The sequence below is a fragment of the Ictidomys tridecemlineatus genome, chromosome 11 (assembly GCF_052094955.1).
Source record: "Ictidomys tridecemlineatus isolate mIctTri1 chromosome 11, mIctTri1.hap1, whole genome shotgun sequence".
NCBI lineage: Eukaryota > Metazoa > Chordata > Mammalia > Rodentia > Sciuridae > Ictidomys > Ictidomys tridecemlineatus.
In genome coordinates, this window is record NC_135487.1 from 67,203,955 (window position 1) to 67,448,395 (window position 244,441).

The 244,441-nt window shown below is 35.3% G+C and overlaps 1 protein-coding gene across 11 annotated transcripts; it reads right to left on the minus strand.

The window, feature by feature from the left end:
• Window positions 1-31,353: 31,353 nt before the first annotated feature.
• Ttll7 (tubulin tyrosine ligase like 7) lies at window positions 31,354-176,604 on the minus strand. Of its 11 annotated transcripts, XM_078026602.1 has the most exons (25): window positions 176,431-176,600; window positions 157,321-157,348; window positions 156,265-156,399; window positions 140,436-140,516; window positions 136,769-136,820; window positions 116,139-116,334; window positions 115,806-115,937; window positions 113,835-113,956; window positions 112,955-113,022; window positions 108,965-109,123; window positions 105,253-105,469; window positions 101,186-101,350; window positions 94,295-94,453; window positions 89,614-89,708; window positions 83,521-83,668; window positions 83,364-83,437; window positions 82,172-82,307; window positions 79,320-79,406; window positions 74,766-74,961; window positions 68,584-68,789; window positions 67,450-67,584; window positions 65,593-65,673; window positions 53,007-53,167; window positions 46,121-46,294; window positions 32,008-35,836 (listed from the first exon to the last, which is right to left on the minus strand). In XM_078026602.1, the coding sequence occupies exons 6-25, from the start codon at window positions 116,161-116,163 to the stop codon at window positions 35,716-35,718; spliced, it is 2,661 nt and encodes an 886-aa protein (XP_077882728.1). In that variant the 5' UTR covers window positions 116,164-116,334; window positions 136,769-136,820; window positions 140,436-140,516; window positions 156,265-156,399; window positions 157,321-157,348; window positions 176,431-176,600; the 3' UTR covers window positions 32,008-35,715. The 11 variants fall into 11 exon arrangements, 10 of the variants coding, with proteins under 10 accessions (XP_077882728.1, XP_077882725.1, XP_077882727.1 ...); XM_078026599.1 differs by lacking the exon at window positions 157,321-157,348; XM_078026601.1 differs by lacking the exons at window positions 140,436-140,516; window positions 157,321-157,348.
• Between the last annotated feature and the right edge of the window lie 67,837 nt (window positions 176,605-244,441).

The window sequence follows — 244,441 nt, forward strand, 5'->3', positions numbered from 1 at the left end:
CTTCTCATATGCTGAAAATTTAAATTGAGAAGAGACAATCTAATTGGCCATGTTTAGTCATATAACTGTTCCTGGCCATAATAGATGAAGGATATGGCAGGAGGAGCCTCTTCATCTACTATGGCAGAATGGCAGGTACAAAATTCACTGTACTACAAAGACAACAAATATAAGAGAGTTATTCCCCCTCAAAACAAACAAATCAACAACAACAACTCAAACAACTAAACAAACAAAATAGGCTGGTAGAAAAGTAGAAGAGATGTTTGATGACCAAAAACAAAATAGTCATCACAAGTTCCCACAAATATTTTTTCATGTGTCTCAGGAGATCTAAAGTCTGGTTACATTTAAGACAAAGATGGATTTAAGTTCTTAGAGAAGCCAGGGTGAGGGTCAGAGTCTGAACCAAGGTGAATTTAGAAAAAAAAATAAATGCCACTTTATGAGTTCTGGGGTGAAAAGGCTTTATTGGTGTGTTGGTCAGCTTTTCAGTGCTGTGACCAAAATACCTGACGAGAACAACTTGGAGGAAAGTTTATCTGGGTCTCATGTTCTTAGATGATCTCATCCACACTCCACCAAGTCCATTGCTCTAGGCTCAAAGTGAGGCAGCACATTATGGGACCGAGCCAGCCGAGGAAAACTGCTCTGCCATGGCAGGATCAGGAAGCCCCAGGGTAGGAGTGGGAACTCTTCCTGGCCACTACCCCAGTGATCCACCTCCTCCTTCTGTGCCTTACCTGCCCACAGTTACTATCCAGTCGGTCCATTCAAACTAAGATGGACTGATAAGGTTACAGTTCACCTAATCCAGTCACTTTGCCAATGCATTAACACAGGAACTGTAGTGAGATACCTCGTATTAAAACCATGACAATATCTCCACCTTCTCTTCAAGTACTGTATTCTATTATACATCATATCTGGAAAAGATTGTGTGACATTCTGGTTTCCAAACTTGGATTCATAACAGAATCACCTAAGAGGGTTACAACAACACAAGCTCTAAACTTTCAGTACTGGGAGGAATTCTGCAGTAGGTTTATGCATTTCTATAACCTCCTCATGTCACTCCAATACATCCCAGTCCACTTTAAGATCATTCTGAGTATTAGGAAGTTCCTCCTTCTATTGACCCCAAATGCATTTCATTGCACTAAATTGTAGGCTAATACCCGTTAGTACCTATTTTAGTTCTTGGGATTAAACCAAATAATGACTATTCTTTCTTCTCCTCAGCAGCTTTCAGGTATATGAAGGCAACTATTCAATTCTATCATGTCCTCAGCTGCTTTCAAGCCATCTCCAGGCTAGCTGCTTCTAGCTTTTTCACCTTCCCTTCATGGCAAGATTTTAAATCTCTTTACCCTCTGTGTTGCCCTTCTCTAACACTCTCCTGTTTGATTCTATCACTCTTGGTTATCTCACGTGGTCTCTGATTAGTTCAGACACTGTAACTTCATCTTGGTAAACCAAAACCGTGTCCGCTCCTGAGTAACTGTACCTCATGTGGGTTTGGGCTGATTTCTCCTGATTGTTTTTATAAGTACAGGTTATTGCTGTCTTTTCCTCTATCTCAATCCCCTTTCTCTAATTCTAGATCATTAAAACCGTTTAAACTTTTTCAAATCCATACACATGACCTTACAGTTAACTCTGATAAAATGCTTACCCTTAGATTCTGCTTATCCTTCAGCTTCACAGTATCTTGATCTATACTACTAATATAGTAGTAACTCTTAATCCAAGCAACTTCAGAATTTCTCCACAAAGGTCTTTGATGGCGGACAGGAACCTATCCAGAGATGGGTTCTGAAAGAAGCGTTTGCCACACCTGTTACACAATATTGAAAAAAAACTTACGACAGAGGCCAACAAAATGTGAGAAATAGGTTTTCCAATTCATCTCTTGATGTCTCCATGCATCAAATATTTGATATTCTTCCCAGCCTCATCTTATTAGCACATTTGAAAATCACACCTTTCATATTTTCAAGCAGACTTTTAACAGAATGTTACACAGAACATGTTTGAAGATAGAAATATTATAAATTTGCCGCCACATTAATATTGATTAATTCATCAGAAATATTTGGATATAGTTGTTCAACTTGCTACTACACTACCTAATGTTACTTCCCGTGAGCACCCCTTGTATCTTCTCAATTCAAGCTTATGATACAGCTGGCAAAAGTCAAAATAAAATAATACATTTCTAAGATCTTCCAGTAAATATCTCTGAAGGAAAGAATCAGATTAGCATGTTCTGCTTTTAGTAAGTCCCTCCATCTGTTCCGTGATTGTCCTATATTTTTGCCTGGAATTGACAACAATGTCTAGAAGTTATATTTTGATTTAGTCTGTTGAAAACTCTGTGAGAGCAGGTAGCTATGACTGCCTTGTGTCCTGAGAGTTCAGCATCCAGCATGCACTCAACAAATACAGGTTAAATGAAGGAATCTGGAATTCAATCAATCACCTTTTTTCCCATTTTTGAACTATTAAAATGAATTTTTAATTGTTTTTAGTCTTCCAATTCCTCCATAATGTATCAAGAAGTTTTCTGTCTCAGATATGGTGAAAAAATATCCAGTGAAGAGCAGGATCAGCCTTGAACAGTCCCTGAGACAAAGTAGCCAAGTCATATACCTCCCAATCAGTGAACTTTATCTGAAGCTTTCTTACCTTGTGATCCTATAGCAAATTTTTTGCCCTGAGTAATAAAAGAACTCTGATCACATATATTGGATTTTGTGATTGCATATTTCTGACTAACCTGTGTCCAGTTTTTAATGTGAACTGAGACTGGCACAAATCCCCAGGCTGGGGGTACAAAACACTTTTTTGCCAGTCAAAAATGTGTCCTTCTTCTGATATATGTTACTAATTTTATACAGCAGGGTGATCTATCAGTTATGCACTGTTGCCATGCCCCGATCAATCACCTTGAAGTGCTGCTTGTCATCACCAGAGTTACATCCAGAATTAGACATTGCTATATTTCTTGTTTTTAGGGGCCTTGGATATTCATCTGGCATCACCACTAATAAAAGTAGCTCTCTTATAAGCTCCTGTGTGAAATTCTGCTTTTTTTTTTTTTTTTTTTTTTTTTTTTTTAGTTCTCATTCAGCTAGTCTTTGGGTTCCTGGCAGGTCTCTTGGACACAGGGACAATGTCATCTGGAGTATGAACTTACCTATGCTAGGCGGTGCAATGTTTTTTTAGAATGTATAGGATTTCTTAAAATCTCTTTGTCACCCTTGGTTCTACTTTCCCTGTATAATGTCAGTCCTATCATAGATAGTTCGAAGATTTAGTTTCCTTGACAGATAACACAGAAACTAAAACAATTGAGGAATTGTGTGTTTTTTTTTCTTTTCTGTCCATATTATGCTATCAGTTCTTAATATGTAAAATAAACCTCAGTATTTTGCATTTTAATATGATTGACATTATTATTATAGGGCTATTCCACTCTTTTAATCACCCATGATTAAATGACCTTCTTTCAATCATTTGCACGTGTGCTTTTCATTCATTTGTCCCAAGAATATTTCTGGGTATTTGTTATTCACCAGACTGTATTCCAAGTGCTAGTGATAAGCCAGGAACAAGAAAAAGGCCTGACTTTTGGTGCTTTCATCCTATTCTTGGTAAAAGAAAGTCAGCAAACAAGTGTGAATATAATGTCAAGTGGTAAAAAGTGTCATGATGAAAACTAAGGCAGTGTATTAGGGACATGAATAAGGATGATGAAGAAAGACCTCTAAAGGTCACCTCTGAGTAGCAAGGAAGCAAGGCAGTGGGTTACAGGGTATCTGAGGCAATGTATAAGCAAATCCTTGATGTGGAAATGTGTTTGGCATTTTGACTACAGTAGATGAAGCACAGTGACCAAGTGAGGTGGCAGGTGAAATAAAATGGAAGACTGAAAAATTGGAAAATGAACACAGGGAAAAATAGATGAAAAATAGTAACAAAATGAAAATAAATATCAAGATAGTAGATGTAAGGCAACAGTATCAATAATTGCATAAAGTAAACATGGTCAAACTAAATTAAAAATAAGAGATTGTCAAGCTGATATAGAAAATAAAGTATACTGTATACATAAAAAATAACTGATTTTAAATATATACACTCAGAAATGTATAAACAATATCCAGCAAAAGATGTATAGTCTCTAACCATAAGTGACGTGGTGTGGCTACATTGATAGTTAACAAAAGATAATTTAAGACAGGAAGTATTACCAGGTTTAAGGAAAGACACTTTACAATGTAGAAAAAATAAATTCCCCAGAAAGATACAATGATCTTTTTTAATTTGGCAAAATATACATAATATTAAAATTAGCACTTGAACCACTTTTAGATGTACAGTTAAATGGCACTAAGCATATTCAAACTGTTCTGCAAATATTACCACAATCCATCTGTAAACTTGCTCATCTTAATAACTACCCATTCTCCCTTGTCTGCTCCCCCTTGATAACCACAATTTTATTTTCTGTCTCTATGAAGCTGATAACTCCATATCCCTCATATAAGTGTAAATTACATGATATCTGTCCTTTTAGCACAATACCATCCAGATTCATCCATGTAGTACCACGGGTCATAGTTTCATTCCTTTTTAAGGTTTAATATTATTCCAGTGTATGTATATGTCACTTTTTATTTACACATTCATCTGTTGATGGACAATTAGGTTTTTCTCGACTTTTTGCTATTGTGAATAATGCTGCTATGAATGTGGATGTACAAATATAAGTTTGAGTCCTTCCTTTTACTCCTTTGAAGTGGAATTGCTGGGTTAGATGCAATTCTGCTTAATTATTTTGTAAAGCAACCGTAGTTTTTCTATAATGGCTGCATCATTTCATATTCCCACCAGCCATGCACAGGGGTTGTGATTTCTTTACAATCTTTACACCAACACTTGTTACTGTTTATCTTTCTCATAATAGTTATCCTAATGGGTATCCAGTAGTATCTCAATGTGCTTAATCATCAGGGATATGAAACATCTTTTCATGTGTTTATTGGCCATCTGTAGTCTTCTTTGGAGGAATCTTTACCAATTCCTTTTTTATTTTTAAAGCTGGGTTGCTTGCTTTATGGTTGCTGTGGTGTAGGAGTTTCTTATGTATTCTAGTTATTAATCTCCAGTCATATAAGTGATTCCCATATAATTTCTCCAATTCCATTGGTAGTCATTTGACATTGTTGATCATGTCCTTTTATGGATATACAGCAATCTTAAAGAACATCAATATACATGAAACAAAAACTAACAGAACTAATAGAATAAATAGACAAATTTACAATCACAGTTGGTTCTTTTAACATCCCTCCCTCAACAGCTGATTGATCAACTAGACAAAAATATATAGATGTTTGACTAGTCAACTTGATGTAATTGACCCTTATAAAGCAACATAGGTAATAACCAGACACTAAAAATTTATAGAACAGACTAAAACTTTTTGTTATCTGAGCCCAACAAAAGTAAAATAGATTCAAGATTCAAGATTTTAACAGAAAGAGATTTAGAAATGTCAAAATATTTTTAAATAGAGCAATGCATTTCTAAGGCACAGGTCAAAAATAAACCATAATGAAAACTAAAACAGATTTTAATTGAATCTTCAGCTAAATGGCAATAAAAATGCAACTTATCAAAATATGTGTAATGCAACTAAAGAAATGTTTAGAGGGGAATGCATGCAGTCTCAAAACACAAATATATGAAAAGAAAAAAATGTGTTTAAATAGTGATCTAAGTTTCTACCTAAAACTAGTAAGAAAAGTGCAAATAAAAACCAAGGTAAGTAGATACCCCCCCCAAAAAAAAATATATATATATATTTGAAATGGAAAAGGCAGAGGAAATTGACAAAAACAAGGGATGATATTTTTTTTTAAAGAATTTTAAAAGAAGATCAAGAAATCAAGACAGAAAACACAAATTACTAAGAGGAAATATCACTCCAGATCTTGTAGACTTTAAATCTATGCTAAGAGTCATTCCATTTGGGGATTAGGTATAGAGGGTTCTAAGAGACCATCACTCTTACCCTACCAACCAAAGCAAAGCACATAAACTACAAAATCATAAGATTTTAAAACCCTTCAAAAATACTAAATAAAAAAAAAACCCTCAAATTAACTGAATGCCAAAAATGGAGAAGCCATGTTATGTAGGAAATAAAAGTCTTCTACAACCTTTCTTTTCAGGCAGAAATGTACAGGATGAATAATCTTTCAAAGGTGGAATTTTGAAACAAGCTAACAAAAGCAATTATATTTCTATATCCTGGTAACAAACAATTAGAAAATGAAATAGTCTTTCCTTTTAAAAAGTTACCAAAAATATGTGAATATCAGGGATACATCTAAAAAAAAGTAGTGTAAGACCTGTATATTAGAAACTCAAATCAATTCTGAAAAATATTCAAGTAGTCCTAAATAAATGGAGAGCAATAAACCAGGTTACAGATTAGAAAATTTGAAGGTGATGCTAATTTCACCCTAATTAGTGTGTACATTCACCAATGCAATCAATGTAATCTCAATCAAAACCCAGAAAATTTTTATAAAAATTGACACATATATACTAAAATTTAACTTCAAACAGACCAATCAACCTTTAAAAAGGTGGGGGTGGAGGTAAATTTAGATGAATAACAATACTTGGTTTCAAGGTTTTAATATAATTAAGCGATATGCAAGTAATTAAGTGATATGTAATTATGATATGATAGTAATTAAGTGATATGCAAGTGACATTAGCATAAAAACAACTAAAAACACTAAGAAACAAAATTTGAGGTTTATGTATAAAGAGCTTTTTGTCAAAGTGCTAAGATAATTTACTAGAAAAAGAAAAATCTTTTCAGCAAGTGGTCATAAGCAACAGGGCATCCTTATGGAAAAGTAAATGAACTCTAATGCGATCTCACTCAACACACAAAAATTAATTTGAAACAGATTAAAGATCTAAATGTAAAGGCTAAATCTATAAATCTTGGAGAAGAAAACATTGAAGAATATCTGCATCACCTTGTAGCATGCAAAAATTTCTTAAGTGGGTAAGTAGTTTACAAAAATCAACAACTATGAAAGCATACATTGATAAGACAGACGCCATCAATATTAAAGCCTTCTTAAAAAGCACACCATTTAAAGCAAATAAAAAGGCATGCAACAGAATGCAAGAAAAGACTGCAATATACACATCTAACAAAGGATTTGCATAAGGACTACCAAAAAAACCTACTATAATCAAAAATAAAAAGATACCCCCACATTTTTAAATGAGCAAAAGACTTGAACAGACAACTTACGTAAAATATACAAAGGACCAATAAGTACATGAAAAGTCCTGATTGGGGAAATGCAAAATCATCCCCAAATATGGTGCCACTTCGTACATACTAGAATGGCCAAATTAAAAATGATGACAACACCATATGTGGGTGAGAATGTGCAGCAACTACAACTCATACTCTGCTGGCAGGAGCATAAAAATGCTACATCCACTTTTGAAAACTGGCAGCTTCTTATAAAATAAAATGTGTATCTACTAGGTTACCTAGCAGCTCCTCTTCTAGATATTTACCCTCCCCACAAAAAAAGAATAAATATATAAATAAAAGTATATGCTAAGAAAAATACTTGTTCAAGAATATGCTTAGCAGGCTTTTTCTGAGTAGTCAAAAAATAAAAACAATCCAAATGTCCATCAACAGAAAAACAGATTAGAAACAAATGCAAAATTCCAACTGTGGAATATTCATACATTATGTCACTATTTAGCAATAACAAAAAGAATGGATTATCGATACAACTAAAAACTAGTTGGATCTCAAGAATATCGTGTTAAGCCAAAAAAATTACATACTTTATTATTTTATTTATATGAAATCCAGAAACAGGCAGAATTAATCTAAGTTCTAGAATCAAAACAATGATTGCCTGTGGGGATTGCCTACAAAGAGGCACAAGAGAATTCTGGAGTTAGGCAATAATCTATATCTTGAGTGAGCTGTATTACGTGGGTATTCATGTCCATCGACATTGCATATGTAATGAATAGTGGTTTTGATTTACAAAGTTATAAGTGAACTGAATAAAGTTTCCAAGAGTACTCATGGTTCATATTTAGCACCTGTTGAATACACACACACACACACACACACACACACACACACACACACACACACCTGAGAGAGGGAGGGAGAGAGGTGGGGACAGGGAGAAAGAGAACATGAAAAGAGAGAGTAGAAAGTGAAGTTGCTGCAGTTTGCCTGTGTCCCCTCCAAAATTCATGTTGAAGTTTAATCTTCATCATAGTGGTGTTAAGAGGAGGAAACCTTTTGCAAAGAGAGGAAGTCATGATGGCTGTGTTCTTGTGAATGGATTTGTACCCAATAGAAAAACAGGAGGGAATTCTGGAGTGCACAGCAACAGGTGACATATTTGAAGCAGACAGCAGCCTTCACTAGACACCAAACCTGCTGGTGCCTTGATCTTGGACTCCCAGCATCCAGAACTGTGAGAAATAAATATCTGTACTTTTTATAATAATACAAACAGACCAAGATGTAAATAGCAAGTAAGGAACTATTTTGGAGAGTCCTACTATGAAGAGTAGAAAAGGAATGCGGGTTCAAAGTAAGGGTTTTTATTATAAAACTGTGAGATATTTCAGCATTTAGTACTGTGGGGGTGATCCAGAAAATAAGGAATATAGAAGATGCAGGAAAAGCAGGGCAAAATCATATAAATGTTTTCTCTGATAAGAAGATTCACCATATAAATGGAGGACTTCCCAGAAAAGTGCTTTAAGAAACATTCTGTTTGTTTGTTTTTAATATACCAAATTCAAAGAGATAGTGTACTGAAACAAAACAGTACTGCAGTACTGGCATATAAATCCTGTGTTTTTTTTTAAAACTATTATTATTTGCTGCTGTTCCTTTTTCTTCTCTTTGATTACAGAGATTACACGCCATGGGTGATTTCACAACAACTCATACTTCTTCAAGCATGCAAAAAGGCAAATTCTGTAACTAAGGACAGATGATGAATTTGGGTTTAGGGGTTGTCACAAAAGGTTTTAGAAACTGATAACTTTAATAACTATTCTCAAAAGACAAGCACAGCGAAAAGCGGAAATGTAGAAAGCTTCTTGGTCCAATCCAGGTTCAAGAGCAGAATTAAGGTTACAGTAGAATACCCGCTAATCATCCTTTCCTCATTTTGAACTGATTGAAAGCTCAACTCTTACATAAATGCTACAAATATCCTAAACTGCCTGTGATTTTCCTAAGCCTCACTGGTTTAGAATTAATATCACTAAAGCCCCATTCTCACCACACACAGGACGATCTCACAAAAAAAGCCTGTGTTCAACATGGACAAATACCCACAGCTTGAGATTAATAGTCAGGAATTAGGAGGGCAGGAACCTTCCATAAAAGCCACATGTGAAGGCCAAAGTGGATTTTTAATATTGGGGACAACAAGCATTAACTAATTTTTCCTACTGGAGTGCACTGTCCTTTAGTCTCTATTTTTGCTCCTGATTGTTCCTGCAGGTAGTAGGTTAACATGGAACGTACTTAGAGAAGGAAGCAATTGAATATGGCATAGATTCTGAAAGAAAGGGCTCAATAAAAGAGCAGCATGTGCTCTAATCTGGCTTTTTACAACATCCACTATCAAAGAGCTTTGGGGGTTTAAGGGGATTAGATACCATAACCCATCTGTCAGGTCATTATGGAAGGAAACGCTCCTGCTGTTTTCAAGGGAAGATGCCCTACTGTATATTATTATCATTAAGCATTTACAGGGTACTGTAGGCTTGCAAAGCACTTCCAAAGCATTTTTATTTGTTGTTCTTCACAAAACACTCTAAAACCTCAAAATTATCTTCAAATGGAGAAACTGAGGAACTGGAAGATGGTGGTACACATTTCAGTCACCCGGAAAGTAGCAATAACTATGAGGGGAACTTGAAGCCTTGAAAAGCCTTGATACATCCCTATTTAAAAACTAAAGGTGTGAGGAGGAGAGAGTATGTGGGTGTGGGTGCGTGTGCATATGTGTGTGTTAAGGTCAAGACAATTTTTCTTGTGTTTTCCTGCAATCTTATACATTATTCCGTAACAAATACTTATGTGTTATTTTCTGTAGACACAGGATGTATCTTAACAACAGTTGTACATCATGATTGACACGGTTCCATATGGGAGGAGAAGCAGAATGCATTCAAGCATGAGCATGTGTAAAGATGGACTGATATATCGTAGCTATCATTTACAAAACTGGAGATCCCAAATCTAGAGCATAATGAGGCAAAATGAAATACTACATGCCTATTGATCCATATTTCTTGTAATTCACTAGGAATAACTTAGACTTCCAGTAAATCCTAAAGACACAACAGTATGCAAGGCAAAAAATAAAGATGCCCAGTAGAAAATAGCAAAGCTGTCTGCTGTGAATTTGGGGAGAGGAGCTCAAAGGCTTTACAGAAATGTGGGCAGTCACCTGCTGGAATTTCTTTTCCTGAGATTTCTCTCCTATTTTGAACAGAATTGTGGGAGTAATTTTTTTTTAGTTTCATCATTAAAGAGATTAATGGCATTCTTTTAAAGGTAGATTAATCTCTATTGAAAATAAGGAACAAATAACATTGACATATTTAGATTTTAAAGGCAGAAATTATTTGACTCCATTATGCAAAATTGTGCAAATATATTGATCAAGCTGGATGATCACATTAGATGGCTATACTTGCATAAGATTATTACTGTGTCTTATGCCCCCTGTTTGAGGAAAAATAATTTTTCCTATTATGGTTTATACATGAGGAGTACTCCAAAAGCTCATGTATGAGACAATGCAAGAAGTTCAGTGAAATGACTAGATTATGAGATCCTTAACCTAATTAGTGCATTAATCAGGAGTAATTGGGTGGTAACTGTAGGCATGTGGGGTGTGGCTGAAAGAGGTGGACCATTGAGGGTGTGGCTTGGGGGTATATATTTTGTGCTTGGTGAAAGAAGAAGTTGCTTTCTACTTCCTAGTGGCCATGTTCTGAGCTGAGCTGCTTCCCTCCACCACATAATTCTTCCATGATGTTCTACCTTCCTTTGGGCCCAAAGCAATGGAACAGGTCATCTATGAACAGAGACCTCTAAAGTTGTGAGCCCCAAATAGATATTTCTTGCTAAAATTGTTCTTGTCATGCCTTTTTGTTACAGCAGTGTAAAAGCTGACTAAAATAAAAATTGCTACCAAGAAGTGGGGTCATTGGTATGACTAACCTGACCACATGGTTCAGAAGCTTTTTGAACTTTCTGGAGTTTGTGGGAAAAATTTTGGAAAGTTTAGTAATGAAGGCTGGAAAAGCTTTAGAATATGATAAGTGGAGCTTAATGGGCAATTCATGGAGGCCCAGAAGAGCACTGTGGACAGTAAAGACTGGGCTCATGAGTTTCAGAGAAATAAAAAAAGGACTCTATTGGAAATTGGACTAAAGGCCATTCACATTATGTACTTGCTAAGAAGTTACCTACATTTTGCTCATGTCTATGAAGCTAAGTTTAAAGGTGATTGACTAATTAATCTGGCAGAGGAAACTTCAAAGCAGCACAGCCGTCAGGGGGTGTCATGGATATTGCTGGTGGCTTTTAGTCAATCTTATTATGATAATCAGGATCAGAAATCGGAGCAGAAAAATTTGAAAAACTTGAAGTTTGGGCAAAAAGGTGAATAAAATTGGGGTTATGGAAGGGGTTGTAAAAGGGTTTAAAGCCACTAAACAAACAGTATAAAGACTTTTTACCCAGGGACAATATGAAAGATAGTTTCAGGGTATCTCTGGAATTGGCAAGACAATACCAATCTCAAACTTAAGGGTATAAAGATAAAAATTTCTTTGAAAAGAGACCAGTGAGGAACCCTACTTCCACAGAAAGGACTAGGAATCATTTTACCCTGCTCAGCAGCCCAATCACTTACAGGCTGCCACAGCTATGGTCCCAAGAGGCTTGGCTATTGCTTGAGGTAATGGCAGACCTTGGTGTCAACCACATGTGCTGGTACTGCAAGAAGGAAGGATGCCAGAGTTAGGGGGTCATGGAGGTTTCCACCATGATTTCAAAGGAAAACCTGGGAGGCCAGGCAAAGTACAACAGGGTTAGAGTCCCTGCAGGCTGCCATGATAGGGTAATGTGTGGAGATGTGAGGAGGTAGCCAAAGCTGCAGTGGAGACATTAAGAAATGCCAATAATGTGGAATGTCTACTGAAGAAAGCTGCAGGAATTGATAAGCCAAGAGCTTGTAGGCTTTAACTTGCAAAACCATAGGGGTAGAACTACATGAGCCCTTTAGACAGAACATCACAATGCCACATGCCCCAGATGCTAGTCATGGAGCTACAGAACTCATTTGCCCAGCTGGATTTTATTCTTATTTTGGTCCTATCCCTTCTTTCTATGCCCATATTTCTCCCTTGTAGAATGGAAATGTTCACTATATGCCTTTATATGTTGAATGTATGTAACTTGCTTTTGATATTTATAGGGGCTTAGGCTGAGAGTTTGCCCAGAATCTCAGAGGAAGCTTAGGACTTGGACTTTGAGGCAATCCTGGAACTGCTAAGACTATGGGGACTCTTCAAAATGAACTAAATATATTTTTCATTGTGCAACAGGCATGAGTGTTTGGGGGCCAAGGGTAGAATGTTATGGTGTACATATGAGGTATTCCACAAAAGTTTATGTGTGAGAAAATGCAAGAAAGTTCAGAGTGAAATCACTGGGTTGTAAGATCCTTAACCTAATCAGTGCATTAATGCCCTAAACTGGGTGGTAACTATAGGATAAACTAGGGTGTGACTGGAGAAAGTGGGTCAATGAAGGTGTGCCTTTGGGTTTAACTTTTTGTCCATGGTGAGGGGAGTTGTCTTTCTCTCTGCTTCCTGATTGTTATGTCCTGAGCTGATTTCCTCCACCACTCCCTTCTGTCATAATGGTCTGCCTCATCTTAGGCCCAGATCAGTGGAATTTGTTGTCTTTGGACTAAGAAACCGAGAGCCTCGAAATAAACTTTTCATCTCTACATTGTTCTTGTCAGATCTTTTGGTCAAAGCATTGGAAAAAAAAAAACTGACTAAAACACACAGCATACATTAATTGTAAATTGATAGAATTGATGACCAGCATTCACTTATTTATTTTCTACTGAGCACCTACTATATATCAGACATAATCTCTTTCCCAAGAAGTTCACAGCTCAATGAAAGAGATAAAATGTACTCACACAGGGAAATGACTCGGGAGCTTGAGGGACCAGTGCCAGAGAGGATAATCGTTTCATTCACAGGGGGGCCAGATAAGAAGGAAGAGGCCATGTAGGAAATGTTTCAGGACACAACTCAGATCAGGTGGTTCTCCAAGGTTGTATAGGAATTGGACAAATAGGGACGTAGGAGATGAAATATTCCAAAAAGCAGTGGCATAGCTGAAAGGCATAGAAGCAAAGAAAATACTTGTAGGGGGAGATCAAATAGTAGTTGATTGTAGCTCATAGTTTAATTAATGATTAAGCTGAATCAGAACTAGGTGTTAAAGAATGACTCTCTCCTGAGAAGGGAAAGGCAGACCAATTAGTGCAATGGTTTCCAAATCTAGGCATAAGATTTTGTGCCAATTCCTCCAGATTCTGAGTCAGGTAAGGGACAGGCTTTAAGTCCAAAGAGCTATAATTATCCATAGGTGACCTGGATATTCAGCCAGGTTGGCAGCCACTGCCTACTTTCAATCTTCTCTTACTATTTCTTTCATTTCTTAGCATTCTCCCCTGACCCCTGCCATGCTATGCACTGACTTACTTTGGGTCTTCCTTACCTCTTACCTGCACAATTTGTAAGAGCATCCTGACTTGCTTTCTCATTACTGCTAGAATTGTTTCTAAAAATGTAAACATGCTCTTCAATGCCCTACAAAGTCGGGCTCCAACACATGTAACAAAAGACACAGTGTACTAGGCTAACCAATCAATCCTGCTTTATCTGCCCCACATTCCAACACAAAGACACAAAGACAAACATCCTCTCACGTTTCTTAAAACCTGTGTGCTCTCTGTTGAAATGTCCCATGTTTCCCTTCCACCCCCAGCAAAAATATTAATAGCATCTGGCACTTCATCTCTTGAAACTTTTTCTAAAGAAATAATCTACATGTTAAAATATCTTTCTTTTGCCTCATCTCTTGTCATTTTCCACCTTACTTTAGCTCCGAATGCAAGGAACAACTAGCAGTTCTTATTGTCTCTGGGCCTTTGCAAATAATGTTCTCTCTGCTTGCTGGTTTCTTGCTGGTTTACTTTTCCACCTACTTTTCACTTCTCTGTATTTCACCCTTAAAAGACCTGTTTAAATGTCCCTCCCATGACAATTCTTCTCCATTCTGCTAAGCAGTTATTGCCGTCACCAGACTCTTCCCTTGTACCTTGAACCTATCTCCACTATTTTCACTTATCACATTGAATTAAAAGGGCTTACAAATGCATCCCTGGATAAACCACAAGGGCCAACAGACAAGAAGAATTTCTTGTCTATCCACACTGAATCCACAGCCCTCCAACATTTGTGAATAACCTAATAAAGGCTTCAAATGAGAAATCTGAAGTGAGTAGTATTTTTGAAAGCCATTGCCAAAACAGAATTTAAAGGTTTAATCCTTCATGTGCATGGTAAAGCTGAAAGCTGTCAAGAACAAGGTCACACATAGGTGATGGTGAGGATTAGCTTGATAAAAGAGATCAGAAAACACAGAATGAGAAAGATGTTAAAAAATGAACAATGAAAAGTGAGAAGGATAAGGAAACAGAGAACCATGAATTGTAGGCATAGACTCACTAGACGGATAAATGAGCTCCTTCCTCTCTTTCTGTGGGCTGAGAAACCTGGGTATATCTAAGCTGTACCTATGATTCTTCTTCCTTTAGCTCTCATGCTATTGAGATGCAGTGTGAGTAGCTATTAGTCACTGTATGACTACATAAGAATCAATAGATGCATAACCAATTTATTGAAAGGGCTGAACATAATGAGTACAAACAGGAAGCAGCTGTGTTTTCCTCCTACTACTGCCTTTCAATATGTCACATTCTCCTTCCCCATACCTTCATGACATATCAGGCAGCTCTCATAGCTTTCCAGTCTTTTTCAACAAAAAGAAGTCAGTTACATTTCAGTAATTATGAATCACTTCCAGGTAGTAAAAGTCTCTGTTAAATTTAAAATTTTAATCACACATCTCATTCAAAGCTTCTCTCCTTCCCAGCATGGGCTCAGCCCCAGGTGATCCAGGCTTCTGCAGCAAAGAAGCCGGACATGGTCTGCTCCTTCATTCTTCCTCTCTCTTCCATCAATTACCTCTGGCTTTTCTAGAGTCGCAGCAGGGAATGAGTGTCTAGAGAAAAGGCCAAAGCATTTTCATTTAGCTGTTGCTGCCTGAAGTCTCCATTGACTATTTCAGGCTACTCACATGCCATTGATATGACTGAATCTTAACTTTTTTGCAGGGTCAATTTGTGGTTACTTCAGAGATCCCTAATTCCTCAATGTGGGTATTTGGCTAACCCATGATTCCCACACTCTCTCTCACACACATCAGGAGAACCATCAGTGCAGCCTGAGCCTGGTGACTTCTAGCACTTTCTCCATGGAAAATACATATCTCTGTGACACCAGATCTCTGTTGGGAGCACAGGCTGGTTTTACTGCTGCTCCTTCTTCAAACACACATGGCTCCAGAAACTCCACAAAATATTGATGAGTTCCTAACACTTGATAATAAATGGCCTTAGCAGGTGCAATGGTGCACACCTATAGTCCCAAGCGGCTGGGGAGGCTGAGACAAGAAGGATCGCAAGTTCAAAGCCAGCCTCAGCAATTTTGCTAGGCTGTAAGAATTTAGCAAGACCCTGTCTCAAATTTTAAAAGGTGGGTAGGGTTGGGTATGTTACTCAGTGGTTTATTTATTATAAATAAATAATAATGAATGGCCTTGGGTCTCAGAAAGAACAGACTTGTTATTACAGAAATTAAAAAAAGAAAAAAGACACAGTCAATGCTCAGTTTTGAGATTTAAAATAGATTTATGAAAGTGATAACAAAGATGAAAGTGTGAAAGTTAAAGTTACTATATGCAAGAACTCAGTTATTTTGCAGGGGAAAAAAATTTAGTTTTTTTTTTTAATCCAAAAGTGTGGTTTGGTGAATTGGGCAAGGAATAAAAAGAGCAAAGCATTAAAGGAACTCCAAGAACAAAGTTTATGATATAACACTATTTAGAAAGACCAAAGGAGAGCCAGATTATTATACTTTAAAGGAGATAAAGATTTGGCATAGGACTCAGTAGCAGAATGCTAGCCTAGCATGAGCAAGGCCCTGGGTCCAATCCCTACCATCACACACACACACACACACACACACACACACACACACACACACAAACACATACACACACACACACACAGAGAGAGAGAGAGAGAGAGAGAGAGAGAGAGAGATTCAGGGGGCTGGAAGAGAAAAAACAATAGTGGGTAAGAATGCAAATAGGCGAAGAAGTCATTGAGACCTTGTACAGGGGCTGGACCTACAGGAAAACAACAACAACAAAAATGAAACCTGACAATTTGAAAAATGCAGAATGTGGTAAGATTCCATTTGACTTACCCTAAGTGGTTCACAATAGCTATCTACAAAATCTCTTTCTTAACTTGAACATGGCGGAAAATGGCCTTTCCCGGGTAACTGGGCTTCAAAACAGTGTTTTCCTTGGTCTCATATATTACTAAGAACACTTCAATAAAAGATACTCTCTTCTAGAAACTAAGTTATGTCAAATAGATTCTTTGCCTTATCAAAAAAAAAAAAAAAAAACCAAGAGGGAAAAGAATATGTGGAGAAGGTATGGTTATAAAGAACCCCAAAGTCAAATCCACACAAATATTTGGAGTTGCCGTATATTGAGTTTGGTAATATTCAGCTTTCAAAACATAATAATAGTCATGGTTTGAATGACATTTCTGTCAATGATGGTCCACATATATGCGGTAGCTATGCCACTGAGTTTATCTTTGTAGCAGGCTATGCCATCTTGATTTGTGTATGTACACTCCAGGATGTTTGCACAATGGTGAGATCATCTAACCACACATTTCTCAGGACTTATCCCCCCCGTCGTTAAGCCACCCAGCTGTACTTAAAATTTACCAGGCCAAAGAAAAACTCCATAGCACATTTCACAACTCCCTAGAGATAGGCATTTCATTCGGCCACAGAGAAATTTTCCAAGAGGTCTTTTGAAATGTATTTGTATTGGGCATTTCAGAACCTATCAGTGCTGATCCCCACAGTTCAGAGAAGGACTTCTTCCTTCTATTACTTTCCATGTCGGTAGGGTGGAAAACCTTCAATACTCAGCTAACTTCTAACAGTCCTTGGAGAAATTATTACAAACATATATTCCATTCATTCCTAGAGTTGCAAAGTACATTCATTTATTGGCTAAAAGATGAGATATTACTCAGTAAAAATTTGTTTTCTGTTTTTCAACATTTTAACAAATATTTAATAAGAAACTACTTTGGTGTGCTAGGAGCTGAGGACACAAAGATAAATGAGAAATAACCCTTGCCTCTAGGGAGCTCATAATCTTTTTTATCTAGTGTATTTATATGGTGGTCTCTTCCTTCCTTCTGTTCAATTTATCTAAATAAGAAGGGTGTGTGTGTTGAACTTTGCTTTCATACTCTGTGTTGCTGTTGGAGAGCAAATATGCTTCTCTCTGCCTCCCTTTGCAGCTCGCCATCTGAACGTCAGAAGTCTCTTTCTTTTTGCATTTCTCTCCCTCTCTTCACTTTAAACTTCAAACTTCCTGAATTCCTTCGTTTTTTCTTAGTAAGTCAAGAAAAATTTTATTTTGTTAGATTTGTTAATTCTTGTATTCCCTTGTCTTAAACCTTAATTTCGACACTTCAGATTGGTTTTTATATTTACTTATGTAGACCTTATGGAATTTTTCTCCATTGACATATGGGTATAACTTGACAGGAAAACAAATCAAATTCTAAATCTCCTAAGCTGACAACTCCCAACTCCCAGGTAAGAAATATATATTATATTATAAACAGATTCCTGTGAAATAGAATGATAAGGATAAAGAATAGAAGGATAAGTTTATCCATTTATATTTTTTTAATCACTGTTTGATATCAAAAGTCACACTATGATTTTCATTAGATGTGACCTGATTTAATTTATTTTTTTTTTCTTTTGGTGGGGGTATCAGGGATTAAACTTAGGGGCACTCAACTACTGAGCCACATCCATAAGCCCTATATTTTATATTTTATTTAGGGTCTCACTGAGTTGCTTAGTGGCTTACTGTTGCTGAGGCTGGCTTTGAACTCATGACCCTCCTGCCTTAGCCTCCCCAGCTGCTGGGATTACAGGTGGGAGTGATCACGCCTGGCCTTCATTTATGTTTTTAGTTAGTATGTGAACCAGAATAATGCAATTTAATTTGGGAACAATAACATATACTCTTTTTAAAAAAAAATCAGGAAATGGACAGATTATAAGCAAGAAAAAATAGTTCTATGTACGTAGAAAATAACATGAAATCAAACCTGGGTCAATCACCATTTCACTCTATTTCATGATCCCATGTAATTAACTGCCTGGTATAAAATGAAATCAATTGTTAAAAGTATATTAGTTGCATCCTAATTTATGAAGGTCTAGCATTCTAAAAATCAGATTGTTCACCTTATTCATCTTCTTTTGAGGCTCTTTATTTTAAGTCTTAGCCTTAACTCCAAGTACTGAGTGATGAATATTACCAGCCAGTTTCTGATGAATTAATATCAGATTTTACACTAAGACTTTGAAAGTCCCATGTGGATGGCTGCTTCTCCATTCTCATTGTACCACCCACCCTGACTCCTCACACACCAGCCACACTGGCCTCTCTCTGTTCCTTAAACAGGCTATACTGTCCCACTTCAGGACCTCTGAGCTCTGGTGGAATGTATTTCTTTGGCTGAAATATTTTTTATCATTGTGTCTCTAGTACTCATAAAAGTGACTGGCACACAGTATGTGCTCAACAAATATCTGTTTAGCTAACTGACTTATTGGTTGATTGATGGTTCTTTAAAGTAGAATTCATTCCATTTTTATTTTAGATTCAGTAAGAAAATTTCCTCTACAAATGAACCCTGAAGTGAGATATATGTATATATTTGTAGAGTCATTAACTTAAAATATTTAAAGTGGCATCTTTTGCAGATATAAAGATACATATAAATGATGTAGGAATATTTTGAAAAATATATATATATATAGGAAGTTCACTGAATTCATGAAATTTGTCATAATCTGAGTAACTACTCACAGTATAGAATTAGACCTGGGATTTTTAGGATATAACGTCTATGTTTTCAAAACTAGGTATGAAAGAATAAGATGAGATGTACAAGACTTCAAGGGTACAAGGGGCAAATGCCTCCATGTGGCATTGATGTCCCTAACATGTGCCTGTTGGAATGCCTAACAGCATGCTATAGAAATTACACAAATTTGCACAGAATTTTTTTTAAATCCACCAACTTCTTCCTATGAAGACTTCAAAAATTAAATCTTTTAACAAAAAATAATTTACATGTATTACAAGTATTTTGTGAATCTTTCTAAATTTAAAATAACATGAAAATGCCTTTCCTACAAGCACGAAACCATTGCATTTATTTGTGACCACGACCTTTTTTTTTTTTTTCCCCTTCTCTTCCTTCCCTCACCTTGGTAAATGTTCCTCCTATACCAGGCTGACAAGTATCTAAAGATCCATAAAACATGAGTTTAATAATATAATAAATCACTTGTTACTGGCATTTTTAAGATTTGGCCTTATCGAGTTTTAACTGATATGTTTTGCAGGTACTCCTGCTGTTATATGGAAGCAATATAATCTTAATATTTAGTTACTGCAACCTAAAGACACTCGGTTTTACTGATGAATGAAAACTGCAAGTGGAAACAGGGTCCCTTTAATAATTAAGGCAAGACTGTAAGCCACAAAATCTAGCAAAAAATTTCTAATTAATTATAATTAATTCTTTAAAGTTCAAAATTTAGTGGTGAAATCTTCACCCATCCATTTATTCCAGTGTCAACTGTTTATATTTATAGAACTGTCATTACATTTAGCAGTCCTGAAATCATCCTAAAGAAAATTTCCAGCCATACCAGTTCTCTAAAAGTTTGATATTATGTATGTTAATTGTTTTAAAACAAGACAAAAATTTAAAATCCACCATTCACACAATTAAAACTCACGATTTTTCTTAACCTCACTATAACAGATGGGGAAAATGTGTCCTGTTGAAAGCCACTTCTGACAGGAGAAACAACGTCAATTTTTAGAAACTCATAAACATGGACCATAAGTGAAAGCACAATGAAGAAACATATTGTGCACAGAAAATGTCTTAAGACAAAAATATGATATCTATACAATGTACCATCAGTTGTCGTAACCCTAACTAATCGCTGCATCTCATCCATCAAGTTCAAAGACAGGTAAAGTAATAGGTTCCTGGATAAAGCACGTACAGGATGCTACTGCCTACAATGGAAAAACAGCCACTTGGACGCATTTTTGTTAAGTGAGCTTATGTTGCTCTCTCTTGGTGAAAAAGTAGTACTGTTCCAATTGACTACCACCGATTTTTTAAAAACTTTTCTTTGAAAGGTTTTCTTGTTAAGAGAAACAGTCTGTTTTGATACAGCATTTTCAGTGCCATTTGCACAAATTAGAGTGCTAATTGCTAACCTTAGAACAGCTAGAACTACTTTAAATAATTCTGGGTTTCTAAATTGATGTGAATTAAAAGCCAGTTGGAGTACACCTCAAATGTTTTCATTTAGGGACTCCAGGAAATTTCATTTTGTAATAAACAAAGTACCAAATAAAATGAAGAGCAGGAGGGTACTAACTATATAAGAAATTTGACTTTGAAAATCTGATTCAGTAAAAGAAGGTGAAAATATTGGCAGAGTCTCCTAAGTGCTCCATCCACTTGTTTATTTGCAGAAACAAATTATGATCCATTAAAAAAAGAAAAGGTTATTGGATAGACATAAATGGTAGCAGAAATCCAACATGTAAAAAAAAATTGTTTGCAATAACCAATTTTAATATCAGAACCAGTGGCACACTGCAGCCAGCTGGTACCAGCTTGCAAGAGCTAACAGTGTTATCGTCCCAAATCCATGTTCAGTGACATAATTTTGACAGATGAAATCTGTCATGGTGGGAGTATTTACACTACTGAAATTAGAAAAACACTATAAATAAAGATTTTCTCTCTCTCTCTCTCTTTCTGTGTGTGTGTGTGTGTGTGTGTGTGTGTGTGTGAGAGAGAGAGAGAGAGAGAGAGAGAGAGAGAGAGAGAGAGAGAGGGAGAGAGAGACTGATTGTTAACATTTACCAGCACACCACTAGAAATGCCAAAGAACATACCAATAAAAACTTTTCTCTTTGACCAAAATCAATTGATATATAATTAACAAATTTTCCTAATTGCAATAAATATAAATGCAGAATAAAGGGTTTCTCAGGGGAATTCACTACATACTAAATACTGTATAAATGAAAAATACTAAATACAGTGTAGTACCTTGAAATAAAAGGGCATCTTTCCCCCTCTCTTTCAAATACTTACAAATCAAATAACATATGTTATTGTCAGCATAGAAACTATTCACAATTCCCATTTCTTCTCTTCCAAATCAAGTCTTTTCAGATAAACACTCCAGCCCCTTTTTAACCAATTTTTAACCAGTCATCAAATGGGAATGAGTAACCTTTAGAAAATTTTTAACATATCAAAAATATCACACTCAACCAAAGTGAAAGAATGTTTTGTATGCTTTTGTGTTTTACATCTGAGACTGGCGACATGAGTGCTTGATGGTGGAATGAAGCTGTAAAAGATGTAAGTAAAAGTCTATTTGGTAAAGGCTTGAAAATGATGTTTCATAAGGCAAGCCCCTCAAGTGCTCAGTGGGTTACAATTTAGAAGGTAAGATTGGGGGACCAAGCTGTTTTAATCTTCCTTTCCCTTGGGAGATTTACCCACAGATTTAGAGAACCAACCTGGAAAGCAACGGCTACAGTGTTTCAAACCTTAGAGTAGGACCTCCTGTCTCCAAGACAAGAAAATGACTTCTGAAGTATCACAGTCTCCTGCAGCCCACATATGTCAAAGGCATGGAAATGAACTTGTAATGCACGGTCTAGTAGCTTGCGTTTGCATTAGGTACAGCTCGCTGTGTGTAGAGGATTATCAAGGGAAGGTTTGATTGATTATTATTCCAGTTCTGCCTTTGCCCCTAGGACCTGCTTGAATATGTTATACCTCAAGGTGACTATTCTATTGAAGAGAATATAATATTAATTAATTAATGATTACATATAAATAATGAAAAGAAACTAATTGAGCGATAGTTCAGCTAAATAGCTCCAACAATGTCACTAACAGCGACAGCACAGCTGAGCAATTGATAAACAGTACCAGCCATTGAAGGCAGAAAGAGAGCCTTTTAAATTCATCTTTGCACGTGTTTCCTCACAATGAAAACCAATAACAAGCATACTTGAAATGAAAAGATGTTAGAGAAAACATAATTATTGATCAGCCAGAGTTGTCTATTTATCATTTAAACCTCAGCATAAAAAAAGGTATCTAGTGATATAAGATTATTTCTAATATTGACAGAAGGATAGGAAAATCATCATATCTGTAACGTGGAAAGAAAGAATCATCATGTGGCAAAGAACAATCAATGAGAATGTAATTTTTAATATTACAAGTCATTAAGTTGAAGATATATGAGAATCAGTTTTAAATACAACAGATAATCAGGATCTACTGGGAAACCATATGATTAAAATAACTTTGTAAAAACTGCAACAAATCAATAAGGTATTTATTTAATAAAGTAAAAAAACATGACCTCTGGGTATAGTTATTTTGAAGGTTTCTATCATAAGTAATGAAAATGAGACTTCATCTCATTGACTTCAGAAATGCCCAAATACATGTTTATATCAATACCTATGAGTGCTATCATTATCATCCCCATTTCACAGATAAGAAAAAATGAGAAGCAGGGCATTAATTAACTAATTTACAGGTCAAATCACTAGGAAGTGATGTGATTAGAAGTTTAGCTCCTAAATCCAGCCTCATAGCAACTGCATAACACACATCTCTTCTGGATTACAGACAAAACTGTACAAATTCCAAGAATCCTTTCTAAAGAGAAATCTCCATCTTAGGCTTTTTTATTTTTTTTTTTTGCCTCTTTCTACTCTGTGCCCCCTATTTATATTCTACAATAGCATACATGCAATTCATCTTCTGATCAACTGATTACCCCACATTCCTGATGCCTGAGACCATTCCATCCAGAAACCAGAGGCAGGCCCTTTTACCATATGAAGGTATTCCATGCTAGCAATAATGGAACACGTGATAAACCTCCTGACAGACACTTTTGCAATTTATTCTCGTTATATTTAACACTTATTTTAGATGACTTTTTCCTGTACTAGCATTCATGCTCGTGGAAAGTAAGGCTGTCATCTTATTAATAATTTGTTCCTTTGCTAGCTAGCATAGTTCCTGACACACAGCTGATACTCAACACATCTGTTAAAATGAAATCACATACCACAGCCAAGAAACACAATTTTGAAAGGAAAAACCCAGCCTACATATTAAGCAGAGTTAACCATGTATTGAGCACTAAATAAGAAGTTTTAAAACGTTTTTAAAAATGTGTTTAGATGGTTTCTTGACTTGTCACCTTTATTCTTTATACAACATGGGTCTAAAAAAGGGTTCATTCTTTTAATTCTGCTTCATTATCATCCTGCCTCTTCTTAATTCACCTGGACTCTGACTACAGTGTCCTAACTATTCTTTTGAAACAAGCCACCCCCAACTATCTTCCCCAACTTCTCTACAGAGATTGACATAGCTAATCCCACAAGTTGTTTTAAAATTTTCTATTGGTTCCATTGTGTAAAGGGTAAAAGCCAAACTCTAAAGCATGACATCTAAGAATTTGGAATTTGAACCAACCACTACACCTATCCACACACATCCTGTATTACTCTATTTTTCATCTCTTTAATGAAATGCCTGTAGTTAGATAATTGTATAGAGAAAAGCTATTTATTTAGCTCATAGTTCTGGATTTTAAGGGCCTGGTGCTGGCTTCTGTTCAACTCTCCTGAAGGTCTCATGATGGAAATGCCATGGTAGTAGGAGTGATATGACAGTTAGAGATCATACTTCCAGACAAAAAGCCAGAACAAGAGGCAGTGCCAGCATTGCTCTTTTTATGAAAGAGAGGAAGGAAGGAAGGAAGGAAGGAAGGAAGGAAGGAAGGAAGGAAGGAAGGAAGGAAGGAAGGAAGGAGAGAGAGAGGGAGAGAAGGAAGGAAGGAGAGAGGGAGAGAAGGAAGGAAGGAGAGAGGGAGAGAAGGAAGGAAGGAGGGAGTGGGGGGAAGGAGGGAGAAGAAGAAAGGGGAAAAAAAAGCTCTTTACAGAATTAACCAAGGATCTCTCCCATCTAAGAATAGCACTCCATTGACTTTCTACTAGGCCTCACCTCTACTAGGCCTCACCTCTTTCAGTTCCCACCACCTCTTCACAATATGGCACTGATGTCAAGTTTTAACACATGAGCCCTTGGAACATAACTGTATTCAAACCACAGCATCCCCCAAAACACAGTTCAGACATGCTGAGCTTCTCAGTCCCCTAAGTAAGTTGGGTCCTCTGGCTCTGATATTTCCTGTGTCTGGATCCTTGCTTTATGCTGTTGAAACTCTGCTCATATATCAAGACCCACTGGAAATGGTCTCTTTTCTCAGGTTTCCCACACAGGACACTTAAGATTTCTGCTGTATTCCCACAAATGCCTCATGTCTCCATCATATTACTTATCTGCAGTGTACACTCAGTGTACAAGCTCTGCATGATCCCAGAGCACAGTGCTCAGCAGGAAGTAGCTTTAGTATTTATGGTGCTAACAAGTGACTGCTTTTACACTAATCAAGACCTACTGGGTAATATCAGAAATAATCAATTAAAAGATTTCACTTATCCTCTTTCTTACTAATTCTCAGAAAAAGCATGTTCATGGTAATGCTGTGATGTCTGTATTTCCTAAGACCATGCTGAAGACTGCTCCTTACAATGGCCCAAGTCTTCCTTCTGTTCACACAATGAGAACTCACCCCACAGATGAACTTCTAGGGAATCAAACCACCACACTTGTCTGCCCCCTTATTCTCGACTTACATGCTACCTGTAAGAAGGAGTCAGACAGCAAAGTGGGGAAATGTGTGATGGGAAAACGTGGAGCACATTTGAGAATACCAGACTGGCGTAGGGGGCTCTCAATCCAGTATTTCAACACAACTGTTTGTCTGGGGATGGCATCATGTGGTGAGAACCGACATTCACTGGGAGGTAGGCGCTCGGATGAGCCCTTGGAACATAACTATATGTTATGTTAACTAAAGAAATTGAGGCTCAGAGTCATTTGTCCAAGGCTCCCAAGGATTGAAACTCAGGTCATTGTGGCATCTGAAGCTGCTCTTGTATTACAGTGTTGCATTATTGAAAATAATAAAATCAGGGAGTTTGGGGTTCATTTTGGCTAAACATTCCTGGCTACATGACTTTTACTTTGTGATGTGGCCCGTGAAGAGTTACCTGGACAGAAAGGAGGACCTGGTAAGGTCTAGAACTGAACTCACCTCCTCCCCCCACCCTCCCCCACCCCAGGTCTTCATTCTCCCATCCCCAAGCCCTTCTGGAGTTAGGAGGGCGCTTTGGGAAGTTACAGGTGCCAAAGTGGCCTCTCTGAGCACCGAGTCCCAGCGCTTCAAGCGCCAGCCCTTGTGACAGGTTCTACTCCACTCGGGACGCCCGTCTTATGTCATTTTTCATGTCCATCACAGGTCCACGATGATGCGAAGCAACTCCTGGGCTTAGGAGCAGAGCACCAGCAAGGCGGGATGCCTGCTGTGCCGCAGGAAGGTGGGTGAGGGCAGCCTTTCACTCTGGCCTCTGTACCAGAGAGAAGGCAAGGCTTCATCTCTCTCCCCCCAGGAAATATTACCCGGCTCTAGGAGCTCGAGAATCATTAGGGATGGAGTCTTGTTTCCCAGTGATAGCTATAATGCCCATGCCTGCTAGTTAGTGTATACCCAACACATTGTTCCTGCATGGACGAAGATGATTACCACCTGGTAACACGTTTCCTGAGTCCTATTCTTTCACCCAGTGATAACTCTTTCTGATCACTGGTGATATGTTTGTCATAGACAGTGAGGAAACTGTAATACATTACTCCAGAGACTAGTGCTTGCTATGTTCCTGGCAACAAAACTCTCATAAAAACCATGGTGGTACTTATTTTTTAAGAAACCCCGTCCAACCCAGCAGATTCTTAGCACCACCCAGATTGGAACCTACATCCTCTGCTTCCCATATCAGAGTATTTTCTACTACATAAGAAAGAAAAAAAAACACAAAAAAACACAAAATAGACTAATAATAAGCGCTAATAAAGTAGAGGAGCTTTTTTAAAAAAAAAAAAATTTTTACCTAAACTTTTGTATTACTTGGTGAAGTGTTAGGGTTCTATGTAGCCTTTTAGAAATCTAAATCCTCCAGCTAACAGGTACCCAGGTCAGATCTGCAAACTGCAGTCAGTATTTCTAGCATGTGTAGAAAGAAACAACATTAGAAATCAACATTAGAACATTTCAGGTCTTTGAGTGTGTTTCTTGTGATTTACCAGGATGTATAACTCTCGTGAGAGTCTGAGCAGTCACAAAACTTAGAAAAGTTATAATCATTTACCTGAGCTCAAATAGGACACTGTGAGCCAAATTGCAAAGAAAAAAAATTAGTCAAAAAATGTAAATTATAATTCATAGAATTGCTTTTGCCTTTTCTACCTATTCTTATAATTGTAAGAATTCAATGTTTTAGTAAAAACAGCCAAAATAAGCAAGATTTACTTAGCATTTGTAGAGTAACACATGAAAAAATGTGTAGCTAAATGAGATGAAATTTAGAAGCTGAGAAATGGAAGGGAAAAAATTCAAAAAGCCAATATAAGTAATATTTGGCTGAGAAGCCTGAGGATAAAATACAAACTCAAACTAATTTCTGAAGAATCTGCTTGTTTTTTATTTGTTGTAAATGTTTCATGACAACTCTATTGCTTCAGTTTGGAAGTCCAAATAGAATTAGTTAAATTTGCTTATTTTTAAAAATCCCTTTAAGTTCTCCCCAAATTTGAGTTTTCTTTTGTACTTTTTATATTATGATGTAGAACATTTACTGAACAAATACCAATTTGAGCTGAAATGGTATTAGGTTTTGATGATCTACCTATTTTTAGCCTAAGGACTAAGTGATTTTCTGTATTCACATTTTCATCATTTTAATGAAAATGAGGTAATATGCTGAAATGGTGTTTTCTTAGATTGTATTAAGGTTTATATACTCTCGATTTTTCATATACATTGTCATATGCTTTTCCTCTAAATCAGATATATTATGAACTGGCCAATATATTAACATTTTTACTGCTAACAGCATGCTGCAGTTTTAAAAAATTAATTTTATGTCTCTCCATCTTTTACATTATCTTATTCTAACACTAGCAACAGCAGAGCTGTAATAGAACAAAGCTTGATGAAATGTGTATAGTTTTGTGGTTGCCCTTGAAAGTTTTTGTCACTACAGTACTTATTCAGTACTTAAAGGGGTGGTATCCATTTGCATATATTCTTAAAACAAAAGTTGGAATTTGCTTATTCTCATTGCAGGTTTCCATTACTATACAAAATATTGAAGGATGCATTAATATAGTTTTTCAAAAATTAATGTCTTATTTCTGTGTAATAGACAACACACTACTCAGTCTACAGAAATCTCAGTATTTTTTAAGAATGCATGAAACAGTTCAGTTAGGCCACTATAGCACCATTCAATATATACTTCCTAAATATAATGAATGGTGGGTACTATATTTTTAAAGGGCAGTATTTTTACCTGAGATAAAACAGAACTAAGTGTGACAAAGCTTATTAAAGCTTAGGAAGTCCTACTATGTTGCTTTAAACAAATAAACATAGACAAAAATCTGACATAATATTGACTCTCACAAATAATACGACAAACTTTGAATAAAGTCCAACTTTTTGGGTTAGCCACAAACAGAGCTTTTTGTTTCTATATTTTCAGATGGCTGTCAAGTGTTTCCAGATATTCCATAATATAATGCAAAGTTCTTTTCTGCTGATGGGTGATTTAGATTTTCCATGTGAGGCAAGCATTGTACAGCTGAGCTTTATCTCCAGTACCCCTTCTAGGATTCTAAGTGCATCTTGAGATACTAAAGACTCAGAGGTATTGAAAGTAGAGAAACACATTCTAACTTTTACAGTCAGTGTTTTCAAATTTTACTTGACCTTAGCAATGGGCATTATTGTCACCATACTCTATATACATAATGAATAAGCATTCAAAGCCTATATCCTTTTTAATTAGTTCTTTTTAGTTATACACAACAATAGAATATGTGTATTATACTGATGTAATTACACAAGCATGGAATATATCTCATTCTAGTTAGAAACCCATTCTTGTGAACATACATGATGGTGGGATTCACTATGGTGTATTCATATATGTACACAGGAAAATTATTTCAGATTCATACTACTGTCTTTCCTTTCACTATTCTCTCTTTCTTCCCTTCATTCCCCAATATACTGTATATCTATTCTTCCCCACTCCCTTTTTACTGTAGGGTAGTTTCCACATATCAGTCATTTGAGTTTTTGCTTTTGGGAACTAGAAATGCCTGTATCTTACTCTCTACAAAATAATTTAATATTCATTTTCAAGGCACTGTATGTAGTTTTCTGACACTAGAAATTATGTCAGAATGTTTTGCTTTATAATTTAAAATACTTAAGAAATTTAATTATATGGAATTATAATATGGATTATATATATATATGTATATATATATATACATATATATATAATTTTATGTCAATTATTTAGTAAAACAGGGAGATGCCAAACCACACACCTCATATTTATCTTCACTGAAAAAAAATCAAAGAATCCAACTTTTAAAGTCTGTATAGAATATTTTAACTTTACAAAAATAATATGATTTTAAATATATATTTTTTGAAAAGTTAATATTTATACAATCTGGTTGTTAATGCAAGGCATGCATACATTAAAGTACCTACATGATAGGATTTTTTCCCCCAGTATTGGGGACTAAACTCAGGACCTGTGCATATTAGGTAAGTGTTATAACAATGAGCTACATGCCAGCCTTTTTTAAAATTTTAATTTGTTATATATGACAACAGAATGCATTATGATTCATATTATACATATAGAGCACAATTTTTCATATCTCTGGTGGTACACAAAGTAGAGTCACATCCTCCTTAACGTCAGGTCAAATAAACAAACCTATTTTGTTTACTTGACCTGACTTTAATGGCAGGTAGCACTATCCTGGATAGTGCTATTGCTGTCTGTTGCAGAAAAAATTACTGTGAAAATATATCTCATCACCTTGAAAACTTAATTTGAAACCAATCTCTATTAGTAAAGCAAGGATGTGACAGCCACACGTTTTCATACATATACTTAGGGTAATGATGACCATCGCATTACACTGTCTGTCCTACCCCTATACCCCCTTTCCCCTCCTACCTTCCCCTCCCCTTTTCCCCATTGCCCTATCTAGAGTTCATTTAATTCTCCCACCCACCCCCACCCCCCAAGCATATTATGGATCAGCATTCTTATATCAGAGAAATCATTTGGCATTTGTTTTTTTGGGATTGGCTAATTTCACTTACCATTATATTCTCCAGCTCCATCCATTTACCTGCAAATGCCATGATTTTATTCTCTTTTAATTATGCCCAGCCTTTTATTTTATTTTGAGTCGGGGTCTTACTAAGTTGCCCAAACTAGTCTTGAACTTGAATTCTTGCCTCAGCCTCTTAAAGAGCTCAGTTCTCAGGTAAACAAACCCTGCCCCTAGCATGATAGGAATTTTATCCAAAGTGCTTTTGTTCTTTTAAGGAAAATTATTCTAAAGTGAGGTATACAGGTAGAATTCTTGGCTAGCATACACAAAGTGTTCAGTTCCCAGCATTGCAAAAACTAAGTAAATGAAGGAAAACTTTTCCAAATTCTTTATATGTAATTATCTTAAATCACAATGTTATGAAGGTCAATAGGACATGTTTCCTTTTGAAGCTTAGTGTGTAAATTTCAACAATGATGAATAATTATAAATTCCAGAAAAAAATGAACTTCATGCCTGAGATTCTGACATAATTCTAATCAGATTACTAATACTGTTCCTAGAATCCACAATACTAGAAAGATATAAAAGTGAAATTTCTAAATTTTAGAACTATCTGCCTTCCAGTTAACCAAAAGAGGAGTTCAAACCCATTTTGTTTACTTGACCTGACTTTAATGGCAGGTAGCACTATCCTGGATAGTGCTACTGCTGTCCGTACAGCAGCAAAAATTATTGTGAAAATATATTCTCATCACCTTGAAAGCTTAATTTGAAACCAATCTCTATTACTAAAGTAGGCGGGGGGAGAGGGAGGTGGGTGCGGAGAGAGAAACAGAAATAAGCATTTGATGACATACTGTAGGCTTTCTTATGTTAAACCTTTTTTATTATAGTAACATATCTGAATAATTGAAATAACTTCACCATACAGATACCACATGCTGGAGCATGACAATGCAATGCTAATTGCATACTGTGTTAACATTTCAAGCACATTTTCTGTGACAATATTTGGATTCATATACAGGTTGTAAAGCACATGGGGATATTTGAGTCATGATTTGTGTTAGTACATGTACTGCTTTTAAGCTAATCCTCAAATTCAAAACCTTCTGCAAATCCATTAATCACATGTTATAGTATGTATAGTCATTACTGTATGAACTCAGGACAAGGAATTGTGGTTAGCCTTTTAAAGAGAAATATCAGCATTATAAGGTCACTTTTTTAAGGTAAGCTTTCTTACTAATTTAAGAATAATTAGTCTATTGAATGATGTTTTTACCAATAACTTTCAAGTTAGTAGCAGGGGATAAAATGAAAGCTTTATTTACTCTTCTTAGGTAAGACAGCCCAGTTAATACAGAATATGTTATTTGAACAATTTTCCTTCGATATATTATATACATATTTATGATAGAGGAAAAAAATGGCGGCAGTCTCAAAGTGTGCGATAAGTTTTAATATTAAAACTTTTGGTTGCAAGAATGTTATTTGTAGCCACGTATCTTGCTTTTTGTATGGATCCAGTAATTAATGCTTTTTAGGCATAGAGACTTCAACCCGGCTCCTAAAAATCTCAGCAAACTGAACTTGATCCTGTAACATATTGGATCTAAATTTTATTGTTGTTCAGGCAAACACATACCATAAAATTCAAGAACAATGAATGTTTAAAAAGCAGGATTTCTCTTTTCTTGACTTTGTCCATGCAAAGTTCAAAGCTTGAAAGGGAATTCAGAGAAGGAGAAAGATAAGAGGGAGAAGAGAAACAGAAAGCAATGTAAGGAATAAAATTTTCATCATGAGTATATTTCTAAATTTTAATTTATTTTTAAGTTAACGTTAGTCCAAAATATTTAAATAACTAATGTTTAGATAACATGACTCTCAAAAACAAATTTCTCAATTTAAAAAGAAGAGCAAATACTTAAAAAATCATCAGATCACAGGAAGACAATTCATTAAATAGTTACTTTTTTTATTGTTAACTCTTAGAATGACATAAACCAAGACTCAAAATGTAAATTAGCATTACAAAACAAAAATGGGAAGCATCTTCTGTCACTCCTGAGGTATTTTCTATTATTTTTGGAGAATATATAATTAAGAATGAATCAATGCTTTACAGAAAATTAAATAATAAAACTTATGAAGCTTTTTTGGGGTACTTTTGAAAATGTTGAATATTGTAGTGTGTTGAAGAGAATTTCTACACAGAATGACTTTCACATTTTAAAGAAGAAAATATTTGAATTTATTTATATTAAAACATCTGAAATTTCAAGTTAGATAAAATTCCATACTCATCTACTCTCTAAGTTAAAGTAAAATTAAAATAAGATCATTTTCAGGTTTTTTTACATACGCCACAATAATAATCTCTTTAAAAAACAAATTGTCAAAATAATAGTAGAATAGTCAGAGGCTCTAAGATGTATTAGTTATCTATTGCTTTGTAACCAATTACCCCCAAATTCAGAAGGCCACAATGTCTGTGGTTCAGGCAGCTAGATGAACATCACTTAGTTGGATGCCCTCAATTTCTTATGGCTAGAAGCCACTATTATCTAATTGTGCATAAATATTAAATGAAAAGAAAGGGACTTTTGTCGTTTGGTTTGGTAGTTTTTTAATTTGGGGAGGAGGAACTAAGGAAATTTTGGTGTATTTACACCTAACGTAGACATATAATAAAATTTGTGTACATATCCTGGCATCTTATCTGTAATATACAACTACATACTAAACAGAGAATACCATTTCCATTTCCATGCTTGATTCTGTGACAACATCATTTTTGTATTCTTACAGTAAATTAAATGCATTAAAATTTATTGCTTATAAAATGAATTAAAATATGAAGAACAGTACCTTTAATATATCATATAAAGCAAATGATAACTAATCTACAATGCTGGAATATTTGAGTGAAAACTAATTTGCAATCTCAGACTGGGTTGGTATGGCATGATTTAAAATAAAAAGGTTCTTTCCTAGACAATCTGGAAATCAACCCAATCTTATAGCTTTGGTAAGCTTTCCAGTCTTAAGATTTACCCAATTTAGGGGTATGTTTTTCTATATCATAGTGAAAGTATGCTTCCATTGTAAGTAAACCAAATTCCCTTTTAAAACCCCTGGTGAGAATAGCTTTCACAGTTTTTCAAATAAAGCTACATTCTCTCCTTAAAAAAAAAAAAAAGAGTTGAATTTGTACTATTGCTTATGCTGATATGTTTTTACCCTGTGAATAAAAAATTTATAATAAAAACTAAGGGATATTTTATGCCTCAAAAGCATTTCTATGGTCTCTGGAGACTTCATGGTTCATTATTGTGTCTTCTCCTCTTAGTTGCTCATTAGGGAATAGCACTACAGCAGCTAGAGTGCACAGCATGCCAGGTAGCATATATAAACAATGAGCAAATGGCTTTTATTCATAACCTCATCATATCAAAGCAGATCAGTATGAAAAGGCAAATGTGGGTAATAAAATTCTAGTGCTCAAAATAAGGCCAGATGTATGTAGCTAGAGAAGTAAAATTTACTTCATCAAATAGCAGGGTAATACTATTCTTTTAAATTCACTTTTATCTTTCAATTGTGTGAGTGTGTTTCTGGAGGAAGGGTTCCTCCCAGTGTTGAACATTTTCATTTTTTTTAAATTTTAAATAAAAATTTCACTCTTGTATGAATAAAGACAGAAGTTCTAAAACACACTAGAGAAAATTAAGTGACCATTTGTGACTTAAGCTAAAGCAAGTGAATGACCATCAAACTGGGTTGACAGTATTTATTAGCCACTGCAAGTTGTGTCTCCTTCATGGCCAAAGCATGAATTAAAAAAAAATTGACTAAAAATACTCCATGAAATGACTGACTTTTTGATCATTCTTACAGTGGTGTTATAAGAGCCCAGTGTTTACATTATTTATTTTGGAAAAGCTACACCATGTTTAAGAAATCACAAAATAGAGTCCTAAACACTTTTTAGGAATTTCCTTCATCTCGATATCTTGTCCTCTTTTCCCACAATGACAATGGCAAATTAATTGGGATGCATCCAGCAAAGAAAGTTCCCAACTGGAATGTGGATGTTAAATAGTCAAAAAGAATAGAGTAACGAGCAATAATTTAGGAAAGAAATAAATCATTTCAGTCCAACACTCTCAGAAGATGGCCTTAAAGCAAAAATCTGTCTGACTTACAACTCTGGGTTGTCAACTATTCAGCTTCTGAATTAAACCAGGCCAATCTGCCTGTCTCAGTTCTCCTGCTGTGAGGCCGTTTCTTGATTTACTGGAAATAAATTTTAGGATATTAAAAAGAAGTACAACATTCATGAATTTTGCAAATACATTAGCATCTATAAGAAGAACCACTGGGTGAGGAAGTTTCAATAAATTTCTGAAAGGAATATACTTTCTAAGGAGTTCAATGATAGAGGTGTTTATATTTTTGTGGAAAACTAAAGGCTCACTCATTGGTTTTCAAACCATAAGCCAGAAATGGAAGTAAATTGCTATAAAACTTATCCATAATCACATCTGACAGGAAGAAAACTTCATACTGTACTTTGATTAAAACAAATTTCTCAAGGGTATTTCAATAATTAGTAATATGTGGCTACTAGAATCTTGTATTCAGAATCATTTAGATTTTTCTATGGTGTAATGAGAAACTACCATACTAAACTTTGTAAATTGGTGTCAAGATTGAGAGAGTTATTATATAATAAGTGTGATGCATTATTTTTTAACACCAAAATGAGTTTGAAATGTCTGTTCTTGTACTTCTGCAGAAGAATTGTACTTAAGCATATGTTTACCCATCAAAGACATATTTTCCAAATAAAAATGTTATGAGACACAACAGTCATATAGAATTCTGTCATTACCATCATTTTCTGTTCCTTTCCATGACTCCCTATAAAATGTAAAGATATAAACTATATTACATTTTATTGTTAGCCCAATGGATTGTCTTCTGTTTTAGATCATAATATGATCTTACCAGATCCTTACTGAAAATGTACTTTATTACATGTTGATGAATTCCCACACAGAGGAATAAAAATGCAGGTGAATCAGTTTGGGATTTTTTTCTAGTACTTTACATGTGTATATTAATGGTAAGCCCATTTTATACTTAATCCTATCATCAAGCAACACCTGGCTTCTCAATCTTTTGTGTTTCATTTTAAATGGCTACTGTGAATAACAGAACTATAACATATTATACTATTAATGCTTTTTCAAGTCAAAAGCTGTGTTATCTAGAAAATAATTTAACACTGTAATGGGATCGTCAAGATCAATTCCATTTTATAATCTCTGCAGCAAAAATAACATTTCTAGTAGGAAGGAATTATAAACCTAGCAAATTCTAGACATTCACATATTTGTGTAAACAATTTAACATGGTTTATTACATTTCCAGAAAGGTTAAATCTTATATTCAGTTTTCTGCTAATTCTTCTTTCATATATTATAATAAATATATATATATACATATATAATTTGAGTGCATGTGTGCATATATTTCCACACATATATGTCATATATACATAAAACAGCACTTAATGGTTACTGTCTTTGTGTGTTCAACTTGAGGCAGTAAATTAATTGCTATTATGCATGACCTATGATGGATCTTCCTTTCAGTTTCATGAATGGCCATATCGGGATGTAAACAAAATATTGGAGCGAGTCATTCCAGGAGAATTGTATTTCGTGTTGTAGATTGGTGTTCTCATGAAGAACTGGGTACTTCCTGGTAGTAAATACCTAAAAATGACAGGTAAAAAATTAGATTATTACAAGCAAATTAGTATTAACATTTCTCACTCAAGGGTTATGTGTTTAGTAATTTACACATCCTACATGAAAAATGTTTCTGTAATAACAGTGCAATTCATATAAAAAGATTTCCTCCCCAAGATCAGGGATCAAGAAAGCTCATAGAACTTTACTCAGAGAATTGAACATAGATGCAACATATGATATTATTATCTCAAGATATCCCATAAACAATCATTGAACTCAAATGCTATGAAACTGTTTATGTGGCTCGTGTCAATTTAGAATCCATCATCAGTCCCCGTAAGTAATGTGTGGAGCCAAATATTTCTTTAAAATATGGGATATGAGAATTTTGACAAACCATATTAACAGTAATTATGTTTCCAAGAAGCTGGAAATACTGATTAGAATTTAAAATATTTAGTTTTTGTATTATATCTAATGGTAATCTAAAAGAAAAAGTTAAAGAATGTTAATTCATAATTAGATTAGAAATTTTATATTCTTAGGCTATTCAGTGTTGATCATTACAGGTTATGTACAACCCTTACAACTAAATGTATTTTAGATGATGTGATTTTTCCTAATTTTACAAAGACAAAATAGCATATATACTACACATTTCTACTGGATCCCAGGGCAGCATCCTGTAAATAGACTATTAATATTAATATAGTAAAATATGTGACTGTTCATAATAAATCAGATAGACAAAGACAATGAGTAACTTCATATTGATTAATGTCATATTTGCCAATAAATGCTCCCCGCTGCTCTTTTTTTACTTTTCACTCAAAGCTCTGGAAATTTGGAATTTCCAAAGAAAATTGTACACCCATATAATCCCTTTTCTTTGAAAAACCTTGATTAGCATTATGCCAGTCCTATTTATATGTCTACAGAGAAACAGTCAAGGAAATCCAAATGAAAAAATACAAATAAACAACTCTATCTGAAGTGTAAGTGCAAGTAATCCTGAAAAGGAATTTGCTAAAAAGTCAAAACAAAGATCTCTATGAGAAATTTCTAAGAGGATAAGTATCAACAGAAGGAGACTGGTAATTAGCAGTGGTTTAAAAATAAACAATAAGAATCAAAATATTCATTTTATTCTCTTCATTTGACATCAGAATCCTTTGGTGACAGAATAATAAATTCATAGATAAATGAAAAAAGTGAAGGTCAAGAATACTATTAGCTACTATTTTATGTTAGACAATATTGGAAACTATCATAATCTGTCAATGGAAAGTTACATTTATACTTGTTTTATTTGAATTTTGTTGAAAGAAAATGGATTCATTATAATCAACTTTGTACAGCGTTCAGATTAAAATGGCAGCACTTTCCATAATATACATAAACATTATTTTCAGCATAAATTATCTAATAATATCCACTAAATCTATTACCTAACATCAAAAACTATAAGCAATTGCTCAAATTATTAAGTTAATAGACCAGTAAAATAATATACAACAAAGTAAATCAAATCAAAGTTCTATAATTAATGATGAATAATGAAATAATTGATTTCTCATATCACAGATTATGTATTTTCTTAACATCATGGGTAATTGATTAATTATTATGTCAAGAGTTAGTGGAGTTATGATTAATCTGATAACTTTTATTATGTAAAAGCTTCCCTTTCTATTTAGGACAGAGGTATAAAATCAACTAAAGTGTTTGATCAAAACCCACTATTAGTTGACAGTTAATCTACTTTCTTTTGAAAATGCATTCTGACTGTACTGGTAATTACATAGTAAACAGTAACTTCTACCAACTTTCTTACAAAGAATTTCTAAGCAAACATTACTATTGATGTTTCAGTAATATTCACACAAACTTTTGTGTTAAAAAATCTTCATTTCACACATAAAAAAATAAAAATGCAAAGTCTGGACCACACCTAACTTCTGTTTAATTAAACAAATATTTAAATAGCATTTTCTGTGAGCATGATAATATGTCAGGTAGCTTACAGATGTTAATTCACTTAGTTTTCACAACAATTCTATATATTAGATATTCTTGTTAGCTATATTTTATGTATAAATAAACTCTATGATACATACAGTGGTCAAATTCCTTTCCTATGGTCACAAAGCTAGTAAGTGTGAACCAGGATTCAAAGCCATGAAGGTCAGCTTTAGTGTCATTGCTCATCACCACTATACTATGTTGTCATGACAATTTCACATAATTGTCACTGTACATGAATCCAAATTTTTAAACTAATAGGTACAATTATATAATTTTTTAAAAATATGAAGTATGAAATAACGCTGAAAATAGAAAAATATTATACATGTCACAAAATCAAACTTTTCAATAGAAGCAAAAAAAGTTAAAAGCTTTTTTTAAGATTAGATAAAGAAGTACATATGAACTTTAATTGGAAGAAACAGTGAGATTACTTAAAGCATTAAAGAGAAATGATATTTACTATTTGTCTTAATATTTCCATTATTATCTCTTGGTAGATTCCCACACTAGCTGAACACTAAAGAATATTTTTGAATGTTCTTTGCAATGGAGTTAAGTAATACAATTTGAATTTTTAAACAGGAAAACTACCTCAAGGAAGCAAATTTAAAGACCAAGTCTAAAGAGTTTTTGTAAAACACCAAAAAGTCTGAAAAATTTACATCTTTATCTTTATGCTAGTTTATTTTTTATATACCAAACAGGCTACCTCAGCTGCCTCATGCCAAGGAGAAATAATTCAGATCACCCTATTTCCATCTGCTTCACCCACATAGCCTCACGCCTTTTCTCTAAGGCTAGGCACGAGCATCTTCACATACCCTCTTCCTATACACATAGTACACACACTCATTTATTCCTGATTGATGTAGAATTGGTTGGTCTTTTATGTTCCCTCTTGTTGTCAGTTGTGGAGGATCTCTAGAACATGAAGCATTTCAAAACTGGTAGGAAATTAACCTTGGAAATGGGAAATGTAAGCTCTACCTACTTTCTAGGATCTTCCTGGAATAGGACCAAAGACATCTGACCCCCCACACCCCAAACCAGAATAAACTCAGCTGCCTGGTTGGGGAATGGAGAGTAGGCAAAGTTCATCAGAATGTATTTCCAGTATTTTCTGAAAACTTTTTTATTATTGTAAAATGATATAACACGAAATTTATAATTTTTTACCATTATCAAGAATACAGTTAGTGCATCAAGTACATTTACAATATTATGTTACCATCACCACAGATTCCAGAAGAGTTTCATCATCCCAAACATAAACTCTATACTCATTAAATATTAATTCCCATTTTCCATCCTTCTAGGCTGAAATATAGTACAGTAGTAGAGCACTGGCCTAGCATGCATGAGGCCCTGGGTTCAATCCCCAACACCACACACAAACACAAAAATTTCTCATTCCCCTCCTCCTTACCCTTGGTGACATCTATAAATTTCCCTATTCTACAAATTTTCCTATTCTCATGTAAATGGAAATCACAATATTTGTCCTTTTGTGTCTGTTTATTTAACTCAGCATGCTTTCAAGGTTCATCAATGTTGTTTTATATCAGATTCCATTTTGTTTTATGGCTGAATAATATTTCATTATATATGTACATCATATTTATTCATCTATTCATTTGTTGATGAATCATTGAATTGGTTCCACCTCTTGGCTGTTGTAAAAAATGCTGCTGTGAACATAGATGTGCAAGTATTTCTTTGTTTGAGTCTTTGTTTTTGATTCCTTTGGGTATATACCTAGGAGTGTATTTCTTGGGTCACACAGTAAATCTATTAACTTTCTGAGATACTGCCAAACTATTTTTCACAGCTGCTTCACTGTCTTACATTCTCATCAGCAATGCAGGAAGGTTCCAACTTCACACCCTTTCCAGCACTTACTATTTTGCACTTTTTAAAATACCAATTATAGTAGATATACATTGTTCTGATTTTTAAGTTTGATTTGGGGAAATAGGGGATAAGTACTGGTTTCAAGTTTCACCTCTGTCACATGTTAGCAATGTGGATTTTGATAACCAACTTAACTTCTTTAGACTTTTTCATTTTCTCAGTTATGAAAAAAGTCCAGTAGCTTCTGCCATGCCTACAGAATATGGCGCCAATGAGATAGTGTACATAAATGAAATACTTCTAATAATTTATGTATTATGAGCATCAGCCTCACTAGCAAGAACATGTGTCAAACTTATCATAATGTAGGGCCGTAAATGGCACCATGTATTTAACTCCTCAGTTTTTAAAACTTCTTAATTGTAAAGTATAAAACACATTCAGAAAACTACATAAAATATTAATATCCAATTTAATGAGTATTATAAAATAAGTATTTGCATAACTACCTCTCAGGATAGGTAACTGAACATTCATAGCATCCCTCAGCTCTGAATTACAGCATCTCCACGCACTCCCTCCCCATAAAGTAATCACTATCCTAACCTTTATGGTAATTTCCTTATTTGCCACCTAAGTATGTATTCCTTAAACATAATTTAGTTTTGAATATTCTTATTTTAAATAAATGGACAAAATATGTATTCCTTTATTTCTGACTTCTTTAGCTCAACTTTATGTTTGAGACTCATCCATGTTGTTATACTGAATGTGCAATTTGTTTAATATCCACTGTATGGATAATGTTCAAGAAAATGCATCCATTCTTCCATGGATATTTGAATTGTTTCCAATTTTCACATACTATGAACAAATACTGCAATGCTCATTCTACTAAGTGTCTTGGTGCCCATGCCTGTACATTTCCACCAAGAGTTTACTGGGAGTAGAATAGCTGCAAAACAGGAAGACTTTAGTATGTGATGTGATAAAAGGTGTCAATTGTTACTGTCACCCGCAATGTAAGAGAATTCTCATTTCTCTACATTCCTGTTATCTCTTGGTATGCAGTGCTGGATATGCATTATTTTTGAGATTTTGTATTTCCCTGATTATTAATTACCTTAAATACTTTTTCAAATGTTTGTTGGTCTTTTTTCAAATTTCTTCCCCATTTTCCTATTCAGTGGTCTCTTTTTCTTGCTAGAAATTTGTAGGAATTCTTATATAATATGTACAAGAACATTTTAATGTATCTTATGGGTTGTAAATACCTTCCTCCATCCTGTAGCTTGTTTTTTGCACCTGATTTAACATAGTCACATATATTTATCTTTTGCCTTATGATTAGCACTTTTCAGTCCTCTTTTTATAACTATTAAACATCTCAAATTCATGAATATATCCCATATTATCTCCTGAAAGCACTAGTTTTGCTTTACTGGTTTACTCAGTTCACCAGGAAATAGTTTTTATTTATGGCATAGGTAAAGTCAAGTTCTTTTTAAAATTATTATTTGGAAATCCAATTGTCCAGCACCACTTCTTTAAACAAACTTCTTTTTCCCACTCTTCATAAGTAAAGCATTCCTCCCTTTTTTTGCCATAAATCAAGTAAAAATGTAGGCCTGGGTTTACTTATGGCTCAATTATTTATCCTTTTGCCAATTTCATATTAGCTTGGCTTAATTTATCTTTACTATAAGTTTTTGTACACAGTACTTAACAAATTCTACCAGTTCATAATTTATTTCAAGATTATTCCTTTGCTTTTCTGTATTATAAATGCTTAAAAAAGCTTTAGTTTAATATTTTCCTTACCAAAAGTAAATAAAAATAAGATTAGTTGAAAACTACATATGTACAAAAACTATTTGCAAAGAACTGACATATTAATAACAATCATTTCAATGATGAATAAGGTATATCTTTTCATTTTTTTAAGCTTTCTTGCCTTTCTTGTTAAACTTATTCTTTTTTAAAATTTGTTTAAATTAGTTACATATGACACTACAATGATCTTAACATATCATACAAACTTATTCTTAAGGGTTACATATAATTTCAAGATATTTAAAATCATATTTTAAATTTCATATTCTAACTATTTGTTGTTAATACAGAAAATGCAATTGATTTTCTTATATTGACTTTGCTTTCATCAAAATTGTTGCACTTACTTAAATGAATCTACAAATTTGTTTAGATGTGTATCAGCATAATCATACCTACTGGTAATGAGTTTTAGTTCTTTATTTCAAACCTAATTTTTAAATTTATTTTGTTTTCCTCATTACATAATCTAGGACTTCCAGCACAATACTGGATAGAAGTAGTGATAATGAGAAATCTTGTTTTGTCCTTTATTTGAAAAGGAAAGCCTTTAACACTTCAACATTTAGGTTTGTCTGTTGTGATATTTTCATAGCTATCCTTTATTAGACTGGATTTAATTTTTTCCCTAGGTGACTAAGGAGTTTTTAAAGCAAGAATGTACACTGAATTCTACCAAGTGATTTATTTATGTCTTTCAAAGTGATCTTTTATTCTACTAATATAGAAAATTATACTGATCACTTTTTAATGTTATTGCATCCTTAAAAATTTATGGATTAAGCAGAAGTTGATCATGATATATTATCCTATTTAAACTCTCTGGGTTCAGTTTGTTACTATTTGGTTTAGAATTTTTATATCTATGGTTAGCGTTGAGACTGAGCATTCGTTCTCTTTTGCAATAATTCTCCAGTTGGGTTTTGGTATCAAAATACTTTGGTATCAAAAGGATGGCAGCCTTGTAAAACAAGGGAATAAAGTTTTCTCTTTTCCTGTTTTCTGGGTGGGTTTGACAGAACTGACTAGTGAAGTCATGTAAACCAGGAGGCCAAAAAGTGGTTGGAGATCCTAAAGCTTCCCAAGTAAACCTAGTTACAGTGAGATATTGAGCTGGTTCCAAGAATGCTAATGTCAGATAGGGAGATACATACATACATACATACACACATACTTAGATTGATTCTAATTGACCACCTAGATGTATATACCAGTCCTATTTGCTTAGATATTACGGGCCCTGAGAAAGGCTTTTTACTACTTGTGCTTATGATTGTATTTCTGAGAAGGCCACTCTCTTTCATGTAATAAATGCCATCAACTCTAAAGCCTCCTAGTAAATATCCCACAGATCTCTAGTCAAGATAAACATTATCAATAAACCTGACTGATGTTAACTCTATTTTTTTTCTTTTTTAATTTTATAGATAAATTATCCAAAATGTATCACGTTATAAATGCACCTCCTTATAAGCATATTAAAATATTTATATATTTATTTATAATTAAAATTAAATAAAGAAATCAAAAAAATTAACACCAAAAAACAAATAACCCAATCAATAAATGGGATAAGGAAATGAGCAAATACGTCACAGAAGAAGACATACAATCAATCAACAAATTTATGAAAAAGTGTTCAATATCTGTAGCACTTAGAGAAATGCAAATCAAAACTACTCAAAGATTTCATCTCACTTCAACAGAATGGCAGTTATCAAAAAATCAAGCAACAATAACTGCTGGCAAGATGTGGAGGCAAAAGGTATGATTCATTGCTGATGGGATTGCAAAATGGTGTAACCACTTTGGAAAACAGTATGGAGATAACTTTAGCAAACTTGGAATGGAATGCTAACAAACTTGGAATGGAATGCCATTTGACCCAGCTATCCCAACTCCTCAGTCTATCTCCAAAGGACTTAAAATTAGCATGCTACAGAGATGCAGCCACCTCAATGTTTACAGCAGCTATTCACAATAGCTAAACTGTGGAAACAACCTAGGTGTCCTTCAATAGATGAATGGATAAAGAAACTGTGATATAAATACACAACAGAATAGTACTCAGCCTTAAAGAAGAATGAAATTATGGCATTTATGGGTAAATGGTCGGTATTAGAGAATATCATGCTAAGCGAAGTAAGCCAATCCCAAAAAACCAAAGGCCAATATATTCTCTGATAAGTGGATACTGATCCATAATGGGCAGGAGGCAAGGGAAGAAGGGATAAACTTTGGATTGAGCAGAGAGGGAGAGGAGTAAGAGGGGAGATGATAGAATGATATGGACATTATTACCCCAATATACGGGTATGAATGCATGAATGGTGTAACACTACATCATGTACAACCAAAGAAATAAGAAGTTATACTCTATCTGTGTAAAATAAATAAATAGTTTAGGTGTGCCCCCTCCTAAGCATATTAAAAATATTTACATATTTATTTAAATATTTAAAATTAATGTATAAATATAAATTCATATGTACATTTTATCAGGTATACTGCACAAATGAAATAAAGCTACTAACAAATATTGTTACCTCTACATATAAAGAGAAAAATTTATATTCTTAACATAACATTGACTTAAGTTTTAGTGGCTAGACATTAGGGAGAAATGTTTAACTCCCTCTGCTCCTTGTGTTTCCATGTTTAACTTCCAATAGTATAATCTTCCTGGCTTCTTACTACAATTGAGTTATCTGATTTGTGGATTTCAAAGAAACAGGCATGCTTGGCTCAGCAAATCTGCAGAGAGGATACATTCACACTTGCCCTCCCACTAGACTTTATCAGGCAAGGGTAGAGGAAAGTCTGGGTTGATCCAGTTCTGCCTTGGAATAGGTAAGTTTAGTTCTGGAATTCAATATTGGAAAACCCACTAATCTCACATCTAAACCATGTCCCCAGTGTAACCTTGGTAAGTAATACAACTACATTCATGACTGTGTCTGATTCCCACATCTCTTTCTCAAAAGGTTCTGAATGTGGGCAGAATAAAAATGTATTTACTAACACTCCAAAATGCTTATACTCACAATACTGGGGTCACCCTGAGCACTCGTCAGAAGTCCAGATCTCATTACAGAACTCATCAGAAGTCAAGAACAACATTACAGGGTCAGGAATATCTCTCCTGACCACAACAAGGAGAAGAAAATCAAAAGGCCTGAAACAACTGTTAGGCATAACAACTTCTTCTGGTGCAAGCAGAAAGACTTTGTCCTATTTGCCTACCCACAAAACTGCATGATTCATCACAGAAACAGGGTCATGACATCTGGAACTGCAGAAATCACATCATAGTCTGGATGAATTCCTTTCTAGACTGGAATTTAAAGTTTTCCTGAGCATGCTCCTAAAATATAACCACTTAATGAGAAGGCTCTTTACTTATATACTATAATGTCTAAAAAATGGATTTCATTCTTTTACATCATGAGACTATTCATGAAAATAATTAATTTTATTTCAATAATTTGCTTCAATCAAACCATAAAAACTGTAGAAATAAGTTTAATATTTACATATTTTCAAAATGGTTAATTTTACTTCTGCCGTGGTTGTGATTAATCAGTTATTATTTTCAGAAGAATTAATATAGGTTAGAGGTACTACACGAGTACAATGACAGAATCCAAAACAAAGATTTAAAATACCTTTGTAAAAGATTTTGTGCATAATATTCTAAGGATCCTGCTTGAGATCTTTTTGTTTAATAAACAGGTCAATTTTCCGCTGTGTCAAAAAATCCAAACTATTGTGGTTCCATTTTCCTCACTGTTTACTCAAATATTAGTTGAATTTTTTGACTATTGTGGCTTATTTCCTTCTACATTGAGTAGTACTAAATATGTACACATAATAAAGCTAATATATTCATATTCATTTTATTTCTAGTAGGAGCTACAATTGTTTTGAGAAATACAAAAATGTGCTTCTTATTTAATTTATTCTGTATTTTTGCAACTTAAAAACAATATTGGGTGGTTTTTTGAGCTTTGGAAAGCTATCTATTTCAATTTAACAGCTGTCATAAAACTCAAATTTGAAGTGAAACTTGACAAAATTTCAACTCCAACAGAGTTTTGTTGTTGTTGTTGTTGTTGTTTTTGTTTTGTTTTGTTTTGGTTTTTTTTTGGTGTTGAAGGGAGTAGTGGAGGCTTTCTGAACAATAAAATGAAACCATAGGCATCTTCCCCATAAAGAAAGCTCCAGGACACATGTTCAAATATCCCTACTAGGAAACAAAAGTTGAATTTATTACCACACATTTGGATGCTCTTACTGCATTTTGTAAACCAAATAAGTTTATATAAGTATTTAAATAAGTATGTAAACCAAATAAGTTTATTTCCATGTATGCTGTTTCCCTCATGTCCAGGTTTTGTGATTGCTGTCCTTGTTTAGTCCCTTAAAGGAAAAGATGTGCTACTTAAAAATATTTTGTCGATTATTGCGTGTGTAATTTTTAGCCTTTAGATTTTTATCCCTACCTATCTAAGCAAAAAGAAACGCTCAATTTCCAACTGTACTGTGACATTATTTTATATCAAGATCTCAGGGAATAGAGAATGTAAACAGTACCTGGAATTACCCCAGTCAGGACCAATGCCTGAGAGTGATCCTCTTGTGTCGGTTGCATATTTGTAAACCACTAGCAAGCACTGTTTACAAAGCTCCACCAGGCGCTGGCAACACTGGAGCTGCAAAGGAGTTACCATCTCTGGGCTTCTACTGAATATACTCTCCCAGGAGGATCTGTTGGCATGGAAACAGACAAGACTTCATGTTCACGTTTAAAAATGGCAACCAGCTATATCATTTACCTAGCAACAAACCAATAAAGAAAGCTAGAAATACTCTCACACATCTATAATACATACAGATGATTGAAAAGTATATAAGAAATACAAATTAATTAGGAAATTAATCTTTATATAATAAAAGAACCAACATCAAATTCATGTACTATTTGTCTTTAAAGATTTTGGTGGTTCCAATCATTGGTAGCTAAAAGGACGACTTCCCAACATCTCCTAAAAAAAAAAAAAAAAATGGAGTTACTCCATATTATAGTTTTGTAAAATACTGAACTGATTTCTCAAAAATTAAGTATTCTAGGAATTTAGGTTTTCTAAGAATTTGTATTTACCTTAACACTAATAATGATCCTATCCTACAAAGGGATTAAAAAGTTGCTACAATTTAATCTGTGAACTAGGACAATTAGGTTAAACTAGCACTAGGACAATTAGGTTAAACCCTTTTTAAGACTACATCCATGATATTCCCAGAGCACAAGTCCTGTGCTCTAGAAGTAGCATTATCTCCATAAGTACTAACACACTGCAAGGTGGGGGACAGTGATTTGGATCCAGGTGTTTGGTTGCCTCGTGGTTGTGGTGCACTTGTACTGGGAACCCCCTTAGCAAAAGTACAGGTTAATCTCAACAGCTCAGAAGGCTAAGGCAGGATGATCAAAGCCAGCCTTGGAAAAGCAAGGTGTTAAGCAACTCAGTTAGACCCTGCTCTAAATAAAATATAAAATAGTGCTTGGGATGTGGCTCAGTGGTTGAGAGCCCCCAAGTTCAATTCCCAGTACCCCCTATCAAAAAAATGTACAGGTTAAGATTGCCCAGTTGCTATGGTGATACCCTGCCCGAGGAAACTGCACAGGTTCAGAGTTATCAGTCTTGACCTTGAAACTCAGATACTAGCTCCCAGGGAAAGGGGGTTCTGAGCATAGCGAGAAAACCATAATGTTTCTTCAGTGCTGTGACCTTTAAGCCTGGCTGCTTTGCAGAAACTTTCCCACAAATAACCTTTGAATGATAAAACCTATATAATAAATATGCTGAGCCAGCTCTGGATCCCTGTTCTCAACCAGAGATCAGTATCCCACCTGATCCCAGCTTTCTCTCTTAATGTTTGAGTGTTTTTCTTAATCTCCTATCACCCCTGGCCTGTTTCTAGGGGCTCAGCAGTGCAGGTGGAGGCATGGCAATCCTAAAGTCAGTGTCCTTCCTCTTTCAGTATGCTTGGCTCAATCCAAAGCAAGAGCTAGTGCACACTTCTTTGGTAACCTCAAGTATGTGTGTGTGTGTGTGTGTGTATGTGTATGTGTGTGTATTAACAACCAGGAAAGACCTCACCAGCCACCCAAGAAAAGAGAGAAACTTATTCTCTAATGTAAATAAAACACTTCAGCCTTGAGGAGAAAGTGATTTGAGACTCGGTAATGGCTCAAGTCTCATTTTACATAAACCAATTCATGTAGTCCTTAGAGAGAAAACAGTAGATTGTCAGAAAAAAATACTAAGAAAAATATTTTCCTGATAAAATGTACTTCCCAATGGAAAATTCAAAAACTCTATTTTCAAAATTCTGTGGCTATTTGAGATATTTAGGATTTTACCAAGTGCCTTAGATACTCAGAAAGGTATTTTTATTAGAAAGGCAAATGGTTTCTTCTATTTTTCAGGATAAACCTGGTCCCAAAAAGAGAGCATATATATATATAGTAAGTGTTTTGTTCCTTAACAGAGGAGCAACAGTCATTTTCACTCAATAGACAATAATATGATAATTAAATTAACTCAAATAAGTTTAAAATATTACTAAATATAAGAAAAACCATATGTTCATCAAGATAAAGATAGGTAATTAGAAAATAAACTTACCTAATTTGAAAAAAATAGGGAAAATTTATGTTTATAATCAATATTCCATAACCTTCCAGGTCTTAAATCTCTGGATTCAGATATAAAAAAATTATATAAATGTAAATACACATAGAAAACATCCTGTTTTGACTATCTGCCTAGCACTTTGCTGACAGAATTCTGAGTATGTCTACAAAAGTCTACCTCCATCACCACCATCAACTCTCAACAGGGATGTATTATTTGTACACTTTGGAGCCATTTGATTAGAGCTACTATGCAGTCACTCACATTAAGGTACTTTTTCCTTTTCTTAACTTGGGGTTTAGAGTTAGAAAGAGAATAAACAAAGTGGGAGAACAACAAAAGGGCTACTTCAACACCCTAGTCTGATGTAATTTTCTAAGTAATATGTGAGTTATAATCTAACCAGGTTTGGCTTCTCATTTTCTTATTCTTTTTAAAATATTTAAAATTAATATATGAATCAATTGTGTGTACAGTCATCATTATTGGCCACAGACTCTATTCTATTCTGGATTAATCCATGTTCAAGTGTCAGCAAACCAAAATCCTTCAATAAGAAGAAAGACAATGAGAAAGACCAGCTTGGTCCAGCTCCAAGCTAATGGCACCCCCCTACACAGAGGAAACCTGTGCCTCTAACAGCATCTCACACTAGGCCCCCCTGCCACCACCCTGCATGGCTGTGTTCTGCAAAACACCACCTTAGCACCTCAGTATCTTAACTGCCAGTGCTAAAAGGTGAGAGAAAGCAGAAATAGTTAAAAATACCAGTGCTTTTATCAAAGCCACCAGGGTCTCATCTGCCTGCTTTCTAATCTAAATTCCAAAGAAGTGGAGTACCCAAACCTATGAATTCAAAAAGAAAAATTAAAATGATTAATAAGTTCTTTGGGGAGTTCCTTAATCTTCAGAGAAGACAGTGAATGAATGACTTTAAATGACTTTTTTAGTAAGATAATGATAAGATATACAATACGGAATACGTCTGACAACAAAGGGGAAAAGTAATGAAAATCCAAAGATTTAAAAATCCTCATATTGTTCAGTGATCCAATAATTTTCACCCCCTTTCTCATCAAAACATTTAATAAGGCAGTTATCTGAAGAGTGAAACTGGTTCATTCTTTTCTCCTCTGTAAAAGTAAGTACTAACTGATTGGCCAGAAAGAAGAAAGGTTTGTTTGTTTTTTTTTTAATCAATATATCAACGGAATGATCACCCACAGAAAGCTGAAAAATACCAACAAGAACATCTCTAGTTGAAAGTGATACGAGAACAGGGAGGTTCACATTATTTTAGGTAGTCCATATTTTATGCACGTATATTCAAGTCGGCATAAGGCAGCCTAAAAACAACAGTTATCTTAGAATGTTCCTTAAAGTGTATTTGTACACTAAAATTCTGAAAGGAAAGATTTTACATGGCAGACTCCCACAAGAAAATACTTTTGAATAAAGGGTCCAAAGGACCTGGGTGTTTCACCTTGGGGATTGAGTACAGAGGGTGCTTTTGCAAACTGTTGATTCCTTCTCCTTTGTTCACTGCCTCTCCTTCTGCTAATGCAGAAGGAGACTCCTATTCTGTGGCTGACTCCTATTCCTCTTGTGGGTCTCGGCTGAAATGCTAGTAGCTACAGCCACTTTTCCTGAGCTGTCAGGTCTAAATTTGAGTTCCACAGAATCCTAGACTTACTTTCTTCCAATACAACTTGGAGGATAATTTTATTCACAAAAATTCCAAGAGCTGTTTCCCTGAAGGGATCATATTTGGAACGTGGGGCATTACAACACTCTCAGTGGGGGCTGCATGTAATAGAAGGGCTCCTGGCTCAGCCTTGAGTATTTTCTGTTTGGCATCAATAAAACTCATGAGCCAATTCTAAAGAAATGTGTCAAAAAGAACTACATTACTCTTTGATGTTTGTGGAAGTGAACAGGGAATGGCTTAATTTGTTTTATTGTTGGGTGTGTTGAAAGAGGCAGAAATCAAGATGGTCCAGTTATTAGGTCATATTTTCCCAAGATTTTACACCTAACTGGGAAAGAGCTGTGCCTTATATTAAAACAATTCCTTCAGATCTGGAAAAAAGTAGGGTTTCACTCTGACTGACAGGATGTTAGACCAAATGTTAAAGGAGTGTATGGTGATTAGACATGATTCAAAGGACAAAGTGTTAACTATGCTGGGTCCAAGCTGAGAATCAAAAATGGTATTAAGTGGCTTCATTAAATTAAGGAAGCCTAAGAAACCCACTTGTAAAGCTGCAAAATAAAACCTGATGTTAAATTCACCTCTACACACCACAAAATTGAAAGAGCTGGATGGAGAGTGGAGTATTTCTAAAGTCAAAACTATTTCTCCTCCACCAGCCCAGGCACAAATGGGCAAGGAATTTGGAGTTGCAGTAAAACAAGCTTGTCAGGCACTGGTAACTCCACTTCAAAGAAAGTCAATGAACAGTATTAAGGGCTAGGCTCTTGACTCAGGTAACGCAGGTTTAACGAAGGAACACCCAATTACTCTGGGAACGTGAGCAACCTACATATTCTGTTTTAAGTTCCTCATCTGTCAAGTGTGGATAATAATTGTAGTTTACTCAAAAATATTTTTGTGGGGACTTTATAGGTATTTAACATCTAAAACAGTGTCAGTAGGTTTTCAATTGTGTGACCATCACAATCATTAATAGCAGTGAAAGACACCTGTATCAAATTCACTTTTGTATCTCCAAAAGTATCTACCCAATAGTGAAATTTGCCAAGGACAGGAGAAAGATTCTGAAAAGAGTTAAGAGTAGGCTAGCAAATTAGCTCAGGAAAGAGGAGCCCCAGAGGCAAGGAAGTATACTCCTCAAGTATCTCTAGGGCCTGGTACTAGAGGTTGCCAAGGAACTCAAAGCCACCAGCACCAATCTTAGCATCAGACTGTCTCATTGCCATCCATAGTGAAAAGTAGCTGAGATCCACATACAGCATAAAACCAAGGGATCAACAAATAGAAAAAAAAATATTCAATTTTGAATTCAGATTGAGAGAACTTTTACAGAAAACAATTCATTAAGGGGATGTGAAATATGGTTCAAATATTTCACTTTGTAGAAATAACTTATTCCCAGGATTGTGCTCACATTTTATCACACCCCAGAGTGCCTTATGGATTCTTCCTGTTAGTGAATGAATGGCAGCTGAGGAAAAAGATGATGGTCAGGAGTCCGCAAATCATATGAATGACTCAGCATGTGATGATTAGAATATGGAAAGGGGCACTTCAAGATTCTTTTAAAAAGATATAGGTCTAGTCTCAGTTTTTACATAAGATTTGAAAAATGCAGAAGGTACAGATTTTTTTTAGAATATTGGAAAACCAGTGAGTTTGCTTTTCTAGAGCAGAGTTCCAGTAGGAGAGTAATGAGAGAGAAGACTGAAAAAAATAAAAAATAATCAGCATATTAGGCTTATATATAAGAAATTTAGACTTTGAAGATAAATGAGAGAAATCACTAGATTTTGGGAAATGACCCTGACAGTAAGACAGTAAGGAAAACAAAACTTTATAGACAAAAATGCCTAGAAATCTTTTAATGTCACTTAGCCCTTCCATCAAAAGATACCCTTTGTCAGTAATCCTGTCATACTCTCTCTGTGCCTCTTTTATATTGTTTACTTTTGTGTACATCATATTTTGTCTACAAAAGACAGAGGTGCTTATTGGTTAAGAGCATGAACTTTTGGGTCAAGGCTGATGGAGTTCAAATCCCAGTTACTCTGGGTCCTTATCCTTGGGTGCATCTCAGATTCCTTATCTATAACACAGAGACAATACAGAGCCTGATTCAAAGTGATGCTATGAGGAATGAACCACTTAAATACATGGAAAGTGATTAAACAGAGCCTGGCCTACCGTAAGTTGCACAGTTAACTATTTTTATCACCTTCTTGAGAGGAGCAACTATATCAAATTCACTTTTATATCTCCAAAAGTATCTACCCAACAGTTAAATGTTGATGACTATAGAAAGAATGAATGAAGAACAATTTATAATAGACACAGTCCAAATAATGTGACAAAAAAACTGGTAGGATTTCACCAATGAGTGAATAATGAACAGCGTTGAGGGGCTGGGGTTGTGGCCCAGCGGTGGAGTGCTTGCCTAGCCGTGTAAGGCCCTGGGTTTGAGGAACCTCAGCATCACATAAAAATAAATTAAAAAATAAAGGTACAATACCTTGGTGTCCAATTAGAACTAAAAAATAAATATTAAAAAAAAGATAGCATTGAGAAGGAAGGTGCAGACACTCAGAAACATCACACCTGTATGATTAGGAGAATAACATCAGGATTATGGGAAGTCAGGAAGGGAAGACATTTCTGAATGAAATGGTATGGAGTGTTTAGGTTTCAGATATCTTGAAGAACAAATGACAGGGAGTCACAGCAACTTGGGCAGCACAGGAATTCTGGAGGGGAGGAAGGGTATCGCCATAATTTTAGAAGTCTCCTACATAAAGATTTAAGGATATTGGTTTGTAATTTAAATTTTTTCATTAATTAACGATTACTTTCTCTCCACTGAATTCAAATTAGTTACATGATGTTATGTTCATATTAATCATCTTATATAAATCAGGTTAATTGATATAAATTACAGGTGAATACTAACACAATTTCATGCAGATATTTACAGATTATCAAAGAAAATTAACCATTTTATTGGACTACTTCTATAACTAAATGGTAAAATATTTAAAAGTTACACAATAAGAGATGACTTAGAACTTACCCTGAATCACAGAAACAATTCCAGAGTCCTTGGCCATGACTCCAGAGTAAGCGATTAAAAACCCGGTTGAAAATCCGATATAAATTTACTTCCTCAACATCAGCTACCTTCCAGATGCGTGGAAGAACTGTGCGAATGCTTGTTTTTACTATGTCCAACACCTAATGGGAAAACCAAAGCACTTAAAAATCTAGGTATGTTCAAAGATGGGCACACACACAAAAAAACTGAACAACAGCACAGAATTAAAAAGTCCACAAGTAGATCCGTACACTCATGAAACTTTGGTATGTAACAGAGACAACAAGTGATACCAGTGGAGTAAGAAGTGAGTGTTCAATAAATGGAGATTTTAAAGTAATAATCTTTATGAAAAAGAATAGATGAGGTTGAATCCTTACTTCTCTCAGCTAACAAAAATCAATTCTAGTAAACCATCAAATATCTTAGTGGAAATTAGGAGTAAATATTTTTCAAATCCTTTTAGAAAGAGATTTTTCTAAAGTCACAAAAAGGAATAAGACCACAAAAGATTAACAGATTTTGATCATATTAAAATGAAGAACTACTGGTCACTAAAGGAAATAAAAGACCAAATTACAAATTTGGAAAACATATTCAAAAACACATACTTCCTTCCAACAAAAGACTAGTATCGGGAATATACAAAGATTTCTAACAACTTATAAATATCTTAGGAAAAGTAGACAAATGAACAGGCATCTTACAAAAGAGGAAATAAATATGAAGAATAAAAATTAAGTCTATGTTGTAAGACATTATTTCATACCCATTTAAATGAAAAAAAATAAAGTCTAATGAGACCAAGTGGATGGCAATCTACCATGTCTCTCAGACCTATTGGTATGAGTACACACTAGTGCAATCATTCTGAAAAACAGCTTGAAAATTCATGCACTGTTTGTGTCAGCAATTTTATTCCTAAGAGAATCTATCAGAGGTAAAAATAGGAGGCATGTATAAGATTGTTCAAACAGCTACACAGTTATAAACACCTGGAAATGACCTAACTCTCCAACAGTGGGAGAATGGATAAACGAACAGTGATAGTGGAGAAATGGGTTCATCCCCCCAGATTATTATGCAGTCGTTCAAAATTAAATAAAATATGACATGTAACACAGAATAATGGGTAGTACAATGAGTGATGGGTTTAAAACTACATGTCAGTTTATTGCAGCTCAAGTTACAATAGTTAAACTATGCAACCAACCTAGGTATACTTCAACAGATGAATGCATAAAGAGAAATGTGGTATATACACACAGTAGAATGTTACTCAGCCTTAAAGAAGAAAGAAGTTATAGCATTTGCCAATAAATGGATGGAGCTGGAGAATATCATGCTAAGCAAAATGAGCTAATTCCAAAAAAATCCAGGTCGAATGTTTTCTTTGAGAAGTGGATGCTAATTCACAATAAGGTGACAGGATGGAGGGGATGACAGTTACTTTGGATTAGAGGAGAGTAGGGAGGGGAGGGATCTGGGGCTAGGAAGGATAGTAGAATGAATCTGACATTATTACCCTATGTACATATATGACTACATGACTGATGTGATCCTACATCATGTACCACCAGAAGAATGAGAAATTATACTCCATTTATGTAAGATGTGTCAAAGTACATTCTACTGTCAAGTACAAAAATATATGTCAGAAATTATATACAGTATGACAGTCTTAAGAGAATGAAAAACAAGAAATTTTAAAAATATTTATTGGAAAAATACATTATTATGATATTAAAATATAAAGGAAGAGAGTGAGGAACTGGTGAATGCTGAATTCAAGAAAACAGTTCCCTGAGACAAGGGACACAGAGGGATAAAAGAGATCAGTTTGATTGGATATAGGTTATCATCAACATATCAGCCTTGGTTTAGGTGTTGGTTTCACAGGTGTTATAATATTAAAAACAATAAATAAAAGTAGGCCGTATGCAGACTAATGAGGAGACGCGATCATGGAACAAGGACTACAGTTGATCTGGATATCTGAAATCCAAGTGGTCCTAGAAAACATTCTGGGGAAAGCTGCTTTGCCTAATGCATGAGTATTTGACTTTTATGCAGTGCAGGGATTTCCAATAAAACTCTTTCATAAAAACATTAATGCCAATACATACAGCCACTTTAATTTCAGTTCACCAAACTAGATTTTTCACTTTTTGTTTTATCTAATTATGGCAAATGCCATAAAAATGAGAGTGAAAGATGAAAACAGAAAAAAAATAACTGTCAAATACAAAGGCTGAGCAGAGACATAATTTCAACAAGAACAAACATTTGAAAAACTGGAAACATATAAAAGAAAGTTTTCTTCTTTTTAAGACAGGAATGTGAAGGAAGAGATGTTATTTCTCCCTGATGAAGGTGAGCTTGGAATACCAGCTACGTTTCTCACAATGAACTCTGAGCAGCATCACTGCTTCTCTGCCTGTGCCAGCTGCCCTCGCTGTGAAGCGGAGGCAGAAATGCAAACCCTGGACTGGACCAGGGTCTGTCAGCAAGGGGAGGGGAAGGACAGAAAATGCAATCTAAAGTAAAGAAGCTGGTGAAAAACATTGTCTTGGAAAAGCTCATTAACACAAATAATGAATGCTTAATTAAAAAGAAGAATTTTTAAAACTTTAATATGAATTATTCACAATAATGCTGATACCATATGCATATTAGGCATTAATTTAAGCCTTTTGTTTTTTACAACTTTCATTGACGCTATTAGTTTTAACTCTCTTTCAATGTAGACAGCAGTACTTACAACTGATGTAATAGAAGAATCAACACAAATTATAAAAAGATGAATTTAAATAATTTCTCAATTTTCTACTTTCTGTCAATGTATCAGAGAGGAATAACAGGCTGAAAGTCAATTCAGAAAGGAGAGAATGGAAAACTAGCAAATTATAGGTTAACATAAATTAATCTAAAAATTATGAGTTATATAAAAAAGTTAAAATCAAAAATGTTATCAACACTGGGAATTGTAAGATTGCCCTAAATCAAAGTTTTCACCTTATGTTATAAAAGAGATTGTTCATCTTTTAATTGATAAAGCAGTTGAGATTATGGACTATTCATCCTCTTTAAATAATCTTACGGTAAAATGAATATATGCTGCACAAGAACCAAACACAGGGCAACTCACAGAGCTTCCTACTCTATGCCACGTATTGTACAAGGTACACTGCCTTCAAGTAGTCTTTCTTGGTCACCATTCTACACTACTCTTCATTCTAAGGAATTTGAAAAGCCTGATAGTCCAATATCCTAGGCCACATATGCCCAAAGCAGCAGCTTCATAATGGATGGGAGATGCTTCTGCTTCACTCTCAATGTGTCCTGCAACATGGATATGGAACAATCTCCAGGCACGTTGCACCTGCTTAGGAACGATTTCCAAGATTGGTGATATTGGCATGGTCTGAGCGACTCAAGCACTTCCTCCTTCCTTTCCAGGGTAACACACTGAGAATGTACATCCCCCCTTGCTCCCTTTGCCTTCAGTTTCCAAACACCCTCCCCAAGAAGGTAAGCTTGGGTCCTAGGAAGAGGGGTGGTTAGAAAGACCCCTCCCATGACTTGGAGTAGAGGAGGAGACACAAACCAAGGGAACAAGAATCCAAGTGCTTCATATCTCTTTCATATAGCTCTTTTTGGACTATAACAGCCTTCTATCTGTTCACTTGGTACACTCTGTCTTAAACATCATTTCTTGAGGAGACCTTACCTACCAAACTTATATTATTCTTCAGTGCCTGGTTCCTCCTCCATTATTAATCATCTCACTTTAATTTCCCATTTAATAAAGACTACTATTTATGTAAAGGGAGGAATTGTGGCCATGTTGGTAATATAGTTACCTGTCTCCAAGGCTTAAGACAAAGGCTACCACTTAGTCGTTGCTTACCTTAGTGAATTATTCCTTGCAAGAAAGTGAAAACTTTGCAGACAAGGTAAAAATCAGAGCCAACATTTATCAAGGACTTACAATATGTTAAGTACTATTCCAGGAAATTTTATACATATTAACTCATTTAATCTCAAAACAAAAACATGAGATAGATATTATTGGTCCACAGTGCCATCCTGAAAATCTTGAGGATAAATTCCATGATTAGATACATTAATATTTCTGCAGAAAAAAAAGATGTGAATATTCAATCTCAGGAAAAGACAAAAACTACACATTACTTCCTGTCTGATGATCATGAGCAAATGAGTTAAGGTGGGTGAGGTGTTGCTGCCTAAGGGTTATGAAAAGTTTTTGGTTGTGAAAATATTTTGGATCTCATATTATGGATGAGAAATATCAAGCACAGAACAGATAAGTAACATGAAGAGTACACAGTTGCTAAGTGGACCGGTGTTAATCCAGACCTGTGCTCTTAGCTATCTCCCAACACTGCCTCACCATGCGGTCTTCCCAGATGCCAATAGCAAAAGCTGAGTGGAGAAACCAACTGTCTCTTCTTAGACTCACATTTACCTCTAGGAAAATGTATTTGGGAAAGGGAGAGGGCCACTGTGTACTAATAGAGCAGAGGGGTGCATAACAAGAGTATGGGAAACAATGTACCTTAGCAAAACAATCATTGAATAATTTCAAGAATGCAGAGATCAGGCAGGCCAGAAATCAGACTGACATCATGTAAATTAGTGCCAGTTTTAGTTGTGATATTTTTTTTATTCCTGGTATTTTAAGGTTAGATGCAATTGGATGAAGATAAATAATCCGTGAAACACAAAAATGGTCGGCAAGGTGCCCTTGTTTTTATCTATGGGTTCAAGTGAGGCTAACTTGTAGAATGTGGGTATCCATTTCCTTACATTATGACATTTAAAAGCATCCCAGTCCAACATTAAGTTCTCCATGGGAAAAATAAATGGGAGAGTCAGTCAATGACAACATTAATAAAGTAAAAAGATTTGTCTTTTCCATATGAGATATAGCACATTTGAAAGCATAAAGCACACAGACAAATTCACATTTTGTAAGAACATTCAGATGTTGAGTGACAAACCGCTCCATATGGCTGAACAGTTGGTCCTAAATTAAAATAATGGCACAAGGTGAAGGCAGTTTAGAAATAACATTAAAATCACTACATGCTGTACTAATGATGCGTGCAGCAGCTGTGGCTATAGGGTAGAGGCATCTTTGCTGATGCAAAAACCAACACTTTTGAGCAGCATCTATGTCAGCCCATGTGAAAAAGAGATGGGAAAATCATAACCAAAATGCAGGCAGAAGCAACAAGGGTAGATATGAAAAATAAATTGCTATTTAGAGAAGTAGTAGTCAATAAACAAAGATTTCCAAGAAACCTAAAATAAATGCAAATAAAATGCGACCTTCATCTCACTACTGATTTCTCTTCATCCTCTAATCTTACTTTATGCCTAGATATCACAACAGAGAATAAGCTTTTCAGCAAATGTGGCATTCTTCACAGCCCACCAACACTGCAGTATTTTCATACTTCATATACATTCCTTGCAAACTATTTAAGGCAACTGCATCCTTGGCAGAAAGCTAAATTATGCAAGTGTGGATTTACCACAACATGATGTTGAATAAGATTAACTATTTTCATTTTCACCTGGTGAGGATTCTTTTCAGTACTTAATTCCTGTAACCCAGGATCTTTACATTTTATACCTATTAAGGAAAATGTGAAAAGGCAAATAATTTTGTTTCCAAGAACACAAGAAAGGAAAGCAGGTGGGAGACTGTATGGCATTCTAATCTTAGTTTTATAACATTCTAATGAACAACCAGAAAATGCCTTAATCTCGGAACAGAAAAAAAAATGAGACAAATATTTCAACAGTGGTCCCTAACTAGAATTCAGGTGTGCATTCTATACCATGTAGAATAGTGCTTTGGACAAGGTAATCCCTCAATAAATATCTGCTGAATGTATGTTTGAGAGAGCAAATAAACGAATGAACTCTCAAAATCCCCTGTAGTGCCTAGCAAAATTCTTGTACAAAACTGGAAACCAATAAGTGTTTACCAAATTAAATTGATTTGCACACAGCCTTTGTGGCAGCTACAATGTCTTGCCACTTAAACTAACTTTTTCTAAAGAATGCATGTTTTAAAACTGATGCTTTCCCATCCAGGATCCCCTGTAATATCCAAGCCATGCTTGTGGTCTCCTCAGACTGCTCCCAGCCAAGAAGCAAGCAGTGAAGAGCTATTTCTACCCAGCATGTTCCCTCTAACAGGCTCTGGGCCCATTAGCCTGACCAAGACGTTCTTAGAACTTCACTAGAGTCTGAGGCTCTTCCTATGCAATCTTCCTCCCTTCCATTCATAGGTGTCAGATCTGCATTGCAGTCTAAAGGCTCTTCCAGCTCTCTCTACCTTTTATCTCTCATGGGTATTGTCCCATATAAGTCTCCTTCAGCTCTAATTGCATCTTAGGGTGTACTTCCCAGAGGACTAAACTGGCAAAGCTTTCCAATGGTTGTTGACTATGATCACAGCCACAGAAAGGATGAATCTGATTAATCCACGTCTAGTATAAATTAGTTAAGTTCTTGCTTTCTAAATGGGTGACTTTTTATAATACCTAATTCTGCATTCCTCAGCTGTCCAAATTTCCATGCTTCTTTTGGTTTACTTGGATGCATTTCCTAGTTTTATAAGGAAATAGCACAAGTTTCAAACTGATGACCAAATACACCTCATTTTTACATATCCTATAGAAAATAATTTTGCATATGAAAAATTTCTTAGTAAAATAAAATACATTAGAGAAACACCCTGACATGAGAATCCTTAGTAACGAAGAAAAAAAAAACCAGTCTGCCTTGTACCCTCTGTAAGGTTAGATGATAACCTCATTCTATGTCCTACTTCCTGACAAGAGCCATTCAGGACTTAAGTTAGTCTTTAAAAAGTTCTAAGAAGTTACTTCCTAGGAGCAGGGATGAAGGCAGTCATGAACCCAAATCTATAATTCTATAAGCTGAGTACCTCTTTCCACCACCTAATCCTGACTTTCTAGTTTTACCCTTCTTATTATCAGGAAAAACATTTTCAGTTAGTCAATCTGTGATCTCTTCATCTTCTTTCATCTAAAATCAACTTGAGGCAGAGAAAAGGCACAGAAAAATTAGTTACATGTTTAATATTCCATATATGTAAATTAATCAGTTAATAACACTGAAGTTTGAGCTCATGGTGGTCTCCACAATATTGCTATACTGTTATTTCTGTCTGAAGTACTTCACCTGATTAATCTTAATATTATTGATTAAGCAGACACAATATTTTTTAAAACTCCAAAAAGAAATCTTCATTTACATGAAATCTCAGGGCCTCCCCACTGCTGGCTGGCTTGATGACTTGTACTTCCAATGTGTTATGTTTATTATGTTTCTTTTTGTGATTGTGAGTGAAAATGATATATTTTGGCACAGTTAATTTAACAAAAATGAAAAGTTTTACAAAAATATGTCTTGGCATTCCTTTTACTGATTACTCGTGGGTAAGAGCTCTTAACCATGTGGTGGGGGAAGAAAGTCAACCCACAATGATGCCGAAAGATTCGCCTTACTGCTTTTCCCAGATGGCTCACCCATCACTATTTATCTGAGAAAGTAGAGTCTGTTTTGGGAAAAGTCTCTTAAAGAACAAAATGGTTGAAGAAAGAAAAGGAACCACAGTAATCATGACCATAGCATGAAAAATTGCTACAAATAAGTCGCACGTGGAAATCCTGAGCTTTCACTTCAGCTCACAGCCTGTGCCTTGCATTCCTCAGACACTTTCAGGGGCCTCTTTGCAAGATAAACTTTTTCTACTTAAAATCAGACATTTTTATTCTTTAAGAGCCAAAATTCAATATATGAATTCTTCTGTCAAAAATAGATTTGTTTATTAAATCACCTATGTAGAAGAATGATGGCAACTGTTTGGCTAGTGCAAACTGTGGGATGTTAGCAAGCTTCCTATTGCAGGTGGGATATCTTGCTGCTGTCTATGAACACAAAGGAAATATAATACTGTTCAGTTACACCAAAGCAAGAGGCAAAACAAGAGCTCAAAGAACAGGTAACAGGATGGATAAATTGTAAACAAAGATCCTGCCCTCACCTTAGCACTATAGGTCCACCCCCACCTAAATATAGCAGTATACGACGAACACTTAAATTCCATTTCACCCTTAGAACTGGAAGAAAAGATAATACAAATATTCTTAGAGAAAATCTACAGGGGAAAAATAGATATACTAGGATAGGTGCTATGCTCGTAAGTTGATAAGCAAGTGTTTATTTTTACTCTAAATTTAGAAACCCAATGAAGCATAACAGTGCAATAAATAATTTCTTCCTATTCACAAATATTATAACTAATCAGACATGTCAGTTGATCATGCCATACAATGCTCATCAGGCCTTCTCATATCACATGTGAAACATAGAAAAGCATTGTCTTAATTTTTCATTGCATTCAAACAAGGAAAAAAATGAAGCAAGGAAAAAAGGGTACGAGCTTGGTATTAACAGAGCTCCTAAGTCTGGAATTGAACCAATTTAACAAGTGTTTAGAGGATGCCTCCTACAGGTGACTATAGGTAAGTCTGGCACTCTTGTTTTTAAAAGGGTGGGGAAAAAATAAATCCATAAATATCTCAAAGTAGACCACAAGTACAATTGAGGACAAAGTACCAAGAAGATTCAAGTAGGAAAGGATGATGTTTGGCTGTGGAAGAACCCGACAGGTTTCATGAAAATAGACTGTACCTTCCCAAAGAATGTTGTACAGGAAGAGTGAGTCCAGGCAGCAAGGACAGCTGAGCTGGGCAAGGTCCTGAGGCCCCAAGAGACCCTTTCCACCTCTTTCCCTTGCCCCTGCTTCAACATAAGGTCATTGTTGGGGACAGAAAGCCAGGTTAAGATCCCTGTTATATTACTAGCGCCTTTCCACAAAGAAGTCTGTGGTCTTCCTGCCATTCCTCTATTTTTAAAAAGATTATTCTAATAACAACAATAGAAATATATATGTGTATATGTATACACACATAATATATAAACACAATTACACACACACACACACACACATATACATAAACAAAAACAAAAGGAAAAAGGACACCAAACGCCACTACTCTCTTTACTTGGCTTAAGAAATTTTCTCTCCAGAAATAAGTTATAAAATTCTGGTATCCATGTTTAAACAAATCTTTTAATAATATATATATATATATATATATATATATAGCATTAAATCTAATATATATAGACTAGCACACACACATAAGTAGATTAAAGGGGATATTATATATTATTAACTTGTTTCTTAAATATCTTGGTATCTTTTTAGGATGGTATCAAAGTGAGAAAGTTAACAATGGTGCTACTTCTTTGAAATGCCCATGGAAATTCTGACTTACTGGACATTCTTACAAACCCTCTGAATTTATCAGCAGAAAGATAACCAAGAAAATTCTCATCAAAAATGTTTCAGAACACTGCATCTAGATCCACACTTTCAAATACAGAAGCCACTAAAATAGTTGGCTCTTTTAAATTAAAAGTTAATTAAATATAAATAAAAATTCAGTTCCTCAGTCACATCTGAAGGGCTCGATAGCCACATGTGGCTATTCACAACTATACTGCACATCACAGGTATAAACATTTCCATCCTTGCAGAAAGTTCTGTGGAACAAAGCCCATAGTAAATAAGCCTAGGATTTGTATTTCATGTGGCTGAAGAATGGAAGTTAGTCACATAGGCCTCACAGGTGACCAACAGAAAATAAAAATAAAAACCACCCAAATCTAAATGGCTCCCTCTGTGCCAACATGAGCCTCATGTAGTATATGGCACTTGTGAGTTACTCTGAACCCAGACAGCCTCCGGGTATCTCAACAGAGGCACCAGAGAGCAAACAGACTCAGCTTCTCGGAATCCCTGCACTTACTGGCTGTTTCCTGCATGTGTCCTTCAGACATAATTAGCAAAGTGTGGGTAACTTTACTAACATATGTTTCATAGGTCAAAGTCACAGTCTTATGTTCTCTCTTGGGTTAATATCTGTGACTGTAGAATAGTATTCAATTGAATGCAAATGAATTGAATAAATGTACTAAAGTTTTTTTTAACCATAAACCCATTGAAAGACATTTAAGCAGCTTTGAGTATTTTGCTTTCATAAATACACTGCAGTGAATGCTCACATACAGAAATCTCTGATATATTCAGGCTGTAATTCCATAGGGCAAAATGCCAGAAGCGATTTTGCTGAGTTATAAGGATATGAACATTTGTAATTTTAATAGATACTGCAAATTACCTTTCTAAAGAGTTATATCAATTTATTCTCCTTCTAATAGTATGGTAAATCCCCTTTTATCCACACTATTCCCATCACTGGATATTATCTGTCTTATTACTTTTTGCCAATATGATGGGTTTTATTTGCTGTTTCTTCATCATTAGTGAGGCTAAGGATCTATTTACATGTTAATTGGCAATGTGAAGATCCATAAGTTGTCTTTTCAGGGCGTTTTTTTTTATGTGTTGCCATTTTATTTGTTGATATTTATAGACTAGTTTGCCTTGCAGTTGAGTTATAGGAAGTACTGGTTTACTGATGTTACTTTTCATTTTATATGCAACAATATCTATCTTCCTTGAGCAACCCCCTCTTACCCAATTCTCTTTACCACTGTGTTTACTTGGTTTTACATGTCTTTTGCCATTAGTTTTTATATAGTCAAATCTGACTCTATCAGTCTTTTAAGACTTGGAGTTTTTAGGTCTCTCTTGTTTCCCTACTTTAAAATCTTTCTGCATTTTCTTTTAAATCTTTCATATTTTCTTTTTTACATATCAAACTATAATCTATATGGTATTTATTTTTGTATATGGTCAGAGATAAACTCCAACTTAATTTTTTTACAAATAGCCAATTGTTTCAGTACCATTTTCTGGAAAAATAATTTTTTCTCCATTGATTTGATATATCACATTTATTGTATATTCATGTCTTATAAATAATTTGACCTATTTCTGGACTCTTATTTTAATTAACAATTTACCTACACTATTCTCTCTTTTAAATTGCAAAAATCACATGGACTTCAGGAAATTCAGGGTTATAATTCTAATGAAATGCCCTATCTTCATCAATCAAGGCCAGAGCCAGTGACTAGGAAAACATGGATTCAGGGGTTGCCATATGATTTACAGTCTACCCCTGTCACCAGCTCTGATATAACCTCCTCAATAGCAGCACTATATTTGCACGTGACAGACACTACATAAATATCTGTTGAATGTACTAATGTATAACAGTGAGGTTCAGCTGACACAGATAAAATATATAATTTACAAGTCAATCTGATCAATGTCAAGTTCAACTTATTAAAAATAAATTCTAGAAAGGACAAATGGTAATTTGTATTACTGAAAGAATACAGCAACTTCACTATAGCTATTAAAACAGCATATCTCCTTTTTAAATTTTGTTCCAGTGTATTTGACAGACTCTCTCCCACTTTCCAAAAGAACTGTAACATTCCTTTATTCTCCTCTCAAATCTCCCACCAGAAAAAAAAAAAAAAACTTTCACATTTTCCCACTACACTACCCTATCTTTGCCCTCCCTCTAATTAGAATAAATGCCCTTGGTTAGGTCAAACCCTCCCAGTAAGAATAAATCCCAGTGTCTTTTCATAGCCTATAAAGTTGTGATCTGAGCCCTGCCTATCTATCCAACTGCATCTCTCACCACTAAATCACTCATTCTTTTCCAGCAAAAATAAATGGACTATGAATAAGTGAATAAATATAATGGTGCCTTGCTATGCTTCACGAACACATCAATCTAATTTCTACCTCAGGATCTTTTGTCTAGTTCTTCCTTCTGCTCCGTAATATTGTATCTGCAGAGCATGGTTCCTGTTTCATTTAAGCCTCTTCTCCAAAGTTACCTTCTATTGTTTAATCCTGCTTTATCTTCCTTCATAGTACTTAATACTATCTTAAATTCTACTGCATGTTTAATATTAAATACCTTTTTATTTTATTTTTTTTAAATATTTATTTTTTAGTCATAGTTGTAAACAATACCTTTATTCATTTATTTTTATGTGGTGCTGGAGATGGAACCCAGGCCCTCACACATGGGAGGTGAGCACTCTACTGCTGAGCCACAACCCCAGACCCCTTTTTTAAAATTTTTAAAATATTTTTTTAGTTGTAGATGGACACAATACCTTTATTTAATTAATTTATTTTTTATGTGGTACTGAGGATTGAACCCAGGGCCTCACACATGCTAGGCAAGCCCTCTACCACTGAGCCAGAACCCCAACCCTATCAAACATGTTAACTAAGATGTAAGCTATATGAAAGCATGGATCTTTTTTTTTTTTTTAAATCCTCAGAATTTTGAACAATGCCTAGCATAGTAGGTACTCGTTGAATACTTGGTGAAGAAATGAGTAAACAAACGTGTACAGATCTGACTATCTGACTAACTGACCCTGGCTTAATACACAATCCAAATGGACAGAGCTGTTCCTGAGCACTACTCACTTTTCGCTGTTTCACAGAATCCAATTTTATGAGCCAATATGAAGCCACTTTTGTTTTATGATACTTCCAGTTATCGATGATCTGTTTGGGGGAAGAAACATTAAGAATTTATTCCAGAATGTTCATTGAAAATAATACATGAAAAATAAAGGGGTGAAAGACAATTTTATTAATTAATTTGTGGGATGAAAGCAATATAATAACACTCATAATAAAGAATGACAACTTTCAGAAAAAGACATGTGCGAAGACCTACAACATGAAATACAGAAAGTATTTGAATCCACAGCTGTCTCTTCTTGTTGTACCAATAACACAATCTACAATGAGTGGAAAGCAGAAGTCTTCAGGCACATATGTTTTGGGAAGAAACCCAAGACATAGATTTTCTATCTTTATTCCCAGGGCTGTAATAACCACATCATCCATAGTAATAGAATATTGAATAATGCATTAGAAGGTAGCTTATATTTAATTAGGATTCTGCTATCTCTTTCTTTTGTATACATCTACAGAATTTCTAAATACATAGCCTAATAATATATACTACAGCAAACAGAATAAAGAACTGCATATAGTGAACATGTAGCAATCTTATGTCAACTATTAATTATATAAACCTTTATAGGTTCTTTATAGAACAGTCACATTAGCCACAGATATTAGCTCTACTCTATGACTGTCTAGTTTTCTTCTGATTCAAAGCAGCAAAATATAATTAATATCTCTAAGAAATACATAAAATGATGAGTGTCTAGTACAGTCATTGGCTTTACTTAGAAAAGAACTTGATTGAATAAGATAGCATACATAAATAAAAAATACATCTAGCATAATACGTTACTGCCAGTGTCTATTTTTCTTCCCTTTTCTTTTATGTAATATGTATCGCCTCACTTCAAACAAGATGCCATTTTAGTAATATATATCAACAAAATGCATAATATTTGGGGTTTATAATTTGTAATTACGTCATAATTACTAAATATAAATTGTTATTGTGTATTTTTTAAACCAAAGAAGATTTTTTCACTGTTTTTTGTTTTTGTTTGTATATACTTGCTTTAGGCCGAAAGTAATGCTAAAAATTTTAAAAAGGCCAAGTGTGGATTTTTATTCTACAGTTGACCACTAGATGGTGCCTAGTTCTCTGTAAAAACCAAAACATCCCCCTCCCCCACACCCCTTTCCCCCAACAAGAGGATCCCAGCAAACAATGTTTCATTACAGAGGAATTATCTAAAAATAACCATTTAAAAAGCATGCTTGAATAAAGAAATGGAAACTTGAGTGAGAAAATGCTATTTCACCAAAAATATCTTAATAACTTTGACCTTTTATGAATGAGATGTTAAGTTGACTCTCAAGTATTCAGGATTCTTTGCCATTTTATAATGGTCCACTAGATGGTGCAAATGTGCATGTAAAAAGAAAAACACAATTCAGCATACGCTATTTCAAAATTTGACCAAAAACTGTGAAACTCAAAATATCTTTTTATGTCAGGGCCCCAATTTTTTTCATCACACCTCAGATCTAAATTTTAATAAAAGATTTTAATGTGATATTTCTTTAATCGCTAGGAATAGTAATTATTTAATGCTAATTATTTTTTCACTTGATGAAAGTCTTATTAAAATAGGACTTTATACTGAGCATTGTTGATTATAAATGAGATGTTGCTGTTCCTGAATCATAGTAATTAAAATAATTCCCTATATTTTGTAAAGCTTCTAGAAGCTGAAAAGAAGCTCAATTAATTTTGGTCATTGAGATATAATGCTACCAATAAATAAATTTTACTATTCAAAGAATAAATAAATGCTCCTTGATATTTTAAATATATCAAAGACTCACATCTTCTATCAGAAGTTCTGATTCTGCATCTGACTTCCCTGGAAACCGGATCCTCATGTCTTTGAGAACAAATAAGGTCTGACTTGTTAAATCTTCGTCTTGTTCTTTTGATTTCAGTTGCCGCAAAGTCTCACTCTTAAATTTGAAAGAATACAGATATTTGGAGGGGGTCTTATTTCATTGTGCCAGTATAATCTGAAAGATATTTCTAGGTAAAAATGATGCACTTTTAATTGAAAAATAATAATAAAAGGAAAAATATATTTTTATATTTAAAAATTCTTGTCATTAAATGGATATAAATATCAAGGGTAGCTTTCATGTTTCTACATGGTTATGTTTTATTTTGCTCAAAGAACTAAAATAAAAATATGAATAATTAAAAATGACTTCCTGGTCAGTTTCATTTGCTACATATACATTAGACAACTGTGAATTAGAAAAAATATTTAGTCATCATCGCCAAAAGAAATTCATCTTCTCTTTGGAAACAACAACATTAAATAAATAAATGAACTAATTAAATCCCTGGTCTATATGAAGGTACTTGGTTGCAAAATAAATCCACTGACTTATTTAATTCTAAATTTATGGAATTCACACTAAAGAGAGAATGTTGTATGTTAATTTATATATTTATAATAAACAACATATAAACAATATTGTACTTTGCTCTAAGAAGCACTAACATATCCGTTATAAACAAGATTGTTAATTAAGTGCACTAAGGAGAACTTATCAATATTTTTTCAATCTATTAATCAATAGTCCTGGTAAGTGAAATTTTCTATATAAGAAATTTTTTGAAATTTACAGACAGACTACATAACATACTACAAAACCATACATTCACTCAGATGATTTTCAACAATATTATCCTACTACATCAGCAAGTAGAAAATAAAATAATGCTATTCTCAGTTTCATCTTTGAGTTCTGTGATAAAGTCTGTATTCTAAAAGTCCATTCTAAGTTGTAGCCTAAAATAGATGAGTAATTCCAATGCCAGGAGGTCATGAATTGAACCTCAGAAAGGATCTGAGGCTCAACCTCTTCTCCTGGAAGCAGATTCCCTTTGCCACCAAGATTCAGAGTACAGTCTGAAATCCTGAAAAGGCAAAGCAGATGACTTACCACCTCAGAGTTGGCAGAGTTGGCTTCATTACCAGGAGGGAGCTGTTTCATGTAGGAGGAAGCACGATTTAAGGAATGTGACCGAGATGCTGAAGTTGGCCGTGATATTGATATCACTTGTTGAGCAGAAACAGGGCGAATGTCCCCCATGGGAGGTGAGTGAGTAGAGATGGACCGAGGGCAACTGACTGACCTCCTCATGGAATCTATCAATGATGGAAAAGAGGGAAGTATAGTAGTGGTGTAAGTAGAAGTTTCCCGCTGTAGCAAGTCTTTATAAACCAAAGATCAAACTAGGTGGCAGTAGAGTGGCGGTAAATGTCAAAGCACAGACATTATCATGAAAATATAAATTTGGAGTTAATTCTTAAATTTAAACAACAAATTTGGCGTAGAACCTCACTAGTGTACAAAGAATGGCTCTTATGGGATAACACTATAAACAGTACTTTAATGTTATGTTCTCAAAACATTACATAAAAGAACTAGAAGAAAGGAAATTAACAGTGATGGAGCACCTTCTATAGGCCAGGTATATCATGCTCACAGAAGTCCTCTGAAGAATATAATCCTAATGGCCCAAAGGCTAAGAGACACACACCAACATGATGGAGAGCTCAGGCTTAAATCTTTACCTATCCAGATCCAATGGCCTCCCTCTTTCTATAATATCATGATATGCCATCTACCCTTCTTGGGACAAGACTGGTCACTTATTAGAACCTAGGTATAAGCTAGAGATTGAATATTATTATAAGATTTGTAGGAAGGACAGGAAAGAGTCTAGAAAACGCTCAGGATAAATACGTAAGTTAGAGAATATAGGCCCTTGTAGAAAAATATAAAGATTATTCTAATGGAATTTAAATATATAATTGGTTATTATAAAATAATACTAAACAATCTTATTTACAGAAATGAATAAAAAATAGATTAAATTTCAATAGTTAAAAATCTAAATGAAGAAAACATATGGATTTATAGAATTGTTACCAGAACAATTATTCAGGGGGGAAAAAAAAACAGAATATTTTCCTCCAATGTACACTGAGAATATATAAGAAAGAGATCCACTTGTTCCTGATAAAATGTGCCTATTGACTCTGGGAAACAGATTATCACTCAATACTATCAATATTTTTTAATCTCTTTTTAATTCATCTGTTCTGTATAACCTCTGTTTCATTTAGTCTGTCTCTCTCCTCTCTGCCCCCCCCTTGGGGAATATATCAATCTTCATTAATTAAATAATTTTATAAAATCAGGAAAAATACCCAAACATTTCTCTCTGTTAGGAAAACTATCCCATTCACAAGAGCCTCAAATAAAATACTTGGGAATCAACCTAACAAAAGAGGTGAAGGAACTCCACAATGAAAACTACACAACACTGAAGAAAGAAATTGAGGAAGACCATAGAAGATGAAAAGACCCCCCCACACACACCATGTTCTTGGATAGGCAGAATTAATATTATCAAAATGCTATACATTGCTGGTGGGACTGAAAATTGGTGCGATCACTATGGGAAGCAGTATGAAGATTCCTCAGAAAACTTGGAATGCAACCATCATTTGATCCACTTGAAATGGAATTACCCTTTGACACACTCTGAGGTATATACCCAAAGGATTTAAAATCAGCATACAACAGTGATGCAGCCATACCAATGTTTAGAGCAACTCAATTCACAACGACTAACCTATGGAACCATCTGTTGCCCTTCAACAGATGAATGGATAATGAAATTTTGGTATATATGCACAATGAAATATTAAACTGCCTTAAGAATGAATGAAATTATAGCATTTGCCAGTAAATGGATGAAAATGGAGAATATTATGCTAATCAAAATAAGCCAACCCCAAAGAATCAAAGCCCAAATGTTTTCTTTGAGATGCAGATGCTAATTCAAAATAAGTTTCAGGGGGAGAATAGAGGTATTTTGGATTAGACAGAGGGGAGTAAACAGGGAGGAGGGGTTATGGGGATAGGAAGGAGAGTAGAATGAATCAGATATTATGATCCTACATGAGTATATGATTACACAACCTGTGTAACTCTACATCCTGTACAACCAAGAGAATGAGAAGTTATACTCCATTTTTATATGATGTGTCAAAAATGCCTTCTACTGTCATGTATAACAAATTAGAACAAATAAAAAAGAATTTAAATGGTCATACCACCAAAAGCACTACACAGAGTCAACCCAATTCCCAACAAAATTCCAACTACATTCTTCATAGAAATAGAAGAGGCAGTCATGAAATTCATCTGGAAAAATAAGAGGCCCAGAAGAGTCAAAGCAATCCTTCCTGAGAAAAGTGAAGCAGGAGGCATCACAATCTCAGACCTTACATTATACCACAGAGTGACAGTAATAAAAAACAGAATGATACTGACACCTAAACAAGCAAGAACACCAATGGAACAGAATAGAAGACCCAGAGACAATACAGAAATACAGTTATCTCATACTAGATAAATGCACAAAAAAAAATGAACACTGAAGAAAAGAAAGCCCCTTCAATTAAGGTGCTGGGAAAACTGGAAATTCCTGTATGAAATTTAACCCCTTTCTCTTACCCTGTATAAAACTCAACTCAAAGTGGACCAAAGATCTAGGAATTAGAGCAGAATCCCTACACATACTAGAAGAAGATGTATGCCCAACACTCCAACATGTTGGCTCAGGAACTGGCTTCCTTAACAAGACTCCTACAGTTCAAGAAGTAAAATCAATAATCAGTAAATGGTATGGCACTAAACTAAAAAGCTTTTTCACAGCAAAGGAAACAATCAAAAATGTAAAGAGAGAGCCTATGGAATAGGAAAAAAGTTCTTTGCCACCTGCACCTCAGATAGAGTGTTAACCTCTAGAATATATAAAGAACTTAAAAAGCTTAACACCAAAAAAAAATTCCAGTCAATAAATGGGCAAATGAACTGAACAGACACTTCACAGAAGAAGAAAAAAGAATGGTTAACAAATATATGAAAAAATGTTCAACATCTCTAGCAGTTAAAGAAATGCAAACTAAAACTACACTGAGATTTCATCTCACTCCAGTCAGAATGGCAATTATCAAGAATGCAGCAACAATAAACGTTGGTGAGAACGTGAAGAAGGCACACTCATACATTGCTGGTGAGACTGCAAATTGGTGCAACCACAATGGACAGTCATATGGAGTTTTCTTAAAAAAAAAAAAAACTAGGAATGGAACTACCATTTGACCCAGCTTTCCCACCATTTGGTACATATCTAAAGGGTTTAAACTCAGCTTACTAGAGTGATGCAGACACATCAATGTTTGTAACAGCTCAATTCACAATAGGTAAGCTACAGAACCAACCTAGGTGCCCTTTAGCAGATGAATGGATAAAGAAAATATGGTATATATGGTACCAGGGAGTATTACTCAGCCATAAAGAATTACTTTATGACACTTGAAGGAAATGAATGGATCTAGAGATTATCGTGCTAATTGAAATATGCCAGCCCCAAAAAGCCAAAGTTCAAATGTTTTCACTGATATGTGGATGCTAATCCATAATAATAGGGGGAGAAGGGAATAACATATTCAGTGGATTAGACAAAGGGAATAAAGGAAAGAGAGGAGAATAGGGAAAGGAAAGACAGCAGAATGAATCCAAAATAAATTTCCCTTGTACATATATGAATACACCATAGTGACTCCCACCATTATGTACATCCATAAGAATGGAGTCCTAATTAGAACAGTATATATTCCATGCTTGTATAATTATATCAAAATGAATTCTACTGTCAGGTTTAGCTGAAAAGAACCAACAGAGTAAATTAATTAATAAAGCACATTGCTTTTGCTGGGTGCAGTGATACACATCTGTTATCCCTATGATTTGGTGGCTGAAGCAGGAGAATGGCAAGTTCAAAGGGCTATGTTTTGGTTTGATCTGAGGTAATCACATAAGAAACTATATAAAATACTTTCCTTAGTAAGACCCTCAGCAATTCAGTGAGATCTTGTCTCAAAATCTTAAAAAAAAAAAAAATTAAGTTCTGGGGATGTAGCTCAGTGGTAAAGTACTAAAATGAAAAAAGAAAAGCCAGCAAAACACATTGCTTCTAGAGAAGTTACCAGTAGTTACTGGTCAGCCCATCTTTCTTTGTTTTTACAAAGAACTGGACATATTTAGTATGTTCAAAGAACAAGCTTCTACTAAGAAAATATCCCAAATCATTTCCTACTAACTACACTAGAGTCCTGATCACTTAACCTCAGAGCTTAAGGCGAAGGTGTGGATGTGTATAATTTGTCACAAAGCCGAGGAAAAGTAGTACAGATTCCCATTGCTCATCTGCAAACACAGAAAATTCATACAGAAAAAAACTAAAACAGTTGGACACCCCAATGATACTTGGTAGATTAACAAAAAATGGTTGTAACTTCCACAAATTACGTAAGGAAAGTATTTTATATAGTTTTTTATGTGATTATCTCATATCAAATCAAAACATACCCCCCTTTGAAACTATTACAAATCTGAACTTCCCAAGTTAACTATAGTGCTACATATAATCAGGATGATGTCTTGGTCATTTGCATCACTTCAGTGACAAAACTCAAGGAGAATTTGTTGGTACAATGTATAAGATTAAAGAGAATATAAAACAAGGTGAAACCCTTGTTATAATCCCTAATGAATATAAAAGAAAATACAACTAATAAGGAAAAAGATTTGTAACTGAATTGGGCTAGTTTAAAATGAACATTTATATTCAAAACATTTTTTTAAAACCCATACCCTGTTTTAGTACACAACTGTACTTATCTCAATTTTTTAATCTATTGATCTGAGAACCAAAAAGAATTTCAGAGCCTATAAGAACCCCAGTAATTTTTTTCTCTACCTTTCCTTTACCCCTCACTAGTTGATGTTGTTATGGATAGACAATTAGCTAGTAGGAGCAGCTGGCAAAAACTGACAACACTTGGGCAGGAAAATGTCAACTTCCAAAACAAAAACAGAGGCTTTTAACTGAAGACACACTGAAAGTACTTAAGGAATCCTTAAGAAAAAAAGGAGGTAGAATAGCTTACAAACTCTGGAAGAGGTGGTCGGTGAACACCCCTTAAACAAATGATACAGAACATAAAACACATTATTTCCAAATATACAAATGCTCAAAGAGCAGTCATAGGATGTAACTTTCTGGAATAATTTGGAAGTAAAATTAAGACCATTCCTCTAAAATCTATTCTTCATTCCACATGGAATTTGCCATAATCATGAAATACCAGTTTGGAGATATCCATATTACTGGAGACTTAACATATTAAGCCATTGCTGGAGATCAACAAAGGCTCACAATTCTGTTTACTACGTAACTGAACGTGTCCCTTTAAAAGAACCCTTCGACTTGGAACACTAGGCAAACAGTGCATACTGGAACATAATCACATATCAAAGGCAGGTGTTAAAAATAAAGTCCTGGATTGGAGATCAGTTATGTTGGACATCTGTGAATGAAAGAAGAATCACAAGGACAGTAGAGGGCACGTGGGATAGAATAAGGAATGAAAGACAGGAGAAAGGGAAATATGTGGAAAAAAAAGAGAGAAAAGGAAACAGAAAGAGAAGGAGACTGAGAAGTTGGTTGGGTGCTTTCCTAAATATTTCCTATGCACCAAAAGCCCTGACTTTAGTGCTTACCTGTGATGAAAATAGGAGGGAACAAAACTTCTACTATTTCACAATTGTGTGGCTCACAGATACATTCAAGTGAATTGCCTAGAGGGATACATACAGTTTAAAAAATAGGTGGTGGTATCAAACAAAGAGGGTGACAGGAGAGGGGGAAGTGGAAAATGACTACATGGGTTTTAAAAAACCATAACCAGCAGATGAGTCGTCAGGCACATTTTGAAAGACCCATGCAAAACTGCAATACTTAAAAACCATGAAATATAGATGGGTGGATCCTTAAGGTAAGCCTATTGTTTTCTATTTGCAGAACCTGACAGGGCTTGATGGATGTATATGCCCAAGTCTAGGTAGGGAAGGAAATTGGGTAGAATCCAGGTCTTCTCACACACAAGGGTTCATTTGGTCCAAGGACCTTTTATTGAGTTTAATAAATTCAACTCCCTAATTCTTCATATATTTAGTTAACTTGGAAGAAAATGACTTACTGGATTGTTGAACTAATTTGCAGTGGTTGGAGTGCTTAAGATCATATGGAACTTGCTCTTCATCTCCTTTCTTATTTTGATATTCTTCGTTTTCGTCAGATTCTGAGGAGCTGCCGCTACTCTCATAACTGCTGTCGCTGCTGCAATACTTCTGCTTTTTCATTACCTCGGAACTCTCTGGCATAGAACATAGAGGCTGAAACAGAGGCAAATGTGTTATTCTGCTAGAATTTTTCAAAAGGCTCATTAACATGATTAGATGCTATTTTTAATTTCCCCTTCGCTTGCTGCTTTTCACTGAAGGCTACTGCTGTAGACTGCTCAGCCTACAGAGCACTCACGGATTGTCGTTCCTGCAAAATACGCTTTCTTAAATAATATAGCTCAGTCATGAAAAATGTTTCTACGTGATCATAACAAAGACCAGAAGTATCTGTAAACAAGAATAAAAAAAAGAAAACTAAGGGAAAACGTGATATAAAGATATCAAAATCACAAAGGTAATTGGCTTTTCTTCATTCCATACCAAGTCACTCAGTAAACGTGGGGGTGGAGGGAGAAAGGCTGCAAAGGAAGAAGAACAAAAAGAGCACAAAGCAACAACCAGAGAAGCCTCTATAAGTAAGGCCACATCTTAAAACAGAGCCCTAAGGCACAACAAGAACAAGGTACTAATTTGCTGTGGATGATATTAGTCAGTCCTGTTGCTGGGAATTGATCCTGGTACACACTAAGCACACACTCTACTACTGAGCTATACCCCCTGACCCTTTTCATATATAAAAATGAAAAGTTTTAGCTAATTATCTATTTCTCAAATGGGTCATGAACACCTCATGTCTCTTCTCAGAGGACTCCTTACTTTGATAATCCCAGTCTGGCCATAAGGGAGTCACACTGCTTTTATTGCCAGTGCTACAATTTACAAAATGATAATAAAGTGAAGATCAGTTTGACATGGATATTTTTAGAGGATGGGACCTAGGTCAAAGGTAGGTAGATCTGTAAAGACTTAAAACGTCCTCTTAGTATGTTTCAGGATCTCATCAGAATCATTGTTTCCCATCCTCCCAATCAATGAGTTTCCAAAGAGGCCAGCTGAAGTGACAGGAAAAGGCATGGGACAGCATCACTTCAGAAAGAATGCACAGGACCGAGAACAGGACGGTTCTGTGATGCAGTCATTTTAACAGACAATTTGTTACACACACACTTTGCCTCCTATTCCTCTGGGAGAGGTTCCTGCCATTGCATACGAGAGGCTTGTGTTAAATCAAATAAAGAGGTTTTGATGTTAGCATACATGATAATGAAATCCTTGCATACCATGGGATTTCACTGAAAAGAAGTATATTCTCCAGTGTAATCGTGTAGGATAAAAGACAGAGAAATGGCACTTCGTGAAGTGCCTGGAATACATAGTAAGCCAAAGCATGAGCTTCTTAAAGTTGCAGGCTTTGCAAGGATGAAATATAACCAGAGCAGGAAAGGGGTTTAATACACCAAGGCACACTTGTGTTTCAACACTTGTTCTCCTTTTGATAGTTTAATCTTCACTGAGCACTAACAATGTTCAAAGAGAGGTGCATAAAAACATTTACCAGTAACACAATCATCAAACATTTTGACAATGTTAGGAAATATGATCTCTAGGGGAAGGATGTTGCTCCAAAGGTTTAGCACACACAGAAGAAACAGCAGCACACTCGGACTTGCTAGAAGTACCTTCCCTCAGGCAGCAAGCATTTTAAGGTTTCTTAAGGAGCCTGACTACATAATGAGTTGTCTGACCCTATGAAGAACCATAGGGGAAAGAAAACCACCACAGAAACTTTGTGTCATATATGCATTTGGGACTTTATGACCAAGACACTGTTCAAGTAATTAATTAGAAATCACAGCTGAATAAACTTTCAATAGTGCCTCCACTATAAAATGGAATTTGGAAATAGGCATTGAGTTTGACACAAACCATACTACTTAGCTTTATGTGCAATTTTACAATAAAATCAGTCTTATGTAAAATATCTGTAAAGAATAAGGTAAATATCCATATATTACCATCCATCTTAAGAAGAAGGAGGTTGCTGGTATTATATGTGGCATTTATCATTTATATGACTAATTAATATTTCTTAAATTCTAAAATAAGAAAAAAGTTAGTATTCCTCCTGATACAAATGAAAGTTTTATTTAACCTTGGTCATCTCCAAAAAAAGAGAGACCAATGTTTGGCACGCAGTATCAGCCCTCTAAAAAGGAAAATCTGCTTTGAAGTTTGCTCCATTTAGACCCTTGAAAACATAAACATAAAAGTTATAAAAATGCTTCTACTTCAAACTAATTATGCAGCTTTCAACTTTGAGATACTGCTGGCTTTAACAATTACAGGATACGCTCATTTCTTTTCATTTCAACAAATACATTTTTAGCTCTCACTACTTGCCTAAAATGAAAAGGATTAAAAAATATACAATGTTGGGCACAGCGGCACAACCCTATAATTCCAGCAGCTCAGGAAGCTAAGGCAGGAGGATCAGGAGTTCAAAACTAGCCTCAGCAAAGTGAGGCACTAAGCAACTCTCTGAGACCCTATCTCTAAATTTAAAAAATAGGGCTAGGGATGTGGCTCAGTGGTTGAGTGCCCCTGAGTTTAATCCCCAGTACCCAAAAATGTATGTAACATATATATATTTGTGTGTGTGTGTGTGTGTGTGTGTGTGTGTGTGTAGTACACACACACAATGTGAATTCTGCCCTATAAGAAGTTGTACTTTTGTTTGAATGGCCAATCTTAAAAAAAAAAAAAAAGTGTGAGAGAGAGAGAGAGAGAGAGAGAGAGAGAGAGAGAAAATTTTAATATTTTATTTTTTAGTTCTCGGCAGACACAACATCTTTTGTTTGCATGTGGTGCTGAGGATTGTACCTGGGCTGCATGCATGCCAAGCAAGTGCACTACCGCTTGAGCCACATCCCCAGCCCCTGGCCAATCTTCTATGAGGGAAACAACAGTGTCTGACTACTTCGGGGCTTTTGCATTTGCCATTCTGCCATGTGCCCCCAGGAGGTTTGGTGTATGATTTGCCAAACTGCAATAACTGATACATAGGCTTAGAAACTTCCCAACATTTCCCAAAATAAAGCCATGATTTATGAAGGTATTCACTTCTACAAATAACTCCATGTTTGTTCCAAAGGAATTTTCAACTACCTATTCCTACAAACAGAGCAGATAATCAGAAAGCATCCTCCAAAATCTCCTTAGATATGATCTCTCACTAGACCCATCTTACACCATTTCACCCTCCAAGAACCTTCCACTTGAGTCATACCAAACTTTTCATTGTTTCTACAACACATCATCAAGTCTATCTATGCCTTTAAGTTTCCCTCTACCATGAATGTTCTTCCACCCCTTTTTAAAAATCCAGTTAAAACAGCAAAGCCTCTATAAGGTCATTCCCATTATAACTACTGATCCTATGCCACTATAGCACTTTACATTCTCTATTGTATATTTGCTACATGGTCTCCTGATTTGGGGTTTATCAATCTGCTCTTCTACTTGCCAAAGTTACAAATTGAACTAACAGAGTTTGAGAATTTATGATGTGCTAGGCAACGTTACACAGCAGAGATAAAAGATGAAAATGCACTTCCCACCTCAAGGAGCTCACCACCTTATACCAAGGCCAACAGGTAAATAGTTATTTGTTATAACTGCTCTGTAAAGTGTTGTTTATGGCACAGCAAGAGAAGGAGGGTAACTGTGTCAACTGGGAGAAAGAGGGCAGGTCTCACAAAGGCAGCAGATTAGGAAAGGGTCTCCAATCAAGCAACCAATCATGATTGATTGATTTTATTGATTGATTGATTGATTGATTGATTGGCAGGCTTTCCAGAGGCATGAAAAAGCATGACAGCACAACAGAGCATGATTATCTGACCATGCAGACATAGTTTAGTAATGTTGAAATACAAGGTAAAAGAAACAGGATGAAAAATGTTTCCAAGATTTTTCAAATTCAACTTTCTCCACTAGCAAAAATTTCAACAGATGTCAGAAAAACATACAGATGTCACCACAACAGAGAAGATGCATGTAAAGCAAACTCCTGCCCTTTCTTACCTACATGACACCTTATTATTTATTCCTAGGATCTGTACTTACTTTTATTAAAACACTATTGTTGTTGCTCACTCATTTATCAATATGAGTCTCCAGGGTCATGATTTTTCTTATCTCTAATGCTACATGTTTCCTTGATAATTATTGTCTAAAAGATAAAAAGAAAACTTAATAGTGACTTTAGAATAAGAACACTAGTTCTTGGACCCTCTTAGCCTGACTCCTAAGGTTCTCACTAGCACTTGGGGAAAAACCCAAGAAAAAGGAAATGAAACAAAACTCCTGAGTGCGAGATAGCACCATCTTCCCAACTCCACCTCCACTCCTTCAAAGTGGCACCACTCTTAAAATGAGAAATATCAAGGGAAAGCCAGCTGCACGTGGTAGCATTCACTTTTACATACGGGAAGGTTGAAATACTGCACCTTTGGTCCTCGAGGCCTGGTAGCTTTTCCCATCAATTTTTCATCATCAATTTCACACTGTTCCAGAAGATCCAAAATATCTTCCTCCTTCAAAAAACATTTTAATTTAAATCATGATCACTAATGGACTCTAAAATTTTTCCAACTTCATTAATCTTCATAAAATAATGTACAAGGAGCACTTTTAACTACTTAGTGAAGATCATTCAGATTAAAGAAGGGGAACTAAAGGATTATGGCGAATTCTCTTGAAACTTTCACTAAAGTCTGGCAATGCAAATAATATATAGTTGGAATCTATTGAGTAATAATTATCATAAATGTTTCCTTCTATTATGATATATTATTAAAATCTTAGAATATAGTACTTCAATAATTTAGCACATTTTGGACACTCAAATCTCTGGAAGCACAGATTTTTCTAGACTATAACTTCATTAATCATTCCAGTACTAATTACTCCAAAAAATACTAAAACTCCAGACAGAAAATTGGTGATTATACTAAGAATTTCATTTATAATCAATCTAATATTAGCATTTGGCAACACTTAATGAAAATTTTTATAAATTTTTACTATTGCACAAAAGTATTTTTAAAAATATTTTTAGCTGTAGATGGACATAATACTTTTATTTATTTAGTTTTATGTAGTGCTGGGGATCAGTCCTAGGGCCTCACACATGCTAGGCAAGTGCTCTACCACTGAGCCACAACACTAGCCCTGCACAAAAGTATTTTTAGGGCTTCATGAAGCGTCTTTTTTTTTTTTTCTACAGGCATTAATGAGAGTATCATTCCAGAAGTGCCCTAATACCAGTCTCTTATGCTCTTACAGAGACATTTTGAAGTCAAAAGGAAAAAATATAAACATACACTCCAGTGGATGTTGAACAAACCAAAGAAGTAGCTATAGTGAAAGAGGTTTAATCAACTGCTTCACTATTACTTATCCCACCTATAAAAATCAGAACTTTATTTAATATTCATGATTTGTGTTTTAACTTCCCCATAAATGTTTTTTGAAATACAGACGTTTCACTATACAAGAGAAATTTTTAAAATAAGTTATTCTTCATCCCAATCTATGGAAGATTAGCTAATTAAACACCAAAAGACTCATTATAGTTTTGACAAAATAATAATCCTACAATGAATTCCGTGGATAACAGCATTTAAAAAAAGATCTCACAGAGTTCTGCTTCTGTTCAGAAGAAAGGTCACAACAGATAATGCTTTCATTGTAGCAGCCAAAAAATATTTGATGAACTAAACAGATTTTTTAAAACAGAAAGCCATAGCTAAAAAATAGTGTGAAAGAACAAATTCCAGAGAAAGGTAAGTTCTTCCCAAATGAACAAAGATGAATTACCACTTTCTACTTTGGGTCCTTTGCCAAGACTGAGCATATGTGGGCAAAAATCAGGTCTATTATAGGAAAGTAAGATATTCTGCTGGAAGACAGAGAATCCCCTTAATATACTCCCTTTTGGAACAGAACACTGAGATACTATTATTAAGAGATCTGGCTACCATGTTGAGAGGCCACATAGAGAGAAAGACACACTCAGTCAGCTCCCTGCTACTCCAGCTATCTGATTTGATGTACCAAATACATGAGTGAAACCACCTTGGAATTCTAGCCCTTAGTGAGTGCAAAAACATTTATCTGAATATTTCTTTTTTTTTTTTTTGCTGAAAATATTCAATTTTTATTTATTTATTTTTGAAGCAGACATCTCTCTATGTGCCCCAACTGGCCTTGAACTTCTAGGCTAAAATGATCTTTCTGCTTCAGCATTCTGAATAGCTAGGATTCTGGGCTTATGCCACCAAGTCTGGCTATGTTTCAAGTATTTAAAACTTAAAATGTTTAATTTTATTTTATTTTATTTTATTTTATTTTTTTATTGGTTGTTCAAAACATTACAGAGCTCAAGACATATCATCTTTCATACATTCGACTCAATTGGGTTTTGAACTCCCCAAATACATAATACAGACTCACTTCTGTTACATACTCACATTTTTACATAATGGCATATTAGTGACTGTTGTATTCTGCTACCTTTCCTATCCCCTACTATCCCCCCTCCCCTCCCCTCCCCTCCCAACATCCCTCTCTACCTCCTCTGCTGTTGTTCAATTCTCTCCCCTTTTTTTCCCCCCACCCCCTTGCCCCTCATAACCTCTTATTATTTTGTGTATCACTGAAGGTCTCCTGACTCCAGGCAAGACCAGTGAAAGAACCACTCAATGGCCCCCAGAAATATTGCAGAACAAAGAGCAAGCAAATAGACAACTGATAGACCTTTTATTAGGGTAAACGTGTGTATTTGTGTGTGTGTGTATATATGTGTGTGTGTGTATATATGTGTGTGTGTGTATATATGTGTGTGTGTGTGTTTGTGTATGGTTTACTTCCTCTCATACCATATATATATATATATATATATATATATATATATATATATATATATATTATCAAGAAAAAATGCTGCATGGTGTTAATTATAATCCAAATAACAAGAGTGTCACAGACCACAAAGTTCATTCAATGGATTTCTTTATCCAGTTATACAAAAAAAAAATCTGTGTAATAAGAATGTTGTTGACATATGATAATCACAATATTATATCAAAATTCTCTACTCCATAATTTGTCCTGTTAGACATCTTATTGATGAAGTCCTTTTCATAGTAAAACACTACCAACTGTTAAAATGAAAAGCCTCAACTGCACTATAAAATCAAAGTACAGTGCTTTCACATGGAGGCTGAAGGCGGGATGTTTTATAGACACTATTATTAGGTTCCATCCTTTTTTCTCTGTATCAATGCTCATCTCTTACCTTCATTTTTTTCAAAGGATTATTCAGCTCTCGCTGGAATGAGGCTGCTCTTCCTGAAAGGAAGGTCTGAAAGGCAACAGCCAACAAATTTTCATACTTCTCAAGCAGTGTTTTATCATCTGGAGGATAAATTCGTCTACAAAAAAAAAATCAGATAACCCAATTTGTTTAAAAGAAGTAATCATAGCTCAATAGTTAATTGTTTAGAAAATCATTGCCTTCCTGCTCCATGCCAGTTAATATTGCTAACCGCTAGAAACAAAGATAGTTTTGAGAAGTTCACAAATATTCATATTACCCGTACAAATTGAGGCTTATCTAGAGAAGTATCGTAACACAAAGTAGTTCCAGAAGATAAGGTATAAGGGTTTGGTTCAGAGAAAGTGACTGCCATTGGTTGAATTGGTAAAATACAGAACTTTGTGGGAGAGTGTTCAGATGATGAAGGATACTGGGGAAGTTCTGACTTCATGTAGTGACTGAAGCATGCAAAAATGCAGGCATCCGCCTTAATGTTTTGGGGTGATGGAGTGAGGACTAGGTAGTGGTAGGTTGGGAAGAATGTGTTCCCCTCACGACTAAGGAGGTGGGTGCTAAGAACAGGAAAGACACCTGTAAGAAACTCTCTGCCCATACCTTCTGATGCCAATTGAAGCAAGGTCAAGCTGGCAAGGAGGGACAACCTTCCTAGAGCACAGGAGCTTAAAGGGCCTCTTTAGATCCTGTCAAGGATGATACTATGAGGGGTACCAGTTTAACACAGTCCAAACCCTATCTCCTGTCTCTACCTGACTTCTTCAAATATTTTCTTATTTCTTCCATTTCCTTAGAATTTGAGTTTAAAGAACAGCAACCACTATGAGTTGGCAGAAAACTATTAGAACCTAAATTTCCACTTTCTTAAAATAGTGTATAATAACCAAATCCAGGCCCAGAGTGGCTGATGAAAAGGACTCCCCACAGGCCCTCCACAGGCCTGGTGGAAGGAGAGCTGGCAGGAGATTTGTCAAGTCTGAACCACTACTTGCTCACTAGCTGACTACCTTTTCTTCCTTTAAAGATATTAAGCAAAAAGCACATTCTAAGAATGAAAAGAACTGTACTTCAAGTGAGCATAAAAGGTCTAAAAATATAGAACGATTATTTGACACTTCACTTCCTTCAGTCCATACAAAAATGGCAGCAAAGTTACCTATAATTCCCCATATGTCGATTTTCATGTTCTTCTCTTGAAATCTGCTTCCGTATTTGAGCAAGTCTCTCTTTCTAGAAATAAAGAGTTTACAAATAAAACCCAATGCATGAGTCATGCAATTGAAATTGTGGGGACATTGCTAAAATGTTCGTACCAACTCTTCTTTCCGCCTCTCCAGTTGGTGTCTCTGCTGTTCCCAATCTGAGGAACCTGGTAAGAGTCTTTTTATTGAATTTTGACCATAAAGCCTCTTTTGAGCCTCAGCTTTTTGTTTGGCCAAGTTTCTCCTTTTATCGCTGGTCCTAAAATATGAAACACAAGACCATATGCTAGAATTCAAACAAGTTCTGATCTTATCCTATGAGTAGTGCAGATTGAAATCAAAGTTGATTTTGTATATTCACATATATTCATCTAATCACCCACCAAATATGGAACTCTGCATGGTAAACAGATGATACCAAGATAAAATAGAAACACTATGTGCTTGCTTGAAGAGTCAGAGAGTCCCAGGTTGATATTCCATACTAACACCTTGGCAGCTATACAATCTGACACTGGTCGATTAAGTGCTAAGTCTATTTCCCACATATTTTTTATTAAAAATAATAATGTTTCCCTCCTAGAAATCTTATAAAAATCACTTGTGGTGCCATTAATAGGTAACTAGTCATTCTCTTCTCCCTCTTCAGCCAATTCTCTTTATATTTAAGCACAAATACAGATTGCAGAAACACATTGGTTACACATCCACATTTTTACATACTGCCATATTAGTAACTGTTGTATTCTGCTACCTTTCCTATCCTCTACTATCCCCCCTCCCCTCCCCTCCCATCTTCTCTCTCTACCCCATCTACTGTAATTCATTTCTCTCCTTGTTTTTTCCCCATTCTCCTCACAACCTCTCATATGTAATTTTGTATAACAATGAGGGTCTCCTTCCATTTCCACGCAATTTCCCTTTTTTCTCCCTTTCCCTCCCACCTCATGTCTCTGTTTAATGTTAATCTTTTCCTCCTGCTCTTCCTCCCTGCTCTGTTCTTAGTTGCTCTCATTATATTAAAGAAGACATTTGGCATTTGTTTCTTAGGGATTGGCTAGCTTCACTTAGCATAATCTGCTCTAGTGTCATCCATTTCCCTGCAAATTGCACGATTTTGTCATTTTTTAGTGCTGTGTAATACTCCATGGTGTATAAATGCCACATTTTTTAATCCATTCATCTACTGAAGGGCATCTGGGTTGGTTCCACAGTCTAGCTATTGTGAATTGTGTGCTATGAGCATGGATGTGGCAGTATCCCTGTAGTACGCACTTTTAAGGTCTTCAGGGAATAGTCTGAGAAGGGCAATAGCTGGGTCAAATGGTGGTTCCATTCCCAGCTTTCCCAGGAATCTCCATACTGCTTTCCAAATTGGCCGCACCAATTTGCAATCCCACCAGCAATGTACAAGAGTACCCTTTTCCCCACATCCTCGCCAGCACTTGTTATTGTTTGACTTCAGAATGGCTGCCAATCTTACTGGAGTGAGATGGTATCTTAGGGTGGTTTTGATTTGCATTTCTCTGACTGCTAGAGATGGTGAGCATTTTTTCATGTACTTGTTGATTGATTGTATGTCCTCCTCTGAGAAGTGTCTGTTCAGGTCCTTGGCCCATTTGTTGATTGGGTTGTTTTCTTATTGTCTAATTTTTTGAGTTCTTTGTACATTCTGGATATTAGGGCTCTATCTGAAGTGTGAGGAGTAAAAATTTGTTCCCAGGATGTAGGCTCCCTATTTACCTCTCTTATTGTTTCTCTTGCTGAGAAAAAAAACTTTTTAGTTTAAGTAAGTCCCATTTGTTGATTGATGAGATGCTATTTCACTAACAATAGAAAATATGAAGAACTGGACCAGGGAAGCAGCAGCGTGCTAAAGAAAGAGTGAGTTTGGAAGAATATTTTGGAGAAAGAATGGGAATGCTCTGGTGACTAATTCAATGTGCAGAATAAGGAAAAGGAATAAACTCATAATCATACCAAAATTTCTGATTTGGGTGAGTGGGTAATTATGAATATCATTTTTCCAATGATGAATACAATTTGTCTTTGAGTTTTCTTAGTGAAGAGAGGAGGTAATGCAGTGGTTTAGGTAGCTCTTGATACTTGATCTTTTTTTATATTCCATTTCATATAGAAAAATCATTTCTATATAGAATGCAGTTTACAGGAAGGAGAGGGAAAGGGAAAAGTAAGCACAATATAAAGGGGAAAAGACCAAACAGAAAATAAAGAGTGGTGGGGGAGAAGGAAGTAAAATTTTTAAAAAGAAAAAAAAAGGTAAGACAAATACAGAAGAAATGAGATATTTTAATTAATATGCTATAAAAGAAATAAACATAGACCTAGATCCTATCCACAGCAAACAATATTCTGACAGTCAAGGATACTGACACACAAACAGGCCAAACACACATGACCAGAAAAGTAACAAAAACAAGCTCACTCAGAAGTCCTCTCAGACACATTAAAGAAGAATAAAAGACAACCACACTGAGGGGTTTTTTTAATTACTATTGATTATTATATGGCCTTTCATTTAAAAAATAGCAAAATAATAAGCAGGAAAATTAAATCTTTAATTCACAAATCAGACTATAATACCAGTACTACAAGATAGCTCTTGAACTGCAATTATGATTAAGATAATAATGATATTTTAATTAGATCATTTTCTTTACATTTGGCCTTTAGAATACTGTCATTGTAAAACTTGGTTTGCATTTCTATAACTACAGGCATAAGTTAGACCTAATGACTCTCAGCCCTTACTTCACAGACCAGAAAAAAATTTAACCAAAGACCGAAATATCCTGATTCACTTAGCATTTTAATCAGCATTTTTCTACTCAACTGTGTCCATACACTGTCCTAAAAATTTTTGTTCATGACTTTCTTGATTCCTTCCCACTACTCATTACCCTGTGAATCCATCCAAGGGATTTCTCTTACCATTTGTCTCAGATTGCTGCAGGCTCCAGAAGTACAGAATCACTGGAAGATTTATGAACATGCTTTGCTTTGTCTTTCCACTTACCTATTTTTCTACAAGTAGTTAACTTAAATGAAATATCCTTCCTCTAGGCTTGTCTTCCAACCAAAATTATATTTATTGCTCACTCTACACTAGTTGTAGATCTAGCCCAGGAGAAGCAAAGAGAAATAGAGCTACTGCCCTCAAGGAGGTGACAGTTTAAACAGAGTGGGGAGATGGATGCAAAGTGAGAGTATCACGATAGCACAAAGGGAGAAGTGAGCCATGATGCTTTCATAAAGGCTTCAAACAGGAAGTTAAGCTTCAGCAAGGTTTTAGAATGAATTGACAGGGGCTGGGGATGTGGCTCAAGTGGTAGCGCGCTCGCCTGGCATGCGTGCAGCCCGGGTTCGATCCTCAGCACCACATACAGACAAAGATGTTGTGTCTGCCGAGAACTAAAAAATAATAAAAATATTTAAAAATTCAAAAAAAAGAATGAGCTGACAAACATATGATCAATATGTATGCTATGGTTTGGGTATGATATTTCCCCCAAAATTTCATGTGCTATTGGTCCCCAATTTAACAGTACTGAGAGGTGACGGGACCTTTAACAAGTAGAACCTAGTGGCACATGATTTCATCATTGGGGCACCATTGTCAGGAATGGATTCATGCTTTTCTACAGAGACTAGGTTAGCTCTCTTGAGACTGCATTAAGCCTTGCAGGATTGAGATGGATACTACAGCACTGAATTAGTTACTGCAAGAAATGGTTGTTTATAAAACAGATCTGCCTCTCCTGATTCACTATGGTAAATGTGCTCTTCTGCATGCCTCCCCTTTCTTTGCTCTTTTCTACCCTGCAACATGAAGTCCTCACAAGAAGCTGAGCAGATGCCTGCCCCATGCTTTCGGATCTCTAGAACTGTCACCTCAGTAAACCTGTTGTCTATAGATTTCCCAGTGTCAGGAATCCCTTCAGAAAACAATCTAAGACAACATACAAAGAAATGTTACTCTGACTTTTTAAAAAAGGAAGGAAATTCTGACACGAGTTACAAGGAACCTGAAGACATGCTAAGTGAAATGTGCCACTAACAAAGAGACAAATACCAAATGATTGCACTCTTAGGAGATGAAAATAGGGCACTCAAATTCATCAAAAGTGTAATGGTGGTTTCCAGGGACTAGGAGGTGAGGTGAATGAGGAGTTAGGACCAAATGGTGTAGAGTTTCAATTTTGCAAGATGAAGAGTTCTCATACGGTTGTGATAATTACATAATACTGTGAATGTACTTAATGCCACTCAACTATACACTTAAAAATGGTTAAGATGGTAAATTTTATGCTAACTATATTTTACAACAATTAAAAATATTTGACATTCACCAGAGGGACAAAGGTGCATGAATATTAAATGTAAGAAAGTGGAAAAGCATATTAATGAGAACAACACAAAAAAGTTCTTAGAAAAATCAATCCCAAGGCAGAGAAAAAAGAACAAGAAATGATTGGGTTGGAGAGAGATGCAAGGGCCAGATCAAAAAGTACCTTGTATGTAATATAAAGGAGTTAAACACTGTCTTATAGTATGGAAACTATCTGATCAGAATATCAGATATCAGAGCTTATAAAAATCTCTTCAAATGCTAGCATATCTCAGTGTTCTGACTCTGCCTCTCTTTAGTTCTTAAAATACGGAATCCAACTGTCTGATCTTATTCATTAGAATCAACTGCAATCTGTACATGAGTGTCAATCAGATATCTCTACCTGCTGAGTCCCTATGTATCAAACTTACCATTTAACAATTCTATCTCTGTGTCTCAAATCATCTTAAAATTAACATATTCATACACCTCAGATAGAGCATTAATCTCCAGGAGATATAAAAAAAATTTTAAAACAATCAATAAATGGGTTGAATAAAAAAATTTTTAAAAAACAACCCAATCAATAAATGGCCGAACAGATACTTCTCAGAAAAAGATATACAATCAATCAACAAATACATGAAAAAAATGTTCAACATCTATAGTAATTAGAGAAATGCAAATCAAAACTACAGTAAGATTTCATCTCACTCCAGTCAGAATGGCAATTAATAAGAATACAAGCAACAATAAAGTTAGCAAGGACATAGGGAAAAAGATATATTCATACATTGCTGGTGGGGCTGCAAATTGGTGTGACCACCATGGAAAGCAGTATGGAGATTCCTCAGAAAACGTGGAATAGAACGACCATTTGACCAGTTATCCCACTGCTCGGTTTATACCCAAAGGACTTAAAATCAGCATACTACAATGACACAGTCACATCAATGTTTACAGCAGCTCAATTCACAGCAGCTAAATTATAGAACCAACGTAGGTGCCCCCTTCAACAGATAAATGGATAAAGAAAATGTGGTATACATACACAATGGAATATTACTCAGCCTTAAAGAAGAATGAAATTATGGCATTTGCAAGTAAATGGATGGAGCTGAAGAATATCATTCTAAGCAAAATAAGCCAATCCCAACAAATCCAAGGCTGGACATTTTCTGTGATATGCAAATGCTAATTCACAATAAGAGAGGAGGTGAAGAATAGAGGTATTTTGTCTAGACAGAGGGGAGTAAAGGGAAGGGAAGGGGCATAAGGGTGGGAAGGACAGTAGGATGAATCAGACATCATTACCCTGTGTGCATATATGATTATATGACCAGTGTGATCCTACATCCTGTACAACCAGAAGAATAAAAAGTTAAACTCCATTTATGTATATCAAAATGCATTCTACTCTCATGTATAGTAATTAGAACAAATGAAAAATTAGTGTGTTTAAAATTGAAATATATCTCTCCCTTCTGTGTCCTCTCTTCTTCCATAACTCCTCCCCCCATTTATAACTGTGCTATAATCTTTATCTCAATTAATGACATCTTATCAAACAATCCAAGCCAGAAATCTAGGAATCATAGGAGACTTTATATTCCCAGTACTTACCATAATTTAACCATAATTACTGCAGGTGTAGAGTATTATATGGGAGGGGAGTCAGGAAAAGGAGTTTAAAGGAAGAAGGGGAAATATTTTTTTAAAACTATATGGGTTTAAAAACTGAAATTAAAAATTCAAAGTAAAAAATACAAATGACTACAAGCCAATCTCATATACAAGTGATTTATCTATGCCAAGTATGGGAAAAGTTCCAACAAATGGGGGAAATACTTTACCTGATGTTTAATAGCTTCAGTGCATTGAGCAACACACCCCTTTTTACATCATAGTCTATTTTCTGATCAGTTCCGAAACTTGGGGCTCGATTAATCTGAAATTCACAAAGAAAACAATGCTGGCAGCCAAATGTTGGAAGGTCAATAAATATTCCACACATGTTTGTTAATCTAATGTTATATCTCCAATCAGGAGAAGGAGCCACAATAAATCTCAAAGCTTTATGTGGTGGAAGGCCCAGTCACCACTACCGCATCTTACCTGCCCATCAACCTAGGTCAAGGATTTGCAAGGAATAGACTAGGAGCATGACCTCCTGCTCTTGTTGTCTCAAGTTGAAGATCTGGATAGTCAATCAGCATCACCTGGCCACTCTCTCCAGCCCCGTAACCCAACACTGGGGTTTTTAAGTTTAGAGAAGTTAAAAGGAACATAACTTGACAACAAGTTGGAAGAACAGTAATTGTGACATGCACATTACCAACACCATAATAATTACATACATGTACATTTTTAGCAAGTAGAAAATTATCAGTGCCCTCTTTTCACTGCTTCAGATATTCCTGATGAATTCACCTTTTGATGCATAGAAAATAAATTGTGTTTCTAGCTGGCTCAAACAATGATTCATCAATTTTCATTTCAAACGGCATTGACTAAATTTCTCAGAGATACTCTTTTTTTTATTGGTTCTTTTTATTATACATGACAGTGGGATCCATTTTAATATAATTATACAGGCATGGAATATATCTTATTCTAATTAGGATCCCATTCTTGTGGATATACATGATGATGGGATTCACTGTAATGTTTTCACATGTGTACATAGGAATATTATTCCACTGTCCTTCCTTCTCCTTTTCCCCCACCCTCCCTCCATTACCTGTTGAGAAGATGCTACCTCTTAAGGGTAGCTGCAGATCTCTTAGAGCCTTTGTAACCATACAAGAATGGACTAATGGGGATAAATGAGCCATCTGTGACCATCCTACTTTCTGCCGTTATTCCCAGGAATTCATCAAGATGGAAAAGAAGCAGCAAATATACATATATATAAAATTATATATGTAGGATATGTAATATATATAACATATAAAATACACACACACACACACACACACACACACACACACACCTTGTACAATACTGTACTATCTCAAGGGCTGGAGATTTTCTTTTTGTATTTGTTGTTGTTAGGTTTTAATACTGTTGTTGTTAGGAAAATTAACAGGCATAGCAGGTTTTTAAGACTCTAAATGAGTTGGTTAGAATATTGATGAGTTTAAAACTATAACTTCATTTCTTCATTACCAACTAACCCCTTAGACTTTCTCAACAGAAGTATATGCTTCTAGACATAATTACACAAATTCATCACAAGGGACAATTCTACATTCTACAGCTGAGACCTGAGGAAATATCACATTATACTCAAAACTACATCCAGAAATGTCATCTCTCTAATTGGAAAAGTGGCACAGTTTCACAGCAGAAAAATAGTAAATAGAAACAAAGCAAACAGCAAAGGATTACCTGTCATTCCACTCCCTGGTATATTCTTAACCATTTGGTCAAGAGTATTTCAGATATTTTCTATGCATATATATATATATATATATTACAATTCATTTTATTTTCTAAATACATGTCTATACTAACCATACTTTATTTTTCCTATGCATACATATATTACAATTCATTTTATTTTCTAAATACATGTCTATACTAACCATACTTTATTTTATAATCCAAGTTTTTCCTTAACAATGTATCATGCAAATCTTTCATCAAGCCATCATTGTGATGAATGCATCATACTCCCTTCATAGACAGAGGTCATGTAGTATTTTGACTTCTCTGTTGATTTCTGACTTAGAAGGTGACATAATCCTGTCTTTGTGTGATGTGGTCTAAAGATAAGGAAATAGCTTGAGAATTATAAGAACATCCATATATTCTAGGTCAGTTTGAAAAACAGAATTTATTAATCTGTTACCTCAAAGCTCTAAGCCTTTCCCCCTTACAAGTGCAGAGAAAGGATAAAGTAATATATTTATATGAAAAAAGTTTCAACCATACTAATTCAAATCCCTGGAAATTTTAAGATGATTAATGATAGCTCTGGCTGCTACATGTAACAGGATTATGAAGTAAACCAGATTTAGAAACTGATGATTAAGGGTTTCACTAGAATGTTATCTATCTTTGTAGAATTATTTAGCTATTCCATTCCAAATTGCAGCGGGGAATTCTGCCAGGTATATACCTCCTCAAAAATGCTACTGACATCTCAGTATAAGACAATTTTCATATACTTCTTTCTTCCATATTCTTCCATCTACTACAATACAGAAGAAATTAGTATTTGAAAAATTTACCCATACAAGATAAACTAATATGTGCACAGACAGAAGAAAAACTAATTTAGGTGATGCTCCTACATTACTGCTATTCCTTCAGTCCCACAGCTCTTCCCTGACCCTCAACTCATCTCTCCCAGCCCAACTCCCTATGTCAGCCTTAAAGACTGCTCAGATGTTCTTTCTATAAAGTTCTCATTGTTTCTTTTGATTTGGGGGAGGGGGTGTTTTGGGGACTGGGGCCCTTTACCATTGAGCTATATCCTTAGCTTTTTTTTTTTTTTTTGAAACAAGGTCTTGCTAAATTGCTGAGGGTCTCACTAAGTTGCTGAGGCTGACCCTGAACTTGTGATTCTACTGCCTCAGCCTTCCAAGTTGCTGGAATTCAGGCACATGTACTGATAGAGGTTTCTTGTTTGGTTTGGTCTGGTTTGATTTGGTTTGGATTTTTTTCATTTGTTAGTTTAAATTCTCAATTATACGTATCTGCACATAGAGATTAATCACTATTTTTTGCGCTGTTTTTCTGTTTCCTTGCTAATGCTTCCAATTATTACCATAAAACACACATCTGGGTCTCCACTAAACCAAGGCAAGTATTCTGTCTGATTCTTCTTGTTTCCCCACCACCTAGCACCATGTCTATAACTCAATGGGTACTTGTTTAATTCAAGGGTACTTAAAGTATTGACAATATATTCACACTCTGCACAAATTTTCATTTTAAAAATGCTTTCTATGTTTGAAATTTTCTTCAAGTTTTACCACTACCAATCATTACCTGAAATTATTCTAGTTAGCTGTCACATTCTCAGATGTAGCTTCTACTTTATTCCACTTGATGGCGCCAAAAGGTTTTTAACAATGTACATCAGAACCACTAGAATTTCAGATGGGTGCAAAATACAAACTAAGATCTTTAAAAAAATTCTTTTAACTGTTTTAATATACTAAATGTTCATCATACACAGATTTTGTTTATTTTAGAGTTTTTTAATGGTTCTGATTGATCTGGAAATAATGATGTAGAGGATAAATAATGAAGGAACATGATGTTTCTAGTCTTTAAAAAACATACAGAATTCAACCATCCAGTCATGCTTTTCTATCTAAGGAACGGAGGGAGCAAAGGGTGAACAAAATTCTTCACTGTAATCTTACTGCTAGTGCCAGGTTGACCAAAATATGAATAACCAGCAGAGAACTTTATTTACATGAAGATATAATACACATTATTTGCCCAAAGAGATGAACACACACACAGAGGTTTGGCCTTCAAATTAGGAAAGTTCGTATCTATAAAATAGGTACTGCAAACATCATGATCTCACCTATCACTCATTCAGCTTGCTTACACAAAATTTGGTATTACAGATGCAATTTCCCACTACTAAATGGCTAAAAAAAAAGAGATTATCGATTTAAAACAAAAGGTAACTATTGATTATAACTTCTGTAGAAATATGTTATTAATTCAGTAAACACTGCTTTGATATGTGCTATTTTTCTGACAGCTGCCTAAACATAGTGTTTCAGTAGCCATGAGAAAGTTCCATGACCCCAGCTCAGGGAGCTTGGAGGGAGATGCAGAATGGAGCATGTCTGGGCAGCATGATTTCCAACATTTCCCAAGGGTAAAATAAATATGACTTCTGGAAACATAAACGTCTTAAACAGCGGTAATTTTAGTTTCCTCCGTAATATTACTCCATATTTTTCAAATGGTTTTAGGTGACCTGGTATAATCAAAGAAAGTCATGAAAACTCTGGCCTTACCTGGTTGAGCAGCAAACCCAAAGGCATACAGTTAACAAGCTGGACCTGAGGGGAGCCCCAGGCATATAATATGGCCTTAAAGGACAATTTACTCCACCTGGTGTACCGGACATTGAATATTGATTAATAGGCCAATTAAAACTTCTGTCTTCTTAGAGAGATCGAAAAGAGGCACACTGAAGGCTGGGTCTTGAAGCCATAGGCAGCCACACAGAGGAAAGACAATACCCAAAGTTCATAGATCAAGTAAGTACTAACTCAACAACTCAGGAGAAGTAGATTCATGCTGACATTCAAAAATCTCTACCCTAGAAATTCACTGAATGATAATTACTTGGGGAAAGTAATATCACACGTATTGATTCAGTGTTAGAAGTATGCGAATCCCTGAATTTTCATTTTCTTCCTCCCACGTACTCTCGTCAGGCCTGATTCTAGTCGGTTAATGAGGACAACGGTGCCAAGAACACGTTTGTACAACGCAAGTTTTAAATACAGAACAGTGATAGCTTCTCTGACTTTTTTTTAAAGAGTGCCTTACCTCCAGAAGCCATGGTTTTAGTTTTCTATCCAACAAAATGTCAAAACCCAGAACTTCAAAGCAGACACTTTCACTGCCTGGAGGTTGACCAGGCCTACACATTCGATACGCATGCAGGACATGAGGTTCAGCTACAATCAGAGTCTTCACCACCAATTCCTAGAAAGATCACGACAGAAGAGGCGAAGATGACTTATTTCTTTGCATCTCATTTACATATATACCAGGATGACATGACCTAGGCCTACAAACTAGCAACCTGACCATGTTTACTAAGCTTTATGGCATCTGTCCTCTGCACTGCTCTGGCTTCATTTCATCCAACTGTTTCCCATGCCCACATGGCCCCAGTAAATGGCACTTCCTCCTCCTAGCTGGGGTCCCATGCATTAGCTCTTCCCTCCTCCTGGAACACTCTTTATCCTGTACTCACTCACTCCCATGTCTGACTCTCTGATATTCTCAGAGGTGTTTCTCAAACCCATTTGAAAAATAACCAACCATGATTGCTTTTTGCATCACTACACACAGGACATAACCAGCTGACACAGTATATATAACCAGCTTTTTTTTTTTGTCAAAGAAGGGCCCTTGACTGTCTTATTTACAGTCTCATTTCAGTACCTAAAATATTGTCTCACATTAGTAAATGCTCAAAAACACTGGTAACCAAAAAAAAAAAAAAAAAAGTGGATACATGCGGTTTCTGTCTGTTCAATACGTAAGATCAGGAGCATATGCTAGCCCCATACAGAGAGGGACGAGAGTGATTGGAAAGAAAAAAAAAATTCAAGGAGAGTACATTATCTTACAAATAACACCGTGGGACCTCCACTGAGACAAAGGATGGAAGGGCTAGAAAATGTAATCCATTAGAGTTTGGTTTTTTGGTACCAGGATGATTTTGTAGTTCTTAAGGTTTATTTGAGAAGGCACTATTTCCAATTAAAGAACTGGATATCAACATTTTCTGTTAGGAAACACAAATAGAAACTGGGATTAATTACTAACATTTATTTTTAAGAAGGCTGTTTTACTGATTTTTGTTATTTAGAGTTATACATGACAGTAGAGCCTATTTTGATATATTTGTAGAAACATGGAGGATATCTTAGTCTATATTTTACTCCAATTAGGATGTATACAATGTTGAGATTCACATGTTATACATATTCATATATGTATATAGGAAACTTATGTCAGATTCATTCCACTGTCTTTCCTATTCCTGTGCCTCCTCCTTTCCCTTTATTTCCCTTTGTCTAATCCACTGAACCTCTATTCTTCCCCTCCCTGTCCTTAAGAGAACTTCTGAACTTTGGATTTGGGGGATTGGCTTATTTCACTTAGCATGAATGTCTCCAGATCCATCTATTCACCGGCAAATGTCATAAAGTCAATAAGAAAGTCATTCTTCTTTAAGATTGAGAAATATTCCATTGTGTATATAAACCACGTTTTCCTTATCAGTCACCTAATAATGGGCACACAGGTTGGTTCCATAGCTTAGCTATAGTGAGCTGAGTTGCTATAAATAAACATGGATGTGGCTGTATCACTGTAGTATGCTAATTTTAAGTCCCTTGGATATATACTGAGGAGTGGGATAACCAGTTCAAATGCTGATTCCATTCCTAGTTTCTTAAGGAATCTCCATACAGCTTTCCAGAGTGGTTGCAACCTCACCAATTTGCAATCCCATCAGCAATGTCTGAGTGTACCTTTTTTTCCCCACATCCTCACCAACATTTATTGTTACTTGTATTCTTTTTAATTGCCATTCTGACTGGAATGAGATGAAAGCTCAGTGTACTTTTTAATTTGCATTTCTCTAATTGCTAGAGATGTTGAATGTTTTTTCAAATATTTGTTGATCATTCATATTTCTTCTTTTGAGAAGTGTCTGTTTAGTCCCTTTGCCATTTATTGTTTGGGTTATTTTGTTTCTTTGATGTTAAGTTTTTTTTTTTAATTCTTCATACATCATGGAAATGAATGCTTTATCTGAGATGCAAGTAGCAAAGATTTTCTCCCATCTATGGGCTCTCTCTTCACGTTCTTGATTGTTTCCTTTGCTGTGAAGAAGCTTTGTAGTTTGATGCCATTCCATTTGCTGATTATTGATTTTACTTCTTGCACTTTAGGGGTCTTGTTAAGGAAGTCAGTTCCTAAGCCAATGTGTTGGAGTGTTAGGCATACATCTTCTTCTAGTATGTGCACAGATTCTGGTCTAATTCCTACATCTTTGATCCACTTTGAGTTGAGTTGTGTACAGGGTGAGAGATGAGGGTTAAATTTCATATAGCTACATATGGATTTTCAGTTTTCCCAGAACCTTTGTTAAAGAGGCTTTCTTTCTCCAGGGTTTATTTTTTGGTGCCTTTGTCTAGTATGAATTAACTGTGTTTTTGTGGCTTTGTCTCTGTGTCATCTATTCTGGTCTTCATGCCTGTTTTGATGCCAATACCATGCTGTTTTTGTTACTATAACTCTGTAGTATAATTTAAGGTCTGAGATTGTGATGGATGCCTCCTGCTTTACTTTTCTCAGTAAGGAAGGCTTTGACTATTTTGGACCTCTTATTTTTCCAAATGAATTTCACTGATGTTTGAGAAAAAGCAATGGATTATGGAAATCTACCTGTCTGACTAATTTTTTTGTGTAACATTGGCTTTTTATCACTTTCTCTGCAAGTACAGGCAGTACAGGAAGGCAGCTGAGAAACACATTTCTAGGTCAGACTTCTGGATTTACTCCTGGCTTTGGCTTTGCTACTTCTTATCTGTGCAGCCTCAATCAAGTTGCTTAAACACTGAGTCTCATTTTTCCTAAATGCAAACTGAAAGAGACTGACCTAAGGACAGAATGAGATTCCACACAAAACTCTTAACATAGTGCCTAGCATAGAGTAAACCTTCAATAACTGTTAGCTACTTAACTACTATTACTGTTATTGCCAATCCATCATTTCTCTTGAATTCCATCTCACATCAGGTCTGATGCAAGTATTCTACTTCCTAGTGGGAGCGATATTTATTATAGTCGTTATATATACATTAACCTCATAGTTACTCACAACCATAGTACAGCTCATACTTGGGGATAAGTATGAGAGATGACATAAAGATGTTCTCAGGAAGTTTTGTTAAGATAATAAATTCACCATAAACCATGGCATATAAGAGACTAAAGCCATGTCACGTAAATCTTTGGAGATATCACTGAAACCTCTAAAGAGTAGGAGAAAGTTAAAATTTAGCCAATAAGTATCTCTGTGAAACAACACAGGCTAGGGTAATGGCTTATGTAACAAGACCTTGAATTAAAAATCTTATGTTTTCGCTTCACAGAAAACAATACTTTAAAGTGGTAAAGGCAAAGCTGCAAGTAGATGTGACAGTTCAGAGTGATATAACCAAATGCAAATGAAATTCCACCACTATTTGAGGGAATCTCCAATAGTGACCTTATTTTGTATATGATTTGTATATTAAGCATATTTGTATAAAAAACACACAGTAGAGATGATTTTATGAGTGCTTATACTCATTTTTTAATCTCTGTAGCCTTTCTTTTTAATTATTTTTATTGGTTCTTTTTAGATCTACATTACAGTAGAGTGTATTTTGACATATTATACATGCCTGGAGTATAATTAATTCTAATTAGGATCCCATTTTGCCATCATACATGATGTGGAGTTTCATGTATTCACATATGAACACAGGAAAGTTATGTCCAATTCATTCTACTTTCTTTCCTATTCCCACCCCCCTCTACTCCTTTCATTCCCCTTCCTCTAATCCAGTGAACGTTTATTCTTTGCTCTCCCTTCCATATTGTATGTTAGCATCCACATATCAGAAAGAACAATCAACCTTTGGTTTTTTGAGAGTGGATTATTTCACTTAGCATGATAGTCTCCAATTCCATCCCTTTACTGGCAAATGCCATAATTTCATCTTCTTTGTGGCTGAGTAATAGTCCACTGTGTATATATATACATGTGGCTTGATTTAATACTGGTTTCTTACTCATTTTTGACCAGCACAAAAAACACACAGCTCTGAGCTCTGATTTTCACAGAAGGTATTCATCAATGTTAGTTTTCATATACAGATGGTTACTTTTTTTAAAAAGCATCTAAAAAATCGGTTGTTAAAAAAAAAAAGCCTTAGGGGCTGGCTTTAGCTCAGTGGTAGAGAACTTGCCTAGCAAAGGTGATGCACTGAGTTCGATCCTCAGCACCACATAAAAATAAATAAAATCATAAAAAAATCTATTTTTTAAAAAAGCCTTAATTCACGGAATTTGTAAATTAAGGCATTCAGATAAAAATGTACTGCATAATAGTTTTCTCTACCTTTCCCTGTAATTCTATTTTTATATTATACCATTGATTCACCTTAAACAGATATCTATATAAAGCATACCTATTCTTAATAAGGCATATTTTCAAATAATTATATGTATGCCAACAATTATGTACATAATCATACATCTTTGGCAAAAATATTATGACTTAACTGGTTATTTACAGGTTATTGATATAACATTCTAAGTAGCAGCCAAAAATGATACAAAATTTACCCACTTACAGACAAGATCATGAAATATGTCAGAGTTCAACAGGCCTACATTGGCCATTTTGGGGTCACTTCTAAAAATTACACTTGAGGTAATAACGGAAAAGTCAATTTCCATGACCTCTTCCTTATGTATCTTCTAATTCAATTGTCTAGAAAAAGTACCACCTAAAACCCATGTCTGCAAGGATAACAATACTCATCTCTCTCTGGCTGATTCTTCCTATACATTCCTAAAGCAGTCCAGCAGGTCCCATGATTTCACAAATACCTCCTCAAAGAATCAAACCCACATGGCAGTTAAAACTTTGATAAAAAAAGGGGGGGGGATGCCAGAGGGTCTGTAAAACTTTCTTGATATCACTGAGCTAGTCATCTAATGGCTCATTCAATTAATCATCCAGAGGTCATTACGTATGACCTTCCATCAGTGAGGTACTCTCTAAGAAAATCAATTTCACCACCTGGATGCTTCCGACCCACTATGATAGTAGACAACAATTTTTGGAATTTCCACAAAACTGGCCTTGATAAATTAAACCAATAACTGCACATTTTTATAATCAAATTTCTTATTTAGTGTATTTAGTCTCTCAGGAAATATAGTTGAAAGTTAACAAATTTTTAGGTAACAGACCACATCCAGATGACAACATTTTTTAATAAATTCTTGAATTCATTTCCAATATAGCTAAATCATTATGCCTTCTACTAACAAATTAGCAGATGAGTAATGCTGAGCCTAGAGTATCATGTGGCACCAACAGGCTCAGGCTGAGTAGCCTGTACCCACTTTGGACCTCTTACTATCTTCACATTGCTGCTGTTCCCAGCACACCACACCCTGCCTTTCTTCTGTTCAGATCACTTCACACCTTACTTGTCTAGTACCTAAGGACCTTGGATTTACAGGCCCTTAGGTATCAGAAAAGTAAGGCGATATTTTTCTCTCTGATCCTTTTAACTAGAACCAAGTCCAACCAACTCTGAACTTTCATGACCATCTTCCATGACAGATGTATTATTTGATCATTCTAAGAAGAAACCTCAGATGAGTTATATGGTCTTAATTATACGGAGACTTTGAGCAGACATACTGTAACTATAAATATCATTTTTATACTTCTGTCAGGACTGATAAGGGATCTGTTTCACCAAGATTATCTTTACATCCATTTCCTTTTCTTTTATATCTTCACCATTTAGAATTTCACCACTGCCACGGCTTTAATTCAGTTGTACCCCAAACACACACTTTTCACTGTCTCCTTGACGTTCTACCTAAGACAGCACTTCAACATCACCATATCCGAAGTGGAACTTATCATCATAGCCTCATGCACTTTAAAAACCTTTGCTCAGGTGTCCGTGTCTCCAGGAAGTTCTGCCTTCTGTCTGCATCACTTGCAGCTACCAGGTGTGGTGGTCTTCCACATCTCCATGGTACGGAACGCATGCCTCTGTTGTACTCATGATACTGCCTTCTATTAACAATTTTTGTGTGACCATCTAAGCTGTGACTTTTAAGTTTTCAAGTTATCAACCAAAGACAGACTTATTCCATGTATGAACAAATGAATAAGTGAATAAAACTCTTTTCTTTCATCTTCAAAAAGAGGTTCTACATCTTCTTAAAATTAATTCCTTCTCAGTCTATTTCAGATAATGCAACACACATTCTTCCTACAAATCTTCCCGAAAACTTCAGAAGGGACTCCAATCATCTCCACCATAGATACTCAGTTCACCCCAATATTTACCTCACTGTCATCTCTTTTACTGAGGTTCAATTCAGACCATTTTTTTCACTTCAACTACTTTTAGAGACTCCCAAGTGCCCTCCCTGCCTACTCTGGATCTTTCCTTTAATCCATACTACACCTAGTGTTAGACATGTCTTTTAAGTGCATTGGTTTTGGTTATATTGCTCTCTTCCAAAAAAACTGAATAAATCTCCACCGCTGACCAAGCTACGCCTCACTTTTCAGACCTAAAATTTGGCCCCACATATCTTTTCAGCAGTAAGTCTCCCAGATATCCCACATACCTTACATGACAACCTACACCGCCTATCACTACTCTCAGACCTCCAAGCCTTTACCTATGTTTCGTCTTCACCTAGAATTCCTCTCTCTAGCAGTTTTTAAAGTCCTACTTGTCAAGGTCCATCACCAGGTCCACTTCCTTCATGAAAATGCTCTTTATCTGCACAATCTGAAGTAATCTGTTCTTTATTTTAAGTGCTTCATGGTGTTTTAAGTTAATGCTGAGAAAAGGTGGTTACAATTGAATGAGACAATCTTACTGAAATATCACTCCAAAACTTAGCAACGTCGTGTTGATTGTCTTGTAGGAATTCTGTAAACCATTTGATGGAACGTTTGCTGCCTTTGTTTTCAGTTTCATCCCGTTCAAAACGTTCATTATGCTTGTTCACAGAGTAGTTTGTCAGATGCATGTATAACTGGGTCTGCAAGGAGTAAGAACCAAAGTCATAACCACCTAGGAGACTCTGCAACTGTATATTTTCACAGAAAAGAAGGCATTCAATTATTAAAAATGGTTTTAAACTATACAGATTGCCAATCGTCTTATTATTTGGATAATTTTCAATTGAAATGGAATGGCCTATTTCCCTTCAAAGGATTAAGAATGTAATCACCTACAAAATCACCTTATATAGGATTCACAACAGTATCTATCATAAAGAAGTATCAAAGGAATAAGTACATAAAAAATAATTAATTGCTAAGCAGCAAAATGTTGCTAAGCAGCAAAATGTTCCCAATTTGTTTTCATTACTTTGTTTTTAATATTTTGGGTCCTTAACATTTTCACCCTAATTTGAGGAAAGGAATTTTCTGCAAAAGCATTTTATGCCTTTTCAAAGAAAAGTAAAAAACAAAAGCTCAGACAAGTAGCATAAATCAAGAGACAGGACTACCAGACACAACCTCAGGGCTCCTTTACTGAAGCGGGAGGTCACTATAACTCATCAACAGGGCAGAGCACTCAGAGCTGGCAGACAGAACCACATGATGCTGTGCGTGTCTGAATGATTAACAGGAAATGTACTGTGCTCCACGCTGGGGCTCTTACATTTTAGTCTCTTTATGTTCTTAAGTTTGTTGACAATATTCTCCTTAAATAAACTTAAAAAAAATAAGCCAAAATTTAAAATGTCTCATACAATGATCAATTAATACCAAATTAATGGTTTTATCAAGCTAGCAATAAACATTCCTTGGTCTACCTTGCAACTTGCAAAGGGTGAAAATGATATGATCCCACCTTACCCTGTTTGTGAATATAACAGTGCAAAAACAATGAACTGTATATCAGAGCTTTTCAAGGACTGGCTAACCACTACAATTATTAAAAAAAAAATGAATGTTTCTTATATGTCAACACAACTGACATTCTTGCCTTAAAATCTTTTTATATACGGGGTAAAAATGGGAGTTCATAACTCACTTGAATCAAAGTGTGAAATATGATATATCTAGAACTATGTAATGTTTTGAACAACCAACAATAAAAAAAATAAATTAAAAAAAAAGATTACTTTGAAAGCCAAATCACACACACACACAAAAAAAATCTTTTTATATTTAGTTTTTAAATATTTAAGTTTCATAGAAATACACAGTTCATTATACAATACATGTTCACTGTTTTAAAAGTTGGAAATAGGAAAAGAGAATGCAGCAGCCTGCTACCCAAAACAACCAGTGAAAACGCTGTTTGGTTTCTCCCCCCCCCCCCAATCTTTTATCTTAAACTGACCTTTTACATAACTGTAGTCTCAGTTTGCATAAAATTTCATATTTTACTTTTTTAGTTTTCATACCTCATTCTAGGAATTCAGTCATTAAATTATAGATTTTGTATGATAATTAACAATGACATCTAAATAGAAAAACATCCTTGTTCTATGAAAAACCAAAGCCAGGAGCTTTTGTGATTCCAGAGCACTTGGCAAAATGAGACATCAGAGGTCACATTTCCCTTCACTCATTATAATTTCTTAATCCAGTATTCTCGAGCAAATTGTAGACACACAACCCTAACATGTAATAATAAAGCATTTGTTAAAAAAAGAAGCACCCAAAAAAGAGCTTCCAAGGCTTCTTTCCAATACTACCAAAAAAAAACCACTACTGCCTCACATAATTGATAATCCATTTTTACCAATTCCAATTATTTTAATTATAATCTATGAACTGGCATGTGCCAAATTCACTTGCAGTCCAGACCTCTCTTCTGAACTTCAAAAGCCCATACAATATATCCAAATGCCTACAGAACAGATCCACTTGGAGGTCACATAAACATTTCAAAGGAACACAGAAACTTTCCACAAAACCTTTGATAAATCCCTGTCACAGTGAATAATGTTCCATTCACCCCCTTGCCCATGCCAAAGATCTTGAGTTTAATTCTTGATTTTCCTCTCCCTTACTCTCAATTCCACAAATTCAACCTGCCATCATATTATATCAGTTTTATCCATGTTATCGTAAATAAATCTCAAGACTTATTTCATATTCTCTGTCCAGCCTCAATGCTGTTATTTTCAGCTTAAGTCATTCCCCTTCTCATTTGTGATCAAACTAAAGCTCAGTCTCTTGTCTCCCTTCCTCTAATCTTTGCTACCCATCTGCACCCCAATCACATCCCCCACACATTGCAGACTATGTGACCTTTTTAAAACACAAATCTCGCCCTTTCTTTCCTTAGTTTAAAATATCACAATGCTCCCTTCCATTTTAAATCAAATTCCAAAATCCTAGACATGGTATGTCATGTTTTGTGTCATTGTGACCAAAATACCTGACAAGAACAACTTAGAGGAGGTGAAGAAGTTTATTTTGGCTCATAGTTCAGAGGTTTAGTCCACTGCCGTCTGAGTCCATTGCTCTGGACCCAAGTAAGACAGTGCCTCGTGGGGAGAGGGTGATGAGGAGCACTGATCCATTCCTGGCAGCCAGGAGGCAGAGAGAAGGACAGGGAAAGGGGCCTGCAAGGAAGAGGAACCCTCCCAGGGCATACCCCAGTGAGCCACCTCCCTCCAGTAACACCTCACCTGCCTACAGTTACCACCCAGTCAGTACCTTCAAGCTAGGCTGGACCTCTGAACATTATTGCAATAACATAGGAGCTTTGGGGGGACACTTCATACCCACACCAAACCACAACCATGGACTACAAAGTCTTGAAAGATCTGCTGTGCCAAACTCTCCAACTTCATCTGTACTTTAGCCAGACTGAATTTTCTGCTTTCTCCAGACATACCACCCTCTCTTTTACCTCTGATCTGTTCATTTGTCTGGCACCAGCCAACCCCACACCTCACTGCATCCAAACCTGAATAAGCTCCCCATTATGCAGACTTCAATTTACAAACAAACTACTTCTCTAAATCTTTATCCTAAACTGGGTCAGGTGCCACTGCTATGCACTACCACAGCACCCTCAGTTTCTTAGACCATCACACTTACCATCAGTAATTATATTTGCTTATTTTATTTTCTGCCTCCCCACTAGAGTGTTGCTTCTGAGAAGTCAAGCACTGTATCTGTCCTGGTCATTCTTTTTCCAAAGCCAGCACAATGCCTACAACATAGTGGATTTCAAACATTTCTTGGTGATTGGCTATCTCCACTCCTTATGACCTTTAATGAGATGTTTCTTTCTTTTAATGGCCTTTCCTATAAAACTTTTGACAGCTCCCTTGTTCTTCCTTTGCCAAGGTTTACATATTTTCAGTGTATTGAACAGCAAAATTTATGAGCAGCCACTATTCCATTTTGAAGTATGATCTCTCTTGTTGGGGATAATTATGTGCATAATACTAGAAGGGAACAATAATCAGGCTTTTGACAAAACAAAAAAACAATAATTAATTGCAATTTTTATTATGAATAGTAGATCCAAAAATAGAATTAGAAGGTAACTAAAATTTTATGTATAGATAAGAAATTACAACCTGGCTTTCATAAATTGCAAATTACAGTTGATGGTTTCCATGATGTTACAGTATGACTTTCATGAATATGTTATGGCTGCATAAAAGAAATCTTAATGAAAAAGCATCTACAAAATGTTCCGATTAATAAACATTAAAAAGCACACAAACTGCTAAATTATATCTTAAATTCACATTTCATCAGTGTAAATTTACAATCCTACTTTTTTTGTTGTGCTAACAAAAATTAGAAGCAGTCTTGTTTGGGCATATGATTCTTCTAGATCATAAAAGCCTAAGATGAGCAATTTTGATTCATACAATCTTAAATATGTAATAGATACTTCAGTAAGTATATATTAAACAAATACATGAAACCAAAAATTCTCTCTGGTACCACTTACCAAATTGGACTCATTAGGTGGAATATACTTTTCTGTTCCCATTCGCACAAGTCCATCATGGTAGAGAAATATTTTTAGTGGATCACATGATGTTACCAGAATATAAATTCGTAAATCAAACTTGTAACCTTCCATTAGAAAAGGCTTTTCAATGTATTCTTGAACAATTAAATGATCCTGAGATGGAAGTTTGTCACCATTTCGTATCAAAGAAATCCTAAGTTTAAAGAGAAACACCAAAATGAATAATGTGATATGGAAACAAAATGTTCAGAAAGTCATCTACATACTCAGGAGGAAAATAATGAAAAAGGAAACTCCAAAAACCTATCCCTCCACAAAAGCAAGAAATAGTTTTTTAAAAACTGTCAGAATCAACATTTTAGAGCTCCAGAAACTTATCAAAAGCCTACAACATCCAGAGGCCACTTAATCAAGAAAAAAACAGCTAAATCTATTAAAAAAAAAAAGTTTTGTGGCATTTTAACCTGCTCTGGTCCCACCATGTAATCCCAGCTGAGCAGTGGCCTTAAATAATAGCCTATATTCCTAGCATAAGTACCAATTCTGGAATGTGCCGAATGGACCTTATTCCTGCAGTTGTTTATTTTACCTGTCTGTGTTTCCCTGGAAGAACTCAAGGCTTTCCATTTATCTTATGTAACTCAGAGTTCTACCAGAGCTGAGGTGCCCCTTGAGGTACAATTGTTGAAAATATTTAAGGGTAAATGTCTGTTGCCTACTGCAACAAATAATACTTGGAACAAACAACAGACTTCTTAAAAAAGACTAGGTGAAAATGCTTGGGAATGAAAACCTTTGGGACTTTGAGAAGTCCTTTCTCCAGTGAGACTAGAGGGCAATGGTCATGCTCAGGAGCAGGTTATGTGTGCTCAGTAAATATCTGAAAAGACCACACATTCTCATCTCAGACTAACCATCAGGCAAGTTGGCACTAAAGGCTAAAGTGAAGTGGTAAAGGAGCACCCAACAAACACAGCATACATCTGCAAAGACAGCCATGTTTTCCCAAGCTGTTTGTTTGGGTCTAAGTGTTTGATGGTATCTCTGTCAAATTTCCAGCTAAGAAATGAGCTAACAGATAAGGAACTTCAGTGACCACACACAACAAAAAATACAGAATTCACAAAATCAGTTCCAAGAGGTCAATAAACAAAAAACTGCTACAACAAAGCAACAACAACAAACAACACAAGGGGGAAGAGTCTGATTTCCATGGTTGCTACATTATAATATTCAATCAAAAATTATGAACTATGCAAATAAGAAACAAAATATAACCCATATGCAGTGAAATAAATAAATAAAGCCTAGATGTTGGCTTTACTAGATAAACAACTATTTAAATCACTATTTAAAATTTGTTTCAAAGATCTAACGGAAACTATATAAAATAATTGGAGAAAATCATGAAAAAAAGTCTCATTAAACAGAGCATTAAAAAATTGTTGTAAAAAAAGAACCAATATAAATTTGGGAGTTAAAAAGTAAAGTAACTGAAATGAAAAAGTCACTAAATAGTGTACTGGGGAAAGCATAAAAAGAATCAGCAAACTTGAAGATAGGCCAGTTGAAATAATGTAGTCTGTGGAACAAGAAACATAAAAAACAAATAAAGAAAAATAAACAGAAAAAATCAAAAAGAAGATTTAAAGAAATTATGGCAGAAAACGTCCCAGTTGGATGGAAAGCATGTATCTATGCATCCAAGAATCTTATTTAACTCCAAGGAGAATAAATTCAAAGAGATTCATATCTACTTTATAATAAATAAATTGCCAAAGAATACCAGAAAGGTGGCAACACAAATAAGTATGAAAGTTACTAACAATGTAGTTTGGGTTTGTAATTCTTCATTATTTTAATGATTTAAAAGACAACTGCATTAAAAAAAAACAGTTATAAATCTATGCTGATGGACACAGAATACTAGATTATTATAAATTATTGTTAATTGCATTAAACAATAACTCTAAAACTTATAGTAAAAGAAATTACAAGGGAATTTAAGTTTATAAAAAACATCTATTTACACAAAAGAGAGTACGGTGGAGAAATTTAGGAATAAAAACTATATAATAAGACATATACAAAATAAAGAACAAAATAGCAAAAGGAAATAACTCTTTTTCAGTAATTACATTAAATATAAGTAGATTAGCTCTCTAATGAAAGACAGGGCTTGGAAGAATGGATTTTTTAAAAATATGATCTAACTATACGCTATTGGCAAAAAAAAAAAAAAAAAAAGCTCCCTTTGTAGTCAAAGGTCTGAATAGGCTGAAAGTGAAAAGATATTATATGTAAACAACAATCTGGAGATCTATACTAGTATAAGATAAAAGACACTTTAAGACAAAAATTACTACAAGAGGTAAAAAATGACATTATGCAATGATAAAAAATACCAATGCATCAAGAATACATAATAAGTACAAATATATATGCATTTAGCAACTGAGCTTTAAAACATATAAAGCAAAAACTGGTATAGTCAAGGGGATAAACAGTTCAATAACAGTTGGAAGGGACAGTTCTCCATAATTTCACTGAAGATCAGCAAGAAGCAGACAACTTAAACAAAGAAAAGAAGCAACTTTACATACATACTGTTGCATTATAGGACACAAACTCAGGCAACACAGAATACCATTTCAATTATCTGCTCTTCCAGTAATTTTTATTTTGTAATAAAAAGAAATTGGAGAATTATTACTTATATACATTTTAACAATAAATATAAATATATTTATATTAAATATTAACACTAAAATTGAGGAAAAATATAAAATTCAATAATCCTTCCAAAAAATTTCCTTTTGATACCTATAGGAAACCAACTTAACATTAAGCAGTTGACACAAAATTGCCACCAACATACTTGATTATTTTATCAAACTACATTTAAATATAATGTATGATTGAAACATTACATTATGATTAAAAGTTAAAGGAAAATTTTGGACAATAATTTCCAAAGTAGCTACCATTTCCAAGAATCCTTTATCCCCATAGCATTTTTTATAAAAAAAATTTTAAATCACTTAAGTCTATTTTATTAAAAATAGTTTCAGCCACATTTTCTTTTTAAAAGTGCATTGCAAACAACTAAATATAAAAAAGCAAAAGGAAACAAGAATTTTAAGTCCAAATTCTATTTTCAGTTAACATGTCTAATTCTTGGCACTGTAGCTTAAAATGTGTTCTACTCATTTCCAACCCAATTATCATGGCTACAGTTAAAAAAAAAAAAAAAAAAACTATTTATCCAGCAAAGATCATACTATTCTGTTTCAGGGTTCTAGCTATACAAAGAGTAACTTCCTTCCATTTCCTTATCTTTACTATAGCAAATGACTTTACTCTCAGACATTATTAAAATTATTATAAATGAGCATTTTATGTCTATGAAGAAAGTAGAATACAGCTTTTTTCCCCTCCATTTTGTTATTTATTAAAGGTCTCACACCTACTGATTTAATCTTTAAATTGAATTACCAAAGCTTGTGAGATAAGTTTAAAGAATGAACCTCATTAAGCATTTATAAGCTTTTAGTTCCAAAAAACAATAATTAAAAACTTCATTTTTACTATTTTTTCATAACAGTACTTAATCACGAGCAATAATACACATTATTACTTTTCCTCCATTTTAAAAATTTTTATATATTCCAGGTAACAATAAACCTACCCATGACCCATTGCACCATTAGCTGGTTTTACTATAAAAGTTTTCTGCTTCCGTTTTTTCTTCAATTCTTTCACGTAGTTCTGGAATTGAGTATATTCAGAAGGGAAGATCCATGTTCGAGGAATAAAGGTATAATCCAGAGGCCGAGACTTGATCATTCTATAAATTAGAGACAATATGAAAGATAAATTGTATTAAATTTTTTGTTTTATTTCTCTGCTAGGGATACTACAATTCTTTCTTCATTTCTTCATTGATTCACTCACTTATAGATCCACCTACTATGTACAAGACACTAGTCTACACTTTTCTAGATCCATCACTGCAAAACGTAGATCAAAAATCTCTGCCCTACTATGTAGTAATTTCCATATTACTGCACCAAAGATCTATTTGATTATACACTGTGCCAGGTACTGGCAATAGTAACATAAAAGCAATATAGTCTCTGCCCCAGTGAATTCAGAGAAAGGCTGTTAATCACAAAACAAAATGATGAGTGCATAGATGGCATATGAGGCAAGGGCACTGGAGTGAGTCACCAACTGGCAAGGAAGCTCAAGGCCAAATGCCAGACACACTGGCTCTTTAAACATGACTCTGCGTCACCCATGGAGAGCAACTAATTTCCTTTGATGCTACTGTTTTTAGAATTTAACTACTTTTCTGAGAAACCATGTGAAAGCATATGAATCAACAGAGGTGTTGATTATTATTTGTATGCACTATCTGTACATGTGATTATATAGTTATGATGTAGGTCCTGATACTTTTGTTTTGCTATAAATTAGGTCACCTCTTTTATTAGATAACATCATTTAGAAATAATAATAAGCTTAAAATGTTTAATATTGATTAATCCCAAATGTTAATAATTCTGTACTTAGTAGTTCCCGGTAAAATGAAGAAATTATGAGAAAGGTTTTTTAAATATTGCCTACTAATGAAAATCTGATTGTTTTTAAAGAAGATTTTTTTCCAAAAATCTTTTCTGAAATTTCATTTCTGCCAAGTGAAATTAAAATAAAAAATAAAATGGAGTCATAGTGTAATGCTTGCACAGAATCAGAGTCTAAATTCTAAGACTGGGTGTGGAATATATCAGTCACTTGAGTTACACAACAGAAGACTCATATAGTTATATTTAAAAAGTGCTTTCTCATGAGAATCCTATTAAAAAGTTACTCCTAGGAGAAAGAAAATAATTACCCATTTCATCTGGCAAATCTATTTTAAGCCAACGAACTAAAATAATCTCAGTACAAAATAGAATAACATAGGTTGGTTTGAAAATTAAAGACAACTGAAACAAAGCAAAATAACAGTGCTAATGTCATGGTCTTTGTTTCCAACACCTTTAAATTTATTATGTATTTAACAATCCTATAAAATTAGATCATGTAAAAGTTTTTAATCAGAATAATACATCTCAAAAACTAACCATACATATTTGGAAAAGAGCAAAGCATGCATATGTTCAAGTGAATACTTACTCCATTTAAGTTATCTAGCTCAAAAGAAATACTCAGTTCTAATTAAGAAGATATCTGTGATAATTTCTATTTTGTCATGGACTTACTAATAGTAAATAAGTAATTTAGTTAACTCTATGTTTAGGTTATAACTTCTTATCCAACAGAAAACTACTTTTTCCATAGGGAGAATTCCATGGATTCTGTGGAATAAGAAACGCCCATCTGCAGTAGCCTGCTCACAGAGCTACCTTTATCCTCTTACCTCTCTCACACAAACTTCTTTATCTACAAAACAGCCAAAAGCATCTTCACAAAATGAGAAGCTGGTCACACTACCATCACTCTTAGTCTCCTAACACCTACCTCCCCCATGGCTTGGAGATAAAGATCATAATTCTGAACATCTTCACCCTCAGTTAATCTCTCCCCAGTTCCCCATCCACCTCTATGCTGCAACTGCACTTGACATTATTTCGGTATATTGATTATTTATGCTTTCTCCTTTCATATGACCTTGGTCCATGCTGTTCCTCCTGCTTGGATGTTTCTTATCTAGTATCTGTACCAATAAAGTCCTATTCATCATTCATGTATCAATTTCCACATCACTTCCTCAGGGAAACTCTCCCATACCTTCCTAACTAGGTCAGAGCTCCTGTTCTACACACAGGTTTAGAACTACAAACCTTCACTTCATAGCACTAGCACAGTTGCAGTTGAATGTTGTAGTAACAATAGATCTGCTGTTGATGACTTATGTACCCAGATCCCAACACCATTCATAGTACATAATAGGTCCTTAATAAGTGTGTTAAATGACAAACGAGACACATGCCCAAAACTTTACAGAGGTAAATTCCCTTTCCCCTGAAGCCTATTCTTCTTATATTCCTTGTAATCATGCTACCTACATAATATTCCAAGTCAAAACCCTGGGAATCATCCTGAAAACCTCTCCCCTCCCCATCTTTAATACTCACATCAAAGCCATTTTCAGTCAATTCCATCTCTTTAATATCCCTGATGGCACATTAATTTTATCTTTAACAACACTCAGATTTCTTCTCCATTCCTCATTCCCACTAACACTCCTGTGGTTCATTAGATGGTCATTACTTCTTAACTAATGACAATCATCTCACAGTTTTCACCCTCTACTCCTACCTTCATTGAATTCATTATGCAGAGTGCCACCATGATTCTAAGACATTATTTCTCTGCTTAAGTTTATTCAATAATTTCCTCTTTCAAGATGAAAAACTTTTTTGCTGAGTAGATAAAAAGAGGAATGAATGATGAAATAAAATATAATAACATGGCACATGTGTCCTTGCATTTGCATAAATTTCCAGTATCATCTCAGACTGAGTCTTGCAACATCATACATGACCATAGAAACTGCTTAAAGGTGCCCAAATGTCAGGCTGGTTCAAGTCTTCACATATTTTCTCCCACTGCTATGTCTGCTGTGAGCTCCTTACCTTCTCAAAGGGTAAGCCCTGTATACATTTTCCACATCCATTGTATATTTAATTGTACCTTTCTGACCCCCGAATAGTGTGAGCTCTCCCTAATAGTGATGTGTGAACACCATGACTCTTCGTATTAGTCTTACTCTCTAACTAAATTATGAGTTTTAGGCAGGAACTAAGTCTTATTATCCTTTTACTTAAAAATTAGCAGCCTCTGGATCATATACCAGACCTACAAAAAAATGTTGTCTCATGAATAGATGAGAAATTATAAACTTTCACACATTAATAGTTCTTAATTATAAACATAAGTTTACTATACTTTAAGAATAGACTTCTTTCCTTTTAGTAAATTCTTACCACTCAACATTCTTAAACTAAAAAAAAATCTAAAACATAAAACAACAAAAGTATAAAGTACATAAACATTCTACAGTTCATCTAGCAAAACACTGAAGTATTTGTTAACAATTTTTTCTTTGAAAGTACATTGTTACTGACCTCAGAGATTAATTTACATGCATGTACACCCCTGCGTGAGCATGCATACCTGTATCTGTGTATTGTGTGCCTGGCACATGTTAGATGTTCAATAACCAGTGTGAACACACACACACACACACACACACACACATACACGGCATATAATGCAACCAATTAGTTACTATACAGTAAAACTAAGCAAATATCAATTGAATGCCACATAGACTACTACTCACATTTAAAAGAAAAACTTCTGTTACTAAAGAAACAACAAATTACAGTAAAAAGAGTACTGAGATTATGAGATGAATTCTGATCCAGCTCTGTTATTAACTATTCGTTTGACTTTGAGCAAGATAATCATTTCTCTGATTCTCAGTTACCTCCTCTGCAAAATGGAAGACTAGAACAAGGGAACTATTAAGATCGTTCTAGCTCTAAAATTCTCTTCCATCTAGAAATCATTTCAAATCAATGTAAACTCATAAAAGATAGCACTACAATAGTCACAGTATAAAATCTCAAACAGCTCTTCTCTATTACAAGGAAATGAAGATTACTTGGTCATATTTCTTGCTAAGAAATCCTTTCTACAGATCTCCCCCATTCCTGGAAAATGGTTGATCCTCTGGAAAATAAAAAAAGTAAATATTAATATTCTTATTGAGTTAATGAATATATTCATTTATACTAAATACAATCAAATCCCCATCCTTTGAGTTGTTTTAATAAACTAGAAATTATTAATGTAAAGGATTTTAAATTAAATGATCTATAATTAAATTGTGATTTAAGAAGTCTGTTATAATAGAGAACACAATTATAAAATTTTAAATAAATCAGAGAAAGATCTTACATAGATGGTAAATAATGTCCTGTGTTGAATATGTGGTAATTCAATATCCAAACTGTTTTGGGCATACTACATTTACTACCTTAATACACATAGGCCTTGTAGAAAAAAATGGCATTTATGTATTATCCTCTAAATTAACCAATGAAGAAGGATGATATAAAATATCAACTTATATAGTCCTTGTATTTAGTTTTTCAATGTGATATCTACTTTCTTCTGAATAAAAATGTATGTTACATTTTAAAAATAAAAGCCAAATTACATATATCTAACACTGCAAGATAGTTCCATTTCTTGATCTCCCCATGCAATCTCTTCTTTATGGGTAATGCAGAACACATTCTTGGGAAAAGGATTTTTCCTACTAAATATAATTTAAAGAAAGAAGGAGGTTAAAAGTTAAGTTTTTTGAAAAAGATGCAGGCTTCATGCAGAGTCAATACAATCACAAAGCAACAAAACAGGCTGAGGTAAACTAGAACTGGAATCTACTATGTCAGCAGACTAAGGGCCTATGTAAAGAAACCATGATGGAATCCATATAATTTCCTCATACTAGGAACTAGTTGTAATTAATGTCCCACCTGGTAATTCTGCAGCTCTACAATTTTCTCCTGCTGAACAGCAGAATCACACCATATAAGATTACTCGTTTCATCCTCATCTGGAGTTTTCAAAAATCCCATTTCATCTATTACTAAGCGAACTGCAAACAAATAGTTAAACCAGAATTAAAATACTTCTGAAATATTTATATATGTAATATATAATGTCACAAATAATACAAACTAATTAATGTAGTATTTGTTTTATAAAAAATGCATTACTTGTAGCATACCTACAATTCTAATTAAAACAGTTTTATCTAAGAACAATTTTTTCTCAAAATAACCAAAAACTGTATTAGGTTGTACGCAACACCCTAGTTTTAGTCCTCTCAGATTTAATAAGCACATAAACTCCCAAAAGGTTAAGTAGTCAATTTTAGCACAATGAAAACAAAAAAAAAAAAAAAAAAAAAAACAGCTGAGACAAGACTGAGATACAAATTCACTCTTACTTCTTTTTCATGACCTGGAGATAGGTACAAAAGGGCAAATGTAAAAATAGCACCTGATCTTCATACCTATCTTGGATTTTCTAACTCCCTAGTTCAAATTATTTTCGGCTCCTGAAACCAAGTCATCTGTGTTTACTCTGAGTATGCACTAGTGTAGCAGAATTCACAGGAAGAATTTAGATATGGCCCCTCCTCCTGTGCTTCCAACCTAATCCTGTCATTCTACTGAGGAAATCAATACCAGGAGAAAAACTTCATTTTGAGTACAAACTATTTAAGCATTCCTTTCTGAACACAGTTAATATATTGACATTTTTTTCCAACAAATTTCAAGTTTAAAATAAAGATAAGCAATATACTTAGCATAATTTGGGGGTTCCAACAGAATTCTGAACCAGAACACAAAGATGCAGGAACTATATAAGAGTGCATTAAAAACTATACAAGTTTTTAATGTTTTATTTTCTTTTTTTTACTAGTACCCTATCTATGATGTATCAATTGTTGAAATGACGTAGTTCACATAGAAAACTGATAACCCCACACCTGTTGGTCTCAAGTTCTAGGGCCTCCTAACATTTGCTAGCTGAGAAGAAAGGACATTATTATGCAGCAGTGTCCATGACGGGCATGAGGAAGAGAACAGCAAATGCAGTGAAGGAGGGGAGGGAAATGGAGACAGCTGCTAAGCTGGAGTTGCTGTTTCCCAGGGAGGCCAAGTGGAACCTGGGGTTGTATGGAAGCCCCAGGTGATCATGTGCAAACACACAAGAACTGAAGGAAAGGTCCATTCCTGCCTCCTGTCAGAGCTCTGGCATCCTGAGGGTTGTGCCACCTAGAGCTCACACAGAGGGCAAGGACAATAGCAGCACAGCCTGGGAGAATTCTTTCACTGGTCTACAAACAGCTCAGGAGCAGACCTATTCCTGAGTAAATGAGAGCCACTGTCAGGGGCCTCTCAAAATTCACACAAAGGAACTTGAGATAAACAGAACTGGCAGCTATGGAGCAGGGAGTATGATAAGCTTCTTAAGTCTGGGTATTATGGGCACACAAATCAGTGGAGCTGGGAACATCAAGGTTGCGTAAAAGGAATGAAGAAGATCTATTCTTTCTTTATATACACAAAATCAAATTTTAGGGTCAGTCATATCTAAATCCCTTTTATAAAGAACATCAAAGTTCAGAGAGCTAAGTTGAGCTTTAAGGAAAAATACAATGTCAAGTTTAAAACTCTCACTTTTTTTTTCACCTAAGCTATTTAACTGTCTTTTTGTTTGAACTGAAATTTTAGAAACCACTTAGGATCTTTTTAAGGATATCATCCTCCACTGCATAGAAAAAGAATCCTTCCAGCATGTCAGAAATTTTATACGAAGCACTTAAAAACCCATTACATAAAAGATAGTTATCTCTCTGCAATTTTAGGATGTTTTCAACACCAAATCAGTTTTTCCAGCAATTTTTAAAATCCCGTGATTCTGAGGAGACGTACCAATTTCAAATTTTGTCCCAGCAACATTTGCAGTAATGATTCCCTTCTTTTTCTTCTTTCTGACTTTTCTTTTCATGGTGCTTTGATAAGGTAACTCCATATTCAGATCCAGGGGAGAGGGTCCCTGAATAACTTTAAAAGAAATGTAAAAAACAACCAAATATAACAGAAATTGGAAAAAATACCCACACCAGAAACACAAATGCCCCCAACAAGGTAAAATTATAAATCATGGTACTTCAAAAGTATAAAATAATTTTGCACACTCAACAGTAAACAGTAATGATCTACAACATATCATATGGTGTAATGTGGCTCAGCCAGTCTGCTCACCTCCCTCCTGAGGCAGAGATGGCATTACTGCCTATGCCAATGGGAAAGCAATGTTCGCAGCTGTACCACACTCTCATGAAATCTGCACGTCTTACATTAGTTTAAGTAGGATGTGGTCCCAAATCATTGCGAGTTCTTATCATATTATCTTGGTGGAATCCTCAGATTTTAAGATAGTTATGAACTTCGAAGGTACCTATAGGAATTTTAAAACAAAATAATTTAGAAAAAAAAATGTTTTATGAATTTTTGATATATGCCAATGCTATTTTTTTAAAAGTCAGGTAATGACAAAAACTAATGTATTTGATCAACAAGTATTTATTAATGAACTTCTTCTTAAACATATACAAAATGGGGTGGGGGAGTAAAGGGCCCGCCTGGGTTTGACCCTCAGCACCACATAAAAATAAATAAATAAAACAAAGGTATTGTGCCCAACTACAACTAAAAAATAAAGATTAAAAAGAGTTATACAAAATGCCAAGTGATGGTCTCAGTCCTGAAAGAGTGTGTCAAGTGGAGGGGGTTCTATGAAATTATGTATCATTTTTACATGATTACAACAATAAAAAATTCACTACCACTTACTGAACACTTATAATCTTCAGCATTTTATATTATGCCACTTAATTTCAGCAAGCCTTTGAGGTAGAAGCTTTTTGTCTCCATATCATAGGTAACTAAATTGAGCTTGTAAAGAACAATTTTGTCTGCTGAGAGACAAAAGTGGAAATTAAAATGAAGATTCTTTTTAAAGAATATTTGTTTATTTTTTAAGTTATAGATGGAAATGATACCTTTATTTTATTTATTTCTTCATTTTTATGTGGTGCTGAGGATCAAATCCAGGGGCTTGTACATTCTAGGCGAGCGCTCAACCGCTGAGCCACAGCCCCTACCCCAAAATGAAGATACTTCTAATGTCAGAGCCAGACTTCCTTAACCAGAAACAATGCAATCTTCAATCTAATACCTAAAATGTAACTGCAGTGATACTTTTAATATGTGTAAAACATTGATATTTTATAAAATAACCAACAGGGTAGAGAGAGCTTGCTGAGTGAATGTGGAGAAGGGATTTGTTTTGAAGGGGAAAGAAAGGAATAATAATAAAGTAGATCACATTTGAATTGTATCTTTAAAAATAAGAATAATTTTAAGCTGCATTAAATAGGAGGGGTTATCACCATGATGATCTTATTTGAGTACATAGAGGAACGCAACAAGCATTTTTAAATGAATGAACCACTTTGATCTGCATGTCAACATGGCCTACAGTACATTTTGTGTGGGTACTGTATATGTATAAACTTAGGTTTCTATGCCCTGACTATATTGTGAGGTCTATATTATCAACATTCTGATTTTTCCCTTCATAAATGTAAGAATCTTTGAGTTTTATAAAACATCTCTAAGCACGATGAAAAATTATGCAACCTATTATTATGATAAAGGCATGTTACCAACACCTTTACTAGGAAATTTATCTGGTTCATCAGAAATTCAGAAATACAGCTACATTAAATGGGACTCACATATATCATCCCAAATACCATTATTTCAAAACTAGTGATATTTATTTCAGAACAACAGTGGCAATGTGTTAATATTTAAAACAGTTTATCTCATTAACCAACATTAAACTTCAGTTCAATTCTTCCCCATTTTCCAGATGTAGAAACTAAGGCTGGAGATAAGATAAAGCAGCTTAGAAACTGTAAACCTAGACTTTTAACTCAATTCTAATTAAATATTCTCTTCATTGAATTTCACTATTTTCAGATACCATGCTAATAGGCTACACAGGCATATAAGAAGTCAACAATTCTAATGCAGTACATACTGCAAGACACAGCTGTATTCTGGCATGTCTTGTAATATGTACTGCAATAGTATTTGCAATACTTAAAACCAAACAGTGAAATCATAGTAAACATCACCAAACCTCCCTTCAGTTTTTTATTGTAAGCTGGACACAGACTAGATCACGTCAAAGAAGAAAAGACAGTAGAAGCATAGAGTTCAGCTCCATATCTTTCTAGAGGTTTTCTGATACTTCGGGAGGTAACGAGTTTACCAGGTCATGTCCAACATCTTGTTACTAGAGTAAACAAAGGCCTCCTTTATAGTATCAGTGTACTCAGTACATTAAAAGTAGGTGCCAAAGTCAAGAAGAGTTTGAAAACAATGTTCACCTAACACCACCAGGCTCTGTGAGCAAGTTTGCTAATTTGTAACAAATCTTGTATTTCTTTTGTATAGAGTTTGAACTCTATACAATAATAAGACAATTTATCCCATCCTTGCAGGAATCTAAGTTTGGGAAATTATTCTGTCCATATATAGGCTTCATTTAATTCCTTTCATGGTTTGATAAAAATATTTATCAAATGTGAAGACTTCAACGTATATCATCCCAATTATAATTATTTCACTTTATTCCAGACAAGAAATTTAAGATGACACATTGATCACGCTACTCAGGTGAGCCACAGTTATTTACTTTCCCCAAACAGCATGTTTTAATTACTTTCTAAACTCTTTAAGTCAATGGTTTCTAAAGTTTGAGTGCAAAGGGGAAACTGAAGAGCTTTTGAAAATCTTGGTGCCCAGACTAAACCTCAGAAACAAATAGTGCCTAGTAAATGGCATTTTTAAAGCTCTTCAAGTAATTCTTAGAATGCATCCAAAGTTGAGAGTGTAGGCACATAATGACATTAAAGCAAATAAAATTATAACATATGCATAAAAAAGTATTTAAAAGAAGTGAAACAAAGAAAAAAACTATTATGAATTTTAGAAAGAAGGAAAAAAACGATAAAAAGCATTTATAAAAATATTCATGTCTATTTCACCTAAATAAACAAGTAAAAAAAAAAAAAAAGTAGGTCATCAGAAAATGACTCCTAAGAAACAAAACATCATTTTTAAAAGAAAACAAGTTGCCAAATTTTCAAGCCAATAGTAACTTTGAATATAGAACTTCCTAGTACCAATAGATAACACACAATTGAAATAAAACCAAAATAATTCCAGTTCAAATGTGCTACTGAATCTTTTCTTTCCAGTTTTACCCGCTGAACTTCTACCAAGCACTTCAAGTCCAGATACACATGCGCTTTTCCCTGAAATCTTCCTCTTATCGTGTTTGAAGAAATTCATTTCTCCCTCCTCTGGTCTACCATGGAGATCTTTACTTATATCTCTATTTATAAACACCAGCCAAGAAGGCAAGCTCCCCCTAAACAAGGTAGGTTTTGTCCATCTTTTTCATTCCTCCACTCCAGAGCCTTGAATGGTGCCTGAGACAGTGTCCAAAAAGCACCTGCTCATGAGTGCTATGGCTTGAACATTCATGTGTCCTCCAAAATCATGATGAACCTAATCCCCAGTGCAACAGTACTGGGGATGGGTGGCCTGTGGAGGCTGATTAGATGGTGAGAGCTCCTCCCTCATGAATGGGACTTAAGACCCTTATAAAAAAGCCCTCACACAGCTTTTAGTCCTTTTTTTTTTTTTTTTTTTTTTTTTTTTTGCCTTTCCAGCCCTTATGCCATCTAAGGCCATCCCTTCCAGAGGACACAGCAATGAGGTGGCAGCCTAGAAGCAAAGACTGCAGTCCTCAGTGAACAAGGATACTTCTGGCCCCTTGATCAGGAGATTTCCAGTCTTAATAATTACGAAAATTATAATTATAGATAAACTACCCCATCTGTGTTATTTTGTTGTAACAACATATGGACTAAGACAATGAGTTGAAAAAATCAGCTAGGATAGCTGGGAGTAAGCAGAGGAAAATCATGGATCTCTGAGAGGAAAACACGTTACTGTTTACAATCTATTATTTTCATGTTTTTAAAGTAAAAAAAAAAGGTTATTATACTGCCACTTGGGTAATCCAACAGAAGAATATATGGAATATATACAGACTGCAGTAGTGGCCTCCTATGGCTGGGGAAAGGTCCAAGGGAGACAGGCCTGTATGAACACCTTCTAGTGCCCCATGCATACTTCACTATTCAAAAAAAGTAAAATACTATAATAAAAGTTTGTATCAACATTTTCATATTTATAACAAAAGCCATCAACCTTTATGTTCTCTTTTTGTCACCTAGCATCATAGTTGACTTTTTAGAATCTAGCTCATTCCCCATCTCATTTTCATAATTATTATCCTTTTGCAGGACTTTTAGTTATCAAAACACACAAAAAAACAAATTTTATTAGTCAGAGCAGAGTATATTTTGCTTCAAATAAAAAAAAATCTCAGAACTTAAAATAATTAAAGTCTATTTCTTGATCACACTACATATCCACCAAAGAATGGTGATGTTTTCATTAGGTAGGTAGGTAGGTAGGTAGGTAGATATGTAGGTAGATAGATAGGTAGATAGATAGATAGTTGGTTGGTTTGGTTATGAGATGCCCCCCAAAGCTCCTGTCCATACAGGAATGTTCAGAGGTAAAATTATTAGATTATGAGAGCTATAACCTAGTCAGTCCTTCTTAGTTTGAATGGACTGACTGGGTGGTAACTGTACACATGTGGGGCATGGCTAGAGGAGGAGGATCACTGGGGGAATGCCCTAAAAGGGTTCATGTTCCTTGTGACACCTCCTCCCCACCCCCACCCCTTCCCTCCCTCCCTCCCCCTACCCCCCCTCCTTCCTGATCTCACAATGAGCTGAGCAGCTTTCTTCTGCTGGGCCCTTCATCCATGATATGTTACTCACCTTGGGCCCAGAGCAGTGGAGTCAGCCATCTACAGAATGAGATCTCTGAAATCATTAATCCCAAATAAACTTTCCCTCCTCTAAATTTTTCCTGTCAGGTATTTTGGACACAGTGAATAAAAGCTATCTAAAAAACTATTATATGTGTTTGTGTGTGTGAGTATATGTGTGTTTTATATATTTACAAATCTATATATAATGTTTTATTTAGCTTAGAAAATACATATGAAACAAAAATGTAAAGAACTAGGTGGGAATGGCAAACGCCACATCTGGTAACCTCTTGAGAGGAAGGAGGAAGACACAACAGCCAGCCCTGGTCTACAGGGTGAGCATCTGTATTCTTCTACATATCAAAGACATATTTCCTAACATAAAGAACAAGTATACACTGATCACAGGTTAACCTTTTGAAATAACACAAAGGAAATGAAACAGCCATGATACTTTTGTTTGAGCCATTGCGTGTCTTTTTGGACGTATTGTGTTCTAAATCACACTGTGGAAAGTCAAGTGTGTTCCTAACTTGTATGCATTGTGGCATCTCTAAAGGGCAGTAAGGGGAGTAACATAATCCAGGTTTCCTTTTGACAGAGTACATAGTTCTTGTGAGTGCAGGAGTGGAGACAGAAAGTCTTAGAAGGGTATTCTAAAGTACAGGAAGGAGATGCTAAGAGCTTGGTCACAGGGAGAAGAATACTGCACACAGAATAGCAACAGGACTCAGTGATCAAGAAGGGAAAACTAATCTCAAATGACTTGGAGATTTCTGACCTAGGAAATAGGATGGGAATTGGTACCATGCATCAAAATGAAAAAAATGCCTACAAAAAAGAAGGCCAATTTGTAATTGGAGATAAAGGATAAAGAAATCATCTATTTTTATAAATGGGGACCACAGAAAGGTCCCTTCCAAAGCATAACTGATTCTATTTTTGTGCTATCTGCCAAGAAATGACAATAGACTTCAAAATGCACAGCTGCACGACTGGTGAACAAATGACATCACCCAAATGCCCCCAGTAACAACAATGCATTGACACCACTCATTGTACAAAGTAAGCGGTTTAGAGAAGCTACTTACTCCCCTACATAGTAACTCTTGCCTCCTTTTCCGGCTGGGCATATTCCCTAAAGCCATAGCTAAAGATGTAGTTTCTTCCAGATATTTGAAAGAATCATTTGATCAACCACTTCTATAAACCTGATAGCTATAATGAATCAATTGTGATATTCTAGAACAAAAACAGAACTATTTATTCATTCTGTAATGAATTAATGTTGACAAATACTAAGCTTGTTGACAAATATTATTACTCAATTTTTATGATTAAACTACACCACCTACACTTAAGTCTGTAGTGTATCTTGTCTTTAGAATTTAGCCTAGAGTGACAATAAAAAGCAGGGGTACTGATAAAAAGGTAATGATAACACAACATATCTTAGAAGCATTTTTCCTTATTAATGTCTATATTTTCGCTACTTAGGATAATAAAAAAGGCAAAAACCTCTCTCAATAAATGATCGATGGAAAAGGTCAAAGTAAGTAACAGTTATGGTTAAGTTATTTAAACGGAGAGAAGACAAAATTATTTCATAATGTATCTATCAAATGCTTAAATGAGTTGAAAGACTGGATACATTTCTCCTAGAATATAATATTTTCCCCTAGAATATAATATTTCATATCTAAATAGTACTCCAATAGACTAAAAATAAATTGCATCTGCTCCCTAGAAATCTCACATGATGATATCAGTTAACTTTCTCATTTTTGGCTTACTTTTGTCAAACCACTTGCCTCCTCCTAGTCCCTCGTCCTGCAAGATACTGAACCCAGACCAGGAGAGTTGAACTTCATATCCTCCAAACACCCAAACTATGCTCTAGTACACAAAGAACTCTTGTTCTAAGCTATGGCATTGGAACTGACTGTTCTTTGGACCCAGCTCTTTCTAGAATTGGATCAAAATGTGAAAGTATGGGATAGAACAGTGGCTCAGTAGCAGAGTACTTGCCTAGCATAACCAAGGTCCTGGAGAGAGGGAATCAAACAAGATGGAAGAGAGGAAACAAGAGAAGTGGAAAATTTCTAAAATTGCAAGCCATCCGTTGTTTGCCAGATAATGCACAATAGATATTAAAATGTGCAGCTGCCTAACTGGTGAACAGATGACATCAACCAAATGTCATCTGATGCCAGCATTTACCATTTTAAACATCCAAAACTTAACTCTTTAACTTCTTTCTGAAAACCTGATATTCCTTTTATGTTTCCTATCTTGGTAAAGGATATCATGATATACCTAACATGCAATGTCAAGCATCCAAGAGAAATACATCAGAGTTATCTTTAATTTTCTGTTGAACTCCTTGTTTAATACTCATTCAAAGTATACCTTCGTACCAATTTCAGGGCATATATTAGTTCTGCTAATTGTATCTCCACCTGCTTTCATGAATTTTAAATTTTAAGTTATAAAATTCATTGAATTGTTAAATAAACCTCCTGTGCTACCCATATTAGTTAGTAGCACTTAGTTAACACTACTAGTCACCGACCTAGTAGGTATTTACTAAATTGTCCTTGCAAACAAACCACCTGTTGAGGCTTATTAGAGATGGCTTAAATAATCCCCTTTCCCAGATTTCCTTACATGCATGTGTATGTGGCCATGAACATGGGGACTGATGAGCCAATGAGGTGGAAATTAAAGTTGTTAAGCAGGACTTCCCAGAAAAACACCTTGAAAGCACTTATTTATTTTTCTTCATTCCAAACTGGAAAGAAAATGTGATTGCAGGAGCTAAGGCAATGCACAGTGACATTGATTTTGTCTTGGAAATGCTGGGTCAACCTTAGATAGCCCAGCTCCAGAGAAAATAAACCTGCATCATGTTTAAGCCACTGTTACTTTAAGCTTCTGTTACAATCACTTAACTGTACCTTTGAATGAACAGGCTACTCCATGAGACATTACTGTTTTGGTTCTTTTTTTAAAAAAAAAAAAAAGATACATAAGCCAAATGCAAAGTCACTGATACAGTGATTCTGAACACTATCATTTTTGCCACAGTCTGTTTACCTATTTTCTGCTAACAGTAATCTATTTTTCCTCTGGTGAAGCACTTCGTTCTCAACTCCTGTGTAGGGGAAAGAGAGATCATGCTACCTCTTTAGCTGTTACATATACTCTTTGGCTGGTTTAGGAACCCAATTAATACAAAAGCCAATTAACAAGAGAAGGTGTAAAAGAATTATTAATTTTAGATATACAAGTGGATCATCACAAAGAGTAAGGTCTGAAGAAATGACCAGAACATGACGCTTTTTAGGCAAATAACAAAAAAATCTAAGAAGGAATGGGACAGGATAAATGGATACTTTGAGTAAGGTAACAAATTCTAGGGATGTCACAAAAAGATCTATGTGGGTGGTATAGGTATAGAAAAGAAGGAGAAGCTTGTGGGAGATAAGGGTCACTTCAAGGGTTTTGCTTATTGAGGCTCACTGCAGCCCCATTACTAATCTCTGGTAATCACGACCTATTTCCAAACTAGTATATGAAGGATATTTCTCTCAAAAGAATCTGCACCTAGGGAAAATCAGGTCAAATGGCCCCTTCCATCATTCCAGCTCTTCAGGTAACTTCAGCATGAAATAATCAATATGGCAGCCAACCAGCCTATTTTGCATTATTTCCTTCACAGGTGTTTTCAGTGGGATGATGCTGATCCTAGCTCCAAGAATGGGTCAATGACTTAGCCTAAAACAATTAAAGAATTCCATCCCCTTGACCGTGGAGTTGGTTCAGCAATGAACATGGATCCAATGAAAGCCAGTGAGAGTCAGCACTGGGGCTAATTTTCAGACTCGGGAAGATAGGTTATTTTTCTGAACTAGATTTGAGTCTGAGAAGATACATGCCTACAGATGCTGGTCTCCATCTTCCCTCTACGCAGAGCCTGAGAAATAATTTAGGCTTGATTTTTTTTTAATTAAGAAAATTACTCCAAAATGTCTTTGCCTAAAATGCCATAACTTATCTAAGAGAAGGCTCCCTTACCTGTTTCCTCTCTGAGACAGCTTGCAAAGTGTCTTAAGTTACATATTCTCCATGCTAAACACAGATCCTGGAACATAGGAGTAACAACAGCTGAGCTACCATATTACAGACTATAGTTCTCTAGGAAGTCTCTGAATTTAAAATTAGAAAGAAATTAATTGTACTAACTTCTAAAATCAGATAAATTTGTCACAGCTTTCAAATCTCTCACAATTAAATTAAATCCCAGTAAATTATGGCATGGTCCAAGAATCAAAGTTCACAAAATCCATGTGGAATAAGGCAAACCCATAGACCTATCCCACATAATGCAGCATATACCTCCATTAGTCAAGCTAGTATGTGAGTCTAGCATTTTTAAAGACAATAATAAGACTAGTTTGTTTCTGAAGAGATGCAAAGTGAATTTACAAGATAACCTTTGAAGAGAAATAAAATATTAACACCCTTTATCTAACAGACTGTTAAGAAAATTAAATCAAATCAGCTATATTTAATAAGTGTAGCTCATTTTAAAATAGAACTCTTTTCCAGAAGTCATTCCAGCTCTTTGAAAACACGCTCTCTCTTTCACCACAATCTTTGTCATGAGGCATTTCCTTTTATGGAAATGCACAGGAAAAGAACTATTTTTGTCTTTCACTCTAATAAACAATAATGGAATGCAGAATAGAACTGGGTCCTGAAGTTAACCAATGAACAATAATATAATCTCCACAGATATTCTGAACAATTCAAATTCATTTTTTTAATCCTTCATTCCTTTTCTTGACCACTATCTTCTCTTCTCACACATGGTAAATACTATAAAGATGTGTCATCAATATGTTTAGAAGTTTATTTGTTCTTCATTATTTCATTACAGACGATATTAAAGCAGCTAATATTTTTCAATGCTCATCATCTCGTTGGGTACTCTTGAAAAAAAAATACATGCCAAAGATAATATACATGCTTCCAAAGATAGCAGATAAAAAGCAACAAGAACTTGCCTATATCTCCTTGAGACAGAATGAAAACAACTACAATGTAGCTGGCTCAGTGAGGTGGGTGACCCGAGTTCAACAGTGGACAGACTAGTCTCCAAGAGATTTGGAAAAACACAGAGACATTGGATAGTGGAAGAGAAGTGAATAGAGAGTGAAACAGAATGAACAAGCTGCATGGAAGCATGGCAGGGATGGGGTTGGCAAGAGGAGAGGAGAAAGAGGAAGAGTTCTAGTAAACACCACTGGCACAGGATTCAGCACCCTTTAGAAACACAGACTAAACATATGCATGATGAACTGGCTCTGGAGAAGTTCTCTGCCATCTTGGGAAGGGCCCTATTGTCTGAGGTCAATGCTTTGAGAATTAGGGCAGAAGAGACAGAACATGTCTCCTTTTGACAAGCCAGCTACTAGAGTCTGGGAAAGTAAGCAGCTGCACATGGTGACATGAGGTGGGAAGTAAGGACTGAAAACACTGAAACTGGATGGAGAATTGCACAGAACCCACCACCATCATGCCCCCAGCACAAATCTTTGAGATCCTATAGCCTTCCTCTGTCCTCAGGGACATGCAGAGGCACACCGGGATGAAAACAAACATGTAGACAAACGGAATGTGGAGGACCAGAAATAACCAACATATCTACTATCAACTCATTTCTGACAAAAGTGTTTTAAAAAACTTACATTACAGAAAAAAAAGCCTCTTCAACAAAAGGTGCTAAGAAAACTGAATATCCAAATGTACAAGATGGAAACTAGACCCCTGTCTCTTACCCTGTTAAAAAAAAAAAAATCAAAATAGATCAATGATCTTTTTGCTTTGTTTTGTTTTCTTTTGTGTGATCCTAGGAAGATCAATGATCTTAATTTAAGAAATGAAACTTTGGAACTGCTATAAAAAAAAACAGGGGAAACACTTCAAGATATTGCCACCAGTACCAATTTCCTGAATAGGATTCTAGTAACTCAGGAAACGAAGCAAGAATTGACAAACGGGATTACAGCAAATTAAAAAGCTTCTGCACAGAAAAGAAAACAGTCAATGGAGTAAAAAGACAATCTTCAAAATGTGAGAAAAATCTTTGTTGGCTATTTATCTGACAGAGGATTAATATCTAGAATATATGAAGAATTCAGAAACTTAACAACAAAAGAACAAGTTATCTTAGCCAAAAATAAATGGACAAATGATCCAAACAGATACTTTTCAAAAGGCAAAATACAAAATGGTAAATAAATATAAGAAAAAAATGCTCAGAATCTTTAGCTGTTAGAGGAATGCAAATCAAACCTACACTGAGATTCCATCTCACCCCAGTCAGGATGGCTATTATCAAAAAACAACAAAAGCTATCAAGGATATGGAGAAAAAGAAACCCTTATACACTGATGATGGGATTGTAAATTAGTACAGCCACTGTGGAAAGCAGTAAAGAGGTTCCTTAAAAATTAAAAACAGAACTTCCATATGATCCAGCTATCCACTCCTAGCTATTATGAGAAGGAAATGAAGTCAGAATGCAAAGAAGGAACCCGAATAGCCACCCATGTTGTAGCAATATTCACTACAGCCAAGATATATAATCAGCCCAAGTGCCCGTCAACAGGTGAACTGCCTGTCAACAGATGAATGCATGAAGTATAAGACACACACACATACACACACACACACACAATGTAGTACTATTTGGCCAAAAAGAAGAATAAAATCTTGTCATTTTCAGGAAGCTGGACGGGACTGGAAGACATCATTTTAAGCAAAATAAGCCACACACAGAAAGACAAGTATCACATTTTCTCTCATATGCAGAAACTAAAACAAACAAACAAACTTAGAAATACAAGAGGGACTACTGGAGAAAGGGAAGGAGGGTGATAGGGAGAAAAGGGAGAGCAAAAAAAAAAAAAAAAAGGTAAAAGGGAGGGTGGACATGATCAAAGCACAATATATACATGTATGGAAATGTCACTGTTCCATCACTTTGTACAATCAATATGCATTAATACTTATAATAAATGAATGTGTGTGTGTACATCCCGTCTTTGACATACACATTTTTCTTTTATAAAATGTATCAGTTCACAAATTACTTGAAAAATAAAACACATCCAGAATCTGTGACATATTATTCTCATCAACTATAAACATACTCAAGAATGAAGATTGGCCCTAGATACCTATAAAACTATATGTAACTATATACCCACAATGTGCATCTTAGTGCTGTAAATTAACTTGTACACTAAAAAAAACAAAGCCAGTTGATTTCTCAGTTGTGCCTAGTGGGATCTGAACTTACTTTTTTTTAATCATATCTAGTATTCAGAATTATCCAACATAAAGTTTCACTGGGGAAAAAATCACATTTATTAGAGAAATTTTAATCAATGTACTGCAAAACTCATCTGTTTCTGGCTTAAGTTGGTAGATGAACATGCTATATTGCTTAAATGTATATTAACACATTTCTTTGAAAAACTTCATTTCTCTATTCTTGGGCACTCTATTAAAACAAAAACAGACTTATTTACATTAAGAACATGGAGAAGACAAGTCTTACAACAATATATATTTGGTATGCAAATTTTAAATACTTACATTATTATTATTATTCAATTATTAAATTAAATATTTCACTAGAATGTCTTCTAAAATACATGTCAACTAAAATATTAGTTTTTTAATTTTTATTTGTTTTAATTAGTTACACATGACAGTACAATGACCTTGACATATCATACATTTGAATCAGATGGGATATAATTTCTCATTTTTCTGAGTGTACAGGTTGCAGAATCACATTGGTCATGCGGTCACAGATATACACATAGTAATAATAATGTCTTTTCATTCTACTATCCTTCCTATCCCCCCATCCCCTCCCCTCCCCTCCCATCACTTCTCTCTACCTAATCTAAGGTAACACTATTCTTTTTTTTCCCTCACATCTTCATACATGTATTCTGTATAACAATGAGGGTCTCCTTTCTCCATGCAATTCCCCTTCTCCCTCCCTTTTCCTCTCACCTCTCTTCCCTATCTAGAGATAATCTTCTTCCCATGCTCTTCCTCCCTACCCCATTTTGAGTCACTCCCCTTATATCAGAGAAGACATTCGCATTTGGTTTTTTTGGATTGGCTAACTTCACTTAGCATAATCTACTCTAATGCCATCCATTTCCCTGCAAATGCCATGATCTTATTATTTTTTAGTGCTGAGTAATATTTCATTGTGCATAAATGCCACATTTTTTTATCCATTCTTCCATTGAAGGGCATCTAGGTTGGCTCCACAGTCTAGCTATTGTGAATTGTGCTGCTATAAACATCGATGTGGCTGTGTCTCTGTAGTATGCTGTTTTTTAGGTCCTTTGGGTATAGTTCAAGAAGAGGAATAGCTGGGTTAAATGGTGGTTCCATTCCCCGCTTTCCAAGGAATCTCCATACTGCTTTCCAAATTGGCTGCACCAATTTGCAGTCCCACCAGCAGTGTATGAGTGTACCGTTTTCCCCCATATCCTCGCCAGGACTTGTTTTTGTCTTCATAATGGCTGCCATTCTTACCAGAGTAAGATGGTAGTTTTAATTTGCATTTCTCTGATTGCTAGCGATGATGAGCATTTTTTTGTATATTTGTTGATTGATTGTATATCCTCTTCTGAGAAGTGTCTGTTCAGGTCCTTGGCCCATGTGTTGATTGGGTTATTTGGGGTTTTGGTGTTTAGCTTTTTGAGTTCTTTGTATACCCTAGAGATTGAGCTCTATCTGATGTGTGAGGGGTAAAAATTTGTTCCCAAGGTGTAGGCTCCCTACTCACCTCTCATATTATTTCTCTTGCTGAGAAAAAACTTTTTAGTTTTAATTCATCCCATCTGTTGATTCTTGGTTTTAACTCTTGTGCAATTTCTTATTATGGAAATTGGGGCCTAGCCCCACGTGATGGAGATTAGGGCCTACTTTTTTCTTCTATTAGATGCAGAGTCTCTGGTTTAATTCCTAGATCCTTGATCCATTTTGAGTTAACTTTTATGCATGGTGAGAGACAGGGTTCAATTTCATTTTGTTGCATATGGATTTCCAGTTCTCCCAGCACCATTTATTGAAGATGTTATCCTTTCTCCAGTGCATGCTTTTAGCACCTTTGTCTAATATAAGGTAGTTGTAATTTTGTGGGTTAGTCCCTGTGTCCTCTATTTTGTACCATTGGTCTACCAGCCTGTTTTGGTGCCAGTACCATACTGTTTCTTAAGGGCAAAGGTGCAGTGTGTAGAGCCTGCAATCTCCACAGCACTGGGCATCAGCCGCTGCATTTGTAAGTCACAGTGAGTATGTGTTTAAGGAACTAAATACTCCAAGCTCTTCTTTCTCATCAGCAGACCTGACATTCACATCGTCACCACACATCCCAAGATCATAGAGTCTGAGAAGTGAAATTTGCCACAAACTATTAAATAAACAGCAATAGGTAAAAATGGTACAAGCACTCAGGAATGATCAAATTCACTCAGAAACTGTACCTTTGGCGGATCAAGATTTGGCATCACAAGATTAAGATCATGCATACAGGTGATCTCATTGTGATGATTAATTTGCTACGACAACTTTGAGAGGCCACAGTACCCAGATATTTGTTCAAATACCGGTCTGGATGTAGCTGTGAAGGTACTTTGTAGATGAATTAATATTTAAATCTATAGACTGAGTAAAGCAAATAACTCTTCCTAATGTGTGTGGGTCTCATCCAATCAGCTAAAATTTTAAGAGAAAACAAGCTGAGCTTCCCCTAGAACGAGGGAATTCAGCCTCAGATTGTCTTTGGACTCAAATTGCAATTTCAACTCTTTCCTACCAGCCTACTAGACTTGCCAACCTTCATCATCACATAATCCAATTTCTTCAATCAGTATCTTTGTTCGCTCTTCCTCTTCCTCCCTCTGCCCCCACTCTCCACACATACACATACACACACACACCAAAAAATATATATATATATATATATATTGTTTGTTTCTCTGGCAAACCCAGACTAATTCATTCATTATTCCATAGGATCATTTATATTTCATATAACTAAAATTACAATTTAAAATGTTTTATACAGCAAGAAGATTCCAGATGAAAAGATGAACCATATAAATATAACCAAGATATAAAGCAAGGATGATTATTATAAAAGAAATAAATGGATGAGGACATTGTATAAAGAACAATCAATAAAATTTATATCTATAATAAAAGTGAGGAAATCAGAGATAATATACTACCCATGATTACCCCCACTTTTCTTTGATTCTAAGCCACACTGTTTTGTTTTCTTTTATACCACTTAAAAAGAACCTCTAAGAATTATGATGTATCTTATCACTGCTGTCAGCCAGGTGGCAGTCCTGACAGTCTTATCATTGTCTGTGCATACACAACAAAATTCACAGCATCAGTGCAGAAGCTGAAAGAAAAACCCATATACAAGAGTGGAACTCTTTTAAGAAATACTGGTACTGGAGAACAAAATTGATCACATTATATTGTTATATTGTGTGCATATATGAATATTTAATAACAACTGCCAGTTATGTGCATAATTTTCATACACCAATAAAAAATGTAAAAGTAGGGGCTGGGGTGGTGACTCAGTGGCAGAGTGCTCACCTAGCATGCATGAGGCACTGGGTTCGATCCTTGGCACCACATAAAAACAAACTAATGTATCCACCTAAAACTAAAGATACATAAACAAATAAATAAATATTTTTTAAAATGTAAGAGTAAAATAAAATACTGCAACACTGACTCTCAAAGGATAAGTTGGTATGAGAACTGAATCAAGAAGAAATTCAGAAGAGTTTCTCTTCCAATGTAAAGAATTTTTTAAGGAATGCTTTAATCAATGTATTTTACTTGTATTTTTCTTTCTTTATATGGATGAAAGTGATATGTGATGCTTAAAAATCACCTCTAGAGATTCTTTCAACATGTATGAAATAAACTGCAATATTAAGAAAGCACTGTTACATAATTGAAATTGCAGTTCTTTGCCCAAGTGAACAAAACAATGGTGTCTTGCATGCAATTGATCTTAGCTATAGTAAGAAACAGCAACTTACTATCTATCAAAATGTCTAGTATACATAACTCATGGCAGCAGTAAACACCTTTTGAGCCTTTACACCATGCCAGTAGTTCTCAAACTAGAATGCGCATCCAAATCTCCTGGAAACAAAGACTGCTTGTGCTTCTGGTTCAATACACCACAATTCACATGAGACTCACCCCTGGGCAGGGCTGAGAATCCTTCTGCACTTAGACCTGGATTAGCTCAGAGTCAGAGGGCTGAGCACAGAGGAAGAACATCAGTTCCTCTGCTGTAGAGGGCAGGGGAAAGCAATGACTGACTCATGCATGAGCTATTTCTAAATCAATGACATCAACAATCTGCAGAAGGCACTCAGGTTTACAATCATAAATGTGAAAAAGAGAGAAGGTGGAACTCAGATCCTTTCTAGTTCTAAAATTCACAAGTTTTGGACCCAGAGGTGGAAATGGTTTAAGTTATTCATTCATAACCTAGATAGGTTTTCTAATGCAAGTCTCACCAAAAATATAACTTCTCATATTTCAAATGAAAATGAACCTAGAGCCAGACAGGGTGGCATATGACTGTAATCCCAGTGACTCAAAGGGTAAGATAGGAGGATCAGTTCAAGGTCAGCCTCAGCAATTTAGCAAAATCCTCAATAACTTAGTGAGATCCTGTCTCAAAAATAAAAAATCAAAAGGACTGGGAATAGTAGCTCAATAGTAAAACACCCCTGGATTCAATCTCTGCTTTTAAAATAAAGGATATAGAATCAGAATCAGATTGCTTTCAGCAATTCTCCTCAAATGACAATGATAAAACTGCACAAAACTGTCAAAGAAACAAACATTTCAGGATTCTGGAAAATGACCAAAGGCATACAAGAAATAAAGAAGCTTGGATTCAAGGAAAAGTGAGAATGCTGGAAAAATGAGGATGCTAAACTTCATAAAGTCAGTCATATTAAGGGTCAAATGGAATTTTCCTTGAAGAAAGGAAGTAGTAAGTTGTACTAAGGACTGCAGTGATGAACCTGGGGAAGAAGTGGGAGCAGCATTTCAACCTAGGACCATTCCCATACACCACCACTTGTTTTTGATAGTTCTTCCAGGGCTGGGCGGGATAAGGACCAGAATCCATGATGCTGGGGGGAAATGCCTTGATTTGAAGCAAATTACAGAAAAGCACCATGCCTTTGGACTTGCCAAAAACAATAGCAAACTCAGTGGAAAATAATAATGAAGAGCCACTATCACAGGTATTTGTGGTTATGATCCTGGGCAATAATAAAATTAGCCAGAAAAATACGGGTGTCATGAGTACCAGCCCTTCATCTCACTTAACCCCAAAATGACGTTGCCTGACATTTCTTTCTGCTTTCCTTACCCTCTGCTCCTCACTCATCTACCAAGAAGATAAGTACATTAGCAGGTTTCAAATGGCAAACAGATAATAATATATAAATTCACATTATCAATGGAGATGTTTCTTTTCTTTGATTAACCAGAACTCAATTATATTTACTTCTTGATTATCACTTGGGTTCTAGTTAGATGAAACTGTATGTTATAGTTTGGGTGTAATATGCCCCCCAAAAGTTCATTTGTGAGACAATGCAAGAAGCTTTAGAGGAGAAATGACTGGGTTATAAGAGCTTTAACTCAGTCAGTGGTAACCTAAGGCAGATGGGGGTGGCTGGAGGAAGTGGGTCATTGGGGCATGCCTTTGGGGTATATATTTTGTATCTGCTGAGTGGAGTCTGTCTGTCTGTCTGTCTGTCTGTCTCTCTCTCTCTCTCTCTCTCTCTCTCTCTCTCTCTCTGCTTCCTGATCATCAAGTGAGCCACTTCCCCTCACCCGCTGCCACACTCTTTTCCCATGATGTTCTGCCTCACCTGGAGTCCGGAGGAATAGAGCCTACTGTCTATGAATAGAGTCCTCTGAAACTTGAGGCCACAAAAAAACTTTTCCTCCTCTACAATAGTTCTGATCAGGTCTTTTAGTCACAGCAGTGAGAAAGCTAACTAAAACACAGTAAAACAGCTGAATTCCAGGCAGAAGACATTATTACAAATATTAGTAGATTATATATATATATAATATATATTATATATATATATATATATATATATATAGGAAGACTCAAAGGAAACTAAGATATCGGTCTGGAAAATTATCATTGCTCTTGACCTCTTTTAACACTAAGGCTAGGGAGCTGAAGTATCTTTCTCAATTCAAAGTCCCTCATTATTACACCTCTCCTCATGAAGTTCTCATCTTATGCTGTCAAGGAAAAAGTAAGAATGCTGACTTCATAGTGAAAATCAGGTAACTGTCAAATGGAATTAATTTTCCTTCATGAAAGGAGGCAGTGAGTTGTAATAAGGATATCAATGAGGAACATTAAAGCTATTTATAGAAAGCATTCATGTCATTTATTCTTATTTAAAATTTTATAAATATATTCTTCTTAATGAGAAGAATAAGGAGTTAAGTACAAACATTAATTTCAACATAAAATCTTTATTCTCAGAACACGGCCATTCTTGCTTATTTGTACTTATGAATCATACAAAAGAGTAATTGTCCCTTGACTAATAAAGAAACATCTTCTGAACATGGTAGGCACTCCAGCATTCCATAATTTTGTTGTTGTTGTTGTTGCTGTTGTTGTTGTTTTGTTTTGTTTTGGTAGTACTGAAGATTCAACCCAAGGGTGCTTTATCCTTTTTTTGTTTTTTAATTTGAGACAGTCTCATCAAGCTGCTGAGGCTATCCTCAAACTGCAATCTTTCCTGACCAAGCCTCCGAAGTTGCTGAAATTACAGGAAAGCACCACCACCCCCAGCTCAAACATTTTTAAAATTAAAGTTAACAATTTTAAACAACAGCTGAAAAATTCTCTATTCAATTTTATTGTTTATAATTATTTCCTCAAAGTAAACACAGATATTCGATGTTCAGTGTATTTCCCTGATTACCATACTTTCCTCAAGTTTACTCTTGGTAAAAGAATAAAAGGGTAATTTAATAAAGTAAATATTTAGATTTCCAAAGAGGATGCAGGTACAGGAGAACATACTTGTATGATAGACAATGGTAATTTTTCAGTTTACTCTAGATTGTACTGATTCCATCCAGAGTTACATCACTAAATTTGAAATGTCATTTACAAATAATATTTCATGTAACACAACATTAAATGTATCACTGTTGTAAATATAAATCATCACTTCATGGATAATTCATTGTCTTTAGTACTGTTAAATTAGAAAACTGGGTATAGTGATTACTAAAATTAAACTGAAAGCATTTCAAGTTATTGGTTTGCTTATTTAAAGATAGCTTATAATTTTCCTCTGTCATTACCCATTTGTGATAAAAATGCTGAAGGCATTATGAACAGAAATACCTCATCATAAAGGCTATATAAAACAAACCCAAAGACAAAATCATAATTAATGAGGAAAAACTGAAAACACTTGTCTTTAAAATTCAGAACAATACAGAGATGTACACTCTCACACTCCTATTCAATATAGTACTTGAAATTCTAGCCAATACAGTTAGGCAAGAGAAGGAAATAAAATAGATAAAAATTAAAAAAAAGTCAAATTATCACTGTTTGCAAATGATATTGTTCTACACTAAGAACATCCAGGAAGTTCTACCAGAAGTCTTTTACAGCCAACAAATAAATTCAGGAAAGCAGCAAGATACAAAATCAGCATCCAAAAATAAATAGCTTTCCTATACACCAATAATGGATTTGCCGAAAAAGAAATGAGAAAAACAATTCCATTCACAATAACCTAAAAAAAAATACTAGCAATAAATCTATCCAAGAAGTTAAAAACACCTCCACCATGAAAATTATAAAACACTGATCAAAGAAACTGAAGAAGACACTAGAAGATAAAAAGATTTATCATGTTCATGGGTAGGCAGAATTAATACTTATGAAATGACCATATTGCCAAAATCAATATACAAACTCAGTGCAATCCTCATCAAAATACCAATGACATTCTTCACAGAACTGGAAGGGAGCAGTCAAAATTCATTTGGAAGAATAAAAGAACCAGAATAGCCAAAGCAATTCTATCAAATGCAATTCTCATTGAAATTCCAATGATGTTCCTCAACCAGAAACAGAAAAAGCAAGTCATGAAATTCACTTAAAAAAAAAAATAAGAGAACTGGAATAGCCAAAGCAATCCTTAGCAAGAAAAGCAAAGCAGAAGGCATCACAATACCAGACCTCAAATTGTACTATTGAACTATGGTAACAAAAACAGCATCGTTTTGGCACCAAAGCAGGAGAAGACCAATGGAAAAGAACAGAAGACACAGAGACAATCACACATAAATACCACTATCTCACACTAGACGAAGGCACCAAAAACATATGCTGGAGAAAAGATAGCCTTTTTAACAAATGGTTCTGGGTAAATTGGAAATTCATATGTAGTAGAATGAAATTTAACCCCGTCTCTCACCCTGCACAAAACTCAACTCAAAGTGGATTAAAGATCTAGGTATCAGAGCAGAGACCCTACACCTGCTAAAAGAAAATGTAGGCCCAACACTCCAACATTTTGCCTCAGGAACTGACTTCCTTAACTCCTAGAACACAAGAAGTAAAATAAAAACTCAATAAATGGAATGGCATCAAATTAAAAAGGTTTTTCACCCCAAAGGAAACAATTAAGTATGTGAAGAAACAATCTACAGAATGCAAGAAAATTTTTCTTACCTGCTTCTCAGATAGGGCATTGATACTCAGGATATGCAAACAACTCAAAAACCTTAACACCGGAAAAAAAAATAGCCCAGTCAATAAATTGGCAAAGGAACTGAACAGACACTTCTCAAAAGAACAAATATATGACATATATGAATAGCAAGTATATTTTTTTAAATGTTCAACATGTCTAGCAATTAAAGAAATGCAAATTAAAACAACACTGAGACTTCATCTCACTCCAGTCAGAATGACAATTATCAAGAATAAAACAAGTAACAATAAACCTCGGCAAAGACATAAGGAAATGGGCACAAATTGTTGCAACCACTCTGGAAAGCAGGGTATGGAGTATTCCTCAGAATACTAGGAAAAAAAAAAAACATCATGTGACCCAGCTATCCCACTCCTCCATATATATCCAAAGGACTTAAAAATTAGCACAATACAGAGTTCCAGCCACATCAATGTTCACTGCAGCTCAATTCACAATAGCTAAGCTAGGGAGCCAACCTAGGTGCCCTTCAACAGATGAATGGATAAAGAAAAAGTGGTATTCATAAATTAAGTATTACTCAGCCATTAAAAAGAATGACTTTCTGGCATTTGCCAGTAAATGGATGGATCTGGAGACTATCATGCTAAGTGAAAAAGGAGAGTTCCAAAAAGTCAAAGGTCAAATATTTCCTCTGACATGTGGAAGATATTCCAAAATAAGAGGAAAGGATAGAAGAAAGTTCAATGGAGTAAACAAATAAGAATGAAGGGAAGAGAGGAGGGATTAGAGAGGGAAAGACAATAGAATAAATCTGACCTAACTTTCCTATGTGCATATATGAATATACCACAGTGAATCTCACCACAATGTACATCCATAAGATACTAATTTAAAAAAAAACTATAAGCAAATAGCAGTAAAGAGCAGAGAGAAAAGAACAGGGTAAGGAAGAAAGAGAGAAAAGCAGAAGTCCTGGGGACTGAATTAGAACAAATTCTATGTTTTTATAATTATGTCAAAATTAATACTACTGTCATATATGTAAATTTAAAAAAGAAAAATATTCCTAATAAAAAAGTTTTTAAAAAGCAATGCTGATGGCATGCCAATACTGAACTTCAAATTATGTTACAGAACTATAGCAAAAAATTAAAAGTTGCATAATACTGGCATAAAAGCAGACACATAGATCAATGAAACAGAATAGAAGACACAAAGACAAACCCAAAAAGATGTAACCATCTTATATTTGACAAAGGTGCCAAAAATATACATTGGAGAAAAGACTTTTTAACAAATTATGCTACAAAAACTGGTAATCCGTATGCAAAAGAATGAGAATACATCTTATCTCTCACCCTGCACAAAACTCAACTCAAAATGAATCAAAGACCTAGGAATTAAACCAGAAACTCTCCAACTGCTATAAGAAAACCTATGGTTAACACTCCAACATACAGGCAAAAGCAATAACTTCCTCAATGGAACTCTCAAAACAAGAAATACAAATGGACAACAAATATATGATAAAATAGTCCACATATTAACTGGAATATGCAAATCAAAACTATATGAGATTTCACCTCACTTCAGTTAGAATGTCAGCCATCAAGAATACAAACAAAAATAAATGCTGGCGAGGACATAGGGGAAAAGGAACACTTTTACACTCTTGGTGGAATTGTTAATTAGTACAAACACTGGAAATCAATATGGAGGTTCCTCAAAAGACTGGGAATGGAACCACAGTATGACCCAGCCATACCACTCCTTAGCATTTATCCTAAAAAATTTAAATCATCATACCATAACAACATGTGCATATCCTGTTTATAGCCAAACTATGGAATCAGCCAAGGTGTCTATCAATGGATGAATGGATAAGGAAAATGGGCTATGTATACATAACTGAGTTTTATTTAACCAAAGAGAAGAATAAAATTCTTTTCATTTGCAGGAAAATGGATGGAACTTAAAAGTATTATGTTAAAAGAAATGTCAAACTCAGAAGGTCAAGAGTCGGAAGTTTTCTCTCAAATGTGGAAGTTAGAGAAAAAAAATAGAAGGGGAAAAAAAAGGTTTGAAGAATCTCATGAAAATAGAAAAAAACCAGTAAAGTAGAGAAAAGGAAACAGGAGGAAGAAGGAGAGGAGGAAAAGAAGAGATACTGGGGTACAAAATTGACCAAATTATATTGTTCTACTGTGCATGTATGAATATGTAACAAATCCCACTATTGTATATAATTATAATGTACCAATTAAAAATATGAAAAGGACCTGCACAGGAGCCCAGGCCCAGGGTAGGTCCAGGTCCATCTCGTCACCAGCAGACCTCAACTGGAGCTCAGGCTCCAGTACAGGACCAGACCACCTTCACCGACCAGCAGACACCAAACAGAGCTCAGGACCAGATCCACCTCCACCAACCTGCAAGGGAACCCAGGCCCAGTGTAGACCCAGGTCTGCCACCTCCCCACACCTGAGAGCTCAGGCCTAACCCACTTCTATCTTGGGACATTGCAGACAACTCTATAGCCTTCACCACATAGTAGCCTCTACCTTGGGATAACAGACAAGGCCTAAAAGCATCTGCATCTGAAGCAGGCATCCCAAAGCCAGCGTAAGGCCCACCCTTTCAGCCCCATCTCTGAAAGACACTGCATCCATCTTGGGGCACCTCCACTGCTATCTCAGGTTACCTCTGCTATTGTCGCCCTCATCTTTAGCTGCAGTAGCATCCATCATGGGACACCAGTAGGGTCTGGAAACCCAACACCAAGGTGAGGTACAGATAATCTGCAGGGATACTACGAAATTATATGGCAGAAACTATAATATCTCAGATCCACAGTGCAAGAAAGGAAGACACATAGACAACATAAAAAACAAGAGAGGAAAATGCCCCAAACAAACAGGACACTAAAATAACAGAACCCATGGACAGTGCAGTTGATGAAATGTCAGAGAAGGAGTTCAGAAGGCTCATAATTAAAATGATCTGTGAATTAAAGAATGACCTAAATGAGCAAGGACAGGCAAAAATTGATCATGCCAACAAAGAGATAAGAGAGCAAATACAGGCAACCATTGATGACACCAATAAACAAATAAGGAAACAAAGGCAGGCATCAATTGATCACACCAACAAAGAGATAATGGAGCAAATACAGGTAGCAAAAGATTACTTTAAGAAAGAAATGGAGACTTTGAAAAAAAATCAGAAATCCTTGAAATTAAGGAAACAAAGAACCAAATAAAAACCTCAATACAAAGCATCAACAATAGACTGGATCACTTGGAAAACTGAACGTCAGAAAATGAAGACAAAGTATACAATCTGAAAAATAAAGTTGACCACACAGGAGGATAGTAAGAAACCATAAACAGAACATCCAAGAATTATGGGATAGCATTGAAAGACTTAGAATCTAAGACTTATTGGGATAGAGGAAGGCACAGAGTTTCAAACCAAAGGAATGCACAATATCTTCAATGAGATAACAGAAAATTTCCCAAACGTAAGATTGAAATGGAAAATCAAATACAAGAGGCTTAAAGGACACCAAATGTACAAACTTACAATAGATGTATACCAGGGCACATTATAATGAAAATGCCTAGCATATAGAATAAGGATAGAATCTTAAAGGCTGAAAGAGAAAGGAATCAGATCACATACAGGGGGAAACCAGTTCGTATCTCAGCAGATTTTTCAACCCAGACCCTCAAAGCCAGGAGATCCTGGAACATACACCAAGCTCTGAAAAAAAAAAAAAGTATGTCAACTAAGAACCTCATATACAGCAAATTAAGCTTTAGATTTCTTGATACAATAATAAAAGTTAAAAGAGAAAACATTCGGCATTTGTTTTTTGGGGATTGGTTAACTTCACTTAGCAAATCTTCTCCAATGCCATCCATTTACCTGCAAATGCCATGATTTTTATTCTATTTTATTGCTGAGTAAAATTCCATTGTGTATATATGCCACATTTTTTTATCCATTCATCCACTGAAGGGCATCTAGGTTGGCTCCAGAGTTTAGCTATTGTGAATTGTGCTGCTATAAACATTGATGTGGCTGTGTCCCTGTAGTATGTTGTTTTTAAGTCCTTTGGGTATAACTCATAGTGGGATAGGGAGGAGTAGCATGGAAGGAATAGATAAATTCTAGATAGGGAAGAGGGGTGGGAGGAAAAGGGAAGAGGCAGAGGATTAGTAAGGGTGGTGGAATGTGATAGACATCATTATCCAAAGTACATGTATGAAGACATGATTTGTGGTGAACACACTTTATATACAAAGATGTGAAAAACTGTGTTCCATATGTGTGATAAGAATTGTAATGCATTCTGCTGTCATGTATTTAAAAAATAAAATCAATTAAAACAATAAAATAAAATTTAAAAAAGGTAAAAGAATTTACAACTAGAAAGCCTGCACTATAGAACATCCTCGGCAAAATATTCCATGAAGAGGAAATGAAAATCAGCAGAGGGAGGTGGTATACTAAAGGAAAAACGAATCAAAGGAGAAACCAAGTCAAGTTAAATAACAAAAATGGCTGAGAATACATATCATATCTCAATAATAACCCTGAATGTTAATGGCCTAAACTTACCAATCAAAAGACATAGGCTAGCAGAGTGGATCAAAAAAAAAAAAAAAGACTGAATAATATGCTGCCTCCAAGGGATTCATCTCATAGGAAAAGACATCCACAGACTGATGGTGAAAGGTTGGGAAAAATCATACCACTCACATGGACCTCAGAAGCAAGCAGGGATTTCCATCCTCATATCAAATAAAGTAGACTTCAAGCTAAAGTTAATCAAAAGGGATAAAGAAGGACACTATATACTGCTTAAGGGAAACCATACATCAACAAGACATAACAATTATAAATATATATGCCCCAAACAATGAATCATCTACGTTCATCAAACAAACTCTTCCCAAGTTCAAGAGTCAAACAGACCACAACACAATAATTCTAGGTGACTTTATCACACCTCTTTCACCATTGGATAGATCTTCCAAACAAAAGCTGAATGAAAAAACTACAGAACTCAATAATACAATCAATAACTTAAATTTAACTGACATATAAAGAGTATATTATCCATCAACAAGTGAATACACTTTCTTCTCAGCAGCACAAGGATCCTTCTCTAAAATACACTATATATTATGCCACAAAGCAACTCTTAGCAAATATAAAAAAGTAGAGATACTACCCTACATTTTATCAGATCATAATGGAATGAAATTAGAAGTCAATGATAAAATAAGAAATAAAAGCTACTCCAACACTTAGAGATTAAATAATATGTTACTGAATGAACAATGGGTTTGAAAAGATATCAAGGAGGTGATTTAAAAAATTCTTAGTAAATAAAAACGCTGATACAACATATCAAAATTTCTGGGACACTATGAAGGCAGTACTAAGAGGAAAATTCATTGCAAGAAGTTCATTCCTTAAAAGCAGGAAAAGTCAACAAATAAATGACCTAACATTACATCTCAAAGCCCTAGAAAATGAAGAACAAACCAACACCAAAAGCAGTAGAAGATAGGAAATAATAAAATCAGAGCTGAAATCAATAAAATTGAAACAAAAGAAATAATTGAAAAAATTGACAAAACAAAAATTGGTTCTTTGAAAAACTAAATAAAATTGGCAAACCCCTAGCCATGCTAATGAAAAGAAAGAGAAAACTGAAATTACTAACATATGTGATGTAAAAGGAAATATTACAACAGACACTACAGAAATACAGAAGATAATTATAAATTATTTTGAAAATTTTTACTCATATAAAATAGAAAATTTCTAGAGTCTTATGATTTGCCCAAATTGAATTAGGATGATATGCACAATTTAAACAAATCAATTTCAAGCAATGAAATAGAAGATGCTTATCAGCAGCCTACCAACCAAGAAAAGCCCAAGACCAGATGGATACACAGCTGAGTTCTACAAGACCTTTAACGAAGAACTAATAGCAATGCTCTTCAAATTATTTTATGAAATAAAAAAACAAGGAGCACTTCCAAACACATTCTATGAGGCCAGTATTACCTATTCCAAAACCAGGCAAAGACATATCAAAGAAAGTAAACGTCAGGACGATATCTCTAAAGAACATAGATGCAAAAATTCTCAATAATTTCTGGTGACTCAAATACAAAAATACATTAAAAAGATAGTGTAACACAATCAAGTAGGGTTCATCTCAGGGATGCAAGGTTGGTTCAACATATGGAAATCAATAAATGTAATTCATCACATCAATAGACTCAAACATAAAAACCATATGATCATCTCAATAGATGCAGATAAAGTATGTGAAAAAATACAGCACCCATTCATGCTCAAAATACTAGGAATACTAGAGATATCAGGAACATATCTCAACATTGAAAAGCTATCTATACTAAGCCCCAGGTCAACATCATTCTAAATGGAGAAAAATTGAAAGCATTCCCTCTTATTTATTTTTATGTGGTGCTGAGGATCAAATTCAGCACCTCACAAATGCTAGGCAAGCGTTCTACCACTGAGCCACAACCCCAGCCCCCATTTATTGATTCTTGATTTTAATTCTTGTGGTATGTGAGTCATATTAAGGAAGTTGGGGCCTAATCTGACATGATGGAGATTTGGGCCTACTTTTTCTTCTAATAGGTGCTGGGTCACTGAGTTAACTTCTAGGTCCTTGGTCCACTTGGAGTTGAGTTTTGTGCATGGTGAGAGATAGGGATTTAATTTCATTTTGTTGCATATGGATTTCCAGTTTTCCAAGAACCTTTGTTGAAGAGGCTGTCTTTTCTCCAATGCATGTTTTTGGTGCCTTTGTCTAATATAAGATAACTATAGTTATATGGGTTTGTCTCTGTGTCCTCTATTCTGTACCATTGTTCTACAAGTCTATTTTGGTGCCAGTAACATGGTGTTTTTGTTACTAGTGCTCAGTAGTATAGTTTAAGGTCTGATATGGTGATGCCACCTGCTTCACTCTCCTTGCTAAGGATTGCTTTAGCTATTCTGGGTCTCTTATTTTTCCAGATGAATTTCATGACTGTTTTTTCTATTTCTTCGAGGAAAGTAATTTAGATTTTGATTGGAATTGCATTAAATCTGAATAGTGCTTTTGGTAGTATGATCATTTTGAATATTAATTCTGTCTATTCAAGAACAAGGGAGATCTTTCCATCTTCTAAGGTCTTCTTTAATGTCTTTCTTTAACATTCTATAGTTTTTGTTGTGGAGGTCTTTCACCTCTTTTGTTAAGTTGATTCCCAAGTATTTTTGTTTTTTTGAGGCTATTGTAAATTGGATAGTTTTCCTCATTTCCTTCAGAGGATTTGTCACTGATGTTCAGAAATGCCTTTGATTAATGGGTGTTGATTTTATATCCTGCTACTTTTTCAAATTCATTTATTAGTTCTAGAAGTTTTCTCGTGGAATTTTTTGGGTCTTCTTAGGTATAGGATCATATCATCGGCAAATAGTGCTAATTTGAGTTCTTCTTTTCCTATCCATATCCTTTTAATTTCTTACGTCTGTCTACTTGCTCTGGCTAGAGTTTAAGAACTCTGTTAAATAGAAGTGGTGAAAGAGGGCATATATATATATATATATATATATATATATATATATATATATATATATTGTTTTAAAAAAAGAATCAGTAAGTGGGATGGATTCAAACTAACAAGTTTCTTCTCAGCAAAAGAAACAATCTGCAAGGTGAATAGAGACCTTATATTTTGGGAACAATTTTTTACCACATGCATATCAGATAGAGCACTAATCTCTAGGGTATATAAAGAACTCAAAAAGCTAAGCACCAAATAAATAACCCAATAAATAAATGGGCCAAGGAACTGAAGAGACACTTCTCATAAGATGATATACAATCAATCAACAAATATATGAAAAAGTGTTCAACATCTCTAGCAATTAGAGAAATGCAAATCAAAACTATGATTTCATCTCACTCCAGTCAGAATGGCAGCTATTAAGAATATAAACAACAATAAGTGTTGGCAAGGATGTGGGGAAAAAGGAACACTCATACACTGCTGGTGGGACTACAAATTGGTGCAGCCAATATGGAAAGCAGTATGGAGATTCCTTGAAAAACTGGGACTGGAACCACCATTGACCCAGCTATCCCACTCCTCAGTATATACCCAAAGGACTTAAAAACAGCATTCCTCAGAAACACAGCCATATTAATGTTTATAGCTGCACAATTCACAATAGCTAAACTGTGGAACCAACCTAGATCCCCTTCAGTTTATGAATGGATAAAGAAAATGTGATTGATATATATATATATATACATATAAATATATATATATATATATATATAATTTGATACACACACACACAATGGAATACTATTCAGCATTAAAAGAAAATAAAATCATGTCATTTGCAGGTAAATGGATGGAGTTGGAGAATATAATGCTAAGGGAAGTTAGCCAATTCCAAAAAACCAAATGCCAAATATTTTCTCTGATATAAGGATGCTGATTCATAATGCGGTAGGGGGTGGGGTATGGGAGGATTAGAGGAACTCTAGATAGAGCAAAGGGCCGGGAGGGGAAAGGTGGGGGCATGGGGGTAGGTGGAATGAGATGGATGGACATCATTAGCCTAAGTACATGTATGAAGACATGAATGGCGCAACTCTACTTTGTATACAACCAGAGATATGAAAAATTGTGCTCTATATGTATATGAATTGTAATGTTGTCATATATAACAAATTAGAATTAAAAATTTTTTTAAATGTGGAAAAATAAAAAATAGGAACTTTTCTCTCTGGACCATCACTAAAGCAAACCTTCTGGAAAGCATTAGCAAAAGCCTAAAATGTGTTCTGTAGCTATGCTCTTAATTTGATAATTCCACTTCTAGAAACCAATTCTAATAATATCCAAAATACTGAGGCAGTTTGTGAACAATGGCAAGACATTGTTTAGAAATATTGCTAACTGAAAACAATCGAAATGTATACAATAAAGAAATTAAATAGTATGGGGTAGAGAGAGAAGAAGGGAGGGGAGGGGAGGGGGGATAGTACGGGATAGGAAAGGTAGCAGAATACAACAATTACTAATTGGGCATTATGTAAAACTGTGGATGTATAACCGATGTGATTCTGCAATCTGCATTTGGGGTAAAATTGGGAGTTCATAACCCACTTTTCAATCTAATGTATGAAATATGATATGTCAAGAGCTTTGTAATGTTATGAACAACCAATAAAAAAAAGAAAAAAAAAAGAAAAAAAAAAAAAGAAATTAAATAGTGAAGTTATGGACAAACAGCAGAATATGATATTGTCTTTAAAAGTGACTATGAAGAGATTTTCCTGGCATAGAAAGGACATAATTATTTGAGTAAGGATTTATACTAAATGAAATAATATTTGTTTTACCATGAATGAATAATGTCAAAAAAAGATTTTTTATCTTATTACAACTACACAAATGTGTCTAAACTACTATATTTCTTTTTCAAATCTTTATATATTTACTATAACCTAGCCAGGGGAAAAACTGGTATATTATATTTCTTGCTTATCTACTCCTCATATCAAATTCAATTTGTTTTTTAAAAGCTCTTAATATTTTAAAGCAAATATAAGAATAAAATCAATTATAAATGATATGTCAGGATGAATGTTAACATATAATATTCACAAAACCTCTTAAAATAATCTATAAATTTGGCCATTCCCAGTAGCACACAGGATTATATATGTGAATTACAACATTTTGTCTTTATTTCAGTACTTGAATATTTCTTAAACCACCTCTGAAGTTAATACTTCTAGGGTAAATCAAAATATAAAATAACTGATCCCATATTCCAGGAATCCAAGCCAAGGCTGAGATCATCATGTAAAAATAACTAACAGTGAGCTACAATATAAGTTATATTTGTATGAGGTGCTATTCACACCCAAGTCAGAGAGAATTAGGAACACTCAGTACATACTGAATCATTTAAAAGATTTTTCCTTCAGAAATAAATAGAAAGAAAGCATAGTAACAAAATCTTAGATATCTTCTCTTCATAATCAATGCAGAAGCACTTCATTTTTCAAGTTCTGATTTTATTTGGAAATGTCATTATTTGATATGTCCAAGTGGTCACTCCAGGAATGAGCTGAAAATTAGAGGATATTTACAAGTCAAGTCGCTGTGGGCATTACTCAAGAAATCTGTCTTAGTTCAGCTTCTCCAGGAACAAACCTTGATATGAGGATTCAAATATAAGTAGTTTTGTAAAGTGCAGGAAACACTGGTACAGAACCAGAAACTCATCAGAGGGAAGGGAAGGCAGCCAGTAAAGAGTGTTTAATAAAGCCTACCGCTTTAGCACAATTCGTAACAGCCAAACTATGGAATCAGCCTGGGTACTCACAAGCAGACGAATGAATAAAGAAAATGTGGTGTATATATATTCAATAAAGTTTTATTCAGTCATAAAGAAAAATGACATGATGTCATGTGCAGGCAAATGGGTGGAACTTGAGATCATTATGTTAAATGAAATAAGCCAAAGGGTGGTATGCTTTCTCTCATATATAGAAGTTAAAGAGGAAAAAGGAAAAGAAATGTGGTGGGGGATGGAAGGATCAGGATAATTGATGGGAAGAGTCGTGAAGGAGACTTCTGGGTTGCTGGAGAGGTTCTATAATTTGATCTGGGTATAGCTAAGCTGGACTCTTAAAATCTGTGCAGTTTATTCTAAATATGTTGTCCCTGAAGTATTTAAAAGGTAGTGATCTACAGCCATCAGAGAGAGGAAGAGAATGAGGGCACACTCCAAGGTTACAGCAGTCAAGGGCAGAACAAAGTTTCCAAAAGGCACATCTTGGGCAACCACAAAGAGAAAGATGAAAAAAGGGAAGTCATTTTATTTAGAAAAGTTCATGATTAGTTTTGAGGCAGCAATAGGACAAATCAGAATTACTAATATAACTAGATGGGAAGAGATAACCTTCAAGAAGTGAGAGGAAAGAAGATGATATATAATTTTGGCAAAAGAAGGTCTAAATGAAAGTTTCTTGGGAGAGCAGTAAGGGGAAGGTATAGACGTTAGAAAAAAAAAAAACTTGAACATATTTGAGAGCCAGTAGGTTGAAGGTAATTAAAAATAAAACAAAAGTGAAGCACATAATGGGCTAGGCACAAGGGTCTAACTACCACTCATAGGACAAATTCACCTCATGCCTATTCTGTAAATAAAGATTTACTGAATTAAAATCAATTAAATAAAATGAATAAATAAATTTAAAAGGAGTCAAGTAGGTACAGTATTTGTACCAGAAAACCTACACAGTGAAGAGAACAGGAAGACTTACTGAACAGCCAGCCCAATTTGTTAATGTATATTGTCCATATGTGCTTTTGCCCTAAAAAAGATAAGAGTTCAATAGTTGTAAAAGAAATTAACTGATGTTATAGAGAAAAAGTGTGCTGACCCCCAAACTAAGTCAAGAGGACCATCTAGGAACTGGAAGGAAATAGAATTAACAGACATAGAGAAAAGAGTAAAAAAATGTATATTTATGCAAAGATTTAGTGAAAGAATAAAGGAGGGATATAAAAAGCTAGCCCTTTCTATGCCAGGGAATAATCAGAGTACTGAGTACCCATAAAATTAAAATAGTATTATGTCTCTGAAAAATAAGTCAATGATAATAATATAAACAAACTGCTCTGTTACTGCCGCTTCTACTCCTGTAACAATGACTGATATCAGTATTATACTGTCTACTAAACGCTTCCATCTGGATATTCTCAAAGCAACCAAATACTCAAAATGTATTCTTCTCCCTCCACTCTAAGCAATTTCATCCCAAATCCTGTGTTCTTTACCCTCTGAATATCTCTGGGACACACTGTTACTTGTTCACATCCTCTATGCCTGTATCTCTAATCCTAGCCACCATCACCTCTCACTTGGACCACTGTACTCACTTCCTAACAGTACTTATCTCCACCCTCAAATCTCTTTCAATTCATTTTCTGAAATGGAATGCAGGATTGCAAAATATAAATCTTGCCATGTTACTCTCCCATTTCTCATCCCCTCCACACTTCAGCTGTTTATGATGGCTTTTCAATGTTCACATCATGAAAACCAAAACCCTAATCAGAGCCAAAAAAACACCTTTTGAGGAAAGGTGCTGTCAGTTAAGCTAATAATATTCCATACAATTCCCTTCCCTGCCTGGTTCCAAGATGGAGTTAGACAAATAAGTTAGCATGTGATTTTGAAAGGCAGAATTAAAGTATGTATCATTATGCTCTGAAAGTTAATATAAGGTCCCTTTATAGCTCCTATATACTGGCATGGGTCTGCTTGCTCCCTTTGTTGGCTTAGTAAAACACTTGACTCTGCAACTTCCCTGGCTCCTTCCAGCACTTCTCCTTTGGCTCCTCCAAACCCAGGCCCCCAAGGTTAGGCATGTATGCAGCTCCTTGGCAAAGAGCATCAGCTCCACATGGAGGTCAACCACATGGTCAAGGTTGCAAAGAGTCTGATACAGATTTTGGTTTTATCCTAGTGAGTTTCAATTGATGTCCAGCTGTTCTTCATGATAGCTAGCCTTGCTGATTCACCACCAGATGCAGAGATACCAGTCCTCAGAAGCCATCTTCCAAGTACCTATAACAGATTATTCCAAATCATTTTCAGAGGTTCTGCCTCCCTGTTGGAAGCCCCAACAGAACAAAATACCTGTTAGCCTTCCAGTATTTCCATTCAGATCCTGAGTCACCTTCCCTTTCACTCTCTGTGTGGTAATCACCCACCATATATTCCTACTACACGAACTCTGCACATTCTATTCCCTCTTCCTGGAATCCACTCCTTCCTGTCTTTAGCCTTTGCCTACTTACAGTTCATCTTCCCCCCCCCCACAAGACTCTCACAGCCTCAAGTGTCTTTCTTTTACAACATTTAGCATAGTAATTGTGTGTTTAATTCTCTCTCATTAGACTATAAACTTGCAAAGAAGAGTACTATTTGGTTCTGCTCACATATCCTAAGCACCTATAAAAGTATCTAGGACATAACAGGCATTCAATAAACATTTCTTGAATGAATGAATGAATATTTGATCTCCATTAAAACACTGTGTTAAGCATTATATAAGTTATCTTATATAATACCTAGCAAAACCTCAAAAATTGGTACTACTATCATTCCCATTTTGAAGATGAAAAGATGAAGATACACTGCTGTAAGTGATAGGACTGGTATCCTGCTACTTAAGCAAAAACAGTTTTAGTTTGGCATTCATATTCTTAATCCCTGCTTTCTTCACAACACTGAAAAATCAATAAAGATTTATTTTCTTCATTTAACAATGAAGAAACTGAGATTAAAGAATTTTGCTGACTTACCTAACTACCTAGAGGATGAAATTCCAACATCAGTTCATTACTTTAAAAAAACAAACTTTTTTTGATCCGTCCACCTTGCTGAAGCGAAGCTTCAAATTCATCCCTATACTGTTTTCCAGGTTCAGATTCAACAACCCTATCGTGACTAACCTCCACAGTGAGCTAACCCTACATGCACTACCTTCTTTTCAGATGTCAATAAAGATGATTAGAAGGCACAACACAGCACCTTTAAAAACACAATTATATGATCATGACCAACAATGTCATTACTTATTTTTCCATTAACATCATTTTAACACATCTCAAGCTCTTCAAAGAAAGGTAATACAGAATGGAAAATATATTTCCCTGTTTATATGTGAACATTTTTCAAAAGAATGTAGTTAAAAATAATGTTCTTCAAAAATAAATGGAAGGAGGAAGAAAAAATATAGTAAGGGAAGAAAGCAGATGGAAGATTAGAGAGAGGGACTGGAGTTACATTTTTCTGCTTGGCAAAATCAAGTCGGTTTTCTTAGTCACATAGGAATGTATGAACTCATTACCTTCTATGAAATATGTTTAATCATTAATCCTAAATAAATCATATAGCATCTGGTAATACTGTCCCAAAATCTATCCATGATAGGTTCTAGATTTCAACTGTCAATCACAAGGGACTCTTAAGGTTCCACAGTGTCAGAAGAGGTAATTTGATAATGACCAAAGCGTAGAACCACAAGGAAGATGATCATACTCATACATGTCAGTCTTCATAAGATTCAACTTTGGTTTGGATACTTCTCACAAATTCTGTAATTCAATCCAAGTGGATTATTACGAGTTTGGGTTTTGTCATATTGGAAAGCTATGGAAACAACAAATTGGGCATTTCCCTAGGCTTATAATTCTTCAATTTTCTTAATATCCTTAATATCAGGGTTTTTTAACAAAATTAGTTAAGCCTCCAAATGCTATTTTTCCTTCCTGGAACCAGAAACTTCAATCTTAATTTCAACTCTGAATACAAGACACCTATTGGTGTGTCAAGCATTTCCTTTTCAGGAGGTAAACACTAGAAAGCAGAAGTATAAACTTTTATACTCAGTCATAAAATTTTAAATTCTCTAATTTATTTTGCAAGTATCTGGCTCTGTTATAATGTACTTTTATATTATTCAGTTTTCTAAAAACCCCTTACAGCAGACAATAACAAATACTTATTAAATATTTGTGCCAGGTATTATTTAAAGAATTTTACATGCATTAACTCACTTAAATTTGAGGATATAAGTAGTCTACAAATGTTCTAATAATTGAACATGTTGATCTAAAAACCACAAAAGTAAAAGAAAACAAATGTGCATTTCACCTAAGCAAAATTAATATACCAATTTATATATCAATTTTCTGGAAATGGGAAAAATGTTTGTTTTGTTGTCTGAATGTGCACCTAATGTAAGGAACATATATGATTGCTGAAAATTAGCAACAGTAAAGACTATGAGAAGAATAAGTAAGTTCTTTCTTAAATGAATATTTCAAATAAGTATTATTCTAGATGTTCTTTTCAAAGTAGTTATTATGGGAAAAAAATCATACTGAAAAAGTAATTCCAATAAATAAATGACCTTTCTAAGATCAAAGTCAAAACAAACAATAATTTTAAAAAAGTATACAAGCAGACTGCTAAATATTCTATTTGATATAATGGAAAATATAGATCATGTTAATAAACACATAAAATATGTTCTTGTCTTCATGATGTTAGCCTAATAGATTTTGGTGGCTAACAGAAGTATCTATACTCAGAGACTCAGGTTCCAAGGTCAGAGGAGATAATTTGATAATGATGACAGCAGCATGAAACCAAAAGGCATGTCTGTTGTATTCTGCTGCCTTTCCTGTCCTCTGAGTATGTCAATATGTAAATCAATGGAAGTGTAACTGATGTGATTCTGCAATCTGTATATGGGGTAAAAATGGGAGTTCATAACCCACTTGAATCAAAGTGTGAAATATGATATATCAAGAACTATGTAATGTTTTGAACAACTAACAATAAAAAAATAAATAAAAATTAAAAAATAAAATAAAATAAAAAAGAAAGAAACCAAGAGGCAAATTATCATATTAACAATACATGTCAGTCTTTATAAGATTCAACTCTAGTTTCGATATTTCACCCAAATACTAGAAGTCGACCAACTGTTATAAAGAAAAAATACATCTACATGTCTGCATATTGTGTAGAACACTTATTATGTAGACATGATCTATATAATATGAATATATCTTTGCTAAAATTAAGATTGTTATATGTTTCAAGTATCTCTCTGTATCAAATTAAGGTTATCCCCAACTGTGAGCCATTAAGGTTTAAATTTTAATTAAAATATTTTTAAGTTTTCTGTCTTTGAAATAATTATAATTCATTGAAATAACTACACTGATAGCGTCTGAAAATAAAAGTAGCCATTCTCCTCTCTAATAAGCAGTTTCTCTCTTTTTATCTCAGTCCTGTGTTATTCCATCATCTGACAGAACAATAGTAAAAACAAAGCAAATGCATTTTCTACATGATATACTAAGCACTCTTAAAGGCTGTCATTTGTGTGTGTTTCAGGGAACTAGATGTGTATCAAGTGCCTACCATGTTACACACATTTCACTCTAGGCTTTATGACCAAGCATTTCAACATAGACTAAACTAAATGAACTTTTTAAAAATACTGATGTGGTGGTCCCAGCCACAAACTTTCTGAGATAATTGTCTGGATTGCAGCCTGGGTGTAAGAGCTTAGTAAAGCTCCCTGCGTGATTTAAATGTGCAGGCAAGTTTGAGAACCACTGTTTAGATAGTTATTTCATTTTGTCCTCATAAATTGCTTTATTGATTCCATTTTACAGATGAGAAAACTGAGACTCAAAAAGATTCAATGACTTGTTAAAGAATTAGACAAGTCTGTCAACTCTCTAAATTTTCTTTGCTCTATACCATGTTGGCTTTTGAATGGCAAATTTGCCACTGTCATTAGTGTTTCCTACCATCTTGAAACCCTGCAGAGAAGGAATCAAATAGTTCCTATGCAAATCTACATACTGGATACCAAAGGGGCTTCTCTTTATATTCTAATCTCTACCTACTAATTTGTATCCAAAATAAATCTTTCCTCCTTCAAGTTGTTCTTGTCAGGTGTTTTGATCATAACAATGAAAAGCTAACACAAGTTCATTCCCACTGTTACAATGCTTACCACATTATGTCTTATATTTTAAGTATTTGCTTTTGAATTTTTATTGGAAAGGGCAGTATCATTCTGAGCAATATGAATAAAGCACAGAGCTTAACATAGCAGATTTTGTTTTTTAATTAAGTAGATCAGCTCTCCATACTATATACTCTTACCCACTTTAATATAAAAAAGACTTTTCTAATTCATTTTTCTCTACTTGCTTTTAATTTAACAGGCATTTATTGAACAATTAAAAGTAAAATACACCAAATAAGTTATGGTTTCTTCTATGCTATGAATTGTAATGGAAAAAGAATTTCATAAAAACACCAAATACTAACTACATTCTTGATTTTCACTTCTTAGCTCCATCAAACTCTTTTCATTATCTTTGGTCATATCAATAAAGTCATTTTATCATGTCTCCCATTTCTCAACTTAAGATGAAATATTGGGATGTTTTCATAATTCAAAAAAATTTTCAATAAATATGCATATATTATATATATATATGACTTTATACCTTATATCCCTGACAAGCAGAAAGTCTTATGTATCACAATGACCTAAATAATTAAGACATTTAAGAAATATTATTGACTACATCTAGTAAGTACCAATTAGTATAATATATAATTTTTTAAAAAGGATTAAAGCCATGGTGACACATGCCTGTAATTCCAGCAACTCAGGAGGTTAAGGCAAGAGGATTTCAAGTCCAAGATCAGCCTGAGCAACTCAGCAAGCCCCTATGCAACTTAGCAAGACCCTGCCTCAAAAAATAAAAAGTTTAAAATTACTATAGGACAGAAATGGGAATTAAGCTTGAGGGAATTCCAGAGAGCACAGACATTGCTCCATAAAAATCTATTTTAGGAATCCACAGAAAAAATTCTGCCACTCTTTCTGAGAAATTAAACTTCAAACTCTCTATATTCAAACATCATGAAATCTCAAAACAAAAGGGAAAAATTATTTAGCACTTTTTTCCTTTAAATTTCTGGCCCAGATCAGGATCTTCTATTTTATACAGCTTCACATAACACTATCAGACTTAGCTGTTAGAAGCAAAAGCCAGCATGGCTGGAACTGACTGGTAAGCAGGGCTGCCAATTTATCTCAGGAAGAGACAGACTACAGCACCCATAGCTGGATGATGTCCAAAGAAGGTAGAGAATTGGCTATAAGCCAAATATTTCCTCTTAGAGCACAGATAGAAAAACTAGGAGTGGACAAATCATAGCTTGCTGTCTGAATTTCAATTTGCCTTTTCTAGCCAAAAAAAAAAAAAAAGTTAGAAATGGGACAACATAAATGTAAAAACATTCAAAGCCCAGCTGAGGTTGTGGCTCAGTGGTAGAGTGCTCACCTAGCACATATGAGTCCCTGGGTTCAATCCTCAGCACCACACAAAAATAAATAAAATGAAGGTAATGTGTCCAACTACAACTAAAAAGTAAATTAAAAAAAGAAAAAAACCTTTCAAAGCCAAAAATCTGATTCCATGATAGATGATTTAGGTATGTTTTTAGAATAGAGCCATGTTTTTCTTATTTGCTCAATTCCATTTACAAGAGTTATGTGACTATTTCACTAAAAGTTTAGATTGTCATTTAGATATTGTTCCCTGCAAGAAGTCTATACCAATGCATTTCCTGTTCTCCTCATTTAGTCCATTAGATTTTATATAACATTTATCTTACCTACTTAATATATAACCAAAAATCACAGAGTAAAAATAATCATCTTACATCCATTATGGACTCTGAAGCCACTCTTCAACAGATCATAAAAAATGATGCAGACACCAGGCAGAAAGAGAGATTGAGATACCAATGTGCCTGTGCATGAACCCACAAGACTTTTCTTTCTCAGCTTTTCAGTGCATTTAGCTGACTGCTCACAGATTAAAATAAATAAATAAATAAATAAATACAAGCAGAGGATAGAGCCTAACAAAGATATCCTTAACCAAAACTCCATCCCAAATGCAAATGAAATGGGTAAATTATAGTCACTTAAAAAAAAGGAGGATTACCCTTCCTAATCACTCTCTAGAATGGTATGCTCATGATTCCACATATTATAGAGAAGAAATAGTCTATGTCAAAAATCAAGTATAGTTCATCTAAACCACGAAGTATCACCTCACTCCAGTAAAAATGGCTTATATCAAAAAGAGTAAAGATAACAAGTGCCGATAAGGATGTGGAGAAAAGAGAAGAATGCTTGCAGACTGTTGGTGGGAATGTAAATTAAGAAATGAAATTAGTGTGTCAGACACCTGCACTCCCATGTTCCTATAGCACTATTCACAATGACCAAGAACAGAAACCACCTAAGTGTCCATCAAGTGGTGGGTAATAAAGAAAATGTACACACACACACACATTCACACACACATATTCTCTCTTTCTCTCTCTCCCTCTCTCTCTCTCTCTCTCTCTCTCTCTCTCTCTCTCTCTCTCACACACACACATAAACACACACACACACACACACACACACACACACACACACACACAGACTCATCCAGTTTTCCTATGAGAAATTATAAATCTCAATCATGAAAATAAGATTGATATTTTAATATTTTACCTCTTTATAACTGATTTTTTAAGAACCAGTTTAAACCAAAATATGTCACAAGGGCTTCCAAATAAAATAAGAAGTACCTTGGTATTTGGAAAAGAAGAAATAAATGAGAATGATAGGAGAGCTTTATTTAAAACCCCGAAATTCCAATCTAACAGTTATCGAAATGAAAATTTCTAATATGAAATACAACACTATTGGAGACTGGGATATATGTTTGAGTCTTAATTTATTGATTAGTTCAACACATACCTAAAGAACCTAGTGGACTCAAATTCTTATGACCAAGATCTTCCCACTGGATTGGTTCAGGCAGGAAGAACCTGGGCCTTTCTCCTGCGGGCCCTCCCCGTGGAGACAGGGGAGATCAGCTCTAGCTTCAGCGGTCTGCAGACACAGGATAAATCTTGGTTAGTCCTCTGTAGATAACCCAAGGTGGCTTTAAATGATTTTGAAAATGTGTGGCAACTGCACAATTTGCTAAAGTAAAATTCTCAGGGGATTAATAATGAAAGAAAATCCTACTCTTAACAAAGACTCCAAATATTTAAAACATCAAAATCCTGATAGGTTCCTCTGATAGCTGACTTTAAAAGACCACTAACAAAGCAAGACATCCCTGTGGAATGCTTGTGCAATTACTACAATCTAATCTACTCCTCTGTTTAAATTGAAAAGTTTATATAGTCCAGGCCCTAACTCAGACTTCACTGACTGAGAATTTACCTAACCCTAATAAACTTGTTTTTTCTTTCCTTTGATAGAGACTTGACTGATAGTTGAAAGAACACTCCAGAAGAAAACACTGTGGTCTAAAGAAAAAAAAATTACTCTTTCCTCTAAAAGGATTACCAGTGACAGTAGTCTTGCCTGTTTTATTTGTACATAAAACTGTGCTAGCTGAGATAGGTATCTGGAGTTACAGTTCATGTCACAAGTCTGGAATTTCTGTCATCAGCTCTTCTGTTGTGTTAGAACAAACCCAAAGTTATTTTGGAGGAAATTTTCAAACCTCTCTACAGTCATTTCTTTAGCCTACTTAAGGTGCTATGACTTTCTATTCAAATACATATATTTGAAAGACCCCTATTTCTTAAATAACACTCAAATCATGTGATTCTTCATTTGGATACAAATAATAGCAGGCAATTTTTAGGCAGTAAAACTTTATACTAGCCCTCAATTTTTTTCAGCTAAGAAATGTACTATGTTATGTATAAAATATTTCCTTTAAAAAAATGCAAGACCTTCATTTTGTGGACATTGCAACATCCATTTCTGACATAAGGTCACCAGAAAACTCCATACCTGGATCATATCACATTGCCTGTCACAGCTACTGTAACAAAAGAACAATAATTATAATTTATTGAGCACTCACTATATTATCTTTACTATGTCAAAATGCTTGAAGGGTAAATATTATTATCATATTAGAAAGGAAACTAATAGGGCTGGGGCTGTAGCTCAGTGGCAGAGTACTTGCCGAACATATGTGAGGCACTGGGTTTGATCCTTAGCTCCACATAAAAATAAACAAATAAAATAAAGGCGCACTGTTCATATACAACTACAAAAAAAAATTTAATAAAAGAAAGAAAGGAAACTAATAAGACCTTGAGAAGTTACTTTCCTGGATGATATGGAGCCATGTCATGGGCCCATATTGAAGGACATTAAAGAAACAGCCTAAATGGAATGCTGTTAGATTTCACTGTAAGGATGTTGAGTACATTGTGAATTACACTATACTAAGTCCACTTTAAAAGAAACAATAGCAGAAATTCTACTCTTGATTCAATACAGAGACAAACTTCTTGTTCTTGAAAAATCAATTTGTTTCTTATGGATCAGTTTTTTAAGTAATCCTTAAACTTTTGACTTCCTTCTTTACCTGGAAGTTAAAGAACTAAGAATTAAATGAGTGCCCTCATTCTAATAAATACATAGGATTTCAGAGCATGAATTCTGTCAACTTATCTCTCCCCAAGATCACTTCGATTTATTTTTTTAAACTGCTATTCTCAATTTGCTCTCATCTTGCATGTGCATACTATCACAAACCACTTGCAACTTTGAAAGCTATTTGTCAAAATCTTGTAAAGAATCAGATGCATGTTTTACTATACTTTTATACCTTGATAAAGTACTGAGGAAAAGTACAAAAGTCATTTACACTAATCAATTTTTTTAAGAAGTAACTCAGATATTTTGTATCATCTTTGAGTCAGTTCTTGGTAAAACTTTCTAATTACTTTATCTTGGGTGAGTCACCATTGAACCAAAATTATTATTCTGTTATGGTTCATAATTAAGACACAGTTGTGTTTTACATGTTGTATTGATTACAATAAATCAGAACAGAGATAGTTTTGAGGGATTTAGTTGTGAAGAGCAACTAATAATAAAAAAAAAAGATTACATTGTAGGGTTCTGTTTACTACCTTTATTTTCAGATAGACAAATGTATATCGATGATTCAATATGGAGGAAAAAGCATCTTTTATGGAAATGCAAATATTAGAGAGAAAAAAACAAGCATATGGCACAACCCAGTGAGATAAGAGCTCTTCATTAGGCAAATGTGAGATGCCACATGCCTACACCTCTGGCCCTTTTCCTCTTATCTTGGCTGTCTTAGGCTATGATTCTCAAACTTTTTGATTTAGGAACCCTTTACACTCTTAAAAATTATTGAGTTTTATGGTTTACACCTTCATTACCTACCCTCTTAGAAATTAAAAGTGATAGTTAAAATATTTATTCATTTTTAATATTAATAAAAACAAAACATTTATTTAAAAAGAACTATAAATTTCAAAACAAAAAAAAAGGAGAACAGGGAAATTGTTTCACACTTTGTCAAATCTCTTGACTATTCACACAGGACAGCTGTATTCTTACATGTGCTTCCACATTCAATCTAAATTGTTCTGGTTAGATAATATGAGAAAATCTGACATTAGGGAGATAGGCAGTTACAAAGAGGAGGAGTGAAATCTAAAATTATATTAGTGAATCTTTTGTTTTCTGTTACATCAAATGCACAAATATCTAAAACACTCTTGAGCATTGAACAACATTGGAGACAACACACTCCCTAATTTCAAAACATTTTATAAAGCAATTATTGTGAAAGCAGTATGGTAATGACATAAAAAGAGACACATTGAACAATAGAAAAGTATAGAGAACCCAGAAACAAACCCACACATTTATATTCAACTGATTTTTGACAAAGGCATAAGAACATACCATGAAAAAAGGCCAGTCACTCTAATAAATGGTGTCTTAGTTCATTTTCTGTTGCTATAATAAAATACTTGAAACCTAATAATTTATAAAGAATAAAACTTTATTTACCTCATGGTTAAGACTGTAAGTCTAACAGTATGGCCCTGGCATCCAGGAAGGGCTTCTTGCTGCATCATAACATGGTGAAGGGCACCACATGAGGAGATAGAACCAGCAAGCCAAAGAAAGGCTGGCTTTTATATAACATTTCTGCAGTAACCCATTTATCCATGAATCCATAAATTCATGAATGGACCATCCATTTATGAGAGTTGAGCATTCAAGACCCAATTACCTCTTAAAGGGCCCACCTCCCAATACCATCACAATGACAATCAAATTTCAACATGAGTTCTGCAAGTGACAAATCACATTCCAACCACAGCAAATGATACTGGAAAACCAGATATCCACATGTGGAAGAATGAAATTAGAACCTTATTTCATTTACAAAAATGAACTCAAAATGGATTAACAACTTAAACATAAGAACTGATACTGTAAAACTGCAAGAAGAAAACGGGGCGGGGGAAACAGGGGAACAGCTTCTTGACACTAGCTTGGGCAATCAATTTTTGGACATGATTCCCAAAGCACTGGCAACAATAGCAAAAACTGAATGGCATCAAATTAAAAAGCTTCTGTGTATAGAAAAGTAAACAATTAACAGAGTGAAGAGACAACAGAATAGGAGAAAATATTTGCAAACTACCCATCTGATAAGGGGTTAATAGCCAAAATAAAGAAAGAATTCAAAAAAACTCAACAGCAAGAAGGCAAATAATCTGATGAAAAGATGGGGAAAGAATGAAAAGTCATTTCTCAAAAAAATACATACAAATAAATGGAGAGCAGATATATGAAAAACTGATCAGCATCACTAATTACCAGGGAAATGCCCATAAAAAACACTGTGAGATATCACTTTATATCTGTTAGAATGGCTAGTACCAAAAAGACAAAAGGTACCAAGTACTAGGGAAGATGTAAAGAAAAAGGAATTCTTGTACATTGTTCGTGGGAATATAAATTAATATGACCATTATGGGAGATAATATGGAGGTTCTTCAAATAACTAAAAATAGAAGTAGCACACAAAGCAGTAGTCACACTTCTAGATGTATAGCCAGAGGAACTGAAATCATTATGGTGAAGGAATATCTTTGCTCCTGAGTTGTTCATTGTTGTGATGGAGCATTATTTACAATAGCCAAGATATGAAAACAACCTAGGTCTCTACCAACAAATGAACAGGAAATAGGTAAAGAAAATGTGGTCGTGTGTGTGTGTATGTGTGTGTGTGTGAGAGAGAGAGAGACAGAGAGAGAGACACAATAGAATACTATTCACCCTTTTAAAAGGGGAGATTCCATCATTTGTGACAATGTGTATGTATCTGGGGGACATTTTGCTAAGTGAAATAAGCCAGGCATAGAAAGATAAATATTGAATAATCTTATTTACATATGACATTTAATAAAGTTGAACTCATAAAAAGTAGAATGATGCCAGGCACAGTGATGCACGCCTGTAATCCCAGCAGTTCGGGAAACTGAGGCAGGAGGATTGAGAGTTCAAAACCAGCCTTAGAAACTTTGCAAGGTACTTAGCAACTCAGCAAGACCCTGTCTACAAATAAAATATCTAAAAAGGGCTGGGAACATGGCTCAGTGGTTAAGTACTCATGAATTCAATCCTCAGTACCAAAATGATAATAACAATAATAGAATGACGCTTATCAAAGGCTGGAATGGGGATGAACATGCTGAATTATAGGTCAAAAGGCACAAAATTTATGACTCAAAGATTTTGAGCTTTACTACATGGGAAGCTGACTGTAATCTATAATAAAATATAGCCATGTGATACTTAACAGCAGGGATATGTTCTGAGAAATGCATTGTTAGGCAATTTTGTCAATGTACAAACATCATAGAGTGTACTTAGTAGTAACAGCCTACTACACATCTTGGCCATATAGTATAGACCATTGCTCCTATACTACAAACAGGTATAGCAAGTTAATGTACTGACTACTGTAGGCAATTGTAACACAATAGTTACATGTTGAACACATGTAAAGATAGAACAGAAAAACTGGACAACAGAACTTTCTCGCTTCCATTATAACCTTATCATTTTTGTCTGAAACATCATTATGCAACACATAACTGTATCATATATCTCAAAATAACTAAAAGAGTAAATTTCAAACATCTCACAATAAAAATGACAGGTAAGTGACATGATGGATATATTAATTGACTTAATTGAATCAGGCCACAGTAGATATACATATCAAAACATTACATTGAACCCTCAAAATATATTCGATTGTGATTTGTCAGTGAAAAATAATATTAATAACTTTTTAAAAATTCAGTGGTCTATATTATGCTTTAAAGGGAAGTTTTACCTGTGTGTACTTCTGCAACATTGTGCATTAATCATGGCAAAATATTGGTTTACTCAGCCATCCAGATCTTCCAAAGGTTGATACATTTCACTTTACAGTATTTTAAAAATACTAAATGATTTCATCAAAAACACATTTAGGTACTGGGAAGAAGAAAAGCTCACAGTGGTGGATTAAAGTTTCCAAAATTCTGATTTTTTTCTTGCAAACACAAATTTCATCATTTGCAACAAATACTGGTTTTTCTTGATGTAATAGGCTCATTTCACTTTCAAGAAAAATGCCTGCCAAACATTCAAGTCTGAAAAAGAAACTGTTTTATGTCAGTTTTTCTTTCAAGTAAAAATGATATGGTATTTCAGAAGCAGTTAAAAACATCACACAAGTGCTTTTCTTGAGACAGCCATCAAACTTTGATGTACAGCAGAAATGCTCCGTGCATACTTTGCTGTGAGTAAAATGGCACATTAAAAACCATGTCCTCTGACTCTAGAACAAACTGTAATAGATTTAATTTTTTTCTGATCCTGCTTTTTATACACAACTGACTACTCTGGAAATTATCCATCATAAAACGATAAAAGGACTCTGAAAGGTGAAAGTAAGGAGACAGACTAGCCTTGGGAACTTCAGGATGTGAGAAACAATAATGTGCTGAGTTCCCTGGGTTTTCTATGAATCTCACATATTCCCCAGGACAGAGCATCACAGAATCCTCCACCCATGACCACCAACAGGCCTCCAGGAAAAAAAAAAAAAAAAAAGGCTTCTCTCACTGGGAAAGACTGGGAAAGGAAAGTCTAACACAGACCTAAAGAGGAACTTACACCTCCATTCACAAGGAAGGTGATTCAGACAGCATGATTCCCTAGCTTGGGCAGTGTCAGCAGAGACTTTTGTCTCTCCTTCCTCCACCCAGAGACATAAGGAGACCCAAGTCCCACACCGTCTCCCCACCAGTGGCAGTTCAGGGCAGTGCCTTATACCACATCCCCACAGACAGCATCAGCAAAGGGTGATAGGCAAAAGCCTCAGGAGCACTACAAAATGAAACAGACCAAAGTAATACTGCCAAGGCTCTGAAAAGCACAAAAAGGTAGGACAGAACCTACCCTCCAGACCTAAATAAGTGACTGTCTGCTAAATAAAGTTAAGAGTTAAATAGGACTGAGAGTCTCCTAACAAGACTATCCCCGGGTGCCATCAAAATTCATTTGTCACACCAAAATCCAGGAAAATCATAAACTGAATGAAAACAGACCATCAACTGATGCCAACATCAAGATATTAGCATCACATTGGAATAATCTCAATATAATCAGATACTGGAGTTAACTAGAATTTTAAAGCAACTCTTTTTTTCAGTTGCCTCAATAGTCAATTTTCCTGAAACAAATGAAAAAACAAAATCTCAGCCATGAAATAAAAGTGATGGAAAAGAATCAAATGGAAACTATAGAGCTTAAAAATATAACTGCTAAAATTAAAAACTTGCTGAATGGTCTCAATAGTAAAGTAGCAATGACTAAGGACAGAACCTCTTAACTTAAGAAAGGTTAATGAAATTTATTCAAGCTCAACAATAGAGAGAAAACAGGCTGGGAAAGTTTCCCAAATCTAAGGAATAATAACAAAAAAAAAACCTAATGTTATTAGTAATTAAGAGAAAGAATATAAGAGTGACAAAGCATTTAAAGAAATAGTGGTTGAAAAATCCTAAATTTGGCAAAAGACAGAAAGATTTAAGAAAGATTTAAGAAACTAAGAGAATCCCATATAGGATAAACTCAAACATACACCAATACACATCAAAATCATATTTATGGAAACTTAAGACAAAAAATCTTAAAAACAGTAAGATGACTGACATAATACGTAAGGTAACAACAATCTAAATGACAATAAATTTCTGATCTGAAACTGTAGAAGCCAGAAACAGACGCCCATTTTTCAGATGCTAAAAGAGAATACTTATTAACCCTATCTACCCTATCTGGCAAAACTAACATTCAGCAATGGAAGATAGAAAAGGCATTCTAGAGAGGAATTTGGAAAACTAAGAATGTGTTACTAGCACACCTAACTTGAAAGAATGTCTTAAGAAAACCTTCTAATGCAAAGCAAACAATAACAGAGGAGTGGGACCTTCAAAAGGGAAAAGAGAAAAAACAAAAAAAGATAAAAACAGAAGTACACATAATAGCCTGTCACTAACCTCATGAAATTCTTTAATCATTTTTGTAGGAAAAGCAATATATAAGACTGTTACAGTAATCAATGTATGTAGAAGAAATACCTTATTATATTTAAAGTGGAGAGGGTAAAAGAACCTAAATGGAAGTACAGTTTTCTAAACCATGGCTTATTGTCTACAGTAGGCTGGGACAGACATCTAGAGCACCCACCAAGACAACCATATAAAGTGATATAACAAAAAATAAATAAATAAAAATGCAACTCTAAAAAAACATTAAAATGTTCTTTCCCACAGAAAGACAAAAGAAACAGAAAATACACAAAACAAATCAGAGGTAAAGGGAGAACTTGACATATCAATTATTAAAATAAAACTGGTATAAATACATCAGTTAAAAGAGAGATTAACAAGTAAACTTAAAAAATATAATCTAACTCCATATTGTCTACAAAACTCAATTTCACACATAATGTCATAGGTATGTTGAAAATAAATAGATATAAAAAGACATATCATGCAGTCATGAATTTTATAAAGCAAAAGTATCTTTATTTATAGCATCTAAAGTAGAATTCAAAGAAAAAGAAAATTATTAAGGGTCAGGAGGACTATGACAAAATAATAAAAAGCTCAATTAACAAAGAAAATAAAGTCATCCTAAATGTGCATGTACCAAACATACACATTTCAAAATACACAAAGCAAAAACTGATAAAGTTGGAAAAAATATTTTAAAATTTACATTTGTAGTGAGAACTTCAACACTCCACTCTCAGCTACTGATAGTACTACTAGGCAAAATTGGTCAGCAAGAATACAGAAAAGCTGAGCAACACCATCAACCAGTAGCATCTGATTGACATTAAAACACTCTACTCAAAAATAAAACACACATTCTTTGAAGAACCTGTAGAGTTTCACCAACATGCACTACACTGTGGTTCATAAAACATGGACAGGCAAGTTTAAAAGAACTTAAACCATGCAGAGTATGTTCTCTGACTGAACATACATTTCTTAAACTAGAAATGAACAGCAGAAATAACAGCAAAATCTCTAAACACTTGGGAATTAATATGCTTTCTCAGATGTGGTGGCACATGCCCATTGTCTCAGCTACTCAGGAGTCAGGTAGAAGGATCACTTGAGCCAATGAGTTTAAGACCAATCTGAGCAACACAGTAAGACTCTGTATGAAGATAGAAGAAAGAAAGGTAGACAGATAGACGGGCAGACAAACAATGAAATTTTGCTCAATGGTCCACGGGCCAAAAAGGAAGCTTCAAAGGAAAATTTTTTAAATTTTTTTTTTTGAAAATTGAAATGAAAGCACAATACACCAAAATTTGTGACATAAAGACAAAACCATGTTAAGAGGAAAATTTGGAGCACTAAATGTTTACATAAGCAAAAGGAAACAATGACAAATCAGTAATCTAAGTCCCTATTTTAAGAAGCAGAAAAAATACAGATATATGTACATAGATGCATATGTGTGTATATACTTCAATGAACTTGAAAACAATAGGAAAATAAAAATGAAACTCACAAAAACTAGATTTTCAAAAAAATGTTAAATCAATAAACCTTTAGAAAGACTGACAAAGATCTTTTTAAAAGATAAGACACAAGTCACCAATATCAAGAATAAAACAGAATATCTCAACAGAATCTATGGCCAATAAAAGAATAGGGGAAAACAGATAAGGAAAAACTATGAATAACCTTACAATCTTAAATTCAACGACTTACAAGAAATATATCAATTCCTTACAAACCACAAATTACCAACAGTAAGTCAAAAAAAACAGATAACTTGAATAGTTCTTTAATTAGTAGAGAAATAATTTTGATTTTTTTTCATAAAAAAACTCCTGAAAAGGAAATACCTCAGTCCAAGATAGTATCATTGGAGAATTCTGTCAAACACTCAAATAATTTACACCAATTTTTAACAACCTTTTTCAGAACATGAGAGAGAAGGGAACAACCAAAGCCAAAGAAAGCACAACAAAAAGGAAACTATAACCATTAGAAACTATAGACCATTAATTCTCATGAATTTAGATGCAAAATCTTTATCAAAGTTTTGCAAACTGAATCCAACAATGTGTGTTCATATGTGTATACAGATGTATGTATGTAAATAATGTGAGTGTGTAGTCGTGATGAATTAAATTTTGTTTCATGTGTATGAGGCTGATTTGATAGTCCAAAATCAAGTAATGTAATCCATTGTATCAACAGACTAGGGAAGAAAAAAATGTATATACCCATATTAATTGGCATAGACAAAGTACTTGATGCAATTCAACAACCATATAGGACCAAAAGACCCAGGGTACTAAAAATGGAGGGGAATTTGCTTGACCCCAGAAAAATCATGTACAATTTTAGTTCCTCCATATATGTGGAAGACTATTTCCAAGATCCTCCATGTGTATCAAAATCTCTGGGTGTTCAAATCCCTTATATAAAATGAGATAGTATTTGCGTATGGTCTACACATTCTCTATATTCTTTAAGCCATCTCTAGATTACTACTTAATACAACATAAATGATATGTAAATAGCTATTATTCTATACTGTTCAGCAAGCAATGACAAGAAGGAAATGTGTGCATGACTGGTTGAACTGAACAATGATGGCCCCACAGATAAAGAAGCATGGCTGTACAAAAAAAAACTACAAAAAAATTACCATAATAATAGTGAAAGACTAAATGATTTCCCTCTAAGTTTGGGAATAAGGCACTCTCATCACTTTTATTTACATAGTACTGGAAGTTCTAGTTGTTGGAATAAGGCAAGAATGATAAAGGAATATAGATAAAAAAGAGAAAAAACTTTGTATTTACACATGACATAATCCTATACATTAAAGAAAAATTCAAAAGATCTTCAAACCTCTAGAACCAAAAAGCAAGTCTAGTAAAGCTGCATGACACAAGATCAAGATACAAAATCAACTGAATTTCCCCATTTTAACAAAGAAATGGAAACATAAATTTAAATTTCCCTATTATTTGCTCCAAAGAAAATTAAATACTTATGTATAAATCTAATAAAACATGTACAAGATGTATAATTAAAATTATAACGTGTTGATGAAAGACACCAAAGAAGACTTAAATATCTGGAAAGATATGCCATGGAAGAATAAATATAGTGAAGATGTCAGTTATCTTTAAAATGATGCATAGGTTTCACACAATTCTTATTAACATCTGGTTAAATTATTACAACAAAATCCCACATTGAATAGATACATAAGTGGGTCTTCAGAAAGAAAAAGTCAATCAAATTAAGTATAATCTGTAAAATAATTATGGCAGGTATAATAATTACATAGTTGCAAAATAATCTTGTACACTTTAAAGAATAAGGAGAAATAAAACAATAAACATCAATTTGAAACTATTTCAACAATACATTCTTTAAACTGCTAAAAATAACAAATGTTACATGAGCAAGAAGAATCACAAAATCAAATAACACTATTTATTTTAAAATAGGCAAAGAACATGAATAGACATGTCTCTAAAGATGATATGAAAATGTTTAATTAGCATATAAAAATGCTCAACATCACTAATCCTCAGAGAAGTGAGAATCAAAACTACAATGAAGTATTATCTCAGAAATCAAAAAGTATTGGCAAGAGTTTGGTAAAATTGGAACTTGTGTGCACTACTGATGAGACTGTAAAATAGTACAAATCTATGGAAAACACTACGAATTTTTCTCAAAAGATACAAAATAAAACTACTATGTGATCCAGCAATCCCACTTCTGGGTCTAATTAAAAATAAATAAATAAAATCAAGGTCATGCAGATATATTTGCATCCCCAAGATCACAGAAGCACTATTCACAATAACCAAGAAGTGGAAGCAAGGCAAATGTTCAGGGATGAATGAATGGATAAAAAGGCATACTATCCAGCCTTGAAAAGGAAAGAAATTCTGACATATCCATGGATGAACTTTATTTTAGGTGAAATAAGCCAGTTACAAAAAGATAAATACCATATGATTCTACCTATTTATGGTATTTACTGTAGTCAAATTCACAGAAACAGTAGAATGGTGGCTGTCTGGGGCTAGATGAAGTGGGAAGGAAGGTGAGCTGAGCTACCAATGGGTATATAGTTTCTGGTAAGCAAGAGGAAAAAGTCTGGACAATTAGTTTCACAAAAATGGGAATATATTTAACATGCTCGACTATATACTTAGAAATGGCTAACACATAAAATATTGTGTATTTTTATCACAATAAAAACTATTAAAAGAAACCAATACTACAAAATATTCACTGGCAAAAAAGTATGTACCTGTGTAATCTTTACATGTCAGATATCACCCAAAGAATTACATAAATAGCAATATTTTCACACTATTCTAAAAAAAAAGTTATTCTGAAAAAAAAATGTTAAATATAGTAGTCCACCCTATTGGCAGGGAATACATTCCAATATGCCCTATACATTCCAATAGATCCTGAAACCTGAGTTAGTACTGACCCTTATAAATACTGTTTCACTCTCTCTCTCTCTCTCTCTCTCTCTCTCTGTCTCTCTCTCTGTCTCTGTCTCTCTCTCTCTCTCTCTCTCTCTATATATATATATATATATATAAACACACACACACATACCTATGGTAAAGTTTAATTTATAACACAGTGAGAAATTAATATTAACTAATAATAAAATCAAACAATTATAACAATATACTATAGTAAAAATAATATAAATGTGCCCACCTCCCATGTCCCACTGTTTCCTCCCTCTCCAAATGTCTATTCTATTGTAGATCTTAGGAAACTCTGCGTATGATTTTTTTTTTATTTCCTTACTAAGTTGAGAATGTTCATCTTTTCATTCAAAGGAAGCAGTTTCTCTTTGGCCTATCCAAATTGCCAGCATCACTACTCTGCACTTTGGGACCATTAAGTAAAAGCAGGGTTACCTGAACACAGCATTGGGCTGCTGCAATGGAAATGACTACGAAGTAACTAACAGTGGGCAGATATGAAGCCTACATACACTGAACAGATTCCCATCCATGGCTGGAGAGAATGTGAGAGCATGAGATTGCATCATGCTTCTCAGAATAGCATACAATTTAAAAATTATGAATTGCTATTTCTGGAATTTCTCATTTAATATTTTTGGACCATAGAAGACCATAGGTAACTGAAACCCTGGAAAATGATATCATATATAATGAGACTATTATATTTTTTTTTATTCCAGAACTATGATAATAACTTTCACATTGCCAGAATATGTATAGTTAAATAAGAAGAGAAAAAAAAAACCTGGGCTACATCAGTAGTTAATTTTTCTTAGAGATCTAAATCTCTCTGTTCATAGATTTTGCTCAGTGAATTTCCTTAACTTTGTTCCCAGTAGATGCTACACTTTACTACCTTCATGATTCCTATATTTGATTATTCTAATTACCTGTAAATTCTAAAATCAAAATTCAGAGTAACACTGTTGAACACAATATGGAAGTACATATGCCATATTATAACCAATGAAGAATATATTTAATTTTTAATTCTTAATCAAGGAGGAAAATAGCTCTCAAAATGTATTATATACGTAATATAGTTTTTAAAAGAGAAAATGCCACTTATTTCAAAGTGAAAATAACACAACATATGTAGTAGAACATGGTTCTTTCTGGCAAAAAAAATGTTTATTTGGCACTGATGTTTGACATGTGAAAAAGCACTGGCACATATATACAGTCTGCTTAATTTTGAGAAACACTGACATCCCTTTCAAATTTCTCTTGATATTTTTAGATGTCAATTTTCCTTTAATTATTATGGCAAGATGTAAAAATAACTTGTTTATATATTCCAAAAATAATGAGTTAAATTTTGTGTGTGTTGAATAAAGTAGAAGATGATGAGAACTGAAAATAAATATCAGAGATCAGTAAAAAACATTCAATGAAATTACTTTTTCCTTAAAAACCCTTAAAGAAGTAAATCAAAAAAACACTATCCAATCAGGGGCAGCTGCAGACCAATTTCTAATATCACTGTGATTCTAAATGTTAATTTTGCTTATTTCTTTCCTCTCTAGCTCTATTTTTGCACATTGTTAAAATGGACAACATAGGACATGTCAATCTTCAGGATTCTAGATTAAGACATGCTAGGTAACAAAATATCATCTTGGATGTGATCAAACCTAAAGCTAAATGAAAATGCCTTCATCTGATTTCATAAATATTAAACTGACTATAGAATGTGTGCAATTCCTATCATTTTTCTCCACAGAACTATCATGTATTGTTGGTTAGCTGCAGAGTGTTCTAAATATAGACTGAGACATGTGCTGAAATATTTGTCCTAATTTTTTAGCAATCACTATGAATGTTACACATAGGCATACATTTTATTTGATACATACCTTGAAAAAAGATTTTAAATAATAATCATGAGAAAATTACACATGAAAATTTTCCAACAAATGCAATAATTCTAATTAAATCTATAGTTCCTAACTTTTTCTACCAATACTCCACACATTTATGACATAGTAGGACCACATCAGTTAAAACAGATTTTACATAAAGTTTAAGTAGGGTCACTTCACTTATAAAAGAAAGACAGTACTATCTTAACTAAAAGTTATATATAAGCATCCATTAAAATTCGGATCCTAAGCCTAGAAATGATCTGGAAGCTGCTGCCTGGATTACTGCTGCTCTCTCATCCAAATCTACAAATGCTCAATTACTTAAAAAAGATAATGTCACTGCACCTACACAAAAGGAGAAACAAGAACAACTTTTTACAGAAACAGACTGCTGCCATCCTGTCAAATTAGCTGTGGCACCAGTTCACACTTTACAAAACAGTGGGTAAGAGAAATGTTCAAAAATAACCCTTTGTCAAATATAGCATTCCATTTCACATGGCTAGGCAGAAGGACAAAAATAACAAAGAAGTTTGGAAGCTCTGGTGCCACAATTTAGAAAAAGCAAACAATGTAGATACTTCAGCACATCCAGTGGACCAACACTATCATCACTTTCATCAAGGAAAGCATTCTCAGAAATCCTTGGACCAGCCAGAGAAAAGATCAGTGAGCACTTGACCACTTAAATTTAAATCTTCAAAAGATTTACACTGAAATGTGTGTGATGATCGGGTACTTTCAAGTAAAAAAAAAAAAGAAGAATATTTATTTATCACTCAGCTTCCCATCGCCTAAACAATCCCAGTGCCTTAGCTCTGTCAACTACTATGTGTACTAAGAACAGAAGTGTTAACAGATAAATGTCAAATGGGAAATAAAGGCTAGCAGAGAATAAATAGGAAAGTGTATTGAAATTTGACTTTTCTTTTAAACACTAGGGAAACTTCTGAGTCTCACTTCAGTTTTGACAGATAATGCATGAGGGAAATGGAAACAGATTTACCACCTTCTGGGAGCTTAAGCAAATTGTTTATAATGGGTCTCAAATAAACACAGGAGAAATTCTATCTAAAGTACTCTGCCCACCAAATGCCCAGTTCCATCAGAAATCATCTCTTGGGACTTGATAAAGGGGGAGAATGGTCTGTTTGAGGTTTATAATATGATGTTTTTGTTGTCATTGTTTCTTTACAGGCTTCCCCAAGAATGATGGAATATTATAGTAATCTGCCTCTGTTCCCCAGTTGTGCCCTCAAGGTACATTCATATCTGTAACATCCCTTTCACTGGTACTCAGAGATACTTAACGGCCTATGCACCTCAAGAGATTCTCATCCTTGTAGCCCTAGGTAAGTGGAAACAGGTCCCAAAAGCAGCTCAGTGAAAACTTGGGAGAGTAAGTCAGGGGTCTGACCAAAGCACATGTCCAACACTGGGTCCCTGTCCTTCTCATGATAAGGAGCAAATGCCATATGTCCCTAGAACAGAATTAACTGAGGCAAGTGTTTCTCCTCCATGAGGGGAACTTTCTCTGGTGAAGAGACATTGGGAACAAGGAGAAGGGAGTATCTGGATGCTTGGGGGTGATGTTATGCCTCTCCAAGTAGCCACTCTTCTCAAAAAGGTCATTTTTTTGGCAAATGTGCTTAAGGAAGGGGACAGGAATCTGCATTGTTCATCAAGTGTGCTTCCCACACACACCCTTGTACCTTGTACCTTGTACCCAGGGTATCTGCTAAGATTTGGGCAGAGGTCCTAAATTCTTATCATCAACAATGTGAATTCTCCAAATTAGAGTGCAAGAGTGAGCTCATATTTGTGCCTTGAATTACTAGGATAATGTAGCTGGAGAGTTGAGAATCTGATACAGGAGGACAGAAGCTGAAGTCGGAAGGCGTCAGATATGGTGTACAGTGTGTAGTGAGACAAGGGAGGTGGAGATTTAAAGTTAAGGTCCTCTAACAAAAGCCTAGGATCAGAAAATCAATGATCATGTATGCCCATTCTAAGACTATAAATTCTTGCTCACTTTCCCCAGACCTGTTCTCCCACTTTAAAACAGCTTCTCTCTTCTATAGTCCCTACTACCCGCCTTTCTCTAAGTTACTATGATTTAATCTTTCTAATCAAAAGAAGAGGTTACCTGAAAGAGTATAATCTAAGGAGCTATAGACAGTATTGAGTATCTTCAATATTAACATACAAATATTCTATATTCCATATATATATAGTGTAAATGGAAGTAGTTTCAGAACTTGCTTAAACTAGTCTAAATCTAAGAATCCATACCCCTATATCCAGAGATACTATCCTAAAGAATTTTTATGAACAAAGATGTAATAATATAGTGACAGGAATGATTAGGAAATTCTAGTACATCTACCTAGTGGAAGATTATATTCATTTTAAATGTTTACTGCCTAATTGTTATTCAGTGAAAACTAATGTTATAGAGTTAAAAGTTAAAATATATATACAAAGGGAAATGAAGGGAAGGGAGGAATATGGGAATAGGAAAGACAGTAGAATGACTTGGACATAACTTTCCTATGTTCATGTAAGAATACACGACCACTAAAACACCACATCAAGTACAATGACAAGAGTAGGCTCCTAGGGCTGGGGATATAGCTCAGTTGGTAGAGTGCTTGCCTCACATGCACAAGGCCCTGGGTTCAATCCCCATTAACCCCCCCACCAAAAAAGAGTAGGCTCCTAAGTTATACTCCATGTATACATATATATCAAAATATACTCTTGTCATGTATATCTAAATAGAACAAATTAAGATATATATTAAAAAGTAATTAATATACCATCATTAAAACTATACATGGAAAAAAATCAAAATATTAATCATGGTTGTCTTTACATAGTAAGATCATGATAATTTTTTTCCTTTTCATATTCTTGAAGTTTTTAGATTGTTTATAATTCTATAAATTGGTCTTTTTAATAAATTTATTTATTTTAATTAGGTATATATGACTGCAGAATGCATTTTGATTCTCTGTACACAAATGCAGCACAACTTTTCATTTCTCTGGTTGTACACAATGTAGCATCACACCATATGTGCAGTCCTACATGTACCTAGGGTAATGATGTCCATCTCATTCCCCCATCTTTCTTGCCCCCATATTCAATTTTGGCATTTTTTTAAAGGCAAATTTCTTTGAAAGGGAAAGCTTTATTCTTTTTTTTTCTTCTTTTTCTTCTTCTTCTTTTTCTTCTTCTTCTTCTTCTTCTTCTTCTTCTTCTTCTTCTTCTTCTTCTTTGTTGTTGGACAAAAACCTTTTTCTTCATTTAATTGATATCAAATTATTTTACTATGAGGAAATATATGGATTTCTGGAAGGGGATTTGGGGCAAGGGATATGGAGAACATGAGCAAGAGAAACTTGACCTGCTTAGAAATCTACCCTAATGCTCTATTATTACCAGATCAGAAACAGATCTCACATCAGACATTCAAGGTTCTTCATAATCTGTCACCATGTATCCAAACGATAGATGAGCACTTCTCAGATGAACCTTTGTCTCCCATTCTCCCTGCCTGTGGAAATGCTTATCAGTTCTGAGGTTGGTTTAATATACTTCCATTCGTGAAGGCTTTGCTGATCCTCTGATCACCCCAACCTCTGCTATTTCTAATTTTTCCTAAGGTGTTGCTATAACACTTAATTCTGTACCACCTCTTTCCAATAATAAGCCAATTCTAAGTTATTTTGTTGTTAATTACTCATGTGTTAAGTAAATATCTCCCTAACTAGACTTTAATTTCCTTAAGTCAGGAATTTAGAAGGTCTGCTGACAGCAGAAATTGGATAAACACAGGGAAAGACAGAAAGTATAGTTCTAAAGCCGGGTTGATATTATATTCATACTTTCAGTGATGTTATCTAAATAAAACATGATGTCTCCCTTTTAAAGTGTTGCTACTGACCATCCATCACTAAGACATGCACTTTCCTTTTTTTTTTTTTTTTGAACAGCAGTGATGCTGTATTTTTGCTTATTCATTCAAATCAATTCGGTTGTCCCCTTGGGATTCAAGAGATTGGATTGCAAAATGCCTCACCAAGGTTCAGTGTATAGCCAATAGACACATAAACACAAAAAGAAATGACCTCCTAGGAATCAAGCTTAAGACTAGATATAGGACCCTACCTCACTTACAGTCTTGTCTCAACAACAAATATGAATATGTGTTCTCATTTTATGTCCTTATGTGGGCAGTGGGTTTTAGTTATCAATCTCCCACTAACTTAAGAAATAATTTGCCATTGTAAATAGCTCAATACTTTAGAAATGATAAACTAAATGACTATGTTGCTATCTACCATCAAATACTATGCTGAAACTTAGAGAAAATAAACATTTGTCCTATAGCAACCTGCTCCCTGAGACATCAACAAGATTGGACATCTTAAGAGAAACTCCATAATCATGAATGAAAGCAAATCAAATAACCCACCAAAAAAGAAAAAAGAACATCACATCCATTATTTTTACAGAAGGCATATACAAGGTCAATATAATTGTTGACTCTGAAAGGTAGGGCAAAAACAAATCAATTCAACGTTGCACTATAAGGAATTCTGTTTTATGACTACATACATATTTTTTAACTGAGAGAGGTAGCACCTAGGAGTAAATCCTTGTCCACATTCCATCACTTACTGAGTGCTCTTTAACATTCTGTTTTTCAGTTCCTTAGTTTACAAAATGGAGTTATTACTGTCAAATTACAGAGCCGTAATGAATCAAATAACATGATCTGAGTCTAGGTTTATCTGTCACCCTTTTGTGTGTCATTATGTCACATGGCTCATGAACCAAATGGTTGCTTTTATTTAAAATGTTACCTAAAGTTAAAAAAAAATAATCCAGATTTCTTTTTATTGCCCTAATGATTTCTTCATGACTTTCCCCATGGGCACCCACCAAATTTCACTACCAAAAATGTGCTGAACATCCATCATGACCTAATCCTCCTCTACAATGTTGTTCAGATATTATTTTTTGCTAAATGTTTTCTAAGAAAATCAATTTTTTTACACATGAAGAACTAAAAATGTTCTTTTGTACTAAAAAAGCAATAATTCCACATACAGAAAGTTTACAGGTTGTTGGTGCTATTGTTTGAGATCACTCCTATGAAAACACTGTATTTAATAGCTAGTTGTGTGTGTGTGTGTATATATATATATATATATATATATATATATATATATATATATATATATATATATACACTTTGGACCCACTACTGTTTAGTACAGTAAGGACAATGGATTTTGGACTTAGGGAGACCTGAATTCAAATTCCTATTCTGTGACCTTGAGAATGTAATTTAACATCTCTGCTTCTCACTTTCCACATTTGTTCTTGGGTTGTTGTGAGGACTTAGTGAAATATTATATATAAAAGTAAGAACCTATGATATGAAACTATTACTTCCTACCTCCTTTAAATCTTTTCCTTCTGTGCCAGGACCAATCAAACCCACCCAGAATACAAGACAACTTTGATAGGACATCTTTCACATTAGTGGAAGGAATGCTGTGGCATAAAATAAAATAAAATGATGGCATGAACCCAACGGAGACAGAAGCAAAGAAACTGAGAGGTACCTACAAGGACCCTATACTTAACTTGGATGTGGGGAAAAGACATTAATCTGACACACTTTCCAGAATGCACCCATACTCACGGAGGTTTGCACTAGCTTGTGGGGAAAGCACGGAATTACAGAACAAGCCAGCAGAGCTCCTCTCCATTCACCCTACCCGACCCCGGCGCCCAGGTCTTCTATAGTGAGCCTAGAAACTGAGGTGAGCCCGGCAACTGACCTCGTCCCCTTCCCCCTCCCCCATTCTGCCCAAACCTCTACGCGCGAATGGTGCTGAATCATTAGCCTGACAGCAGCAGCTCTCTGTCCCGCAGCTCGGGCCGAGGACAGAGTCCTGGGGACAGTCACTGGTGGGGGCAGAGTAGGGACCCAGACCTCCGGGGTTAGGGGACGGTGGGAGGGTGTCGGGGAGGATGGCGGCAGAAGGTACTCACCGGGTTGAGAAAAGCCCAGCCCCGGTCCTCGCCACTCCGCTGCGGGCGGTCCCTCGGCGGCTCCCGCGCTCCGCCACTGGCCGGCGGGGGCTGCCCCTTGCTGGGCAGCTTCGCTGGTGGTCCGGTGATACCCCGCCCGCCCACCGCCCGCGGCAGCCACGGCTCCGGACTCTGGCGCTCGACGGGGAGCCGCTGGAACAGCTGTAGCTGCCCAAGGGGGTGGCGGCTACCGACGGGCCAGACCATTAGCCCGCCGCGACTGGGGGTGCGCATCGTACTGAGAAGCGCGGGCGCAGAGGGCGCTGAGGGCCCGCGAATGCTGGGAGCGACCAAAAACCAGGGGAAAGCTGGACGGCCCCAGCGCGGTGGGGGCTTGGGGACAGGAGGGACCACTGGAAGGGCCGCTGCTTCTCCTCGCGGTTTACTGAAGACAGTGTTCGAGCTTTTCCTGGCACCCCCCCTCCCCTTTAGCCTTGGTCGCGCTCAGGGCTCCTTTAGAACGCGGCAAACAGAAGACCTAGCAACGGGAGCGCCGGGGCGGTGTCCCCTACGAAGGAGATGCGAAAGGGCGTTGGCCTGCGCGCTGCGCTGCGTGCCACCTCCACCTCTACCTTGAGGCCCGGTGGCACCAGGTCCTGTATGGTGCGGCTTATCAAGGACAGCTCACCACAAGACAGTGGAGCATCTCGAATTTTTGAAGGTGCTCGTCAGATCCTTTAACGAAGCATCTCTGTGAAGCAAAAGAATAAAAAGGGGTATCCAAGATCGTGTTGAAAGTTAGAAAATAAAAACAGGTGCAGCCCCATCCTGTAGGTACAAGGCACCTACAGGAAGATGAGGAAGAGTTGTGAATCACACTGAGTTCTAAGCAAAATGTTGAATTGCAGCAGTTGGGATGTATAAGATTAGGACTCTGTTTCAATTTAGAGATCTACAAAAAGGTTATAGGGAAAAAATTCAGGAATATTTTAGGTTCATTGTTCACCATGTTAAATATTAATGTCTGGAAGTGGGAGACAATCGTGTCCTTAATATGAAATGAACTTTATAGAAACTGGGAAAAGCTCCCATACATGACATTCCTTGGACTTTTGTGGTTCTGGCCCCTTTTGCAACCAAACTTACACAGGTTCATTTCAGACCCATAGCAAAGATTAATACAATTGTACAGTTTTCCTTACAGAAAGAAAGAGAAGTGAGTTCAAAATTAACAATTACCTATAAAACGTGATTAAAAGGGGGGGAAAAGGCCCTTTCAAATGCATCACAAGTAATACAAAATTTTACAATTTAAAGTAATTTTCTCAAGATTGAAGTTTTGTCCTATTTTGAATAAATCAACATAAGTTCAGCATCTACTATAAACTAAACATTTTACTGAGAGTATTGTCAATTTCAACCCTTCATTATTCTTCTAAAAACTGTAAGATTGGTAACATTTTTCTAATTCTTACATGGGGGAACTGGACTCAAGTGTTTGTAGTGCTGGATTAAACTCTCATAGACTATAAGTGAAAGAGAGAAGATTTTGCTGCCTGGACTTCTCAACTAATGCTTTTCCACAAGAGTGTCTATAAGAGAGATAACATATTAAGCCTTATCACATCTGTGATTGGCACCTAATGTGAATTTGTTTAACTTTCATTTGTGAGAAATGGGTTTTATAGTTGAGAGATGAGACCTTGGGTGTATCTAAGGTAGACATCACCCTGATGTAGAAATGGGAATTAGAAAGAAAAGCCTGGACTTCACCCAGAATTAGACTGAAACATCAATGTCAGCAATGCATTGCTAGGATCAAGTGAGATGAGGAGCAATTCTCCATTGCATTCCCATTAATCAGTCTTACGTGATCATTTACAGTAGATGCACTAGATTACACTTTATACTGCACTTCAACCATATTACGCTATCATTCTTCCAATCCCAGAAAGGAGCAGGAGTTTTACAACAAACCTACTCTCATGGTTCTTCATGCACCTTACCAAAATTTCAAGAAAAATAAAAAGCAACAGGTTAACAGGACACTAACAACTCTCACCTTTTCTCAAGAAAACTTTTTCAGAAATCAAGAATAAGATTAAATTGTTTCTGTATGGTGTGTTATTGTTATTATCTAAACTGTTATTGTCAATGTTCACACGTCAATCCCAGCACAACAGAAATCCCCAGAGCTCCATGTTGCTGAGGAGACAGAGCATCAGGTCCCCAGAGAAGCCAGGCAGCAGCGACTGTGGGCCAAATGACTCAATCTCAGAAATGTGATTCTTCTCTTCATGAGCACTTATTTCGCTTTCAAAGGCAATGACATGAACAGAGCAAGGGCTGACAAGATGCCTTTTCAATTAGGGCCTTATGTCAGATGCTGGATAGTAGAGTATAGGAAGGAAGATGAGGCCTTGAGTGATCCACCTAAAACCAAGATGGGATTTAGAATTTAGCATTTATGGATCTGATGAACTGATGTCATTTTTAGCCATCTATTTTATGGGTGACATGCTTAGAACTTATGTTTCTGAATAAAGGAAGAATAGAATTTTTGTGATGGTAGCCTTAAAAAACCGGCAAAAAGAATGGAGGGACCTGATTGCATGGTACCTGAAGTCTGCTCTGCCTCAGAGTCTTCAAATTGTTTTGAGCCCTCTAAGGAAAGACGGTAGGTCCAGAAGCTGAGGAATCATTTTCACAAATACTTTGGATATTTAAAACCTACTATATATAATTTGTGAGTTTTCCAGTCTATTAACTGCTTACTTTGAGTCTGGTGACAAAGTGTAACAGCACAGAGCCATTGTGTCCACTAGTCTGCCATAGATCTCTAGGCAGCCTTGACATCAATAAAGAACTACTCTGCCCAGCAAGGGCATATTCTCAGGAAGGACACTGTGACCAATACAAGGTTAAGGAAATGACTCAAATCCAACAGCAGTGAAGAGAAGGAGTAGAATTGTCCCTGAGCACCTTGGACACGTAGCTAAGGATTTCCTGTGATGTATGAGGGCACCTGGATTGGAGGAATAATTATTACTTAAGCTGATTGTTAAACTTGATTTAGACACTGAATATTAAGGTGAATTCATTTGTATTCACAAAGTAGCATGACTTGGGGATGTTGGAAAATATTTCATTGAAATGATACCAATAACAAATCAGAAAAAGAATACTTAATGTCTTTGATAAAACTTCATTATGAATCATATAATGTTGAACCTTAATTCAAGAATATTTGTTAAGTATCTACTATATGTTAGCCTCATGTTGAGACATGTATTATGATTAACATTATTTCAAATAACTCTTGTTTAGGAGATTAATAGCGCTTCTGCTTGTCTACTTTTAGCTAAAACTTACTAAAGAATTTGTGCGTTGTAGGTGTGATTATCATGCAAAGTAAATACTGTTATCATGCACATTTTATAGATGAACAAATTAAGAGTTACACCAGGTAAACTAAAAAGAGCCAAATATGGTTTCAAACACAAACCGTTCCTGTCAACATACTTTTACTGCTTCCTGATATAAGAAAGCAGGGTATACATTGCAGATTTCTCTAATTAAAAAATTGATATGTATGTATTTTGTAAATTCATTTTCAACACTCATTTCTAAAAGAAAATGAGCCATTTCTCATAAAGAAGATTTAAATGACCGTCCTCTAGTGGAAACTTTGAGTGCCCTTTTCTAGATTTCTGCGATCAGAAAAGTGATCTTGATAGAAGTGATCATTACAGCATAAACTTTGCCTATGATTCCTATAACTCTTGCTGCAGATTCTGAATGAAGGAACTCAGATGAAATACTGAGTTAATATTCTTATGAAGGTCCATAGGTGACTCTAACACACACAATCCATCAATCAAGTTTGACTACACCCTACAGGACAAGAGCAATGTGGACTCAAAAAAAAAAAAAAATCCAGCCTCCTAGACTTAATCTTAACTCCACCATTTATGGAGCAGGAAATGGGAGATGGATATTTAAAGCCTACTACATATAATTTGACATTTGTTGTATAGAACTGTTTTTTTATTATTTATTTTTTAGTTGTAGTTGGACACAATACCTTTATTTTATTTATATGTGGTACTGAGGATCAAACCAAGGCACGTGCTAGGTGAGCACTCTACCACAGCTCCCCCAATAGAAATGCTTTTATTCAAGTCTTTAGAACCTTTTTGTAGTGTTGTTTCAGTGATTCTCAATAAGACTTTATGAAGCTCCAAGTTAAAGACTTTTTCTTATTTTAGAGCTTCATGGTTATATATAGTAGTTAGGTTGATCCCAACAAATACATATGGAAATCAATTAAAATTAAAATTATTAATAATTACTGCTATAGACACTGTATACTGTTGAATGTAGACAACTTGAGCCCTTTTCAGTTATTATATTGCATTTATGTCAGAGAAAAAAGACTATTGGAACTGCATAGATTTATGCATTAATTTTTGAGAGTTAGCATTATAATATTAAGTCATCTTATCCAAAAATATGATAGCTTTTCCATTTGTTTATATTTTGTTTCACATCTCCTAATAATATTTTTATAGTTTTGCTCATATACTGTATCTTGCTTCTTTCTTACCAAATTTATATCAAATTATTTTAGTGTTTGTCTTCTGAATCAAATGTTATTTCTATATCCTTTTCTAAGTAATTTTGCCTGACTAGAGAGAGGCTGGTGATTTCTACAATTTATTTACATTCATTCAATGTATCAAGTGCTGTATTTGCCTTTTCATGAGTTTCTTGGATTTCAAAGAAAACAGGTATATGATCATTATCAAGAGATTTATCTTCTTTTCTGTCATTTATACAAGTTGTTTTATTTATGATTGCTTGAAGCACCAATGTAAATCTGACACCTGATTTTAGTTAAAAAGTTTAATTTTTGCCATTTATAATGGTGTTGGCTGGTCAATTACCTTTATTATTTAAATAGTTTACTTCTTTCTGTTCTGTTTTGCTGAGTTACACTTAGCATTAGTCACTAGATATTTATCTGATTTCCTCTCATAGTCTATTGATAATGCTCAAGGGGTTTTATCCTTTAATTTTTAATGCAATCAATATGTAGCTAGGCTTCATGGTGTGGAACTGCTCTTTTATTCTTCTAATAAAGTCAGTTTTGCTGTAGTGTATTGCTCTTTTGATTCATTCCTCCATTATATTCTGAAATATGCTATTTAAATATTTGTCATCTATGTCAAGATGACATTAGCCTGTATTTTAAATTGTTGTTGGATTCCTTGTTAGGCTTTCTTATTTGAGTTATTCTGACTTCATAAAATTATCTGAAGAACGTTCAATCTTTCTAACACCTACAATAGTTTAAATAATATTGAAATTATCTATTTTTAATAGTTAGATTAAAAATTCAGCTATGAATTAATCTGCCTGCAGTCTTTTTCAATAGTATATCATTAATCATTTCTCCAATCTCTTCTATAAAATTGGTCTGTGCAGGTTTTCACTGCTTCTGTGTCAGTTCTGATGAGCATTTTCCTAGGAAAGTGTTCAATTTTTCTGTTTTTTTGTTAATATATTGATACCAAGTCACTACTAGAATTTACTTAGAATTCTTTTTAATCTCTTTACTCTTTTCATATATTTAATCTTGCCTAATTTAATTTCATTCTTTTTTCCTTAGTAAGTTCACATGGTGTTTATCAATCTTATCTTTTTAGAGAACCAATCTTTAAATTTATTATCTTTTTCTACTATCTCATGTACTTTAATAATTTCAACTTTATCATTATTAATACTTCTTCAAAATTACTTTTGTTTTGGTGTTGTCATTCTTCCTTGAATTTAAGATAAGTACTTACTTTCTTTATTTTCACCTTCTTACTTTCATAATTAAAGGCCATGTATTTTCTTCTGAGTTCAGATTTTTGCTCAGCCTCATTGTTTTCATGGTGCCTTGTTGTTTTAAAAGTGTCCAATTTTTCAACGTTTCTTGACATTTTTATATTTCTTCTTTAATTTCCTCTTTCATACAAGACATAAATTACTGTGTGTTTCTTTATTTCCTGTTAACATTTTTGGACTGTGATGACCGTGTAACCCATAAACATTCTAATTCTTTGGATTTGTTAAAGGTTTCTTTCTGGTTAAGCGCATGATTCATTTTTGTAAAAGTTTTATGGAACGATTAAATATATTTTGTTTATATGTACATGTCCTATTCAATACATAAAATGTTCTATATTAAATTGTTCTGTGATCTGAATGTTTATTTGTACCCTCCCAATATTCCTACATTGAAATCTAATCACCAATGTGCTGATGTTAAGAGGTGGAGCCTTTGGAAGATAAGCAAATGATAAGGACAAGGCTTAATGAATGGGATTGGTGCTCTTAAAAGAGGGTTGACCTGCCCCTTGCACCATGTGAGACACAGCAAGAAGGCACAATCTGTGAACTAGAAAGAGAGCCCTCACCAGACGGTATATCTGCTGGCACCTTGATCTTGGACTTTCTGCTCTTCACAACACTAAGAAATAATTTCTATTATTTATAAATTAGTCAGTCTATGGCATTTTGTTATACTAGTCAGATTGTACTAAAGGTAATATGTAGTATGTTAAATTCAAGTTTAATAGTTATATTATTCATTTATAGCATGTCATCTGTATATAGTTTTTTGGCTTTTGTTTTGTTTCCAGTTCTGGAAAGATATGCTGAAAAATCAGATTCTTTTGATTTGTTTCTTTTGTTTCTTGTTTTTTTGGTGGAGAGAGATAGAGTGATACTTGGAATTGAGCAAATACTCTACCACTGAGCTACATGCTCAGCCCTCACTTTTTTTTTATTTTAATAAAATGTCCTCTCATACTCCTAAAAATTTTATATATATTTTGTTTCTTATGTTGTCTGCTAAAAACAGCAATTCACAATGTCTATCCTTATCTTTTTTGGTGTTTTTAATCTTACATTCCACATTTTGTACTATTGTTTCCTCTTCTGATGTCTTTGTATATGTTTGTATTAATTGATTTGTTTGATTCTTCTTTTATTTTCAATCTCTTTATTACTATTTTAAGTATGCCTTTTGCAAAGAACAATTAAATTTGTTCTTTTAGTAACCAAATCTAAGTCTTAAGAATTTCACATTTTGTATAATACCTGATATTCTTGACTTTCTTTTCATCCTATTTTGTATTTAATTCGCCTGATCATGTTGTCCACTTTTACTTTTTCCTTATACATGCCTGTTTGATCAGATTTCATTCATTACCTTTTTCTCACTTATTTGCAAACTTTACAGTTTTTTTCCTTTTCATAAATGGTTATCCTTTCTCTTGCTCTCCTAATTAGAGAGTATTACTAGACTAGCATATGAAAGCAAAGTATTGAATATTTTTATTGCCAGGTCTTTTATTTCCCTCTTTTCTTCCTTCATTGAGTGTTTTAGAACACTTTTCCTTTCTTCCTCTTTTAACATTCTTTTTCTCCTATCAATTCTAATTCTCTTCATCTTTTTTTTATTTTGAGGTTTCTGCTCTAGTCTATTTCTTATTTGATTCAGGTTGGTTTTTTTTTTCATCTTTTTTATTTTTAGTGTTAATTTATTCTGGTTGAATGTTATATGAAATTACAAATAAGCTGAAAATTGCAGGAAAATATAACAAAAATCAAGATTATAGAGTATAGGAAATGTTTTGTTCTTTTAAAGATTTTGAATAGTGATTTAAACTCATATATAGTTCAATTAAAATTAAAGTAAATGTAAAGAATTAAAATCTTCCTTTTACTAAAAATATATTTATACATGAAATTATTTAAGTTTTCCTTTAGAACAATTAAACCACATATTTCATAAAATATCATTTTATGTGTATAGTAATAAAATATGTAAAATTACTACTACTCAGTGAAAGATTTTGTGATTTTGATGGGCAGTCTGTTCACCTTTTGTTTTAAAATATAAAACTTTGTTACAGCAGTGCCTCTTTTAGTAGGACACGCAGATTTAAGGAAAATATCATAAATACATTTTTGTTAAAAAATTCTGTTGAAGAAATTACTTTGACTCAAGTGTCTTCAATTATTGAATATTAAGTTATTTTGTGCTTATCATTCACCAAAATTCTAAAATATTTTTCAGATTTTTTACAAACTAGTCTCTGCATTTCATCTCTCTTATAAAATATTCATGTTTTAAGAGCACACTCCACAAAAGAGAAATGAGAAGTAAGATACTACTTGAAGTTCAACACTGAATAACTTTGAATATTTGCATATAAATTACAGAGAGAGCAATTTGAGTTCAAATAGTAAATAAAAATAAAACTCCCACTATCATTGTATATTTAAATATTAAAATATTGTATATGAGTTTAAAAATGTTCAAACTTGTGGTATTCACTTGCATATACACATACAAGCATATTTGATATAGAAAATATTCAGAACAACTTGTAATACTTCAATTAATTCACTTGTAAACGTATTTTCTAAACAGTACATCAATATTAATTTAATGGAACACTTCACATTTTTGTTATAATTTGTAAGTTATGTCTACTATAAGTCTAAACATTTTCAAAACATTTTTTAGTCTGTATTATATATGGGATCCTGGAATTGAAAAGTGGAAATTGGGTAAAAAATTAGGAAATATGAATAAAATTTTATTTAGCAAATGATAATATGTCAATGTGTTCACAAACACACCAAGATAATGCTGGGTGTTTATAATAAAAGAAAAACTGTGGGTATATGAAAAACTCTGTAATATTTATAATATTTCTGAAAATTGATAACAATTCTAAAATAAAACATTTAAAAATTGGATACCTAGTAGAAAAAAATATGTTAAAAAATTATAATTGAATGTATGTAGTGCATATATAGTTTTTCAGTATTAAATTCTCTTTACCTTTTTTCTTGAAAATCTATACAAATGAGAGAGAAAACATTAAGTTAGAAGTATAACACTAATAAAAATTGTGCTAAATAAGTCTCTATTTAATGTGCACATAATTTACATTCAAAAAATAAAAGATGCTTTTGCCTTTTCTAAGTTTTTTATGTATCTTAACACATGTATTCACAAGTAAATATTAAAATTTTGATAAATATGTAAAACTTTAGGCTTTGTATTAGTTCTATAGTCATTGCTATTTCTTAGTTGAAAAATGTTTTGAAAGTGTTTTTCTTCATCTTGTAGATTTTCTTGTGATGAAATACACAAGTAATTAACTCTGGTGTATCTACAAATGTCTTTCTTTCTTGCTGAGAGGTGAATGATATCTTGTCCAGGTAATGAATTATCTGACTGTAATCTTATTCATAAAGTACTCTATGGATACTGGTTAATTATTTCTAGTTTTCATTACTGCAGGTAAGAAACCTGACATATTTTTCCTCTATAAATAATTTGTTCTTTAGCTTTGAAACTTTTGAGATTTTTTTTCTATATCACTAGCATTCAAGAATTTTATAAAACTTAAGTCTTAAACCAGGGAAATTTTCTTCTGATTATTTTACCTTATTGGCTTTTTTCCACTTGTTATTTTCTCTCCCTTTGAAATTGGGAGAAAGACTGGATTCAGTGGACTTCATTTTCAATTCCTTTTAAGGTTCACTTTTTTGCATTATGCTTTGAGATATTTCTTAGGCCTGAATCTTCAAGACAACTAATTCAGATTTCAATAGAGACTATCATCACCTTCAGTTCTTTTCCTTATGTTTTGCATGGGGAGCCATGTTGTCATTTTCAAAAGGATGTTCCTACTGTTCTTGACTCTTAATTCCTGATGTCACTATCTCCTCCATGACACTCTTAATAGTGATTTTGTTCTTATGACTGCTCTCCTCTGCGCTATTAGATGGATTATTCTTCTATAATAGCTCATTGGTGCTGATGCTAAATGACAGGAATCCCACAGATAGTAAAAGATGAAGCTATCTCTAGCTACCGGGGCCTACAGTTTAAAACAGAGAGGCTGGTTCTAAAGGAAATCACCCCACCCCTGATCTCATGTCTCCCAGTACTCTCACAGCCTGAGAAACAGGAAGATCTAACTTCCTGCACAGTTCTTTCTTGGCCTTGTGAAGGTCAGGAGATCTGAGCCAACATTGTCTTCTGTTCTGAGACCCACAGAACTCTTAACTACCCAGCATTTCCCAAAGACAGATACTCTTCGCTCTAACTAGCTACCTGATGGTGTTCTTTGTCCATCCCTTGTGTGAGAAAGTGTTGTGCTAATTTCCCTCTGCTAAAAATCCCAACAAAGCCTAAGACCGCACTTCCACCTAGCTGCCCATGGAAGCCAGAAGTCATAAGGCTCCTGAGAGGCACGTGCATGAAAGCTGAGGATGAAGGAAACTGAAGCAGAGTTTGTGTCAACATATGACCAGAATATCCCTTAGGCCTAGCCATATTCTTCGATAACTCAAATTAACTTTTACTTGAATTTCTCTATCTGTCAATGATTTAGTCTCAAGTCAAGATCTTCCCACATTTTCCTTGGGACTGGGCCATGATTCTGGAGTTTATATGAAGCTAAGATGTTGGGGCAGGAGAAGTGGGCGTCTACTCTGAGTCATCTGACCATTTTGCTACCCTCATAGAGCCAGGCTGTCTGAGTCAGTTGTTGTTGCATATTCTAACATCTATTTTCATATTTTAAAAAGGATACATAAGGACAATGAAACTAGGGCTCCTGACTGGGCCCAGGTAGTCCATACTTTAAAGATCGGTTAGGGTTTGACTAGAAGACTAATTTCTGCCAAGCATATATCTGAATGAGAGACTGAGGAATTTCCTGGTTAAAAAAAAAAGTACTCATCCTAAGGGAGATGTGAGGTGCACAAGCTTCAATATCATGCCTTTGTGCTGGAGGAGAGAGGTAATTTGGGTATAATTTAATATCTTTTGCTCACATTATCCTCTAGCCCAGCTCCCAGATTCAATTCCAGAGACGATAGGAGCTCAAGCAAAAGTAGAAAGCCTACTTTACTGTAAACTAAGACCTCCCAAAAAGTGACTTTTGGGACTGCCATGACAAAGATGAGTGAGTTGTGTTGCTTAATTTGGGATCTTGGCTGCTTGGGGGTTTTTTGTTTGTTTGTTTGTTTGTTTTGTTTTGTTTTGTTTTTCCTAGTCTCAACTGGCTCCCATTTTAGGTATAGCATTTTATCATCAACTAGCAAACTGAGGGAGAAGTGACACAGTTAGTAGCAGACTGATTTCCTGAAATCTCAAGCAAAGTCTCCCTTTTTACTCCCAGACTCAGAAGTTTGAAGGAATACAATTTTATAATCAAAACGACCTAGAAGGAAACCGGGTCACATGATCATTCTCCAGAGTCCCATAAGAAATCCATGGCTGATCCAAGGACTCAAATGGTTCATCTAGCTTATAATGCATACTGATATCTCTTTTTTTACTTGGAGAGGAACAATTTAAAGGAATCACCAACAAAGAAAATTTAAACATTTTTTAAAGAACCCTCTCAAATATTTGTTCTGCCAATTAGGGTTCTACATTTTTATGATGGAGTTTAAGGACTACTACCTCCATGAGTCCCTCAGGCAAAGAGTGATCTCTGGTATGTGCATGGTTCCCAAACTAGGTTGATCTGATCTAAAAAAGGAATGTGATTCTTATTAGTCAATGCAGCTCCCACTTCTCCACTCTGTCAAGAATGTGACTTAGGTTTTCTGTTTGCTGCTCCCAGTGACAGACACCTTCTTATAATTTGCAAGTCTGATTATTTTAAGAGTGAGACTAAAATTTCTAGTTGATAATTATAGTAAGTCAATGTGTTAATAACAAGATTTCAGTGTATCAAATTTATCTCTATAAAAAAATAAATAAATCAAGCCAGGATGGCAGTACACACTTGTAATCCTAGCCACTTGGAAGGCTGAGGCAGGAGGATCACAAGTTCAAAGCCAGCCTCAGCAATTTTGCAAGACCCTAAACAACTTAATGAGACCCTGTCTCAAAATAACTAAATAAGTAATAAAATAAAGCAATTTGATCTAAACCAAATTACTTAGCCAATAAGCTTGGTAGATTATTAGGGTAATAATAACAACTTTTTATTTTTTATTTTTATTTTTTTATGTGGTGCTGATGATTGAACCCAATGCCCCACGCATGCCAGGCGAGCGCGTTACCACTTGAGCCACATCCCCAGCCTAATAACAACTTTTTAAAGGAACTTTCAGTAAGCACTGTTGAGAGCCACAGCCAAAGGGGTCCCAGCAAACTTCCAGCTGCCAGCAAACTTCAGACTGCCAGCTGATGATTGGCTCACAGCGGCCCCAGCAACATCTAGCTGATTGGCTCCTCTGCAGTGATGTTCATTGGGCTGTTTCCCTGCCCTTCAGACTGCCAGCTGATGATTGGCTCACAGCGGCCCCAGCAACATCTAGCTGATTGGCTCCTCCACGGAGCTGCTCATTGGGCTGTTTCCCTGCCCTTTCAGACCACGGAGCTGCTCATTGGGGGACTTCTTTGGCTCCGCCCACGCGACCCAGCCAATCGGCCTCAAGAGCAGGCGGATGGTGGGAGGTGGTGAGGTTTGTGTGGGTGAGAGGCTTGTGGAAGCCGGTGGTGGCAGTTGGGCTCTGAGGGTTTTTTTCCTGAGGAGCTGTTTTGTTTGGCGTTTGTAGTTCTAAAAATAAAGTTAGTTTCTTTTGACAAGTGGCTCCTGAATTGTGCCCAGACAGACTGCAGCAAAGCACAATACACAGTATAAAATACTTCATTTAATCCTTATGAGAAGACCACATAACCTCCATTTCATACCTGAGGAATTTGAAATTTTCAACATATTAAATAACTTCTCCAGGTCACAAAGGAAGAAATTGTAAGATTTCTTAGGATTTAAAACTAAGTTTGTCTAAATCTGGCTCTTCCTAATTTCTCAGCACATTCCCATCCTTCCCACTTCACTCTCCTACCTCATTAAGAAAGAGAAGTCTGTGTAGTCCACCACATCTGGGGACTCAAGTATCCCACAAAAAGCATTTCATCACCAGGCCAATTCCTTAGGAAATCTATTCCATCTGCCAAGTAAATAATATAACATTAAAATTGCTAACCTTTTGGCCCACTCTCAGATTCCCAAAACAGAAATTTTCTTAGAAGCACAGGAATGAAAACCTGACTCATAATAAATAACCCTATCAAATGCGATTCTATATTGCCTCTGACTTAGCCTTTTGGCCTAAGTCACTGCCAAGATTAAGAGATCCTATAATATTCTCAGAACATAGAGAGCAATCACTAAAGCTCATCTAAATATAAAAACAGAAAGAAAGTAGTTTTATACTATGCAGAATATTTCTCTTCTGAAGGATATGCTGTTTTTATTAAAGTGTCATATAATAAACCACATCATCATTTTGCATTTTCATTGAGTAAAAATAGGTACCCTAGTATTATTTTCTACTCTTCCATTATTGCTCATTGGCAGAACAAAGTAGATTAGTATTTTACATGTTCATTATTACCTAAATGTTCAAGAATAAATCCAAAAAATAAAGCATAAAATACTGATTTAATTTATAAATGTTCTTTGTGTTGTGATTATTTGGCCATAATTCCAATAATAGCGTTGCCTTGTATATAAGATGACCCAAAAAAATTTGTTGAATGAAATCTAGATTACAACAAATTAAAATCAACAAATCAGTAACAACTATAGACATAGTAGAAATTTACCTTTTTCTTATCTACACAGAATCTGCCTACCCTACTACAATGATGTAACAATTATTTTGGTGCATTACCTGTTTTTATCTTGCTGTGGTACTTCCTAAAACCAAGAAAGAGACAGACATAAGCTGACCAATCAGAAATTTCCCAAGACTTTCACTCTTGAGAACCAAGAATAGTTGGAGTGTGTCCTTCCACAGAGGTACTACAAGTCAAGTAATTCTTGTTGCCTCAACATTTGAAATTTCCCTGGTTCTTGCATAATATTGAACCTGTCTCTCTAACTTACTTGTGGATTCAGTTAAATCCCCAAAAGCAATATAAGATGTCTTTTTTGTTTAAGTTAGCCAAAATTGATTTCTATAACTTAAAACTGAAGAAGAGAACATTTCAATTTCCTCTTAGGATATACCAAGTTATAAATATTATCATGCTAAACTTAAAAACAAGAAAAAGGCTAGATAATCTACAAAAGTACAACCAGCCTTAAGTATTTCAGAAATCTTCAATCATAAGTCAACTAAATAATCTGAATTCCAGAGAGGGACAAGTTCTTTCAAGGAGAGACAGAACACATAAACCTTTTGACCCTCAGTAGAATGTGGTAAAACTAGTGACCCTCGTGAAAGTCAATAACAACAACAGATGCTAAAAATATTTTAAAACATTTGAAGCCGCATATGGCTTTAAAATATGGGGTATGAGATAATTGGGCATCCCAGCAAAAAGAATAGATTTCATTCACTCTCAAGCATTTTATGCTCACAAATTAACTGCTAAATCTTCAAGATCCACTGCACTAACATTAAGTGTGATGGAAATGATTAGCAACACATAGCCTTAATTGCTTCTGATTCCTTTTTTCCTGTGATGCAAACACCAAAAAATCACTTGGAAAGGTGTAGTAAATTATTTTGCCTACAAGGTACAGCCAAAGACTCTTTGTATGAGGAAACAGTAGAAGCAAACCCATCTTCCTCTTAGAGAGAGGCAAGAAACACAAGAAACACTCCTGGGTATGGTGGCACATTCCTGCCCAGCATCTCCAGAGGCTGAGACCGGAGGATCTCAAATTCAAAGCCAGGGTCACGAGGCACTGAGCAACTCAGTGAGACCCTGTCTCTAAATAAAATACCAAAAAAAAAAAAAAGGCTGGGGATGTGGCTCAGTGGTCGAGCACTCCTGAATGAATCCCCAGTACGAAAGAAAGAAAGAAAGAAACAAACAAACAAACTCACACACTCCTAGGTTGTGTATCTTATAGTTCTACTAATGAAGAAGTCCGCTGGTACTGGAATATTAAAGCAGAATATTTTGCACAAAACCAACCCCAGATACAAAATAGTTTCATTGCCACTGAGAGAATGTGCAGAAATACTGAGAGAGCATTATGCTCTCAGCCCAGATGTATAGGGTCTTACTAATAATGAGACTAGAAGAGGACCCCAGAGAATCTCTCTGAAACAGCATTCTACCATAGAGGAAAGTGAGGCAAGAGTGTGTGGACAGACTCCCTCTGCAACACAGCTGTACCAAGATGACTGAAAGTAGAGGAGGGAGCAGGAACCATGAGAGAAACCCTTCAGCACTCTGACGTCTATCCCAAGAAGTAAAAAAGTAGTAGTATCCCAAGTGCAAAGAATTTTGAAGTCTGTGGTTTGCTGAAAGCAGAAAAGCAAAAATAATTCCCAAATCTAGCTCAATTCCTGGCTAAAGGCCTGACAGAAGAAGAGATAGGCCCACATCTGCTATAAATACTCTTTACCTTCATCTCTACTGTTTACCTTCAGGATCAACATTGAATAAAAAATTAAGGGAAAAAAAAAGCCTACTGTGAAGCTATAAAGCAATTGCAGAACCAATTCAGAGATGGCCCAGATAGTGAAACCATCAGATGGAATCCTTAAAATCATTATGGTTTAAACACAAAAAGATCAGGTTTAAATGAGATTGACAGTATGTAAGATATACCAAATAAATATTTGATGATAAGCTTTAGCAAAGAAATAGACGAGTCTTCTACATTTTTGAGGAAATATATTGCTAAACAAACTATCAAGCCTGACTAAAACAACATTTAACTATTTTATATTAAAAAACAAATATTGGGGGCCCAAATTTGCAATAGAAAGAAATGGATTGTGGAAAACTCAGCAGGACCCATCTAAAAGGGTGTGCTGATGGATTGGATATGAAATGTGAAAGAGAAGTTAAAAGGTTTCCAATTCATCGTGACTAATTGGAAGTGTGGAATTGCACAGGCTATGGAAGCCTGTTAAAGATTGTGAGGAGTCGGGTAGAAATAGTTCTGTTTCAGATATGTTAAGATGTTTATTACATGTCCAAATGGAGTTGTCAAATACAAAGTTTGATGTATGAATCCAGAACTTGAGAGAAGTGCAATAAAATTGAGAGCAAAAAAAATAAATAATGGGAACTGAGGTTGTAGCTCAGTGGTAGAGCACTTGCCCAGCATGTGTGAGGCACTGGGTTCCTTCCTCAGCACCACATAAAAATAAATAAATAAATAAAGGTATTCTTCCATATAAAACTAAAAAATTGTGGTTTTTTAAAATTTTTAACAGTTAAAAAATAAATAAACAAATAGCCGTATTGATGCACACCTGTAATCCCAGTGACTCTCGAGCTGAGGCAAGAGGATTGGGAGTTCAAATCCAGCCTCAGCAATAGCGAGGCGCTAAGCAACTAAATAAAATACCAAACAGGGTGGGGATGTGGCTCAGTGATCAAGTTCTCCTGAGTTCAATCCTGGGTGCCCCCCCAAAAATAAATAAATGATAAATAGATAGATAGATAGACAGATAAATAGATAAAGGTATTGTGTCCATCCACAACTAAAAAATTTTTTTAAAGAAATAAAAACACATATGGATGGATTTAAAGCAGTAAACAGGCCATATTTGAATGATCATTTAAAAAAATGAACAGTCATGATAATCTTTCACTGTGCCAGGTTTTTTGAGATTTTTTTTTTTTTGAGGGGGAATGAAATAATTTAGTGTAAGAAAGTGTCATTTTCTGTTCCTGGAGTATTTTTTTTTTAAAGATACATAGTGATTGGCTTTGAAATAATTTGGCTTTAACCAGATGTCACACTGCATACTGGGTACTGATGAGTACTTCAATGTTTTTAAGTTTGAGTTTTGTTTTTTAGGGTTTTTTTTTTTTTTTTTTTTTTTGGTACCAGTGATTGAATCCAGAGAAACTTGACCACTGAGCCACATCCCCAGTCTTTTTAAATATTTTTTATTTTAAAAAGTATTCTTACAAAAATATTTTAGACTTACTAAGTTGCTTAGGGCCTCACTAAATTGTTGAGGCTGTCTTTGAGCTCACAATTCTCCTGCCTCAGCCTCCTGACCACTGGGATTACAGGTGTGTGCCACATCACCTGGCTAAAGTTTTGTATACTTTTAATGTTTTGGCTATATTTTTCGCATGAATTCTATTATTATATCTCTATGTTATAACCATAGTTTCTAGGGTTGCTTTTTGTTTGTTTGGGGTTTTTTGTCTGTTTGTTTTTCATGCTTTGCCATTTGAGATCTTGCCAATCCTGAAGGAACTTTCTTTCCTGGGTTAGTTAATTTTCTATGCAGCAGGTAGTTCACCTGCTAATACGTCTCCTAGAGCTAAAGCAACCAATCCAGAGCCCATATTCCCATTCACCTCCTTTATGAGGCTCTTACATCCTGGGCCACGATCCACCTGTCCTAATTGCCTCAGGTCCAGGTATCAGGCAACTAAAAAGAGTCCCTATACCCTGAGCCATTTCTTCTGTTTCTAGGGATCTATGAGTACCAACTTCTTCTTTCATGACAACTGTTTCTGTATCTTCATGTCTTACCATACCTGATTAAAACAAATTCTAGGTGCTTGATTAAAATATTATACATTTCACCTCCTGGTAGAACTTTTTATGATTACAAAAGCCTTTTAAAAAAAGCTATTTCAGAAAAGGCAATAATATCAAATTGTAGTTTTTCTTAACATCTAACTTTGGGCAATAAGTGATAGACACACTGTCATCTCTGGTTTGCTACTAAAGGAAGAGTTAACTGGGAGAACAAAATTTTCCATTTTTACCATGCAGCATAACTAAAACCCTCAAGAATCAAGATTTTGGTAGGTAGAAGTTTTTTTGTTGTTTTTCCCTTTGTCTCTGGGCAATTTTTTATTCATCTTTGAAATGATTCAGCTCTTGCTGCAGTTCTATTGCATTTTCCAGTTGTTTGACAATTCTGAACAGCCACTTACTTTATTTTTACCTCTCCTATGTATATCTCAAATTAATGTAAGTTGAGATTTATTTAATTGCTCCTTTGACATGACTTTATTGAAGTCTTTAGTAGGAAGATTAATGATATTTTTCTTCAGGGAAAGGCATATGAAAAGCTTTTATTCTTTGCTCATCTCTTGTAACATAAAAGTAGAGGCAGCCTGGATGTTTGTCTTTTATGAATTTTTTTTTTATGATGACAGGGTCTTCAGGCAATTCTTTCATGTATTTACATTCTGGCATCATCACTTTGCCCTAAGATAATGAGAGAAGATACTTGAGAACCTCAGATGATTTTACTGCCACGTCTGAAGGCCAATCTTGTATATTCCTCCAGGGCTCTGCCTGTGCATTCCAGTATCACTGAAGTATGTGGTACATTTCCATAGGTGGAGGAGTCCCCTGAATGTTCTTGAGATGTCATTCTGTGAGGAAACAGAATCGTTAAATTGTACTGGTTTTCAGAATGGTTTTGGTTAAAAGCTATAAAGTGATAAATCATAAATATCAATATTAATAATAAAAATCAATGTCAATATTATTTACAAGTTCAAGAAAAGACTAGCCAAGATGTTATTATCCGTTCTGGGTTCTAGTAGAAAAGCAGAATAACATTTACCACTATATTAGTTTTTTATTTTATTATCACTTTTTAAAATGATTTCATGTTTAAAAGTTCTCTGTCAGATGATTGGGCTTTTCTGGGTAGAGGATGTTACCTAAGTAATCTGAAAGATTGAGCTTAATTTCCAATAACCTACTTTCTTTTCTGATGAAGAGGTTGATGTAGAGAAATTATAATTGTCATCAACCTCTAATCAGTTGAGATTCTGGACTTGATACTGTGATTACCTCAACTAGTTTATCATTTTGGACATTAAGACTATTTTGGATATTAAGTGGATCATATCTCTTCAGGCTTGCTCATAACTCTGCTGTATATTATCGTATCATAGCATATTCTAGCATATCATCATATTTTAATTTTTTTTTGAGTGAGCCAAGGCTTAAAGATTAAATTTCAGGCAACTGAACCTGATTAAGAGTAAGAAAGATGAGGCTATCTAGGTAGCAAGAACATGAAAAAGGATGGAAACATGGCTGCATACAGCTTATTGTCTTACAAATCAGAACGTCAGAGCCTACAGAGGCACAGAAGTACCTGGGGGTGTGTGATGTTGCTGACATGGAAGGAAGTGAGATTGTGGTTCATGTGCTGGAAGCTTGGTCTTCAGTGTGGCAGTGTTGGGAGATGTTAGGATCTCTTCTAAGAGAGGAGACCTAGTGCCAAGTCATTAAGTCATTGGACATGCCCTCCTCAGAAGGGATTAAGATAGCTCTTATAAGACTCTCAGTTAATTATCTTAAGAGCAAGAGTGATCCTGGTCTTTGAGTTACTCTCTGCCTTCCTTTCTGTTCTCATGATCACTCCACCCCACATACGGTCTCGTCATTATGGTGCCATCTAACATGAGGTCCTCACCAGAGCTTAGCAAATGCAGGTACCATGCCCTTGAATCTCTGGAACTGTGACTAAATGAACCTATTTTCTTTATCGGTATCCAGACTCAAGTATTTTTTATACCTAATACAACATTAATCTTATATCTAGTTGTAGGTTGGCCAAAAAAAGTTTCTCTTGCCCCTCCTGGAATTGTTTTTGTCACTCCTTTTTTTAAAAAAAAATTTATTCTAATTTGTTATCTATGACAGCAGAGTGCATTGCAATTCATAGTACACATATAGAGCACAATTTTTCATATATCTGGTTGTACACAAAGTAGAGTTATACCATCCATGTCTTCATACATATACTTAGAGTAATTATGTCCATCTCATTCCATCCTCTTTCCTACCCCCATGCCCCTCCCTTCCCCTCCCACCTCTTTGCCCTATCTAGTGTTCATTTAATCCTCCAGTGCTCACCCCCTTAACCCTACCAAGAATCAACATCCTTATATCAGAGAAAACGTTTGGCATTTGGTTTTTTGGGATTGGCTAACTTCACTTAGCATTTATATCCTCCAATTCCATCCATTTACCTGCAAATACCATGATTTGTCACTCCTGTTTAGGTTTGCCCTCCTTAACAGTTAATATTTTTTCTGAAATTAAGCATATCATGACTTATAAGGCTTATGTCTTGTATACAATGGATGTTGATCAAGTCCACATTCTGCTAGACTGGCAACTGAGTGGTGACAGATTCAAGTTTATCATAGTAGAGTCAGGCACATGGGCTGAAATTCCCCAAGGGAGTAGTTCTTGCTCATTCCTTGCTCTTTTCCCATTTCCCCTTTACATCTCCCATCTGATTGATAGAGGAGACGTTGTTTATGACACAAGAGAAAGAGCCTAGGGAAGTTCTATGAAGCTCTGCTTTGGTTAAACTACTAATTGCTTGTTAGTTTGCAAATTTAAAAAGCACTGTTGCAAATCAGAGTTAATTTATCAATTGTAGCTGGGAACTAAACAATGCTTGACTACATCCAGAGACACATGACACTATTAGTTTATAGTAATGATTATCCTGCAAGGCATAGCAGTATCCCACCCAACCCTCCTGAAAAACCATATGAAGTAGGCACTCTCAACTTCCCCCAATTCACAGATGATAAATATGGTTTAGAAAAAAATTTCCAAAATGACACAGTGTGTGCTCGTGCTAATATTGACCTCTAAACTCTACTGCTGTTCAAAAGAAATAGTCATTTATTTTCTAAAAGTTAACCTCAAAATTCACCTCCTCCTATTCATGCTGTACTGTAGCCTACACAGACTGTCCTCAGTTCTCTAATACTGCCAAAGCCTCCTGTACTTCTTCCTCAGAATACACATGTAAACTACTTTTTGATATTCTCCTTCCCTGAGCTGCATAGAAGACAAGATCTTATTTGCCTTGCTCCCCACTATATGGTCTAGAACTTAGCAGTTACCCAATAAAAGCCTTTAAAATGTTTTTAAAGTCTCATAAGTTCGGATTTTTCACATTAAAACGCATGAAAATATACAATGCATACACTTTATGGGAAAAAATGTCTATCTTAAAATGTGCATTCCTTGGCTGGAGTTGTAACTCCATAGTAGAGCACTTGCCTAGCATGTGTGAGGCACTGGGCTTGATCCTCAGCACCACATAAAGATAAATAAATAAAATAAAGGTATGGTGTCCATCTACAACTAAAAATATTTTTTAAATGTACATTCCTCGTGCATTGAATATGCTAAAACAAAGAATTTGACTCCCTGTGGATAAAATATCTCATGATACACATATTTGTAGAGTTACAGAACATAGCCATTAGGAAATTATCTGGTTCAATTCTCTCATTTTATAGTTTAGAAACCAAATCAATTATGTAACCAGGCCAAAGTCACATAGTTAGGCATGACAAGAATTGGCATCAAAGCCCTGACTTCCATGAAGTCCATCTGTTATTTATCTTAGATGATAGCTTTTCATTTGTAGAAATATAAATTCATTTGGTTTTAAAATAGTGAAGAAAAAAATCTGGGCAATAGAAACTCAGGAAATATAATATGTACACATACAGAATTTATTAAATGAAAAAATACCAGAAAATTGTATCTGCGAACTTAATCAATGCTTGACTAGATCCAGAGACACATGACACTACTCATTTATAGTAATGATTATTTTGTCTGAGTTTTGAGGAATATCTAATATATTAAGCATCAAAAGATGGTACAGAAAGGAGCAGGGGCTAGTTGGGATTGTTAATAATAACTTAAAAAATCTCTGCTTTCTTTATAATTAGAAATCAGTCAATCTCTCCCTCCCCCCCTCTCTCTCTCTCTCCCTCCCTCCCTCCCTCCCTCCCTCCCTCTCTCTCATTTTGCACATCTTCTCTATTTCTTCAGCACTGTGATCATCACTACCTTGGTGTAACATGAAGGCTTTCATGTGCATCCAGGATACATGATGTGGGAGCAGACTCCCTGGTTTACTTAACAACTAAATAGCAGTCCCACTGGAATTCGTACCAAGACAAATGCTCTGCTATCTGTGTTCTGAAGCCAGAGAAAGCCACAACACTCCCAAAGAACATGTCTTTAAAAACACTTGAGAATCCCCTACTTAATGTATTCCTCAAAAAGTGAAACGAGTTTGTATGAAGTTTAAGCAATTTACAGGCAGGTTATAGAGGTGTGATGGTTTCTGCACTCAGAAAATTGCAACTTAATTATAGTAACAGTTTTAGACACCATCTTTAATTACGTATTTTAATCATTTGTACATCTTTAAAATTTTTGCTGTTTTGTTTTGCAGTTGATTGGAAGTGAATCAAGAGTTTTATTTAAAGTGTTAGGTTAACTGGCTGTAAGGAAGAGACTCCAAAATAAAAATATAGTACTAAAAAAAATAGAAATCAGTGCTCTGCCATGTAACTTTCCACAGACAGGTAGACTGTAAGTGGGTCTATTCCACAATATCATTCAGGTACTTGTGGTTCTCTTTCCTTTGTTGTCTTTGTTCACTTGATAGACACATAGTTCCCATGAGGAAAGGAACACAGAAGTGAAGGGCAAGTAGATACCTCTCAAGAATAGGACCTCTCTTGCTCATATCTCATTGGGCAGAATGGTCCCATGGTCAGACCCAGCTGCAAAATAGACTGGAAGATTCAGTCTTCACTTGAGTTTAAGCTCATGGAATCCATTACTAAAAGAAAGAGGAAAGAATGAAAATTGAGAGACAAACAGCAATCACACATATGGCTCTCATGTATCCAGAGTGAATGGATACAAGCACATTTTTCCAATTTGGCTATTACCTTCTGGTTTTTCATGAATCTCAAGAACTCTTACTAGTTTTTGGCTACACTTCAATTGGCCATCTCTCTGGAATAATACTAGCTCATAAAACTAATAGGAACGATGTTTTCACTGCTGACAGCAGGCTGGGAAATTAATTATCTGATTGATATTTGTAGAATTTTTTGAGCATTCTGTGATTTCTCCACTAACATACTAAGAGCTTATAGTTATAGTTGATGCAAAAATTTTAAAATTTGTCCACTTTTCTGTGAAGCTTTTTTTTCTGCTAAACAAAACATTTGATCTTTAATCCCAAAATGTGCTACATTCCTCCTACCAGATCTGTAAAAGCTAAACTAATTCTCAGTACTTGGTATAGTGAATCTGGAGCTGTGTAAAAGCTCAAACTCAAAGATATCTAGTACAGAACTAAAGAGAGAAGAGCCACCTAGCAGAAACGTATATGAGGCAAACCAGAATTGAACTATGCACAAGAGAGGAAAGGTTTTGGCTTTCTTGAGAAAGCACTTTTCAGAATCCATTCTGAAAAAACAAAAACAAAACAAAACAAAAAACAGGCATCCATGTTCTCTTTTCCCAATGGGGTCAACTTTTTCCAGAAACACAATACAATAAAATGGCACAATTATTCATGTCTTCCCCAACTCTCTAAAATGCTCTAAATGGTCTCTAAAACCTGGCACTGGGGACAGTGATATGATGGGGATATTACTACCAACCCAGTTTTACAGATGAATAAACCAAGGCTCAACAAGGTGAAACAACTATCCAAGGCCACTAATGTAGGAGTTAGGACATAAACCTAGGTATGCACTTCTATGAAATTTCACTATGCTTTCCCATCTATACCAGCCCCAAAATGTGACAATCAACCAAGCCCTTCTCGTTCATCCTTCTCACTCAATTAGCCACCAAGACTCATCCATTTGATCTCTATAATAGTTTTTCATTTATTCTTACTGCTGTATTACTCTTGGACTATATTGCTCTTGGACTACTTCAAGGACTTTTTACTTCTTCTCAGATTTACTCTTACTTTTTTTAACAGTTACCTAATCTTGCCTCAAATTTTGTCCCACTGTTAATTCACTCTCGATATAGTTGTCCAAGTTATTTTGTTCTAATGACACACATCTGATCCAGCCTCTCCCATGCTTAAAGTTTTTGTTGACTCTTTAGAGCTTTAAATTTAGTCCAGATGCTTAATTTGATATGACAAATGCTTGAAAATTTACCCTCTGCTTATCTCTTTTGTTCTAGTCCAATTTACCACCAGCTCCTCCACCCAGCTGCACAGCTCCAACATGCAACAAGATCATATCTCCATCATCCAACCAGTTTGGTCATAAACTTACAGAGGATTCTCTAATTCCATAGTTATTGTTTATTTTTATAACACAGTCTTTATCATCCATTTTAAGTAGCCATTGATATTCTATGTCTCTTCGCAGGCAATTATGAAAAATAAGGACACACACCTTTTCCCTCAACTCTACAAATGTACTTTCTTTGAATTAGTGGGAGTTCTGTTTTCTTTTCCTGCTGTGAAGTAGGCCGTTGGTTTTTCTAAATTACTCTGATTTTTGGCAGGAATAAGCACTTCCAGAATAAGTGCTATATAAAAAGGTTTTTCTTGCTCCTTAGAAGTCATTCCACTGTGTGGAACTGTCAAGTGTCAAACCAGAACTACAAGATTTTATGTAATACATTAAAAGTACTCAAAATAGTTGCTGTTTCTCCCTTTCAGTGCCATGCATCCTGTTATTATGACTGCAGGCTTAGCCATCCGTCTCGCTGTGACTGATGAAGTGGAGTGGAAATGGCAATGTCAACAATAAGCAGAAGTTTTAAGAATCTTCACAAGTGGCTAGGTATTGGCTTTTTTTTCAGCCAGATACCATAAGAAGAATATGTGATCCAGAATTTTTGTCCATCTGCTGTTAATATGTAATGAGAGTAAGAAAGACACTTTCTTGGTAGGCCATCAACATTTTGGAATGATATAACTCCAACTTATCTAACAAAAGTGAACTGCTACAATAGGGTTTTTGATATTCTCCTACTTTGTACTCTACCATTAAGATTATTTATACATTCTCATCTATAATCATTTAAGCATCTTTCATTAACTTCCATCCACATAGTGGGGTCTTGGTACATATCTTCAAATTTCAAAGGGAGACTCTGTTTCAGATAAGCAAGGGACCTTAATGTCATTTGGCCTAGTTCCCGATATAACACTACAATACTGTATATGATATTTCCAACAAACTTCTGCTTAAGCAACTTTAGTGGTCACAAGCTTGTTCCTTCCTAAAGCAGCCATATTATTGAGACGGTTTGATTTGTTAGGATATTCTTCCTTACATTTAAGGGAATTAGTTTTTCTCTTAACTTCTATAGCTAGTGATTCTCCTTTCCGTGGTCATTTGTTTCTCTCCCCTTTTCTTTTATCTGCTCTTTTCTAATTATCATTTCTGTATCATTCGAATGTTTTTCACAGGTAATGTTTTAAATTTCTCATCACTATAGTGGTTGTTCTCATCTGAAAGCACTATAGTTTGCCTTGTCCCTCTTGGTCACTGTGCTCAGAACTGACCACTGCAAGCAAAGAATATTTCAATTATTTGTAAAGAAAATAGCAGCTATTAAGAATACAAACAACAATAAGTGTTGGTGAGGATGTGGGGGAAAAGGCACACTCATCCACTGCTGGTAGGACTGCAAATTGGTACAGCCAATATGGAAAGCAGTATGGAGATTCCTGGGAAAACTGTAAATAGAATCACCATTTGACCTAGCTATCCCACTCCTTGGTCTATACCCAAAGGACTTAAAAACAGCATACTACAGGGACACAGCCCCATCAATGTTTATAGCAGCACAATTCATAATAGCTAAACTGCAGAAGCAACCTAGATGCCCTTCATTAGATGAATGGATAAAGAAAATGTGGTATATATACACAATGAAATATTATTCATCATTAAAAGAGAATAAAATCATGGCATTTGCAGGTAAATGGGTGGAGTTGGGGAATATCATGCTAAGTGAAGTTAGCCAATCTCCCAAAAAACAAATGCCAAATGATTTCTCTGATTTAAGGATGCTGATTCATAATGTGGTGGTGGGAGGCATGGAAGGATTAGATGAAAGGGGAGGGAGGGAATTACGGTGGAATGAGATGGACATCATTATCTTAAGTACATGTATAAAGACATGAATGGTGTGACCTACAACCAGAGATATGAAAAATTGTGCTCTATATGTGTATTATGAATTGTAATGCATTCTGCTGTCATATATAACAAATTAAAATTTAAAAAGAACTCTTATTTGAAATTTGCAAGGCAGATATAATAGAATAATAAACTCTCAGTTTTGACTTAAGAATAGAGTCTATCATTTTCCTTTTTCTAGATTTTACTTTTTTTTCATTCAATTTGAAACTATGTTAACTTTTTGACTGTTATATCATTTTATGAAAAAGAATTTTTAAAATAAAATTTAAAGTTTAAAAAGGGAGTAGAAAAAAGAATTGCAGATGTGAATAAGATTATAATAGTGAAAACAGATGAGAATTTTTGCATTACACAGAAAACCATTTCAACAGTTTTAACTAACATTAAATGATCATTCCAGGCCCTCATCCACTCTCAATATTTCTTGCCTTTGATGTCTCTCCCTAAATAACCTTCATCAATGTGTGTTCTCCTTAGGGAGGTATACTCCTCTCTCTGTTCTAACTAAACAACCATGTAATTTCCACAGTATTCCCCATTAACCCTACACAATTACTTTTTTGTTTTGTTTTGTTTTCCTATAGTACTTTTAGATACTTCTGTTAAATGATTTTTCATACTGAATCATAGTTATTTATTTATGTCTTTAAGCATTACCATTAAGGATATTGTCAAACTTAAATTTTCATTCCTTGAACTTTAAAAAATACATGACTGGCTGGGCACAGTGTTGTGCACGTGTAGTCCCAGCTACTAGGGAGCCTGAGGCAGGAGAATCACTTTAGTCTGGAAGTTTGAAACCAGCCTACCCAACACAGTAAAGCCCTATTCATCTTTATCCATTCATCAAAATATATGTATATGGCTAACATTTATTGGTTACTTACTGCATGCCAGACACTATAAATCACTGTACATACATTATATAGTTTAATACTGATCACAACACCATGAACTAGGTAATATAATTATCCTCATTTTATTTATGAGCAAATGTGGGTTAAGGGGTTGAATGACTTACCAAAGTGGTATGACTAATAAGGAAAGGATTTGGAGTTCAGACCAGATTTCTCTGCCTCCAGTTTATGCATAGCTAATACTCCTAAAGATTTATGGTTTTGGGTGCTAGGGTGGTAACTCAGTGGTGGAGCATTTTCCTAGCATGTTTGAGGCACTGGGTTCCAGTCTTAGCACCACATATAAATAAATAAAAATAAGGTATATATATATATATATATATATATATATATATATATATATATATATATGGTTTGGGTCAAAATATCAATTTCTTAAAAGTTTAAAGTCATGATTTAACAAAAGTACTTTCTCACTACTATTTCAAATGAAATATCATAAAATGAATGTCAAGGAGAATATTCTTTAGTGGTTATTGCTACTGAACAAGCCAAAATTCAATGCTGAAATCTTACCCATTCCTTGTCAAGGCCCTGGTGATGCATTCTCCATGGTCCACTGCTGCTGTAAATCTCTGTTCCACCTTTCAGGGACCTGAGTCAGCAGTTGCTGCTGCTGGTGCCACCAACACTATAGTCACCTCTGTTCCCAAGGCTATTATAATTTATGCAAATTACCTATTAAAATGTTTTTTAATACTCAGTCCTCACATCTATAAATATTTACCTCAATGGATTGTTGAGAGTTATTATTCCACCCCCCACCCTTCATCTCTTCCTCCTTCTCCTTTGTGTGGTGTGTGTGTGTGTGAAAAGTGCCAGGAGAGAATAGAAAGTGATAGGGATGGATCATAAAGGGTGAATACGGTCAATCAAACTTAAATAAATAGAACTACTAGCGGCTGCCTTATTACTCAGTTTTGAGGCAAGTCAAAACACTAGACAAGACTATTTTCCCAATAATATGTTGTAATAACTTTGAAAACACATGTTTTAAAAATGTATACTAACAAATGAAATTGTTACTTTATGCCTTTCCATGGAAATGCACCATGCTCTCCTAGTGATTAATAAAACAAAATAAATGGAATTAAATAGAATAATTTAATGGCATTTATTGTTTATCGTGTTAATAGGTTTAAATACACTGGGTAAATAGGAAACAATGCTTAAGAATATTTGACTCACTTGAATGGTCAGCATAGAAAAGAAATACCCACAGCCAAGCAAATGTGGGAGCTCCCAGGGCAAAGAAAGTAACCTAGGAGAGGATGGAATAACAGGCTGGGAGCAGACCTGTTACAACCTGAATGTTTGTGGCCTCCTCAAAATTCATATGTTGAAGCCTAATCCCCAGAGTGGCTGTGGCCCTTTAAGGAAGTGAAGTAAAATGAAGTCATATGGGTGGGGCCTGATCCTCTTGATTTGATGTTTTTATAAGAGATACTGGAAAGCTAGTCCTCCCTCTATTCCCCCATGCTCTCCAATCCACCAGGTGCACACACTAAGAAAAATACATAAGACAATATACTGAGAGGGTGAGAGGACCCCTTCCTACAAACCAGAAAGAGAATACTTACCAGAAACTTAATAACTAGAACCTTGATCTTGGACTTCCATCCTGTAGTCATAAAAGAAAATAAAGGTCTGTTGTTTAAGCCATCATGTGTATGGTGTATCTTGTTTTATCAGCTGAACAGACTAATGCAAGGACCGTGAGAGTAGCAAGTGACAGTAGCAAGGGCCTAGAATATGTATTGCAAAGCAAGCAGTCAGTAACAGAAAACCATAGTATCAAAAACTCCAGGGCAGGGATAGACCACTGGAAGAAAGCAGAATCTGTAATTTAAAATAAGACTCCTGGATAGAGAACCAAATAATTAGCATTCAGAGAGTGGGAGGTTAATAATAATTGAAAATATTTATAGAATGCTTCCTATATGCCACAGGCTTAATGGATAGCAGTCTAAAATGTATAGTCATAATATTGACAAGCAGCAGTAAAGCCATCTGTATTTCTTTGTAACTGAACTTAAATTACTCATGATCCCTCCATTTATGCTCAGTAGAGGAAAACAATCTTGCCATTTCCAGTGTAAACACATTCGTTCCCTGACCCACTGAGGGAAGACTATTACAACAGGAAAGACCAGATGGAAGTCAGTAGAACTTACCTAGGAAAATACTAAAGCGAAAGCATTATTACATCCTGTAAGGACTGCTGAGATTAGTGCCACCATCAAACATTTGAAGGATGCAGGGGTGGTGATTCCCACCATATCCCCATTTAAATAGTCTATTTGTCTTATATGGAAGAAATATGGAGTTTGGAGAATGACAGAGAGTTATCATAAGCTGAAACAGATGGCAATTCCAACTGCTATACCAGATGTGGTTTCCTAGCTTGAGCAAATTAACACATCCCTATGAGGCATCTGATATGCAGCTATTGATCTAGCTAATGCCTTTTTCTCTGTTGCTGTCATCAATACCCACCAGAAGCAGTTTGCTTTCAGATGGCAAGGCCATCAATACACCTTCACTGAACTACATCAGGGATATATCAACTCTCTAGCCCTATGAATAATTTAATTTGCATGAATAACTTCCAGAAGATTCTACATTGTTTATTACATTCACAGAATTTATGTTGATTGGACTTAGTGAGCAAGAAGAAGCACCTACCCTAGACTTATCAATATGATATTTACATGGTAGGGGCTAGGAAATAATTCAACAATATTCAGAAATATTATATCTTATTGAAATTTCTAGAGGTCCAGTAGTAGGAGGCATATTAAGATCTATTTTCTAAGGCTGAGAATAAGTGTTGCATCTGGACTTCCCTACAACCCAAAACGGGAACACAATGGGAAGTGGGTTTCTGTGGACTTTAGAGACAACATATTCCTCATTCGAGTGTTCTACTCTCAGACATTTACTGTATGAACTGAAAACCTGCTAGTTTTGAATGGGACCCAGAATAGGAGAGGAATCTTCAATAGCTCTAGACTGCTGTGCAAGCTTCTCTGTTTCTTGAACCATATGATCCTGCATATCGAATGGTATTTGAAGTGTCAGAGATACTGTTTGCAGCTGTTAACAGGTCCCTCCAGGTAAATCACAATATAGGCCCTCAGGATTTTGGAAAAAAAGTCTTGTCATCCTCCACAGATAACTATTGGCCATTGGAGAAACAACTCTTGGCCTGCAGCCTGGCCTTAGTAAAGACTGATGTTTAACTTTGGGCTAAGCTAACATGAAACCTGAGCTTCCCATCATGATCTGGGTGTTATCTGGCCCATAAATCTATAAAGTCGGTTGTGTACAATAGCACTCCATTATCAAATAGAAGGTATATGTGTCATGGGCCTGAGCAGGCCCTGAAAGCCCAAGAAATTCCTATGAAGAAGTGGCAGCCCTGTTACACTGCCTTCTGTCTCCAAGACTGCACCTTTGACCCTACAGGAAGCTTTCCACGATAAGCTGACAGAGGAAGAAAAGGTTTCAGCCTAATTTAGACATGGTTCTACATGATGTGCTATTACCTTACAGATGCCAGTAGGAATATCCTTGAAGGCAGTGGTGAAGGGGAATCCTCCCAGTGGATTGAACTTCAAGCCCTGAATCTGGTTGTTCTCTTTGCTTGGAAGGAGAAATAGCCAGACATGTGATTACATATGTGGATTCATGGGCTATGATCAGTGAATTAGCTGGATTATCAGGGATTTTGAAGGGACATGATTGGAAAGTAGATGACAAGGAAATTTGGGGAATAGGCATATGGATAGATGTCTTCTAAATAAGAAAAAACATGAAGATATTTATGCCCATTTGAATGATCACTCAAGGGTGACATAATCAGAGAAGGATTTAAAATTTTTTTTATAGTTGTAGATGGACAACATGCCTTTTTTATTGTTTATTCTTATGTGGTGCTAAGGATTGAACCCAATGCCTCATACGTCAGAGGCAAGTGCTCTGACACTGAGCTATAGCCCCAGCCCCCAGAGAAGGATTTAAAATCAAATGGATAAAATAATTAGTCAACCTCTTCCTCTGGGCAGCCCTTTCGTTGTTCAATGGGCTTGTGATCAAAGTGATCATGGTGCCAGGAAGGGAGGTCATGCATGGAATCAGCAATGTGGACTTCCACTCACCAATGTGGACCTGGCTATGACCACATGACCAATATGCCAGCTGCAGAGACCAACACTGAATCCTGTTATGGCACCATTCACTAGAGCAATCAGTGAGCCACCTGACAGCAGGTTGATTACATTGGATCATTTCCATCATGAAAAGGGCAGCATTTTGTTCTTACTAGAATAGATACTTAATTCCAGATACAGATTTCCCTGCATGCAAATGCTTCTCACAAAACTGTGGACTTAAAAGAAGGACTTAATGAATACCATGCTGGCATTCCATACAGCATTTCTTGTAATCCAGGAACTCACTTCATAGCCAGAGAAATTCAGCAATGGGCTCAGGTTCATGGAATTTAGTGGCATTATCATATTCCCCAATCTATCCTGAGTAGCTCTTTTGACAGAACAGTGGAATAGCATTTTGAAGACACAATGATAGAGCCAGATAGATAGCAACACCTTACAGAGCTGATAAAGGTTCTTCAGAAGGCTGTGCAGTTGTCCTTCACTATGAGGAATAGGTTCCAGGACTTCTTGAAGATGCCAAAATCTGCAGATGATCAAGTCCCTTATACAAAATGGCATAGTATTTGCATGTAATTCATGCCCATTTTCCAGTGTACTTTAAATTATCATCACTTATAATGACTAATACAATCTAAGTGCTATGTTAATAGTTGTTCTGTTTTATTAGTTAGGAAATAATGGCAAGAAGAAAATTGGTAAATATTCAAAACAGATGGGGAGATATTTTAAATCTGCAGTTTGATGAATCCATGAATGTGGAACCTAAAGTTATGGAAGGCTGACTGTGTAATGCTATATATGCTCTGAATCAGCATCCAATATATAGTGCTTTTACTCCTATAGCTAGGATTAAAGTCCAAGAATCAAGGAGTGAAAGTAGAAATAGTGTCACTCACTAACATTCTTGGTGACCCAGTAGAACAATGTTAGCTTCCCATTCCTGTAACCTTATGCTCTGCTGGCCTAAGAGTCTTAGTTTCAAATGCAAGAATGCTTCCACCAAGACAATGATTCCACTGAACTGAATGTAAGACTGTCACATGGCTACTTTGGACTCCTCATCTCTCTGAATCAAAGAAGGTACTTACTGTGCTGGCTAGAGTGATGGATCCTAACTATTACAGGGAAATTGCAGGGCTATTCCACAATGGAAGTAAGGAAGAATATTTCTGAAATACAGGAGCTCTCTTAGGATGTCTGCAAGTGTTGCCACTCACTATGATAATGCAGGAGACTTTCCAGTGTCATTTATTGATACAATAATGGAGACCATGTCAGCCTAAGGATGCAAAGACTGACCAGATCACCATAAATCATCTTGAAATCACTATACTGATATCATTCCTCTATACTTTCCCATACCCATCTGTACCAACTTTCCTTTAGAAGAAGAGCTGGGAATTCCAAGAGGCATCTTTTACTCTTGAAATAACTTGTATCCTCCTTTGAATATGTATCTAATTTCCTAAAAAGACCACTAAGTCTCTGAATGGCACATGCTGAAGTCCTTTCCCTTCATATCAAGGACCCCTTTAATCCTGAATTAAGTTCCCTCTTCCTTTCAGCATCTCCTCAGATCCTTTTGTGGAGACACCTCTTCAGTCCTCTTCTAGGACTTCCCATAAACCTCACCTTTTAAAAGCCCACAGCACCTTTCAATAATGCTACCATGGTCACCAAATCTTTAACATAATAGGCCTTGGGAGGACATTCAAATTACATCAAAACCATATCATCTTCCCCTGGTCCCCAAAGGTTTCTATCCATCTCACAATGCAAAATTCTGCCCCTAAAAATCCCAAAGTCTTAATGGTTCCAACTTTGCTCAAAATCTAATCCCAAAGTCTCATCTGAGACTCAAGGTAAATTCTCAGCTGTGAGCCCCTTTAAAAATGAAAATCAAATAATTATCTTTTTAAGATACACTGGTGGGACAGGCACAGGAAAAACATTTCTATACCAAAAGGGAGGGATAGGAAAATAGAAAGAAGGAATAGGATCCAAATAAGACTGAAGCTCCATGTCCAGCTTGCGAGGCACACTGTAACAGGAGATGGGTTCTCAAGGTTTGGGCAGCCTTGCTCTTATGGATTTGCGGGTACATCCCACATGGCAGTTCTCTGAAGCTAGCTGGTTTTGCACACTGCCTGCTGATTTCTCTGGTGGGTGTTGTATGTTGCTTGCACCTCTTGCTCTCTCCTCCCCCCTTTGGCTTTGGCTTTACTTCTATAAATCCTCTAGGCCTCACTCCATCTGGGGCTCTATACAGGAGCTGATCCCAACCCATACTGCCTGGCCACCAGATTTTCCTTTGAAATCATGATGGAAGCCACCATGACCCTATATCTTTTCCACTTTGGATGTTCCACAAACCAGCATCACATCAATGAGGCAAGATCTGCACCTGGGCCAACTTGCACCATGTCACTGGCTGTGAGGTGCCTTGCTGGTTGAACTTGGGAAAAGAAATTTCAAGGTGGTCCTGGATATACAGGGTATCCCTTTCTTGGAAGAATTTTGTCTTGGAAGTTCTAAAGTAAATTTTTACTTCTAAACTACCAAACCTGTGAGAGGGGCTACAGCCTCCAAGACTTTTGAGCTATCTCTGTGGCACCTTTCCTATTGTCCATATGTAAAGAACTTGGCTTCCTTTTATGGGTTCTAATTTCCTTAACAACTAACTGCACCCTCCTTCTCACACCCTTACATGCTTGTTCACTCTTTTCCTGGCCAGACTGCAAATTTTTCATCTATTGCTGCTCTGTTTTTTTTTTCACTTCTAATTCTTAACTGAAAAATTAGCTTAAAATAGACAATGATTTGCCCACAACCTGATGATTTGATATTTTGAAATCTTCCCTGCCAAATGATCTAGTTCATCGCCTTTAAGATTGACCTTCCACTAAGTCTCAGGGCATAGACATGAGGCTTTCAAATTCATTGCCACAGTATAACAAGGGGAGACTTTCTTGCAGTTTCCATTAAAATTCTCATTTCTGAGACCTCGTCAGTCAGGCAGCCCTTTACTATCCACATTTCTGTCAGCATTCTGGTCTGGGCTCCCCATAATTGCCCCTAAATGCTTCATTTACAATATTCTAGGCTTTCTTTAGCCTGATCCTCCACACTTTTCTGGCCTCTCCCTATTAGCCAATTCCAAAGGCTTCTACACATCTTCAGGTATAGTTACAGTAACGGCCCCACTCCTCATTACCAATCTTCTCTTTTAGTCATCTTTATTTTGTTACAATAAAATGCCTAAGTCAACTGACAGCAATTTTCTATAGCTCACGGTTTTGGAAGTTCAAGTCCAAGATTGAGTGTCCCTATTGGTTTGGCCTCTGGTGAGAGCAGAACATCATGGCAGAAATGTGTTTAGAAGCAAATGGTTAAATCTCAAACCAGGAAGGTGAGAGACAGACAGACAGACATAGAGAGGGGAGAGGGAGGGAGAGGAAGAGATGACAGAGACAGCAATAGAGATTGTCCCTCTCTTCTGCTATTTTTGTCCCATCTGAGCCTCTAGTCTGGGGATGGTGCCACTCACATTCAGGGCAGCTGTCCCCGACTCAGTTCACTGACCAACGTGCCACTTTTATCTGGAAACACTCTAACAAATATGGAAGTATACTGTACTAATTTTCCAGATATTCCTCACTCCCATCAAGTTGACACCCAAAATTAACCATCATAGTTTGGATGGTGGAATTTTTTTTTTAACTGCCATTTTTGTGCTCTCAAGTTTGGGTATGGAACCAGAAATTATGGTAGGTCACACTGGTTTTCTAGTTAACTTTTAGGTATGGGGCACCATGAGGACTTATCAGCTTCTTCAGCTCACCCCAGATTCCTTCTTTTTGTCCTGGGCTAGGTAGATGTGAAGCTCCATAGCATAAGCACTACTTTCTTGGGCAGGTTCCTCACACCATTAAGGGTCTAGTTGTTCTCATGGTTTCAATTCATCACTGCAGTTCTAATTTGCCCTTATTCTCCCCCACTTGTTACCCAGCACTTTCTGAGTGACAGCTCAATTGAACTATTGTGATTTTAGACTCAATCACAGGTACAAGACTATGCAGTCTGACAAACTACCACAGTTGTGAAAGGTCTAATCCCTATAATAAACTCCTTAGTCTGTACACCTGTAGTGATTTTTCTTCTCTGAATGAAAGCTATAGGAACAATGCTAACAAGAAGTAACTGACATTTTTATTTAGTATTCACTGTGCATCATACACTGTGCTAAGTGCTTTGCATGATTCACCTCATTTTAATCTTGGTAGCAATAACGTAAGATAGACACTATTTTTCCTCGTTTCACATATTTAGGAAATGAGACTTAGAGGGCTAATGAAATAGAAATACAGAGAATACACCACAAGAACTTGCCTTGAAAGCTGTACCTGCATCTTAGTCTCCAGCACTTTAGTTCTATAGCCGTGTTTTACACATCTGCACATTTTATTTTTACTTTCTACTGTTAGTAGATTTCAACTACTTCTGAAACTTGCAGAACCAGACATACTTTGCTTCTGTGCTTTCAATGTCTTACTTTCATGGAATACTTGACTTAACCTTCCAGGTATCATGATTATGTTTCTTTAAATTGTAGCCCAGCCTGGCACAGTGGCATACACCTGTAATCCCAGCGTCTAGGGACACTGAGATGGGAGAATGGCAAGTTCAAAGACAGCTGCAGCAAAAAAATGGTGTGCTAAGCAACTCAGTGCCACAGTCCAGCTCCAGCAAAATAACTGGCAGGATGGGGGGGGGGGGGGCGACGAACAACTTGTGTACATTGATACAGCAGGAGAGGGAGCCATTTATTGTAGGACAACAGAGGTATTTATACATTCCACACAGCTTATCTTAATTAGCATAAACTAGATACATCAGTCAACCAATAAGAAATCTCCACACTTAATGGCTCGCTGGCCTTACTTCACAAACCACTCCCTCTGGCATTTTGCCAGGCGCCATCCTGACTTGTTTACAGACTCTAACAACTCAGTGAAACCCTGCCTCTAAATAAAATACAAAAAAGGGCTGGGGATGTGGCTCAGTGGCTGAGTGCCCCTGAGTTCAATCCCCAGTACTGCTTCCCCCTCCCGCTGCAAAAAAAATCATAGCCCAGGCAATGTCCCAGAGTCATTTATCTGCTACTCTAAAAATATGTTATTAACAAAAAAAAAAAAAAGAGTATGTGTGAACCAAAATTGAATGAACAACACATAATTGTATATTTTAAAATGTTCTTACAATGCACTGATTCTGTAAGGAGAAAACTACACATGGTACCTGTTTGAGTCATCTTTGAAATCTCTGTGACAAAAATACCTTACCAAAACAATTTAGAGGAGGAAAATTTATTCGAGGCTCACACTTTCAGAGGTTTCAGTCCATAGATGGCCAACTTCATTGCTCTGGGCTCAAGATGAGGCAGCACACCATAGGGGAAGGGCCCAGCAGAGGAAAGCTGCTGAACTCATGGCAGGGTCAGGGAGAAGGACTGGGAAGAGCTTACAGGAAGAGTCACCCTTCTAGGGTACTTTACCCAGTGACCTATCTCCAGTGGTGACCCAGCTACCTACAGTTACCATCCCACCAGTCTATTCAAACTAGGATGGACTGATTAGATTATTGCTTTCATAATTCAAATCTTTTACCTCTGACTATTCCTGCATTAATAGAAACTTATGGGAGCATCTCATATCCAAACCATAACATTCTATCCCTGGCCCCCAAAAGGTTATCTCCATCTGACAATACAAAATTCACATGTTCATCTCCAAGAGGCTCATATTCCTAACAGTTTCAGTATTGTCCAAAAGTCTACATCCAAAGTGTCCTCTAAGATTTGAGGCAAATTCTTGGTTGTAAGCTGTTTTAAAAATCAAAAGCAAGTTATATATATTCAATATTGTGGCACAGAGTAAACATTCCCATTTCCAAAGGGAAGAATGGGGGCACAAAAAGAAAAGATGGGGCCAAAACAGGATCAAAATCCACTGGACAAACAGTTCTTATAACTCCACATATAGCATCTAGGACACATTCGCGTGAAGTGTTATTTCCAAAGGATTTGGGAAGCCCCACCACTTTGCCTCACTGGTTGTAGTGTACATGGTCTCTCTTTTAGCTTGGCTTTCTCCACAACCAGGAGCTTTTTTTCAGCAGACAATCTACATTACCAGCATCTTTTAATTCCTGGGGTCTCCAATCCAGCTTCAGCTTCACCTTCATAGCTTTATGCATCACCTTCTCAGGGACATTACACAGGGATTCTGACCCTGCTACGCTTTGCCCAGCCTCTCAGGCCTTCCTTTGAAATCTCAGTGGAAGACTCCATGACCTCTTAACTTGAGCAGCCAGCATTCCTGCGGAACCAGAACAATGTGGATGCACCACAGTCTGCTGCCCAGCTCACTCAGTGTCTGGGTTCCCTGGAATCAAGACTCACCGGCCTCTGAGTACCTGCATGGCTCAGAATGGTGACATAACTTCTTAGGCCATGATGTGTAAGTAGAGCACTATCATAATCATCTCCTCCTCCTCCTCCTCTTCTTCTTCTTCATATAAATGTATGCATAAAGTTTATTGATAAAGTTTCAAATTCCAAATCACAGGTAACCCTTAAGAAACTAGCAATTATCATCCAGGCACAGTGGTGCAGGCCTGTAATCCCAGTGCTCAGGAGGCTGAGGCAGGAGGACTATGAGTTCAAAACTAGCCTCAGCAAAAGCGAGGTGCTAAGCAACTCAGTGAGACCTTGTCTCTAAATAAAATACAACATAGGGCTAGAGATGTGGCTTAGTGACCAAGTGCCCTGAGTTCAATATCTGGTACCCAAAACAAAAAAGAAAAAAAAAACTAGCAATTGTTGAAATTGAGTGTTGTATCAAAGAAGAATAACTAAATTATTTGAAAAGACCAGCTACATAGTTGTATTAGTGTGGACTTTCCTCAAACATTTCAACCAAAGCAGTATTTTACAAAAGATTAAATGCAAAGGCAGATATGGAAATCCAGCTGCGCTCTCTCAAGCCAGATAGTAAAGAATTTTTAAAAATGTAAATGAATGCCACTCTCCTAATTTTTAAAAAAGTTTTTTATTTGTTCATTTTAGTTATATGTGACATATGCACATACACACACATGCACAAGAAGAGTGAAGAGTCAATCTTCATTCTTATTTTTAAACCTAAAGAAAATCTCATTTAAAATGGACACAGGTCATGACTCCAGGAAAGACATTGTATTGGTTGTTCACTGTCAAACTCTGCATATTCCTTTGCTGAGACCAGAAGTGCAGTATTAATTAAAAGAAATAGATATGCAATTAAGCCAACCCCAAGCATTTTCTGATTGATTGTACTAATACCAGAATACTCAAAAAGAGAGTACAGTCTCTGGACAAACTAACCTGCACATTATAGTTTAGATCATATTCCTAAGGAATATTTTATTACCTTAGTCCCCTTTTTCAGATGCTATAAAATGGTTTGACTGCTATTAAATACCATTTTATAGTAGTCCAACCCAAATAAAATTCTTAATGAAAGCCATTTAGGATCAATGGAATTTAACCCCACTTTTCTAAACTTGCCTTCTACTTGCCTGAACTCCCTCTCCAGATGTCAGCTTGTGAATCTTCAGGTTGTTCCCCCAAGAGCCCTCCTAAAACCCACCTAATCATGTTTCCCCAGACGTTTCAAGACCTCATTCTTTAATTTTCTTCTCTGGGGAACACCACAGACTAACATTACTATGCAGCTCAAATGAAAGCCATGAAATAAACTCTAGTTTATTTTAAAACCAGTAAGGGAAAACTAGAGGTAGGTAAATAAACAAATGATACAACATGTTCATAATTTTCTTGTCTTTACAAAGTCAAAGAAAACATCTTGAGAAAAATTATTTAAATTCTGAAGTAAAGTAAATAACAAAGGAATTTGGCCTCACTAGTGATTCAGATCATAAGGAAAGAGTTCTTAAGCAATTTTGTTGGGAATGTAAGGCAAACTTTGCATTTGATCACATTATCAGGTTTCTTCTTACGACAGGTTATTTCTAGACATAATATACTAACATTTTAGCTATATTTACCAAAACAAAGTGAAGTTTGAAATGGATTACAATAGAAGTATGAAAGAGGAGAAAACAGGACTCCATAAGCAAGAGAATTTAATACTAGTACATAGTTACATGGAATGAATAATATATATCAGAGTTTAGGTATAGGCCTTTGCTAGGTTTATATTCTTCTGAAGAAATTACTGCCTGAGTCAGGCATGGTGGCAAACACCTGTAAACCTAGGGTCTCCGGAGGCTAAGGAAGAAGGAACAGAAGTTCTAGGAATTTAGCAAGACCCTCAGCAACTTAGTAAGGCCCCCATTTCAAAAGAAAAAGAAGAAGAAGAAAAAAAAGAAGGGTTGAGGATATACTTCAATGGTAAAGCATCCCTAGATTCCATCCACTACCTAAAACAAGCAAACAAACACACACACACACCAAGACTTATTGTGTGCCTTTTCTTGTTCCTGTTATATTTAGCATGAGTTATGCTAGTCTGGGACCCTCTCCAGCACCCAGTACCCTAGGGCCTTTGAGGAAGTACAGGCCAATGAGAAAGACATGATTCCAGTTGTTATGGCAAGCATTTGCCCCTCTTGAGCAATCAGAAGGCAAGGGCAAAACTGTGTAAGGGGCCCACCAGATAGTGAAGAAAGGCAGGAAGGAGAAAGAAAGAAATTTGACCTGGAGACACATTTCAAAGTAAAAAATTAATTTGTGTTGAAGCACACACTGAGATACCTCATTATATTGTTAATAATGAGTGGCACAAGATCCTGCCCAGGAAGGAAAGACACTAGTACATAAAGTAATCCATAAAGCTCACTGTTTCAGAAATATTTGGAGTCAAATTAGTAGAAAAATGGGTTTTATTTGAAGCCAACTTTTTTTTTTTTTTTTTGCATGTGGTGGGGTGTGGGGGGGGCATTGAACCCAGAGGCGTTTAACCACTGAGCCACATTCCTTATTTTTCAGTTTGAGACAGGGTCTCCCTGAGGCTGGTCACGAATTTGCAAGATTCCTGTCTCAGTTTCCTCTCAAGTTGCTGGGATGGGCCCCTGCACTCCACTAAAGCTAATTTTGAAAGAAGATGGAAGACATTTAATTGTTTCAGAAATTCCATCTCGGAAATCCCTAAAAATTAAGAGTACTTTAAGGGACAAAAGGCAGGAAATGCGCAGATTTAGTTAGCCTGCAGTTACCCAGGTCTGAGGGGCAGTCCCCACTCTCATCTTCTTTGGTGCCTATCAGGGTCAATGGCTGCAGTCTCCCCCCAGGCAGGTTCCTTCTTAGAGGGATGAATCTGTTCCCAAGTGGTGGGGTTGGCCCCTAAGGCAAGTATTTTAGGGAACTTGTGCCATGTTCTCATAGGTACTGAACAACTTCTGAAAGAGACCTGTATACTACAGGCAATTAATTACATGTCCAATTTCTCACCTGAACTCCAGTCTCATAGCCAGTTGTCTGCTTGACATCTATACTTGGACATTTAATAGTCATCTCCAGACTTAATGTGTCTAAAACCAAACTCCTGACTTCCACTCTCTACAATTCCCTCCAAACTTGCTCCCCCATCCTTCCCTTAGTAAGTCAAATTTTATTCTTTGAATTTCTCTAGCTAATAAAAAAAGTGTCTGTTTTGACACCTCACTTCCTCTCGTCTTGTATAACCAATTCATCAGCAAATCTGATTTCATAATTCTGTTTCATAAGTTATCCCAAGCCCAACCCCTTGTTAACCTCCATGTTTTCTTCCCTTGTGTGATCTATAATTGAATCTTCCAATGAAACAGACTAAACTTGCCACCAACCCTCACCATCTGAAACAGAGAATGCCTTCCTTTTGCTAAGAAGGGAAATTGGGGAGGCGCCCTCCCTGTTTCTTCAATCTATTTCTCCATCTCTGACTCTTGAGAGCCACAGCTGAAGGGGCCCCAGCAAACTTCCAGTTGCCAGCAAACTTCCAGCTGCCAGCTGATGATTGGCTCACAGCGGCCCCAGCAAACTTCTAGCTGCCAACTGATTGGCTCCTCTGTGGTGATGCTCATTGGGTTGTTTCCCTGTCCTTTCAGACCATGGAGCTGCTCATTGGGGGACTGTTTTTGGCTCTGCCCACGCCACCCAGCCAATCGTCCTCAAGAGCAGGAGGGGTGGGGGAGGTTGAGTGGCTTGTGGGAAACAGGTGGTGGCAGTTGGGTTCTGAGGGTTTTCCTGAAGAGCTGTGTGGTGCAGTGTGTGTGTGTTCTAAAAATAAAGTTCGTTTTTTGTTTTTTTTTTTTTTTTTGACAAGTGGCTCCTGAATTGTGTCTAGCCAGACTGTGGCATCTGACATCTGTCTTTTCCTATTCTAAATTCTAAAGAAAACCTCTAATACCTTTTCTTCTCCTCAATTAAAAAGATAACATATTTATCTAAAAGGGAGACACAGATACTGGTCCCCAGAGGTCCTAACTTAGGAGGCTGGGGAGGGTACTTGGAACTTGGAAAACTTCTTTAAAACAATGACTCTGGGCTGGGGATGTGGCTCAAGCGGTAGCACGCTCACCTGGCATGTGAGTGGCCCTGGTTGGATCCTCAGCACCACATACAAACAAAGATGTTGTGTCTGCAGAGAACTGAAAAATAAATATTAAAAAATTCTCTCTCTCTCTCTTAAAAAAAAAAAAAAACAATGACTCTGAAGGAGGCAGAACCTTGTAACTCCTTTTGTCCTAATGCACCCCTTTCATTCTTTTTTTTTTTTGAGCAATTTTTTTTTTATTGTTGGTAGTTCAAAACATTTCACAGTTCTTAATATATCATTTCACAGTTTGATTCAATTGGGTTATGAACTCCCATTTTTACCCCGTATACAGATTGCTGTATCACATCAGTTACACTTCCATTGATTTACATATTGCCATTCTAGTGTCTGATGTATTCAGCTGTCTATCCTATTCTCTACTATCCCCCCTCCCCTCCCCTCCCCTCTTCTCTCTCTACCCTCTCTACTGTAAATCATTTCTTCCACTTGTATTATTCTTTTAAAGCTTTCCTCCTCCCAGAGCTTGCTCTGTGTAGTGAGCTGGGAATTGAACCGGGGGCACTTTACCACTGAGCTATAACTATATCCCCAGTTCCTTTTGAGACAGGGTCTTGCTAAGATGCTGAGGCTGGCGTGAACTTGCCATCCTGCTGCCTTAGTCTCCCAAGTCAGTAAGATGGCACATGTGTGTCACCATATGTGGCTCCTTGTAGTTGCAACTTTTGAAACAATGAAGTCTCTTCCACCTTCCTTCAAAGCTAACTTCGAATAAAACCTATTTTCCTACCAATTTTATTCCCACTATTTCTGGAGTGGTGAGTATTATGGCCTAGCCTCTTTCTTCTCCAAGCAGAATCTGGGCCACCCAGTAATACTTGGACTACCATTTTTGGTAGTACTGGCTATCATTTTGCTGTACTGGGTATCTGCTGCCATTGAGCTTTTCTTGGTTGGGCTCAAGTGACCCATTTGGGACTTGAGCTGCCAGGAACTTAAGTAAACTGTTCTATACCTTTGCTTTGGGGTACTAGTTAGTAAGATTTAAAAAAAATCCAGGATTATATTGATTTGGTTGAATACTAATTTGTTTGGTTTTGTTTTGGAAGAGTAGATCATGAGCCAGGCACTGTGGTGCATGCCTGTGGTGTATTTCCTGTGGCTCAGGAAGCTGAGGCAGGAGGATTGAGGGTTCAAAGCCAGCTTCAGCAAAAGTCGGGCACCAGACATCTCAGTGAGACCCTATCTCTAAATTAAATAAAAAATAGGGCTGGGGATGTGGCTCAGTGGTCATGTGCCCCTGAGTTCAATCTCTGGTACCAAAAATAAAAAAAGAGTATATTATGGCCCAAATTCCTAAAATTGCCACTGATTTATCGCAATTCTTTCATGTTTGTTAATTTGACAACTGGCTTATTAGGCAGACTCTGAGGGCTGCAACAGCTTTTGTAAAGGTAAAATTTCTAAGCTGATTCTAAGCCGCAAAGCCTGAGTTAAAGTATAAAAGACCGGGCATTGTAAAGTTTCTAAACTGCAAGGCCTGGGTTAAAAAGTAAAAGACTAGGTATTGTTAAAATTCCTCTGCTACCCCCAGAACCTGTAATCCCTGTAGCTGTTAGGACAATACTGGAACTGCCCAGTAAATATTCTCATGGACTCCCCGGTTGTCTAATAACCTGGGATTCTGTGTAGTTTGTCACGTTTAGTTATATAGGCCCTAAAACCAATCAGTTTGAATGTGTACCCGATTAGAAGTGACCAATCACCCCTACCCAGCCTGTTTCCACCAATGAATGTACTAATCATGTCTCAGAATTGTTGTTCAATTTTTCCGCGCCTCATGATGATTTGTTCTGATGTATGCAAAGCCCCCCACCCTCCCCAAAAAGTGTACTTAAGCTCTCCTTGACCTCTGCTCTGGGCTCTGGGCCGCTCTCCCTTCCTGAGTGAGCCTGGAGCCTCAGCATGCTGAATCAATAAATTCCCTTCTGCCGATTGCATGAAGCCAGTCTCTTGTGGTCTCTTCCTCCGACGTTTCACCAGACCCTTACACTTTATCTTCCCTGAATAGTCTTTGCTTCAGTCATCAAATTGGCCTCTATCAAAAGGAAATGAATTAAATCCATCCATGATTGCTTTATTAGACCTTATAAATTGCCCTAACTCATCACATCAAGTGAATTTACTGAGTTTTTTATTCTTCATGATTAAGTTCTATATTTTTGCTTTGCATAATTAAGGCTTTTAGTTTTCTCTACCTAAAGTACTTTTTGGTGTTGTTTTGTTTTGTCTGTCTCTAGAAAAGAAACTTGCTCACCAGGCTTTGCCATTATCTTTAAGACATAAATTTTCTACCTGACCTCAACAACTTTTTTTTTCAAACTCACATTTAAAAGTTGACTGCTTTCAATATCTGGTCAAAAGTCTGTATTTTGAAACTAAATGTTAAATCTAAGTTTTAGGTATGTTTATATGCTCCTGAGTTGTCTGTTTGCATGTACTAAGTTGACTTATAGAAACTTAGTCCAAATGCCTTTTGATCTACATAACTTTAGTAAATTTATAACAAACAATTTAAACTTGTTCAGAATAAGAATGTCTTTAAAATGTAGTAACATTTTTCTAGCCTCCTAACCAATTAGGATATTTGCTCTAGATGCTTGAGATTAGTGTTTAATGTTTTCTGTATACAACAACCTTTTAGAACCTTTTCAGCAAAAAAAAAAAAAAAAGTAAACTTTCAAATGTTAACTATGCTTGAGTTCCCTGAGCAATCTAAAGATAGCTATTAAAGTGAGTAAACTGGAAAGGTATTTTGAATTTTTAAAAATGTAAGTTTTTAAATTATTTTGATTTTACAATAAAATCATAATTTAGGGATAAAAATCATCATGTTCTAAGATCAGAAGTGTTCTGTTTTCTATAATAAATGTGTGATGCTTATATCTATGTATGACATTCATGGTTTATCTACAATGTTAATTATGTGATTGATGTGGAAATTCACTCTCCTCTTGTAACATTGGTCCACTTCATGCTTTGAATGAAACAGCTCTTGCTGCTCCGTCACTGAAACTTATCTTAAAACAGACAAGTTTTTTCCTCTTCTCTTTGTCCCAAATTAAGAAGTGAATCATAATCCCCTTACAGGAAACATCTGGAATGTAGCCTTTGATAGCTTCTTTAAAAATACACTGTTCTGCCAGGCCTGGTGGTGCACTCTGGTAATCCCAGCAGCTGGGGAGGCTGAAGCAGGAGGATTGCAAGTTCAAAGCCAGCCTCAGCAATTTAGTGAGACCCTAAGCATCTCAGCAAGACTGTGTCTCTAAATAAAATATTAAAAAGGGCTGGGCTTTTTATGGCTCAGTGGTTTTTTTTGTGGCTCAGTGGTTTCTCCTTTTCTATCAAAGCAATACATTGCTTTTTCCTTTTTCTCAAAACCATGTTCTCATTGTTGAATTGACATTGGGGACAAGGATGGAGCTTTCAGTAACACTTCCCTTGTTTCAGACCTGAGAAGCCAAAGGAAATAACAGATTATTGAAAAGGCTGGTAAACTATATATAGTTCATATTTCTGATTTCTAGAAAAACATTTTATAATGATCCATAATTTTAGTGTTTTTGTTGTTGTTAACTGATTATAAATTCTATCAGTTTCAGAAATTAACTATAAACCTGTACTTTCATCCGAGAAACTAAATGCCATAAAACTAGTTTGCCTCTTTTGAGTTTATTATCATGCCCACCTTGTTAGAGAATATATAGGATATGGTGATACATATGGAACAACTCAAGTAATTTCCATTCATGGTTTTGTATTTACTGCACAAACTGCTTGGGTTTTATTATTCCCATCAACAAGGTGCTTCACTGCCTTATTGAAATGTTAAATGAATTTTGTTCTGTGTCTTTCAAAAGTCTAGCAATGCTTTTAATTCCAGAGGAACTTAAAAATAACTTTTAAAATGCATTTGCAAGTAAGGATTCAATAATTTGGCAATAACTGGGTCACTCAGCAAAATTTGCAGGGAATTGGCTTGAAAAAGATTTTATGTTTTATCAAGATAATCTCAGGTTTTCTGCTGATTTTGTTATGCTTTTAATTGCTTAAAAGAAAATAAAGTCCTACAAGAAGTAAGATTTGTTCAAATATTTATTTGTTCAAATATTCATTTGTTCTAGAGTGTCTTTTTTTAGTTTGTACTTCTAGTTAAATGAATCACTTTTTAAAAAAGTAATGTCATATGTTTTATTGCTACAAATGTTCTGAAGCTTTAAAAATCTGACAGTCTGAATATAATGCTGTAAATCATGCTTAGAGTCTTAACATATTAGAGAGGTAACTAAATTGTTTTACTAAGTTGCTAAGTTCTCTGAGTAATAATAATAACTTCTATGTTGTTTGCAGTCATTTTTACATAATGTAAACCATGTCTCTGTAGTTCATAGAGGGTAGTTCTTTTTCATTCATCCTCCAACTCAAGGCAATTTAAAAGTTAAAGATTTTAATATATGTGTAAGACTGGCTATTTTTAAAAAAGGGATTTTCTTAATTAAACTTGTTTACATTGTGTTGCAACTTAGTTTAAAAAGTATTTTCCAGTAAATGTATGTTCTTAATAGATGGAATGACATTAATCCTTGTAACCTTTTTTCAAAGCTTTTACAATCTGTAAAATGTACCTTAATTCTGAAGATGCTTTCTATCCAGTTGATAGTTTTGATTTACATATAAAGGATTCTAGCTAAACAGGCACTCTTCCAGTGCAGATCTGACAGGATTCTACTTCAGACAGGCTGTTTTTCTTTGGATAAAGATGCTAAAACTAAAGAGACTGTGGTCATTAGTTCAAATCTGTTATACAGACTGGATTGCTATCCTCTTATTAGTGGTTTATATTTTTTAGGTCTAAGAGTTAATCTTTTTTTTTTTTCCTTTTTGATACCGAGGACTGAACCCATAGGTGATTTACCATTGAGCTAAATCCCCATTTTCTTTTTTTTATTTTTGAAACTGGATCTTGCTAAATTTTTGAGAATGGCCTTGAACTTTCAATTCTCCTGTCTCAGCCTCCCAACTTGCTGGGATTACAGGCAAGCATCACCACATCTGATTAAGAGCTAATCTTTCAGAAAACCTCTGTTGCTTAAAATTGGTTGAAAGGGGGTCTTCTACTGCTGACTCCAACTGTCACTTCGCATCAACATGGGAGCACTCAGATAAAAGAACTGAAAGAGCTCCCACAAGGGCAAAGCCAAGATGCTTGGCAAATGAACAATAGATTTTTCAGAGAGAATCATTCTGAGACAGTTGGGGATGGGGAGTGTAAATCATGTACAATCACTTGTCAAAACCCACCAAAAAAATAAACAGCCAGAAGTTCATGAAAAGAAAATTCTTACACAGAATAACACTAGAATACTTCCCCTGTGCAGAGCTATTAAAATTTCAGAATTTGTTTCATTGAGGAATAAGCATCTAACTTCTTATGAACTGCCAACCAGATGACATGGAAACTCCAACTTCCTCAAGATTAAGGGTATGAACTAAATGGGAGGGGAATTTAAATAGACTGAATTTGGATCCCTCTCTCCCCAAATTGGGAACACATTCCTCCTACTGAGCAAGGAAGCTGAAAGGCTCTGATTCCCCAACCTGACAAGCACCAAAGAAGATGGGGGCAGAGATTGCCTGCTCAGGCCTGTCTTAACTGCAAGCTCAGTAAATCAACATGTGTACATTTCCTGCCTTTTGTCACCTCCCTTCCTCTTCTTTAAAACTCTGCTAAGCTAGGCTAGAGCCCATGGTTATAATCCAAGCAACTCAGGAGACTGAGACAGGAAGATTACAAATTCAAGGCCAGATTTAGCAACTTGGCAAGGTCCTAAGCAACTTAGTGAGACTCTCTCTCAAAATAAAAAGGGCTGGGGATGTGGCTCAGTGCCCTTGGGTTCAATCCTCAGTATTAAAAAAAAAAATTAAGTCATGCTTATTTTCAGGATTATCAGAAATGGAACTTTTGAAACAATTTAAGCTTCTATCTTCTTCCTTCAAAGAATAAAACCTACTTTCCTACCAATTTGACTAAAAGTATTTCTAGAGCAGAGTGTTATGGACTAGCTTCTTTCCTCTCAGTTGGTATTACAGCTGCCCAATAACAATTTCACTTGAAATAGAATTCAAATTCTCAAATTCTCACCGTGGCCCATGACACCCTACATTGATCTGCACTCTCTCCCCAGAAATATCTTTCTGATCTCATTCAGAAACTCCCTCACTCCTCCATACTACTATTATTCATTCATTCATTCCTCAGGAATTATCCTTGACTCTTTGCCACAGTCTGGCTGGGCACAATTCAGGAGCCACTTGTCAAAAGAAACTAACTTTATTTTTAGAACCACACACGCCAAACAAAACAGCTCCTCAGGAAAAAACCCTCAGAGCCCAACTGCCACCACCGGTTCTCACAAGCCTCTCACTCCAACACCAGCCTCTCCACCTCCCCCAATCCTCCTGCTCTTGAGGCCGATTGGCTGGGTCGTGTGGGCGGAGCCAAAGAAGTCCCCCAATGAGCAGCTCCATGGTCTGAAAGGGCAGGAAAACAGCCCAATGAGCATCACTGCAAAGGAGCCAATCAGCTAGATGTTGCTGGGGCCACTGTGAGCCAATCATCAGCCGGCAGCTAGAAGTTTGCTGGCAGCTGGAAATTTGCTGGCAGCTGGAAGTTTGCTGGGGCCCCTTTGGCTGTGGCTCTCAACAACTCTTCAACTTCCACACCTCACACACATCAGAAAGATCCTCTTGCCTTTACTGTTAGAGGACAGTGGCAAATGGTGGGAAGGTGAGGTAATACCCTTAACTATCCATGCTCCGCCTGATAGAGAACAAGGACTTTTGATCACTTTCCCCCAACTTTGCCCTCTCTCAGCAGGAAACAGCCAGAATGAGTCAATGTCCAATATCCTAAAAGAATTTAGGGGCCCAAAGTCCTTAAGTGAAGACGGGAATGATGGGATTATGAGGTCAAGAAAATATAAAATGGACTCACTATGCTGACATCCACACACTTTCTTTTCCAAGAAGTAATTACCTTCAACTCTGCCTAGCTTAAGTGGACAAGCTGTGTCACATTCCTCAGCAAACTACCTGTTATTTGCAGGAGAAATGTAGTAGGCCTAAAATAATATCTGTAAGAGGAACTCAAGTTATCCTGAAGGGGGAGACTTTTGTGACCCTTTTCATAAATTAGATCCTGACACTCAGGGAGATAAGGATAATTCCTACTAATCATAAAATCTGTAAGAATTTATGGTTAAGAATCCAATTAGAAGCCAGGTGCAATGGCACACACCTGTAATCCAAGTGGCTTGGGAAGCTGAGGTAGGAGAATGGAAAGTTTGAAGCCAACCTTACCAACTTATTGAAGCTCTCAGCAACTTAGGGAGATATGGTACAGCATGCTGGGTTCATAGGCCAAAGTGACCTAAGAGTGGTCATGTGGTCATGTTACTGGGGAGTTGAAAGTCTGATATCCTGCTTTCAGTATGACTGCACATATATTTCCACATATACAACCAGAGAAATGAAAAGTTGTACTGCAATTGTATACAATGAATCAACATGCCTTCTGCTGTCATATATACCTAATTAAAATAAATAAATAAATTATTTTTAAAAAGTTAGGAAGTGAACTTGGGTGGGACTCTCTGGAAATTTCTTTGGGATTCCCCAAAAAAACTGGAGTGCAGGAAGGGCACACTGTCCCTCTCCTCTTTGAGAGGACCTACTCTCTCCCTTGAGCGTGTCCCCTTTCCCTTTGCCTATCTCATCACTAAACACATTTCTGTCACTTGTGACATGTCTGAAATCTTTCTGACTTCATTGCAAGAATCAGAGTTTGAAGAGCAGGAGGGTCTTCATGCTGCCTCAGTTTCCCGGAAGGACCCAGCTCTGTAACACCACCACCAAACATCCATGATTTAACCACTTTGAAATACAACATTTAAACATACACTATTTTCCCATATACATTACACTTTTTTCCTATTCAATTCCATGGGTTTGTCTTTTAATTCCTATTGATTCCCTCTATTACCTGAATAGTAAAATATTTTAATATCTGATAAAGCTTGTGCTTTCCTATTAGTTTCCTGTTTTAGAATTTTCCTGTGGTTAACTAGGATTAGAATGGAATAGAAGTAAAAGGTAAAGTATCGGGCTATATAGTAGTTATAGCATTTGACAGGTGTGAAAAAGAGGGTAATTATGAAGACTGGAGTTGTTGCAGGCATTTATTAACTTTTAGTTAAAAATTCTTTTGAAAAAGAAAAACACAAGCTCAATTAATTAAACTCCACTAACTCTATGTATGTGGTCAATAGTAGTGTCTGCACTTTGTCTCATGCAGGCTAACTGAAAACTAGACTCAGGAACTGTTTGTAAGAGTGGCAATGTTATAATAAAAAGAGAATGCCCAACCTTTTCAGGTCTCCAGTGTCAAAGACAGGGTTATAAGCCTGAGACTAATATCACTAGAGTACCCTGAATAGCACTTATTAAAAGAGAGTAGCCTCCCCTTCGCTAAAAACCTTATAAGAACCTGAGATGTGACAGATTTAAAAGATAATGTTTGTCCATCTTTAAGATCTACCTTCTCCATCATTCACCCATTGCCTTGACTAGGGAGATGTAGCCTGTTTCATCTGGAAATACAGCTGATCCTCATTCATGGCTTTGTTTGCAAATTCACCTACTTACTAGGATTTATTTGTAACCACAAGACAATACTCATATGACACTTTCCTGTCATTCAAGGTCATACACAGAACTACAAAAATCTGAGTGTTAATGGCATACATTCTCAGGTTAGGCTGAACAAGGTCATGCTGTGCCTTCTTGTTTTAGCTCTGATACTGTAAACATGAGCCCCTTTGCCAGTCTATCTGTAACCATATTTTTCCCATTTTTGTGTTCTTTATTGGTAATTTCAGTGTTCAAAATGGACCCCAAATGTATTGATAGAATGCTGTCTCAATGTTTCTTGGCACAAAATGTGCTTTATAGAGAAAAATTTAGGAGTTATATAAGCTTCATTCAGGTTATGTAGTGCTATTGGCTGCAAGTTTCACATTAATGAGTAAAGAATGAAGGAATAGAGGGAGGGGAATATTGATCAGTGAGTACTAAGGTACAGTTAAGTAGGAGTTGTGGTGTTCTATTGCACAGTAGGATGAGTACATAAAATCACAATGTACTGTGTATTTCAAAAAAGCAAGAAGTGATTTTGAGTGCTTTCACAAAAAATGTTAAATATTTGTTGAGATAAATATGCTTACTCTTTTTGAACATTAAATTTATGTATAAAAATATCATATACTACTCAATATGTACAATTTTTTAAATTTTTTTTAGTTGTAGATAGACATTTATTTATTTATTTATTTTTATATGGTGCTGAGGATTGAACCCAGTGCCTCACACATGCTAGCTCTACCACTGAGCCACAACCTCAGCTCTCAATACATACAATTCTTAATGAGTCAATTAAAAACAAATTCTAAAATTAAAAGAAATGTTATTGAATCAGTAAAAAATATTAAATAAAGTATCTTTAAACAAAACACATATAAAAATGGTTATATATTTATCTGATAAGAAAAATGTAACCAGAAGCTCATGGAAACCTACCCCTATATTTGCCCTATGTATTTTCTAATGTGATGACTTTATATAATATAACTACTGCAAGTAACAAGAGTTGAAGTACTTTTTAAAATAAATGTTCTGCAGGCTGGGGATGCAGCTCAAGTGGTAAGGCGCTTGCCTGGCATGCGCAGGGTGCTGGGTTCCATCCTCAGCACCACATAAAAATAAAATAAAGATGTTGTGTCCACCAAAAACTGAAAAATAAATATTAAAAAATTATCTCTCTATGTATCTTTTAAAAAATTTTTTTCAGTTGTAGATGGACATAATACCTTTAGCATATTTATTTATTTATTTTTATGTGGTGCTAACGATAGAACCCAGGGCCTTACATGTACGAGGCAAGCACTCCACAACTGAGCCACAACTCCAGCCCCTGAAGCACCTTGTATACAAAAGAAATTTCCGGACCTGGCTGTAAAGTACTTGTAGGAACTAGGGGAAAACTTTGGGGATTAGATTGGCAGTAATAGTCATGGAGGGATATAGACCAATAAGGGAAGTTACAGTAACATGGAAATATCCTCCCAGGCCTTGTGATTCAGCGTTTTGACAAGGACGACTGGGGGCAGTTTTAGTATGGTTTTGAGATGTCATTTTGAAGCTTGGATGAAATGATGCCTATAGGGCTGAAGTGAGGATGCTAGAAATACTTTGGGATAGTTTGGTATAATGCTTTGGATGTAGAAGACTGGAAACCCATTATCCTACTATTTCCTAGGAGAGCCCAGGGGACACTTTTTTTTTTTTAAACTAAGGCAACGAGGAATGAATGACAGAGCTCAATATTTCAGGATTGATAGTAGAAGATATCACCCTGGAACTGATTTTCTTGTTCGTAAGTGTTCCTGAAAGGGAGAGGTCAGGTGGTGGCTCCGTACACTAGAGGCAATGTGGACATAAGGACTACAATGGACAACAAGACCATAAAACAATCAGGGTGCTTTAACTCACATGGAACTGTAGTGATGGGCAAAAACATCACTGTGTTCTAGGGAGGGAAGAAAATGGACAGCAAATGAGGGCTGTTACTTAATTTGTATAGCCAACAAAAATTGGCAATTGGTGATTAGCTACTGCAATGGAAAATAGTAGTCTCTCAGACACTTTGTATCTATGTCAGTTCACAAACCCAAAGCACATTGATTGAAGGGAAGCCAAACCCTCTTGAGGAAATATCTTTCAACACAATACAAGTATATATGATAAATATTCCCTTGAACTTTACTTAAAACATCTGTGGTCAATTATCAAGGTAATTATGCACTGAAGAGGAGGGACTGCTCATGTACTTTCAGAATTCTCAGATATGGAATATGAATTGATGTTGATACCAGGGATCCTGAAGTGACATTACAACCCTTGATAGGCTTATAAAAACTAGGTAATGAATGGAGTTCTGGTTTAAGTCTGTCCTGAAGTAGGTTCTTTGGATCTATAACTTTCCTGATAGTTCGTTCTCCAATCGTCAAGCATATACTTGGAATAGATGTATTCAATATCACACAGATGCCTCAAAGTATTCCCTGGTCTATGGAATACAAGCCACTCTTATAGGAAAGACCATCCAGAAGCCCTTAAAACTACTACCCAACTCCCATCCCAGCCAAAATATTAAATTGAAGCAACTATACTCCAGGAGGAACTTCAAACCATAGTATCACTATCAAAAACTTAAGGAATGCAGAATACAGGGGTGGTAGTTCTTGGAGTGGAGTTGTATCTTCTGTCAATATGTCTATTTTGTGTCTGCAAAACTTAAGTGGATTGCAATGGATATTGTGCACTGCTATAAAGTTAGCCAGGTGATATCCCTAAGTGCAGCTGCTGACTGTTGATTAACACAGCCTTCATAGATACTGATCTTATCATGGAAATTGCTCTATTGGCAAGAGTAATGAGGAGCCCAGAGCAGTGGTACATGCCTGCAATCCCAGAGGCTGGGGTGACTGAGGAAGGGAGATTGAGACTTCAAAACCAAGCTCAGCAAAAAGTGAGGTGCTAAGCAACTCAGTAAGACCCTGTCTCTAAATAAAATATAAAATAGGATGGGAATGTGGCACAGTGATTAAGTGCCCCTGAGTTGAATTTCTGGCACATGCACCCCTCCAAAAAAAAAAAATCCCAGAGTAATGAGGAATAAAAATGGTATGTACATGGTAAAGACAGCATTATTCACTCATTATCTTCACCTATCTTAGTCCATTCCTGCTGCTATAACAAAATGCCACAGATTGGGTGTTATGGTTTGGATGCAAGGTGTCCCCCAAAAGCTCATGTGTGAGAAAATGCAAGAAGATTTAGAGGAAAAATCATGGGGTCATGAGACCCTTAATCCAATCAGTGAATTCATTCCCTGTTGGGATTAATTGGGTGGTGACGAAAGATGGGTAGGGTGTGGCTGGGGGAGGTGGGTCATTAGGGCATGTCTTTGGGGTATGTATTTTGTATCTGACAAGTGGAGTTGCTCTCTCTGCTTTCTGATCACACTGTGAGCCACTTCCCTCTGCCATACTCTTCCGCCATGATGTTCTGCCTCAACTCAAGCCCTGAGGAATGGAGTTGGCTGTCTATATACGGACGCCTCTGAAGCTATGAGCTCCCAAATAAATTTTCCCTCCCCTAAAATTGTTCTTTTCAGTCACAGCAGCAAAAATGCTGACTAAAATAGTGGGCAATTATTGAATAACAGAAATTTATTTCTCAAGTTTTAAAGGCTGGGAAGTCCATGAACAAGGTGTGGCAGATTTAGTGTCTGGTAAGGATGGCTATCTGCTTCTAAAAAGGCACCTTGTGGCTATGTCCTAAAATGTGGAAGGTGTAAGAACAAAAAGAACATAGTTAATTCCCTTCAGCTCTTTTATAAAACTCTAGTCTGTTGATGAAGTCACAGCTTCCTGGCCTAATCACTTTCTGAAGGCCCACCTCTTAATACTTTTTTATTGGGGATTAATTTTCAACACGAACAGAAACATTCCAACCATGTTGACCTACAACCATGCTAATTAGTCTGTCAAAATGCAGTTCATTGAGACCTTAACATTTGTCATTCCATAGAAAGTTATGCTGGTTCACAGTGGGCTAAGTGAATCTGATGAGTGGTAAGTGGAAAACAAACTCAATGATCTAGTGAGACACACGGATGTCAGAAGGTTGGAGATAAACTCCATGGAAATTGTGTCTGCAACACTACTGAAGTTTTTAGGGACTGAATGATAGTCTAATTTTTTTTTCCTTTGGATCATAATTAAGCTAGTTGGTAATATATTATCTCATTTTGAAAATGGAAGGCGTAGCTTCATTTTATATAGTAATTTTTTCTAATTTGTTAATTTTTATTTTCAAATTACCTTTACTAATCCATTATTTTTGCTTTCTAACACTTTCTACATACTGATAGGAATTGCCATTATTTGCAAAATAATTGTCATTATTTACAAAATTGTTCTTCAAATGAATTGCATAAATTAATACTCCCTTCCAGACACTATAAAAATACCTACATTAACAAACCTCAAGTCCAATGTCATCATTCTTCATTACAGTAGTGAATTAGACATGTAGAAAATCCTATGCTATTATTATTTTATTTGCATGGGTAAATCTGAATTTCCTTTCTTATTTTTTGACTGTTCATATGTTGCCTTTTTTTCATCTTACTCACTTGTAGGTATTCTTTAATTTAAATGATTAATAACTGATTATCTAATTTAATTTATAAAGTCATTAATGAATCCATTGTAAATTTTTGATGTTTTTCTTTTTCTGTTTTCCTTTTTATTTCCACATAGTCTTCTAAAGACATTTGTTAAAATGTTAATATATTCACACACACCAACATAGCTTCCTTTATTATATTGTTTCCAGTCCAATGTTATAGTTAGAAAATCTTTTTCCTCATTATAAAATTACTCACTTATAAAAAAATTTCACTTATGGTTTCTTACAGCACTTCTAGGGTTGTACTTATTGCATGTATATATGTAATATTTCTTAATTTTAGTGTAAGAAATAAGGTAATCATCTAGATTTATTTTCTTAATAGTTAGCCAATGTGCTATATATTTCATACTCCTTATGTATATTAGTAACAGGGATAACTAAATATAATAGTCTAATTTACAAGGAGACTTTGTATATAAGAACTTTGTATTCTTTTGACCATAAAATTTAAATAGAATTGTTTTGGAAACAAGAGAGTTCTTAGAGGTAAACTCTCAATCTTAGAAAAATTGGTAAAGTAACTTACTAAAAAAATTAAAAGAATACCAAATATTTTGAGTTAGCTGACTTCTTTTCAATTTTTTAGTCAAATTTTTATCACAAATTATTTTCTCATTTACAGAAAGAAAAAGAATAGTAACAATATTTGCTTTAAGCACATTGCCACATTGTTCTTCAAATGTATCTTACAAACCTGGGATAAAGGAATAGTAAGTATGCAGTTCAAATTTACAGTATCTATAAAACATTGTAAAAAGTATAACACTCTGTTTTCCCCAAGAAGTATATACTATTGTTAAGGATATAAGATTTGAAATGGTAGATGATGGAAATAGCAATATGAAAGGGGGTGTTTAAGAACATTTAAGGAAGGGTATAGGCCGCTTAAAAGGAGAATGTTTTATAGACTCAATAACATCATCAAAGACCAGGCTTCTCTTCTCTTTCTAATGTCCCATGTGGAGAAAGTGATTTCTGTGTTTGTGTCTTTGCAGGAAAGAGGAGGAAGAGTAAGAAGGAAGGGAAAGCACCTAAGACAGAAAATTGAAAACTTTCTCAGAAAGGCTTACTTTTATATATTTTGGCCCACGTTGATTGTGTATCCACCCTCAGCTGTGAAGGAGCCTGGGTAAAGCAATATATATATACACATACATACATACACACACACACACACACACACACATACACACACATGCACACACTCTCACACAGCCAATATAACTGTGCTGTGTTAGCAGGGAAGAAGAGATAAAATGAACTTTGGAAAGGGAAATAGCACTGACTCCAGTAGAGAGTTTTCAATTTATTGCTCACCCTGATAAGAGAGTTGTTTCTGGAATGCACATCAGTACCTCCCCTATAAAATCCTTCAACCGTTCGCTTTCACATCCGAACGATAAAAACACATTAGGATAGGTTACAAGTCCCTTCTAATTTAGTCATTTTCTACGTCACCATCTTCATCTCATTCCCTGTTCTCATCAAGACACTTCCTCACAGGAAGCTTTGTGTTTCCCTGACTTGACCACACTCTTGCATTTCACTGCCCTTGTACAGGCTCAAATGTCTGTTCTGCTTCATGAATTTGTTCCCATTCGTCTTAGTTTATTTTGCACTCTACAACAGAATACCACAGATGGTATAATTTGTAAAGAAAAGAAATTTATTCCCCATAGTCCTGGAACCTGAGAAGTCCAAGATCAAGGTTCCATCATGGTGAGTCATCCCTTGGTAGAGGGCATCACATGGGGAGAGCAAGGGAACAAGCCAGCTCAAGTCTCTCTTCCTCCATTTACAAATCCATTCATCCCAGCATGGGCCTCCATCTGCATGACTTCATCTAACTCTACCTCCACCCTAAAGCCCCTCCTCCAAATATTATCTACATGTGTATTAAAGGATTAAGTTTCCAATGTATAAATTTTGAGGGGTCATATTAAAACCACAGCACCATCTCTTAAATCCTCCAGCCAACTTCCACTTCCACTTCAACATTTAAGTTTAACAACACTTTTTTTTTTCTGCATGCTTTTCCCCAAATCACAGATAGATATGTTCCCTTTCAATAATCCCACGAATGCCAATAAGTACTTATAACACTGTTTTGTTGTTGTTGTTGTTTGTTTTTTATCTTTTTGCACTGGGGATGGAACCCAGGGGTGTTCTACCACTGCACTACATCCTGAGATCTTATTTTTTTGGGGGGGCGGGGGGAAGGTCTCACTAAGTTGCTCAAACTGGCCTCAAACTCTTGATCCTCCTGCCTCAGCCTCTTGAGTTGCTGGGATTGCAGATCTATGCCACTACACCTTGCATCACCCTTCATTTGGAAAAGCACACTGCAGTAGAAGTATTTGTGTTCTCCCTGAGTTCCTTGGCCTTATTATCTTCAGAATCTACCATAAGAATTGGCAGATAGCATAAGCTTAGGAAGTGTTTGTTAAATAAGTGAATGAGGCTCTATCACCTCATGCTTTTAATAACATGTCTCAAAATATAGGAAACAAAATTGCAAATATTATTTTAAAAGTCAACAAATCCATCATCCTAGTGGGAGATTCTCATTTACCTCTTCCAGTATTTGTTAGATTAAATATCCAAAAGTCAGTGTGCATGTAAAGTACTTCAATAACAAGTTTAACAAACTTAATTGACATATATGAAACAAAACAAAATAACTGTAGAACACTTATTCTTTTCATGTAGATTTGTGACATGTGCAAAAATGTACTATTTAGTTGGGTGAGGTAGTCTGTAATCCCAGCAGCTCAGAAGGCTGAGGCAAGAGGATTATTAGTTCAAAGCCAGCCTTAGCAAAAGTGAGACACTAAGCAACTCAGTGAGACCTGTCTCTAAATAAAATACAAAAAAGGGCTGGGGTTGTGGTTAAGTGGTTGAGTGCCCCTGAGGTCAATCCCCAGTACAAAAATAAAAAAACAAAAACTATTTACCTGGTCATAAAGCACATTTAAACAAATTCAATGAATGAAGTAATACAAAGAATGTACTCTAGCAAGAATACTAGAAATTAATAAAATATTACTAGATAACCATTTATAGGCTTTATTTACACATAGAAATACATAGTTTTAATTTTTGTACGTGAGATATAAATCAAAGTTCTTTTTAAAACTACGGATATCCAATCGTTGTTTAACATAGTTTCTTTAAAAGATTATCCTTTCTTCACAGAAGATATAGTTTTGAACCGTGTGTACTTTGTCAAGAGTCAGTTGAAAATATGTATGGTCCTATTTCTGGACCATATATGTATGTATGGTCCTATTTTGTCTCTGATATTCTTGTCTATTTTCATAGCAGCAGCACACTCTTGATAGTGTAGCTTTAACATGTCTTTAAATTAGATAGTAAGTCTTCTAACTTACTTCTTTTCCAAAGTTGTATTAATTAAATACATTGCATTTCTGTATAAATTTTAGAATCAATGTCATTTAATGCTCCCCCTAGCACCCCAAAAAAGGTCTTTTGTAATTTTTCTTGAGAATGCATTGAAATCCTTAGACAAAGTTTGGACACAACTGACATTTTAACAAAACTGAGTCTTCTGATCTATAAACATGCTATTTCCTTTTTTTTTTTTTTGATATGGGGATTGAACCCAAGGGTGCTTAATCACTGAGCCACATCCCCAGCCCTTTTTATATTTTATTTAGAGACAGGGTCTCACTGAGTTGCTTAGGGCCTCACTAACTTGCTGAGCCTGGCTTTGAGGATTCTCCTACCTCAGCCCCACAGCCACTCCTGCCACCTCACCCAACTAAACATGCTATGTCACATAGTTTATTTAGTTTGTTAACTTCTCACAGCTATGTTTTATAGTTTTAAGTTTTCAGGTCTTGAAACTCTTTGTTAGATTCAAACTTAATCTTTTAACATAACTGATGCTATATAAGTTATATTTAAAATTTTTAATTGTTCATTGCTAAAATATAGATATAAAATTGAATTTTAAATAATGATCTGAGGGGCTAGGAAATTTTAGATAATGATCTGAGGGTAGCTCAGTGGTAGAGCGCTTGCCTCGCATGTGTGAGGCTCTGGGTTCGATCCTCAGCACCACATAAAAATAAATAAACAAAATAAAGGTATTGTGTCCATTTACAACTGAAAAAAAAGTTGTTTTTTTTTTTAATAATGATCTGATATTCTACAACCTTGCTGAATTCCCTTAGTAGGTCTAGTACTTCTAAATAAATTCGATTTGATTTTCCACATGTACAATCCTATGCAAAAAAATATAATTTCTTCTTTTTCAATCATATAGCTTTTATGTCTTCTCCTTGACTATTGATTGCACTGACTAGAATCTAAAATGTTGAGCAGAAGTGGTGGAGGTAGCCATTCTCACAATGTTCTGGTCTTAGGGAGCAAGCATTTGATCTTCTAACTAAGTCTGTTGTTGGTTGTAGGGTTTTGAAGAGGGCATATATATTGTAATTAAGGAAGTTTCTTTCTATTCCTAGTTTGCTGAAAAGTGTTGTTTTTCTCTTCCCCCACCCCTCCTCTCCTTCTCCTCTTCCTCCTCCTTCTACTTCTTCTTCTCCTTTCTCTTCCTCCTCCATAAGGTATGGAAGTTGGATTTTGTCAAATTATTTTCTGCATCTATTGAGATGAATATCTGTTATAATATTTCATTCTGTTAATGTGGTACATTACATTGATTGTTTTTCCAATGTTAAGAAATGCTTTCGGGCTGGGGATGTGGCTCAAGTGGTAGCGCACTCGCCTGGCATGCGTGCGGCCCAGGTTCGATCCTCAGCACCACATACAAACAAAGATGTTGTGTCAGCCGAAAACTAAAAAATAAATATTAAAAATTCAAAAAAAAAAAGAAGTGCTTTCATTTTGGAGGATAAATTCCATATGCCAATAATATATTTTCCTTTTTAAATACTATTGGATTTGCTATATTAGAATTTTATTTAGCATACTTGCTTGTATGCTGGTGATTTATAATGGTCTGTGGTTTTATTATCTTGTAATGCCTTTGTCTGGTTTTAGTAATAGGAATGCTGACACCACAATAAGATGAGATATATATCCCCCTTTCCATTTTTCTGTATTTTAAATTTTCTGATTCTCTGTAGGATTGGTATTTCTTCTTTCTTCAAAAGAAGAAATTTTCATAGAATTTACCAGTGAAGCTAGCTGTGCTTGGAATTTATGACATAGGAATAGATACAAGTTTGTTAGATTGAATACCAAAAGGAATTTCAAAAAAAAGAAAGAAAGAAAAAGAAAAAGGAAAAACAAAAACTATTAAATTGAACTTCCTCAAATTAAGAGCATCTATTCTTTGACAGATACAAACCACTGATTTAAAGTATATGTTTACAAATGACATAGCTAATAAAAGACATAGAGAACTTTCAAAGTAATAATAAAAATAAAAATAAATAATTATGGGCACACAGCATGTTAACACAATGAAAAACAAAAACCATATATGGTCTTCTCAATAGATGCTAAAAAGGTGGTTGATAAAATTCAACATCTCTTCATGATAAAAACCTGAAACAAATTATAGATGGAAGATACTTCAACATAATAAAGGCTATATACTATAAGCCAATGGCTAACATTATGCTAAAAGCTGAAACAAGACAAAGATGCCCACTTTCATTACTTTATTTAACATTGTATTGGAAGTCTTTGCTAGAACACTCAGACAAGAGAAAGAGATATTGGGCATCCATATTGGAAAGGAGGAAGTCAAATTGTCTCTGTTTGCAGATGAAATTTTTATATATAGAAAACACTAAAAACCATCAAAATACTGTTAGAACAAACAAATTCAACAAACTTGTAGGACACAAAATTAAAATAAAAATCAGTAGCTTTTTAAATACATCAATAGCAAATTATATGAACTAGAAATCATGACAGTAATCTATAAAACACTGATGATGGAAACTGAAGGAAACACAACAATTGGAAACCATCCCATGTACCTAGATTGTAAGAATCAAAAGTCCATGTGGAAACACCATTAAAATATAAATTCTAGAAGCGTTGTAAACATCTATTCATAAAATAATAGATGCAAAATTTATGGTGTGTTTATATAATAATTCATTCATAAAATATTATAGACATGTAATGAGTAAATTACAGTAAATATATGTATATATATGATTATATTTTACATTGTATAAAAAATCAGGTTACAAAAGAATTCTTAAAAATTTGAAAATCAGGCAAAATGGAGCCAGTTATTTTTCTACAGCTGTTATGTTTGGGTAGCAAAACCACCACCACAAAACCCAACAAGCAAACCTACAATTATAAAAGAGAACAAGAGAATGGGGCAACTAATTAATTGAGGGTATGTTTGTCTCTGGATGGAGAAAATAAATCTGGGGGCAGGGCATAGTATACATCTGAAATATGATGATATTCTGTTTCTGACCTGAATGTGGGTACAAAAATTTTAATTTATTGTAATTATTTCTGAATTTGTATATTTACATTTATACAGTCTTTGTTTGGTATGCCTTACTTCACAGTTTAAGAACATGTAACAGAAAGAGTGGGAGAAAGGAGATAAGTGGTGGAGACAATAGTTACAAGATATAAATAATATAGTTACCTACACAAGAGAAATCCAAAGAAGACCTGAAGTTCTGTTTCATCTAGAAGGGGAGGGAAGCAGTTTGATAATAATTTGAAGATTAAATGAGTTAATGTAAGTGCCTTGCTTGGTACATGCCCAAAGTGAAATTCAGTAAGTGTCAATTTTCTTTCTTCAATCATTTTCTCACATGTATATAAGTAGATTGCAAAAATATACTAAATAAGTTTTCAGTGCCAAATTCAGAAGCCCAGTACAACCTCAGTATGCTTAAGGGTTCTTGCACAATTTTGGATATGATAGAATGTGGTAGTGCTTAAGCTTAAATATGTATAATGATCACTTTTAAACAAATAAAGAACAACATACATGCACACACAGAGAGAGAGAGATAGAGAGAGAGAGAGAGAGAGAGAGAGAGAGAGAGAGAGATCATATTTTGTTAAAAGGAAGCTTAATTTCACACAGAAGATTTAATAGGCTTGAACAGGGCTTAATTTTCAGTTATAAGTTTAGACAAGGTCCAAGTGTCTGAATTTATAAAACAGTATCCAATCATATTAACAAATGATTTAGACTAGATTTTTGGAAACACTGGTTTTACTCATTACCATTGTGAAATGAGACAAATATGAGTTCAAGTGAAGTGTTTTGTTCTTCCTTTTCTAAGTGCATAAAATCTTGACCAAGCAATTTTTTTTTTATGTTTCATTTTCATCTTAAGAAATGGAAACACCATAGTCTGGGGTTGTGGCTCAGTGGTAGTGTGCTCACCCAGCACAGATGAGGCACTGGGTTCGATCCTCAGTACCACATTAAAATGAAATAAAGATAAACTAAAAAATAAATATTAAAAAAAAGAAATGGAAGTCACCATAGTTACTACTTCATAGAATTCTTCAATGAATTCTATAAAGTAATATATTTAAAAGGTTTTGGGGCAGAGGTTAGTAAAGAACTTCCTATAAATTTTAGTTATCATGATTAAAATTATTGCTCATAATGATTATAATTGTGTTCAACACTAGTGAGCTGGTATCAACCAGATATTTAACTTTCCACAAAAAAAGTAATTCAAATCCTGATCATATGGATGTCAGGATCAAAATTCCTCATAATTTTATACACACCTTTGAGGGATTATATTTTTATATGCACCTTTGATGGGGTTATATGTTTAATAGATTTTTTGATTCTCAGTTCCTTCCTCTCAGAAAAGTTTTGTTCTTTGTTCCATATTTCACGGCTATTCGTTTGTCATAATTTAAGTGAAAGGCAAAAACGACCCTTTTATTTTTTTTTCTCTTCAGAGTAACTACAATGACAAGACTGTTGCATGTAGCAGAACTTTAATTGAAGGTTGAAGGGCTATCTTAAGTGGTACATTATAAACAATTTGGAATCAATTACATGTTAGACCTGCTATCTGCATTGGCTGTACCACCACATACAATATGTCAGTGTCTTGACATCTTGATAATCTTTCTAGCCTTCTTCCTCACTTCCTTTCTGGAATTTTGAATTTTCTCTTAGAGGAATGCAGCTCTCTCTAGCCACCCCTTCACTTTTACAGTTATTCATTAAAAAACAAACAAAAAAATCTTTTATTTAGGATTCTAAGAAAGTAATTGTGGTTATAAGTAGCATATAAATAAAACTAAAGTGTTTGGAAATAAATTTTGGAATGTAGTTGTCATATTTAAAGTAAAAGAAAGAAATGAAAATCACCTTAATTCTCTATAATAATTCTACCATATTCAATAGATTTAATTGAATTTAACCCCTTTGACTTCCAGGTCATAAGAACTAAGAAATTATGTTTAATCTCATTTTCTTTACTTGGACTTTGAAGAATTACTTATTTAACAAAATAAGATAGAAGAAAATTAAACATACTTTTCCTTATGTATTCTTTATCCTAGAAACTGTGAATATCTTGCCTTCTATCACAAGGGAATTAAGATTTCTAGTTAGCTTAGTTAAAACAAGAGATTATCCTGTGTTTCCAAATAATCATGAGTTTAAGTGGTAAGATTTCTAATACAACTGTATGAAGGCCCATGACTACTGGTTTAGAAACTGGGAGTCTTGGTTAATTTAGCAAATCACTTAACCTTCTATTTATTCTATTTTTATAATAGGATGAGATGGATTACTTTTAGGTTTCTGCCTTAGAAAATTAGCAAAAACTAAGTGGTTCAAAGCAATGTAAAATTTTCTTACATCAAGCTAGGCCAGTGACCTGCACCTCACTGGAAGAGAATATGGCTCCGTATGTCCTTCTGAATGCATGAGGGTAGAATCATTTTCCTCACCTTAACTTGCCTCTAGAGGTTACCCATATTATCTGACTTAGTTCCCTTCCTCGATCTTCAAAGTCAGCAATGACATTGAGTCCTTCTCCTATCACACCATTTTGACCTCCCTTTTTGCTTCTTTTCCATTTTTTTAAGACCATTGTGAATGCACAGAACCCACAGAGATAGTCCAGGATTATCTCCTGTTTTAACGTCAGCTTACCAGAAATGTTAATTGCCATTGTCATAGTTGGTAAGATACTCACAGGTTCTAGTAATTTGAACATGGACATTTTGGGGAAGGCATTATTCTTACTACCATATCAGTTAACAGAGTATCTTCAGCATCTTTAACAAACTAAGACTTTATGATAAAGCCCACCACACACCACATCTTTTGGAGGGGGGATGGAGCATTAGAAAACAATTCCACTAAGAAATATTTATCTTTACTCAGTTTGTTAAAAAAAACCGTAGTAGATATCTGTGGTAAACATTTTTTCTTCTTCTACTATTTCAATTTCTATTCCATCTTCTTTAGATAATGGGAAATTTCTGATCCCTCATGAATGAGTCTCATGACACTGGTAATTACTTGCCTTGTTCTGAATAAGAATCAGAAACTGTAGCTACCTCACACTAGGTATAACTCACATCACACATGTTGTTAATTTAAAAACGCTTTATCATCTTCATTTCTAATCTCTGTTGCTCTGTCACCCAGGAAACAAAATCTATGAATAATTTTCAATCTTTTATTACTACTGTATTATATTTACACTATAGTACACATTTAATTTGTCTTATCTTACATAGTTACTTGTAAGTCCTTGTTGTCTTACACAGAAACTTCTTGAGCCTAGGGAACAGATTCTGTTTATCTTTGGATCTCCCATAGTACTTTGCATTTAGTAGGAACTCATTAAACTTAATGTAACCAAATTTATTGAGTGATTGATGTTGAAATATAAATAAAAGAATATAATTAAGAGTAGGAGACAGAGCTACAGCCAAAAGAATTAAGTAACTTAAGTAGAGGTCACATATAGTAGCAAAAACAGAGCATAATCTCAGAGGGTTTTTGTCCCTAACACTCTCTTTTTTACCTCACTACACATATTCTGGCTTGTCACTATCAATAATATGAATATAAATTGAATAAATTTAGCCCAGATTCTGCCCTTTCACTTTGGTCATAGACAGGCTCCAAATATAAGGGTTGAAATTTCATGAAAGGTCTTGTGTCAAGTTTAGTGATTTCATAAAGGAGCAAAGGGTTGCAAATCCAGGTATTAGCACTGTTCTACTGATACTCATCAAAAGATGCACAGCTCAAAACTCAAATACCAGAGATCTCACCACAGTTTTGGAGCATATTATGCATTAAGAAAGGGAAAAGAGGCTATTGATTTTCCTTCCCCTCCATGTTTCTTTTTCTTTTTCTTGACATTTTCAGATTGTTTTCTAGTCCCTCTGCAAAGATAAACTGAACTTCCACTCTGACAGTCCCTCACTTTTGTTGTCTTTGAGCATGTTACCAGATCACAGTCAACTCTTTCAGTTTCCTTACCTGTGAAGAAATATGGGAAAAGATACATTCTAAGCCTTGGATAAAATATTAGTAATTGAGCAAAGAGATTAAAAATATGTTCACCAAGAAAAAATTTGTACTGAATTAGAATGATTTGAACAATTATCATATTTGTCATTTATTAGTTATGACATTTCCTCTTCATTTTGGAAACATTCTGTTCTTTGCCTGATATTTAATTTGGTATCATTTGATTTAGGATATACTATTAATTAATGAAATACTAGATTAGGTGGATTATTAATAAACAAATAAAATACTCATAATCTTTTAATGGTTAATAAATCCCACACTTGCACTTATTTGGTATAAAACACAATATAAAAGCAAAATTGCTTGATCATATTTTCTAAGAATTGCCAATTTCAGTTTATCTGCCCTAGTAAAGTAAAAACAAGTATTTCTATTTATCGTATTTGAGGGTGTTTTATTTTTATTTTTCATTTATTTGTTTTTTATTTCAGGGATTGAACTCAGGGGCACTTAACAACTGAGCCACATCCTCAGCCCTTTTTATTTGACAGAGGTCTCACCAAGTTGCTTAGGGCTTTGCTAAGTTGTTGAGACTGGCTTTGAACTTGGGATCCTCCTCCCTCAGCCTCCTGAGCCTCTATCATTACAGTCATGGGCTACCATGCCCAGCAAAGGTGCTTTATTTTAAAGTACTATGAAATCAAGTAGGTAATATAAGAAGTTGGCAATGTAAGTTAAAACTAGAAAATAAGTATAAATAAAAATTGATTCATTTTTTTCCTCCTTTTCTCACTTCTAAGTGAAGATCTAACTCTAAGAAGAAGATGGCAAGGCTCTTAGTTCTTAAACCTTAGTTTTCTCATCTGTAAAATATAGATAATATAATTTAATCTTAAAGAGGATTGAGAGTATCTTTGTCTTACACAGTGATGGCATGTCACCTAATGCTCTGTCATTTACCATATGAATTACCTTGGCCAAATTATTTAATTCCTTTGAACTTCTGTTTTATTCATTTGTACAACAGGACTGATGTATATAAGATGTTTTGCTTTTGAAAGTTTTGTTGTGGGGACCAGATATATTAATGACATGTGAAATGTTTTTATGAAGTATTAGAAAACAGATAATGAATTATAAAGAAGTTGCTACTGGTACAATTTTTTTTTCTATTCCATAGTGCTGCATGTTCTCAGATTAACAAAAATATTATATTGGGGTAGACTCAAAGTCTTTTCTCTGTAACTCCCTTCTTACTGTGATAATGATACTTACAAGATACTATTATCAATGTTTATCTATAGCAAAGACATCAGTGGCCATGGGGCAACTGTCCCATGCTAGCTCTAATCACTGAAGAACTACTGGACAATTAATGAAATTTCTTCCCCTTGTAGGTGGAAAAGAAGAAACCACTCTTTTAGATGCTATATAAGCAATCAATTCCAACAATGCTTTTCCCTCCCTCCCAACCTCCCTGCCACTCCCCTTTCTTCTCCCTCCCCCTCCCCCTCTTTCTTTCATACCTAGGATTGAACTCAGGAGCACTTAACTACTGAGCCACATTCCCAGACCATTTTTTTGTATTTTATTTATAGACAAGGTCTTGTTGAGTTGCTTATGGCCTTGCTAAGTTGCTGAAGCTAGCTTTGAACTTGTGATTGTCCTGCCTCAACCTACTCAGCCACTGGATTACAGGCATATACCTGGCAAGTAATTACAAGTTAGTGATTATAAGTTAGTAATTACAAGTTAGTGATTACTAATGTCAACTAGTCAAAAACTACTTACTAAACCATATTTTAAAAGTATAATCTCCTTTAACCAGAACAACAATGTAAACTAAGAAACAGAAATAATGGTATAAAGAAAATTTGCAAGCAATTTAAATTGCTGATCATTTTTCTCTATTATTAACAAATAATTTACTTCCTTATCGAATTATGAAGTTAAATTGAAAAAGGAGATAATTTTACAAGGCTGATTTTTTGGCTTTATTTATGAATTTTCTAGGATATGGTTAAGCTGTACCTAAGTTCTTAAGAGCTATCAAACATCTCCTTTGCAAATTAATGATTTACTAAACAGATGGCTGCTCTCTTATTAGAGACCTAGAGTTCAAAATAATGCTAAGGAAAGTGACAAATTAAGCATACAACACTCTTTTATTAGGCTTACATTTGAAACCCATCCCAGTGAGGATAGTATGAGTATTCTAAGTTCTAGAAAGATTCTTTCTAGGACAGAATAAATAAAAATTTGGCATATAGCTGGTTGTTGCTACTTATTAAACTTTTTACATACGTAGGGCAGAATATCACATATGCAAAGGTTAATATTATTAGAAAGAAATGGCACTATTGCATGTTGAGACAAAAATCTCACATCATTTAGTTCAAATCATTGCT

Excerpts from the sequence above, each read along its gene's own strand:
- Ttll7 (XM_021732259.3), bottom strand. The coding sequence starts at position 116,163 with ATGCCATCTCTGCCTCAGGAGGGAG. Across the intron at positions 113,957-115,805 it reads TGGGACAAAATTTGAAATTG|TTCGCTTAGTAATAGATGAA; the intron begins GTACGTCTCCTC and ends ATTTGTTTGCAG. Across the intron at positions 109,124-112,954 it reads TTAGCAAGAAATATGACCAA|AATGATCAAGTCTCGGCCTC; the intron begins GTAATCTTCATT and ends TCTAATTTATAG.